The sequence below is a fragment of the Agelaius tricolor genome, unplaced genomic scaffold (genome assembly GCF_023055355.1).
Source record: "Agelaius tricolor isolate 1412-34295 unplaced genomic scaffold, bAgeTri1.0.p SCAF_6, whole genome shotgun sequence".
NCBI classification, from domain to species: Eukaryota; Metazoa; Chordata; class Aves; order Passeriformes; family Icteridae; genus Agelaius; species Agelaius tricolor.
The window spans coordinates 23,081,024-23,369,381 of NW_027269266.1; the positions used below are offsets into that span (position 1 = coordinate 23,081,024).

Sequence of the window (288,358 nt, forward strand, 5' to 3'; positions counted from 1 at the left end):
CACTGGAGGTGGGTGCTATTTGGCAGGAACATAGACTATCCCCCACAGCTCTGCTTGGCACCTCTCCCCCAGGAGATGGATATGTCAGTGTGTGGGGAGAAGCAGGGGCAATGCTGGAAGTCTGGCGCTCCTGTTTGCTACCTGTCCCCACGAATGGTATGAGGAAACAGGGGCAAAACAAAACCTCTGCCTTTGGGCAGTCTTGTCCTTATTTAACCATGAGAGCATCTGCTCTTGAGCTCTCCCTGTTCTTCGAGAAAGGGACAGGACTAAGCAGGAGCCTGGTGCTGTGACAGTTGACCAGGCTGCTACGGGGCTGATGGGCAGGCTGCCGTGGGGGTGGTGGTGAGGCTGGCCTGGGGGGATATCCTGGGCAGCTTAGAGGGTGATGGCTAAGCCTTTGTGGGGCTGCCAGCTGCTGCCGTGAGGATGGTGGTGGGGATGATACCTCGGCTGTGGTGGGGCTGACTGCTGCCATGCGATGGTGTCAGGATGCTGTGAGGTGGTGGAGGATGCCGCCGGGGCTGTCGCGGGGCTGGCGGTGAAGCCGGTGATGTGCTGACAGCCGGGCAGCCGCGCAGCTCCCGCCTCGGCTGCTCCCGGGGCGAGCCCTGCGCCACTGCAGGGGTGACAGCGAGGGGAACATCGCGGAGCCGAGCGAGCGCACTTCAGGCCGGAGTTGCTGGGGGGCCGGGCGGGGACCCTGAGCCGGCCCCGCCGCCGCCACCTGCCCCGCGCTCCCCGCGGCCCCGCCCCGGTCCCACGGGCGGCGGCGGGGGTGTCTCTACCGGGGGCGCGCGGGCGGAGGAGGAGGAGGAGGAGGCGGGAGGAGGAAAGCGGCAGCAGCAGCTCTCGGGAGGAGCCTGTCCACCGTGAGACAGCATATTCAGCCGGCGGCGGCGGTCCTGCCGCAGCGGCGGGCGGCACGGCTCGGCTCGGCTCGGCTCGGCTCGGAACGTCAGGGCAGGGCGCAGCTACTGGCAGCAGCCCTTCAGTCAGCGGGGCATCCCTCTGCTCCCCCGGCGGCGAGGGCTCGGTGAGGGCTGCAAGGCGCCGGAGCCGCTCCGCATCTCCCGGGCGCCGGCGGAGGTGAGGCACCCGCGGGGCGGCGGGGCCGGGACGCGGCGAGGCCGGACCGGAGGGGCGAGTGGGGGCTGCCCTTGGGCCCGGCGCTGGCGGCTGAGGAGCGGGGCGGGAGTCGCTCCGCGGGATGCGCAGCGGCCCGGAGCCTGGTGCGGCCGCCGGAGGCGCTCCCCGGGCAGGCGGCCCGGCCGGGCGAGCGGGCATCCCCGGTTGGGTGAGCGGGCATCCCCGGTTGGGCGAGCGGGCAAACCCGGTTGGGCGAGCGGGCATCCCCGGTTGGGCGAGCGGCATCTCCGGCTGGGCGAGAGGGCATGCCCGGCTGCGGGTGGGCTCTGGCGGCCTGGCGGCTCGTCGGCGGGAGGGCTGCAGTGAGCGAGCCTCGCCGGCCTCGGCACCTGCTCCGGTCCCTGGGGCGCCTCTCGGCCCCGGCTGTGAGTGGCGGCCGCAGGCTCCCAGCTGGTGCCTGAGCGCCGAACAGCTTAAAGCAAAAGGGGGTGGTAAAAGTTTTTCATCTATAATTCTTCACACAGCGTGAGCGGTAGTGGGTTTTCTCAAGTCCAGGTCGACAGCAGACAATAAATAGATCTTTCCCGCTTCTTAAGGTCATTCCCTAAAACGGTGAGAGAAGGAGGGAGTCAGCCAGAGGCCTTTTGCACTGGTAGTCCAGTGAAATGGATTTTCAAAAGGATGTTATTGCAGTTACATCATCCTGGGAATCCCCCATGGTCAGCAGAGAACATAAGGCCCCAGATTTCCTAGACAAAGCCCCTGTTTTATGGACTGGAACAAAGTTTGGTTTTCTGTCAATATTGCCATTGACAGACAGTACAGATTTGAGCCATAAATGCGTACAACATAAGGATTCCTGGCAGATCAAGCAATCTAGCCTGCTAATATAGAGGGTATGAGATGGAAGGACCTGACATGAAGTTGGCACATGACTTGGCACCTGAAAATTTATCTTGACATACAGGGTTTTGTCAGTGCTTCGTGTCTGCATGAGGACTTTAAATAACATTGGAAATTGCACTAAATATCATGAAGCACAGGACTGCAAAACGTGTTTCAGAATGGAAGTCCCAGGTCCCAGGACTGCTTGTCTCCTGATAGATGGTGTTATCAGAGCAATCGGGGAATTTAATTTCTGGTACTACCAATGGTCTTTGTTGAAGTGCCTCGTTTTTTCTTGCCAAGTTAATGTGAAAAGGTTACATGTTTGCTATTCTGACTCTTTTAAGGTCTTTTTGTTGTTGTTGTTTTTATTTTCATTTGAGATGGTATCTCTAGTAACATTCTCCATATTTAGTGAGGGCAGATAAAATTCCTTTTATAATTTCTCTGCAGCATTTTTCTGCAAGAATGGATTTCTTCAATACAAACCTTGGGGCTGCATCTGGGTCTTCTCCCCGTGGGAGTTCTCACTGTGACACAAGTGAATCCTCTGCTTTGTTTTCTTTTCTCAAAATCATCCATTTATAGTTTGTAAAAATACAAAATGTGTTGTCCCTTCTGTACCTTCTCTGTGAACAGACTGTTTTGAAGATTGGGTCTTACCATCATCCTCCTTGTTAAGCAGGACTTCTGAAGGCCAGGTATGTGAAGATCCAAAAGGTTTAGAGTTACATTGGCTAGATTTCTCTCAGCTCTAAGCACTTCTGCCTCTAATTAGTCTACCATAAAAATTCACTAACTGTAGTGCTGCCTTATCCACAGTTTAGGAGAGGAATCTTTAAAGGAGCAGCAAGAAGCCCCACCTTACATATGCAGTGATTACTGGAAGTTTGTACCCAGCAGATATTAAATTAAGAAGCTGACCTTCCAGCTCTTTCTATAGAAGGAAGGGCAGTGAGCTGCCCTCCTTTGTGATGCCTTTCAGTGGTTATTTTTTTCATTCTTGAAATGTGGGGTTTTTTCAGTGTATTTTTCCAACTTCAGGTTTCTGGTTCCTGTTATGCCTCCCATAGATAAAAGCCTTTCTTTAGCAGCTGTCTTCGGGGTAGGCACTCTAAACCATGCAACAAGAACTTACCTGCCTTATTTTCAAATAAATTAACAGATTCAGTCCCTTGGTCTTCTTTTCTTTTGTAAGACAGGTTTCAAAAAGCATTTCTTGCTTCCCTCTGATTTCCAGCATGCAAAAAGAGAGAGGGGGAATTCTAGATAGAGCTGGTTGCTCCATCTGATGGGCTGTGTTGGAGGGACCACCATCGCAGGATATTGGACAGTGATGTGAAATGGGCTGGAAGGGAAAAAGATAAGGGATTGAAATAGAAAAAAAACATAAGGATATAGAAAGGCAGTATTGTTTTTGAAAGCTTTATTTACTCCTGCTGGTGAATCTGTTAATCATGTGGTATCTTTCAGTTCCTCAAACTTAACTTCTTGCAGAGATTTTAAACATATTTGTGGTTACTCTCTAGGACTACTCAGGCTTGTTAACCTGGGCTATGCCTCAAGTGTCCTGTTGAGCTTCTTTGGCTTGGTTTGACCAGCAGCAAAAGTAGTAATTTGGAATCTTTCAGAGTTATCAACACCTAGTTCCAAAATGAGTTGCTGCTTGGAGTTGGTGGTGGGATGCTAACAGAATGATCTTCCTTGTTGTTTCCCTGGGCTTTAATTTTTAGAGAATTTGGAGGGAAGTAACACTGAAATCCTCACAGAGGTGCACAGGGTAATTCACATTTGCAGAGACAAAGTCTCAGGCAGCCATAGTCAGACATAATGACCTCTCAGTGCAATACTTATCTGATACCTACCAATTTTATTTTAAAAACCTTAAATGAAACAAACCATAATGACTCTAGATGTAATCTGTGTTTAAAAGGGACATTTTCCAGCCAAAATACTGATGGAATATGATGGCAAAATGCCCTTAGTACAGATGCAACTTGTGTTAGTAAAACTGTGCTTTTGCCAGTGCAGCTTTATTTCTGTTTGTCAGAGTAACACAAGTCCTGCAGGTGAGTTAACAATTACATGTCCATATACATGTCCACATTTGGACATGTCCATATGGGGGCTTGCATTTCAGGGGGGGGCTGGAATGGTCTTCCCCTCAGCTGTTTGCAAGCAGGCAGAAATGGTAATGCAGGAATGATACTGCTTTACAAAAAGACCCTGACTCAGTCTAAATCTCAGATTGATGCAATATGTCCCTTTGCTACTTGATAATAATCCATCTAAAAGTATGCTAGCTCTTTTTAGTTAGAGATGACACTGGGAGCTGTTGTTCACTTGGCCATCTGCAAGCCTCAAAATAAGACAGTATACATGAGCTTGCTCCCCCAGTACTGTTCATTTTATGTGGCATCATCTTGCCAACTTTTCTGGGAAAATGGCTACTTCCAGGCAGATGGCAGGACCTGCAGGAAGCTGTGAAGCAGACTAATGTGTGAGCCACTAGATCTTACAGATACAAGACACCTCTGATAATCTGTGACAGGTGATGTAACAACTCCTCCTGAGATTAAAACTATACCCCTTCTTTTTTTACTGTGTATTTTCAGCACTTTTTGTTGTACCTTTTGAGGCAAAAGCGTGCTGATGAGTATCTGGGAGTGCAGTGCAGCATGGAGAAGGCATGGGGCAGGAGTGATGGTTTCTTGAAGCCTTTTGTGGGCAGCACTCTGGAACTCCATGCTCAAGTTTAAGGACAGAGGTCTCAGCCCTATCACTGCTGACAGTAATGGGAGTTCCTCTCTGACTTCTCTGGTGGTGAACAGAGCCTATAGAGTGATGGCAGAAGTCAGCTGCCCTCATTGTTTGAAAGCCATGATACTTCTCCAAACACTTTTGAAGGAAATGAGAGCTTTGCATTGAGTTAACAAAATTTTTATGAGTCCCTGTCTAACTGCTGCATTGACCTGTGTGCAGATGTCTGTCTTACCTGATGAATAATAGCTGCTTAGATGTCTCTTGTGATTCTTGGCTCTTAATTGTACACTATAAGTACATGTTTTATGTTTAACACACCTCCCATGCATGTGAATCAGCTGATCTGGAGAGACAAGTTACATCAACCTGAGGAACAGACCTCCTGGGGGCCCTTCTGGAGCAGTGCAGTTCTGCCCAGTGTGTTCCCCAGATGCTGGCTGACTGTCCCTGCTTGGCCCTAGAATAATTAATCAATAATTTGGCTAAAGGAGAAGGCTCATTTATTGCCACTCAGCAGAAAGCCATTACAGAAGGAATCTTGTAAGGACCTAACTTTTTGTTTGTGAAGTGGTGTCTTTTCTTCACATTTCCTTTCCCTCTTGCTATCATTCTTTGAGGCTTACCCTTTTCTTTTTTACTCAATATTTGTCTTAACATCACATTCCCTTCTTGCTGGCCTTCCCTTCCCCTCCCCTTTGTTTTCTCTCCCAAGCATAGAAATTATATTAGTTCCTTGGTCTTTTCTCCCTCTAGCTGTGATATGGGGCAAATAATTCCAAATCCTACTCCTCAGTTATTAATTTTTCACTTCAGCCCAGCAGAAAGATGCAGTGTGTTTTGTGTTCAAACAATGGGAGTTATAGTAAGGCAGACACAAAACTGCCTAGTATGATTAAATATAAGTAAGTATAATAGAGGATCTATTTCTTATCTATTTATGTCACTTTATATCAAGCCTTCCTTGATTCTAAAATTTCAGGCTGAATTTGAGAGAAAAAGCTATGCTATGTTAGTACAGAAACTATGCCATGTTAGTATTGAAAGTTAACCATTGAGGTCTGAGACCACATGCTGGGAAAATATGGATTTCTCTTGCCTTAAACTATTCACCCCTTCCATTTTGTACCCATTAAAACAGATCTTAGCTTTTAAAGGGCAGAGAGAGTTGTATTAAATCCTTACTATTCAAGGCATGCCCTTGTTTCGTGTTTTGCACATTAGGCCAGCACTGTTAGGATCAGAGTGGTTACCAGGTCACTTGGTAATTGGGGCAAAGACATTTCAAATGATTGCTATTATATATTTCCAGAAATTAAAATATGTAATAAAGCTGGGTTACAGGGGAAAAAACCAACCAAACAAAAAACAACAAAACAACAGACCAACCCAGGCCGTCTCTAATGTTTTCTTATATTTGAACCTCTCTGTCCTGGTTTAAAGACTATTCCACTGACATTGAGCTTTTAAAAGAATTTCTTCTCAGATTCTTACAACACAAAGTTGGGAGACTATCTAAACTCATGTGACTTATTTCATAATACCTGTTTATCTTCTCTTTAAGTAATATAAAAGATTTGCCATTTTCATTAATCTCACTATTCAAAGTCATGTGACATTGTTGTTTCTTTAATCAGTTTGTTTCTAGTTACATTTTAAGCAATTGCTGAACCAGAAGGTGGTTTGTATCATAATTCTGATTTATTTCAGATCTTAGCTTGCCCCTAAATGAATTAATTCTTTGTCCTTTTTCACTCAAACTGCTCATAGAGCTTTGTCACACGCTTATAGCACTTTGTTACAGACTATCAAATTCCACCAATCTTCATTGCCTAGGAACACAAATTACTTCTGCAAAAACCAGAGAAAAGATAGTTCAGGTTATATGTGCTTATGACTGTAAACTGCGTTGTGCATTAAGCAATGAATGGCTTAAAAATCTATAACCTTTTGGAATGAAACAAGAAATGTGACCTAAATCGTAGCCCTGAGTGTGCAGTTAGCTATTCACGTACATAATCTGCTGCACTTGGCAAGCCTGTGAATGTTGTATTCTTGCCTTTCACTATCTCCACACTAGTAATAATAATACAAGAAAAATTGTGCTGATGGGATAGGAGGGTATTGTACTGGAGACAAAATAAAAAAAACAGTGATGCCATTCTCTCTTTGTACTGAAAGAGCCCATGGGAAAACTGTCCCTTTATTTCTCACAATATTTTCTTTTTCACAGAAAGCTGAATAGCAAGAAAATGCAGGAAAGCCTAGTTTCTCAGCCTTTAAGGGCCTCTGAAAATATTTTAAAAACACCTTGTGCAAATTCAGTACTTTGTCTGATAATTATAAATTAAAGAGCCTTAAGATTTTTCCCATATTCTTAAAGCATAGAATTCAAAAGATGACAGTAAATTATACTCTTTGTTAAGGGTTCAGAGGGAAAAAATTCTGTGTTTCAGCATTACTATTGGTGCTGTCCACATCTTTTACAGCAGCCTTTATATACATAACACTTATTGGGTTTTATTGTTTACTTATCAGTGACTGCAGGGACAGGGAAATAAAAAACTCTAGACTTCTACATTGACAAGCATATCAGTCTATTTGGACAAAATTATAATAAAATGTAGCAGTGATATTAGTTAATACTAGTGGGGATTTTGAAGTCCTTAAATGGAGATCATGCCTCCTTAGCATTCATTCAGTAAAGTTTAATTAAGGTTAATTTTTTCCCAAGAAAGTTTCTGATCTCACTAAATCAAGTGATGAATTAGGAGTAAGTATAATGAAAGTTGGTTGCCTCCCATTTTTTGTGTTATTTTTCTTGAGGTACTCTGTATGTGTGTACATGTCAATAAGACTGCTGTGCTTTCTCATGTCATGTAATGTTCACTTTTGCTAAAGGATTAACTTTAACTATTACCCAATTACTTCTTGGTTCTCTCTGGTTCTCTCTTCTGATACTGCAATGATCTGTAGTTTAACAGTTTAACAGTTTGATGTGGTTGATAGCCAGATATAGATAATTTCTAGTTGCCATGTGGACCTTCAATGGTCCAGTACTTTGACAGCCACTAGTAAATGTTGAATTAAGTTTCAAAACTGTCTATATCACCTTCCCCATTTGAAGAGAACTGGTGGTCTCTAACTGATGTCTTGGTCTCAAATTCTGGAGCCAAGGTCCTGGTGTAATGGCCATGCACTAAGGCTTGCTTCTGGACGTGTCCTGCAGTGTGCTCCAGGGATGTGGTTGCCCCACAGTTTAGGACAGGGCCTTGTTTGCTTTTACTCTCAGGAAGCCCATTTTGCAGAGCTTCAAGCTTCTCAGTGGAAGCCAGGGTATTTGAGAGATATGTGTGTGGGGGGGGAGAGAAGAGCTCATGTGCAGCCAGCATTGCCTTTGTAGGAGGCTGTGCCTGAAATGCAGAGCATGTCCACATCTTAATGTATCCAAATCTCAATGGGATGCATACTTGAATTCCCCAAACTGGAAGTTCTTATGTTGCCTGGGAAGCTCAGCTACATCTAAACTGACAAAATGGTATGGAAACAGAAACTAAAATTGCTGTCCTCAAAATCAGCTTGGCTCTCACCTGGCTCCTGAAGCACAGGAAATCTCTAAAAACTCACTTTTTTGCCTTTTTTGCCCTTTTCTGATGTGTTCTTACCCTTGAGCCCCCAGACTCAACAGCCAACATGTCCACTCTGTCTCTCTGAGGCTGCTCCATCTAGTTCATCTCTAGTTCCTCAAGCCCATCTGCCAGACTGTGTGCTCCATGCTGAGCTGCAGCTGACAGCATCTGCTCCTGGTTTTAATGGGCCTCACCTAACTAAAGGAGTCTCAGGTAATTTTGACTTTTGCTTAAAGAGATATTTGCCTTCCTCTGTGCTCTGACCAGCAACCTATATGTCTTCCGTAGTAAGTGCCTTTCCAGTCTTTCCTGCTGAAGCTGCTTCACAAAAGTCTAAAGTATTAAAGTTACTTTGAGTGCAACAGATCATGTGGGAGAAATAGAAAGGACTCTTCATCACCTTGCTTCAAATGCTCTGGAAGAAGCAGGAGTCTTTGGCTCCAGATACTAAATACAGCATTGTATTGTAAACTAAACAGTCACTGTGTATAATATAAACTAACCCTGAAACAAAGACTAGAACCCAGGGGCCTCTGTTAGGGATTAATGTTCGCTCTCTCGCATCTGCTTCTTCTGGTCCAATGAATCTTTGCAGAAAAGAAATTAATAGAAAATAGCTTCGATGATTAAGAATGCAATCTCCATTCCTCCAGTCCTTCTCACTCATTAGCCAACAGTCACCCTAGGAATGTGGGTTTCAGTCTTCTCAAGACAAAAAATGTCCAACCCCCCCCTCCCAAACAAACCACAAACAAACAAAGAAACAACCCCCAAAACATGTTTCTCCTATTCGGGTGGAACGCTTTAACCACAGAAAAGGTAAATGGAAGGCATAGATTTCTTGATTCTTAATCCTCTCTCATATTCACATTCTTTGCATTCGAAGAATGCAAATGTCCTTTACATCATGCTGTTAGGCATCTGCATTTATCACATTGCCTTGTTATCTGGACATACCTTTTTTCTCTTTTGTCAATCAACAGGGATATTTGGCTAAGGCGGGCTCTGAACATTCATCTTGCTTTGTTAGTACTGCCAGATAAGCCCTGGGAAGTACAAAGAGAATGATAGTGTTGCTTATTCTACTTTTTGAGAACTTTCTGTATATTTCTTACAGCCAGGGCTCTTCCCTGCTTTCTAAATCTTTAGCTGTCTTGATTTCAGAGCTGAAATCAATATGTGATATTTTTAACCTAGTTACAGACATCAGCAGCAAAGCAAATCATATTTTGTTAGAAGAAAGAAACGGTATCTGGGTAAGTCTGCCAGCAAAACCTGTGTGATGGCAGCATAGCTTGTTCTTTGATGTCTCTCTGGCAGTTGTCATAACTGGGTTAAGAAGCAGACACTAGAGCATGCATTTTTCATGTTTGGGTAAATGGCTTTAAGTATCACTTTGCCACTAGGGTTATCTCAGGAGGAGGGTGGAAAAGTCAGAGGGGTCAGTTTTACCCCCCAATGTGGAATGAAAGTACACGTTTTAATGGCTGAAATATTTTCAGGATGAAGAAAATGAGTCTTTGGTCCACTTCAGGAGAGACTAGCAGACAACCTGAAGCAAATTTCCATGTTAAGTTTCAGTAAATCATTAAATTTACCCCTGGGAGGCATTTTGGTACAGTTATGATGAACAAGATACTTTGTATTGGTTTTGAAGAAGTGGTCATATCAATGATAGAAGCAGATATCATTGACATCTGATCATTATATAAGAAATACATACAAAAGAAATTGAAATCAAAGACATGAAATACAAGGCTCTTATTTTTTGAGATAGGTGACCTGCAGCTTGTTACCTCTTTCACATTATCCATCTCTAAAATCTTACCAATTTACAGCTTGCATTTGGTTGTGTTTTAATGTCAGAAAACACCTTTAAATTATCCTGTTAGGTCACAGAATCATAGAATGGCTGAGGTTGAAAGGGACCTTTGAGATCTTCTAATTCAAAGGCCCCTTCAGTGGATAGAGGCACCTTTCACTCAGAGCTCCATCCAACCTGGCATTTAAACACTTCCAGGGATGGTGCATCCACAGCTTCTCTGGGCAACCTGTTCCAGTGCCTCACCACCCTCACAGTAAAAGCTTTTTTCCTAATAGCCAATCTAAACCTACTCTTTTTCAGTTTGAATCTCTTTCCCTTTGTCCTGTCACTTCCAGCTGCTATGAAAAGTCTCTCTTTCTTGTAGGCTTCTTTCAGGTACAGGAAAACTGCAATTAGGTCACCCCAAAGTCCACTCTTTTCCAGGCAGAACAAATCCAAATCTCTCAGCCTTTCCTCACAGGAGATGTACTCCATCTCTCTAGTCAACTTGGTGGCCTCATCTGGACTCCTTCAACAGGTCCATGTCCTTCCTGGTAACCAAACTACTGGGGCCCAGAGCTGGATGCAGCCCTGCAGGTGGGGTCTCACTGGAGCACAGCAAGGGGCAGAATCCCCTCCCTCACCCTGCTGGCCATGCTGCTTTTGGTGCAGCCCAGTTTGGTTTGGCTTTCTGTGCTGTGAGTGCTCACGGCTGGGTCATGTCCAGCCTCTCATCCACCAGCATCCCTAAGTCCTTCTCAGAAGGGCTGCTCTTGATCTGTTCATCCTGCAGTTCCTCTCCAGAGCAAGCTGGGAAATTCACAGAAAATAACACAGTGCAACGAGAGAGACCAGTTAATGTGAGGGGAATGTAGAGTCACAAAAATTGGAATTTTGTTATGTCCATTCCCAGCCATATACAGAACCACATATGGAATCCTGGGTATTATTGCAGCCAAACAGTAAAAGATACCAGAGACAGAAGCTGATAGAGAGGGCAGTGACCAAGAATGCTTAGGAATCTTCTGTTCTACAAGATCTAAATGTTGTCAAGCATGCATGTGGTTGCTTTGTTAAAAACATCTGCTCTTTGTAACTGGGGCACAATTCCTCAGTCAGATCCCTGGGAAGTACAAATCAGTATTGGCTGCTGCATCATTGAGGACCATCTCACAGAAGCACACCTGAGATCATTGTGCAGCTATAACTGTGCTCATTAATACTTACTGAGCAAAAGTCCAAGACATTTGGAAGACCTATTTTAAATTCAGTTTTCTTTGAGGTGATATATGCAGTTGGTTCTGTGGAATTCAATATAAAGGGAGCATATTTGGTGCAAGATGTGCAGCAGTTTTGCTAGAGTGACATGTTCATATGAGTCCTTGAGTTCATTCTGCTCCTTGCTGGAATGTGGTGTGTTCTTGCTCATACTCAGTGAGTTGTTGCCAGCAGCTTCTTCCCTTCAACCTTGATGGCTCTTCCATGGCTCTAGGTTTCTTTGATGCCTTGTGAAGACTGACCTACAACAGAGCCTAGGTGGAATTAAAGAATTAAGTAGGTATTTATTAGGAGACTGCAATAGATCCACCTTGGGCAGTACAAGAGCCCATCCAGGGCTACACCAAGATGAACCCAAAATGGTCACAAAATGGATGACGGGTCACGGGGTCTCACACTTCTATTAGTTCTGGTCCATTTGCATATTGGAGTTAATTGTCTAATTATAGCTTTAGGTTGTGAAGTCCCATCTTTCTTGTTTTTCTCTTCACTCTGTCATTGTTTATGCTTTTGGACCTCAGATTTGGATCATTTTTCCTTGGTCCCCAGCTAGAGAAGGAATTGTTTTCTCTACATAACCTGTGAAGAGAGCTTACCATCAAGCTTACCACCATATGAAGCTCAGAACTACGCACGAAAGCAGCACAGAATCAAAAAAAGTGAAAGCTAAAACCTGAGGCATCATGTTGGAATTGAAAAGATCATGGTAAATTTAAGAGACATGAGAGTCTCAAAAAGGGGCATGAGAGAAAGGGATGACAAGAAGGTGTTGCTTCATTGGCACTACTCCTGGTGTTGGAAGAATGGGCAGTAGTAGAGTTCTGCTCACATGCGGCTTTGTGGAGACCCTACAATTCTGCTGAAACTGAGTTTTTGTAGTAGGGCCATTATGGAAGAAAAGAGTGAAAAGATTAAATGGTAATAGATTGTAGGGGATGTGCAACTGAGCAGTTGTGGGTACATATCTTATACCCTGTCAGCATCCAAATAAATAGGCTAGAGATGTGCTGACCTGTTGCATAGCAACCAGGAGGAAGCACAGAACCAAATCTCTGGTTGCTTGTGATTTGTAAACCTTTACAGAACAAGGTACAAGACCTTTGCCCATCTGCTCGAAGTGTTCAGAAGCTGAAGGATAAAAATGGTACATTCCCTGAAATGTAACACTTGACAACCATTTTTATTTATAGATAAATACACAGATGCAGTGTAAAAAGCCTGACTATTTTGCCTCAAGGTTATGTAGAAAAAATACTTAGTCTCTCCAATTTTACTTAGCATTTTCCTGAATTCATCACACACAGGAGATTCCTTTAAATACTGCAAATGCTGAGTTTTTGCAGCTGCAAATATTTGCTCGTTGTTTTGATTTCATAAACATTGATATGCCCATTTAGCAAAATTATTTGTGTTATTCAACTGAAGTCAAGTACAAATTCTGATGCATGATGAAAAGAGGCACTCATGTTTATTTAAAAATTGCTGTTGAGATGCTTCTAGCCCCTCTTGCCCACTTGAAGTGTGTTTCAAACATTATTTTCAAATGAATGTGATGCATTAGAATACATTTATACTAGGGTAGCAACTCCCTCTGGTTTCTTGCAGACCAAAGCTGTTTATCTGCTTTGTACAGTTTCATACTCTGCATGCACACTTTACAGTTGTGGAAGTCATAGGTAAATCTCATTGGAAGTTTTTTCTATTGTAAAAATATATAATATTTCTAACTGTAGGAAAGATATTAATTTGTACCAAGTAGAGATAAATACAGTACGTTATAGAAATGAATCCTTTTTTCCCAGTGGAACACTTTGTGTGTCAGAGTTTCAATAGTAATAGTGCTCCCACTCTATAAACCCATTCTTTGAAACCAAAACCACTGAGTAATATATTTTATTGTGCAACTTCCTTTGCATTTCACACAAATATGTTTTGCAGTTTTGGACTCAAGTAACTGGCTATTTATGAAGGCATATGAATAATAAATGTACAGCATCTCTAAATGATAGATGCTGCCTATTTATTTCAGAGAAGTTCATTAATGAATCAATTATTTATAATTAGTTATATAGGATGACTGATGCCATATGTAACAGTATTTAATGAACCCCCTTGGTAATTGCAGCAGAGATAATAACAAAAAGGACAGCACAGGAAGTCACAAACCAGGGAAGACCTCCAGGCTCATGAAGGGTAAAATTTCTGCTCCTTTTGGAAAATTTTTACTCTAGTGAAGCTCACTGAATGAACAGCATGTGAAAATCCTGCAAACACCAGAAAGCAGTAAAATCTGTAGGCTTTTTTATGTGCTACCAGATTTGGAAACTTAGGTTCCTTTTTAGATGAGCTTGGCAAAAGCATACAGGCAAAAAGCTATCCTAGCAAATACAAAGAACAGGCTGGAAGAGGAGGGAGATCTTATATATTTACTTTTTCTACTTAAAAGTGCTCTATTGTAATTGTCTTTTTATTTTATTTGATATATATTGGGCATTTTGGGCTTATTTTTTCCTATATTTAGTCTATGTACACATCTTGCAACTCTTAGTACCTGTTCTTCGGGTTTTATTACTCTAACAAGTATCAACTTATTGGTACTAAAATTCAAGAAAAACTTATTGAATACCTGTGACTGTTTCTGCTGTTAAGTGAAGAAAATAAAATATATTAGAAAAATATTGCTCAAATATTGTGCTATTGATCATTGATAAAGACCTTGTAGCTTACAAAGCTGTAGTAAAACTGGCTTGCACCTCTAAAAGTACTTGCATGGCTCTTAGTCCAGTCGAGGATAAAATGCTGCTCTTTGCACATTTACATTCTTACTGCTACCACAAATGAGATGGTTGTGAGATGTTACTACATGTGGGATGAGCTTAGTGGAGGAGTTTGGTATATTTTGTGTGCAGCAGAGAAGTTTGTGCAAACACCATTATTATTTTAAGATTAATGTAAATTGTCTTTCAAATATCTTGTTTCATACAATGACAAGCTAAAACAACCCTCTGCTGGGAGGGTTGTAAGGACAGGATTCTTCTCACCCTGTCTGAGATATTTACAATGGAGATTTCAGAACTTAATGTAGATCTCCCGGGGCCCTTTATCATCATTAAAGAGGAATTGGTGACTTTGGGGCATGCTTGATCTTAGCTGCTTTTAAACATCTGCTTTAGAAAAAGTGGACTCACGTCCTAGGATACCCAGACTCTTTGGATGTACTGATGGTGGGGATAGCTCTGCATGTACACTGTGGGCATCCAGGATGCTGTGAGCTAAGCCAGAAGATGGTAAAGCCCCAGAAAGCCATCCCTGGAAGCCAGTGCTGCGTGTGCACAGGCCTGGGGAGCTGCCATCGTGCTGGGTCTGGTGTGTAAGTGGAATTAACTGTGTTTCCAAGCCTAGGAGGGGACTCTGAGGCATGTTTAATGCACATGAGGAAAACTGATATCTTGAAATGGAGCACTCCATTTCATTAAAAGGTATGCCATGAGGAGCCAACTATCTCAAAGGAAGGAGAATTTTCTCTAAGTATTCAGGCAGGTGCTCTCTGTGCAAGGTCCTGATAACAAGAACCTGTGCTAGCATGTGTGGTAAGCTCTTCTGCAGTGGAAGGACTCTCTCCCCTTTTAAAACCATGACAATAAAATCAGCCAGACAAGTAAAAATTTATCTAAGATCTGAGATTATGCATCTCCCTTGAACAGGGGAGCCCCAGGCTGTTGCCCTGCTATGATAATTATTTCTACACTTACTCAACATTCAGTGTGTTTATTCCTCTGTGTTCCTTCTTCCACACAGGGGATTTAATTGCTTCAGTACAAAATGTGCTCCTTAGTGATTCCTCTGACCAGTGCATTCTCCCAGGCTGGAGATTAGGCTGTGCATAAGCCTTGGGCTGTCATTCTGCACCACAGAGAATGTTAAAAGTAAATCTCTTTTACTGTTTGCCTTTATCTCTCTTGGTGTGGGCTGCCTTTTGGCACTCAGAATAGCACTTACTAGAAATTTGCTCCCAGGAATGAACAGTGTTAACTCCATGGTTAATGCCAAGCAGAGTGATAAGTACATTTGCCTCCTTGCTTTCTACCAGCTTGCTGGCATCTAAGAAAGGTGGTTACACACCCTTGGTGTTCAGTTTGTGCTAAAATTGTAAATAGCCAATCTGCAGGTTGGTAAGCTGTCTGGGGGGCTCAGGCATGACTGTAATATATTCAGGATGAAAGTCTATAACTGAGCTCTGGCAACATTCTTTGAAGGAAATTTAATACATCCTCTTTGTTGTATGTAAATCTATTTTGTTAAAAATAGAGCAAAGTTATAATAGGATTTGATCACCCTGACTGGAGCATTGTAAAAGAGGGGCCAGGCACTAAACCATTGCTGCTCGAATCAGGGGAAAAGCTAGTTAGCTTCCCTGACAGTAAGGGAATGAATTTTTAGAAAGCCATTCATTGATATCTGACAAACAGCTTGAAAGGGATGCCAAACCCTCAGGGTTTCTGTCAGGAGCCTTAAAATGCATTTACATATTTTTTGCACAGAAACAGGAGCTCTCTCTCTGTTGCCAAACTGCAGAACTAAAAGGATGCAAAAACTCTACCTAATCCAAAGGGCTCTGAGGTGTAACTTCATAATCAGAATTCAAATGTGTGCAACAGATTAGGAAAATGACTTCAAATGGGATTTCAGCCATATCTAAAAGAGACACAGAAATCCTGAACAGATTGGTAGGCAAAACATTACCTGCACTGCCATTAAAAGGCTTGGTTTTTTCTCTGGGCATTTCTCATGTAAAAAATAGCTCACTGATGTCAGCTGATCACACAGATTAATGTTGTTTAAGGTGCTACTGCTTGCTTTTCCTGATAGCAAATGTAATTTTTCTCCTGACAGTTTTGATTTTCTCCAGTTGATAGCCATACCGTTATGGATGAGAGTGATAGAGGAATAAAGAAATGGTGATCCTCCACATGCAGCCAGTGTATCCAATGGTCCCACTGGTTGGCAGCTGTCCTTCCATTAGCATTTGTCCTTCCTATACCATCTGCTGGCAGCTGTTGTGGATGGAACCAGAGTCCCCTGGCCTTGAAAGGGTGCCTTGCCAGCATGGGCAGCTCTGCTAAGTGCAGAATCTGTGACAGTGTGAGCTGGAGTATGAGCTGCTCTTATGCCTGTCCTTTTCATTAAATGGTTTCCTTATCTGATTCCAAATGTGATTCTATTCTTTCCTTTAAGAGAAATGCTTGCAAAGACAACAAAGCATTTGGGGCCAAGATTGTGCTTAATGTGCAGGTGGTGTTTTGCTGGCAATATCCTCCATGTCACAGGCTAACTATCAGGCTTTTATCATTTTGAGGAGGAAACCGATGTGTGCAGTGAAGTTCATGATGGGCGAAAATGCCATGTAATTTTTAGCAGATAATTTTACTCTCTGGTCATCCACCCATCCAGGCTGTAATATGAGTAGAGTTCTCATTATGCTGAGGAAGAGTTGACATTCAAATTTCCCATGCATCAAGTGAACAATAGGCTTCCATTGCGTGTACATGGCATTGCCACTGATCTGATGGATCTGGAGTTGCAGCAGAGGATATGATCGGTGATGTGTGAACAGGAAAAGCACAGTTCACTCTTTTCATGAATGTCTGTATTAGTCAGAACTGTCCTTGAAACAAAGTCCTAATAACAAAATCAGTATTGATACTGTTAGATTACAGTTCATAATGATTATGATGTTAGAAAATCAGTAAATAATTCGTGAATTAACTTATAGATTTGTGCAACACTGGTGAGGTTTTACAACTGTAGAAAAAGATTGGTATATTTTCTTTAAAGATCTGGCTCTATATCTGTATAGAATGATTTTTTATTTCCTTACCCTTCATTTTCAAGGCTCATGTACATCAGTATAGGCTGACAGAGATTTAAAAGACAAAGAGTATTTGTGGCTTCACATCACTATTCTAAAGAAAAGTGGTTTTAAATGGTGGAAGAGGTCTTTCAGTATTTCAGAAGAAATGTTTTTGCCAAGTTTGTGTGGCTGGCATCAAATCAGGAGTGTTAGGCATGTCTCCTGCCTCTTTCCATCATCGTAGAAAGATGACCTGAACACAAGACTGTTGGCAGAGCAATGTGCAGCTTCATTAAAGAGAAACGTTGATTTGCTGGCATTTTGAGCCTTGTCTGCAGCTTCCTGAGGGAATGGCCCAGCTTTCCCTGGAAAGGGTGGAGGACATTCCTGGGCAGGATAGCTCAGAGCTTGGTGAGAATGCTCGCTGGAAGGGAGAATGTGAGAAGGTCACTGAGACTGAACTGATGGTCTGTGTGGGACTGTGTTGGTGGGACAGGGGATCCTGCTTGGCAGCTGTACAGAGCACCTGCATAAGCAAAAGCTCTCCTGTTTCCATTTTTGCAAGTAAAATTATTACTTGTCTAAGAAGTTTGGGGCTGTTTGGGACAGCTCTGATTCTGGTATTTGGAATCTTTTTGTGGATCGGAGTTCTACACTCTGGCAGAGCTGCTGAAGACCATGGAAATCAAAAGATTTTAGCTTCACTTTGAAAGCATTATTTTGATCAGCAATAGGCTTGCTTCACAAAGATAATTTTGTAGTAGAGGCAGTGTGAAAATATATTCCACACTTGGTGATATTTTGGTCTAGTTCCTTGAAATGAAAGTTGCGAAAAAAATATTCCACTTCCTACAATGTCAGTATAGTCCAAGGACCAGCGTTTATATAGAAATATATTTGTTGCAATTTTAGAAGCCTTCATTTTGATATAATTAACTATCTTTTTTTTTCAGTAATAGGGTAATAATTCAATTTTCACCTTGATTTCCATATTTTTGTTTCCAGCAGAGTCAAAATGTCAGACAAAAGCGATTTAAAAGCAGAACTTGAGCGCAAAAAACAACGTTTGGCTCAGATAAGAGAAGAAAAGAAACGGAAGGAGGAAGAAAGGAAGAAAAAAGAGGTAAATTTGCAAAACCACCTTTTAGATAGCTTATGCTTGCACAAGGGCTTGCTGAGGTTTTGACATCTCAGTATTGTATGCCCCAAGATATCTGTCATGTGGAATGAGATACTCAAACCCACGTCAGACTAACCTGAAAATCAAAAAGGTTATTTTTAGTCAAGAATATTGGGGTGAGGGAATTGCTTTTAAAACCACTGTCAAATGACAACAGTTTAGACAACATGATGTGCATGTGTATGGAGAAAGAAAAATTGATTTGCCACAATGCTTTTTCCTGGGCTCTCCTTCAATGAAAAGGGAGTGGAGAGTGGGGAAAGACAGAAAGAGGACTCACATTTTTTCAAGCCATTACAATCTAAATATGTATTTTTTGTACTCTGAAGACTAGTTTGATTACTAGCTAAGGTAACAGGTTTACAATTATTATTCTCCAGTAAAGTAAAACATAATTGCAATTGCATTTTCATCTTCTGGCATGGGTGCATCTTTCAGTTCTGTTAAAGTTTGATTGACATATTAGTTTATTTGTCCTTGACAATATGCATTAGGTTTATCATTAAGGGATTTGTACTTCTTTTTATTCAGTCACTTAGTGGAATAGAGGTGAGAATTGACAGGGAGTGGATATTCATTTTCATGCAAAGTCAGAGAAGCATTAAGTGATTATGCTTCCTTTCCTTCAAATGTCAACACTTACTATAGTTTAAAGCACCTGTTATCCTTTACTAATAACTGGTTTCCTTTTAAACTGACACTTTAATATTGTACATGAATTTCATGGAATTACTGTGGAAATGTGATGTGATCCAAGAAATCAGCATTCCAGTTTTGGGTGTCTTTTTAATCTTTTTTCATTTGAGCCACATTTGTGCAGTTACAGCACATGCCCCAGCGAGGCTCCTGGATTCACTAGGGAAGTCCTCCGTAAGCAGATCTTTAAATGGTAATGCTTTCAGGGTTCATTACTAAAGAACTAGAGGGAGAGGGGCCAAGCTAATGGCTCAAGGGAGCTCTTAGGTCCTTTCTCTTTGTCTCCTGACTCTGACTTTATGCCTCATAGAGAACTTGTGGTGATTGAAACTTTCCATTGGCCCCGAGAGCCATGTCTGCAGGTAATGCTGCCATGCATAATTGTGTAAATGGGCTGTGCTCTGGTGCCACATGGGCCCAGGAGTGAAGGCTGACACTCACAAAGGTGCTTGGCCATTCACACTGGTGCAGGGGAGCTGTCTACAAATCTACATGCTGTGAGATAGTTCATGGGAGGAGCTGAGCACAGGAATATGCCTGGGCCTTGACTATAAAATCAATGTTTCCTGTCTCTGAACTGGAGAACATGAGCATTCTGAATTTCCAGGTTTTCTGTTGTGCCTGCACCAAGATCAACACCAGTCTGAGGAACTGTACAAGTCCTCTATTCCAACTCTCTGGTTTCAGCAGAAAGGGCAACCTCATTGTGGGATTCTGGCTAATGCAGGGGCTCCTATTGTTTCTGGATGCTCAAGGATCAGAGTGGAAGAAGGCTAATGTGTGGAAGCTCCAAGGAGGTAGAGATAGCTAGGCAGAGAGGGAAGGGTCTCGTGGACCTTTTGTGAGCCCAGGGCTGCCAAAGTCCTGGTTTAGAGATGTCAGTTCTTTCCTTTGCACCTCTTGGATATTGAAGTTGATGAGTAAGTATTTATTTTCCCAGCAAGTGCTTTGGACCACATGTAGAACCTTAAGCTACATCACTGAAATCCAATGAAATTTTTTTCTTGATCCTGAAGTCAATAGGAAAGGGCTAGTTTTATTCAGGGTAATGATACTTGTTGTTTTATGGTCAGCTTTTATGTTAGTTGAATAAGTTGCACCTTCTGAGTGAGAGGCAGAAAATTTCCATGATTGTCCTGTAAAAATTCTTGCAAAGAATTTTCAAATATCCTTGCAAAGACCAGTTTTACCATCCATTTAGGGGAAAAATGCTGTTACTGATATATACAGTATAAATTATCTAAGTTATAAATTACCTAAGTTATAAATTACCTAAAAGTATCAAAATGAATTTCAAATTGCACCTAAGCAGTAGTGCATACAAATATTTCCACACATATAATTACTAGAGCTGATTATATATGAAATAAACTTTTCTGTTTTCTTCTGGTTTAACTCAGGCTGATCTACAGCAGAAGAAGGAGCCAGCTCAGGAAGATTCTGACCTAGACCGTAAAAGAAGAGAGACAGAAGCTTTGTTACAGAGCATTGGCATATCCCCAGAACCACCTCTAGGTATTTAAGAGAAGCACACTGTAAAGCATTCAGCTCTGCCACAACTAATGCTTTCTTTCTACTAAAGCATGCTTGGCTTTTTTGATTTTTGGCTGTATTAGTGAAGTGAACTCTTCTGTTTGAATGCCTGCCATACCATTCACGTATACAAGCTCATGGCATTTTGAGTACTTGTCATTGCCAAAAACATCTGTTTCATTTCTTCAAGAATTTTTTTATGAACATAATGCAGGTTGGTTTTGCATACCAGCAGTGATTTCTTTTCTGATGGATTGTTTTTTCTTCTCACTCAAAAATATAAGTGCTAACTTCATTAGCCCCAAGTTTTGTTTCAAAAATTCAAATTAAGCATTTGTAAGGAAGGAGGAGCATAGTTATGTGGGAACTCCCACTGTGTTTCTTTTAAAATTAAGAGAAACTGGAGAAGCAAAATAAAATAAAACCCAAATCACAAATACAAAAACACTTACCAACAGACACTGTTGTAGATTTTTGCTCTGGTTTTGTCTGCTTGACATCTTTTTTGGATTTTATGTTTTAGTTCTAGAACCTGAAGACTTCAGTTTAAAAACACATACAGTATCTGAGTATGGACTACCTAGATTAATATCTGCCTCATTTATTGAATGGTCCTAAAGTGAGAAATTTCCTTCCATTTCCCCTCTTTCCTCCCCTTCCCCTTCCCCTTCCCCTTCCCCGTCCCCTTCCCCTTCCCCTCTCCCTCAAATTTGGAATCACTCTCACTGTTTTAGCTGAAACCTTGGCGTCCCTGGAGCTATCAAGCCTTTTCATTAAGTTCACTGTGACTGAATCTAGGATTTTACCCCTGGTTATTCTTGCCAGTAATATGTAGGATAAACTTCAAATTTAACAAAATGTTGGAGTTTTGGTTTAGGAAAGCACCTCATACAGGTGCCTGGATGCATATGCAAGTAGGCAGAGACATTCTGAATTAGAATTTGAATTAATAACTTGCATCAACCAACATTTATTGAGAGAAGTTACTATTTTTGTAAGTTATGGTAGAGTGACTAAAGCTTTTAGACACTACTTCTCAGAAGAATTGTCTGACAAGTAATGGTTAGGCTGTTTTTATGTATAATAAAATATATTTTTAAAATTATATCATGATACAAAAGTAAGGTCCAAGATAAAATCAGATATATTTTAATGCATAGCATTAAAAATAGTCATTTTTATGTAAGAATGAGTATATATGTCCTTATGATTTTATTAACCAAACACATATATTCATGTTACAAGTTATCAGTTTTTATCATAGGTATTTTTTTTATGTTTGATACTGTCAAAGGAACACATAAATTCATATGAAAGATTATTCTTTTTAGTTAAAAATAGTATTTTGTTCTCTTTTGTTCCCTTTACATACACTCACAATTAATATAAAAAGGAGGATTTAATTCCACCTTCCCATGATGCCAGGTCTCACTGTGAATATGGAATATGTAAACAACCAGACATACCTGTAACCTGCCAAAGGGCTGTCACAAAGATGAATTCACTTTTCATGCTGCAGTCATTTCTGTGACAGTCTCTAGGGAGAATCTGCATTAAATGCTTGACCATATGGAAAATCCAAATCTCTTGACAGGTCTGTCATTATACATTGTAAAGCATAACAAAGTATTTTAAAGTTTTACCCTGTTAAATCTATAAAAGGAAATGCACATGATTTGAACCAAATGGAAACATTGCTTTTGCATTAAACCCTCTTTTTGTGTTTTATTCAATGTGGCTGCTTTGAAGAACACTTGCTTTAAATCTTGACTGGAGCCATCTCTTAATTTTTAATATTTTTGAGAAACCATTTTAAAAGAAATCGGGATATTTTTACTCTTTTATTTATTATTTCTTTGCTGAAGAGCTTTAACTCGGGCTGACCTTGAGCTATGAACTTCCTTTCCTGTTTCAGGAAACAAAACTGCCTTTGCATGAAATATGCTTCAAAAGCCCTGGCAAGGCAAAGAGAAAATCATTTCAAGAGCTTGGGCAAATAGTGTCTAAACCAAGGGAAACTTTTCCTTGAGTGTTGAAATCATGTCCCACCCAAAATGGAAATTTTGTATAAGCTACATTACTTAAGAAAACAATCACCAAGTAAACTGTGTCTTCTTAGCATCTTTGGGAAATGATTTTAACTTAGCTGATTTCCTTATTTAGCTTTTATTTTTGATGTCATTTCCACACTGTAGCCTTAGAGCATATCTAATGGACACTGGCTTTTGATTTAAATTCCGAATTTGAAAAGTGTGCTTGTTCTGTTGCCTACGTGACTTTACCAGAAGAGTTCACTTAGATTTTGACAAGACAAGCCCCTGATACTTCTTCATATCTTTAAAATCTTTTGCAAGTCAACTTCAAACCAGACTCAAGCAAACAAGCGCTGTTTTATTTCCACAGGTATCTTCTCCATTGATTAGCTGTAGATTCCCATTGGGCTTTCAGTCCTGTCTAGATACATGTCAGTTTTAACACTTCCAGAAGACTTAAAATTCACTTGACTCTCTTCCTTTTCTTTTTCTTTCCTTCCTTATTTGCTTTCACCATTTCAAACTCTCCTACTCATCCATCCACTATCATTTTGGTCCATTGGTTTTGATTTGTCTGACACTGCTCTTCATCAGTGCAGTCGCTGCATGTGTTAACATGGGATACCTGTTATTTTCATTATTTAGTCCCAACCCCTATGTCTCCCTCTTCGAAATCAGTGAGCACACCCAGTGACGCAGGCAGCCAGGACTCAGGGGATCTGGGACCCATAGGAAGGTAAGACACAGAGTTAACAGACTTGAATAAATGTGAGGTTTTTTTCACTCTGCTCTTACTTCCCCATTTTTTCCTTTTCTGCTGTAAATAATAACATGCTGTATTGAATGTGTATGTTTGTTTCTGCATTGTCCACTGGGTGCTACTGGCCGGTAAGAGTGGTCTTAGATGTGAGGCAAATAAATGCATGCAGCAAATGGATCTTAAACTCTGAGCCCCAAACCTTATAGTGGAAGCAAGAGCTGAATTTACACTTCTGAAATGGCCTACAGGAAGCTCTTATGCTGTTTGGAAACACACTAGACAAAAGGGAGATGTGCCCAGGGGTAGAATGTGTTATTCATGCTGAGTTCTCTCTGTTCCCTTGTCCCCTTGGCATTCCTCCTCATGTAACACCAGGTTGCCTCAGGTTGCTGTGACTGCTCATTGCAGTGTGTGCCACTGACAGTGGCAGAGAAGAGATTGGACAGGAGCAGGCTGAAACATCCCAGGACCCACTGGCAATTCTGCCTTGGAATTTCTGGATATTGGAGAGTTTCATGTAGAATGCTCAGTTCTTGTTGGGGAGTGGAATGTGTGTGAGGGATGGAAACAAGAGTAATCTTATTTTTGTTTCCATGGGGGAAATAAGAAATGAAGTGGCAATCCCAAAATAATTCCTTCTCTGGAATAGAAAAGAAAGGAGAATGTGAGGATGTTGCTGGTAAAGAAGGGTATGTTCAAGTAAGAGGAGGTGCCAGCAGCTATACTGTATGTTTTGAGAAATGTAAAAGACAGATCCTAATAGCTCTTTTTGTATCACACTAATTCAACAAAGGGCTGAGCTGCCAGCTCATCCAGTCTGTGAGCCAAGACTCTGCTAATGGCTTGAAAGCACAGTGATTGCTCTCTGTAGTTAACAGTGCTCGGTAGACATCATAGAATGCCTCTCCAGACATAGACTCTAATGTGACAGAGCTTCAGGTCGCCAGATTTCATGCCACACCAGCCTGCTGCTTAGTAAAATCACACTTCCATAGCAGAGAGTATGTTGTGTCCCCTTCAGCCAGATGCAGATGCCCTCCCTTGTGATGTGAATGCTGCACAGCTGCTACTAAATCAGCTCAGCCCTGCTCCCAGGTCTACTCTCTAGAAGTGGAGGTTGCTAAGTGAAAAGCCCTAGACTGTAAGATGTAGCAGTTTAAAACACAGAAAATAGTGTAATTCTGCCTTCATAAGTAAATGCAGGAGATTTCAGCAAGTCAAAGTGCTTTGAGTAGAACAAAAATCCTTTTTAAGCAAAGTATAGCCTGCTGTTCAGTTTGAAGCTATTTACCACAGTCCTGTGTGAAGCTCTGACAAAGCTGGGTGGAGACTTCTGAATTCCTGCTTTTCCTCTGAACCTTAATGCTGTAACTTTTTTTTTTTTTTTTTTTTTTTTTTTTTTTTTTTTTTTTTGCCATTAAGGTAAAAAAAGGCTCTTGGAAAAATTTATTTGGCTGTTACCCATGCTAGAACTTTGGCTCTCTGTCAGCAACGAGCAATGAAAGCACATGGCCACGTGTCCTTTCAGAGGAGAATGGAGTTTGTCCCCTTCTTCTGAGCTCATGACATTCTGCATTCTGGGCTTTCACTTTGGATCCATTTTCCGTCTTCTTGTGGCTGTACTAGGAATTCAGTGGGAATCCTGAGACCTTGCTTGTAGTGTCCCAGTTTGCTTGGCATATTCTCAGGTATTGAAAGGGCTGTGCTGTGTGCCAGGAAGGCTGCTTGCAAATCTTTGCCTGGAGCGGTTGGTTTGTGGCAATGGAAATAATGTCTGGTCCAGGCCCTGGGGAATGTCTGTAACCAGTGGATAGTACTGAGTGGCAATTAGTGGAATTAGTGTCACTGGGTGCAGGTAGATGAGCTCAGTGTTTGTGTGAACAGGTGCACTCACGCCTGCATGTGTGATAGAGTGGTCAGACTTGGAGAGGAAGATGTTGTAGAACTGTCATCACAATGGGTAAATAGGATGAACACCTCAGCTGTTTTCTCTGATAGGTGCCCAGACCATGCATCTAGCTTACTTTGAATACTGCATATATTATTACCTGTTATCTGTATAAACAAGGTTATCCTGCTTCAATTTAATTTATTTTTCCATTTCACTTTCTGTGATGGGGGGGCACTTCTGCTGGATCCCCTGCCATGCCATCATGCTTGTTAGATCTTTCCCTTTTCTGCTCTAGGCTGAGCTCAGGCTTTAGAGGAGAGCAGATTAGTTTCAAAGCTGCTAATGCCCCAGTCTCAGCAATCACAGCTTGTCCATTGTTGCTGCTGCAGGAATGACAGGCTCACACAGCCTGGCAGAAATCCTGCTGGCAGTCTGGTTACTCATTGCTGAAGTGTTCCCTGGAGGAAGATGATGGATATTAAAAAAAGATAATAGAAACTGTGCAGTCACAGATTTCAGCTTGTTACAGGAGAAAGGCTCTGTTGAAAGCTTTGAGGAATGCAGGAGATCTTCATAAGTTCCCATGAGAGGGACCAGATTCTGTGGTTGTGTTCATACTTCTTTGAGTTGTTGGTACTTCTGGTAGTTTTCAGACTTAATCTGTTGGTCCCATTATCACCAAGTATATTTGAGATATGCTTTAATCAGCAAGCATATGTGATTTCTTATATAAAAATGAATGTAGTTCAGCCAGAAACACAGGTTTGTGACATCTGCTTTTCAGGAAAGAAAATTTATAAACTGGAGATTTTGAACACTGTTAAGTAGTTGTAGTCCTGAAACCACAGATCTCAGTCTTACATTGCAAGATGAAAACTGACTGGTCACTTGCTCACCAAGTGTAATAGCTACATAGGAGCAAACAGGTCCTCCAGCTGAAAAGGTGAAAGCAGCAAAGTGTTAGGTATTGAAGTTGGAGAAATATAAAACAGAAAATAATTCAATAGTGAGACAAATTCATTGCTAAAACAATTTACCTAAAGACACTGTGGGATCTTCTATCACTGGTTGTTGCTTGTCCAGGATAATGTGTGTGGCAAACAGGCAGATAATAGGTCAAACAATAACTCATTCATAAAGTTGTGCAGCCCTTTTATTGCACAGGAAGAAAAGCTGCATGGTCACAGTAGCCACTTCTGCCATGGGACCTACAGACTAGTAGTGCTGCTATCCTTCAGGACCATTGTCCATTGTCTCCAGCACAACAGCCAGAGCACTGTTGTCTTTTCTCTGATGCCATTCACTGTATTAGGAGAAGAGATGGGGTGGATTTTGTAATAGCACTGAGTTGTGAAACCATTTCTGTCTTCCTCATCCCAGGTTTCTATGGGGTATTTTTTGCTGCTTAATCTTTAGTATCATTTTGCTATCTGTCACTTGGGAAAACATTAGGTTTGAGCATCATTCCAGCTTTCCTCTGAGCCATGACAGCAACTGTAAGAATAAGCAGATGTTAGATGGATAATTGTTCTAGAAACTGCTGACTGAATGCTTTCAGTTGGACAGGAGAGCCACGTTTTATATCTGGTTTTGTGGTCTTGGAGATCATTTCTGGATAGGCAGAGGTGTGTTGCACTTTGATTCTGGTGCTGCTCTTAGTTACCAGGCTAAGTTACACTGAACAATTCATTGGAGCCCAGTTGTTGCTCAAGAGCAACTTATCTGTCTCCACATTGCTTTATACATCCCACTTTGCTTTTCTTGATGTCTGTGTTGCTTGTGCTATACAGATAGGATGGAAAAATTACATAGCCTGAGCAGATACCCATCTCTAAATAGATGGGTCATTGGTTCACAGAGCTTTCTTGTATGATGTATTTTCAGACATGACTCATTTTTCATAAGACAGTATTGCAGGATTGAATGGAGATTCTCCTTGGAATAGAATATGCTTGGCTCTTTCAGGATGTGTTTTTGTTTGTTTAGTATTTTGTAAGCATTTTGATAATTCTCTGTGTCCTCTTGGTGATGTTCATCTTATATATGCACAGACATGCACAACTTCAGTGGAGATTTGAATGCATGTGAAGAAAAGGGCTGAGGTAAAGGCATTTGCTGAGAGGTCCTATGCTGTAGCACAGTGTGAAACACAAATTTGCCTCTATTAATATAAAACTCCATTGTAATAACTATATGCATCTCCCTGGTGGATACTCTGAACTTTTGCTACCCTAGTATGCTAGAGAAGATGCTAACTAATATAATTGAGGCACTATGAAATGTGCCCATGGAGAGGTATGTTCTGCTACTCAGCATACCTTAGGCATTTGTAAATCTCATTTTTGCAGCACTGACAGCCATGAATTTTGGGTTTGTGTTGTCTGAGGAAGTGCAAGGACAATCCTTGTACAGTGCCTCAGGGGCAGGCAGTGCAGTGTAAGGTTTTGTGGGCTGAGCAGCTCCCTGGAGAGACCTCGTATCCTGGCTCAGGTAGGGTCCATCTGCACTTTGCATGCCAATCCAGCATAAGATAGCAGAAATAGCTCTGTGCTGGGAGGAGGTGCTGCTGTGGCTGGGTAGTTTTCAGGTCCCACACCAGCCTGCCTGGTGTGTATGTCTGTGTTACCTACAGGGGGTCCTGTGCTCACCTGGCATGTGGCATGCTGGCAGGAGCTCCATTTGGGGACCAAGGTGTGATTTATCTCTGTGGCCCATTTTGCCCTGTGTCCTTCACTGCTCCTATGTGTTCCTGGGAGCATGTAGGATCTTCCCAGCTAGTTTCACTATCCTACAGTAGTAGGTTTACAGAGTAGCATCTCATTTATTGTGAATCATGTGTGTGTGTGTGTGTCCAGTGGAGTCCCATGTGTGCAGCACTTCCTGCTGTGCATTGGGGAACATGAGAATCCCATTAGACTGGGTGTAAGGTTTCCTGCCTTCCATCTGCTCAGTGAACTGCACCAGGCTCAGCTGTCTTGGATGTGCAAAGGTTAATGGTTGCCCTTCTTTCTGCAAGAATTGTATCTGTGCTCTTTTGCTTTCTAACTTGTGTGTTTTGCTGTGCATAACTTTAGGTACCTGATTATTTTGTGGGCTCACATAAAGACTAAGGTATTAATCTTCTGATGACTTCTTTCAGAGGATGGTTATCTCAAAATGGTGCTTTCTCTGCTAAAATAATGTAAGCCAGATTATTTTGTGCTATTTCTCTCATAGCCCATTGGACTGTGCTGTGGATTTGTTTGGCTACAGCTACTCATTCTGTAATTATTGTTCTTATTTGGATTAGGGTACAATGTAATACTTGGTTTAAATGGCCCCTACCTGATTTGGGTTTTTGTTTCTTTGATATCACAGGTTTTGAGATAAGTTTTATGCACTGAAATCAATTAACTTCCTTCAGTGTATGAAGGATACTTGCAGTAAAGCAGGGTTAGCCCTTCTTTGGATGAAGCTCTAAATATTTAATGAAAGTTCCTGTGAGAATGAGCTTGAGCATTGCATTAGGTAGCAAAGAAAACAAAAAATAAAGGGAAACTGGATTACTCAAAGACATTTTTAGCAGTAAAATGCTGGAGAAGTTAGATCACTCTGGAATCCTGATTATCTCATCATCACTAGTTTTTCATTCTGTACAAAATACGTTAAATGAGAAATCCTAGAAATAGAACAGCTGTCTTCAATGCTGGAGCACTTTTCTCTAAAGGAGCAGTATGGCCTTTGGCTTTGGCTTGTGGCATGATTTTTTTGTCCACTACATCAGTTCATCTTGCAGTCCCTGTGACCTCTGAATGTTCCCAGTTGTATTCCAGAGAATATTGCAGCAGCTGTCACATTAGGTTGGGTGTCCTTACTGATAGAGAGTTGAGAGCATGTCTTCTCTCTCATTCTGTTTTGAAGTTTGCTGACAGTATTAGTCTGCATTTGTGTATGTTTTCATCAGATGTGATCCTGTGTTCCTTCCATCTACTGTGGCCACTTTGAGCTACTTTGCTATAAAAAGAAATACGCTAGGATATATTTTCTTTCTATGTATTGATGTTCACTCCCAGATTGTATTGGCCTGGTGCAGGAAGAAACAGATAGGATTCCAGTCCTTTTTCTCTGCAGCATATTGTTTACTCATTTTTGTATAAATAATAGTTATTCTGGTTTATTTTGCAGCATCTAAACACACACCAGTCTTGTGTTAATCTCACATTACTTCTTGTCTGACTGTCAAACACAAACATTTCATGCTTTTCAGATACACAATCAAAAGGAATGAGATAGCTCTAGAGCATCTGGGCACCATATAAGTCAAAGCATGTCATTATTTTACAGTTTTGTATTTAATCTTGCTCACTGAAAGTAAAAAAAAAAAAAAAAAAAAAGGTATCACTACTCCAGTGTGTTCTTACTACATAATATTTAAAATCAGAAAGATACTTTTTGTTCTGTGATCTCTCTTGAGTACATCTACATGTCATCAAAGTGTTTGAGCTCTGTCCTTTTTTCCTGAAAAATCATACTTTAATTTTCGAATAGCTTCTTACTTAGAACAGTAATATAACATATTAACAAGCTGAAGAAAGGGTATCAGAATGTCCTTCTCCCTTTTAAGTGTCTACTTTGCTGTTTAATTAGATAGATAAAGAAGGCAAAAGAAGGTAGATTCTGGTCTCTATTTCATTTGTGCAGGAATGTTGGATTATTGCAGTAGATGACCTTTAATAGTCCATACAGCATATTTCCTCTCTTCTCTTTAGCTGCAGAAAACATCTCTCACAGACATTAGCAAAACCATGTTTCTAAAAGAGCTGCTAAAACCACTGCCAGCAGAACCATATTGCCTCGGGCTTAGCTACTTTATCATTAAGTAAATGCATTTGACAGGTTCTGTGCAATGATGCTGTTTCATCACTGCCACTCCGCTTTGCATTACCAGCATTTCATTGTGTTCCCACATTCAGAAATGACAGGGATCCTTCTTCACTTGTTCCAGGACAAGTGGGCCTGTGATGTATTGCCTCAGGAGCAGCAGCTGTAACAGTTATTTGTAGTGGATTATTTCCTTTATGGTGCTTTTTTGTAAGATCAATTTATATGTACAAAATGCTTTCTAAATGGCTGCTTTAGTGGCATACTTATTTCATAAATGGGCTGAGCCAAAGGGAAGTACAGAACAATGTGAAGACTCTAAAGGAGCTACAGGAGAGACTGAGGGAAAATAACTGCTTCATGGCAAACTCTGCTTGCATGGTGTTTTATTCAGACAAAGAAGGATTGTAACCCTAGGGACTGTTGTGCAGTTTTTCACAGTGCAGAGTCAAGAGAAGTTTTCTGCTTGGTGGCTGGAGATAAATGGGATGCCCTCTGGGACACTGTGTTGCCACTCTGTTTTGGTGGCTTTGGGCTTGGTATGGGGTGTGCACCATTACATGGTAGGACAGAAATTAATAACACCCAGCTGTTACATTTTTTTCCATTTAATTTACCACAACTCCATTGTCAGGATTGCTTGGCACACATTTCATTTTACAGTTTCCAGCAGACTTAGAGGCCAAATCGTGCCTTAAGCCTTCCTGAACTGAATGGTGATGGCTTCTGTGAAGCAGTGACAGTGTCAGCCTCCTCCCCTTGCCTGGGGGAACCCTGGCTGCCTCTGCTGTCTTTGGCCTGGGAACTCTGCTGCAATCTCCACACTTCCCCACCTCAGGCTGTTTACAGGATAGCAGTGGGTGGCTGTTGGGTTGTTTGCACATCACAGCTTGCCCTGCAGAGGTTAGGATGCAAGGCTGAAGGATGGCAGAGTTCTTACATTGTTTTCCCTCCTTTTCTCCCTGCCGAAGAAGAACTACAATCTTTCTCCTTTACATTCAATGAATATTTAGCCCTAGATATCTAAAGCCTTGCCCTGCCAGTTTGGTTATTTTTTTGTTGTTTTTTTTTTAGCCCATAAACAGAAGCAGACACCTTAGGGACTGATATTTGGCAGCTGCTTTCAAGTGTCTGTATATCTGACCTAGAAAGCAGGGAGTGTTTTTCGGTGTGTGCCAGTTACAGAGTCTGAATGGTCCATATTAATTAGAATCATCTGCAATCCTTTTAGCGTTTGAGCCTCTGGCATCATTAGGATTTTCATGCTTTCCTTCCTAAAGGATTGATAGAGTTCAGTCCTCCAGATCTTTGATTATTTTTCTCATTAGCAAGCATCTCCATGCTATAAATCAAAGGAGAAGGAAAGATTGCCATTCCCAGGGTGCTTTGTAAAATGCCTTGGAAACCTGAGCCCCAGCTGCATCCAGAAGAAAATAATATTAATGTATAAAGCCCCACTTAACCATTTAGGTTATCAGCCCATATGTAGTTAGTTCTCTTTAGTTATTTACAGGCATATCATCATATATTTAGTCAGACAATCAGATGATTTTAGGGACTAAAATACTAATCCTCTTAAAACAAAACAACTTACTTGCTAAGACCAGCTCAGCTTAAACAGTTCCCTTGCACTGAATTTCATCTTAATTTAATTAAATAGTGTAAGATCACCTCTCATTTTAAACTATTTAACATAGTTAAACTGGTACAGTTTGTGCATATTAATGTTTTTTCCTTCTCTAGCCTATTAAAAAGACCTTAGGAAATTTCCATTCACAATTTCATGTTTTATCTGGTAAAATGAAAAGATCAAATGAGTAACTATTTCAGTAATTTTTAGGATTTCCTTCAAATGTGTAAAGTGGGAATTGCTGCCACTGGCGAGATATTGCTATTTTTTTTTATTTTATTTTTTTCCCCAAGGAGTTTTGAAACAGTCTAAGTATGCCATATAAAATTTTTCATAAGCAGAACCTATGAAAAAAAATGGTTTGCCATTTAAAATTGATTTTTATTCATTAATTTTTTATGTACTTATTTACTTTAATAGTTCAAACTCAGAAAACAATTTCTGAGCTGGTCTATTAAAAGTCAGATCATTGGGTCATGAGAACTTTTGACATTTTGACTGTTTATGTGAAAAAATTTTGATAACTCTCATACAGTGAGTTCTTGTTTCAACCCTAATTGTAGCAAAATCTCATCTTTTGTAACAATTTTGCTTTTCTTCTTCCACAAAATAAATTGTATAAAGGAAGGGAAACACTAGCTCTTCTTCCAGCTAGGAGTTACTGGATTTTAGTACCAAAACAAAATGGAAAATTTGCTGAAATCTTTCACCTTCTTCTTCAGCTGAATAATACCAGACTAAAAGCTGTAGGTTCCAACCTTCATGTTACCTCTTTGAATCCTCTGAAAAGTTATGGATTGCCTTTCCTAGATTTGACTATTAAATATGATTTTGTCTTTTGTGCAATTGTAATCAAAGTCCCTTGAAGTTTATTAGAAAGCTTTCCTTATATGCATATCCATGGAGTCTGGATCAAAGACTCCTAATGTGAGGAAACTGAAGTTCCTTTCAAGCATTTGCAAGAGCTGATAGCATATAAAACTTCTCCTGCCAAGTTATTTCTTTACGTTTGTGATCATTTGAGTTCTGTTTTGCTGCAAAGACTTACTCTTGGTATAAAAACCAAGACAAAAATAGTGTTTGAAAAAAGAATTTTCAAGGTTTGCTAAGGGAATAAAACAACTTGTGCCTTGTGCCTGAACCGGTTTTTTATTACTGCACTTTCAAAATGGCCATTTTAGTATCTGGCACTCAGAGTAAATCTGTGTCAGTTCTGTTTGACCTTCTGTCCTCACAGATCCAGCTGCCCACAGTGACCCTCCTGGTAAACCAGCATAAATTTGCAGACTAAGATTTCTTAAGCTATAGAATATAAAGTGTGAGTATGATATTGCCAGGAGATCTGTAATGCAGACCTGAACCAAAGGACAGACTTCAAATATAGAAGATAAATTCAGCAGATTGGAAGAATTAAATTTCTAATTTAATTAGTGGAATTCTGTGAAATGGGAATCAGTTGGTCTTGTGACACATCCTTATCATTGCAAGCTTGCCAGAATTGTTCATCCTGATTTGAAAATCAAATGGTTTTTGAAAACTATTAAATCCATTCTGCAGCATAGCCTTGATTCAAGAAGAATTTTGAAATACACGTGTTTTAAATATTGTTTGTCCGTGACTTTTTTCATAAATATATCTTTAAAAAAAAGGTGTTTTAAACTCATTCCATTCTGAAAAGGGCTCTTATGGTTGCCAGGCAGCTAAAAGATAGTGCTGTGCTCTCAGGGAGGTCAGAGTTGCTCTTTTTATTGGTGAAGACTGGAAGTCAGAGGTGTCAGCCTGCTTGGAAGTGTAAATGCAAACCCAAGCAAAACCTTCTGGCTGTGCTCCAGCAGTGGTGCCAAGCTCCTTGTTCTCTGAATGTATTAAGGCATTTTATTTTATGATTAGCAGCAGCAGCCCAGCTCTGAACACAGGAGTGCACAGAGAAGTCAGAGCAGACTTTGCTCTACGAGCACAAGTGAGAGGCACAAATCCTCCCCAACTGCTGATTGCCATCTTGCTTATAGTGTGCTTCAGAAAACAAGCAGCACAAGGAAGGTATTTTCTTTTTGCCAATCCTTTCAAAGTGGAACAGATCTGCAAAACAGAGCACAGATGGCAGCAGAATAGTGGCTTAGATGCAAACCATCCATTGAGGCAAGTGGTACTTTTCCATCTCTGACTAGTAGCTTTGAATCTCCTGGTTTTTTATATAGTTTGTTTTGGAGACACACTTCAATTGTACAAAAATATCGAGAAGTGAAAATCACAGTGGAGAGAATTAAAATTATTTAAATGTAGAGCGAAATGAATAAAAACAAATAGCTTATCTGTACACACATATATTTAAACATCTGCAATAATTTCTCATCAACAGTTTCTTAGTTCAGGTTTTCTATTTAACCTGCAGCAAGTCAGTAGCTTTGGAGAAAGTGGCACAAGAAACAAGATAGAACTCTTTAAAGTAGCTAAATAATTATGTAGCCTTAAATTCATTCTGGCAATATTCACACATTGAAAAAAAAAATGGTCTAGATACATGATAGATTACACATTGAAACTACAAATACTACTGGATTGCAATTTGCTGACAATATTTGGTATCATATTGAAAAAAATAATTCATACACATTTTAGCATTTTGTTCTGTTGGTGATTTTAAAAGAGGTCTCTCTCAGAGATGTTGTGACCAGTATTTTTTAAGGTTGTATGACTTGGGTGTAACACGTTGTCTGATGTGCCATCAGTATGAAGGTGCAGAGTTCCTAATGTAAGCAATTCTGAATCTTTTGAAAATTGTAATCCAGGGTTAAAATTGTAATTTTAAACATAAAGCTCCTCTTTACATCAAAGTCAGAAGCCAGAATTGTGTTGTCTGCAGTTTTTCAATTGTTGTTTAGCTCAGTTTTCCTAATTCATTTCTTTTGCTAGTTGCATTTGAAGTTAGAGGAAAGGAAAGCAAGAAGCAGACTGAAGCCTGCAGGCTGTCAAGTAGCAACTGATTGCTTCCTTATCCATTTCTCAGCAGATCAAAGTGAGAGTGAATAGTAAAGATACAAACCAGCTCTAATACCTATTCACAACTGGAGCCTAAGTTGGGTGTTTGGAACTGCTGCATGGAGCAATCTCCTGCCTTTGTGTTTGCATGGAAAGAGCCCATGGTAATGTTTCACTGGTGGAGCCCTTCATTTAGGTGCCTGAAGATTGTATAAACACATCCTGCAGTATCAAGACCCCTTCCTACCACAGACAGGGAGAATGAGGCTAGTCACATTCACATCCTTTTAAAAGTATTACTCTGGTAAGCAAAGGTGCCTTGAGATTTCCTACAGGATAGGTGAGTCCATGTGCTCTGGGGGAGTCCCACCTTCATTTCTGGTCTCTTTGCTTCAGTTTGGTAACAGTCTATGCTCTGCTTAGTGGATTGGCCTTTGATCCCTGAAAAACTGTGGCACAGCCTAATCTGTGGAGTCATGGCACAGTCTGCCACTGAATTGTAGGGTTAGGAGGGCATTGCTATTTCCCATACAAATGGTCATTTTAGGACACTGCTGTTGCTGCTGGGGGAGATGCTTGGTTTGGGCCCTGTCAGCTCTAATGGTGTTTCATTAGGGACACATATGGGTATCTCAGTTCAGGAGATACCTTGGGTCTTAGTACACTGTCAGTGCAGTTTTCTCCTGGTCTGGAGAGCACAACAGCTCTTGGTGACAGGAGATGCCAGAATATGGTCTTTGCTTTCCTCCAATTTTGCTTGAAGGTGTGATTTGCAATGTTGCAAAGAGGATTCTGCCTGCAAGAAGCCCCTGGGAAAGCAGACTTTGCTGCTTTTCCTGTGAAGAGCCTTTTTTTCAGAAACATGGATTTTCAGGCCTGGCTGCTCTTGACCTGGGAAAGGGGAGTTGGGGGAGAAAAGAAATCATGCAGAACACATGTTCTGCAGCATCAGCAACAGATGAGGGAGAATTTGATTTTGGCTGCAGGGAAGCAGAGTAACAACTAAGCTGTCAGTATGTTGCACATGAAAAGTGTTGGATTGGGGCACGCATCCAGAGCCAAGTTCTGTTGCGATATGATCGTGATTACAGATACTAAATATCATTTTTTGATGGCAGATTACTAAGGATATGTATTGGAACTGATGCTGTACGTGTTTCATACGCTACTGCTAAGGCCAGACCCAAAGCTGCTTAAATCAGCTGAAGAGTTTTCATGGATTCCAGACAGTTTTGGATGTCAGAATCTATGCTTCATTAATGCATTCTGAGGTTGGGAATTTTCCAAAAGGTTTCAAGTGTTTTATTTTATTTGTAGCTTATTTTAGTCTTTTCCACATTTTTAATCTACATAATTGACATTATGCAATCAGAATAAAATCTTCTGGAGGTAAGGTTACACAGAGCATTGTAACATATGGCAGTGCCTGTTTTTCCATGGTAATAATAATAATGCTACAGAAAAGGGAATGCTTCTGTTCAAATTCCTCCCACCTTAGATTTTGTAACAGTTCTCTGTCCTTTTAGAACTGTGCTCTGAATATCTTCCTAATGCTTTGGACTTGAATTCAGAAGAAATAACAACATTCAGTTGTTTTACCATCCGATCCTTTAGTAAATATATGACATCTGGGCCTCTTCCTCTTGTTGGTTTCTTTCTTCAGGTTATTAAAAGATGATGTGTCAAAATTATCTGGTACTTCTTCAGTAGTTAGAGCTGAAACAGCACCAGCATTAGTACTGTCCTAAATTTGAGAAAAAATAGGTTATTGAGATGCCTATCTAAAGGAAGAGAGTGAAAGCAGATCAGTTGAAAGAGAGGTAATAACACTTGCACCTTGTCTTCTTAGTGCAACATCTAAGAGCCCTCATTCCCTTTGTGCTGCTTTAGAACAATCTGTTATTTAGTGATACAGCTTTTTATCCTTCAGTGAGCCAGGGGCAGCTGCTGTGCACTGAACATGTCCAAGGGAAATGGACCATGACACTATTGGGCTATTGTTTGCCACTATGTGGGAGACTGATACAGCACCCAGCTCTGAAACAATGTTGGGTAGTTCTGATTAAAATAATGTCAGTCTGTCTGGGTGGGGGAAACAGACTGATCTGGCTTAGCCCTGACTGTGCTGGTCAGTGAGTTTCCAGGGATCCTTGCCATGTCTGTGTCACTCCACCCATGGGAGGAGTCTGCAGGACTGGAGACTGCTAGGGAGCACTGCTTTTACCTGCTCAGTCTAATGCTCCTCTCTTTTCCCCATAAAAATGTTCAATTAAAATGTTTTTCATCTCTTCTACACAGACCTGTGCCAAAATCCTTTGAATCCATTTAGGGGAACATTGAGCAATTTGTGTTCTCTGAAAGGTCCAGAATGGGAGCACCTCATCCTGACTGCTGACTCCTAGGCCATGCACTTGTCCTCAGGGTCTGTGACATTACCTTCTCTGCTTCTGTCTCTGGGTGAATTGAAGTTAAGACATTGCAGTTTTCTTTTATGAAGAAGTAAGAAAGAAAAAAGAAGAGCAAGAGCACCTAGTCCTTTTCCTCATGAAGAATGGTCTGGAGGAGGAACTCATGAACTAGTTGGAAAAAGCTGCTTTTCTGCTGAGGTCCAGTGGCATTTCAAAATCCCCACTGAGGAGTGTCCACAGGAGAACAAGCGTAACTGCGGTGCTCATCCATATGATCAGGAATGTCGTACGCAATGGCTGTTCATCACAAACAGATTAGCTCTAATTTTCTAGTCAGGATGACAGCACGGGCTATTCAACATCATTTTTGGGTTGCTAAACCTCAAAGAATCTGTTTCTTTCTTTTTTGATGTTATTTCCATGGAAACTGGCTAAATTGCAGGTCCAGATTACATCTTTACTGTTCACTCACTTTCATTTTGATCTGATGACATTCTTCAGGTGCCAGGAAGAGACAAAGAACAAATCAATAGTGTTCCTTGAAACAGAGTCACTCCCTGTGCTCTGCAGCCTTTACTACCTGAGTGTAGCCACTTGTGTTCTGTCTCCCAGGGCGAGAGACTTGAAACCCGAAGATTTGTTACCTGCAGGCCTCATTTTGTGTGATAGCATTGCTCAGCCAAGCTGGAGAGGACAACTCAGCAGATTGCTTCCTCATCTCTTCCTCACACGTGTGCAAGTAACACAGGCATGCACCAGGGAGCACAAATCTGGGAAATGTTTCGCAGATGCATTAAAACTGTTGAAAATATATGTAATTAGTAGTCAAGGAGAATTGCTATTAAAAGTAGGTATCAGTGTCCAGAGTGGTGAAGGCTGTGTTTGAGAATCCAGATAATAAATACTTAAGGGAGGAATGTCTATACGTGTCAGCCTGTGATGGCCTGAACCACAAGTGTTGCTCCCATAGTTTTGGGATTTGAGTGTTGTCTTGAGTGTGGGAGATCCCTAATATTTTATTTTTTGGGCATTTTTATCAATATACCTGGTAAAGATGCCCTCTCTTGTGACCTGACCTGGATTCTTGGAGGTGGAACATAGGGACTGTACTTCTAGAGACCTGGTGCAAGCTCTTGCTTTAATCAAATGATAATGGTGTTCTGATGAAATAGCCTTTATCCCCCTACAAACCCTGTAGGTTTGAAAGTGAATGCTGGGGGGAGGAAAATGAAATGAGTTATGTGTATTTTCTTTTCAGAGTTTGGAAAACCTGGACATGAATGTATGAGTAGCCCCTAGGCAGCAGTAAAATTAGAAACTGGCACTTATGTAGGAAGTCCTAATATATGCAACTGACCTTGGTGACATTACAAGAGCAATCTGCACACAGATAGAATTTTTAATGGAGTATCTATAATGCATTAGTCATTGATGCCTTTGCCTTGCATCAGGCATTCAGATCTTATGTCCATTTTCCACTGTACTTACACTGCAGTCAAGTTACAAGGGAAAAATCTGTTATTTCTTGCTGTATTATTTTATGTCTGACCTTTTGTAATACAATTTCGTTTTGGAGAAGCCTTTCTTTATCAGTATAAAATCTTTTATCCTGATAAATATTACTATGGATCATAAGTTGAGGGAAATGAGTGCATTACAGTTTTTGCATTACAGTTTTTCATTCTTTTTGTATGCACAGGGTGTTGAGATTTATTCTTTTTCATTCTGAAATGATGAGAGTGCAGCATATGCCCTTGTCTGTCTGTCCAGAGAGTGAGTTAACATTGGTAATAGAATGAGCGAGTTTACTAAGGACAGGAGGTAGAATAATTATGTAGCTTTAATAGATCTATTTCTGAACTAATTCAGTAACTTGTTAGTTTATATGAGTGATTCATTGGCAGAGGTTGCTATTGTTGCAGAAAGACTTGTGTATATTGACAAGAGCTATTATATAGCTAGCTTTGGCTGAACCTGGTAGTATTATCATCTCTATATTCTCAAAATTTATATTCAGAAGAAATCTGGGGGGATTTAATTTTGACAACTATCATTTTCCAGCATGTCTTTGTGAAGACTTGCTTGCTTAGGGAAGGAGCACTTATCTTTGCTCTAGCCTCTGCTAGTGAGAGCAGTGCATAATCTAGTATTCATACTACAGGAAAGGGTGCTGAGGAGCCACTTGTGTGTTCCTGATTCTGTCACGGATTCTGGCAGGTTTCTTGCATATAAGATGTGGCTTCCTGAGTGTGGAAAAAGAAAGTAAAAGTAAGAGACAGGGAAGGAGCAGGCATTTTTGAAAATATTGGGCCCAATATGTCAGTTTCTGCATTTCTAAACTGAAGGATTCTGAATATTTCACAAGACTCTTTAAAGGCTCTGTGAGTGTTTTAAAGGTGTTTTGGAGCTGGTTGCATGGGAAAGTGCACTGCAGTGCAAGGAGCAACATTTTCACTTCAGATCACACCTCTGGAACATTTGTACATTAGGTGATAGCCTCATCTGAGAGACTGACATAGATCTGATTTTCTCAGATGTATGGTTAGCCTCCTCCCCAGGAATTTTATTGGGAGGAAAAGAAAAAGGATTTGTTTGTTTGTCCCAGGTGCCCTCAGAGTGTGTCAGAGCTGGGTGTCAGTGTGCCATTTGCTGTCATATGCACTCTGTGATTCTCCTGCCCAGAGCATGTGTGCAGGATGGATTACTGTCTGTCTCAGGAGTGTGGGAAGGGATAAACTCTTCAGTAGAGTTCATGGCAGGTGCTCAGTTTACCTTATCATAAAAACATAAATAAATAGTGCCTGCAGATTTTACAAATTATTGTGAATCCATCAACCTAAGTTAAAGAGTTAGAATTTTTCAGGAAAAGCAAAAAAACCCCGACCTCATGTTTAGTTAATCAATATGTGACAGAGAATCCAGCTTCTTTCCTCTGTTTATCAATAATATGTGGTTTTAATAAATTGCCTGCCCTGTCTCAGTTTGACATACAAACCTTGTTTGACATATGGTGGCTGTTGCTTGCACCTGGAGGTTGAATGTACAATGTAGAGCATGTAACTAAGGAGATGGGGTTTTGTTCATCCTTTCAGTTAATTCTGTGTGTTCTTTTCTTCCCTCCCCTTCGTGCTGCACGGCTGATTACCACCCTAGGACCTTGCAATGGGACACAGACCCCTCAGTGCTGCAACTCCAGTCTGACTCTGAACTTGGGTATATGTCAGCTCTTTTTGTTATCCTTTCTTTGCAAGAATTATGTTGAAAATGCTTCCTAGTTGAGCTGGTTGGATGTGATTTTCATTTGCTTTTCTGACTCAAAAGGACCATAATTTAAGTTTCATTTTTTTAGTTTTATAAATAAGAAGCTTCAGCAAAGTCATATTTGTGGGAAAAAAACCCAGCTATTTAAATAAGCTTATGAAAAGATAAATTGCTATTTCTGTTGCCTGAAACACAATACAAATAACTATTTCATTTCAGATGAAATGTTATTATTGTGGCATATATGTGCATGTATAGTTACATTGATCTTGTTTGTACCTGTTGATTCAGACTGTTCTCTCTGAATCATTTGCAAGATACTTTCCCCCCTCCTTTCTGCTGGCTATAGTTATGTTGTTTCCACATGCAGTAACAATGTCCCCTTTTCCCTTAGGAGCTGTGTATGTGTTTAAAATTGTACACTTAAATATGATCATAGTCCAAGAGTAAGTGCCATCTTAGTTGAGTTCAGGCCTATGAAGCTTTTTAAAAATTTTAATAGGGCTAAAATTAATATTTTATAGTTTGGGATGGAACTTCTTTACCCCAACAAGTGAAAAAAACCAGTAAATTTAAATTATGTAGAAATGCTTGCCTGCAGAGGTATTTAGGATAACCTGTTTGTCTAAAAGGGTGGGTAGCAGTACCTCAAGCTCTTCAGAGCATGAATCATAGGTAAAACCAAATCACTGCTATGAAAAATTTGTTCTACCAGTGAACTTAATAGGGTTGTCTGTTTGAGTCTCCAGGCAACTCTCTCATGCTTTTGCTACTTCATTCACCATTCTGTCAGAAAAACAACAGCTTCCCTTTAGCTGACTGACAGTGCTCCCAGCTGCAGTTAGGTGTGTTAGGTCTGTTCACCCGGAAAGATCCAGAAGGAAAGTATCCAGAGAGTTTTCTAAACAGAAGTATTTCTCCATATCTAGAACTCCTAGGAATGTTTGTAGCTTACACATGAGTGTGATTTCAAATAGGTCACACATCTACAACTTTACCTGGGCTGTACCAAAAAGGTAGAGTTTTTTGAGCTATTTTAACCTACAAAAACTTTATAGAAATCCCAGCGCCTTTTTTTACAGAAATTTGAATTAAAAGATGAGGACTCCTAAGACCAAGGTTTCTCAAACAGCTGTGCAAAGCAAGTTCCTTTATCTGACTCATGAAAAGATAACTCTGTATGCAGAGACTTCAATCAATTACTAGCAGCCAGTGCAGAGACAGAAAAGAAGCATGCCAAAGAGCAAATCCACAGGCATACATTTTAATGGAAGTCCTGTCCCTTTTGAAAGAAAACTGTCCTCAAACCCAAGGCAGATTTAAACTTCCTCTAGTGTCCTGAGACTAGAGCAAAAAAAAACCCAACAAAACCAATGCAAAAGAAATCCTGCAGTCAGCAATTAAATGATGTGTGTCTCAAAACATTTCTAGCAGATGCATCTTTCTTATGATACCTTTGGACAGAAGAATCAGTTTTCATGCATGGGTTTTATTCACTACTGACATCCCATTAGCAGTTTGGAAAGGAATCATTCAAAGCTTATGTGCTCTCTAGGATGAATATTTATTGAATTTATGAGAATTATGAGCACCTCAGATGAAAAATGAGGATGGGAAAACAATAGATCTTTTAGTGTTGCCCTAAAAAGAAATAAAGACTTGAACATTACTGCACATATTTGGTAAAGTCCAGATATTGAAAGGAAACTCCAGTTGTCCCTGAGTGCTTGGGACCAAAGGCTAGGCCAACTTTTAGTAACATGAGAACAATTAGAGGTGGCTTGACACAGGCAATCAGCAATCAATAGATCAAGATCACATTCCTTCAGATGAGGAAGGACCTCTGAGTCTTCACCAGTAATCACAGAATAAGGGTGGCACTAGGCATTTGTGGAGGCACCAGCAGTTACTGAATTGGAAGTGTTTCAGATGAGGAACTCCATGCATTGTCTCAGCACAGTGCTGTGGGAAGGAGCTCTCTTCTGGGACACAGTGGGCACAGGTTCAATTCACCCAGCCAGCAGTTACATCCAGCTCTCCTTTAGGGTCATGTTCCCCCCATCCTCAGGCAGGCCAGGAGATACAGAGTGACCTCATGTGAAACTGTTTTAGAATTAGGTGAGGTTCTAATTAGGCCTAGATTGACACATAATTAATTAGGGATTATGCTTAACCAAGACCACTGTCAAGAGACTCTTTCAATGCAAAGAACCTCAGTAAATGGAAAGAGTAGCCTGGGACAGCAGGGGACTGGTTGCACAGGGAAATCAAACTGACCAAGAAGGCAACAGAGATTGCACACCTGGTGCTGAGGGAGGGAAAAGCACATGAGAGTTTGCTGGGGTGAGATATTTATTACAGATTGAATTCACACAGACTGTAAGTTAAAGCAGCTACAAAATGTAAAACTACTAAAGTTTTTGCCAGCTGAAGAAACTTTTCTGTGCCCAGTAATGAGGTAGAAGTTTTTCTGTAGAGTTTTTAGACAATTGTAGATTTTGTTCATATTGGCAAAGTCAGAGATGGTTGTAAGGAGGGAGACTTGTTAATTTTTCTTCTTTGAAAAGAGGAAAGACTCAGAGCTACAACAACTGTTTCTGCTCTAGTGGTTTGTTACACAACCCAGCTGATTTGTACCTATTACCTGCTGAATCTAATTGCAGTCAGCTTAATAACAACCCAGGCAGTAAAACAGATTAGAAAAAAAATATGACTGATGCAGCTGAAAAGTTCAGTAGGTGTTATCCAATGATGACAGTTTCTTTTTTAGACTCCCATTTCCTTTCAGACATGAATCTTAATTGAATACCTAAACCACTGTAAATTAATTAGGTCAAAACCCCTATGACTTCTGTTCTTCTGACAACCTGGAAAATGAAGAAGATATGGATAACGTATAAGAATTGTCTGTTTTTCTAAATTATTCTCTTCAATTATGTGGCAAGTTGAGAAACATTGTGTCCAGGAATTTATTTCCCCATAAATGCTCAAGCATGCTCACACTTGTTGATTCAGGTAACTGGCCTTATTTAGTTAATTTGTTTATTGTGTTTGCATTATTTCTCTGCTGAAAGTTGGCATTTTTTCTGGTAAAACATTTCCAAGTAACCATTTTATGTTCTTCACTCCCTGCAAACAGTCAGCTAATATGCAGGAAATAAACTGATTTTTTCCCCCACTGCTGAGTGAACTGTGCACAACTGAAAGTGTTCATGGCCATGCTCAAGTGCATCTCTTCTTTTTCTCTTACCCACTTACAGTTAGTTTGTTTCACTGATTTATTTTATATGGTTTATTTAAAGCAAGGGAAGTAGACAAAATAGAAGGCTATAGTTGCCCTGCTCCAGTTGTATTGTAGCTCTCCTGCAGCTCTTGCATTAGGACTCCACTAATCATAAACCTACTTCAAGGCCACTATTAATGGTACCTGTGAAAGGCAGAATCTCCTTCTTTATGGAAATGATGCACCTTGCCAGTTAAAGACTCTGTTACTGCTCCCAGCTGAACATTTGGCAGTCTAATTCATCCTTGTTTAAACCTTCTGTACCCTTTCCACAGCTGTGTGTCCCAGGCTGAGGATGAGCTCCTTTTAGCAGACAGAATATCACAGTAATGATGGTATGAAAGAAAATTTTGTTGCATGTTAAGAGGGACACAAGCAGGCCATTTCTCTCTCCCATTTGCAGTCCCTCTCAGCAGCATGATCTAGAGGTTCAACAATTGGACTTTACTATGGCAAATGGTTCCCAGGTTAACTTTCTTCACTGCAGTGAGGTACCTCTCATGCATACTGTGTTGTTTTTACAAACACTGAAGTATTTTTATCCTGTCCATAGCAGCAAGCATTTGTTCTTGGTGCTGATTTACATTTACCTTGACTGACCTTTTGATGTTGTGTATTTCACCTTAGACGCAGACTGCACAAACTAGGGGTGTCAAAGATTACCCAGGTCGATTTCTTACCTCGGGAGGTGGTATCGTACTCCAAGGAGACACAGACACCTCTGGCCACACATCAATCTGAAGGTAAGATTTATGTTTTTTTAAAACAGCCATTTTAATAGAAAATTTGCATCCAAGTTAAAGAATGTAATAAAAATAATAGTAAGTCATAACATAGCTACTTATCATGTGTTTTCTGCAAGGCAGCTATTGTTTATGTGATTAATGTCTGTTCTGATGTGAATAATTATAAAAATCACTTTAAATACAGGTGGAACCAAACTACTTCTGACTTACAATGGGTTGTGCTTAGATAGCAGTTTAATGGGAACATTTTAAAAAATAAATCATTATTAATATAATTAAAATTGTTCTTTATTCCTTTTTTTATGCTTTCTCAAGGAAGTTATAAATTCTGTGCTTTGTAAAGAGGCAGTGTTGGAATGTTGCCCTCAGTTGTTTGGTCAGGGTAATTGTGTCCTCCTGCTGTAGGTGAAGCTTAAGGAGAAGTTGCAGTTTAGCTCCATATACTGAAAAAGGAGGTTTGGATACTTTGATGTGGACAGTCTTTCTTTCTTTCTCTCTGCTGACATCATGTTGGCATCTGTACTCATGGAGCTGTTTGTTGGCTGTTTGGCTCTCTTGTTGATAAATAAATACACAGAGTGGCAGAGGTTTGCTGCTCTGCCATTGTTGTACTGCAGAATGCTGATGGCAGGTCAGTGGAACCATTTAAACCGATTGCAAAACAGTACATTAGCCTGATGTTGTCTGTGCACTAGAACAAAGCAGATAAAAGAGGAAAAACTCATAGCAGTCTTGACCATAATTTTTGCTGTTTGCAATGAAGGATCAAGAAAAGTTCAACAACTGAGTAATTTTCTGCAGAAGATAGTGTAGAACTTTACCAGGCCTCATTCAGAGAAGAAAGATACTCAAGTAGGTTCAGAAGGTGGTGGTGGTAAATCTGTCTAAATATAAGGTACTGTCAGGGAAAATAGAGTGATAAATGTAGCCAGTTGTTGTTGGTTTTTTTTATAACTTGGTAACCAGGTCTGCCTTAGAAAGCAGAAATAGAAACTGCTGAGCTGGATGCTCAGATTCTGCTTTTCTGGAGCACAAGTTGACCTTGGTTATCTGTCATCTGAAATAGTGCCTTCAAACACCGACAGCTCTTTTGCTGGGATGATACTCCTTGAGCGGTGTGTCCAGAGAGCTTTGCCTGCTCATAGGGAGAAGCTGTCTCAGAAGCCTCCCTGGGTCAGTCCAGCTCATCTCTGCTTGTTTCTCTGTGGGCTGCTGAAGCCTCAAGAAAATGGGTTTTGCCCCTGAGTCTTTGTCTTCTTTGCTTAGGACCAGTTGATGCTCAACTTTGGAGCATTATCATGAGTTCATTGTTAGATCAGATGGAGAGGGTGTCCTTCCTCTCTGACACATGGCCTTTATCCAATGCAAGAACCTATGGATATGGGGAATTTAAGACTTGGCTTTGTGTTTGCCTCCCTCAGACCTATGACTCTAGCACTCATGAGCTGACTTGCCTTTGACTATTACAGAAAAAAGAAAAATAAGCTCTCTACTCCATCTGGAAGTAGGCTGGAATGAAAAGGACAGGCTCATTTAAGGAAGCATCTTCTTTCAGTACAATCTTGCTTTTTTCCCAATGAGCTCTTCAACTATTAAAAAATCTTTTTCTTGCTAGACAAGAGTACTATCTCCAACCCTTCAAGGAAAAAAACCCAAACAACAGTGTGATGCCATGGAGCCTGGCAGTCAGGACAATGAGCAGAGAGGCAGTGTGGTTTGAATTGGTCCTCCCAGCACAGAGGAAAGTCACTTGTTCCTCATTTGTGTGGAAGAAGATAAGTGCAAACATAAAACATCATGCACTTTAAACTGCCTGAGCCAAAACTGTGATGGAAGGGGTCAAGTATGTGGGTTTGGTGAATATTTCCTATTCTCTGTCATCACAGCCAAGGAAAACATCAACAGTAGGGTGTTTTACATATTAAAACACAGAGGAAATATCACCCAATCTCTTCCTTCAGATGTGTGAGGGAGAGAAAGTGTAACTTACATTTCCTTTCCAATCTGCTGCTGGGGAATTCTCTGCATGTATCTTGGATATGATTGTGGCTGTGCATCAGTAAAGGAGATTCAGGAAAGTGTGTTTATTCTGTTGAGAGGCTATTTAACTGGTAATTCTCTAGGGGGTAAATAAACACTGTGATTTTGGTCTCCCAGGTCTGATGGAAATGCATTCTCAGGTTTCCAATCTCCCAAGCCTCTTTATGAATGCTGAGCCCTTCATGCTGTCAGTCTAAACATGAACAGAAGAGAGAGATTCCTCAGGAGAGCAGCTTAGAGAAGTCTTTACACTGTTTCTATGCATTCATGTGATAAAATATAGCCATTATCTTTTCAAGATAAATTGTTCAGCCATTACTATGGCTATGGGCTCAGTTATTTAGCATCTGAACCCTTAGAGTTTGAGAATAGAAAACAGGAAACTTGGATTAGTCTGACTTCAGTGTTTGGAATTCACTTTTCACTGACTGCCTTAAATACTGGAAATGTCAAAATGCAGAATTTTAGGATGAGATTGTCCCACGCTTCCTTCTTGTTTGGAAGGCAACTAATGAAGGGTACAGCTGATTGAAAAGATGGGTGAAAAGAGGACTTTGACTCCATTCAAAGTTCTTGAGTCTTTTCAAAATATCCTCATGAGATTTTCTGCATTTGCTTCTCTAGAGAGTAAGAAAGAAACTCTGAGGTACTTTAAACCTACTGCTGTTCTGGAGCTCAATGGATGTTCTTTGTGGTAATGGCTATTGCCCACCAAACCTAATAAAACTGGAAAAGGAGGAACCTAATAAAACTGGTTCACTCTGGTGAGTCCATGTGGTGCCAGAGAGCCAGATGCTATGTGCACTGAAGTCTCAGCTTGTCAGCTGCTAATTTTAGAAGAAATAGTGTGGCATTATTCTTCATTGTATAAAAAACAGATTAACTCCTCTTTTCAGAGCAGGTAATTTGCCTTATTTCAGAGGAATAATGACATGTCATTTCTCCTACCCTCTCTATTATTTAGGGAGATGTGTATATACATCATTCAATCCTTTGATCACAAGAACTTAATTCTTTTGCTTTATTTAGGTCACAGTCAGCTTCAGCCTTTTCTTTTCTTCCTTGCAGGATGACTTCAAAAACACACAGATCTTGGCTCTGGAGCCTGAGAAAAAAACATGCTCTTTATTTTCCCCTTCCTCCTGCTATAATTGAACTTGAATTCAGGTATTTGTAGGCATTGAGAGACATTTTACTAGTGCTGTTTTTTCCATTCTGGAGTTGATTAAGACCTAGGCTGTGCCAAATATTTTTTGAGAGTTCTCTGAGACACTTCCTTCATTGTGCAGAGGCTCTCACATCATCTCAGGAGTGGCAGCCCCACGTAGCCTTCAATGGTTGGACCCTCCAGTGCACTGCAGACGTGTTGTTTGTTAAAAGTGCACTTAGGAGGAAACAGAAAAGCCATGGCCTAGCCTCTGGTAAGCCCAGGATGGGTCCCTCAGTGCTGTGCAGCAGTGGACTGAGCTCTGTATGACTGCCTGCAATCCACCTTTTCCAACAGGAAATCAGTCTGCACATTCAGGCTCTGCTAGATGCCTGCCTCATCTCCAGCTTACTGTTCTGCTCTTTAATGGGCCAGGAGGTAAAATCTCAGAGAAGGGAGGTACTCTTCTGATCTGGGTCCCCTCAGAAACTGAGGGCTGCAAGAAGGAGAAATTCTGTAATATTTCTGGCTTTGCTGTCCAGTGTCAGGAGTGTTGTTATTCCTCTTTTGCAAAGTAGAAACTACTTCATCAATAAAATGAGATGTTCTCACTTTCTGCCTTGACACTGTCACTGCAAATATGTTAGTCAGAAATGCATTCCTGAAAGAGTAGGTCCTGTGTACAAGAGAAGATCTGGCTTTCTAAAACAATGGAAGTCGTGTTCACTTCATCAGTTCATCATCTTCAACAGATATTTTTTCATGGGAGAAAAACAAATGATCTGCCATACTCACCTCCTGAGCAGGGTAACCTCATCCTGCCTCACAAATGTAGCCCAGTTCAGGCAAAGACCACAATTGAGACCTGTGATCCATCTGTTTATCTAGCTTTTCAAACACTAAGTGTATTTTGACTATTAGAGAAAAAAAGAAACCTCTCTACTCCATCTAGAAGTAGGCTGGAATGAAGTGGCAAAATGGAGGTGGAGCTCCAGAGGCTGGGTTGGGTTCTCTGTGTGTCTGGCAGTGTAATTCTCTGAACTGAGGTTCCTGAAAGTTACCCTTTTTAAAGCAGTGAGGGAAGAGAGGGGAATTCTCTCACAGTCGGGCTCATGAGGCGCATGAGCCTGTCTGCGTGTGATACCAAATGTTGAGTGATTTCTGTCGGGTGAACCAAAACTCTCTGGGTGCCACTGGCTGCATTGACTAGTTCTTCACTGCCAAACTTGGTAAGAAGAGAGCATTTTATAGCCATATTGATTTAGGTTTGTCATTATGGAGTAAAATGGGTATGTCTTACAGAGTGATACATTGGCATCATGTGAGGCCTGTGGCCTACTTTGAGTTATCTGTGACTAGGACTGACAGCTCAATGCTGTGAAAGCAAGTCAGGCCTCTGGAATTTTATCTTTTCCATGATAAAATCTGCAGATATTATGGAATTTATTTATACTTTGATTGTCAAGGTCCAAGATTTCCAGGTTTAATCAGTGAGCAGATCTGTCTCTGTACATGCTTTAGGATGCTGTGCAGCAGCCCTCTAGCCCAGCAAACTCTGCCCCAGTGCTGCTGTGCCTGGCTGTGCCTGACTTAGCTCAGCTCTAGCTTTGTGGATGCATGCTGTACTTTGGAAAAGCCAGTCCCACAACTAAGTGAGATCATACTTGAGCTTTCCCATGGGCAATCTGGCTAGAGCTCGTGGATCAGAAGCTGGGGTTTAAGTTAAAGAGCTTACTTTGGCTTTTCCCTTCCAGAGAATTGTAAGCTCAGCTCCAGTCTCAAAAGAACAAGTCTGGACCCAAGAATAGCTTTGAATGCCTCATTTAATGGGAAATGCAGGTGCACATTTGTGCATGACCATGCATGCAACATAGGTGTCAGGATCCATGATAATGTGTGATGGAAATTGGACATAACTAGGGAGAAAGCAAAGGCCTTCTCATGTAACAAAAGGAGGTGCTGAAAAGAAAAACTAGGATAGAATTCATTATTAAAAAGAGTAGATAACCTAAGGATGAATCAGTGTTAAAGCAGAGAAACTTTTTTAAAGAAACAGAGCCTTGGGATTTGTACTAATAGGCACTAATTTTGTAATAATGTTTTGTAACTTTTAAAAATACTGTGCTCCATCCTAAGCAGTACCATGTATTGCTAGGTGTTCTTAGTTATAAAGGTAAATAAAACTCCAGTTTGCCTTTTCTTCTCAGACTGCAGTCCATCAGAGTTGTACTGTGGATCTCAATAGCTGGCATAAGAACTCTGATTCAAGATGGCTTTGTTTGATTAAATCAACCAAGCTTAATTTGTACTGTTGTACCAGACTGTACAAAATGGGATGAGACTAGAATGAAGGGGTGCAAAGATTTGAGGCATTGCATTGTATAGCAGTCTTTCAATAATTCCTCTTTCTTCCTGTCACAAGTGCATCACCTTTTCTAAATAAAAAGCTTTTCAAGGCGGATTTTATTTATTATTTTTTTAATTTAGTTTTGACGTAAAAATCTTTCAAAGGCATTCAGGCAGCGCTCTCTGGTGGTGCAGCGGCGAAGCGCCGCGCCTGAGGAACGCCGGCAGGGAGGGATGCGGGAATGCAGGAGGGACCTGCGGGAAAACACTCGCCTGATCTTTTGCCTGAGGCAAGAATTATATTTGACAGAAGGTGCTTGAATTGTATGACTGAGATGTGTGAATGCAAGTGCTGATGAAAGAAGTGCGAGAAGAGACCAAGGCATTATACAGAAATTGAGGGGAAAATTATATTATTTAGAAATGTTAAAAAGCCTTGAAAAATCAGCCATAGGTATTCAGAGCAATAATACACTGGTGAAATGAGGTGCAAACCTTTGTTATTGTCAGTCCCTTCCGAAGTACAATTAGTAAAGTACAATTTGTTAAGGTACATGTATTCCAGAACAGCCACAGCAGGCAGCTACCAGGTGTGGTGGGTCTGTATTCCACTCCTTGCAAGCTACAGACATTGGATGTATACCTCTGAAGGCTTTCTTCACCTCCTGGCTCATGGTAATTTTATGTGGTACAGAATTAGAATAAGGACTAGGCTTTAGAAATTAGTTTCTCTGGTTTCTGTTGTGCAGAAAAATATTTGACAATTGTAAGGATTTCTTCTAGGAGGAAGAATGAAGAGGCCACAGTCTGGTCATGGATACTTTGGTGTTTAAGTGCAGAAAGGGACATCAAACGTCTGTTTTCATAAAATATGTAGCAGACTTTGGCTCAAACAGGATTTCTGCAAGACAGTCCCAGTCCATTTGTAAAAGGTGGCCTATCAGTACATTAATCAGCAGTCACTGCTTCAGTATTTGCTCCCTTCCCTGTTTCTCCTTCCAGGTTTTCTCTAAAGACTTCTGGAAAAGGGCTTTTCTCAAGATGGTTCTCAGGTAGTCTTATGCAGAGAGCCCTTTTAATGCTAAACTGTTTTGAACAAGGAGATCTGACAATTTATTAAGCATCAGTAATTCTCAGGGAATTATCTACTAAGAACTGGTTTAACAGAGAAGATTGCCTCTAGTCACACACAGTTGGAGGTCTGAAGAAGGAAAACTCTTTAGAGATCTTGGACTTTTTCTTGATCATTTCATTACACAGGGATCAAGTTACTTGACTCTTTGCAGCTCCTACACAATCTTGACAAAATTTTGGGCGGGTCTCCTAAAACCAGGCACACACACATAGGAGTTTCCTGCTCCAAAGTGTCCCTGACCTTCTGCAGACTCTGGTTCCTTTTGTACAAGGTGCCTCTGCATTAAGTGCAAGCCAAGAAAGCATATCTGGGAATTCTTTATGAGGGTGAGGAGAGAACAACAGACGCTGTCACAGCTGAACCATGCCTTCTCTAAACAATTCAGGCAACAAAAGATGAGGAACAAACCAAAGCTTAACTGCCTTTTGATGAAACAAGGAACCAGTTTTTGGCCTGTGCTGCCTAGGAGGGGAGTGTTGTGCAATTTTGTTCTGTGCATGGAAACAATACTGCTTCAGAGCCTTTGCAGCCATCATGGAGAAGGACCATGCTGTACCACCCTTCCTTGCACCTTCCTGATCTCATGGGTCTTTGTGCTTTTAACCAGGTGGATCCCATCCTCCACCCAAGAGATGGGAAGCTGTTCTCTCCTAGAATAATCCCAAAAGCACTGTAGTCAGTCTCCTTGTGTGGAAACCAGTCTGCTCCTTTAGTTGCAGTGGGAAATAATGTGATTGAATGAGATCCTGGTACATCTGGTGTCGTTTGATGCAAAACAAGAGAGCTGATGTTAAGAGCCCTGACCTCAGACTCCTTTAACTAGCTGCAAGTCATCTCACAGTGCCTTTGACCCATCTCTGTGTCCTGACATCTGAAACCAGCAGTGATCCATGAATTCAGAGAGAAGCCCTGTAACACCTGTATGCAAATTGAATTCTTTGTTGGCTGGAAATGAAAACCTTCCTCTAAGTCTTTCTTCTCTGCAAAAGATCCCGGCCATGTTTTACACATGAACAACTGCTGTATTGAGCTGATTTGTTAAATGTTCCCCTCAAGCAACAAAATATTTCTAAACTTATTTGCAAATATATGACTATTAGTATGTTGCAACTTAGCTTTAACATGAGAACAAGGAAATTGTCCCAGTAATGAACAGCACCATGATTTCCCCAGTCAACAGTCAGTGGAATGACAGTGGCCAATTTTTCTCTTTTTGCTGTTTTCATATGTTCCTAGTTATCACTTTATGTATAATTTCAGCAGTGTTTGAATATTCTTTGAATTAGCAGTATGTATGCATATTACAATGCTCAAATGAGAAGGTTCAGACCTAAAAATGTAAAAAGGGTGAAATTTGGGTTAACAGTGCTTCCAACAGAACAATGAAGACATGCCTTTTTGTTTTCTTCAGAAACAAAGCACGCTTTTTCCTGCCATTCCTGTAATTCCTTCTTTAGACTAATGGGTGATGCCTATTCAGTATATACAAGAATAATACCCAGCACCTTCTATTATGTCTTTAGTAACCTTTGGCAAATTCTGGCTTTGTAACGTGGACCAATCTCCACTAGAATTTAAGACAAGATTAAGAAAAATGTGCATTGTAGAAGTAGCAGTTATTAATCCTCAGTGCTCTAATTAGCACTTAATCTTTCTAATCCTTAAGTAGATACAAAATCAGGGCTGAAATAGACACAGGCCATAATGTGGAAAGGCCTGCATTAGTGGTGTTAAAAAGATGTACAGAAAACTGCTTGGTTACTTCACACTTCTCAATTTGATCCTTGGCACTTGGACTCTAAGAGATGAAAAAGATTCACGTGCCAAAATCCCCTCCTCTGTTTTAACCCACAGTACTAATGTACTGGGTCAAAAATTACACAGCTGAAAGTTCTCCTGTTCAACACCTCTCTATCTTCAATTCTATAGCTGAGCCTGAGCCTAAGAAGCTGGCTAATTGTGCCCCTCTATAGTCTCCTTTAATTGGCTCATTTCCATAGGAGAGGCCACCTGCCTTGGATAGAGCAGTGTCAGCTGCTTGCCCTCAGACTAACTGGAGAGGGAGCCAAGTGCCTGGGCTGGCTAGAGTGAAGAATTTGGCACACCCCACATGACTGCCTGCCCTGAGGATGAATGGGGATGCACCCCAAGCTGGGTCTTTGTTCACCAGGTGTGTCCCCACACTCTGACCTGAGCACCTGGGCAGAGCCCTCCAGTGGCACCCCAGGGCCCCTTCTCCCTCCCAAGAGCTGCTCCAGGGTCCTGTAAAGCCATGCTATATTTAGTATAAAGGCAAACTGTAGATCTCATCTCTATGTAATACTTGAGAATCCCTGCTCAAAATCAGTAGCAGCTGGATCCTTTCCAGAGAATCCTTTTGCTCGCTCGCTCGCAAGAGTTACTCTGAAAACTGAAGAAAGGATCTGGGTGAAGAAACCTTTAATGAAATGGATATGTCAGTAAAGTAAAAGTCTCAGCATGAATTCCCACTGGCCACTATTAATAGAAGATGGAATTGTCTTTTGCTGCAATACAATTGACTGTCTCCACAAATAATGTCACTTTTCAACCAGACCCTGGCTGTCACTTGCCCATCTATCTTATTTAAAATAAACTTAGCATGTATTCACTCTGAGCCACAATTACTTCAGATGTATGTCCCAACCATAAACCTCCAAACCAGACCTCTCTCTTCCTGCAAGCTAATACCCTACTTAAAGCACACAGGAAGTGAAAACATAATCATTATTTTTCTGAAATGTGTTGAGCTTGAGCCACAAAGCTTCACACTTATTTTAATTGCATGTTGTTGCTGTGGATACTTCTTTTTTTTCCTCACCCCAATTGTGTTGTGAAGTTTGCTACATCCAAGCTCAGTGTGGGTTCAGCTCCTCTGTGATTGGCACAAGCAGATCCCTGCACTTATGAATAGACTTACTGATCTCAGTAGCAGCTGCTGGGTTTTGAGGACTCTCAGAATTCACTGCTTGGTTTGGAGCTGAACTTCTTTGAAGGTCTTGCCCCAGCTGCACAACAGGAGAATTTTTGAAATTTTAACCTTTAATCATGGTTATTTCATATTTTCTTTCTTGTCATCTTCACTCAGATGTTCACTCTTCCTCTCCTAAGCACCCATTACTCAGCAACAGCATGCTCAAAACAGCACTCATCTGCTGTGTAACACTGAAAGCACTAAAGGTCTCACTTGTGACTGCATGAAGAATTCTCTGTGTGCTGGTATTGCATCACAGATAATGTGCAGGTTGAGAAAACAGCATCTTACACAATGAGACAGCACAAACTCCTCCTGCATGTGTTTCACTGACTTCTTACCTGTGACATGAGACATGCTGGCATTCACATGGGGGGATAATTGAGGCCAAAACAGCTGAACCCAACACAGTCTTGTGAGGGGGATATGGACCTAGCCCAGACTGTTGTTCAGTCTGTGCCCAAGTTTCCAGAGCAGTGGAATAGTTAATTTGGTCCACATGTCAACTGGGCATGCTGTAACATGCTCCCAGTTCATACTGATCAGGAATAAGCATCTCTTATAATCTGCCTTTTCATCTTTGCTAGACTGGGTACTGGAGAAAGCTTGGGTTCAGGATTTCCAAGTAGGCAGGGTTCCTGAGAGTTAGACATGTTTACATATATTTTAGGGATGTAAGAGCTGCTGTTTAAGCAAAGATATAACAAATTTACTTCTGGTTCTCATTTGTGCAATCATGAAAAGGTGTCTAGTGAACAGTGAGCTTCCATTTTCAAGAATGCCTTGGACAGATTTAGGGTGGAGTGTGCAGGCACAAGTGCACCATGACACTGTGTGCTTGGGAAACATCTCTTCTGCCATTCCTAGGTTGTAGCAGGATGGAGACAGAGAGTGAACAGGAGATTAATCTGGTCTCTCTTTCCTCTTATTGTTTCTAGTCTATGTACAGAACTGTGTTTAAAAGTTGCTGATACATTTATATAATTATTTAAGTATTTACTATAGGTACAGCTGTAGAGACAATGTTTATATAATGTATTACCTATCTGTATTATATCTGTAGATTTACAGAGACTTGTAGATACACACAGAAAGGTGACCACTACAAATCTCACTGCCTGCCAAGTGCTACCCTTGAGCTCAGAGCAATGGTGTAAATCTCAGGAGTCTTATTTTTATTACAGTCTGTATGTGTAATTCAGAGCAAGTCACAAACTGAGTTACAATCAACGCAGAGACATAGACCCATCTCTTCATTTCCTCATAGCACAGACCACTAAAAGCTTAAACATGAGCTGAGTGAATTCACAGCAGCCTAATTTACTAGGATTTTTAGCTGTCACAGAGCTGTCTGATCTGGCAGCATGACTAGTGCTAGTACCCAAGCTAAGTAGATGTGTCCTTGTTGAGATACTTCAGGAATTCAGTGCAGTCACAGGCAATAGCTCTACCTTGAGGAGCCAGGCCTGTTTGTGTAAATTTCTGTACTCGAAAGAATGACACAGAACCTCCCAGAAGGCAATTTACCCTATCTACTGTATTTATCATAACACTGGAAAAAATTATCTTCTATTTGTGCCTTTCTTCATTGCTTACTGGACTTAACCAATACATTCAAATTACAACCTTAAGTTTTAGATGATTTAGGTAATTCCAACCACTTTGTGAAGGGAATATGGGCAAGTGCATTATGAAGTATTTTACTGTCATTCCCTGAAAGTTTTGGAACTGCTGTTATTGCTATTTCTTTTCTTGAACTCCTTCATCTCTTACCTATTTCCATTTGAAGCTGCTTCTTGGGCCTCTGTGAAAGAAAAGTGAAAAAGCAGGCACCTTATTTTCCCCTGTAACCTATGTAATTGAGGGCAGCACTTTCCCAGCTGATAAAGGGAATAGTATAGAGAAAAAAACTTTGCTCTTATATATCTTCAATTAAGTAGTGTTTTCATACTATTCAGAGGACTTTATTATGTAGACTCAATACTACACTTAATGTGCTAACATTTATTTTGATACATCAGTCTGATTTGTGTATTGTGTAGTTCCTCAAATGCATGTTTCTGTCCCATTTTGCTCAAGGGTTTTTCTGTACAGTAAAGCCCATCAAATTCCTTCCCCCAAAGAGTGTTGAGCATCAAGTGTACACATACCTAGGTCTGGAAATTATAGCACCATGACTGTGAAATGGACAAAACCACAGCTTTGTTTACTGAGATATAGGATGGGGAATATATCCTTTCATCTCTTCTTTCATCACTTTCAACTGCAGCACATAGGTTGTCAGACTCTTCACTTGACCTGTGATATTTCTTGCATTAGAGTGTCCTGATGAAGTATAAAAAATGAGTACCCAACCCTTAGGTATTAGCTATGCAGTGAGGATGTTTTCAGATCTAATTAGTGAATTAGTTAGTACTAGTTAGTGATTATCCTTAGTGAATCTGGATTAGAAAAGGTTAGTAAAAGTACCTTTTCTGTTTCACAGTTCATCAGCTTGAGATAATTTAGTAACAAAGGCTCATGTTGCAATCAGGGAAAAGACTCCCACTGACTAAAATGGGACCTGGACTGGGACCAAATGAAGTGCTTGCCATGAGCCTAAATAGCTGACATTGTCACTGACTCATCATGTGAAGCCCTTCAGTACATTGTAGAATCATTTTATTTGTATTTGATTAAATACAAAAGTATTTTGCTAGGCTTTCCAGCTTTGAAAAACAAAGTATTTACATAAGGACCAGGCAACCAAATAGCTATCCTCTTTTATCCTGGTTAGCAGGCTTAATCCTGCAAATATTTATGCATGTTCTGTGCTCATCATTATCCTCTGACATGTTTGATTGTCTGATATCAGGCATGTATGTCTTTGCAAGAGGGGATCTGGTGCTGTAACTTTCATTTGTTGCATCCCGTTTTGCTGATGGACTGCAAACTCTGAAGGGCAGGAAATGTATTTATTTTTCATACTTATCAGTACAGAATATAGAAAACATGCTGTAAAGAAATACTGATCATGTGTTGATCTATAATAGAATAGTTTGGGTTGGAAGGGACCTTTAAATGTCATTTAATCCAACCCCTCTACAACGGGATATTTTCAATTAGATCAGGGTGCTTAGAACCCTGTGCAACCTGACCTTGAATGGTTGGAGATGGGGCATCTGCCACCTCTCTGGGCAACCTGCACCAGTGTTTTACCACTCTCATGGAGAAAAAACTTTTCCTTATATTTTCTAGTTTAAAGCTATTGCCCTTTCTTTTGTTGCAACTGGCCCTACTTAATATATATATTACTTATATATATGTGTGTGTGTTTTAAGGGGAAAATATGCTTCTTCCCTGTATTCCAGGTTGATTCACTTTGGCAACTGCTAAAAATGTGCATTTTATTACCAACACCTTTTATCAATCCAATGAACAATAGAAACAGCAGCTCTGCTCCAATACTGGCCACATCTTGCAATAATTTATAAATGTCCCATATTAAAAATAATACAGTTACTCAAACTTTTTCAAAATGTCCCAGGGTAACCAAATGCTTTTGTATTATTATTAGTTTTGACAAACCTGATTGTATGCTGGCCATTGTTAAAGGGTTCTATCTGCCTCCAAACACAGTGAGAGACAAAGAATTTTTAATGAATTTAATTAAAACTTTATGTGTTTTATGGTGTTCACCTCCAGCTGGTGTGCCATTCTTCTCTGTTGAATGAAGTTTCCTCTAATGCATAATGATGTGTTTTATAAGAGGGATGTTTGAACCCCCTTCCTAGTAGCCCTGAGGTAGTTTCCATGGTATGACACAGTGGTGGAGTTTTTAAAAGCAAGTCTCTTACACTTAAGTGAATTCTTTATATGGTTAAATGCACAGGCATGAATGCATAGATATGAATCTTAAAATAAATTTAAGAATCTTTTTTTCCCCCTTGAAGCAGTCCTTGTGGGCTAGCTTTTATGACCCATGCTGCTGAGCATTTGTCTGTACAAATGGCACACTGACATGAAAGGGTCTTGTTATTTGACTGCTTCTTTTGGGGGTAGAAAGCTGAATGATGTGTTCTCCTTTGGTTAACACTCTGACATCTGTACCAGGCACAAGGTCCTGGTATTGATGGGCACTCCTAGTGCTGCTGTAATAAAAATGAACAATAACATGCAGATAGCCTCGTTAGCAAATGTTTCAGTGCATTTTATGAGACATGCTGAGACACTGTAACAAGCTGGGTCATTCCCATGGCTGGTTAGAGTTAGTGGAATTTTAGTCTTCTGAATCTCTTGTGTGTTAGGGCTTTCATTCAGGGTCTCTAAAAAGGGCAGTGACCTGTGTCCTTTTCCTGCAAGCTGTCAATCACTATTTCTTCTGTCCAGAAGTAAGTTCTTGCTAAAAGAGGTAGGCTCTTCATTTTGAAAAGCACTTTCTTTTCAAAATCTTCAGTCGGGGTGTGGCCAGCCTGGAAGACAGAGCTGTATTTTTGTGGTTCTTTGGATGGTGAGATCTCAGTTGTGCAAGAATCTTGAACAAGTTCCTCAGGGAAGGAACGAATGAAGCAAGATGTCTTGGACCAGAGGAATAGGACTTAGGAACACTTAGGAACAACTCACATCTCTACAGGGAGTAGCATGGTCCCTGGAGAAGTGTCTGCAATGGAGGCTACAGATTTCCAGTGGTTTTGCAGGGACTTGAAAACTGAGATGAATGTTGAAAGGCATCTTCATAAATAATGTGTCTTGTTCTAATAGTTGTGAGGAATTGGATAGGAAACTGGTTACAAAATCACCCTGTACCAGCATCACCCTTTTCCATCAACTCTCTGAGGCTGGGAGAGCCTTCTATACAATCTCATTGGAAAGTGACTAAGAAGAGGCTTTCCAGGAGTATCAGTGTATCAGCTGGAAAACAAAGAGTCAGTGGTTACCTGGAGATGAGACTGTTCTCTTGGGAGGGGGATCTCAGTGTTGAATCCACCTGTGATCTTTAACACAGTTTTCTAAGGTTTAGCCAATAGTAATAACAACAGTAAATCACCATATCTGTTTTTCCCACCTGATGAAAGAATAGCATGATACTGGAGAGAACCAGTCATAAACTAAATCAGAGAAAGTCTTTAGAGAAAATGCTGAAAAATGTGACATTTGGCATTTGGTGGAATGACAAAGAGCTGAAGAGATGAAGGAGCATCAAGAGCTGAAGAATACTTCCTGATGATAGGCATGGAAAAAAAAGCATGATGAACAGAAAAAGAAGGCAGATAAATATGAGATGGTAAAGAATGAAGAAATGAAAAGGAGTTAAATGAAGAAATAATTGGAAGAAAGTGGAGGAAGTCCTGAAAACCACAAAGACATATTGGATTTTCCTCAGAAATTAACAGGATGCTCCTGGAGGTAACAGAAGGAAAGGATATGAGGAGCTGACTGTCCTATATGGGAAAAAATCTGACCACAGACTAATGAGTCATCTTAGTGCATTGCTCCTGATTCCAGATGCTCTGGCTGCAGTCTCCAGTGAAGCTTTGTTCGTTAGAGCAAATTAAATAAACTTATTCTTATAAGCTGCAATGTACCCTTCAGGGAAGGTAGAGCTTGTGTTGGTTAGCACAGGGAGCTCTGGGACTAAATGTACCAGCAGCTGAGTGTCATGTCCTGTCCCTGGGGGTCTGTGGTCAGCTGGTGGACTAGATTCTGTGCAGTGTCAACCAGAACAACTTCTATTTAGTGTGAGTGTCAAGGTGGCAGTCTCAGAACTGCCACCCCGTGCATCATAGTGTGGAACTATCTCTGGACATAAGGCAGAGCCACACAAAGGGAACATCACACAGCTGTAAAAATGAGCAATTTTGTCATACATCATGGGGGTCTGCACTTCAGTATGCAGTATCAGTCAGGACATCAAAGGGTCTGTAACTCACCTCCTGGTAAATCAGTGCTGCTCTTTGCCTTTGGTTAATGTTGTCAAGTGGTCAAGCTGTTAGGCATCAGTTTATATTCCTGTGATCTCCAGCTCTAAAGAAACATTGTATTTGACTGAGTACCCTTTGTCCCTGCAGTTACTTTTGATAAGGACTTTTGGGGGCAAAGTAGAAGAAACCTGAGAAGGATTAGAGTTTGGGATTACAAGGGCTGAGTTGTGTACAGCTGTGACACCAGCCTGTGAACACTGACAGTCTGACAGTGAACCAGTGGGTCCTTTGAAGCAGAAAGGCAGGGCCTTAAGAAAGTGTAGAAGTCCAGGTGCTAGTTGTAGTCTTACTGTTAAAAAATAGAGAGGAAATCAAGCAGGAAAGAAGTCAAATGACTGAAACCTAAGATTTTTTTTCCCATGGTTTGTAGGTATGTTGCACAAAGTGGCAAATTAACAAAGGATGAAGATGCATGAAGATTTGATTTGTAGCAAGTTTTATTGGCATGTGAAACTGCCACAGAAACAGAGGCTTGAAGAATGATCTTAGGGTGGAAAAGGGGACCTTTCTCAGCTCAGCTGAAGTGAAACACTGCCTTCTCCAACCCTTATGCAGAACAAGAGCGTTGTGGAAAGTGGTACTGCTAAGAACATTTTGATAGGAAGTCAAGGTAGCCAAGCACACATCCAAGGGTGTGCCATAGGACACTTGTCTTTCAAGGTACACTTCTAGGTGACCTAAGGGGGAAAATTCTGGGTGACTAAGGCCATTGCTGGATTTTGGAAGCAGGTCTGTACACATGCATTCCTAACTGTTGGCAGGACAGTAGTGGAGAATAGAAACAGGAAATCTCTGCCTGTTTCGTCTCTCTTACTCTTTTGCCTATTTAAGGTAATTATTGAAGCACAAGGGGATTTTGAGCCAAAGTGGTCATTAGCAGGTATTGTACATACAAATCATAGAATACACAAATCTCTATATACAAATCATAGAATCATGGAATTGTTAAGGTTGGAAAAAATCTTTAGGATCATCAAGTCTCACCATCCACCATGTAGCACAACCATGTCCACCATTAAACTGTGTGTGCATAGACTGATGTCATTTTAGGGTGAAATAGGGTCATTTTGATGAAAAATATGGACTATTAGTAAGATACACTATGGATATCCTTAAGTGTTCTTTGGATTGGAAACACTGATTCTGCCAGAATATAAAGAGAATCTTACAAAGATAAAAACTAATAGAAACAGACATACAAAAATAATGGACATTTAATAAGTCTGCCTGTACTTTTCCTTGTCTCTGGCTTCAGGCCAGATTGTCCGTGCATGGAACACCCTTAAAATAATAAGAAAATTGTACCATATTTTCTTCAGAAGAAATACAAGATTTGGCTCCTCTATCTCCCTTAAATGCTTCAAAATCCCTGGATCAAAGCCCACAGAATCTCTCCTGAGGAGAAATCTGAATGTGGATAATTATGCAGGAAGCTATGAGCACTTTCATGTTTTAGCTTCTTTTACTATTTAAGTAGAAGTTAAAATGAAATAAAAAGATATATCATGTCTTATCTTGACAGGTTTTTTTCCTTTGTTTTGGAATCCAATATTCAGAGTTTCCAAAGGCATAATGAAAAATTTTATGTAGAGTTAGTTTAAGTCTTTCCTCCAGTAGTCTTTACACTGAAAAGTATTCTCTTTGAAAAGCAAAACTTTATACAAAGTTTGCCAGTATTGTTAAAATGACACACTTTTTGGTGACCTTTGCTAAATCTGCATAAATATTTCTGTCACTTTTGATTATTTCTTTCTGCGTTTTAGAAAGTGCTCTAGAAAGTACTGTGCTATCTGTGTCCATGTGAATAGCAAAACTCATGAACATTTCTTTTTTTGAGGGCCAACTTTTCTGTCCTATACTTGCCCACCCTGAAACAGTCTTCAGCTCTGAACCCTTTGACCCTCTTGGTGATTTCAGTGAAGGGACAGCAGGAGTTATTTGAGCCAGGAAGCTGTACAGCAGAGGATATAATTCACTTGTGAGGGATATAAATCAGTTATCCACGTGGGATATAGGTTAATCAATGTTTGTCTGCTTAACACACTTCTTTGGTCACTTTGCCTTGAATGGCACTTGCCACATCCTGCTAACATCCTGTAGATGAGTGTCATGAAGGCAGCAGTAAAGGTTCCCTTCTTGGACTCTAGCAGGGAAATGCTTGCTGAAGCCAATTACAAAATACCTGTTGATAAAACAGAGATCAAGATATTATTTCAGTGTTCTAAGCCCTCTGAGCAGCTGGGCTGCTTTACAGCACTGTGCTGGACTATAGATCACATTTACATTGGCTTTAATGCCCTTCTCCATCCCAGTGTTGTATAAGACAGCTTCAGTGTACATGAAAGTGAGGCCAGAACAATTTGCATCCATTTGAATGACTTTCCCTGAAGTGAGAGCCATTTGGAGCAAGCTCCCCTAGAGGCAAATTAGCAATGTAGCCTGAGAATCTTTGCCTGCAGTCCACCCAAGTCCCACCATCCCATTCCCAGCCCAGCTTCATTAGGTTCTGCCTGGATGCATTCCTGTGTAACCTGCTCTAGGTGTCCCTGCCTTGGCAGGAAAGTTGGACTGGATGATCTCCAGAGGTCCCTTCAAACCCTTGGTATCCTGTGACTGTGATTGTCTGATGAGAAATCTGGCCTAGAATTTGTTCATGTTACATGGTACTGCACAGGGAACATGGAAAAGCACTCATGTAACTGAAGGAATGTGTTTGGTACACTGGGCCTGCAACATACAGTAGGAACATCAACAAATGTCAGGCTTGGTAGCAAACTTCAGGCTTGCTCTCAGTTCACCGCTGATTCCTTGCAGTGGTCACTGTTTACAACATGGATTAATGATAAAAGGCAGTGCATGTAAAATGAATAAAGTGCTGATCGTTCTGCAGCCTGAGGCTGACTCAGGAAAGGATGGGCTCTGCCTTGCTGCTGGGATTGCCTGCTTTACTGAGGTAGATGTGCCTCTGGTCCATATCATTACTGGTGGTGTGTTCTGGAGTTGTTATAAATACGCTCAGTTTGGGTCAAGATTTAAAAAAAAAAAAAAAAGTGGTCTCTCTGATTTGTTGTAATGATGGTGTGCTGTCTGCACTGTGTCATTTTCCTTACCCTTGTAGTGGGATAACATGCAATTAGAGACTGATGTCAGCCTGTAAAATTTTGGTGTAAAATTTTGGTCGCACCAAAATACCATACTTCTTAACAAAGCTGGCAGACATGTCCTTTGGCAGCAGCTGCTTGCCATGTGATTTAAAACTTCCTGTCACTATAATTGATGTGTTTTTATTCTTTCCACTTCCTGAAGCCTGATCAGAATTAAAATTGCTGTTGGAATTTCCTGTCAAAGCAACTCATTTATTCGCTGAGCGCTGCACTGACAGTACTTTGATTGGACATTGCCTTCAGCTATTCTCGGGCAGAGAGATTGCTGTGAATTATGCTCCTTGCCCAGGTTTGACTTCCCTGCATGCCACATCTGCAAATATATACAGATTGTCCATCATGTGGTAACCTTGTCCTAATGAAAACTCCACATGTAAAATGTTAGATTTGAATATCAAACTTGGCCACCTGCTGGGGCCCTGGCTTTTGTGTTTATTTAGGAAACCCCTGAATTCTTCAACTGATTGTCTCACCGTAACTTTCATGTTACCTACCCAAAAGAGCTCTGCTATGTTTCTACACTGAGAATTTATGCTCCTTTTCATATTTCCTTTAGAAAAAGCTAATTTTTTAATGGGTTTTTTCTTTAATTTTCTGCTTCAGTATGCTGCTTGCATTCCTTCCCAGAGGTGGCTGTGTTGTGCTGCCATGTGGCAGTTCTCAGATGTTACTGCAGAATTTGTGCAGGGCTCTGCGAGCATCCAGGGTGAAAGATTCTGTGTCCATACAAGTTGTCATTATTTGCAGTGTGAGTGCCATGAGGTGGTAGCTCTGTCCATTAGGAGAATAAACTGTTAAGTTTACTGTTGGATGAATCATTGAGTTGCCCCATTTGTAACTTTGTTTTCCTGTTAGAGCTGCTTAGAGAATTGCAGGTTATTTTGGGAAGCTGAATAATGGGCAGGTATTGGATTGTTCTTCAGTTATAGCTGACACAAAGTCATTGTCACGTCAGAGTAGAATAGATATAATGATACTTACTTAACTGCCTTTGTAAAGTGTTTTGATAACCTAGGCTGAAAGGTACTTACAATCCTGTGAACTGTTACTATTATTATTAGAGGCAATATATTATTTTTAAAGTTCTAACCTGCATTATTTTGAGGATATAGAGTGGGCATCTATATATTCATGTGCAGGCTCTATCCCTTGACCAAACTGAGTGCCAAGTGCTCTTCCAATGTTTTAAGGAAATGCTCGTGGCTGCTTTGCCTGGTAGTTGTTGTATGAGGCCATAAGTGGCTGCCTTTGATTTGCTCTCTACCTGTGGCTGGTGGAAACAGCTCCCACCAGATCCTGGTTGTGGTGTAAGGTACTGTTGATAATTTATTAAATCTACTGTTTCTCGTACATAAAAACAAATAAACAACAACAACAAAACAACAACAAAAAAACTCAAACAATTTTTTTTTATACTTACCTTATATTCACCATGGGTTTTTTTGTGGTCAGGAACTTGGACTTTTTACTTGACATGCAGACAGGTAAACAGCATGCCCTCCTGCAGTGCCTGTAGGAATAGAACAGTGTCCCTGGCCTTTTTAGCTGAAGAAATGGGAATGCAGATGCAGGTGTTTTATGGGATGGAAGAGGACAGTTAAAAGGGAGGAGCTGTGAAAGAGAGGGGATACAGAGGTTCAAGGATGGATGGTGGGGGAGCAAAGGAAGGGCCTTGCTTTAAAGACTGGTGCCTAATTCCACCTCACAGGCAAAATGTCAGGTCTTCTTTGTATGCAGGGTCACTCTGCATTTAGATAAATATGCTGTGTTGGAGAAAATACTGAATACTGGTTTTGAAAGAAGATTAAAAAAAAAAAAAAGATAAAAAGTCTGTAAGGGAAATGTCCAGCTGTTGTAGGCAGGAGCATTGGCAGGACCATGAAGTTTCACTGACCAAGTGTTATAATCAGAGAACTGGAAGAAGAATGGTAATTTTGTGAAGGAAAGCAAAAGTGAAATCCTGCTTGGAAAATAAAATTGGCTTACTCTGAAGATCAGGGTAAGGGTATGACTACTAATGATTCATTTCAGTGCAGAATTCAAGGGAGACTCAAGCTATTCAAAGTTGGTCCTCTGGACAGGGCTGGCTGGATGAAACCTCTCAGTAAAGGGAAGATGACAGGGATCTAAATACATGGATCATGAGACATGGCAGCAGGACCTCCACTGGGCAGTCCTTAACAGCAGAGGTAAAGCCAGGACAGCTGGTCAAGGCAGATGTAAACATCACATTTAAAGGGTTTCCCCTGGTCACTTACCCTAAGTAGACACCAATTTCTCTTTGGGAAGTTACAGAGATGAGGCTGCACATTGCAACATGTCCAACAAAAGAAGCTCAAAGTGAGTCCCTCGCTCTGAGCTGGACTCCTGCCTGCAGTGCACAGCAAGGGGGGAGCACGGGCAGACATCTGAAAAGGAAAGGATAGTCAAAGTGAGTTCGGTTCTCCTGATGTGGGTTGTGTTTGGTTTTTTTTCAGGAGAGAGGCCAGGACAAAGAGAGAAGTATAATAAAAAAACACAAACAAATACACTCAGTGTGCTGCTTCTTCAGCTGCCACGTCAGCCCAGCTGTAAATGCCCAGTGTAGGAAAAAGCCAAACCAACAGTGCCGAGGGCTCCAGGAAAGACATAATGCTGACACAACAGTATCTGAGTTCCCAACTGATTTCAATCACTAGATAAATATCAGTTTCAACCCTAAATGATATTCTCAAGTAATTGTCCAATGCCCAGTTGGGCTGGATCGGTGTTCCTCTGGAACTAGTTCAGGCCAACTTTAACTGCTTGGGAGAGCGTGGCCAAGAGCAGACTTATGTGCTGGAGCCTGAGATGCCATTAAACAGGCTGTAGTCGAGAGGACAAAATGCCTGGTGTGTTTAGTCTAATACACCATGGGACTTGTTTGCTACAGTTACAGTATTAAAGCTGTAATTATAGCCAGTGAACCGCAGATGTACTGTAGCCACAGGGTTTAAATGGGGTGTTACTGCAGTAGAAACCACCCCCAGTAGGTTATAAGTTCAAAGGGTCATTTTTCCCTCTCTGTTTAATCAGATACTCAAGCTTACAGATTTCTTAGTGATCATCATCAGGTATTGAACATCTCAACCTGTTTTATGTAGGTCCCTTTGATTTTTTTTTAGTTTTTGTTTCAGAAGAAAGATGATAGCTTAATGCTTGCATATGACCACGCAGTCAGTATTTAGTGCATGGTGCAAACAGAATAGCATTTTTATGATGTGCTGGTTAGATAGAAGTATGCCACCCTGCAGCAATAGTGGGCTGCAGTTCTCAGTAAATGATGATGTTGATGCTTTGTACTTGAGTCGAGACTGCAAATCACAACAGAAAACATGGATTTTGGCCCAAGAAGGAACAGAAAATAACCTCTTTGAGACAATGCAAGTGCAATACATTTGAAGATGGTATTAAAACATGCTCTTTTATTAATTATTAAAACATAGGTTAAGGATTTCTGACCTTGTTAGCCACTGCATGCTGGCAGTCTTTATGGCACTGGTCTGAACATGAACACACACAGCTTTTACTGACACATATAGGTGTCAAGTCTCAATTTGAAGTGACTGAAGAAAAATGTCAAAATTCATATACTTTTTCCTCTCTGTGCTTGACAGACAAAATTTCATATTGAACGTAAAAGAGATGATAGCTGAATATTGACTTTCCATTTTAGCAGTGAGCATAACAATTTTTTTTTCTGATTAAGCAGGACTGTAATGGTTACCATGTAGGAAAATATAGGTAATATTAAACTGAAATATGCCTGTCTAGGGATCCATTCATTTCCCCAAAATAGCAAGTTTCTATTTATATATGAATGTCTGTATGTTTATATATATTTAAATGCCCCATTTGCTACACTGGTTTTAGCTTCTTGTTAGCATCACTTCTTGTTAGCATGATGTTCTACAGCACAAGGCAGCTGGAAAAGTGAAACATGTGTTCAAGAATTTATGCAGTGTCTTTCTTTCATTAAGAGAACTAACAATTATAGGTGCATATTATAAGTTAGCAGTGCTAAGCAGTATGTTATAGCCATGTCTGACAGACATGTTGTTTACATTCATATTTTATATTGGTGAAACTGTAGCTTTTTTATCAACATGACATTTTTCAAATGCAATATTTATATCTCTTCTTCCATACAGAGGAAACGTAGTCGTCTAAAAACATGATACGTTTTAAATCCACTTGTCTCCTTTTCAATTAGAAAATATTTCCAGTTCTTTCCCCAGCAAAATACATAATTCAGCATATTCTGTATTCCAGGCCTTCTATTAGTTGATGAGGGGAAAATTTCTCACCTTGTACTAACAGTAACCCATCTTATTTTAATATGGCTGAAACCTCTGCTCTGTGGGTATGTGCAACCCTCCCTTGTTGCCTTTAACATTTTCTTTGGGCTGCATGTACCAACATTTTGCATGTACTGTCTCTGACAGTGTCAGTGGGAATTGTTCACAGCCTACCATTTTTCCCAGAGGAATATCCTTGCCTAAACTGCTTGAACTGTGATCTCTGTGATCCTCAGAGACAGCTAAAAATACAAAATCTTTTCTTACATACATATACCCCAGGGAGATGGTGTGATTATGAGCTCAAAAGTCTAATTGCACTTCTTGTGAAATGAATATATATGTGACTTGAAAAGACATCTCTGACACTAAAGTAAACAAATAAACAAGTAGTTAGTTAATCCATCTGAATATTCTGTCCTTAAAGAAAGCTATCTTGCATACAGTACAATCTATTGTAGTATACAATCAACAGTGCAATATTCAGGAGATATTTGTTAACATAAATATCAGCCTGGATCAAATCTGAGATCCATCCAATATAGTACTTTTATTTTCAACAACATCCAGAATGAGGTATTTCAGAGAAATGTTTCAGCAGCTCAGAGCAGGCAGAGGTGGATAATTCCTCCCTCTTTTCATCACACTCAGAAAAGATCTCTCTTAGTAAATTGAGATTGCTTTAAATCCCAAAGCATAAGGTTTCATTTTTGTTCCCATACTCTTCCTTTAAGCATTAACTATTACAAGCCTGGATATTGCTACTGTTTCAGCACATGCCTGCGCTCTCATAAGACCATAACCCCAGTAACATCCTGTCATAATGAGCTCCAAGGTCCAATTACACCTTGTCTGAAAAAAGTATTTCCTCCTTTCAAGTCTGAATCTGCTGCTGTTCAGTTGTACAGACTATTCTCTTGTTCTTGTACAGTGCAACAGGAATTTCAAGCTACAGCTTAGCAGTTTTGTGTTGTAGATACACTAGTACCTGAAACATCCTGATCATAAGCTGGCTCTTCAAATATTACAAGGTTTTCTCTTATTCACCAGTGGATCAAATCCATGTAGATAAAAGTAGGAAGAGACAAAACCCACCACTTTTAAGGAGTAAGAGTGCTAATGCCCAGCAGCAACTGTTCTCCAGCCCAGTGGTTATTTAGGGAGACTCTCCTAAGGTCCAGAAGCACCTAGCAACGACGTCAGTGGATGCTGTGTTTATTGCTGTCTGAGTCAGACCCTTCTAAGACCCCAACTGCAACCTGATCCCTGAACACAGCATCTGTCTTACCCAGCTTGCCATGGAGTTCCTTGTTTCTGTCGCCTGCTGGAGTTGCCTGTGTAGTCAGGGACATCTCTAGAGAGCAGCAACATAAGAATCTAAGGCGGGTTGAGCTGCCTTTAGGAGATGCCTATTTCAGCCTGTTGACCACATGGATAGCCAAGATAGTTTAAACTGGGTTGAGTTCAGGTAGGAGCAAACCCACTGGTGTCAGCAGGCAGCAGCTGTGGAGAGCACTGTGGGTCATTGGCCCCTGAGCCCAGTCACGCCTGACACATTGTCTGGCAGGCTCTGCAGCAGGCACAGTGTTTGAAAGCTGCTTTGGGAAAGAGGAGAACATATCCATGCAGCTGGCTGTGTGCTTAGTAATCACTTCCCAGCAGTCAAAGTTGTCTTCCACATTTAGATAGTGCAGCTAAAACTAGGCAGACCCCTGATTACTTCCTATTTCATGCAATTGCAGGTTGTAGCAACATTTCTCTTTTGCTGTGCTTATGTTCCATCAAGCTTTCAAAAAATACTAGGTCACAAGATAGAAATAACTCCACACAGCTTACATGTTTATTAACGTGTAATTCAGAGTCTATTTTAGAAGGATGTGTTTGTGTCTGTTGATGATGAGCTGATGTGATCATTAGATTTCTTCTCTACATTGGCATGCTTTCTAAAATCCTGAAGAGGAATTTTTGGACTGCATGTATTCTGGAATTTCTGTCAGTGATTACACAAACATTTTTTTGAACAAATTTAGTTAAGAAATAGCAAAAAGTAGGAACAGTACAGAGTGAACATAGCTTGTAGTTTCTGCGGGGTTAAGGCAATTCATTAATTCAAATGGAGAAGGAGGTAACTAAATCTTAAAGGAGGTAACTAAATAAAATGGACCCATTTAATATCATTATTGCACTTAAAAGACAGGTTGAAAATTAGTGAGTAGGGACTAGCAAAAAAAAGCCATGGCTTTAGTGGTTGTATGGCTTTGTAGATTGATTTTCTGTAATACACTTCTGGTTCTGCTGTGGAGAGTGATATATTTGTATATTATATTCTCTGCAGTAAAATTTGCCTTTCTCTAGATGTAAAATCTGCATTTCAGCTGTTCTGCACTTCTTGTTTTACCAGAAAATTACAAACTTCTGGATTTGAAAATGGCATACTTTTATTAAAGATGTTAATTTTTACCTAGATTTACAAACTGAACACAATTGGTCCATATCCCATTATCCCAATTCTCAGTAAACTTTTTCCTCTGTTTTATCCTGGTTTTGCTGTTGTTAGACTCTCAATCATAATTGCACTGACTGCATTTTTATGGAGTTTAGCAGTCAGCTCCTTTGTGTTGCTCATTTAGACCTATGGAACGTACCCTAATTTCAGTAACAGTGAGATAAAATGGGATTTCAGGAAATGCTTGTGTGGTCAAATGGCTTTGACACATGTACGTGACAATGGGAGAGGTGTTTCTGGCAAGTGGCTCTGCCAAAAGTCCATACCACCTGGCCATTACACTGGGCCTGATAACAATGAAATATAATTCTCTCTGATGAGAATATGAAGGGAAAAAGGACCCACAAATGTCACTCACACTACTCAGTGCTCTGCTGAATAATGCATGGCTGCCCAGAATACCGTGGAGATGGAGATTATAGAGGAAAAACGAGAAAGGCAGCACCTCTCCAAGAGGAACCCAGGGTTCTGGATGGCATCCTGCTAGGACTCAGCCAGATTTAGAGACACTTAAAAAACATGTAATGGCCACTGTGAATGCTACCTTTATAAATTTAGACTGATTGTAATGGCCATAAAAAAGGAGAGTCCTTGTGCATCCGACCCTTACTATTATAAGTGTCTGTTCTGTTAATTGGTGCTATTGGCATGTGGAGGGCCTTATGCCATGCACTCCCCTGCAGTGAAGGGCTCCCAGAGCCCAGCTCTGAGTAGGTCCTCTTTGCTGGGAAGGAATGCAGGGCTGGGAGAAAGTATTTTTTCTGAGATGAATTGTAGTTGTTTCCAGCCAGAATCTGGCATTATTTTCTGCCATTAAAATAAAAACAGCTGAATTAGTTTCTGGATATGAATTCTTTTGGTGCACTAAAAATCTCAGCTGTCTCAAGCCAACCATTCTTCTAAGGTCATTATGGAGATGCAGCAGAGGAGAAGGTACAATAGATTCATGCTGTATCCCCCCCAGTTAGTTCTTTGGGAGATAATATTAGCTAAAGTAATTTAGAGCAGCCCTGAGGCTGCACACTGGTTCCAAGGCCTGGGAGGGTGTGAAGGCATAAGGGTGAGTGAAAGGTATAGAAGCATGGCTTAGGACCTGAGCCAAAGTTACTGCAGTCAGGGGAAATCTTTCTATTGACTTCAAAAGGTTTTGAATCAAGCCCTAAGGATGAAGGAATTGAAGTCTGACTGGTTGAATTATAATACCAGAAGGATTTAGCTTCTCTTACAGGGTTAAATTTCATCCCTCCTTAGCTGTGAGACAGAAAGAAGTGTGTGAAAAGTGCCAGTTGCTCCATTTCTCTGAAAGAAAATTTCTCTGAAAACCATCTTACCTATTTTCCTGGGATGCTGTTCATGATCATATATTCTTTTGTACACAGTGGAGTAGTTTCATGAAACAAGCTCTTGTCCAGTTTTTCAGATAAAAGGGCTGGATACTCTGTTCATAGGTGTGATTGGTTGAATGTAATCTCTTTTAAACCTAGAAAAATAAACTTGAAATTCTGCTGAGAATTTGATAAAGGGGAGTTCAGCTTGGTGCTATTAGAAAGAGTCAGAGTTTTGTGGACATGGTATTGATTTGTTTTCATATAAACTAAAAATTGCAGCTGCACATAAGAGCCAGTTTGACTTTCAGTGACCCCCAGGGAATTGTTTCTTTCTCTGTAGAATAAAAGGATGCAAGTCTCTGGCAATCATGTTGTCTTTTTTGTAGAATCTGGAAGCGTTTGGTTGTATTTCTTTATCTGCAATCAGAAAAAGGCAAAATCATTAAGTGAATTTATAGGAAAGAAATAGGCTATTAACAAAAGTTTGCTATGTAAACATGAACAAAATTGTTTGTAGGATCTGGAGTTTTGTTACTTTTTTTTCTTCTGTCTTAATTCTCTCTCTCCAGTTTGGAAGTTTCTTTAAATAGTGTTCTTAGTCTACATATGCAAAGGTGTAGTTGAGGAAAGAAACTATATTCTCTTGAATTACATAGAAGTTAATGTAATCTGTCATAAGGAAGAAAAGTCATCAGTAGCAGTGATATTCTACAAACAGTTGCAGAAATTTAAACTTAGATGTTTGTTTCAAACTTTTGCAGTACACTATGACTACTGAGAGTCGTTCATGAAATCAATGTTTTTGCTTTAGCAGCTGAGATTTTTTTTTTAATAGGTTTGTTTATTTCAATCTGAAAGCAGAGTTAGATCTCTGTATATGACATTGAGGGATGTTTAAGTATGCAATCTTTTTTTAACAGTAACATTTTGGGAACGTACTGAATTGGTGTATTTTGAAGGGAATAGCACGTTAAACCCATCAGATACATGAAACTGGATTCTGTGTACTGGGTGCTAACAGCAGAAACCTCACACAACACTGGAGCACCAGTTTAACTGTTTCTTGTGGTCTGACACACAACTTGGCATGTAGGGTACATGCCTTTGAGACGGACTTTTCCTGAGAGCGAATGACATCTCTTTGTAATGTACTCCATGCAAAATCAGCAAAATAGCAGTCTTCAGTTTCATCAGTTATAGACTTCCCAGGCAAAACGGTGTATTTGCACAGAGATGCCAAATGAAAGAACAGAGGAAGTTTAACCACAAACATCTTGATAAGTATACAGACATCATTCTCCTGAGACTGTGCTGTGCTACAGTGTTGAAGAATCTTGAGCTACTGAGCTGGTATGAAAGATGAAACATAAACTTCTGCCATTGTGTTTTCATTGTGAATACTCGAACAACAGCACTAATTCTCTCAGTCTGTGCTTTTAGACTGTGAAGGTCAGTGTGCATTGCAGTGGTTGGTTTCATTCTCCTTGCTCCATTAACATGGAAACTGCAGTGCTGCAAGTCGAGTCATTTGCCTCTAGCAATGTGAACCGGTGGCAGAAAGCAGGACTTGCTGTCTATACCCTTTGGTTTTCCTTTTTTTCCAGCTACACCATGTTTTCTCTGATAGTATCAATAGAACAGTAAAAGATCCTTATTTACAGTAATGTGTAGGGTTTTATCTAGAAAACTGCAAGGAAACAGCCAGTAGAGTGTGCTGCTCTCTCATGATGGAACAGAAGAAAATCTTTCGTTGGTTTGCTTAGAACTTCCAGAATATATTTTCTTTTTATTTATTATTCCTTAATGTAAAATTATTCTTACCAGGTTCGACTTTCAATCTCTTTACCGTTGCCTTTTCTGGAGTGGCACTCAAAAAATCAGCAGGTGAAACAAATTTGAGTTGTGTAGAAGACACTGACAACCCCAAACCAATACAGTATAGCAGAGCAGTGGAGTCAGATTATCTCATTTTTCTTCCAGCACGAAGTTCCTATTTTGAGAGTCCCATTCATGAAGGTCCAAAAGGAGTGTTTACATTCCCCCTTTTCTAGCTGACCTTACCAGTTATCCTCTGACCCTGTGTTATGATCTCAACACATCTGTGCAACCCTGGTAACTTCAGTGTTTGAGGGAGGGATGGGGGGGAATTGAAGTTGTACAGGATCTTTCATCACCTTTTGCTTTCGTTATATGGACTGCAGTATTTTTTGTGCCAGAGCGTGCATAAGAATATTTGAATATTTATATTTAAATAAGGATATTTAAATATGTATAAATTATAAATACTTATGTTCTAATGAATTGTTTCTGAAAGACTCTGTGTCACTGCTATATTATCTTTTACAATTTTGTCATATGGGATTGTTTTTTGTTTGCTTTTTTACAAATAACTTATTAGAAACAGCATTGCTCAATGTGTCCAAACTTTTTCCTACATGGCATTTTCTCACCAACTGGGAATGGAGGTGATGAGCATCCTTTGCAGCTGGTGGGTGCCACTCTTGGCTGGCAGATTAGCTGGCACAAGATGTGTTGTGACAGCATGAAAAATGTCATGCGTTGGCAAAGGAATCCATGCCTTCTACCACGCATGCTGCTTTTGGACTGGGAGTTCAAAAGAAGAAAACATGAGTCATGCCTCAGAGTGCATGGGTTTTGCTGCTCACTATAATTTGAATAAGCCTCTATCTTCAATGCAAAGATTAGGAGAAAACATTGTAATAGTTCTTAGTCTTTATTTCTAGTAAATATCAATAAACAGCAAAATTGCCCCTTTTCTGTGTAAGTTCCACAGTGTACACTTCAAAATCTGACTTGTTTTCAGGCTTAATGAGACAGAATTTCTCCAGATTATTATTTTGGCTTTGTATCAAAAAATATTATCTGTCATTATAATAAGCCTGTGCCATTAGTACAATCTTAATTATTTAATTAGAATCATGAAACTGGAAACATTATTTTTTTCTGTATTCATTGGCACCAAAAAATATCAGTCTATCAGAATAAATTTTATTTTAACATTGATGAATTGAGATTTCTGGAAATGATGGGAAAAGTGGCCACAGTTAAAAAAATGGACTCAATAGGTAAAACTGTAAGTGTGTGTGAGATCAAAAGAGAGGAGTACTCTGATGTAGACAGCTCTTCATGGCTTGTATAAACAAGTGCTCCTGTTGTTACTACCTCTGTTGGAGCTGCAGGCATCAAAATGATCACAGAAAACACCATGGAAAAAGGCAGATTTAGCAAATGCCTGAGATGACTGAGGGAAGATCACAGCTTTCCTAATGACATTTATTTAACTTCTGCAACCATATATTTAGCAGGATAGGAGTGGACTGACTTAAGTCATAATGAGCCTTTGAGGACCTAAATGCATCAATGCCAGAGGATGTAGCAAAATGAACATGAGGGATTTTACTACCTAATACAGGTGCCATTTCTATTAACATATAGGGGAAATTCTTCTGGTGTGGTTTCCTGAAAATACTCTGGCCATGGCTACACACTCAGAAAGTAGACAAGTCAGGCTTTTCCTATATGCTCTGTAGCTGGGAAAGCAATGCAAGGAAAGTGTGGGACTTCTCTGAAACCATGCTGGCTATGCCTAGAGCACAGCCCTCTTCCCTACCTGTGCTCCCACCATTCCTAATGTGCACTGTGAGACATATCTAGGGACACTCTGTTACAGGATTAAGGGAGTTCAGGCTTGACCTCTTCCACATTCTGGGTCATGCACAAGCACATGCTGCAGCAAGGATGATGCACGGGCATCAGGCTGCACGGGGAATTTGGTGTGTATGGGAACTCTTGTCCCACAGTGATCCCCTTCCTGCCCTTAGTGATATATCACAGAGGCACACTGTGATCAACACCTTGCCAGAGACAGAGTTTATACATCTGTGTTTTGATCCCAGTCTTGCACTGAATCTTTGCCACAGCACCTCCTTCAGATTTTGGGGCTGGGAAACTAGTCCAATTCTTTCTGCAGGTATTAATGCAAAATGAATTTTCTTTGTTGCCCATCCTAAACTCCCTGTCCCACCCCCACACCAAAAAAAACCCCAAAAAACACAAACTAAACATAAGCAAAAAATAACCCAATACCAAACCAAAAGACCCTGGATGTATATACCACATTTACAGTGATCCATGGGAGCTGCACAACTGACATACTTACATGAAGATAGGATTTCATGCATTTTTCATTCGGGTTACTGTAAGAAATGACTTTATAAAGCTTTTACAGATTGCTGTATCTAAGTATGGCTAGAGTTTATACACTAGACAATAGTGCTCAGGAGCCGTGCCTGACATAAAATATTTTGATTAAGTAAAATTCCATGGTGCAAAAATATACTAGATTCCTAAAAGAAGGTAGATTTTAGTACTGTAAGATTCAGTCAGAGATCATCTCAAATGCTGGCATTTTTGCAGTGAGAAAGAAAATGGAAGGAGAGTGTACTTTGTGTGCTTGTCCTTTCCCTATGTGCCTTTGTAATATAATTACTAGGTAAAAATGTAACAGCATAAAAAAATGGCGTGCCTGAATTAAGTACAGCCTTCTGCATGCATGCATAGGAGCAGAGGCTTCTGTTAGATTCCTTGTGTCCCTGTGCAGCTTGTGAAGTTGGTGTAGGGTTTTTGTTCAGCAGCAAAGTCCAGTACTTGGGGTGCATTTACATGGGGACTCAGATTCTGCAATAGATAGCAGCATGCTTTAGTCATTGCTGTATTTCTTACAGACTTTGTGACAGCCAATGCTCCTGTGGTACATGCTTCCAGTAACACCCACTGTATTTTTTCCTTGGCACTTCAGCTTCCCCTTTCATATGGCTTGCTCTTGTTTGAAAGAACAGTATATATTTGGTTTGTTGACAGAGCTATGCTTGAGTAACACTGTCTGGGGTGACAGACTCAAGTTCCCAGAATATAATCTGAACGCCAGCCTTACTATCCCAGATATTGACACAACAGTCACCTATGCCAGATAGAGGAAACATATCAGATGAAGTGCATGACTGTTACAGCATCATTACAGTAAGACTAAACAATCTAGAGCACTTCAAATTTTAGAGAGAGAAGGGCTGTGGTTTGCATCTTACACAAGGAAAAAGTAGTTGAACAGTGCTTGTAAAGTGAGAGCTCTGATGTCCTAAGGTGGAAACTCTGCTCTCCCCAGCAGGCTCTTGCCTTGAGGTGGTCAAGGCACCACACACAAAAGAACCTGTGGTTAAACGCGGGTGGCTTTCGGCACGGGTCCAGGAGAGCTCAAACCCTGTGTGTCTGCATGCATAGCCAAACACCTCAACCACGAAGCTCTGTGTGTTCTTGTAAACATCTCTCTTGTTTATACACATGATATTTGCACACTCCCAGTGTATAGGTTTTGTCCATGTGAATCCCAGTGTTTGCATGCCTGAGGGCCAGTGCATGAAAACTGCACCCACAAAATTACCTGTACCTAAACCAGGCTATCTTGGGTCTTTGAAAATGAGACATTTGCTGTTTCAGGGAGGCATTTTATCCTTAGTATATAAGTGCAAAATTATCCAACTGCTGTGTAATCTAGGTTTTCTAGTAAGAGATACATGATACATTTTTTGACCCTTAGAATACTGTAGAATGATCATTTTTTTGAGAAGTTTATCAAGCTAGGTATAACTAGAGCTCTGACAACTATCTGAATAGGTTTTTACCTAGGTTTCCCAGAACAGACAATTTACATTTTAACTAGCATGTGGTTACGTTTTCTTCCCCAGGTTTAATCACTAAACACTGGAAATCTTAATTTCATCAAATGCAATCAAAGAATTTTGTATAGTAGCAATTAAAAGTGTAAAACTAGCATTCGAGCTATAGCAAATTAAACAGCTGCATTGGAGTATTTTTAGCAGTCATTCCAATCAAAATGCACAAAAGCCTTTTCTTTTTTCGAGGAGTATCTGCCGGGTGTAGCTCTGGTTTCCATAATTCAACAAGCCTACTAAATATATACACATACTTTTAAAAATTCAGTTACAGAGCAGCAAGAAACTATATTTTTTCTACCAGGCAAGTCGGGTGAAAAAGTTCAGAAGGCTTGTGCTGACTGAGTTGCTTTTGCAGAAGGGGAGCTTCCAGCTGTAGTTGAAGTGTTTAAATAAGGAAACCAAGAACTACTTTGTTGTTTCTGTTACTTTTACTGTACTTCATGTGTGGCATTGAGTTTTCCATATTGTAAATGCCACACATGAAGCCAGAGGACCTTGTTTCTCATCATTCCTAGCTCCTGCCACGTTGTGGCAGTAGGTCTTTCTATTTATTTTACTTTTTTAACTTTTTTTTTAACTGGAATGCCCTAGCTTTCATGTATGTCAGCCAACAGAGTCCTACATAATCAACTATATAATTAACCAAGAGGTAGTTCTAAGCTTCAAGTACCTACATGTTCCACATCCCTACTCTGTTTCGAGACTGAATGAAGAAATTTGGTGGAATTTTAGAAGCCTGTGCAATTCTGAGTTGCTCCGCTGTGGGAATTTGCCTGCATTCCCCGGGTCTGGGAGACTTAAGAGACCTCAGTCTTGGTATGCAATGACACCTAGAAATATGGAGAGGGTCACAAGTTTTGTTTTGGTCCAGACCTCGTGGGAGTCTTTTAACCAAGCATTTGAGTGCAGGATGTAGATGATATAGAGTGGTATGTAGATGATAAAAAGGGACAAAGTGGCTCCAAGGCATGAGTAGAGAAAGCAGTTTTGGAGTAGGGATTGGGTGGGAAAGGCAAACTAACTCCATCAGTGTATGAGCTTATGGAAAAACAAATACAGTCATGGAGTTTGATGACTGTGTAACTGTGAGGTGGGGTCCCAGCTTCTCTTCAGGCTAAGCAGAAACTTGATCCCTCAAGTTGTCTTGAAACTGCTGGTGACCAAAAAGATCATAGGAGTCAGAGTATGTGAAATAAACTGACATGGTTTCATATCCAGGTCTCCCCTCAGCTTCTTCATATATTTTGTTCTGAAAAGGAATAAAATAAACGAACACCCTGGCAGCCATTGGGACAGACTTCCTACTTTATATAATATATGCTTAGGGAACCTAGCTCTTGGAGGTTCTGTGTTGCCAGCCCTGTGCTGAGAGACAATATTCTCTTCCATTCTTCTAGCTTCTCTATCTTCCTCTGTTTCACTCTTTGCTCCATCTGGCTTTTGGTCATTCCTGCTGTTTTACAGATCATCTCCTGTATTAATAGGACAAAAAAAGCTGTTCTCCCTCCCCCAGAGATTCAGTTGTTTGTTTATCATGAAATGCATTAGCCTAAACTTAATGAACTTCCACTAGAGCTCTTTCCTTTATTTTCTGCCATGAAGCATCAATCAGCATCACAACAGTAAGTGCTAGTTTAGTGTGGATGACATCTTTAGAAGTAGGGATGCAGCTGAGGAGGTGAAGGGAAGTGGCTATTTAGAGCTCAAGTCATCCATTAAATTACTCAGTGATAAAGTCACTGTCTTGTTCTTCAGTGATATTCATGTCATGTTGCTGTGTGGGGAGGTGGTGATGCATCATTACACTGGTGCTTGGTGATGTCTTATCAGCACTGGAGATATTTTGGGATAGTGCCAATATTCTGCAAGCTTTGCAGGCATGAGATGCTATAATGGGCAAGAGAAATAATTACTAAATCACCACTCCCCTTACACTGTGAGCCAGGACTGGATTCAGCTTTCTTTTAAACACGTTTCCCAGAGTGACAGATGTGGCTTCCACGCTGCTACCAAAACCTCATTCTCTAGCTGGCTGGAGAACATGTTTTTCATATGTCTTTCTTCCATTGTGCTTCAGGAAGTGACATGTTTTTCACAGCACTTTTGAAACCTTTCAGATAATCCTATAAATAAAGAAAACTAGTGTTGCTTCTTGTTGTGTGCTGCTGCTAGCACACTGCAAGTCCTCCAGACCTTGGCATTGCTGTCTTAGTCCATGGTCTCTGTCTAAAGATTTACTCCAGCTTGAAGGGATGTGATGTTGTTGACCATTCCCCTGAGAAGGCTCTGCAGAGGAAGTTGGAATTGGAAAAATATGGACATTCAAAGTGGGGAATAAGTATTTAAAGAAGGGAGGGACTCAAGAGCTTCCAAATTATTTCATTAACTGGCTTGCTCCCTATACTCCCTCTAGCATGGAAAGCCTAGAAATGCTCTTAGACACCTAGCTAGGACAAAATGCTGGTGCACTGTCAGCCAATCCTTGCTGTAGCAACGTACAGTGTGTGGTGTTCACCTAAATTCCCATGATTAAACATTTCTCTTGCCCAAGTTTTGTAGACTGCATCTGTGTTTTGTAGACTCATGCTTTTTGGAACTGTAGCATGCATTGAAAACCATTTTGCTGTTAATGACCTGCATGAAAATACTATCACGGGTATATGGAACATATGATTACCGTGGCATTAATTAAAAATACTGATCAGTCTACCATGTTGTCAGTGCCTGAAGAGCTTTCTGAGGGATTTTACCAGCAGTACTGGAAATTATTTGTCAATGAATGATGAAAATATTGGGTTGTTTATACTTTAAGGATATCCTCTTAATAAGCAACTGCCTCCCTGCTGCCCTCCTTAAATTTTTTCCCCATTCAGAAAGGTGTCGAAGGTGGGGTTCCACTGTGGGAGTTAAGATACCGTGTTTATATTTCAAAAAGCAAGCTCAAGCCCTCGGAGTTTGTCTCCAGCTGAGAGAAGCACACATTTAGAAATTACAACATTGGTATTGGCTATTTGGAGCTTTAGGAAGTGGCTGAGAGCTGGCAGTCAATTAAAACTGGGCTGGAGTTCAATATCAGAGTTATGCTGCCTGTTTTTGTAGGATATGTTTGAATCCCAGGCTGTGCTGCAATATGGTTTTGATGTAGAAGTATGTAAAAAGGAAATGTAACCCTTAAGAAGCTGTCTGCATTTTCTGGTACAGACAGGTTGTTCTGCATAACTCCAGGACCATATTTGGTCTGGAAAGTTGCACCCCATGTACTGTGGTGCCATTCCTGATCCCATTTTTTGTGGTGTAAACATGGGGTAAAGCTGATAACTTTGTTCCTTTGAGAGAAGAGCTGTGATACATAAATTTTGGAGTATGTCTTTCTGTCTGCAGCACAATGCTGGCTTTTAAATGTGTGCTGTGCAGTGGCGGAAGTAAGAAATAGTGCTTCTGCTTGACAAGGAGAGATATAATCCATTAATTCTGTACATTAATGTGCATGTCTAGTGGTTTGATCCCCAAACTTCCCAGCTGTGATATGGAAGATTTTCCTGACTGAAGCAAATCTCTCTGCCCAGCATTTTTAAGCAACTGGTTTCTGCAGCTGAATTCACAATTGCTTTCATATAAGGACCCTGAATTTTTTTCTTTTTACTTTTTTTGATTATATATCTGTGGCCCCTTTCAGTGATTAGTGTTAGTAATTTCCACATTGGCTCACAGTGAGTGTGGTGTCCAGTTCTGTTAGCACTATCTCATTCACTGTTCACTGGAATAATGTTGCTCTTATCAGACAAAGCAGATCAGACTTGTAATCCAGAGACCTCTGGGGTTTTTTTCCTTCTTTTCCCGGTATGGTTTGAGGTTTGTAATAAGAGCACTTTGGGAGCATTTGCCGCACTGTTGTGTATGCATGAAAAATACCACCTCCCAGCCCCACGAGTTGGAGAACAAGTTTCAAAAAAGAATATTTGCCCTAAGGGTTTTCCCCAAAGACACTGAAACTAATTAAAAGGCTCCCATTAACTTCAAGAAGTTTTGGATCCAATGGCTGGTGTTTTTTGTTTTCAGAGTGCTGCCTGTAACAGAGGTTTTTGAGCCGTGTTGCGAGGCAGCCTCACTGCAGTGGAGCTTCTGTTTCCAGCAGAACAGGCCACAAATGTGTAAAACAGATTCACCTCTTTGTAAAGCCATTCTCAGATGAAACCATTTAAACTTGCTTTAAAAAGAAAGGAAATAATTATTCCATTCGCTTTAAGGGTTAATTACACTGGCTAACTAGACTGTGCAATACAGAAAGGATCCAGGGATCTTCAGCCCTGGATGAAGGGTGAAGTCATGCCCCTTACCAGTAGAGAAAAGAATGGTAATTGCCTGCTGTGAGCATGAACGTATTTTGCTGGCTAGCAAAGAAATGGCATTGACAACTGGCAAACCCACTCTGCTGAGGAAAAAATGTATTTTTGAGGCAGGCACACAGCCAGCATTTTCATTTGGGAAGTCTCATAAGTGGAATCAAAACTCTTGCGGAGGTAACATGAAACTGTGCTTTAGAAGGTTGGTTTTTTTAATCCCACATTTAATTCTGTCAACATTTCATGCTGGAATAAGAAAAATATTCCTTAGGTTGGTTTTAGTCAATCCCCCTCATCTTGGTTTCTCCCCCCACCCCAGTTCCTTTCTCCACCCCTCTCCTCAAGACTTCTTTCAGCAACACATTTGTTTAGAAAGCAGTGGTCCTTAGAAATATGGTGCTATGGTCTCCTCTAAGAAAAGGCGTGTGAGCAGCACCCAGTATTTTGAACCTGGCCCTGATTTGGGGATGTGTTGAAGACTGTGGCTTCACATAAGAAGAGTGGTCTGGTGGACAACTGACAGGTCTGGGAAGGAGCAACACATCCAGGTGACCGCTGGCACACCCGTGTCTTCTGCAGCCCTTTCAGCTCTCACATAGCAATGGCAGTTTTGAGATTAAGAGTTGTAAAACCACCATGTGATAGGGAAATTCAGTTGAGATGAAAGGGCAGAGCTGAGACCTTAAAGATGGGGCAAGTCTTATACAGCCCATCTAAAAGTAGTAGGCACAGAAATTACCTGTTTTAGTGCATTTAGGGAGAGAGTCCTAGGCTCATGGCTGTAAATACATTTAGGTCTTATTTAGGTCTAAGATAAGTAGATATTGTAATTGATTCTCTACAAGCCCCAAGGTGGTCATACTGGGACTTGTTTGGTATGGCGGTCTTCTGAAAATCTTCTCTACAATGTAGATTTGCACCTAATCTTTTTTCCTGTAATTAAAACATGACAACTTGTGAAATATTAACCCTCTGCCATTGTGCTTAAGGATTTATAAAGAGCTGAAACTTTGACTCATAAATCTGTATACAGGCACTTAAACAAATAGCCTGGTTACCCAAAGTGCTGAGCACGCAGCCTTTCCGGTTGATTTTCTAGGGTTTGGCCTAAAAAAGGCTTATAGAGCTGAGCTCCCATTCTTTCCTTTCCTCCCACTCTTTTTAGTGGTTTAAAGTGTGTTCCTCTCTATAGGGCTTCACTTTGCAGTGATGTCTGCTGCATTTGCTCTATGTCACTTGCAGAGAGAATCACTAAAATATGTTGTATGGAGAGTTTAAAAATTGCAGGTATCCTGCAATTGCCTTAAGATGATGTCCTTTCTGTATCAGAAGCTGCATTTCATCAAAGTTCTTTGACAAACCAGTTTTTACCTAAATGTCTACTACTCTTTATGTCTATCCTGGCTCACCATGCTTCAATGTACAGAACGTTATTGAAGTATGTTGTTGGTCTTTGTCCAATTTGAAATTGGACTAAACTTACCTTTGTACTTTGTATACTCTGATGAACAGCTTTCAGGTAGCAAATGTTTCTTGCCATCAGACAGAATTTGATTCATAAAAGTGCTCAAGACCATTTCTTGGTATCATTCATTTCTCCAGTCATTACTCTTTCTAAAAACTTGAACACTGCAATAAACGTGCCATTGTTTATGATTTAGCTTGGAAAGACCATTATGTTCAGTCTTCTGATCTTTGTTGGTACATTTGGTGTGGTTCTTTATCACAAAGAACTATAACTTGGTGGAAATAAAATAACTGTGTGATGCTGTAAGTTTCTAATATGGCATCTTCCCCCCCTCCCCCCCAGCACCCCACTTTTTAAAGAATTTATAAATGAGCCAACTTGTTGCCAGAAAATCGGTTTATTGGGGCTTTTCTATTTGTTACAGAACAAGTAGCATAATAAAGTATGAATGTGCAATAAAAAGCTGTATAAGAATAGAAGAACCTTTGGAACAGGAGCTAGAGAAGGCATAAACATGAACTTTAAAAAACTGTTTGGAGGCAGGAAATAAATGTTGGGGATTTTTCTTTGCTGTTGTGCTGAATATTTCTGTTCTGGCAATTTTGTGATGACACAAAATTGTGGCAAAACAGAGAACAAAATAAAAAGTTTTCAAGTTCTTAAAAGAGTAAAAAATTTCAGAAGATTGTTCACACCAGGAAGAAAGAAAAAATAATAAAAAAGAAGATATTTTAATAGTCTGTTAGGATTTCCTCTAAACAAAGATGAAAGCAATTTTGCAGGGATTTCTACTTAGAATGGATTGAATTTTTTTTTGCCCTGCATTGTTTTATAATACTGCCAAAAATGTAATTGAGAGGTAAATACTAAAGATAAAATACATTTGTTGTTAACTCTGGGAAATATTTTTTGTTTTTTTACAAAAGCATGTATAATAACTTTAATGGGATTGAAAAGTGAGGGGCAGACAGAAGTTCTCTATGGATTCAGGGATACACTGCACCTGCCTACCATTTTGTTTGGCCTGGGTATAAATAGAGGTCTTTGGACCAGGTTGTCATTAGTCTCTCATCTTTCATTATTATTCAGTAATTTAATCCACAAAATACTTTAAGTGGTATATTATGACCCTTTGATTTCTAAATGATTTTCCTCGTAGATCTTTTTCTCCTTGTGTGTTTATTGCATTCCTGTGCACATGGAAGAGAGTCTGGGTCTACTAGTGAGGATAGAGCAGGTTTCCTAACACAAAACAGTTCACTCTGACTTTGGAATTGTAAAGTACTTCTGAAGGGAGGCATTTAAATATCAGAGCAGAAGTGAGCATGAGCAAACATTGCAGGACTGAGTCCTTCAGAAGCAGGCCTGCTTTGTGCCTGGACTTGCACTCACTGAAATGATGAGAGAGGTGTGAAATAGAGCTGTGCTTGGGGTGTGTAAAATAGGCCTCTGAATGAAAATGAAATGCAGAAGGAGGTTCTAGATGTCTTTCATTACTGTAGGCTCTGGAAGAAGTACAGAAGTAAAAGAACAGCCCTTTCCACTCCCCTGCTGGGTACAGGCTACTGCAACTGCAGGGAGAGCACACTGGTCCTAGGCTTTCAAAAAGAGCTGAACAGAGGCCTCAGCTGCAAACACTGTGACAGTGCTTGTTTGTTCAGAAATGCATTTACTAATAAAATGAATTTAATTAGTAAATGCTGAAAATAGGAATGTTCAAATAAAAAAATCTCATCTGTCCAAAATTTAAACAGCTCTTGTGTTTGAAGACCCAGTTAATGTGACTTGTAGTCAATTTTCACAGAATCAAGTAATGCTTGAGGCCAGAAGGCACCTCAGGAGATCATCTACTCATCGTTTTCCTCTATTACTTTTTGCACTTGAACAAAGTAATGAAAAAAAATTTTTGAGAGGAGCTTTGAGAGCAGAAGGATTTTCTTGTATTTCCAGTGTACTTTCAGAAAAAAATAGATATTGAAATTAAGTCCTCCAAACTTTGGAGAAGTATCTGAACGAAAACCATTTTAAAAGGGTATTAATATGCAATGAATGTTTATGAAAGAGGCAAAATTAATATCTGTGAAAATTAAATGTCTCTGGTTAAGAACAGAGCTGTTGGCAGCATGAGTTCAGTCCAAGCTGGGCTGTGGCAGTATTCTTCTTCACATGAACTGTGTGCCCTCTGTCCACAACCTTTTACATCTTCCATTCTGCTGAAGGATCACTCAAAAAGAAGTCTCACTGTTCCTTGTTTAGACTGTTAGAAATTTCTACCTGCTGAATTTTGGCATTTACGTAACTGGAAACTGTTTTGTTATCAATTTCCATTCCCCTTTGCTCATGTCATTCCCAAAAGAGGTGTTCAAGTATTACTTTGGTGTTACTCCTCCCAAAAGTCAACTAGTACAACACATGTGATGACTGAGTGCTCTCTTTTCTCAGCCTTTATCTCTTGTGATCCTACATGTCTGCTCCTTATGTATATGGATGGCTCTTGGAGCTGCCTATCCCCAAATCACAATTCCTACCACCCAAAGCACACCTTAATTTAGAGAAAGCACACCTTAATGTAGAGAAGGCTTGCTCCTAAAAATAAAAAGTTCACTCAAGATCTTGTTCTCTTTTTGAGACAGCCACCCAATGTGTTTGTACTAGAAACACCTGTCCCTTAGGCTTGGGGTGACTCAGCTCTTCACCCCCTGTCAATGAATCCTGTACTGGAAATAGACTACAGATCACTTTAATAATTGCTTTTTTTTGTTTGTTTCCTTTTAGTTAATAGGAAAAAACAGAAACATTTTAAACCAAGTTCAAAGGGAACTTGGTCATCTCTATTTCCCCATCCAGGAGAAAAGGGGTAAAATCTGTTTTGAGTTTAGCTATCAATCTAGTACTAAATTGAATTAAATAAGAAAATGTTTGAAAGCTGAGTTGTATTTCATCCCAACTACATTGTACTGATTTAAATAGGGTGGTGGGAGGGGAATAGGGCTTAAATATTCAGCATTTTATGATAAAGTATCCCTTGTGCTTCCACCACACCTCCTCTGGAGATAAAACACAAAGCATGTTTGGAGCAGCTTGTTGCTGCCACGCTGCAAGGCTCTGGTGCCTGCTGTATCAAAGCATAGCCCAAAGCAGGGTGAGGGCTGAGCTGCCCCGCTGCTTTGGCTCCGTGTTTGGGGCGTGCGTGTGGGAGCTTGCGTGTGCACGCCCCACCTTGTGCAAGCTTCACAAAGAGCCAGAGCTCCTGCTCTGGCTGTGCTACACTGGACTTCCACGGCAAGTGAAGGAAGGAAAAAGGCTTTCCCAAATTGAAAAGCGTGCCAGTGAAGGAAAATGCCATTTGAAGAATCAGGGGGCAGGAGGGGAATAATGCTAGTTAGAGTTTTACAAAGGCAGGGAAAGAAAGCAAGTCTGGCCTTTAATTCTGAATTCTATGTGCAGACAGGCAGGGGAAAGTGCACTCTGGTATTTATTTAATGTAAGGATTTTGTACAAGTGTCTGTGTCACTAATTGGTGTAGGATATTCTCTGGTTCTTACAGTTCTAGGCAGGCTCTGCAGAGTGACAGATACACCAGCTGAAATGAGAAAAATGACATGCACAGAAATGGAGGCAGCTATTCACCAACATGTAACAAAAGGAAATAGTGTGAGTAAGCATATTAATTTCCAGCACATCTGGGAAGTCAGGCATTAATGGCAAAGCCCATCATCCTGGTGTGGTCTTGAGGCAGTGGTCCTAGTTCAAAAGCCAGCAGATCTTACCCACATGCTGGGTGCTGAAGACTTTGATTTGGTCACTCAGACCAAATCAAAGCTCTTTTGTGTAGGGTATCAGACCCAAACACAGAGCCCTAATTTCATTTCTCATCTGACACTTGGACTATATCTTTCTGTTGTCATAAGGGTTCCCAGTTTGAGCCTCTGCTCAAGGCTGAATGCCTTGGTGCTCCATATTGCCCAGCTATTGGCTTGCAGTGTGGTACACCTGGAAGCCAGCTCTGATCCCCACATGGAGAAACTCATTTGGGTGGGAGCACATCAAGACACTGATCCGAGCTCCAATGTCACCACCACCAGCAGGTTGGGTGTAATTGGTTGAAACACATGGCACAGGAGATATGAGCAGACATCCAGACATGGCTAAATTGGAAAGGGTCAACACATCCCAAACTGGGAGTCTGTGAATTGAGAAACGATGAACAGGCAGTACAGACAAAACATTTGGCCAAATGCTGAAGCATGGACTGATTTATATCAAGATCCAGCCATGGACTGAGTTCTTGCTACAGAAAGAAGCTGGAGTGGTAGCAACACTAATGTGCTGTTGATGAAACTTAACTTCCTACTATTTGTAAGGAGCCCTGGAGTGCACTATCTGCTACATTAACCTGCACTGATTTCACATCCATTTATATGGGAAGACATGTATTTTTAACATTAGTTCTGCTGCATGCTTAAATGAGACATGCTTTACAATGTAATTAAGAAGCTCTTCGCACAGTTGTCAGCTCACACTTTTCCCACTTTGCTAATGCCTTCAATGCACAAATGCCATGAAGAAAATCTTTCCGTGACATGATGGCATTACCAGCTCTTTTCAAGTGGGAGGACTGTACTCCTACACAGCAGATTTTCCCTGTGTTGTGGTATTCATGCAGCAAAGAGCTGTACTTCTGAAGGGTTTCTTGTTTAAGCTCTTTCATGCTTCTTGCCTTGGAGACTTCTTTTAGATTTGTAGCCAAGAGGAGGTCAGGAAGTGCTCCGTGCTGCAGCTTCTTTTTCTGTATATGTTTCTATGTGGTTCTCCACAGATCCATGGAACACATTCCCTTCCATCTCTCTCCCTTTCAGAGTAGTTTATGTTTCATTATTTGCAGATGGAAAAATGACAACTTGACAAACAGAGGAGGATCTTTTTATTTAAATCATCAACTTCTTTCAAGCTCTCATGAAGTGTAATGGGGTAATACTGAGAATGCAAAAACCAATTGGATTTTATTTGCATGAAAAATGAACTTCCGTGCACATTTCCATGGAAGATTATTTTTAGCTGTCATTCTGCTGATGGAATTTGCCCATCTTTGTAACTTTCTGATTTGGCCAAACTACTGATGTATTTACTGATGCCATTGCTGCCTTTGGTTTTAAGGGTCTGAATATGGCTTTATAAAGTCTGTATTTTCAACTCTTCTGTACTTCTTTTTTCATTCCTAAGCACAAATAATAACAACCAGGGGTAGATTCAATCTTGAAAAAGCCACTAGGAATTTTTAGCAGCCTGAACCATCCCAACTAACCCAAGACTAACACAAGCTCTGTTCCCCAGTTTTGTTTATTCTTTTCCTACCGTGATTTACAGCCAAAACACACTAGCTGTGCTTGCCCCTCACATCCCAGTCACAAAACCAGAAAAGACTTTGTTGAACTGAGCAACACTGTTAAGCCCTTGTCTAACAGTTTCAGAATCATTTAACCATGAGCACAAAGTTAACCAAGTTTCACACAGGTCTGTGTGGGATCTCAGTCATGTTGGTGGGAGCTCTGAAAAGTGGTGGAGTTTGAGGGCAGCATCCTGCCTGCTGCTTGTGCCAAGCTGCTTCTCTTGCACTACTTTCCCTGCTATTACATTTCAGTTCTGTGGAGGAAAGCACTGAGAGAATGAGGCGAGAACTGACTCAAACTCTTTCAGCAGCAAATGGAGTGGTGGGGAAGAAGTGGAGCAGTCAGCTCATGGAAGACATGATGGGCACTAGCTGGCATTGCCTGGCCACCCATCTCCAGCTTCCACCTTTGCTGAGCTGCCCATGTAAGAGAGCAGTGCTTCCACTTTCCTCCCTGTGAGCGCAGGGTATGGACCAGAGTGCTTTCCCACCCAGAGCTGTCCTATCTCCTTGTGCCCAAAGCCAGCCAGTTCTGGAATGCTGTAACTGGAGCAGCAAGTGGGGCTGGCAGAGCTGGGCACAGCAGGTGTTCGTGGAAGAGGACCTTCTGCCTTTCTGCATCACAGCTCCTTGAGCATGATGACTGGTCTGACCACTGCCTTTGATATTTTGTTTCGCATTTGTGTCCACAGTAAGATTTTTAGTACATCCAGAAGTCTCTTCCAGCATCCCAGTTTTCTAGCACAGCAATAGAGCTTGTGTTCATAAAAGGAAGCAATTACTTTGTAGCAGCGTGTACTGTTCTAAGAGCTAGGAGCAAACCCCTAAACCTTCCTCTGTCCTTTGTAATTGGAATAGGTGATTTTACAGAAATTGACATCATGGAATCAAAACAAAATGCTTTTTTATCTCTGATTTGCTCTGAATCATGGTTGTTACTGCAGTGTAAGACAGTTCTGCTGTTATCTTCAACCTTCTCTCCCCAAAAATCAAGCTATAAAAAAACCTGTCTAGATTTTAGCCACCTGGTTATGGTTAGTTTCTTATTTTAAAATAGCTTTCAAAATAGATCAGACATTACACTGTTAAAAACAATTTTCCCTGTAGGTATTGAATATCAGACAGGGCTTGTAGTAATAACTGATAGGTATCTAGAATAATCTTCAGTATGAACTGAGACTACAAAGATCTGTCAATCACTGTATTTAACTTTAAACACAGATGATTTGAATTCATGTTAGCAGCATGAGGAAGTCAAAAAGATGGAATGGAGCTGTTGGAGAAAAGATGATAGGATTACCTCTGCTGTTAGCCTTTCCTGCTACTTGTTTGAAATACTAAATCAAGGTGAAGTTTATGAAAAAGGCTACAACGGGGGTTTGTAACTCTTCATTCCTGCTGGGATTTTCCTATTATAAATCTGCTGTCAGAAGTAAGTGCTTTACTTGTGGCTTAATTTTATGCAGGCACAAACACCTTGGTTCAACACATTTTGCCAGAGACAATCTTGACTATCTTAATGCAACAGAGTCCTCATTAACAGGGACCTGTGAAAAAGAAAAATGCACACATGCTCTTTTGTCATTGGTCATTCATAAGCAGCCTGATGAAAACTGAAATAAAACATAAATCCCAAGGTGGTGTGGAGCTTGTGTGGAGACATGAGTGTTTGAATCACACAGCTTATGTGAATTATCCATCTTGGAAGAACATTACACTCCACCTTTTGAATGAAGTTTCAATAATGTAGTGGAAAGCTCACAATTTCTATTTGTTCTGCTGTGGCTGCTGAATTTAGCACTACTCCCAGTACCTACCCCCAAAACAAACACCTCTGCTGAGGTGATTTTTCCTATTTTATCCAACCATGTAACTATAGAGGCAACTAGGACAATGGTTTCCAAGATGCTGGTCAGACGTGGCTTGTGCAATTTTTCTCCATGCAAGAGCCATCAAGAGGAATTGGTTGCACTTTTCTGACTTCATAATGCATTTGTCCAATTAATTTTGAGTTCTACATGCAAATGTAAAAAGTCAGGATCAGGCTTCAAAAGCAATAAATACCTGTTTACTAATTTCCTGTTCGATGTACTGGGCTGTGTTTTAGGTGTGCATCAAGTTTGTTACCACTATCTGTTATCTTGTTCTCATGACATGGATGTGAAATTTGCCTTCAGGCACTCAGAACTGAAAGCAGGACTTGAAGTTTGTCCCATCTAAAAGAAATCATTAACCTAAAGTCTTAAGAGAGGGAATCTCAGATCACAGGAATAGACATTTTGTCATTATGTTGATGAAAGACATCCTTATCCCCAATCGAGTGTGTGCTTCTATGTTGCTTTAATATCAGATTTTAAAATTGCCACTCAAGTATGACTGCATCCCTTAGGCAGTGGCTGCTTTAAAGTCAGGCCCAGAGAGAATCTCTCCTTCATGCAGTGCTGTGAAATTTCAAATTTCAAAATGTAATTTTGTACCAGCTTGAAGGAATGCTCCGATGTACTGACATTTCACCTTAAGTAAAATTTTGCCTTATTTTCCAGTCTGGTTACTGAAAACATCTATGTCTTAACAAAATTGAAAACTTTCAATTTTACTTTGCTTTACCTCATATTTTAAAGTAGTCTAAAGAAGTACTTTTTAATGGAAGGCTCCAAAAAATCCACTCAGAAAATGTGAGAACAGACCATTTTAATGTTTCCAGGACTGCCTCTTCATCTTGGTTTCTTTTTATAATTTCCCCACTTCCACACAGAAAGTGGCATTATTTTGCAAAAGAAAAAGATTTGATGGAGCTGCACCTTTTTGATGGAATATGACTCCAGCATTGCTGGCTTTTGTGATCTAGCCATCTTTTGTGATTTAGCCATCTATCCATGGCTATAGATGGAAGAGTCAACTGTTGAAACATAATGTGCTTTGAATTATCACAGCAAAACCCTTTGCTAGCAGTAAATTCACTGGCATGTATGCACGTTGTGTTTCCTCAGATCAGGATGACAACCTCAGTGCTGCCTGGTTTGTGGCATCCCAAGTTAACACATGTAAATTCACAGCTGTGAGCTGTGTTACAGTGAAAAGACACAGGGGCAGAAGCCAGCAACTTCTTTCTTTTATTTAAGAACAAAAAAAGCAAAAACCAACAAAAAAAAACCAAAAAAAAAAAAAAAACCAAAAAAAAACAAAAACAAAAACCAAAAAGAACCCCAAAAAAACCAAAAACCAAAAAAAAAAACAAAAACAAAAAACAAAACAAAAAAATTGATGCAGAGGTGCTTCTTCAAGTACAGAATCATGAGGCAGCATAACCCAGCATTTTTTATCTGCTTTCATATGGTTCTCCTGACTTAAATCTCTTGTCTGTAGCTGAGAGCTTCCAAGAGCTTGCAGGAGAGGGTCTTGGCAGTGTTTTGGGAAAAAAGGAAGGGTTTTAATTCACAGGCAGGCATTGTACGGCACTTCATAGCATCCATTTTCCAAAGAGGGACAGATATAAACTAGCCACAGAAATTATTTTCCTGATGAGTCTGAACTGTGAAAAGGGGGGAAAAGCAGCATATTCCAGTGGGTGGTTGTGGTGCAGTTGAATCTTCCCATGTACCCCAAATGCGGGTGCAGTCTGCCTGTTTAGACATCTGAACCTACTGAAGTGTGTTGAGCTTAAACACATAAAAACATACTTGATACTCCAAGTTGCAACAGATAAATGGGATTTTAACCATAGCAATTGTGAACTTGGGTAATGGGGGTTGGTTTTTTCTTCTTCTTTTTTTTTTTTTTTAATTAATGTCTTACAACCCAAGTTCTCAGAAAAACCTAGAAGTTCATCTGAGAATCCAAATCAGAGGCCATTTCTGTGTCAAACAGGTATCTGCAGGTGGGTAGGGCTCCTGGCATGCAGAAAGCCCCTGGTTGCAAGTAGGGGATTTTTGATACCTGCTTTGGGAAGACCAAATGCCAGGGAGGCTGGAGAGGGGCCAGGAGGAAGGAAGAGGCCTTCCCGGGGGCACGGGAGACTTTGAAGTGTGACCCTGAGCAGAAGAGGGGTTGGGCAGGGTGGGAGCGGAGGCGAGAGGCAGCGGGGTGGGCAGAGGGGTGTGGGGCTGCGGAGGCAGGAGGTGAAGGCAGGGGTCAGGGTGGAGGGCGTGGGCAGGGGGTTCCCAGCCCCAGGGACAGCAGTGCTGGGAGCTGGGTGCTCTCCCAACAGGCTGCAACAAGCAGCTGGGGGAAACCGGCTGTGTTTTTTAACAGCTGGTTTAACATAATGAGGGCTCAGCAGCCTCCAAAGCAGCCCTGATCACATGCCTCAGGAGAAGCAGCGGGTGAAATATCAGTTTAGGAATCAGGAGACCAGGATTTTATTCTGTCATCTACAGCTGTTTGAGGAGTGACTTTGGGCAAGAAGCTGATGTGCTTGTGCCCTGGCTTCTCTACCACCAAAAGGTGTTGCTCGCCTGGATACCCCCCTGCAACTGAGTGTCTAGAAGTGGAAGCTTCTCCTCTTCCAGTGTGGTAGAACAAAAAAATTAAATTGAAAATTCAATTAAAATATGGCAAGTTCAAAACTGTCAGAGGGAATTCCTTTTTCACATACGCTGATGCAAATCATGGCTAACACCAGTGACTAAGGTGAAGTGGCGTCAGTGGGAAACAGAATTAAGTGGGGTCCGTTTACTGCCCATAAAAGTAATGAGCACACACTCATCCAGCCCTGACCCAGCGTTTCTTTTGTAGTTTAAAAATTTTTAATAAAGTATTTTTTGCCTGCCTTTTTCTAAGAAAAATGTTGAAATTAATCTTTGCTCATGTAAAATGCAGTTGCCATATGACTAATGGTTATTTTTAAAGTGCTGAGAGAAATTTATGCCTGTGTGTGTCAAGGAGACAAAGAGAGGGAGTTTTTGTCTATTTGCTGTGGTAATTGTTTATGAATATAGTTGTTTTTTCCAATTATCCTTTCCAGTTTTAATATATTAGCAGCCTTGTCTCCATTTCTGTCGGTTGAGGTTTGTGTGTAAATGTAGAAATGCATGCTGTCAGATATTTCAGTGACAAAAACATATGCTACATCTTAAGCATTGGGTTTTTTTCATAAAATGCCATAAAACTGGGATGGGGAGATTTGTGGAAAAGATGGCACTAAAAGTTAAACAGTGGTCATACAAAAAACTGTGTGGCCATTCAGATGATTTCTGGGCCTTGAAGTGAATATTTATTTCATGTTCAAAAACAAAGGAAAAACTCAGAAAGGCCAGAACTCATGCTAATACCTGAAGGAGAAGTTAAATCCAGAGTCAGGGCTGGAGAATTTGTCCTAAGGCATATTAGTATGCCTTAGGATAGGATAGGATAGGCTGCATGAGCAGAGATACAATATGGAAGTGGAGAATTAATTTCTTCTACAACAGCTACATTTTGTAATCTTACTTGTGCAAAAACCCAGTGGAAAATAGACGAGGTGGCCAGTGAAGTCAAAAGTCATTTTCACTTGGAATGAATGAGTCTATGAGTGAAGTCCTAGTCCTCTATATGTCAGAAGTAATGATCCCACAGAATTCACTTGGACTACATTGTACTTAAAGTTTTAAGTACCTAGTGCCCAGCTGAGGCAACCACGATTGACCTCTGTATCAGGGGCAGTGTAAGTGCCAGATACTTCATCTGTGTGTGTGTGTTTAATGTGAAAGCAGCTTTTGTTTTACAATTGCTGCTCATGCCATAGCTTGTGGGGACTGGTTTTCATTAACATACTTAAGTTTTTGTGATTTAACACTATTGCATGATCTGAGTGTTTCAAAATGTCTTGAGCAGGCCCTATCCAGAAGTTTGCCACGTGTCTCAGTGCCCTTTCCCAGGGCAGGAGTCATTTCACACTGCTGGCATGACATGATTTCCTCCAGCAGCACAGCAGGAACAAATCCTCAATGGTTTCAGAGGCTGTGAAAATCTGCATGGTTTAGTAATCCCCTTCTTCATCCACAGAAATAAAGGGTCTCCATCTTTTTCTTCCTCAAGGGTAACTGCAGTTATGCTGGAGCAGGGTATTTTAAATTTATACTATTACTATTTGGTTTTGGAGCTGGAGGTCTGTAAATGCTACTGTAAGGCTTCTGATGTTCAAACATTATTTCATGTTGGCATTTTTATTTGAAGGCCCAACCATGGCCGAGGAAAGGAAACTTCTGTACTTTTATTTTTGTGTTACATCTTCCAGCTGGAATATTTTCAAGCACAATAGAATTGAACATGAGATTTGGAGAGGGAAAGAGAGGAGAAAAAGGAGTCAGCTAGAAGAGGTGATGACTCCAGTGGGGTACTTTGCAGTTTAGTTCTCTGGGGACTGAAAAACGCTTTCAACCAGTGTGATGTTGCAACAGCCTAAAAGAGGAGAGAAAAATCCATGTCTGATCTAGACCAACCAGAAACTAAAAACAAGGGACACTTTGAATTCTTAGACTCTCACCACAACTGAAAACTGTGTTCAGGCCAAGGAACTGGAAAATCAGTTTCTTGGGTTAGAGAAATGCTTCCCTGAAGAGTCAGAAGCAGCTTTCCATTTTAATTGGTACAGAAACGATTGTGTTCTGAAGCTGTGATCCTAACATTTGAACCACTGCAAAGGTTTGCAGTCAGGGCTACAAAGAGTTGAGCGAAATGCTACAGTAAAACAAATTTTTCTGTGACATTTTCTTGCCATTTGGCTCTGTTAGTCTATCATTTGTCACAAAATGGAAAAATAAGATCTGTCTTCATAATGTACCAAAAAGAAATCTGACTGCAAACACAAGTCAGGAAGAGGCATAGGGACAGGAGCTGAGTGGTGTAACCCTAGATCAAGAGATGGTTTTGAGAAATCATATACTGGGGACCTCAGAATCCCCTGACCAGGAGTAATTGAATGTGGTAATTGTTAAGGAGAGCTTTGAGAAGAAATCTTGAGTAAAAATTACTTACAGTGTGCTTGTTTTAAGAGGGAAGTGTAGTAAATTTCAGGACAAATTTTTAAGTGGCAATAGCACAGGCACGGCCTATGTTGTAGGCAAAATAAATTTTCTGAACTAAATGACTTCTCTCAGTCAGCCAGGCTAAGTGTTTGTTTTTGGGGTGAAATACGTATTTCCTTCATTGCGCTTGTACAAGGATAGCTGAAGCCTGAGAGGAGGACTCTGGGGATCTGGTTGTAATGGCTGGTAATAACACCTGCCCTTTATGGGATGAGGGGTGAATTTGTGCAAATTTGCATTGCAGAATAAGGGATGAGATCAGAAAGCCCTTCTTAGATGTGTCAGAGATATGGGAGATGTACTTAGTTTTACAAGAATCAAGAAAAATAGGATTTTTCTGTTAGTCTTGCACTTTTAAAGCTGATGTATCATTACTAGTCTATTTACTGTGGAAGACTTTAGGCTAAATAATCTCACAGAGAACTGCCCTGCAGCCTTCTGGATTAAAATGATAAATGTGTGAAGCATTATATTATTTTGTGCATAAATTTTATAACAATATTTTCTTTAAAGTTACTCAGTCAATAAGCTTTGACTCTGGTAAAAGTAGCATGACTCCTACAGCCTGTATTTTACCAATCTTCAATGCTTCTCTTTTGCATAAGAGCACCACTGCACTTTGATAACAACACATGACAAAAGATAACAAAATCAAGGGAGTTTGAAGATGCTAGGCAGTCTGTTCTTGTAGCACTGTGATTTTTTTCTTGCTCATGCAGAACTGCAGTCAAGTAACAGACAGATCATTTTTTTCAGGATTAAAATAATGTATGTGGAAAATGAAGGAAGAACATTATATACTTCTGTTTAAGTTTTATAGGTGCTATGGTCATAAGATAGTTCCAGAAATTAGTTCATCAGTTCTATCCTTTCTTTTTCTAATGTTCTTTTTTCATCTGATGGCCATTGGAAAGCAAAACTCTGTGCTAGTCCATAAGGACAAGGTGGTATGTTGGGAGTGTTGTGTTCCCCAGCAGGGATGGGGAACTTCACAGGGATGAGCCAGAGCTTTTTTTTGTTCCTCCAATGCACGTTTAAGTATTTTTCTGGATAATGAGCACTAGTACCTTGCATGCATATGATTCTTGTGTGCAAATATACTTGCAAGCTCCAGCTCACATGAAAATCTCATCTGAAATTTGTTGCCTGTTTCATGGAGCTTAGGGCAAATTCTGTTCACCTGTGGGGTTTTTTCTCAGTATTGAGGTCTGAGTAGTGTTCCTTGCTTTGGCTAAATGAAATACATTTTAGAAGGCAGCTACCTATTGCCAAGAAGAGCCCTAATGCAAGAATATTTCCATCTGGGATGACTAACATGTGCCCAATGTACGTCCAGTCTCACATCCCACTCTGCAAACAAGATCCACTGATGAATTAATTATCTTCTTGCTTCAAAGGGCAGTCAAAAGATGAAAGTAAAAAACTGGACAGATTTCAAAAAATGACATTATATGAAAAATAGGTCATTCAGCCAGATTGCAAATCATAGATTTTCAAAAATGTGGAATGTCAGGCAGTCCTATTTGAAAAAATATGGCTTCTCTTGCTTGTTGCATATTTTGCTAGTGATGGAACGAACATATTCATAAAGGAAAGACAGTGTTTTAACTCCTATTTAGGATAATGCCAACAGTATTCAACTTGTTTGGTCCAGGCTTATGCCAATATGAATACAATCCATTTGTCCTTGTTCAGTTTGTAGTTCTTTTGTAATAGTAGCAGCAAAGTTATTTTGAACAGTTGTAAATATAAAACTTATACAGTGGTTTCTGGTATTTCATAGTTGCAAATATGGAGTCTGCTTTTTGTGAAGACACTTGATTTTCTTGAAAGGGTCATATCCATGGCTGGTGATATAAAGCCCCATATAACAACCCACTGGCTTCTCATATATCACTGACTCAGTCCATAAAATATATAATTGTGATGCTAATTAAATTGTGATTTTAAAGCTGTGTCTTTAACAAAGGGATTGTTTGTACCTACCCAGAGAAAACCAGAGCTATCAGTCTAATTCAGTATAGCTGTCAATCCTAAAAACAATACACAGAAGCTGCAACTTCTTAGCTTCAGAGGCACAGGTCTGAGGAGGTGTAAATCCTCCACTGAAGAAGAATGCACAACATGCTACCTGCTGTTTAATGTATTAGCAGATCAGAGACCATGACTACATAAATCCCCCCAAAAATCAGCTATTTAGTAATCTATTGGAGCAGTACCAGTGCTGACTTCCTAAAACTGGCAATCCAAAAAAGGCAATACAGTATTCATCTCAAGAATTAAAACCCTAAGCCAATGTCACGTGTAGTCCTCTCAGATGCAATTATTTATTCTAGTATTCTAGTTTGTCTTGAATGTGCCTGGTATGTTTTCATATGCTGTAAAAATAAATACAGTGGTTTAAAGCCCTGGAAAGTCCAAGTAGGTATTAAATAGTCCAGCACTGCAGAAATGCAGGGTCTGATTTTTTGAGATCATCTGTGCTCTCTGTGAATATCTGATCCAGTTCAGCACTTCTGGGCATTTCTTCTTCAGCTGCCAGGGAGCTGGCCATGTATTCACAGAGCTTTCCTCTGTACCACCTATTGCAAGTGGTTGTGGTGTCCAAGGCAAAGACCAGGCATAGAGCAGGCTCATTGGAGCTAGTGGTTGGATAACATTTGAAAATTAGTATTTACACCCAGATGAAAAAAACCCCAGGTTTGTAGGGAGAGGTCATTCTCTTATTAGGGCAACTTCTATAGTTGGGAAAAACAGACAAGCTTTTAGACAGACAAGACCACTTCTGGTCTGGAACAGAAGCAGAAGTGTTCAAGCTAAGACCAAAATGAAAACAATTGCTCTACTTTTACTTTGTCAAGCACTGTTCAGACTGATTGGCCACCTCCTAGATCCTGGAGAGTCATCAAGCTCTGAGTTATGAAGAAAACATTTTTGATCCAGTTATCTCAGTCTATATTAATCCCACATATGGCTCCACCAGCTTCAGCAGACAAACATCATTATCCAAGCATTTAATGATCATTTCCATTGAGGATTTGTTTATTTATAGAAGGCAGGGTGGCCTTAGTGGGCAAGACTCTAGGCTGAAACTCTGAAGCCCACTCTGTGTTCCCTAAGCTGCGTGATCTGCAGTGAGTGGGTCTGTCTGTCAGCTTCTGTGTGGTAAATAGACATACCAAAACTGGCCTCCTTGCAAAGTCCTTTTATATCTACAAAGGAGAAGTGTTGCATGGCAGTTATACACTTCTTCATTACTAGCTCTTTTTCATGTGGTTCCTTTAATAGACATTTGAGTTCTGATAGTGTTACACCCTGTTCTCTTCTGAACAGGGTGTAACACTACTGCTGGTGCTGGTAGCATCTCTGTTTGCCAAATGTGACTAGAAGACTCCTACTACTGTGATGTGAGCAGCTAGAAAGCTGTTTCTCTAAGCTTCCTAATATTAGATATGCTCTGAAAAGGGAAAGACCATGTATGTTCAGCAAACACTTAAGTTTCTTCATCTGGAAAATTATTGCAATCTAAGCAGGCACATGTGGAAATGAATAACCATGTAGATGTTCACAGATTCTCCAGTAAATGTACAGTAAATGCTATCTTTGCCACCTTTAAATAAAACACAGGAAAATGAATGCTGAAGTATTTCCCATTATTCTTAATGTATGTATGTGCAGTCAAATGCACAAATGCATGACCATACTTAACAAAAGCAAATGTATGTACTGTGAACATGTGTGAGGATGCATACATTGGTATTAAATAGTGTGAGATACAAATATATATAGATATATAGAGTTATATATATATATATATATATATATATATATATATAGATATATATATATAAAATGTCAAATAAACATTTAGGTTGCAAAGCCAAGCAACATTGGGTAGTCCAGAATGCAGATTTCTTAGGCATTCTTGATTAGCCCTCTTCAATCTGTAGGATGATACAATTTTAATTGCATGATAACATTTGGAGGCTTTTTTCCTTAACAGATTCTTGCTTCAGCCAATCAGTAAGGGAACAGTTTTTTAACATTTCTGCTTTTTATCTTATTCCGTTGAGTGCTCTGGCCTCAGATCTCACATTAGTGCACATGATCAAAGTATTACACTGAACACAGAAAAAACATTAATCCACTTTCAAGGTTTAGTTTTGCTGTTGCTTCCTCAACAGCATCATAATATGCCACAAATCCTGATGAACATGTCTCTGCAAAACATCTACGCAGGGTGAGAATTCTATTTATTTTTTTTTACAATATTATTGCCATCTTGCATAAGCACTTAAGCACAGGGGAAGAAAGGACAAAAATGTCAGAATGACAACTTTCAGTGAAAGCTGGAAAAGGGAGCTGTGGCAGCCTTTGCATGTGTAGAATTTCCCTAAGACTTTCTCCACTCAAAGCACAGTGCCAGTTGACTTCAGCTTTCAGCACTTCTGCATTTCAGACCCCAGGTGTCTCTTGCTGAGCACCCAGAAAATGAAGCCAACCACTCAAGAGGGAGGAAATTCCAGAATTATGTCATCATGCCTACATGTGGGGAGGGGAAAGGAGCTAATCGTGCCCAGACAATCCAAATTCTGGCATTTGCTAAGATTTTAGCATTTGACTCACAACCCTATCATTCTTTTAGCTGAGTTTCTCTGTGTATGTGTATACATTTCTCTGTAAATAAATAAGGACATCTAAACTGTGTCTAATCTCTAAAAACTCTTGCACTGCTTTCTCAGTAAAACTATTTTGATATTTCTGCTCTTGGAAAAAGGCATGATGTGTTTTAATAACCTTTACTTGCTTCCATTTATCCCTACACTGCACTAGAAGCAGGAAAGGACTATAGACAAACAAATAATTCGATGCCCAAAATCAGAGGGATCAAGGACTTCTAGAAACAGGGATAACTTTGCTTCACTTTAACCTGAAAACCTGATACTAAATCTCAAGTTCTAAATTTGCTGTATGATCCCTATCCATTACCAAATTGCAAGCGAAGCATTAAAAAGCATTGCAAGAAGCCTTAAAAATCCCAACTATTTCAGTTGAATATTGGTGTAGTTTTTGTTTGCTGCCTGAAAATTTTCTCAAACCCTTCACCTTCTGAAACTTCCCTGCACAAGCTGGAAGGTTAGAAACAGGATAAAAATGGAAGCAAAAATCCATATTTAAACAGCCAGTTCCAAAAGTTGGTGCTTTAGGGAATGGAAACCATTAATGCAAGACTCACAAAACTTTTGTAGGAGCTGGTTTTATTAGTATCTACCATAATTCTGTCTGTGTGTATATATCTGTACAGCATTGTGATCCTATCTGTGTGTGCATGGCTCTTGAGGCTGGCAGAGTATTCACTCCCTGCTGCACCAGGCACTCACACTTCTCTCCTGTTCTTTGAAACTGGGAGTGCCTTTCTTCCATGCATCCCCATCTCCCCTAGCACCACAGACCAATGGCAGAAGGAACTTTTTTACCCCTCCTGTGTGTGTACAGCTGGAGAGCTCTTCTCACCAGCTCTCTGCTGACTGTGCTGGATGCTATCTGTCTTTCAGCCAGTGGACAGAGCAATGTATTTACCCTGCCAAACTGAACCGCCCTGGCTTGCTCTCTAAAAGCTCGTCCTTAGTCCTTCTGTATAGGATACCTAGGGAAAAGTAGGCACCAAAGGGAGGCATTGTGAGTACCCTACCTTTTTTTCCACCTCAGGTTCCATGGTCTGACAAATCCCTGACAAGGGAATGGCATTCATTAGTAGTGCTTTAAATTCTGGAAATGCCTCTTTATCCATGCTGGATTCCTCCTCCCTTTCCAGCCTGGGAAGCACATGGTTATCCCTCCTCCCTGGTGGCTGGGGAGATGAGCTTTCCCTTTCTCCCCACTGCAGTCACTAGCAGTAAGGGGAGTGATAGCAAATTTTATGCCAAGATTTCCTCATTTTACCAATAGGGAAAAGCACATCTGTCCATGCTGAGACACCTCCTTACAGTATGTGCCTGAGACATGATCTCCAGCCAAGAGACTGCAGAATCACAGAGTCACAGAATATTCTGAGTCTGGAAGGGACCCACAAAGATCATTGAGTCCAGCTCTTAAGTTAATGGCCCATATGGCAGCTAGCAACATGTCCCCTCTGGGCTTCTGGGAGAAGTCCTAGGGTAGGCAGTGTGGTGGGAACCGTACGGTGCCTATTACGTTATTGAAAACAAAATACAGCTGCATGTTCCTGTTGGTTGAATGCAACCTGTCAGCACCAGCATCTCACAAGAAGCCAGGACTCATTACAGCCAGCCTTCACAGCAGAAGGTGCCAGTAACCAACTAGCTGGAGAAGCATGATATGTTTTCCTCATTAACATGGCAGGTTAGAGCAGGAAGTCTGCCTAGAGAAACACCATGACATGAGGAACTGTATGGTGACAGCAGGATGCTCAGAAAGCCCCAGAGAAACTCCAGTGTTCTCCTGATGGCTGAATGCCCCAGGGCCAGGACAACATGTGGTCTCTTGTGCCCTGGACCAATACAGGGCACCAGTGATGCTGGCTATGCCTTGGTGGTATGTCAAGCTCCAAAATAACTGCAAAATAATTCCTCCATAGCCCGTGCATTTACTCATCCTAATTGTTAAATACTTTTAAGAATAGCTCTATTTTCATTCCTCATAGTTCGCAAAATCTAGAAAGCTGTGTGTCTTTATCCTCTCAAAAGTGTGAGTGGGTTGGGTGCCAGCCCTGAGCACAGGAAAAATGGATCACATTGCTGTAACAAGCTGGTAACAAGTAATGAGGGCTAGGTAGACTCTGAGCCATTTTGGTGCATCACTGTCTTTTCAGCTCTGCTTGTATTATGTTCTGGTCTGGACAATCAGAACCCTTGTAACTTCAGAGAAACATCAAGGAATGAATGGTTTACCCTCCTGAATAAAATGAGAACATGTGAGTGTGGGGAGAGAGGGGGAGGGAGTGATGCATTTGCATAGGTCAGGAAAGGTCATTAAAACATCTGGCAGTAGTAACTGACATGTGTCAAATTTTAGTGTTCATTAAATTTGTATTAATGCAAGAATGGTTCCTAAGCTCCAAATGCCACTTTTGGTTGCTATATTCCCCCAGCTGATGGCGATGACTTTTCAGAACTGTGCCATGCTTGTTTCCTTGCTAGTGGCATCTGACCTGAGGTCAGTTTTCTGTTTAACCTATTCCTGTAGGTCAAAAGACAAATTAATCTGGTGAGAATTGAATTGGAAATGAGGTATCTGGATAGCAGGTGTCCCAGCTGTGGAATAGCTGCCAGGCTGAAAGGTATTTGTATCTGTCCTCTTGCCATCCAAGAAGTCATATCCGAGGTCAGGGAGATATTCAGTTGACATCTGAGAGGGGAAGTTATGGGGAGCAGAAGTGGCAGGTGCCCTGTGTGAGCAGATTATCTTGCAGTCAGGGGGGAAATGTCTAAGAGTGTCACTCTGAGCATAAATGTACATGTTCCATGTATTGGGCACTTTGCCTTACCATTTTATAATTGTAAAGAAGTCAGACAATTTCCAGGTCCCTTAAGGAGGAGAATCTAACAAATCTTTTTCTTCCTTTTTTTTTCTTTTTTTTAGAGGATGAAGATGATGAAGAAATGGTGGAGCCAAAAACACAGGATGACTTAGAGACAGAAAATCAAGACCAGAAGCAGGAAGTGAAAGAAGGTACTTTAAAAAATGAAAAGGATGATGTTAGATGTTTAAAGGATAGGATTCTGCCAGTAACTACTCTCATAAGTAGTTTTCACTATTGAGAACACTGAAATTGAAACAGTCACCAGTTTTAATGATTCAAAACCATATGAATGGCATAAAAGCAGAAAATTGTATCCCAGAGACCCAGCTGGTAGGCCTGAGAAGATTGTGAAAGGCATGAGGCTTGAGCTGTTTAGCAGAATGTCCTGCATGTCCTTATAATTTGAAAATGAAGTAGGGATTCTTGGATCCCAGTACTGGTACTAATTTGTCCTCTGGCTCCAGTACCCTGCTTACGTGAAAGATTTGAAATGGGAATGCCAGGCATTCCAGCAGCTCTATAAAGTTTGTTGGTCTTCAGAGACACTTGGAGCCCATAACTGCCTGCCTGCTTCAGAGGAACAAAGTTAAACCTAGTGGTAGTCAGGAATCTTCCAGCAGAAAATGATTTCACTTGAAAAATGTCTTCTGTCAAAATCAAAACATTTTGTGGGAACTGCCTCAAGGAACTTAAAAAGCCCTTCTGAAGCCAGACTGGCCCAGCCCTTCTGTCCATTACTCTGTATTGAGGTGTTCTGCACCGTTACAAGAGACAAAAATTCAGATTACTACTTGCTTCTGGTGCAGACAAGGGACACTTGTTTAAGTCATGCATGTCAGCACTGACATGGAAGATGTGCTTGGTGCCTCTTTTCCTTTCCTTGGACCTGTCCTAGCTTTCAAATTAAAAGAAGGATGTGAAATTTGGTCTTCCTTGCCTAGAAATTTACTAGGGTATTGGCTATGCTAGTGTGTCAATGCCTTCCACAGTCAATGCTCGCTCCTGTGTTGAGTAGGGAAAAAGAACTGAAATAGCAGCAGCTGTAGGGTGGAAGAAAATGGGTTTCTTCTCCAGCATTTCTTACTTTTGTATTGACAGGACTGCTCAAAATTCTGTTTAGCCTCTTGAAAGGTAGTTTACTTCTTCGGGTAGGGCCCAAGTTGTTTCTTGCTATGGTGATCATTACCAGGATAATTCTGTGACGTTGGTTTTTCCCAAGATAATCTCACTAGGGGAAAAAATATGGAGCCATTTTACATGGAAGCCCATGAAATCTTCAACTGGGAATACAGCAGCCAATGCTTATTTCTCATCCAGGGAGACTGGTATCTTTTCATCAGTATCCAAAAAAGATTAATCTGGTACACTAGTGCCGACATTTACTATCCTCACCCACCGAAGTACCAGCCGTGCTATTTTGATTATAAATTGATTTTTCTTCCCTCTTTAGAGCATCACATAAATCACTGCTGCAATAAATCCTGTAGTGTTCATTGCTTGTTTAGGTCCTTGTGGAAATGTGGAGAGATAAAAGTCCTCCTGCTCCTCATCATTCTGCTTCTTCCACTGGCCCCAGCCACTGATGCCATGGGCAGAGGGGACCAGTGCAGATAGCAGGAACAGGAGTCAGGCAAGTCTGCAAAGGCAACACTGAGGACATGAGCAAGAAATGTGGCAACGTAGAAAAACATCATTCTTCATGGAAATTACTCTTCTTTTCAAAACTGTGAGGTCAACTTGCATATGGGCTTTTGCACTCACTGGACCTAACACAGTATCTCTTACTGATGGCAGCAGAAAGCCATAAAAACCTCTACTACTGCACATCATGCACAAGCACTGTCCTGGGTTGCTGAATGTCCCTGTAGTATTCAACTTAGAGCTTATCCCCCACCCATTTATTCCCACAGGAAATTGATGCTAATGCTTACACAGGGGAAGAAAGCACAAGCTCCTGCAAGAAGAGAAGAAGAAAAAAAATCAAAATAGAACCCTGGACTGATTTATTTTACTTTTTTAATGGGCTTTCAAGTTAGCCTTTTATGTACTTTGCTAGCCAGCCACCACTGCCAACAACTTTTATTTCTTTGCAGTGCTTTAGTCAGAGGGCAGTGATCCCCTTCCCTGCCCAGCAGACCCCCAGGAGCAGTAGATCATCTGGGCTGGTTTAGCACTGGTCTCAGGCACACCAACTGCAGGCTGTAAAAGCAAGGCACAGCTCGTTTCAGCAGAACTGACTTTGTGAGGTGCTAACATCTTACAGGGTTCAAGGAAGAAGAAAACATGCTCATTGCCTGATAGAAAGTGAACTTGACCTGTAGTATGTGTTGTGATAGATAAAATAGTGGTGAGCTGCTGACAGGCATTAAATGCTGTGAATCAGATGAAGCCATCGTCCCCAAACTGACAAGGAACGGAGGCCCATTTTTTAGTGTTTGGTGTCATTCTGTCCCTGCTGGCTTTAGCCCTTTTGCCTACAAAATCCCATTTTCCTCTCTGTTGTAATCACCCTTCTCATGTTCTGAGCAACATTCAGAGTTTGAAGCCATCGTTTGTGTTTCATGGAAGTGATTAAAACCATGTTACAAGTCAAACAGGAGTTTAGAAGAACATTTCCTGTCAGTGCTGCACTCTGTGTGCCTACTCAGAATTAATAGCTTTTCTGCAAATTAGCACATAATGGGTTAAAAGCATGTTTATGTTGGCATTAAGTACTCTGGCTTCTTTTTCTCTGCAAGGCAAGACAATATTTTGCAAACTTTTTAAAGAATCTCTAATAGACATTATAGTGGCGCCATTCACACTGCTATATAGTAGTTAAGGCTGTGTCAGCACTTCCATTATGAATCCTGTTTTTCAGGGATTTATAACCCAGCCGTAAAAATTTGCTCTGGGCTGAAATTTGGTTTCAGCTCAGGGAGCACATTTTTTAACAGATTAAAAAAAATCAGCATGGCCTTTTTTGAGTTATAGGAGTGTTAAGAAAAAATCCATGGGAGAGAGAAGTGCAAGGAGAGAAAGGCAGAGCATTTTTTCATGAATATAACTCAAAAATTGGTCAGGATAAAAAATAAAGTTTGGATGTAGTCTGTTCAGTCTCCCTTTCTCCAAGCCAACAGGACAAGAGTGCTCTATTTTTTTAATGGTATTTTAAGAGGAAACAGGATTTTTTTTCTATGTGGTTTATAGGTAGTTCAATTTAATTCTTCAGACATTTATTGCATACTTAATTTCCTCATCTTCCCCCTGCATACCCCAGAGCTGCTCTGTGGGGTTTGGTGGGATTATTCAGCAGCCATGGGTGTTTGTAGGGTCTGACCCTGGTTCTGGACATGTCCCAGCATCACTGTCTGGCATGGCACCTCTTGCAGAACTTCACTGCCATGGAGGCGTGAAGGGCAGAGGAACAGCTCGAGCTCCCCAAAGTGGAGTGGGAGATGAAGAACTGACTCGTTGACCACTTAGAGTGTATGAAGCCTTGGGACCACCTTGTGTTCCTTCTGTGGGGCTGCCTGTTGCCACCCATGTCTCTGGTTGCCACCCATGTCTCTGTTCTCCCCATGGTTTTTGGAAGAACCGAGTGTGGGATACCTGACGCTGAACTGGGCTGGGCTCTGCCTGTTCCCAGCCTCTCCTGAACACATAAACAAGAGACTGGTTCCAAACTGTGGCATCAAGTGGGATGGGGTTTTCCACCACCAGAGAGCTCTGGAGCTCCACCTAAGGCTCCTCTTTGTGTCAGCAGAAACCACAAGAACAATGGGACGGGCTTGGTCTTAAAAGTGGGCCTCAACCTGCATTTATCTGAAGCCATGGGCATATCCACAGAAACTTGCATGAAAGACTGTGATGGGAAAGGCTGGGATCTGCAGCTCCAAAGACCTGTTGTGCCCTGCTCTTGCCCTGGCTCTGTGCATGGGGCTCAGGTGTCTACAGAGCAGGCTGGGCTGGTGGGGATGGTTTCGCTCTCAACAGCTCAGGCATCAGTGTTGGAAAAGCAAGACAGGTTGTGGTGAGGTTTGTCATGGCCAGAAATGCCACGGTTTCACTGCCACCAGCACCACAGTGAGCTCAGGTGTGCCAACCCATCCTTACAGCCAGCTCAGGCATGCTCAGGGATGGTGTCCAGCATGGCCCCTGGAGAAGCACAGGCAGTGGGAACAGCCCTGCCTGGCACAGTATCAAATTTAAGGCTCTGCAACTTGCTACTCCAAAATCAAAAAATCCCTAAATAAAGCTTGAAATCTTCCTTTTTATGTTTAGTGGTTATGCCATGAAGGGGCTTGCCAGCACAACAAAGACATGACATATATGAAGCCATGGTATGGGGACACAGCAAAGCAGGATATGGCATTTGTCAAGCCTGACATGAAAGTGCTAAGCACAAGAAAAACAGGAGGATCACAGGATCACAGGCAGGCAAGGACTGAAAGCTGCTGAGAGCCACTTCACACCTTGCAGTTCTCACCCTGTGCCTTTCAGCCATCCTCCATTGTCAGCACATGTAAAGTTTACATGGATTTAAATAGATGCTGAAAGAAATAATACAGCTCTTAAAGGGGTTTTAATAATCTCCTTCTGTCTCTCATTATATCTCTGGGTTGATAACAAGGCTGCTTCCTGCTTCACTGTTTTTATTAGTTTGCCCTTTCTTTCATTCACTTACTCCTTTTGGTCTTTTTCTTTTCGTTTGTTTTTTTTTTTTTTTTTTTTTTTTTTCTTTTTCCTTTAATGGACTTAATTTTCATTTCTCTTGTCAGGTTTTTAGAATTGCTGAGATTCCAGGAGAATCTTTGTTATATTTATTTAAATGTGGGATGGGTTTTTTTGTTTTATTTTTTTAATGTTTTTTTAACTCCCTTGAGAGAAGACTCAAATTCTGATACTTGAATATTTCTAAATTTGTTCCTGAACTGTTATCCCAACTATTTATGTTGTATTTACTACAAACATGCTTCTGCTGAATAAGAACAAGTCTGCAGCAATTTTATCTTTGTTCCTAAAATTCAAGAAGATGTTTTAATATAATTTTTTTGGTTTTTTCTGTTTTGCCCAAAGAAATTTATGGACAAAGAACCTGATGTGAGATATGGTATTTCTGAGGATTACGTTAAGTCACATGAAATGATAAAATATTCCTATTTTTGTAAATAAGTCTTGAGTAAATTGGTTGTTTCCACATCATGTTCAACTATTGTTTCATATTCTAGACCTTTCTGTTCAAGCACAAGTATATAATATTTTTCATTACAGATACACCTCACAATTTCTTTCCCTGTGGTGCCCTCTGTGCATATATTACTCTGTACGGCAATTTAATTTTAAATGTAAATTCCATTTTGTTTTGTGCAGTATTATACATTAGCATGGACACAGGGCCTCTTTGGTAGCTGTTGGTGACATCCCAGCCCCAGCCCCTTGCAGAGCAGGCTGCTGCTGGCTGCGGGGTCCCATCCATGCCTCCGTGGGTTCAGGGACACACGGGACACCCGGGGCTCCTGGCAGGCAGGACTTGGTGGCTGCACCCCAGATCCTCCTGCATGAGCTGGGCAGGGCCACAGGTGGGTTCAGCTCCTTCAGGTGGGATCACAGCACAGGCACAGCAGTTCATTAGGAAGCTGTGGTGTCAAAGCAAAAGCAGACTGTGGAGCTTTCTTTGCAGGAGTTTTCATGGCACTACAGGCAATAAGCACGTAGCTTTTAGCAGTGGTAAGCTACACACTGCGCTGGGCTTTGTTCAGCACAGAAGGTTAGATGTGGTTGGTTTGGGTTTTATGCCAGGGAGAGCAGATACTTGAAGACAAATGCTGTATTCTTACAGGGAATTTCTGGAGATATTGTCACATCACATAGGTCTCTGTGACAAAACAAAACAAAACACACTTTGATCAACTACTTATGTTTCTCAGTTTTCCTTAAAGAGAGCCTGTGTTTCTTGAAAGCTGAGATCAAAGTCACTGTAAGCTCCCAGATAGGAAGAAAAATTGCAGAAAATTACATAGGTTCTTTTTATTTTATTTGAGGTAATGGACAGACAGGGAGAAGGAACAAGAAGAAAATGGGAATGTCTCTGAAAGATAAATGGTTAGAAAACCTCCATATTTGAAAGAACAAGCCTGTCTGTTTGGGTTTTTTGCTTATACTTCATGTATTTACAGTAGTTATAGCAATGTTTTACACTGGAAAAAGTAATGATAACATTCTTGTAAGAAGAGATTGCCTCAAATAAAACTTCAGAGGCAGCCGAATGAAAGAAGAAAATAAGGCTAAAATATGAAGCTTAATATTGCCAGGGGGCATCTGGTGTGTCAGTCAGATGAATGAGGTAAGCTGATTTATGCCCTAAAAACTTTAGCCAAGGTGTTCCTGATGGTTTAATAGACTGCTGGCCTCCCACAGATCATTGCTAACTGCAAGGGAGATTTTGCTGAGGTAGAACTACAATCATCTGTTTCTCCACTGCTTGTGAGCGCTCCACAGCTCCCAAGTTGTTTATTTTTTGCCTTTTCCCTTTCTATTAATTTTGGGTTGTATTTTCTTTGCAGTTATAGTCAGCAAATGGCCGAGTAATAAATTTATATTTCCAAGCTGTAGAGAGGATTTGATTTAGCAAATAATTTTTACCATTTGCAGCAGTTTAACACGAGTTTTCCAGTTGCCTTTGCAGTTGTTTTCCCCCTCTTCATGCCATTTTGCTGCATTGTCATGCTTGTTGTCTTTGATTCTGGGAAAGCAATGCTTTAGTGGTGACGATGGGATATTGCCTCATTACAGCCTTCCTTGCCAGATGAGTTCCCTCAGTGCCAATTACTGTTCAGCAGTGGATGCTGCAATAGGTCAGGCTGTACTTCTTGCTAGTCTTTTCTTTCACATGCATTGCTTCTGTGTAAAGCACTCAGGGGCAAATTGTGCTCCTGCCTTGGTAATTGTCACTCGGCTACACAGGGGGACCATGTGAAGGGATGCAAATATTCTCTGGATGTGTGGAGCTCCACAGGGACCACTAACCTGCTGGTAGGAGACATGGGGCCAAGGCCATAGGACACCATCAAAGGCTAAACTTTTTAGCTGCTCTGTCTCCTGAGGGCCAAATTGCTCCTCCACCTTTTGCATTTCTCCTGCCCTCTCTGTTTAGTTCAGGTGTTGTGCAGAGATTTTGTCTTTCAGAGCTAACACTTTGACCACTTGAGGCAAATTTTGAGGGAAAGCGGGATGAAAGCAGCCTCTCCCAACCACAGCACCTCTGAGAGCAGGTATGCTGAGAACAGGGGAAGCTGAGTACTGCAGGAGTGATGACCATGTCATTCCTCCTGCCTGCTGCTGTGCCCTTCCACCCGTTCCTGCCCCGAGGCCTGGTGGTGGCATCGTGCCCCATCCAGCTGGGCGCTGGAGTGCATGAATCCAGCGAAGCACAGGAAAATCAGATGGAGAGCAAGGGCCACATCTGCCTGATCACTGAAAGAAGCTGTGTGGCATGGCACAGAAACTAAAAAATCATTTTAAGCTGTAGCTTGAAAGTGTGTCACTCATTGTTTAATTAAACATTGAGATATGTATGACAGGGCTGGGAGTTAAACTTTGCTGTATGGTGGGTGTTCTCTCAATTCCCTTTTTTGGCTGCCAGTGTTTTAACCCAATATGGCCTACGGAGACTGCAAGGTCATTTTCACAGGTAAACACCTCAAATCTGTAGTTTAAAGCTAAATGCAGGAGACCTTTGATCTCCTGTTAAACTCTTACGTAGGAGTCTCTGTTAGATTTGCAGTAAATCTGTTTATGATATGTTGTTTGTGTTCCTAATTATAATTTTGAAACAAAATTCTCTGTCAACAGAGCTTTTTATGTTGGGAATTTAGGCTAGTTGCAAGGTTGGTTTGGAGTAACTGTAAAGATACTAATGTCATTTCTTGAAATACAAGCAGTTGTGAAATAGAACCATAATGATGATTCAAAAGCGCATGTGGGCAAATACATAATCAATATACAATACTGCCAGAATATCAACATGACCCTGATAGTGCAATTGAGAACAGATTTTTTTACTGTAGTAACAGCAGCATCCCAACTTTCATTCCCTCTGATGCTCACATTTGAGTTGTAATTTACCAACAAGTCATTAAACTGATGGAGACGTTGCACTGGTGCATCCTTTAAAGACAGTATTTTTCAAATGAAGAGCCAAACTGGAAATATTGGAAGTAAAGCTTTAGCAACTCTGTGCACATGTAAAGAAGCAGCTTCATCTTGGGGGAGACATTCTATTCTTACTGCTGCCCAAGGCAGCCCCTACCCCTCCCAGGGCAGCTTTGCCCATGGCTTGGTGACATTTGTTGCTCTGGGTCTCAGGATTCCTCTGCAGGGAATAACACTGCCTTAAATAAACTGCTGTTTGGCTGGTTGCTTTCAATTTTGCTGCCTCAGAGAATATCTTTGGTTATTCACTTCATTATTTTGCAGAAGCTCTGAAGCAAAGACAGAATTTATCAGTGACACCAAGTAGAAATTGGAAGAATTGAAGGGAGAGATTATGTGAGACCTTTTAATATAAAGAACTGTACTATAAGTTAAGAAGATTATTTTATCTTCAGCTCCTCTGACAGGTCCTCTGTTACATAAGTGTTCTGCTTTTTCCAGTTAGGTATTGCCTAAACGTCAGTCACGGCCATTTCCTGAAATAGGAACGCTGAGTTTATTTAATTTGGGGGGTTTAAGTATTTTCCATTTCAGAATAATAAATACATAAGATACAGGATCTCTTCTATGTAAAGGCTACATTCTGGTAATATACAGGAGTATGTTTAGACATATTAAAAACTTCTTAGTCATGATTTTAAGAGTAAAGCTTTGATTTTTCTCCTGACATGGCTACAGCAAGCTTTCATGTCAAAAGAAACCCACTGAAGATGTTGATTCATTGGGAAAGGGGTGAAATGTCATACTCCTAACTACATCTTTCCATTTTCCAAGCTCCTCCTAGAGAACTGACAGAAGAAGAAAAGCAACAAGTTCTCCATTCAGAAGAATTCCTGATATTTTTTGACCGCACAATACGTGTAATTGAGCGAGCTTTGGCTGAAGATTCTGACATCTTCTTTGACTATAGTGGCAGAGACGTAGAAGAGAAAGATGGGTCAGTTTGGGGTTTCTTTTGCTTCTGTAAAATAAGTTTTATAAAAATAATGCTAATAACAGGAAGCCTTAATTTAAAAAAAAAATATTTTTATTGTTAAGAAAAGCTTAAAATCTCTCAGTGAAGGCCTGGGTCACTCTGTCATCTGAAATGATATTTCAAAATAGCTTTGTGATTTACTGATCTGGGTTTTGGCAGGTTTTTTAATTTGATGTATTACTCAGCTGGTTTAATTTTTTGTTTCATTTTTGGGATGAAATTCAAAATCCTGGGAAAATAACTGAAAGAGGTAAATACACATGTACATGTAAATGTGTACATTCCAGCAGTGTACGTGTGTGTGCTTATGATATTTTCACAAATTCAAACTAGTGTTGTTTATATTCTACTAGTGCCTCAGGTCTGTAATGGATCCCACTTTACCATGCATTGTGGGGATGAAAATGATCTCCCAAAGCGTTTGCAATCTTAACAGCTAAGACGAGAAGTGACAAGTTTTGTTTTCAGCATTTGATATGGGAGCAAATCAGTAAAACTTGTTAGTTGGAGACAAAATGTTTAGGTTGCAGCAGCTGTGTATCTGCTGAAGCCTCATGGCAAATCAGTAGCTGTTATTGCATGGAAGTTACTGGAGGTTAACCCAGAACAGCATCCCTATGGACCAGCTGAGTGCATCAGTGTGGCAGTGTTAGACCAGCACTGAGCTTCAGCCTGTCCTTACAGTGTCACAGAGCATCTGCTGTCTCCACCTCTGGGAGAAGGTCCTGTACCTTTAACATTTTAGGAGTCAAAAGTAAGAGAGGTTTGGTTACAGCTTGGAGGTGAAGGCTCATAAAAGTGGGAGCTGAATGCCAGGGCCAGGTTCATCCTGGGAGAAAAAGAGGGCAGAGATGGCCCAGGGTGACCCAGAAGAGTCAGGCAGACAGTGAGAAATTTTAAAATGTGGTTTTGTGAAACAGGCCTAAAATTTGTTCCTTGTTGCATCATTTTCAGCCAGACAGTCAGTGAGAGCAATTAAATCAAGGTGGCAGACTTCCCCAGGCTGAGCAGAGATCTGAGAAGCAGTCAAAAACTTTTGCACTGCTTTTCACAGCATTTGAACCCTGGTACTTGAAAATCTGTCCCTTTGTTTGAATTCACACAGAGATGTTCAAGCAGGAGCCAACCTCTCCTTTAACCGGCAATTCTATGATGAGCACTGGTCAAAGCATCGTGTTGTCACCTGCATGGATTGGTCTCTTCAGGTAAGATGTGGAGCTGGGAGATATGTTTCCATATCACTTCCACTTCTCCATATAAAACTTATGGGCAGCCTTTGTTTGCTCTTCTTTATGCAGAGCAGGATGTTATTTTTGAGAGAACAGCAAGGCCCAGTATGAGTGAAAGCACTTTTCTCTGTGAAGAAGAGTGGTGGATGATAATGAAGCTGTCTTTTTTTGGGTTTTTTTTTGTATATGTTACTTGGTCTTCAAAATCAGGATGTTGTGTTAAAACCCTAGGTTAACAAACCTACCAAGATTAAGTCTTTACTTTTCCTCCCCCTTTCACTACTTCAGCCAAAAATGGAATCTTTTTTTTCGGACAAAAGGTTTAAAATTAAACTAACTAAAATTAATTTGCTAAATGTAATAAGCATACATAGTAGTACATAAAACTTTGAAAAATGGTGAGAAGTAAAATTAATTTTTCTAATATACTAAAACTTAAAATGTGAAAGTATCTGAACAATTTGAAAAGATTGAAAATAGGTCTTTCAAAAACTGTTGGATCCTCTCTTCAAGTGATAGAAGAGGAGGCTGCAGCTGCTCTGGGTCATGCTAAGGCAGCATGCCTGGAATGTACCCAGTTTCTCTGCATGCAAAGCATTCTCATTGGAAAATAAAACTGATGATAGACCTGCTTAAGCTCTTCAAAACCAATGCAATCACATCAACAAAGTGCAGAAACCAGTTTAATTAGTTACTCTGTTGGAGAGCTGGGATTATCAGACATCATCACAGGTCCCGTTAAATGAATTTGGTTCCAGTTTTACTCCAGCCCCCCTTGCCCTGTTTCATCATTGTTAGCCTGTTCCTAGGTTCTGGCTTGGAGCAAAGCATGTGGTTTCCTTGGGGAGAGAACCAAGGAGACTCTGCTCCTAAATCCACCATACACATATAACAAAACTGCTCCAAGAGGACATTGAGTTTAAATGCAAGCATGAGCCAGTCTGGCTACTTGGCCCCAAACCCAGCCTCAGGCATGCCACAGGATAAGAAGCATGGGGACTTTCAATCCATGCTTCTCTCTTTCCCCTTGAAATGGCCACAGAGCTGCTTCCATCCCTCTGGGTACTTCCCAGGCAAGGTGGCAGCTGCCTGCACAGAGGACCTGGAGGCTGCAGAGAGGAGAAGAATCAGGAGGTCCCAGTGAGCACAGCTGCTAGGCTGGGCACATCTGGGTGGTGCACAACAGCCAGTTGCAGAGAAGCTTCTTGTAATAGCCAGCTTGCACTCCATGTGTGAAATGAAGGATTTATACCTTTGCTTTCATACAAAATATCAGCCTAGCAACAGGTATGCACTATTGTGATGTGGGTGGCCTTTAAGCACATATGGATTTCCACAGAAATCAAATATAAGCCTGAGGAAACACTTATCTTAGGTTGTTCACTTGTTCAGGGGCTGGAAATTACATGGAATTCTTATCTGATATTTTCCTAACAGGCAGCTCTTACTGTATTCCCAGGGCAGCAAGAAAAAAAGCCGCCTCAGAAGAGCACTGCCAAATGTAATTGTTCAGCCCCTGGGGCTTGAAGGCATGTTCTGCTTCCCACCTCTTTGTTCCAGGGTGGCCCCTCCTGCCTTCCTCTTTGTTAACTCCTCATGCCCAGCTCCCTGGCACCCCAGCAGGGGCTTCTCTATGTGGGGGGCTTCTGCCTGCTGCCCTACAGTAGCTTGGGAGTACGGAGTTGCCTCTCCTTCCTGCTTTGAGTTGTATCCATGAGACAAGAGCTGGAGCCAGACAGAGGTATTTCATCTAACCACTAGCTCTGCTGCTCACACATGCTCCAGGACATGACAGTGTCCACTGTGCCAAAGAATAACTTGAATAATCATGGGAACTGCAGAACACATTGCTCAATTTTCTGCGATAAAACTGCTGCTGCAAAACAGCCTGGAGGCAAATAGAAGCTTAATCAAACAAAGGACATTGATGCATTGATTAAACAAGTTACTCTGTTCCCAGTCACATGTAGAATACAGTCTCAAACATGTGGGATCATTCATACCATTCAAGTTTAACCCTCAAGCCCCTTGATTCTTTCACAGAGCAACAGGAAAATGGCTTAGGTGCTTAAGGATCTTAGGGAAAGGCCCAATTGACGGAGAGTAAACATGAAGAATGATAGCACCTTACTCTGTCCATGGGAGCTAACTTAGATCATCTAAAGCCAAGAAAATCATCGTCTCAGGGATAGTGATATGTCTTTCTGGACCCTCAGGCAGCAGCCTTGAAGGAGGTTTTGCACAGCACCATTTCTATGTTGCTTTCATTTGCAGGACATCTGGGCACCCGGTGAGGACTGAACCTGTGTAAATGGAAGTAGCTTGAGTAGGGCATTGGAGTATGCAGTGCCAGAGGGGATTTAGGGTACTGCATTCAGCTCTGTTTTTTTAAGAGTCAAAAAGCCTCATAATGGTGTTACCCATCTAGGTATGACCCCAGCATCTGCTTAAACTTTAAATTGTGTTTCCAGTCAAATAAATAAACTGATTGCAAAACCTGACAATAGACCAGCAAGATTTGAATCAGTGTCTGTTTATGGCCAGACGTGCTGCCAACCATGCCCACTAAACTTCCCAGGAGCATGAACCAGTCCCAAAGTGCTTCAAAATTGGTGCTTTGGACCTGGTCACACACCCTAGCTGGTTGTAGTCATGCTGGCAGGAGGGCTTGTTGCTTCTGCCTGCCTGTGTCTCTGCTCCTTCATGGCTGCAGCCTCAGGCACTCACGTGAATGGTCCCCAACCTGCTCAGCCACAACGTGATGCCCTGTCAAGAGCCTGCTACACATTCTGTGTACTTGGTCATGGGCCAGCGTGGGATGAAAGGGTTCAAAGGAGAAGCTGAGCTTGCTGTTCAGAAGTGGTTTGTAAGCTCTGTTGCAGGAGTGAGAGAGGAGAGGGGTGAGATGAATGAGAGCAGTTGAGGGCAAGGCTGGCACAACTGTGTGCAGAGAGGTGGCATCTCAGGTGTGGGATTAATTCAACCTCAGGTGCCCCTCGGGTCTTGATGAGGGACTGATTGGTCTACTGCTTCCTTTAAATTCCATGCAAGTGAATTGGGTGTTAAATTGTCCTTACAAGCTGTGCCAGCAGCCATGTCTGGAGGGATGTACGTACGATCTAGTCAGAGTTTCCTTAAAATGGGAAAGGTGTAGGCTGTGGTGTCCATGTGTCATTGCTGATTCCTCCACAAATGGGTCCAGGCTCACTCAGAGCAATGAGCTTGAGTAGGAAAATCATCAGCTCTGTGATCCATTATCCATGGAAGTGTACAGAATGTGGGAAGCAACAGCTGCTGGTGGCAGAAGTTATAGCTGTGTGCATTATCTCTTCCAAATAGATTTTGAGAGCAGAGAGGTTCAGACCCCAATAATAATGATAGGAAGGGTGGTGGTTTAGGGTTTTATTAACTGTTAAAGTGCCTTTGGACCAAAATCACAACTCCCACATGAGAGTTTCTTTATCCTGCTTCCTACCAGCTGCACTGTTCTCCTGTAAAGTGGTGGTTTGGTAGGAATTTACCTAGGAAAGACAAAAAGTGACAATAATTTGCAGGTACTGAGAAATTTTGAGGGAAAGCATTTCTAATTTACAAGAGGAGAGTGTAGGTCTTGCACAACTTGAGTTGCTGACTCATTGGTCTGCAGAAGCCACATGCTTTTCTCTGGACATGCCGAAATCTCCACTGCCTTATCCCTCTAAATAGGCAAATACTTAGAGGGAAGGACAGAGGTTACCAGAGGTGCCTAGTGTCAAACATGAGAGTGAACAATTGGGAGTTGCTATGTAGACAGAAAGTGATTGATGTCTTGTTGGTAAATTATTACTTCTTACAATGTTTTAAAATGATGCAAGGTCATCGAGACAGTGTGAAATTCTGATTTTTCATTTATGATATTATGTATATATAGATAGGTATATATAAACAAAGCAAATGATTATGGGTGCTGCATATCTACTTCTATACAACAGGGGACAATGGGTACACAAAAAAGTGTGGCTCTGTTTTTAGAGTGCTTATTGCATCAATCCTACTGAGTCAGTGGAATTCAAGGTCACCCTGTGCTTTACAAGATGACCTCAGCATCTTGCAAAATTGAGCTTCTATGAAGAAAATGTTTTGTTTGCCATTTGAATCATCAAGAAGAGCTTTCAAGTTGATTCTGTGCATAAGTGAATAAGAGTGCATAATGAAATAAGAAAGAATAGTTTTCAGGGATGCTGAAAAAAAAGTAAATTTCAGAATAAAAGCAAGTCAACCCTATGGTCATAGTGTTTTATTATCAGTCAATTAAGACAGAAGTTTGTCCCTGAAGAGATGTTGAACAAATATATTAAAATTATTCAAGCTTTCAAATTTTTCTTCCTCCTTCCTTTTCATTCCCTTTATAAATATTTTGCTAGTTGTCTTTTCTTGAGAATTACCTGCAGAAAATAACATTGCCTTTGTGATATTTTAGAATAACTGATAGAGAGCAAGTATCAGGGGCTTTAAGGATGTTAGGGATGACTAAAATGTAAAACCAAAATGAAGCAGAATAATATGATTGAACTAGCATTTATTTTAATTAAAACCAGATATTGCACATTTACTGTAGATTATTTCTGTCTGATATGATTTTGTGTAGGCTTTTCATTATCCATGTTATTTTATTTGCATTTTCTTTTCCTTTCTAGTACCCTGAATTGATGGTTGCATCTTATAACAATAATGAAGATGCTCCACATGAGCCTGATGGGGTAGCCTTGGTGTGGAACATGAAGTTCAAGAAAACTACACCAGAATATGTGTTCCATTGTCAGGTAAGGCTGAGGAAGCAATTGATTTTATGCTTTAGACAAAACAATTTACTACATGGTGCATCTCCCCACTGATTATATGAAAACGTTAAGGTTTAAAATAAGCATATTTCGTAAAAGTACAAGTGACAGTCCAGTGTTTTTAGAAGGCAACCAGCCTTCTCAAACAAAAGCCTGTCAGAGCTGCATGTCATTCTTTGTCTATTTAAAACAGTCCCTAGGAGATTTAGTTCATAAATCCCTCGCACTTATGAAGTAACTGTGGTGTACCACTTCCTCATGCAGGCAGTAACACATGCTTTCCCACCCACATTAACTTCCTCGCATCCTCTGCACTCAAGCTGCCCACCCTTGCCTTGGTTCTGCTCAATATCATGTTTTGCCTTTAAAAATGGGAAGTAAACTTTGCGTTTTTGGACATGTGTCTGTCTTCCAGCTTAATCAAAATGGTGTCGATTTCAAGAACTACTCCACCAATTCCTTTAGGTCAGTCAGTTTGACTGTCCTTTAAGTCAGCAAAATAGTGTTTCACTACACTCAGTGCTACTTTAATATTATGCTGGCTTAGAAGTTTATGGACAATTCAAAAATAGTTAAGTGTTTTATTTCTGTATGTCTGCGTGTTCCTCTTTTGGCACTGCTTTTATGTGTGAAATGGCACAGCCTCGTATTGACAGAAGTGTTCAGCTCACTGCCTCTATCTCCATCAAACTGTCCAAACTGTGGAACAGGGCTTGGGCCAAAATTCAAACCTCTTCATTAATATCCCTCTGTGGTAATTAAATACAGGACAGTGGTATTCAAAAAGCCATATGGAAAAGTTTCAGCAAGTAAAACTTAACAATCAGAGATTAGTAAAATGCAGATAATTCTGTGGTAAAAATTGCTTCTCTTGGAAGTATATGTATTACCTGGCTAATTGTGTAAGCTAAGTGTCATTTTACATTTGAGGACCAAACATCTTTTTGAACTAAGTTTATGTTTGGACTTGGGTACATTATCAGATGTAACATAGTGGGAGGGAGTTGCTGGAATTTAAGTTGCTGCTTCAACCCGATTAAGTAACCTTTAATTCTGGGCATATTTTTCTAATTTGCTATACTGAAAAACAACTTCACAAGGAGCTGCAAATATGCTATACAGATTTATATACATAAATATGTGTGTGTGTGTGTGTGTGTGTGTGTGTGTGTGTGTTTGTGTATTACCTTTGAAAGAGGACTTATATTTTCCTGGATATCATATTTGGCAGCCAATGCCAAATTGGCATTGACTTTTCAGACTGCTTAAGGTCTCAGTTCAGATCCCATGTTCAGATTCTTCTATGATACACATGCAGCTTAATGTTTTGAACAAAACTTCCAAGAGAAGATATGACATTTCTAGGAAGGATAATCCTTAAACTAGATTTATTTTGTAAGACAATGACTAGATTCAGGGTATCCCAATCTTCAGAGGAAGATTGACTAAAGACATAACAATTTGTTCCATTAAAGTTCTATCTAGATACACTTAAACAAAAGAGGTATGACTTACTGCATTGAAAGCAATGAGAGGCCACACTCTTCACTACAAAAACACACACAGGACAAAGTAAGTGGTGGCCAGGGATTTGGCATGGCTGAGCTTCTGTCTAATCCTCACATTGTTGGATGTGCTCCCTTTTAGAACTGGAACCTTGAAACCTGTGAATTGAGAGACATATATGACACTGTGCTTGCACATGTATCCTGGATTCGCTCTCTTTCAGCTAAAGAATATCAGTTCTGCCCATGGGAAATATTTATTTTCCTTTCAAACTGACCATAGATAATTTGCATTATAAAACCATTATGAGTTGGATCTGTCTTTGAACCACCATTACAGGGCTTTTGATGTGGAGTATCTTCTGCTTATCTTCAGATCAGATGGGGAAACCCACATGGGATTAAATGGGGAAGCAAAAAGTATGCAACTTGGTCTCTTGAATACAGGTTTTATTGTAACTGACTCAGATGGAAAATAAGAAAAGAGTAATATCTTAGCACATGCTCTGGATTTCAGTTCTATAGATCATCATGTTATTCTGTTAGTGGAAACTAACTGTATAATTAGTCAACCCCATATAATTTATATTACCATTTTGCTAGAGAAACATTCCCTTATTCAGTCCTGATTCTGTTATTTCTCTAGGCCTTCTGAGAGAGAGGACCAATTTTGTTTCATCAAATAAATGACCTTACAACAGTCCAGCCCAACAGCTAGAGATGAACACACACCTTACTGTTATAGCTGGGTTGCCCAGAAAGGCCAAATCCAGTACTTTTTATAGTACTGTGGAAATTTGTTGGGGAAATACAGTGTATTTCCCCAATAGGCCTCTATTTTCCTTCCCAATGACTTTCTATAAAAAGTGGTCTCAATAAATCCTACAAGATGCTGACTAATATACCTTTTGCCTTTCCATTTTTGGGGCTCAGAGAGCAAAGACACAAGGAAGTAGAAACTCATTTCAGGTGAGACTGTCTATGAGATTTTGCGAGCCACTTCTGAGAAGCCAAATCAATAAATAGGTTTATGAAGGCATTTCTGAGAAACTTCTAAGAAATTTCACCTCAGGAGTTCTGCTAACATCAATAGAGATAGATCTGTGAAGCATCTCTGGACAGCTAAAGAGCTGGCTGGAGTTGCAGCAGGGAAAGCTTCAGATACCAATTGTGCACATTTGGTAAATTCTTAAAGTTAGAACCCTTAATCTTTTCCTGTCTTTCCTGATATATTATCTAGATGCGTACCGTGGAATTTCTTTATGTTCTTTACCTCTTTCCGAGACTGTTTTTAATCTTAGATAGGAGAATGTGAAATGCTGAAAGTTGCCGGAACCAAGGGGCTTCAACTAAAGTTCAGCCATGACAGATGATGCTGTAAAAATCTACTGGCAAGGATGTTTTTGCCTAACTCGAGTCAGCAAAACATTTGATTTCAGTCCTGAAATGTGAGGGGTGCTGTCTTCTGTAAATATGAAATTCTTACCCAATTAAAATCATTTTAAGTTGTTGTCTCATTAATACAATTTAAGTAGTAGTAAATTTTGTAGCTCTACAATGTGTTGTGCTACAAATACTGGGTTCAATTTTAGTTAATACTTATTAAAGGAAAAGTTACAATTAGCCAAGTGGACATACTTACTCATTAATTCATGTGTACTGAAGCCATGTGCTCTATCAGATGCTTTCTAAAATTGTCCTGGTAGCTTCTACTCTTACCTCCCATGGAACTGTTTTTTTTCTCTTATGTGTTTTATTTTTGCCCTTCTTTGGGTTTTTATATTTCTGCTTATGTGCTGACAGTATTTTAGCTGTGACTCCCAGATTTTTTCCTCTGTAGCTCATCATACATTTCTTTACCACAATGTTAGAAATAGGAAAACAGGGAAGAATGAGGGATTGGGCAATTTGTTCATTTGTTTTCCTATGCAAGCAAAATTTGCTGTCTCAGAAGCAAAACTGGGCTGGGAGGATGATATCATTTGCCAAAGGAATGAATGCTCAATGCTTTCCTTAGGTAGTGAGAAATAAATTCAGCATGCAGTTAATACTGCAGAGTGCAGACTGGGAATATCTTTGTAGGAAGAGTCAGGGATGTCCTCTTCCCCCATGCTGGAGCATCACATACTCTTGGTGTAATCCAGAGCATTCCAAAGGCAAGACACATGCCTCTCAGAAGTACTTTATGAAACCATGCAGATGAGTCAACCCTAGTTGGGTTGGTTTGGCAGTATCCAGAGATGGAATGAATTCCAGGAACAACATGGAAATCACATTGAGTCTCCCTTGGTTTAGTTGGGAGAATTTTAAGCAGTGGTTCACATTGCTTCTCTCAGCTACTGCTGGTTTGTGTTTAGGTGGGGGTCACAAAAACAAAAGTGGTATCTCATGTATTGATGATCTGACTCCACACGTGCTCAATCCTGTATTGATTTCTGCAATGCACAGGGCTGGCCTTGTATGTGAACATTCCCTCCTGTACCATTGATTGATAGAGTAGCACCAACCATGTTTGTCCATATTTGTGTCTTTTTCAGAAAGTGCTTTTATGTTCTTTATGTGCTTTTTCCTTGAACATAAAAATAAAAATCTGCATTACCCATTAATTATGAGGATTATTTGTACTACTCATCATCTCTGCCCCTGATGTTTCTGTTTCATGGTGGTCTGATCTAAGCTTTCTAAGTCAGAATGACCTGAAGAAGTATCTAAAACTTTGCAGCAACATATCTGGACAAGTGAGGCAAATGAGAACTCAGAGTTTGCAGTAGATGGGCTAGCAGATAATGGTCTGAGCTTTACACCCCTTCTTTCAGCAGGGCCTATTAGCATGTGTACAGCACTGCTCCTCTATCAGATCTCATAGCTTTTGGGCTACAGCTGATCTGCAGAGACAGAAGTCTCTAGGGAAAGAAATAATCTGTTACCTAAGGGACTTGAGAGTATTACAAACCATTTCCTTTCTTCTGGAACTGAAGAGGGGTTATTAAAGTTGGTTGAGGTATCTGGATCTCAGCCTCAAACATCCATCATTTCAGGAGAGGAGGGGTGGAGGAGGAAGACAGCTAAAGATATTAGTTTTGTGCAAATAAACCAAATTGAATGTTACTTTCTGATTCGGAGGACTCTGCATTGTTACTGGGAAGTAAAGAATTCTGTTTCACTACACACAATCTAATCATAACAGAAACAAAATATTACTGCATTGACGGTCCTTTTTGATTTATTGTGGATTATTTCCTGATCTTCTAATTTCCTCTTTGTCAGCTATGTCTTTTCTAAATGTCTGAAAAGGGCAGTGAAAAGTACAGATCTGACACTTAGAAGCAACTACAGTCAGTGTATTTTTAAAGCAGGAGAGCACATATGAAGTAGCTTTTATTTGAGGAAGCAGTAACCATTTAAGAGCTCTTTCAAGGAGTCAGATCAACTTTTAGTATAATCACAAAAATATTTCAGCAGTATATCACTTTCAATAGCTGCAGCTATTTCTGTCCTTTTCCTAAAATGCTATGCAGTCAGATTTACTTGGTTAGTTCCATCTTTTTACTAAACTGTCAGGTTTTTTGTGGGAAAGGGGATTTGTGTTTTCTATTTTAATTTCAAGAAAAGATGTCCATGCTTGGAAAATATTGGTGGATTGGGTACAGAAATCAGCTACTCAGCTGCACCACAAAATGTTTCATTCTCCCCTAGCTTTTTTGTAGTGGCTTCCACACACTGCCATTAAGTTATGTGTTTGACCACTCTTCATTGCTTATCCTGGTGTGGTCTTTCCCTTTTCAACTAAATGGATGGAGTCATAAATGCATATCTTAGAATTAGATGCATTGAGGTAAGTGAAAGGCTATATTTAGTGGCTGATATTGGCCAGAGTTGCCTTATTTTTTTCCTGATCTGGTTTCTTTGTTGTCTGCTCTTTCAAAATCAACATAAATTCCTTCAGATGTGCCTTTTGCTCCAGCAGCCTGCCTTCTAAAGGTGCTGGGCGCCCAAATCCACAAGACTTGTATGTGGAACAGGCTGAGGTAAAAGCCTGAATGACTAATATCCTCCTTTTTCTCTTGTCCTTGAGTTTCCTTCTCTGTGGCAGCCAGACTAGAGCTCAGTCCCTCCAGAGCTTCTAAAGAAAAGAAATACTACAAGAAGTTTAGGAAAGTCCAGAAACTATGCTTGGAATACTTTAAAAATTAAGAAAATTTTCTCTTGTAGTTATATTGGTGCTTTTCCACAATAACTTCCTCACCTTGTAAGCACTGAGTTTCAAGCAAGGATTCAGTTCTTCAGAGATGTACAAGAAATTAAAGACCCAGAACTCTCGCTAAGCTTCACAAATTTTCCCAAGTAAAATCAATCCAAAAATCCAGCATGTCCAATTCCAAAGCTGACTTATCTAATTCCTCAGTTTCTAGTGAGAGAGGGTACCTGTGATCAGTCTTTAAAGGGCTGTAAATGTCAAAGAAGACATGTGGTTCTGAGCTGACTGCAAATTTTCCCAAAAAAACCACAAATCCCTTCTCTGGAAGAGAAAGTTTTTTCCAGCCTGAGTTTCCCCATGACCCTATGATCCTAAACATGAATCAGATTCCTCCTTTTTTCATAGTAGTTCACTGGCAATTGGGCCTCTGACTGTCTGCCTGTGAAGATACTGAGACAGCTGTCACAGTGGGAGTACCTCAGCACCCAGGCTCCCAAATTCGTTGCTGACTTTTGTAACACAGACCCAAATGTTGTCAATCATACCAAGAGGGGGCTTCTTCAGAGAGAAAGGTGCTGTTTTCTTTAATTTCAGTTTTGTTTCCTGCTGTGCATCATTGGTAGGATGATCTTGGTGGAGCTGCGTACGCTCTGCTTTGCCTTTTCTTTGGGACACTCTGTTGCTCTTACATTTGTGCCTGCATGGTTGTCTGCATACTGTAATAATTAATGCAGATGTATAGTTGTGCCATTTTGAATTACATTTTGGGGGAAGTTCTAACTATATGACTGGGGGAGAAGAAGAGTTTCAGCTACAGCTTGTGATAGAAGGACATACTTACTCTGTTCCCGTTTCAAAACTTCTGTCCTCTGCCACGTTTCTGTTTGTAATGTGGAAATACAGAGCACAGCTTGTGCCATGAAGATGTCAGTAAGCAAGAGCCCACATCTTGTCTCTCAGGCTTTGGTTTTGGATTCTTCCCCTCTGTCCTCAGCTGATACCAGTTGTGGTTTTTTACTCCTCCCATTGGAGGCTACTCCACTTCTAGCCTTTGTTGATTAAAAATGTCTATCATTTGGCCTAAGATTAGTGCCCCAATACTTGTGGAGAGATTGTGTGTGAGTCAGTAGAAGTTAACTTACACATCTGAAGGCTAAGTGTAGTACTTGGAAAATGCTTTTTGGTGTCTTAGGTGAGAGGAGAGACCTGCATGCAGCAGATTTGTAGAGGGGGACAAAGAGGACCCTAGGTACAAAGAACAGGGTCTCCTGTCTCCTGGCAAAGACATTTAAATTGGAGGAGGACAAAAAAGGCACTGAAAATGTGAAAATGTATATTCTGGCTCGGGTGCCACAATGTCTTAGGCAGTCCCAAAATCACCAGTCCTGCTTTACTGCTGAAGTGCCACAGCTGTTAGCATGGAATCTACTAGCACCTGCACTTCAAAACCAAGTATGCCATGTTTTCTATGTAGCCCTTCACCTTTCAGTCCTAAAATCTCTTAAACCTGACTTATTTCCACAAAACTCAAATCATTATATTTTTCATAACAAGAGTGGGAGAAGGAAACCTTCTTCCAGGCAAGGTCAGAGAGCAAATAAACATCATTATTTAGACTAAAGGGATGTCACGAAGTTGCATAACTTCCCTTGGGTTTTAACTGTATCTTTACAAACCCTTTGTAAGTTGATTTTTCCAGGATGACTTGGATCTCTTGCTGCCTTGTACAGAACCCTGAAGAGTGACACACCCAACAAGCCAATTTGTATAACAAAATAATTGTAGCTATGTCAGTCTGTGAAATGACTGCTTTTACAAAAGGTGGGTGTAGTTCCCCTATTAGTAGTTAACATTCTGAATTATTTGAGAACTGTGTTTATACATACAAAATCTGCTAGCAACAGAATGCTCCTTTGCTTAGAGCAAGGCTTAACACAGATCATCTTCCTCATTTGAAACTGAGATTTCAATTATGAATCAAATAATTAGGAAGTGACAATTTTGCTTGTCTTGGATAGAAAATTTCAGGCAGTTCTCACATCTAAGCCTTTTTTGGAGGGGGTAGATGTCATACACTTAAATGATACACTGTCAGTACTAGCAATAGCATTGTGCTCTTTGCAAGTGTGAAAATAGAGATTTGTAATGAACCTGTACTTAAAGATGCTGTTTCTCTTCCTTAAGTTCCATCGTCTTCCTTTCAGACCAAATATAAAGAATATGTTGGCTACTTGATACAGTGAGCATTCAATTTTTTTTTAAGTTTCTTTATTTCACTGATAACTTGCATTATACCTTTCTGAATTACTGGCATCTAATATGCAATTCAGAGAAAGCCTAACTTTTGACTTTGCCGAGTTAGACATGCAATATTTTTAAACTTTAGCTAGCTAAGAAAAAAAAAAAAAAAACTCTGTAAAAAACTATATTTCATAGGAGAAAATTATAGTGATATTGATGGTTTGCCAAAACCTCAAGCAGTGACAAAATCCACAGTGTCCTGAAAGAGATGCCTTTGCAAAACCATTCCTTTGCAGATGGCTTAGATTATTGATACTTACAAACACATGACATTATTCGTTCAACTGAGAATTTTGAAAATCTCCGTTGATAAAAAAATGCAGATTTGTCACACTATCCCAAAATTGCAGAGAAAAAAAAAATCACCCAATGCTGCAATTGTTCCTGGGGTTGTTTTATAGTTTAGAAGTTGTTGATTTGGTTACATTTCGACATAACCTAGTGTAAAAAGGAAGGAAGGGAAAAAGAACCCAATTTTCCTTTGCTGATATGAACACTACATTTTAAATATTTTTTGTATATTTGAAACTCCCATTGCTAAAAGGGTTTTAAGTGAACAAGAAGTGCAGGATCAGATGTGAAATCAATAAGCCACTGAGATCCTTCCACCGAATTTTTTTCCATAAGGGATGTAAAATACCATGCAATTCCCTAGCTGCACTGCAAATGATGGATAAACAGCCATAGGCATGACTTTTCTGTTTTGGTTATGTAACTGTTCTCAGTGCAAACTACTTGCAATGAAGAGTACATTTGGTCCAAATTCAAGAAAATTATTTCACCTCATGATTTTTGTCTCTGTGGGAGCTCTATGTGAGGAGTGAAGACTCTTTTTGTGTTACCTGGCACAAAATATAAAACAGTTACTCTTCTAAATTGCTGTAAAAGGCCCCAGAAACTGAGGAATCCATCATTACAGCCCAGGATACAACTGTCCACTGCCTTAAGTCTAAAATCAACAGCTTCCCGCCCTCTGCCCCTATGGCTGAATGACTGACAAGTACTTCCTTAAAGAGAACTTTTGTATGTGGACAACATTGATTTAATGATGATTAACACTCCTGGCTTCCCACAAAGGGAAAGCAGAAGCACGTGCCACATGGCTGAGATACTGATATTATCCTTGGAAGATGTTTCCCATGGGGCAAAGAGAAAGAAAAGTTAAAGTACATTTATTTTAGCATAAAATGACAAGCAAATGTCCTAAATAGAAGAAGCAATGTGCTTTTAACAATTTGTCATATTTGAGAGATGAGAGTGTTTTCATTATCTCTATGACAAAATGTGCCAGAGTGCGTTAGGACCTGTGATTAATTCATTTGATTGCTCTTATAACACTGTTCGTTATTTTTGTAGTTAAGAAAAATATCAATCCCACTTCAGTTCCATATTGTCCATGAACATATACTAAATCACCAGTCATTTCATGGAGAGAAAAACATGCTTACCATTTGCTATCTCATGTTTACATCTATTGGTCTATTAAATACATTTACTAAGCCAAATTTGGACTGGAGTTGTGCAGAACTACTGACATGAGTTTTCTGGGATAAATCCATTCTCCCTGGCAGGATAAGGATGCATTGTGAAACGTCCCATCACTGGTGTGAGTGAATGACCCAGGGATGCTGGTTTTTGAGCAAGTGGGTCCAAATTCAAGATCCTGGTCCTCTGATACTCCAGAGTCAGCAATTGTAGATGGTGTAACTATGTTGATTTAGTGTTACTAAGGCTTTCACCCTGAGACACTTATCTCAATCTTTCCTCCTATATAAGACTACTTACGGAAAAAAATAGTCTTGCAGGTGACGAAAGCAGGATGTGAAATTTCAGAAAACTAAAGTTTGCTTGGAGAAAGGGGAATTAAAAATTATCTATAATGGGTTTTATTTATTCCTCTGTGATCTTAGCTGCTTCCAAATGCTCTATGGGTGCAGAATCAGGCTACTGATACTAGAATCTCTACAATAATTTACTGTAGGAGAAATGAACAGTGTGAAAATAATTAATGTTTCCACCCTCATTCTTAAATACAGACTTGCCTGTGGTATCTTCTGTGTTTCCACTAGATAGATAGCTGTTTATTTGTGCCTCTCAGTCTCTCAATCTCCACATCTATGTGCAATGTTAAATTAATTTTCAATTATTTCCAATTACATAGTGACGTTGCTTATAAAAGGTACATCAGTGGAAGTGATGGATTTGGGCAAATATAAAAGCCTATTAGTCTTCATATGACTGACATCATCTACCTGGACTTGTGCAGAGCATTTCACCTTGTCTTGCACAACATCCTTGTCTCAGAACTGGAGAGACATGGATTTGATGGATGGAACACTCAGTGAATAAGGAATTGGCTGGGTGGTTGCACTCAAAGAGTTGTGGTCAATGGCTCAGTGTCCAAGGGGTGACCAGTGACAAATGGTGTCCCAGGTGTCAGGGTTGGGACCAGCACTATTTGACATCTTTGTCAGACATGTGGACAGTGGGATTGAAGCACCCTCAGCATGTTCACTGGCCTCACCCAGCTGTGTGGTTCAGCTGGCACACTGGAGGGAAGGGAAGCCATCCTGAGGGACTTTCATGGGCTTGAGAGGTGGGTCATGTGAGTCTCATGAGGTTCAACAAGGCCAAGTGCAAGGTTCTGCACCTGGGGAGAGGCAATAAGCACAAATACAGGCTGGACTGAGAAGGGATTGAGAGCAGCCCTGAGGGAAAGGACTTGGGGGTGTTTGTTGATGAGAAACTCAACACGAGCTGGAGATGGGGTCTCCATCCATGGAGACAGTCAAACCCCAGCCTCACACAGCCAACAACAATCTGCTCCAGCTGACCCTGCTCTGACCAAGGGCTTGGACTAGACAATCTCTAGATGTGCCTCCCAACATTAGCAATTCAGTGAGTCTGTTTCTGACAGCTCATACTTGTTTTCCCTTCCCTGTTTGATATTGATGTGGAAGAGTGCTAGGTTGAGACTGTCTCTAAGTCTATGGAGTCTTCCCAGGACCATCTGAAAATCAGGGTGTTCCTTTCCTCACAGAATGAAGGTCATTTGCTTTCAGAAGGCCTAAATTTAAAAATTGCTTGTTTAGGAAAGCACTTACCAATTTGCTTGGCTGTAAGCAGGCTTTTGAGTCATTAAAATAATGGAGAACTTAGAAGAATTAATTACAATTAAGTTCATGGACTTCTGAGAAAAGATGGACTTACTAAGTTCTTTCCTCATCTGGAGCTTTAAAGTGCTCTTGGTTCAATATGTTTGATCTTCTGACTGTGCCTTGGTTCTCATGGCCCATGCATTTCTTGTGGGGGTTTGAACTCAGTGCAACACTTGAGAATTATCTGTGGCTCTCTTACAAGCAGCTGTGACTACTACACCTAACTTCACAGGCTGAGTTGTAGATAATTGTTCTTGCAGCATCTGTACTGGTTTCTAATTCATCTGTGGCTTCACTTAGTTTGGTTGATCAGATGCATTGGTTTGAGGAACTGCTGCCATAGAAACCACAAAACCATCCCCAGAGCATGAGAATAACTTGAGTTTCTATTCCTGTTCTCTAGATCTGGAATTTGCGACCTCTGTGGGCTCTCTAAAGTCTGACTCTGGTACTTCCAGGACTTGCCATCAAGTCCTGCCATGATTATCTGTTGTGCTTTCACTGCGAGGAGAAGACTCCAGGACACCAAAGTCCCAGCCTAAGCTCAGTCTCTGGGGGATCTCTTCTGCTTCTGCTTAGTGTTAGATGGGAGCACCTCTGGATAGGGACTCTTAAACCTCACTCCTGAGGCCTGGTCCTGGTTCCAGCAGGAAGGAGATTCTTCCTGGAGAAGTGTGAAGCATTAAGAAGCTTAAGTCTTGAGGCAAATGTCTGGGGCACTTAATGAGCATGGGGCTGACTGCCAAGATTGCACCTATGTTCTATATCAGATAATATCTCTATCAGATAATATCTCTATCAGATAATATCCAAGAGATAATATGCAGAAGTAATTCAGGAAGAGTGACCAAAATTCCTGGATTTGTCCCTCACAGCCAGGTTCCCCAGGTAATTGCTATAGAGAAGTGGCTTCACCTTCAGAGATGCTTTAGGACTTGGCTAATTGCAACACATACAGAAGGCTTTGGTTTGCATGATGTTTTGAGTATATGCCTTTCTAGATCTGATTTCATTTGCAGAGCTTAAAACAGTATGCTTATCTGCATTTCTAACCATTGCACTAAGTAAATTTTTCAGGTAATGCTATTATTTGCTTAATTCTAGAGGCCTTCATCAGACTGAGATGTTTTAGTAGGGATTTTGTTACAAACCCATCATAATAAAGAAGTCTCTGTGCCACAAAACTTGCAGCTATAGTTAGCAGTGGTGGCAGGCAGTGACACCATGACCCTACATGTATAGCAGCTCTGGTCCAGAAGCCTTTGGCTAATGCTGAGCTGAAACCAGCCAAAGCATGAGCCCTGCTGCCTGCAAGCTGCATGCCAGACTGCCAAGCTGACACTCACCATCTGCTCCAAATTGTGGCCAGCCTGTGGAATGAGCGGGGATGGCAGAAGCTCTCTGTGCTCCACCCAGAGACACATGCCCTCAGGCTCTAGGTCTGAAAGGGTGGTGAAGACCCATCACTTCAAACTTGTCAATAACTCAATCAAAACTATTAAGAGTGCTCGTGAATAACTGTAGAGTATCATGACCTAAATAAAATAGATAAACCAAGGAAGTGTTTGCTTCTCCAACATGCAAGCACACAGACATTAGTTGTTTGACCCAGAGATCTGATAAGCAGCCAGGTTGTAATCAGAGAAAACTAACGTATTTGGGTACTTAGCATCTAAGAAGCTGGGGGAAAAGAAAACTATTTTGATGTGCTGTTGTTATGAAGTTACTCCTTATTTCTCCAGGCTTTAATCATCCGTCTAACAAAGACAGTATGATGCTCAGCAAAGATTGTATTCTCAGGCTTGCATGTGTGTGCAGTAATTCAGGGTTACTGAATTGATTCCTTGCTGCAGTCATGGATGGAGGCACAGAGGATCTCCCTGTATTAAATTTGAGAAGTATCAGGATTATCTGCATTTGCAATACAGCAAACAGTTTTGCTGTTTTTCCGAGTCACCATGACCCTGCTGAATTAATTATAACAGCAAATGCCCTTTGCAGAAGGGCTGAAGTGTAGATTCCCATTTGCAAAGGCAGCTTGTGAACTTTTCTCCTGATTATTTTTCTCTTGTAGTTACATGGGCTGAACCTGCAGTTACAGAGATGAAAGCAGAAAGCTCCAGCTTTCTGCTCTATTTAAAATGAAGTCATAAGGCTGGATATTGCCTTTCTGCAGACTCGGGCAGAGTGTCTGATTCTACTGCAATACTCAGATGTCAGCACTGAGGTTAGATGCCAGAGTTACCTACCCTGTAAACTCGGCTAAGAAAGGCTGCATTTCCTGACATACTCTTTTCCTTATTTTTAAGGACTTAGTACTTTTTCAATAAAAATAAATTTAATTTGTGGCTACATTTCAGCTCCATTGGTTTGATGGTATAAGTGGAGCAATACCAGCTTTGGATTTAGAGCAGTCGTGTGGCTGAGTCTCTCTGTTCAGCTTTCATGTGGTCTGGTGAGACATTCTTAGAATCCCCAAACATTTTTGAAGATCCTAAACTGGAGACATTCACAATTCTTCCCTCCCTTTCTACCATTAATCCTTCATGTTTTAACAAGCACTGAAGTTAATACAGCCTACACTCTTTCCTGTCACACTGGGCCCCCTCCCTCCTTTCTTTCTCTTGAATAAAGCAATCTGTTCTTTCCCGTCCATGCTCTTGTAAATCAAAGGGGTAGATGTCGACACACACCATAACCAAGTATAAACTTCCTTTTTTTAATTAAACAGAGTTCTGACAGTTGGTTTGAAGAAGTGTTTGTTGGGTTTTATTTATTTATTTTTTAATATGTGAAGGATGTCAACTGCTTTTATTTTATTTTTAGTAGAGACGAATCTTGTATGGTACCGCAAATAATCTCCAGCAAAAAATCTTTCAGATGTTGTTTCATAGTTTAATAGGAAGACAGTTGGAGGGGAGTAGAAGTCTTGGAATTTGAAGCTTTTATAATTAAGAGGTTACCTCTTTGTTATAGGTTTTTGTACACATAAATCATGTTTTAACTTCCGTTTCAAATTTAATTTCAAAATCAGCTGTAATTCTGTTGCTATTATCTCTGCTGTTTTCTTATTACTACTAATTATACTTAGACAGTTATATGAAACACAGAAATATCCAAATTCACAATAGCAGGTACTAAAAATAAACAGGACTCTTTGAAGGAGCACAGACTCTATTTCAGTGTACAATACCAGGTATCTCAGTAGCCAGAGCAAAGTCAGCCTAAAGTTGCCTCTTTCAAGATATCTTGCACCTTTTGTGGTGCAAAACCAGAGAAATGTCCCTAAACCAGAGAAAGCGCTCAAATCTGATACTGCTACTTTCCATGATTATTCTCAGTCCATGACTGGTCACGAAAAAAGGGCTTTATTTAATAATACAGTTTCTGTTTTATTTCTAGATGATGGTTTTAATCCACATTTGCAGTTGAAGTATATCATCCCTATGATGTAGGGGACCAGATATATGTGTGTATAGCAATGGAGGAATGAAAAGGTCTCCTGATTTCCTGGTCAGAAGAAGGTTGGGCAGCTCTCAGAGGGATTGTGAGTGCTTAGACTGTGTAAATGCTGCTCTTGATGAGCAGGACTGAGAACAGAAGGTTATGAGTAAGTTGCATGTGTACTTCTGGCCTTCATCTTTATTTGTTCCTTGGGAGCACAGACATAAGTGATCAGTGATTCAATTCCTGTCCAGTCCCTGTTCTTCAGTTCCTATGGATGAAGGACTCTGAGTATGGCACCTTTTCATGGTTTTAGCTAAGGAGCACTACCACAGCTTTGTCCCTCCATTCTCAGTCCCTCAAGCACAGAAAAGGATCTGCCACTTCAGCTAGAAGCCCAGCTGTGTCCTGGGGTGCATCAGGCACAGCATCACCAGGCAGGCAAGGGAGGGGATTGTCCTGCTCTGCTCTGGGATGGCCTCACCTTGAATCATGTGTGAACACGTTGGGTGTCACAATATAAAAAGGACATTAAGCTATTAAGTGTCCAAAGGAAGACCATGAGGGTGCTGAAGGGTGTGGAGAGGAAGCCATATGAGGAGCAGCTGAGCTCATGTGGTCTGCTCAGCCTGGAGGAGACTGAGGGGAGACCTCATTGCAGTCACAACTTCCTAATGAGGGGTAAAGGAGGGACAGGTACTGATCTCTTCTCTGTGATAACCAGTGACAGAACTCAAGGAAAAGGCATGAAACTGCATCAGGGAGGGATTTATGTTGAATATCAGGAGAAGTTTTTTCTCTCAGAAAGTGGTTCAGCACTGGAACAAGTTTCCCCAGGAAAGTGTTACAGCACCAAGCCTGACAGAGTTCAAGAAGTGTTTGGACAAGGCTCTCAGCAGATGGGGAGTCTTAATGGGTCCTGTGCAGGAGTTGGACTCGATGATCCTGATGGGTTGCTTCCAGCTCAGCATATTCTATGATTCTATGAACTCAGTTGCAGTTGATTTCATTGCCCGCAGTTGTCTGTGTCACCGTGACCCACAGCAGCATGCCACTGATGGTAGTGCTTTTTCACATGCCTGTGCTCAGCTAGAAAATCCACCCAGGAGCTTCCTGAGAGCCTGCTGCAATATAACCTGGTCTTCTGGAGCCTAGAAATCCCTGTGAACTCCTTGGATTGCTTCTTCCCACTGACAAAGTATTGTTTTGAGATACATCTGGTGTCAGGCGTAGGCATATGGCACCAGTATGGCAATGCTGGCTCCGGGGGTGGTTTCCTGCAGAAGAGGTCTGGCTGAAGGCAGTAGTCACTGCCTATTGAGAGTTATTATTATTTAGCACCCAGGTCTTTGTGAACTTGTTTGACTGGTGGCTGGGCAGAGTGCCATCGGAGCGTATGGACATGAGCAGAGACAGCTGAGTCTCCAGGGCCTTGCACACATCACATGTGGGTACTGAGGTCAGGCTTCTCAGTAGGGAGAAGCTAAATGTCTGTCTGTCCCAAGCACGTGTACCTGTGGTTGACGGGATATGCCATAATTAATCCAAATCTGGGCTGTATTAAGCTTCTAAAATAAAAAACAGCTTTACCAGCCACTTGAAGAGGACTGGGGGCCTGTTTGGATCAATGCATTAGTGGGGAAGGAGGAGGGAAGAAGAAGGGAGGCAGAGCAGGACTGATGAACAAAAGGGTATGATGTGGAGCCGTGCTCCACAGTACTCCTCCCCATGGGCTGAGATGACCTGACCCCACACCAAGGCAGGGGGCAAAGGGTGCTGCCTTCCTCCCCCCAACTGCAGACCTCTCCAAGGCCTGGGCAGCACTTCTGCTTGTGAGGCCCAGCCCTCTCTTTGCTGTAACAAATGGACAGCTCACGTTTTGTTTCTTAATTATGTTTTCAGTGCGGTACTTGCAGCAGCTGGGAGCAGAGATTTAGCATTTGAGAAGCAGGATTGCCTGTTTGCCAGGCAAAATCCCCAGGTTTAGCAGCCTGAGCTCTCTCTTATGCTTGGGCAATGCTCCCACATGGAACTAACTCAGGTTTTCCCTTCTGGCCCTTGGAGGCAGAGCATGCACAGGGGATGAGGCAGCAGCACCAGTATTGTGGCCCCACTAAGAGTACAACATCTGGGTGGAAGATCACAAAGCCAGAAGCACCAGAAATACTTTAGTAAGGGCACTGAGAAAGCTAAGGAGAGACAGAAAAAGCAAAATCCAGTAGGCTGTATTTGCACAGAGGGAGAAAACACCTGAGCACTAGGCTGAAGTAAATACTGAAGGGATTCACTGCACAGTGCAATTCAGAGGAATGCAGATGACCAGACACTCTGATTTTGCCTGTCTCTTGTGGGTCCCGACAGTTGCTGAGACAGATGCTTTGTGGCACCCATAAAAAGATAATGCTGGGAATCTACTACCCTTAAATGCTGCTTCTCTGCTGTGAACACTAACTCCCTGTGGAATTCCTTCTGACATGATTCCTCCTACATTTATTTATGTGCTGTTGCCATATACTGTGAAACTAGCTGCTTCTGTCCTCTGCAGCAGGTACCTAAGCACCTACAGTATAAAATGTCCCTAACTGAAAAACTGGGAAGCTTTACCATTGCTATTGGAAAGTGCCATGAGATTTCCCTAGAAGGGTGTGGCAGGAGTGCAACCAAGGATATGCTGTTATTTTAAAAACCTGACCATGTGCTGGTTCCTCCCCCTTTGAAGTCAGTGGCAAAGCTGTTTCAGAGGAGCAAGACTACTTGAACAGGCAAACAAGAGACAGCCTGGGGGCAGAAGAGGCTTACAGGGAATGGTTTCTGCTGCTGTCCTTGAGCACAGAGCTGTTCAGACAGACTGGAGACCTGTCAGCCACTCTCTCCCATTAAGACTAAGAAATGAATGCTTTTCAAGTTGTTAAATGAATGGGCTTAATCTTACAGCCCTTACTCATCTCAGTACTGCCATTAATTTGAAGACAATAATCACTGTATTAAGTCTATGGAATGGAGTCCTTAAATTGTTAAATTCTAATATTTGACAGAATTTTTTATTGGATAGAAAAATAATACTGACATAATTAAAAAGATGTGAACATTTCACCTTTTGAAGACTCCAAGCTGCTTTGGAGCGAGATGTAAAACTAGAAGCAGTGCAGAGAGCTCAAGCCCATGTCATGTCTGTAGGTTATTTTTGAACTTTATGAAAAACACACTTTAGCAGTTTATATCCTGACCATTCAACTGGCATTCTGGCGTTCTAAATGCAAAAACATGCTAACCATGAAAGCAGAACTTATAAAAATACACTGTCCACTTGGCTTCTTTGCCCTGCTTCAGAGTCTCCCAAGTTTGTCTGGGACAAACTTGGGAACTTTGTTGTGGAATGACTGTTTGAATTGGGGTTTCTTAAAATACATGTGGAGCCTTGTAGCTGCTGTGGGGTGTACCCAGTGGTGGAGCTGTACTATTTTAAAATCATCTGGCTATTTCACTTCATGTAAGAATATCTGTCAGCTTAGTTATAAGGAATGAGAGGGGTTGATTGAAACAACTCACGAAGCCATTAAACAAAGAGATAAAATGTAGAACATGTGCTGTAGGGTCGTTTTAATTATAATGTGGGGGAAATCTGTGGAAACTGGATGGCAGCTGCAGTGTAGCTGAGTCTTAAACCCTCTCAACAGTACCAACATCCTGTTCCTTAGGAGTGAAGTTTCTTTTCTGTAAAGCCAGGTCCTTTGGAAATGGCGTTTGGAAGCTACCTCTCATGGTGATGACTGACCAAAATGGAATGGCTGTGCTCAAGCACTTAGATACAGACTAAAATAGGCACTTTTTACAGACTAAAATAGGCATTTATGTACACTAATCATCTAGTCCTTAGGTGCTAGACCATATAACAAAAGAGAAATGTATGCAGAAGCGTTAGTCAAGAGGGGAAAGTATACAGATGTCAAGTGAAAAGCCAGGAGTATCCAGAGAGAGTGGGGAAGAAAAAAGTTAATGGCAGCTTTTTTCATTGTCTTGATTATCTTATCAGGTCAAAAAAACCCCAGTAATAAATATACTACTGTATGCTGTAAGTATGTCTATTAAGTTCACTTAGCATATAATCTGGCTTTAAACAATTGATATCAGGCAGCCACATTAATTCAGTAAAAACTGTTTAAACTTCCCATTTTACTTTATTCTTAATAACCTAGTTATAGGCATCAAGAGTTAATATAATTAATTCTAGCCTTATCAGAAGGGGTTTCAAGTCTCTCATGAGTTCAAATCAGTCTCTAGCCACTAGAAATCCTCATGAGGAGCAGTAGGAAAAAGAGGCAACACATCTGCCCAAGTCAAAGGTTTTACAACCCCATGCACTTCTCCCAGAGGCAGGGCCATTACCTAGGTAGACACTAGGTCTAGTTCAGCTTGGCAGGTTCAGTGTTCCTAATTCAACAAAGTTTACTGAAATGTCTGCCATGCTTTTATGCAAATGAAATATGGTAATTTAGTTAACCCTTTGTCAGCGGGTAAAGTGTGTTCCCAGATAGGGATACCAACACTTTACAATATCCAGTCATTGAAATATAAAAAAAGATTTGCATAAAATAAAGACATAACATCCAGGACCAATTATATAAAAATGGGAAATAATTATTTAAGAAGAGCATGGAAGACTTGAAGGAGTTACTCCTTCTTGCTCTTGGCTGTAGCTTGTTGGCACATGAAGGTCTGGGGAACTGTTCCCTTGAGGACTTCAGCTGTTGTGTTATTTTAAAGACATTGAAAAGCGGTACTTGGGATAGATAACAGTCTCCATACTGGCTTGTGGGACACTCTACCAGGTAGCCAGGATACCCATCACACCAGCCTGGCTCCTAAGCATCCCCAGGTAAAGAAAATATACAAAGATAACTCAGCTGCCATTAGGATGAGGAAAAACTCAGTTCTGCTTAAACAGTGTAAAGTAAAGCATGGTTCCCTTTATTCTTAGAAGACCTTGGTAGCAGAGGAATCAGTGTCATTGATCCAACAATGAGATACAGCTTGTCAGCTGATGCTCTCAAAACAGCACACCTTGAGGTGAACTTTGGAGGTTTATTTCCACAGGCTTGCCTCAAGCTGCCTGAATTAAAATTTAGAGAAGAAAGAGTGGAAGAGCTCTCCCTGATGGGATGTCATGGGCCAGGATGCCATTCTCTGGCTGGCTGGAATCTGGTTAGTTGAAGTTCTCACTTCTAGAAAAGAAATTAAGCACTTTACCATCACTGTCATGGAGAGGTTATCTCAGGTTTTTAGCATCATGCTCAGACTCATCCTGTATTTTCCCTAAGAACAAGGGGACAATACATTTTAGGGTCCAAGTTAGTTCTTGGCATGTGTCCTGTTGCTTTAGTAGAATTACTAGTGTGCAAGGAACATGAATAAAGTTCATACAGTGATTCCTAAAATACAAAGTGCTAATTACAGTTTGCTTCCCTTGGGAGAGAACTGAAGATGGCTGACCATGTAACCCCTCTCTTCTCTACCTCTTTTCCTCCAGTCCTCCGTGATGTCAGTCTGCTTTGCCCGCTTTCACCCAAACCTGGTCGTTGGAGGAACATACTCCGGCCAGATTGTCCTGTGGGATAATCGCAGCCACAGGCGCACTCCAGTTCAGAGAACCCCCCTGTCTGCTGCTGCTCACACGGTAAGGATAAAAATCACCTCCCCTTTCCTTAGAGGAGATGGTCAGCAGGGAAAGGCAGCTGCCTTGTTGTGTCTGCAATGCTAGTTGCCACACAGATGAAAACAGAACTGTGGCCCTTGAAGGGAAAAAAGTAGATCTGAGACATGAACAACCACCTCTTGTAAGTGTTTGATCATCACACATTGTACAATCAAGTCAGGACATTATTCTCCTTTCCAAGGAAGAAGGCAGGATTGAGTACAGCACTTGAATGAGGCACCTATGTGCCAGCACAGTGGCACTGTAGTTCTTGTCCCCATTGTCTGTAAAGAGAGCCAGACCACTGTGGAGGCTGTATGTCTCTCAGCCTGATGTGGCAGGCAATTCAAGTCATTATTGTTGTCTTGGTGTACACAAATTTCTCCTTTGAACCAGATTAGGCACCTATGAGGGTCTCAAAATGGATTCCTATAAGTAGATACTGGTGCCCTTGGAAAAAGTGGGGCAATTTGCTTCTCTTTTGTAATAGAGCAATACATAAATCCCTGCCATGGTCTTCTGCTCCAGACAGGGCCACAGGGCAGAGTTTGCACAGCAAAGGAGAGTTTGTTTCAATGGAATGATGCAGGAGAGCATTTTGCTGACACACACAGGTACTTACAGATAATTATCAATGGTGGCAATGGGCTCTGGTGATGTCTGGGAGATGAGTGGGCAGAGTAGTAACACAAAATGCTTGAGAAAGAAGAGACTTTGTCTGTGATACAAGGATGATGTCTGTGATAGAAGAGTCTCTTACACTGCAAAGTACTCATATTGTGCTGGAGGAGGAGGCAAGCCTGGGTTGCCTGCTAAAGTGTCCTCACTCTGCTGTGGCACTGACATCCAGCCATCCTGCACAAACACCTTGTGCACTCTCCTCCTCCAGAGTCTGGGCATGGGCAGACTTTCAGGAGAGATGGAAGGTGGAGTTGCTCCTCCTGGGAGAGAGCATAGGGCAATTCCTGAGTGGAAAGTAGAAAGGAGGAGAAAAATGCAAAAGTATGATATAAGGGTGCAGAAAACCACACATTTTCTGTAACAGAAGGAACTGAACTCAAAAAGCACTCTGAGAGATAAGGTGATAATCTTGTTCTAGCAGATTGAAGGTTCAGACAAAGTGATAGTACTTCTTCAGCTCCAGCCTTTACAATTCTGTGATTCTAATGTTTGGAATTTGCAGATCAAGGTTCAGCTTTCAGTTGATTGTGACAACATAATCCCTGCAGTTAAAAGACAGCTCCAGAAGCCATGCCATGTGAATAACTGCTGAAGATTCAGTATGGGGCCAGTGTTATGATTGCAAGTCTCTTATATTAAAAATTACAGGTGTGCACAGACATGCTTAGTGGGCCAGGCAATACAAATGTTGTTCCCTAAATTTCCACTATCATGAATGTTGATGTAATTATCTAATGATCTGTGCCATGGGTTGCAACTTCAACATTGCTTTTCATTTCCCTAATGTTTTTGCTCATTGTGTTGCCAGTAATGTTGTTCAATCTGCATGAAAAGAAACAGTCTCTCCTGGAAGTGCAATTTAGAGATGTAGCAGACCAGAAAACTAGTGGCAAGAAGCTGACTGTCACTGAAAATTGAACAACTGGGACTCAAAATTAGACTCAAGATTAATGGGAAGTAATTTGTTTACACTCAAAAATCATTTAAGGCAAAATTGTACCTCCTGGAATTATATATTAAAACAGTTTTATTATTGCAGTAGAACAATATGTAATGTTTTCCTTTGGAATAATATAAATAAATTACTTTCAGTCGTGGATGGGCACTTTATATGCTGTCATGGATTGGTATAAATAAGTGTTTACACAGTCTAACATGAGGAAGTATGATGTTTTAAGGAGTGCTCAGATTTTACAATAAGAGCTGCTTACTTTATATTCGTACATAGGAATTACTTACATAAATTGTAAATGAGGTCCTGGTTGCAAAACGCTGGCTTGAATCCTTGCTGCCAAGAAAAAAAAAAATTAAATTAAGACAACACTACATTAGCAATGTTACTTTTTGTACTGCTAGATACGTGAGCTGAATAGTCTTTTTTTAATTTGAACTCATGCTGCATGTGAAAAAAGGATTTTTTTCTCTTTTCTTTCTCTTGCTTTGTTTATTTGAAACAGATAGATCGTGTTGTTTTCCCTGACTTAAACCTTCCTGAAATTTAGTATCACTGATTACTGCCTGGATTCACCAGGAAAGAGAATTCTACCCACAGCTTACTCACTAATTTCCTTTCACACCCACCACACATCTGCACTTGGGACAACAGGAAATTTTAATTAGGACAAAACCTTTTTGCATGATGATTTCATTTCCAAGATAAATAAAAGCAAGCTGGCAGCAACCCTTTGAAAGGAAGGAGCCTGTTTAGACTTTCTGTTACGTACAGTTGGTTGTCTTTTTCATCTGCTTTCCTTACATCTTTTCATTTCTGCCATGAGTTTTATTGTGCATGAAATTGATGGCTGGTAGCCCTGATTAAAGCCAGGCCTGACACACTGAGGTGCTGCTGGAAAGACATGGCTCACTCTTTCTCCCACACTAAATATTTTAGATATTCCACTGCTTGCTGTAGCTTCCTCCCACCCACTCTGTCTGTTTGGTCTACTGGAGGTCAAAAGCCCATGAAAAAAATTGGTCTGTATGTATTTCACACATCAGTATGCAGTAATCATGTTTAGCACTGGGGTCATTAGCTTACACTAAGCAGCAAGGTCCATGATATGAGGGTAATAGTGTGAGACACATATGAGGGACCAGTTGGGGTGCATTTGATGATCTGGGAGAAACCAGGTGCCTGGCAATCTTGAGAGAAAGAAAAAAATTGGCATCAAATGGACCTTGTGACTTACTGGTGTGTACAGGTTGCCTCCAAGCATAAGGTACTATTTCAGCAGCATCCATCTCAGTGTGGGCACAAACACTGTTTGTACAGGTGCTGCATCTTTTGCTCTTGGAGAGGGGACAGTTACTGGGCCCACTCAGGTATCAAACCTGAGAGTGAGCCAGAGCTCTTGAGGATTTCTGCCATTCCCCACTGACTGGGTAGGTGACCTGCAGCTGGATCTTGACCTAAGTGGCAGTTCTGCCATTCCTTTCAGCAGGACCAAATGCTACATTCCTAACACTACATGGAGTTGCTTAGAAGCTCCCTAGGGATCTCTTGCAAGTTGGTCCTAATTTTCTTTAATTAAGCAGAGTATTAGAAAAAAAAATGTTTTTTTCTTTCTGGGGATGCAGGTCTTCTATTTATTGGTAAACACTGCAGAAAAATTAAATTTTTATTTGCTTGACTTTTGTATATTTCTAACTCTTAATTTATCAGTACCACTTGTACTGGTCAAAGGAAATTAAATCTTATTGTTTAGTCTGACTGATTTTTCACTCTGGAGATTGCTGAACTTGACCCATCCCTCATATGTCACCATCAGATACCAGATGACATTTCAGGCTCGAAGTGTTACCAGGTTCCTTGGAAAAGGAATAGGCCACGTTTCATTATGCATACTAACTGGAATTCAGCCTCCATGGAATGACTGCAGCATGGTGAACCAGGTGTAACACCCTAAATCTAGTCACTCCCCACTTATAATGACAGATTTTAAAAGGTGTGTTGGCCACTGCTGAAGAACATTGATGGGCTTGCTCGTGTTCTTCAGCTGGAGCACATTTGCAAATATTTAGCATGCAAGCCAAATTCTGACAGAGTTCAAGCTTTATGCAGCTGTTTTCTTGAATAAAGTTTTCATTTTTATTCCATTTGGACAGTTTTCCTCTTTCTGCTGGTTATTTTCAGTGTCAAAAGCCATCAGAAGAATGATACATGTCCCTGTGGGTGAAATCTCATCCACATAATTCTGTATTTTCACAGCATTACTCAGCTGGGCTGTTTTATTATGAGGAAAATGAAACTTCGAAAACATTTCCACCTCCATAACGTACTTCTTAAAATTTAAATGAAAAAGAAACCCAACCAAAACAATTCCTATCTGGCAAAAGCTGAGTCTTATATTTTCCAGGCATTGTGCAACTACTTAATCATTCTTTAAAATAACATGAGACATTAGAAATTTGTTTGTGAAAGTGTAAGGATGGCTCTCTGACTTGCAGTGTTCTGTGTTTTCAGCATCCTGTGTATTGTGTGAATGTAGTTGGAACACAGAATGCACACAATCTTATTACTGTCTCTACGGATGGCAAAATGTGCTCCTGGAGCCTGGACATGCTCTCAACTCCACAGGTGGGTTTGTTTTCACCAGCATGGGGGGGAAAATTGTCTTTGGTAGAGCAGGATACCTGCGTAGTGGAACATAGCTCCTAAAAGCCAAAATCTCGCATCCTATACAAACTAAAACCAATGGATGCACTTGAAAGAGTACAGCTTGCTTCCAGCAGTCTCTGCTAAGAGCCAAACCCCATTTCCTTTACCACAAATCATGTAATTATTGTAATACGTTAATGCATAGGTCAGTTTCAAGTGAAAATGAAATAGTCCATTTTAAAGCATGGTAATTACGGAAGTCGCCTGTGGTATAAATTGCACTTATTCTACAGCATTGTTTAACAAATATGGACTAGATTGCACTGCTGCTGAACACACCCTAGGCACTGCAGGTTTCCAAGGCACAGTCAGAAACTCAGAAACTTATTTTGCTGGCAGCCTTCAGTAGCCAAAGGAACAAACAATGCAAATCAAAAGTTTTAGAACTAATTCTCCCCCACTGGAATGTTTGCTACTATTGTCTGTTCCCCTCCTCCTCTCCTTTGTATCAGAAATGAAAGGAAACACAGGAAAATTGCCCAAACCACTAGTGATTATAATAATGGAAACTAAACAAAGAATCCAATGCTGAAAAAGGTGTACAGAAAGCATCCTTTAAGTGTTATCTTCTGAAGAAGTACATTTTCTATTCCAACACATCACTCATTTTTATACACAATTTCTTAGAAAAAAAATTAATATAATTTTTACTAAGCATCATGGGATCTCATCTTGTTTCAAAATGCTGCATAGAAACTCCCTATAATGATTCCATTAATCATGCACTAATGTGCAATTACTATTGAATTATTTGCTTTTCAGTGTTGACACAAGAGGTGGGACTCCTCTATCCTAACCTCAGCCATCTAAAAGCTGATGTGTCAGGTCTAAGTTAGAAATTCAAGTTTTCTGTACCGCTGAGGTAGAGAGAGGCTGGTACTTCTGGAGGGTGACTCATCCCATCCAAGTCTGAAAAGCCATTTCAGATACCCACCCTGGGACATGGAACTGTCCTATCTTAGGGTGGAGGAGGAATCTGCAAGTCATCACATCTACTCCTCTACTCAAAGTGAGACCAACTTCAAATTTCGACCACATTGCTCATGTAAGGCAGCAGTGCAGGGCTGGTAGTTGTGCCCTGGGGCTGTAAGAAACCAGTACTCTTCTGCAGTAGAAATGGAGGCTTCTAAAATGGCCCAGGCATCTATGTTCAGGCACCCTCATGCCTTCCACAGTTTCTCACCTAAACATCAAGAAGATAAATCTCAGCCCTGCATATTCATTTACTGGAATACTGAAGTCCGAAGCACAGATCTGTGAACACCTGAGTTCCAGGATCTCATCACTCAAATGGAATTTCTCTGCTCCAAATCTGGCTCTCAGCAAGGATGGGAACACACCCCACATTACACTGAAGTCTGGCTCATGGTGATCTAGAAAAGAGAGGCACAGGACCTGATGTCAAGCTGCATGCCATAGCTTTAAACTGGGAGGAGTGAAGTGTTGCTGATGTGTGTCAGTCTGAAAGTTTCCAAAGACACAGCTCCAGAGCACTTGTGTACAGTCATGGTGTGGGCGCTGGGAGCAGAGTGTCCACCACAGCCTACGGCCACGTCTCTGCAGAGACACTAAATGATGACCTCACCCCAGAAGGTTTTAACAAAAATATATGGTCTCTCTCCCATATTAAGAGAATTTCTCTCTCTCACTCACATGTTTACAGAAATATGGGGTGGTCTCCCAATGCATTTTCCATGCCTTGTTTTGCCTTCATAATAGAACCAAATTTATTTCAAAGAAAAACATAAACCAAGCAGAAGTATTTGTCTGTGGGTTTGCATCACTCTCCTTTCTCAGGGATACCTATTTTCTTTGCAGCAAAAAAGCCCTTGTGATAAAAACCGTACAGGCTTTGGCCCTAGAAGAACAGCAGCATAGACCTTTTAAACATAGAGAACATAACCACTTAAATAGCTAAAAATGAAAATGGTGAAATCATTCAGGCCTTTTGTGGATTCTTGGGTTACACCATTTAGGCTGAAAAACTAAAAAGTTGTGCAAAATCTGCTCAAAGCGTACACATCTTGCAACAGCCACAAACTTGCATGGTTATTTTATTTGCAATTGCAAAAATGGGCATGCTGATTTACTTTAAAATATAGCTACCAAATGAAAACAGAAAACATTCCTGCTGGTCTGTAGCTTGATGGTGGAGTCTAGAGAGAGTGTTTATGGTTACCTCAGAAAATCCCTGAAAAGCAATGCTTAGAATGGTGATAGTGACAGGGCCCCAACTTTTTAATTTTGTTCTGCAAAGGGACAAATGACACAGTGAAATAAATGCCTCGCATGCATACAATATTGCAAGTGCTTCCTGACAACTGATTTCCAGAATGTAAATAGAAGGGTATTGCATGATTTATTAAAGCCTGAGGCTGGTAAATGTAACCATTAAGGTATTATCTTTAGTTTCTGCACCATTAGATTTTAAATTCTCACCTGTCATCTCTGGCTGATTTAAGATGATGCAAAAAAGACCAGTGCCTTCCTGCCAGTCTCATATGTGTGACAGACAGCGCCAGGGATGGCAGGAGCATCCTGGTTTGTGACACTGCATCTTCTTACAACATCTTATGTAGAAACCAAATGTGACTGGGTCAAATGATTTCATCTTCCTCTCTTGCTACTCCATGTATTATTTAGAAATCAGTTTTTCAAAAAACCCCAACCCAGACTAACAAAAGAAGGATCCCAGCCTAATAACAAAAACCTATTTTGGTAGGAGAGCATGGAGCTGGTATACAATAAGTCCAAACCAGTGGCGGTCACAGGAATGGCTTTCCCAACTGGAGATGTCAATAACTTTGTCGTGGGCAGTGAAGAGGGAACAGTCTACACAGCCTGTCGTCATGGAAGGTGAAGTTCAGCATTTTGTACTTCTAAAACATTGTGTACCTGTGTTGATGAGAGACAGCCAAGTGTGTGTGGAGAGTGTTCAATGTTTTCTTCTCTTGGATCAACAATGTCTGATCAACAATGTTCCTGGGACCAGCACAGGAGCTCCCCAACTTTGAGCATCTTTGCTACAGCCTGTTATACTGGGGCAGTTACCCCAGGCTCTCTGTAGCTGGTGGGGAGCAATGATTACCCTTAGGTTGACTTCCTTTACTTTTTTCAGTCATGTGCCTGAAGAGGAGATGGCTGGGCCCTCAGAAATATCTCTTTCTCACCGATGAGATGAGATGAGATGAGATGAGATGAGATGAGATGAGATGAGATGAGATGAGATGAGATGAGATGGAGGATTACACAGCTGTGTACAGGTTTATACACCTAGCTGAGATGCAGGTGTCTATGTCTGCTCAGGTCAAATGAGGCCTAGGAGACACTTCTGTTGCAGGGTAATCAGGCCTCAACCAATATCAGATGGTAATCTGTTTTATTTTTTACCATTCTCAGCTCCATCTTCGGTCTCCACAAGGATAAATCAGAGAAAAGCCACCATGGGCCTGGTTCCTTTAATAACATGGATGCAGCCACAGTGTGCTACATGGGTTCTAGAGAATCCTGTGCTCTCTCACACTGTGGTCACACATAATATAACCCAGGCTGTAGTTTGATACTGCAAGTTCCTTGTTTGGCACCCTGAAAACCTGCAGGATGCTGGTGTGCTCTGTTAGCTTCCAGTAGTAGTTTTATCTCTGGGAAACTTGAAAGGCTTTTGTAAAGAACAAAATCTTGGTTTTTCCACTGACAAACTTGGAGCTCATCCCCACCAGTAGTACACAATGTTCTCTGAATTCTTATTTTATCATATTCTGAGTTTATGTTGGCCAAAAAGACATTGATACAGTGGTTTAAGATTATAAGGCTTCTATTACACATCCCCAATGTTTTATAAATACTGTTTTACATATGTTTTGTTCAATGTTTTTTTTTTTATTTTAAAATATTTTTATTTTAGCCTGACCACTGACAGTGTTGCAAAATTGTGTCTATTTAGATATATACTGATAGGCTGTGTGGCAGCTCATGGTTTGAATGAGTCTTAGGCTGCTCGGATGAATGAAGCATGCCCAAGGGCATTTCTCACTTCTGAACTTTCAGACTTGCCTGGTTTGTTCCTCACAAGAGGAGGAAAGTGCCAGATCCTCTTTTTGGCACACCTTTTTATAAACCTTCTACTGACCATTAACAAAAGCTCTTCTGCTCCTGCCTGTCTTTCCTGGAGCTTTTTGCTATCATCCCTGGTTTACTTCCAGAGGCTCCTGAGTCCTTCAGCCCAGCACAGTGAAGAGCCATATGTCATTCTGGAAAAAGGTGTGTCAAAGCACAGCATACACCCAGGGTGGTCTCAGTGCTCCAGGACTCCCCTTACCCCACTGACTATGTGGCAGATAGCTGGGGTAAAATAAGAGGTGTCCTTTGTATCCAGCAGGATACTGCAGGACTGAGCCCCTGCCCCAGCACATGCTGCAAGGTCTGGCAGGGGATCATAAGTGAGGTCACCCTGTCCTCACAGGAGAGGTGAGGGGACACTCCACCCTGGAAGAGGGACCAGTTTCCTCTGGCACAGCTCCATATCTTCCTTCAGTACACTGTACTCACACTGGCACAGGGCAATTTTTCTATATTCTAGCTAAAAGGGTAATTTCATTATTCCCTTTTCTGTATACACTGTCAGACAGCACTGACAACTGATCTGGCATCATTTGCTTCCAGGAAGAAGAAAACTGTGCACATTGTCTCTTACACAGCATTGTACTTTTCCTTCCTAATAGCTATTCCAGCCTCTGGCTGATGAAATGCACATCTCCCCTTGTTCAAAGTAATGACTCTATGATACCTGATCACAGGATCAATTACCTCACTTTTTGTGAAAAAGCATTTGCTTCCTAGTGACTTGATTGATTGCTATGAAAAGTTATCTTAGATATTTAAGAGAAAAAGAATTGCCCATGATAAGTCATTAACATATCTGCATTTTTATTTTAATGGTTATTCCTTGTGATAATGGCTTACTCAGAGGCATAAGCTATAGTATAATTACAATTTCGAATTTTATAATTATACAGAAATGTTATTTCAATCTACAGGAGTAGACAATGTATGTAGAAGTGAGTAAGGTAAGTCTTCAGAAGTAAGAGAAATTCTCCCTGTGCTCAATTCTGAGCATTAATTTCCCCACTGGAGTAAACCTCTGCAGGCAAAGTCCTTAGCAGGAGAAAGATTTGCAGGTTAAATAGAACTTTAAAAGGAAACAGGACCCTAACAGTAAAGAAAAGTTATGCTAAAACACTAGGTGGTGAATAATTCTCTGCATGTAAATCCTTCTTCTCCCTGCAGTAAAGCTGGCATTGGTGAAATTTTTGAAGGCCACCAAGGACCTGTCACTGGAATCAATTGTCACATGGCAGTGGGTCCAATAGACTTTTCCCATCTCTTTGTCACATCATCATTTGACTGGACAGTGAAATTGTGGACCACAAAGGTAAGCAATCCAAGTTGGGCTGGGACAAATAATTCTACTTGTGAAAATGCTGTTGTCAGAAATATTTTAATACTAATCTATCAATTACTGAGAACCAATTAATTGAAAAGCTGTGGTTAGAATGAGCATAGTGATAGAATTGTAAGTGAAATATACAGCTAGTGTAATAATCCTCAATCACATTTGCCCTGGAGCATACCTTGCCCTTTAGCAGGCCTTCATTTCAGTATTAACCCTAGTGCTGAGCAGTTTCACAAGGCAAGGAGATGAGGATGTCTTGAACTCCAAGCCATCAAACAATCCATTCAGCACTCCCTGTGCAGGCTAAATTGCAAAGCTAATACTATGCACTGTGGTGATGCAGGAGCAGGAACACTTTCCTCTGATGAAGCAACAGGGGAAGTGCACATACAACTTATGCAATCAATATCACTTGTGAAATTCACTGCTGGAGGAGGCTGTGATAGGCAAAAGGTATAAAATGTCCCAATGACATTAGACACTGGAAGCAGGGAGGAAGTACATGCTGGAACTTGCATTCATGACCACCAGGGATCTGCTGCTGACTACTCTGTGGCCATCTGTCCGTGACCTCTTTCAGAGAGAGCAGCAGAACAGCAGAAATGGCACAGTCCTGTGAAACTTTGAAACCCCAACACTCCATGGGACAGACTAAACAGACCAACCTGATGGATCATACAGGCTGAGTAAAACAGGACAATGAGATGTAAAATCCTAATTATATAAGTCATCTAAATTTATTTTTTTTATACACCAGAGTAGAGAACTGCCTTCCAAATGTCAGGTTCTTGCCTTAACCAAGTTGGTTTTATGTCTGCATTTGGTTCACATATTGAGCTGCACCCGGCAGAGTTCCCGTACTGGAAGCTGACCACAGTCAGGAAGTATCTCAGCATGTGTTCCTCCAAGACATCAGGGCTTGGAGATGTTAGAACAGATGCACAGCAAATGTAAATATGAAAGTGATCAGAAGGGCTCCTGTGACGGCCTTGTGCTGGAAAAAGAAGCAGTTACCTAGATGGTAACTTGAATCAGCTTCCATAGCAGCTTCCCAATGCTTTTGTTAATGGCCTGATCCAATGTGTGTGCCAATTAACAGGTATTTTTCCTAATCAGCAATGACCACAGCTGTTGGTTTTGTCTTGAACATTATACTTCAGGAAACTCATAATGAGAAAGGTGCATGATTTACCCAATTCACATGTAACTGTACACATCACTAGACCCAGCCTGAACCAATGCAAAAGTCATCCAGAGGAGTGGACATGGGCAGGCTGGAATGGGTCTGGGATGGTTCCTAGGCAGTAAACGTCAGAAAAGGCTGCAGGATAGCCAAGGCATGGACAGCTTAAATGTTGGCTCACTGGGGCTAGATAGGCTGTTTGGTGTGTGACACAAGGGACGCCTGGGCAGTGGTGACTTCCCTTGGGAGCAAGGGATTACTGGAGTGTTGAAGCTGAAGCTGAGTTAAGGGAGAATTTGTGGGGAGTACAGGGAAGATGAAAGGCAAGTATTGAATTCCAATCACACATGTACAGAAAAGTCTTGGGTTGGTATTGAGCTGTCAGCTTGAGGCTGAATATGGCAATAAGGGTCTCATTCATCTGCAGCTTAAATGAAAGTGCATTAAGGGATAATAAAGCCTGATTTTTATTTTAAACTCTTGGTATTTTAGAAGTTAGTAGTAACACTAACGCAGCACATTTTGGGCACAAAGACACTGCAGATAGTAATACACAGTTATCCTTGTGGAATATTTCAGTGCCAGAACGGTTGGGTCTGATTTTGTTCAAGACAATCAGTTTTCAAAGAACCAAACCATTTAAATTTCTGATATCCATCAAGCTGTGGCTTGTCTGGCAAGAGGGGCTTCCTGAGAAAGCTGTTTGACTGAGCTGGGCGAGCTGTGATGTGCATGTGACACACCACGGCACCGCTCAGACCTGGAAGCTGCGCTGCTGTTTTGGATCACTCACTTTCTTCTGGAGCAGGTTTAAGCAGCAGCAGCAGCCCCAGGCTGCTGCCCTGCCAGCCACTGCCCTGTGAAAACATCCTCTGAGACACTAGACAAGTTCTTGAATTGTGATGAATGTTTTCTTTTTCTCCCCATTCAACTGCATCAGAAGTTTATTTCCATATTGTCTGAATAATTTTCTTGGCTGGAGCTACTACATATTTAAGGCTCTCTTTGTTCAGTTCTCAGAGTCAAGGCTCAGTCAATCAGTGGGCTCTGGAAAAAAAATAGTGGATTGATATAAAGTATTAAGTGCTTTTGCTAGCTAACAAGATTTTAGTCGGAATTGGTTTATTCCTTTAGTTTCTTATTTGTAAATTTAATCTCCCTATCAGCATCCAAAGCCATATTGCTTTCCTGCTTCTACCAGCGTTGTCTACTTAATCCTGTGCACATTATCCTCTTTGGTCATGAAATTCAATTCCTTTCTGTTTCACAGGTTCAGAGTCAATGTCCAATTGTAAAGTGAACCATAAAAGCTTTGTGTTTATATTGTCTATTGATGTTGTGTAGCATCCTGGGGTGCTTACAAGAAAGGCACTTTCATAGCAGGCATTTGACTGATGGATTGAAAGCACCATCTCCCTTAAAAACTCTCACTTTACATTTTATAATGTTTTTGTGGTTAACACATTTTCTAGCTAAAGGCAGTTCAACCAGGTGACTGAGAATAAGATTTTCACTAGCGGATGAATGAGCGTTTTGTAGACAGAACTAACACAAGGTTCATATAATCACCCATCACATCAGCCAAAAATTAGATCCCTGTGTGAATAGCAAACAACCAGAAGCAACAGGAAAAGAAACAGAATTTGCAATTTCAAGCAAAGATAGTTGCTTGATAACCACAGCATAACCTGGTTCCTGATGAAGTTAATAGGGCTTTACCTTGAATTTATGCTGCACCATGTGAGCAAGTCTGGGATGCAGAGCTGTCAAAGGGAAGTCCCGATGTGAAGTGTCTGTGGAGCTCTGCCCTTAATTAGGTAGTGTCGGTACGATGCTTTGAAGAGGTAAAGTGCTAAGTGGAAATGCTAAGTGTTGTTAATTAATTAAACGCTAATCCTCATGAATGAATAGCATGAGGTTAAATAATGAAATGTAAGTATTGTTATTATTACAGCAATTGCTGTTTGGAGAGCAAATTTTTTTGATATTGTGTCAAGAGATGGAAGCTGTCTTGGAATTACTAAAACATAGCAAAACATAAGCTGGTTTCAGCTAAAGCCTTGAGGACAGAGAGCTGGATTTTGTTAGCTTTTTCATCCTCCACATGCCTTCTTTAGCTTTTATCCTTCCAATGAGGGGAGGTGCTAATGACTCATTTTCTCCTCTTGCACCCATGCCTAAGTCGTGCTCAGATGGGCAGAGATTGGTGTAACTGTAACAACTTTGCTGCATCCCCATCCACGCTTGTCTCCCTCTGCCTAATGTTTAAGTAATAGTGGCAATGCCAATATCAGAAGGAGGCTCAGAGGTGAGCAGACTGGTAGTAGGGCCACCACATCGCCATTATCAGGGTCTAATGGAGCCAGAGGTCATGTGTGCCCTCAGTGACAGACTACCCATTGTGTGTCAATGCTCAGTTTTGCTTTACCAGTACGTGCATCAATGCTAGTGCCTTCCTTGTGCCTCTCCTTTGTCTTTTTTTTTTCTTATGCTCTTCACATGCTGCTTTTCTCTTCTGGTATGCTCTGCTGTTTCAGTCTGTTGAGCTTTTTTGAGAAACCACATTTTAAACAGCAAACATTCCCATTTCTATGCTATATGCCTTCACATGCATCTCTGTACCTTGAATATCTTATGCCCATGTGCTTGTTGACAACCTGGGTATGACCCAGTCCTTCTGTCTCTTGGAGCAAATTACCTGTCATACCTTCCTATCAGCATGTAACTTCAGACTCTGCTGGTTTTCATTTGGCCTAGAGGTGAACTCCATCTCCTCCAAGGTCCAGCTGAAGCCTACCTTTAGAAAAATGCAAAGAAGCATGTGGTGGTGGCGGTGTTGCTATAGACAGGTATCTTGGCCCTTCCCCAGAAGCCTTGCTCATAGGATCTGATCAGATCCACTTAATAGACTAAATTTACTGTGATGGAAAAGGTGCTGCAGAATGAACCAGAGCACTACTTGATGGTCACATTTGGCCCACATCTTCTCATATTATCATGCAAGGCATTTTAGATGACTCTTCATATGAAGTTGGATCCTCGTGGATCTTTTATTATGTAAAGCTTTCACACTTTGGTTTCTTATGCAGCCACTGGAAAGAAGTAACTGTACAGCATACATTATAGACACCTCTTGGAGAGACCACCATTCCTGCCCACCACTGTCTATGCAGGAGCCCAAGTCTGGCAGATGATCAGTTGCTGTAGCTTTTGGTGGCTTTCTTGCATCTGGGCAGCCTCAGGCCATATCTAAACTTGCAGACGTGTCAGCACTTCTGAGCTCCCAAGTCTGTCTTCTTATCCTGGTTTTTCCCAAACCACTACCAGGAAGGAATCAGCCTCTTTATCCCATACCACATGCACATATACATATGCACCTTGATTTGCAGCCAGAATCCTGTGGATTCCTTTACTACTCCTCCCTCTGACTGATTTTGGTGGGGCTCAAATGTCTATCTCAAGGGACAATTTCACTCCTCTTACTTTGGATACCTGACTAGAATGGTCTCCCTCACTGATGCATTACCACACAAAGCTCCTTCTTTTCTCTTTGATAAAAGCAATTAAAATTATGAATTTGATTAATCAGTGTCCAAATGTTAATTTAATCTGATTATAGGGAATGACAAAGGGTGATAAAATAGCATGCTAGGATTTCATGGAAATGGTCTCTCTGTGGTGTGAGTTCAGAATTTTGAGTTTGATCCAAAAACAAGGCAATGAATGAATTTGCTTCAGAGCACACTTTCTGTCAGAAGGCCAAGCTGACTCGGGGAAGAGGGTGGAGTTGCCTGTTCAGACAGGATTTTTTTAGGTTTTGCCCTTTACCTCTGGAGCCAGAGGTCTGGCTCACATCCAGCTATTAAAAAAAAAAAAAGGTTTTTTTCTAGGTAATTTTAAAGAGCAAAACCAAAGTGAAGTCAGGTGGCTTGAAATCAGTCTCAAGTTCTTCACTTGAAATACTTCTTCTTATTTCAGTTGTCCGTGTAGCCATATTTGATAAGTGTTAGGAAAATATTAATCAGCTGGCCAACATGCCTAATTTACTGACATGAAACATGGTGCTTCTTTTTGATACGTTTAGTGAACAATGGCACACCCACAAATAAAACAGTCATCTAAAATACTGAGTCCTAAAAACTCAGTGGGCTAAACTGTATTTCAGAAAACCCTAATATAAATCCAGCTGTAGCAGTGAAAGCTCTATTTGCACATGGAAAGCAGAATTGGATTTCAGGAGCTTATATAATCTGTGCAAAACAAAGTCATCATTCCTTTTTTTCCCTGAAATCAAAATGCAAACCTCCCACTGACAGCTCTGTTGCAGAATTACACTGGAGGATCAAGCTCGCATGGAATAGTGAAGCATTTCAGGACAATTATCAGTATATAAAGCCCAGGACTTCTTCCCTAATGGAAATTTTCTCCCACCTGCTTCAGGCAGCCATCCTTTCTCTGCCATGTGAGAGACTTTTGTTATCAGTAAAAAAAAAAAGGAACTGTGTTCAAAGACCTACAAGATGGAGTTGTCTTCAATAATAATTAGCCTCAAAATCATTGCTTGCTGACCCATGAAAGCTCTGTGGGCATCCTGGTGGCAGCAGCTACAAATACTAATCTTGACTGTTTAGCAGGCAGTGCTGTAACATCAGGCTGTGTCAGCCATCCTGCAATGCTCCTCATGCTCCTGTTTCCTGGCAGCTGAACTGCAGCAGCAGGGTCACTTGAAAGCCTGGCAATTCGCTGAGTACACGCGCAAGGCTGGGCCAGGTACCCTGCGACGAAGCAGCATTTTCCATTAAAAAGAAAAATTGAGTTTTCAGGGGCCTCATACTGAATGTTCCCATCAGAATCACAGGGGTGGGACCCAACCAAACCACAGCCACATTATCCCACTCCTCTCCTTGCCTTGCAATTTGAGCTAAACGGTCTCTCTTTAACAACTTGAGACCCAAAGCAGGGAGACCAGTGACATGACCCCAGAAGAGGTACGTGCAGGACCTCAGTGCGTGCCACTGCCTCTCCTGCATGGCAGGAAAGCACTAGTGCACCGATCCAGCTTCTCCCAAATCATCTCAGCCACTCTCCAGCTCTGCTTCCTTGTCCCCCCTGTGTGGGATATAAACAGGGAGTGACAGCTGAAGGTAGAAGACCAAATCTGCCCTCAGTGTTTCACTCTGGGTTTCCTCTGACCAGGACTTGGTGATTCTTCCATCAACATGCCTTGCTTATAATTTTCAGCAAGTCCCTCAGGACCTTCTCTGAAAAAGAATCCAGGAATACAGCAATATAAAGGCAGGAGTATGAACTACAGAAAATATGAATTAGTTTGCTAGGCAAGGACAGTAGAACTTTCTGTAGTGTTTTGAGCTTCTTAAAAGAAATTGAGCCATTTTTAGAAGTAGTTAGAAATTCCAAAAGAAAACAATAGTAATTCTAAAGAAGTCTTTTGACACAAATGCATAGTTAGTAGTTTAGGAAGAAGTACTGTCCTGCTTAGAGCATGTTTTAGATAAAAGGTGGAAAACTTGATTACCATTTAGCGATGAAGTCAGCAGTCTGAGGAAATACCGAACAAATGGCAGATACCTGTATAGGCTTTTCCAGTGTTGCTGTCTGCACTTGCCTCCAGTTTGATGTGGGTGAATGAAGCAGAGAATATTAAACCTCACAGAGTGGAAACCCATAGGCACAACTCTTGTAATTGTGGAGTAAAAGGGGCTCCAGATTAGGAATTAAACTGGATGATCTAAAATGCAGAAACAAGAATACACCAGCCTGGCCAGGAACTAGGGATAAAAGTGAGCTGGGGAACTGTAAGCCAGTCTGCCTTACATGCATTCGGATGTTTTTAAAGTTCATCCATTGCAAGCAAATCTTTTAAATCATTTAAATTTAAAGTAGGCATCAAGTAATGCACATTTATATCAAACTCACTGAAAATAGTTCCTCAGCTAATATGCAGTGGTAAAGAAGAATGCCATTCTTTCTGCTTTTTTTTTCTTTAGAAAATAAAAAGGTATTTTTCCATTGGGTAAGTGGAAAGGCATGGTAGAAGAGAACTTTGGAAGTACAGCCAGAATGCGTTGCACCTCTGCTGAGTACTTAAAGAGTTAAGAAGGATTAACCACATAAGGGTTTTACCTGTCAGTAAAACTAGCTTCTAGGCTATATCCACAGATTTCAAAAGCTCTGCTGTTTGAATTTCTGATGCTCTTATAAGACAAGTGCTGTCTGACTTTCCAAGTTTTTTTATTTTTTTCTTCATACCATAGTATTAGACATTAAGATCGGTTCTCATTAAAACCGCCTGTGCCAATCATCAAACCTTTTTTCCTTTGCTTCCTTCTTTTATACTCACTTGTGGCGCTTTGACTTTGAAGGAAACCACAAAAAATGTAATCACCAGGTTATCTCCAGACTTGGTCTGCTCTCATAGCCCCTTTCCTTTTGGTCTTACCCTTGTCCCCTCTTCTATCCATAATAATTCCCACATGTTTATGCAAAAATATGGGACTTTATTATTGACAATTAAGGAAGGCAACAGTTTCGGCATCTCTGCAAGAAGAATAAATTCTAAAAGTGAACAGTTTTCTGCTTTGTCTGTCTGCAAATTTTAGAATGCCAAAGCCCAATCAGTGTAACAATACTACAGCACTTAAACAAAAGGGTTGTGAAGAGTGTAGGGATCATTTCCACACTCATTTCTTTCCCTCTGTTCTAAAACTTCTGAGTCTAAAACTTGAGCCTGTTATCTTGCCAATCAAGTCAGTTTAGACTTGATTCAGTGACCTAGTATTATCTGACAGTGAGGTGACACAACATACAGAGAGGTCACAGCCCAGTGAAATGTTCTTTGAGTCCCAGAGGCTCATCTGCAATCCAGCACTGAAACTGACTGCCAGAAAGAATTTTAAGGCAGGCAAAGGAGTTTTTACTCATGTGACTCAGTTCAGGTGCCTCAGTTAGCCAGTGACATAGGGTGGCTAAAGGTGAACATCACCCTTTTGCTTTCCCACTGCCATCCTTTGAAGGTCTGGCTACTCCTGGAAAAGATGGAGCAGGCTACAAGTTGTGAGTTGTATAGTACTGGAGTCTGCAGGATAATGATACCCTTTGTGGAGAAAGCAGACAGGCTTTGCTGAGCCATCAGGGATGTACCTGTAACTACTGCCTCTGATTTATGACATCTAGTAACAGTTCCTGGGAATGCTGTAGCTTTTAAAAAAATGAGCATAAACTGAACTAAGCAAGAGCCCACAAGTATAGCATCCAAGCAGGAGCTATTGGATAATTCTAGATCACTGTAACTATTAGAAAACAGATTTGGGAGAAACATGATAGTCCAGAACCGGCAAAATTCCTGTGGATTCCTGGAGATTCCAGATTCCTGTCAGTCTGAATGAAAACCAGGGCCTCTTTGAATCCATATAAACAGAGAGAGAACATGAAGGCTTACAAGAGCAGTAGAGCCTTATACAGAGCAGAGGACTAAACCCCTCACCTCACCACAAGAGGTACAGACAAGTAACCCTAAACAGCTAATGGATGGTGTCCCAAGAAGGACACCATTGAAAGGGGAAAGGTCAAGGCCAGAGTAAAGCAAATTTGATGAGTATTTCACTCAATATTCCCGGCAGCTTTTTGTTTCTGCTATGCTGTCTGCATGTTTTGAGTTGGCCTGGTTAAGTGGCACCCTCAAAAGGGAAACAATGAGCCTGGTTTCAGCAAAATATTGATATTTCAAAATATTTCAAGATGGACAAGACTGGGCCTATAAAACACTGAACAAGCTCAGATCCTATCCTGAGCAGAAGTTCCAAAAGCTGTGCCCTGTCCGAGTCTCTTTCACATCATCTAGTCAGTGTGACACTGCAGCACTCACTTTAAAGAAAGACAGAATCTTGTACCTTCCCTATGTGTTATCTCTGCTGAAAGAAATGTCTTTCTTTGACACCATTTTGCATGTTGTGGTTTTGGTTTTGTTTTTTTAATCAATAAAAACAATTTATGGAATACTTGGTCTCACAGGGACCAAGTTCATAGAATCATAGAATGGTTTGGGTTGAAGGGTCTGTAAAGATCATCTCATTCCCAATCCTACTCCCTGGTTTGTTCAAGGGCCAGAGGAACAGACACTGCTCAGGACCACTCTGTGCTCTTTCCAAGTGCCTGAAAACCTGAGCTTGAGCCTAAATAAACAACATTAGCTTGTTCAGAAAATTTCTATGCCAAGGACTAATGAATCTATTTTCTATAGATAATAGAATGAATCTATTCTCTAGGTGGGCAGAAAATATATATTCTGCCCACCTAGAGAAACAAAATCACCTTGAATCAACTTGCAAGTACTGCACAATACGGATGGCTGTTGTTAATATGGTGAGAGCCAGAAGTATGGTATTTCGCTTATCATCTTTAGAATAGAAGACAATTGAGTAGAAAGAAAGAAGTGGAGACAGCAAGAGTGTGTGGTGTCACCACACATCTGTACTGATGAAGGTACAGCCTTGGAAAGTACCTTAAAGTGGAGCTGACACCCACAGAAAGTGTGGCAACGTGGAAAAAAGTGCTTATTTCATGAAATGGGCAAAGCCAATAGTTTTTTCCATGGCTTTTTAGAAGTCAGATGCTAGTTAAAACCTGTGTGTATGTATACATTCCTGTATATGGATAATTAGCTACTTCATGTGTGGCGCCTCATGGATTAAAGAAAATTCTTCTATGCAAATAAGTGGAATAGACTGGTCAAATTTATATGTGTAAAAACCCCCTCTTTTATATAAATGTGTAGAATTTATTTAGGTGAGCTTCTTATTTCACAGACAAGTCTTACTTCCTAGACAGCCAACGGGTACATAAAACGTTCACTCTTCATTTTCTTCTCAAACAATGCCTCTATACAAACATTGAGGATAAGTGATTGATAACATGTTTAAATTAATGAGAAAAAATCCCATGTCTTGGAATTGGCTTTTGCTTTTTCCACTAAAAATGCTCAAATCATGTCCTTTTGGAATCAATGGCAAAACTCCATTGATTCTTTAGGGCTGTATTTTCACCCTACATTCTTCTTTTTCAGTAATAAGTAGTTTGGCCCAAGTTTTTCTGAAGATACTGCTTTAAACTATTTCTTCTGCTCTATAGAATAACAGAGTGGGTTGATATTTAAGAATGAAAGCTCATCAAGTTTAAATTTCAGTTGTTTTATAATAATAGCCATATGTTAGTTATGGATTGTGTAGGTCTGAAGTTTTGGTAATTTAAAACTGCTTTAAAGTGACCTTTACATGGTTCCACATTTCAACATTTTCTAAGAGCAGTCACTAGAGTTTCTTACTCATAAATCCTTGCATTACAGGATCTGCAGGCTGGGCCCATAGTAAGGGAGCAGGCTCACAGTAAGGAAGTCCTGTGAACATTTATACACACACCTAAACTCAGAAACGGAGTCTTCACAATGTAACCAACATAACTGCTCTCAGACCAGGATAAAATGTCAACTTTTAAGAAAGGCCAGACGCTGTTAGTATCAGAGGCAGGACACAAAGCAAGATGGACCATATGCAGTTGTTGTTGTTGTGTTCTTCTCTGGTTAAACAGCACAAGAAGACAAGACAGTATGGGAAATACTTTCTCTTTTTCCACTGGCAGCTAGCCAAGCTGGGAGGACAGGGATATTGGGGGCAGTATGAACTTTATGTAGCTCAGCTTCACTACCTGGAGATTTCTGCCATAAGATTTCTCCCTGATTTCCCAACCACACTGCAGCTCAACTTGCCTTTTGGTTGGGCTGCTCACAATTCTGCAATTTCTTATTTCTTTGCAGTGCTCCACACCCTATTCTGCTTCATTAATTTGTGTGTCATTCCTTGCATGTCTGAGATCTTTCTCAAAAGCCATATTATTCCTGTTGTCCACACTTTCCCTCTGACTTTCTATCTGACTGAGTATTTCCACTGTTATGGTAAAGGCGTTCCATTTTTGGTATTTGAGGCTTTTCACCTCAAATTCCAGAACCTTGAAAGTGTTTTTATTTTTATAACAGGGAAACAGAGGCACATCAGCTAAAGCTATTTCCTAGAGACTACACAACGTGTGTACAGTAAGATACAGACTAGCACCAAACCTCCTGACCTTCCTTCTAATGCCTTAGTCTTTAAGCATGAAATGGAAAATAACATAGCAGTACTAAAAAAGCCATTTTAAAAGTGCCACACTTAAGATCATAACAAGTTTTGATATGCTGACAAAAAGGAAATGCTGATTGAAAGATGCCCTGGATTGATTGATATCTTAATAGGCCCTTAACTTCAGTGGAATTTTGTTACTTCTCCCATGACATTAAATGTTAAAGTGCTGTATGTACAGCACTTTTCCCATTAATAAGAAAAATAGCATCCATCTAGCAGTTGACCAGATTTCTTTTTCTTTTGGTGTACTACTATCTTCAATGCCCACCAGGATTTAGACACTTGATGTATTTGAACCTAAATTAGATGTTTTCAGTGAAAACCCACAGTGCAGCATTGGGAATCCATGTAGCTCTCTCTAAATACTATTTCCTAGCTCACAGTTGTGAAGATTCACTTTGAAATTTCCTATGAAATACCTCTGCCTGTTCAAAAGTTTGGTGTTCATTTGGTCCTAAACCCTGGAAAAGCTTTAGCACAGGCATGTAAGTAATTCCATTAACACATGTAAGTCCACTGATAATACAGTAGGCAGACACATACGTGTTTGGAGAAAAAGACCTTCAGGAACAAAAATATTTTTTTGTAATTTTTTCTTTTTTTTTTTGCAAAACTCCAGCCTGGGAAAAGAAATTTAAATGGTGTACAAATTTGAGGTAATGAGGTCAAGCTGTGATTTCATTTCATTGTTACACAAAACGTTTGATAGTCTTAAGAAATGGACAAAAACCATTACGCTAGTTACAAAAATTTGAGACCTAATCCTGTAATCAAAGCATCTTCCATTAATTCAGGCAGAGGAAAACCCAGCCTCTGGAATAAACCCCTGAGTATTTTTGGTATGTTTGCAAATGACAAAGTCATGTAATTAAACCTTTGAATACTTCCAGTATTCAGTAATTTTTTGTGATACCTTCGGTGGCCAGAAATGTTACAGAACTGCTTACAATACAGTGCTGCAACAGCAACACACCACACCAACACTCAGAGACATGGCAGCACAGAGATGGACACGCGCCTGTCCCACCTGCTGACCCTGCAGTGCTTCCAGCCCCAGCGTCCGTCCAAGCACCATGGGGTGCAAGAGGACCGAAACCAAAACTAGCAAAGACCTGCCTGTAAATAGATACCAACTGCATTATCGCTTTAAATTAATAATATACGAGAGAAAAGCTATATAACACTTGCAATTGGTCTCTCCACTTTTTGGAAAAATAACGTGTGGCTATGCATTGAGGCACTCCGGACAGTGTTTGCTTTGTTAAATGCACGAGGGTGCACTCCAGAAGGACCTGACCGAGATGTTGGAGGGGTGCGACCCGGACACTCACACGGCCCGCTCGGTGATGCTGCATTTCCCGGGGCCGGGGGACCGCGGGGGGACCGGGGGCGCCCGTCCCGCCGGGCCGCGCTCGCCAGGGAGGCGGCAGGGAACGGCAGGAGGAGGGAGGCACTCAGGGAGACCCTCGGAGAAGTCCCATTGTTTAGATTTCTGTCATAAGCCATGAGAATACTTAATTTCTTTCATCTCTGGAGTTTTCATTATCATTCAAATTTCATTTTCCATTAATTGATCGGGGATTAGCGAAGCCATTATGCAAAAATTAAAGACAAGCCAGATGCGATGAATAATTCATGAGGAACAATTACACTTTATTCCTGGTGTACTTCCTAACTTCCCTCCGACTCCCCGCCTGCCGCAGATGACAGCCTTCCCTCCCTCCGGAGCTGCCTCCCTCCTTCCCTCCTTCCCTCCCTCCGGAGCGCGCCGCGCGCGGGGAGCGCGGGGCCGGTGCGCTGCCGCCGCCCGCCGCTAGGTGTCAGGCGCGGCCCGCGGAGCGCGGGGGGCCGCGGGGGCGCCGCGCTGCTCCCGCCGCTCTCACGATCCTTATCGGAGCCTCCGCCGGCGCGCCCGGCTCGGGCGGGAGCGGGGGTCCGTGCCCGCTGCCTCCCGCGCCGCCCCCCCGCACCCCCTCCCGCCGCCGGGGTGCCGGCCAGGAGCGGGAGCGGGAGCGGGCGCTCTCCCCGCCCCGTCATCCGCGCGTCCCACACCCCTCACACCGGGCATCTCATTTATCCCACCGGACAGTTGTTGCCCCATTAAAGCGCAGTCCCGCCCTTCGCGGAGGACCTTTCATCTGGGGAAGTTTTATGACACTTTGTAAATGTGCAAAGTTTTTAATTAGACTCGCCAGACAGCCCCAGGCAGCACTAGCGCCACGAAGTCTTCATGCCGCTCTCTGCTTTACAGCACAACAAGCCGCTCTACTCCTTTGAAGACAATGCCGACTATGTCTACGATGTCATGTGGTCGCCAGTGCATCCCGCGCTCTTCGCCTGCGTGGACGGGATGGGGCGCCTGGATCTGTGGAACCTGAATAACGACACCGAGGTGAGGCGGCTCGGCGGCGCTGGGAGGGCGCGGGCGGGCGGGCAGCGGGGCGCCGGGCAAGCCCTTAACCCTGTGAGAGCCGGCACTGCCGGGCACCCCTCGCCATCCTCCCCGCCGGGGCTCCAAGGGGCGCCGCGCTCCCTCAGGGCGGGGACAACCCGGCGTCGGCCGCCGCCCGCGCCCCGGGGCGCGGCGGGGAGGGGAGGGAGAGGGAGGGCAGGTCCCGTTGCCGGGGGCGCCCGCCCGTCCCCTTCTCCCGTCCGTCCCTCCTTCCTTCCCTCCCTCCCGCCTCCCTCGCTGCCTCCCCTGCGGCGGGGCTGCTGCGCTCGGTACCTGTCAGGGGCGGGAGGGCCGACTCCGGCACCCCCGGCAGAATGCCAGCGCAATTAAATGCCGCGGTGCCGGCTCGGGGAGGAGGCTCCTTCCCCCTCTGTTATTTTAAGGTGCGCTTTTAAACCGCGCCCGTTCTGCAGGTTTTCTTTTTATTTTATTTTATCCCCTCACCCCGTTTCTGACGCTGGGAGAGCCAGGTTTGCGATTCCGGCCCAAACCCAGGGGGTCACACCTTGGCAGCCCGGCCACGCCGCCACCGACTGCCAGCGGGACGGGGCTGTGTTGGACGGCGAGAGTTGCTCTCCCTCTGAATGTATTTTCCTCTGCGCCACAGGCTCTGGGGACTGGAACTTGAAAGCCCCGTGCCAGCCCCTCCAGCGTGTCAGAAACCAAGCGTGTGCCCCTGCATCTCCCCTCACATCCTGCCTCTGAGTCGCTTGGTACCCTGCTTCAGTCTTTTAAAGCACAGGGCATCTCTCTCACACGTTATATGGGGCTTTACACCCTCACCCCTTTTTTTTATCTTTAAACTTTGCTGTGGAACTTAAAGGTACAAATGCAAATAACTACCTTTTCTTTTCACTGCTATTAGCTAAATAGTGGGGACCATTGGAAAGGAAAGGTCTCGCGTTTGAATTTCACTGGTGAGAAAGAATTAATCAGAGGAGTTTTAGCAAAGATTGAGACTGATAAACACTGTTTTTTAAAAAGTATCTTTCTAAATGTGCCAAACCTCGGGTTTTTCCTCTTATTTCAAATTTTTAAAAACAGCAGAGGCTTAAATTGATACTCTTTTTTTTTGGATTTTCAGAAAACCTGTTATCACCTGAGGTCAATCTTAGATGGCCAGCAATCAGTTTCCAGCACAAAAATTGAAGTATTTTTCCACGCACTAAGTCTTCCTTGTTTTTACTTAATTCAATGAAAAACTAAGAACAAACAGACTGTAAAAAAATAAAAGGCCACATATTAACTGGTGAGTTTCTTTTTATGTCCCAAAAAAAGAGACGATGGAAGAGCAAGCGGCAGTATTTTCCTCCTTACGCCCTATTTTTAATTATTTTTTTTTTAATATTAGTTGGATCATTAATATACCTTTCACCTAAACCTGCTGTGCGTTTCAGTCAGAGTAAAATACGGGTGCAGTTTATGGCTTCCAGTGAGTGGTGCTTGCCATAAATAAGCACGGACAGGTAAGAGGAACCAGCACCGGGCACTGCACTGTCAAGGGGAGCAGTGAGGCCTTTTGAAGTGCTCTGAGCAGGAAGCAGTGCAGCCTTTTTAATTAGAGCACATACAGCTGGAGGATATTCAGGAGGAGTCTCCTAAGAATTTATTTTGGGAAGGGAGGGACATATCCTTCAGGTCTTCTCATTAATGCAGGCTTAAACACACAGCATAAAACCCAGCATTTTGAGAAGAAAAAAAAAAATCCTTTCCCCCCAAGTACCAGGGCTGAAATTGAAATCAACTGATGTTTTGCCATTTTACTCAAGGAGACCATAATTTCTTTCCAAAAAGTTAGTCTGGACTGCTTGATCCCATTCCCATCAATAATAAGGCTGTACGTAGCAAACCGCTGCTGCTTTCAGTCTGTTTACATATAAATATATAGGAACATCAAAAAAAAAGAATTAATTTCAAGCTTCATCCTGCTTTTATTCTGCATGCAAGGCCACCCCCTGATTTCACAAATTATTTCCGTTCTCAGAGGTCAAAATCAGCTCTCATGTAGGATAAGACTGGAATTATTTCCATGGTATCCGAGCTTTGTGTTTTTGTGAGAATCAAATTTGGGTCTCTGGACACAGAAATATAATTTGCTTTCCTTACTGAGCAGTGATGAAACAAATAAAAAAAATCATTATAAATTATAAACTGATAGAGTCTGAATAGATGTGAAGTTTTTTTATGCAGAGAAGCAACAAAAGTATCTCTGAAAGAGAGAACTGCTAACAGTTCTTCTAAGCATTGTAACTGAAAGTGATTGTTGTTTGCTTTTACCCTCTATCTGGTAGGTCATAATTAGCTAATAATGTTCCAGATTTCTGTAATTGATTATGCCATTTAGGCCTGCACAGCTATTTGCTAAGAAAAACTCCTTGTCAGCACTTCTGCCTTTGTAATAAGAGATCTTGAAACACCTATTTTTTAGATCGTTATTACTTTTAGATGTCAGATATGTGATGTCAAAGTATTTGTGAAGACAGTAGAAAATGACAGGTCTATTACTGTGTTTAACTGCTAGCTATTGATAAAAATCTCTGTGTAAGAACTAGATGTGATTGTTATTAAGAAGTCCTGGCTTTGTTTAATTTGGGGAATAAGCTGCATTCATATTTAGGTTTCATATTGAAAATCAATTAAGAAAACACCTGGGTTTAGTTACAATATGCTACCTCTAAATTTTTGAATCTCAGCAGAGTTTCCACTGGTGTTGCTCTCGGTATTTATTGGAAACATTTTTCCTGAGAGCTGGATGCTTTCTGACCAAGTAACTTAGATCATTGGACTGTACCAAGGATTTAATCAGTGTAATAATTATTTTCAACATATCGTTGCAAAGTTGCAAGGCTATTGGTGTACTTCATGTTTATTTCTGCATATCAGAATTTATTTTCGTAATAGCAAGGAAAATCATCATGTTTTATTTTATATCTGATAAATGCATATTAAAAAAAGTCGAAAAGAAAAAAATCCTTACCCACTCGATCATTCTTTTGCAAACTGAATATTTTTTTTATGGATCAGTGTAGTGAGGTTTGCAAAAAGCTTCAGGATAGCAAATGCTGATTTCTTACCGATGTATCCATGACATTTATTTTTTGGAGATAGATTGGAGAGGATCTCTTGGTGCTTGATGAGTCTTATTTATGTATGAGCTGATACGAAACTGACTTACAAAGTCGCTTATTTCTTCTGTGTTACCCTGTCAGATGTTTCTCAGGATTTTTGTATGTTGTACCTTACCTTTTAAAGTGTGAGGATGGTGTCTGTATCTAGAAACAGGCAAGAGATGTATTTGCAAGCAGGTTTTGACACTACATAGGCAGTGAAAATAATAATAAAAAGCTGTATTCTTATAATGCAGGTTTTTCTGACTGCATCTTTCTTAATCTGTTATCTGTTAAAATTTCATTTCAAAATTGTTTAAAATCTGACAAGCACCAACTTCAGAGAATTTGTAAGGTATTTCAAATGTGATTTTAAAAACATAATGCTACCATTATAAATAAATTCTTACCTTGAAGTCTAAAATAGGCGTATGTAATTTAAACTATCACTACTGAGAACAGACAAATCTATTTTAAGATACTATGGTTTGACTATATTTCTCTCCATATCACTGGAGAAAAGGTTTTCTCTTTGGATTTTTAAAGACTGTTTCAGTATTGCTTTTTATTTTGTTAGATAGCTTTGTGGATTAGTAACAGGAATTTTCAAAACCATTAGGTTTTGAAAAAAGCATGGGTTGTGTCTTGTGTCTGCGGCATTCCTGCTTATTTTTATATGGAACACTGAAAGAATGCTGTATTAACAACAACAAAAAGTAAACCCCCAAAAACAAAAACCTAAACCAAACCCCAGCTCTAGAGTTATGTATTACAGCCTCCTGAAAGATGTTGTGAAAATTCAATGCCTTAAATATGCACTGTATATTTGCACATGAAACATATATCTGTGATCTGCAGTTTTCTGAGAAATGTAGCTGGTTAGTGGCTTAGTCCTCTAAAATCTGGCATTTAGCTGTTTGAAAAAACCCATTCCCAAATGTTATGAAATTAACTTTGTCTGGATTTTTTTCCTAAGAAATCCATGATCACAGCACTAAAACTTGCTTGTTTTCTACTGTGATTTTTATCATGGATTAATGACTCCATGTCAGCTTTTGGCCATTGACTCTTCTTGGGTAACAGACCTGGGACAAGGAGTTCATGCATGCCAGCTTTTTTGGGTAATACTGCCTTGGACAGGACCTAGGCCTTGCACAATGGGGAGATGAGTCCAGTAGTTATTTGCATTTGAATGGCTTCCTAAAGGGGGGAGGATGGTATCTGCTTTCGGATTGGTATCCAGCATTATTTCTACATCGTTCATAGTTCTGCAAACAAAATCCTCCTGCATTTCTCTTGTGGGGCTCAGGACACTGCTGTGAAGCCCTTTGCCAAGGTGATGCTTTAGCTGTGGCAGAATCCTTGCACTTGAGGTGCCAGTTGGTTTGGCAGCCTGGTGTCAAGGTTGGTGAGGGGGAGCAGGGAGCCTCCAGGGGGAGAGTCAAGGGAAGCAGCCCGGATTCCTGGTCCGTGTCCAGCTGCTGGCGTGGCAGTGCACATGCTGCGGCTGCAACAAGAGTGTCAGCAAGTCTGCAGAGGTTTGGCTTCCTGCTGTCACTCATCTGGTGTGACACAATGAAGGCATTAGGGCTGAGGAGGAGACTGGCATAGCAGCTGTACAATGCTCATTTTAAAATTATTTTTGTCCAGGATCTTTAGACCTGTCTCAGTTCTCACAGTCAGAGAACTGAGATGAAGTCAGCAAAGTACTGGTTTTGTTAATCATGCCAGTTTGTCAGTGTTCAAACCAGGGTTTAGAATGACCTTCAAACTGCTTTCTTCCTGCTCCTGCAGCTCACTGTGCTGCCAATGGGGACAGAAGCAGTACCTGTCACTCCTCCCAGTGTAGACGGGACTAGTTCTTGTCCAGCTACTTCTTTTTAACCTGGACTGCTCTCCGTTCCATGCCCATTTATAGATCCTGGGACACTCCTTGTCATCTCACATGTTACCAAAACCTTTTCCCACCAGATGGATGTGGTGGAGGAGTTGTTTTTGCAGCTATCCTATCCTATTTGCCTTGACCTAAAAGGCAGTGAAACTAAAGCCCTTGTTTGGAAGGCTGTTATGCCAAGCTCCACGCTCCTTGCTCAGGCAGGTTCTCTCCTATTAAAGGCAGCTGGGTGGAGCATTAGTAGGCTTGCAGGTTACTGTCATTTGTCATATGAGGTGACCTAAATCAACTGAGTGATCCACTATCTGGGACAAACACCCACACAGTTCCTTCCTCCTGCAGCATCTTTTGATGCCCTCATTCCAGCACAGATGACAAATACTTCTCTTGGGATCATGTTCATTGCTTTATTCATCCCACGCATTAACCAGAATCTTTATGTGTTCTTGTGGATCACCTGTTAAGTTGGTTGACTTGGGGCAGGGAGGGGGTTTAGGAATTAAGACAGCATCCAGGTGTATTTAAAGCAGAAGTAATTTCCTGGGGATGTAAAGGAGAATTGTGGGAATATATTGTAGGAGTTTCAAAATGTCAGCTCAGCTGTTCTCACTTCTGCCATGTCCTCACTCTAAAGTGATTAGCTCAGGACTTTTCTGATAGAATACCTAACTTTCAACCTCTGCATCTAGCCACAAAGGTGAGTATGGATTCAAAGGATGTGTCAGCATGAATACAGAGATGTGTCTGCTGACTGTCAGGTTATCTGGGCCTGAGTCAGAAACCACGCCACGACTGAAGCCAAATCCTGCTCTCAGTTGGTTCTTGGCCATGTTAGTGACTTTTGAGAAAAAAAAGTTGGTTTTGCATGTTTCCAGGACTAAGGGGGAAAACATGGTTTCACTTACTGCCCCGTACCCTTCATTCCAAGCAATCTCTTACTCTTCTCTCTTTTTAGCACATCATCAAAGAAACAATGAATCCTTTTGCTTTTTTTTCCTCACCCCAATGAGAATTATTTGCTTCTTCCAGCAATGCCAAGGGACTTTGACTCATCCAGGACATCCAAAACTGACCCCTGGGTTTGTAGGCAGTGTGATTTTATTGTCCTTCCTGTTCCTATTGTTTCAACAGGTTCCCACAGCCAGTGTCACCATAGAAGGAGCGTCTGCCCTCAACCGCGTGCGCTGGGCCCAGGCTGGGAAGGAGGTGGCAGTTGGTGACTCAGAAGGCCGCATATGGGTCTATGATGTTGGAGAGGTATCTTCTCTTGGGATTCTTTTGTGGTTTGTTTGTTTTGTTGGGGTTTTGTGTTTTGTTTCTAAGGTCAACTCCTGGAGACTGCCACATCCAAGTTGAAGAAAGAAATCTGTCTTACTCTTTCAGTGGAGTCCTCATTGAATTTCGGTTGCCAGCAGTGTGTTTATCATAAAGCTACCTTGCAAAAGAGTTAACTTGTTGAAGTCTCATGAGAGAAGTCTCTTTTAAAAGCTTCCAGTCTTTTTCAAGCTGTTTTTTTATAATGATCCTGTGGGTGCATTTGGAAAAAGTTAGAAGAAGATAAAGAAAAAATTGAGGTGCAAAAAGAGGCAGTGCTGTTCTAAAATTGGTCCTAAAGGGTTCACCTTTTATACTCCAGTATCTCTTATTTTATGATACTCCAGTATCTCTTATTTTATTTTATGGCTTATTGCTGTAATTTTTCTCAGCCTGACATGCATAGAATGCATCTGTTCTTTTGATACTACTTCATATGTCTGAATATGTGCAAAAGTACTAACAGGAGGAAATCAGAGGTGTCATGTTGAAGGATAGTAGGGGTATGCATGATAGACTATAGCAGGATGCATATTCTGTGTCTAAGGCTGCTCTCAATTCACCCTGCTACATCTTATAACAAGCATCTAAACTGCAGTGTGTTTGGCAGTGATGAATCTAACTCTTTGTTGATGAATGCAGTATAAAAGTGTTCCATCGGCATTACAATCCCTTGGAACAGGTTAGGGTGAATCTGAGCAATCAGCTTTTATGTAGAGAATTTGTTTTCCATCATTATCTGTGATAGGATACGGAGATACCCATCTCTACACAGTAGGGAAACATTATAGAATGCATACAGAATTATCTGTAACTCTCATAAAGTGATTTTATGGCCCATAGCAAAATTGCTTGTGCATGACTCATATTTTTGGATTTCATTCACTAGTGCAGGAGTTTCCCTTCCACACAAATGTTTGCTGAAACTTCTTGCCATGTTGTTAGCATAATCTCTAAATTGTCTAAGGTTACTGTGCTCAGATTTCCACTGTGACACTGGCAGGTCAGCTGTTTTTATTTATTTTCCATTTTGCATGATTGTTCTGTCTTTCAAGTGATATGACAGGCTGTGGAAATGTCTTTGATGACAGCACAGTCTGATCTTGTCTGAGAGTCTAGACAGGCTGTAGAAATGTCTCTTTTTGCATATCATACACCAAATCATTCATAGGACTATTTACTCCTCCAAGCTCACCCAAAAGAAAATAGTGTTCTATGCAGAAGTAGAAATATTGAAGTTTTTGACCTTTCCTGTGTATAATAAGACATCATCTTGCAAAATGAGTCATAGTGATACACTCAAATAAAAAAAAAACCATGCTTCTATTACTTGAAAAAGAAAACAGAGTCGTTCAACAGTATTGATTTGTGTGAGTCTAGTTCAGTGTAACATAAGGAGTTCTGCTTCAGGGATGTTGTGTGCCCTGCCCCTGCAGAGGTTCAGTGTCTCCAGCTCAGCTCCCTATGTGCTTAAGTAAAGCGATGGATGTCTCTCCACAAGGCTGCTGAGAGACCATTGCCAATCCTGCTCTGCTGTAATGAATGAAGGAGCTCATTAATTTGTCTCCTGGTTCAGTCAGGCAGTATCAGTCTCTGCAGTAATTCCTGCATGAAATTTAGGAGAGGTCATCTGGGCTGCAGCACTGCTGGGGCTGCTGTGTTTGTTAGTGTCTTTTTCTGGTTTAAAAGAGAAGGGTGCTCATATATTCTCTAGCCCAACTGTTCTCACTATAAAGCCTCAAGTGAGATACAGAAATACTTTGCAGATCAAGAGCCTGGAACCAAGGGCATGGACAGTGAGGAGCAGCCTCTTGGGTCATGAAGCCTGTGGGGCAGTCTGTGAAGAGCTCTTTGATGAGAGATTCCATCCTTACCTGTCCTCTGGCATGATGCATGGGGGATTCACAGTGCACGTACACTCTTGGGAGTGTCTGCTACAGAAATATGGCAGCCTTTAAGGATTTTGCTTTACTTCACTGTGCAGACACTGGCCAGTTTTTGGCTCAGCTGGGGTCCTCCTTTAACTGTCCTTTCTGTAGGGGTTTGATTCTGGGATCAGATTCTAGGATCTGATGGGGCTGCTCTAACAGTTTAAAACGTAAAGTTCTTCTCCTGCCAGCCATCCTTAGCCACATGCCTTGCTGCCCAGTTTTTGTGCAGGTAGAAGGGCTTGTCACCACTCATATTGTGCAGAGAAATACAGATCAGTAGAGAAGTATTTAGTTATTTATTTATTTATTTGTTTTGTTTTCTTTGGGCTGTTTTTCTCCATGAAGTTACTCAAGTGGGAGTAGACAAGTGAGCATGTAGCTGGGGTCAAGGGGCTGGGAGCTGGACTATATAGCACCCAGCAGCAGCTAACTCTCCTATTTGACCCAGCACTATTGCAAATCCTGGCACTAAGCTGTGAAAGTTGACCTTTCAGCAGCAGCACTCTCCTCGTCTCCTACAACATCATCTTCTGAAAAGACCTCATCACTGGAAGAACTCATCTCTGCCTGGCTGATAACTCAGTAGCATCCACTTGTTTGAAGGTGCATCTCCCTGATTTGGGAAGATGGGTATGATTACTTGCATTAGAAAGTCAGCAGGCCACTTTACAAAGACCCTAAATACACTCACTAAAATCATTAATGCTCCACTTATACTGCACCCTTTTAAAAACCTTTGTTTACTTGTAGCTGTTCCAAATGTCACATTAGATCAGCTGTAAACTCATAAAGCACTGGTTCCAGCAGAAGAAAAAAATACTATATTTGTATTTTAATACAGCATCGTATCTTTGAATTTCACCTTACTAGATAAACGTTTTTCTTACCTGTTTCTTAGACAGCATTGATTCTGTGAATTTTAATCAGAGCAGAAAACATCAGGCTATCGACCATTAAGGAAAAAATTAAGTGGTAGGAATTTTTACTTTGATAGATTCATCACAGTTTTAAGGAACTATCCTAGAGAGCAGTAAAGTTTACTGCTGCTATTAACCCATATGGTATAAAAAGAAAACATATGACCTAAGTGAAGAACATAAGACATAAGGCCTAACCTTGCATCCTTTGTGAAGGTAAGGAGTGTGGGATCGAGGCTGTTTTCACTTGTGTAAGAATTAGAATTTGACCCATGTTGATATATTATCCAGTCATAGTCCTTATGACAACAAGAAATGTCAGACACATGAAGAACATGGCAGGGTCCATGACCAGGGAGTTAAAAATAATGGTGACACTTTCAGTTAGGCTATATAGTGTTATCTCCTTTGACTATGTAGTTTTAGTTGTTTGATTTTGGCATCACATCTGAAAATAACTGAACACATTTATTTTCACAGTGAGGGGTCTATTTTCTCGTCTATGCTTGTGCTTTATGCCCATTAGCATTAATGGGAGTTACACACACACAATTCCAGCAGAGAGGAGACTTAAACAGTCCATATAGATGTGCTCTTGTGGATCAGTAAGCACTGTTTTAAGGAATGTGAATTATGAAATTAAATAAAAACCCAAACACTCAAAAATCCAATTGTTTCAGTGTGATGGGATCTTAAACTAGTACATATAACCAATCATTGTATATACACTTTAATCCCTGTAAGTCTAACATTTCAAACTTCTGCTGGCATAGTAGTTGTGATATTATTATTATGATAGCTTGTATAATATATTTTAGCTCCTTTGGCCTTATGGCTTCTTTACTGGGCAGCAAGTTTTCTGTATGGTAGAAGCTGATTTTAACAGAACATGGACCACTGCCTAGAGATTTATTCACATGTTCAGGTGATTGATAGTTAGACCTAACTGCATGTCTGTTTTGCAGATCTGTTTTCTAGAAAGCTTGCTCCCATTGTGCACGCTTCAGTGATGTTACACAGTGCCTGCTGTCATAAATATTCTCTAACAACCATGTTTGTTGCTTACCATGCTTATTGCAAGTGCTCTTTGCACCTTTCCTTGTAAAAGCAGCAGCTTCTCATCCACCTTCTATTATTTCTTTTTTCCCCCATTTATCTATTCCAGGTCATATTCTGCTTGCACTGTGAGAATGTAGATAGAAACTGTGAGTCAATGACTTATTATTTCATTCTAATAAAATATAAAACAAGTTTGCAGCATAGGATCACAGAATTTGAAACTGCAATCACAAGGAGCATAATGCAGTACATTATTTTGCTAAAGTGGTTACAGGACAAGCTATTGCATCTGTTTGGCAGTCTTTCAGACAGTTAGTTCTAGTCATGCTTTTAACAGGCAACTAGTGTGACAGGTGGACTGGAGAGAAGTAAGAAAATGTCTTTCTCAAAACCATCCAGGAAGACTGGCTCTGACAACAAAGCAGTTTCCTGGGATTCTTTGTACGGTTGTTACCTCTGTCTTTGTTTCCTTGAAGTGACATCAGAATCCTACGGATGTTTATGTGACTTTGTTAGGTTTCAGAGTTAATACTGCCTTAAGCCTTTTTAAGGCCACTCTGTTAGGTTGTTGGTGTACTTCCCCATTTGCTCCATCATAGGTGTTAATCCCATATCTCATTTTCAAGTACGTGACCAGTGAGGGAGGAGCTGGTAACTGCCCTGAAGTACGTGGATGAAGTAGTACAGTAAGGATATCCCACTGGTGCCCATAAAATAATTTCCTTTGATTCCAGCAGCCTTTAACAGCTGCTCTGAGATTTTTAGGGTTCTAGACAGAAACAAAAGTATATTTGTGACCAGCTCTCACATTTTGGTATGACTATTGAGTCACTTTTTTTTCTGGCTAGAGTGGGGAAGCATTTGTACTTTGTACTTCTGTCTTGTGTTTCACTGTAGATTTCATACAGAAAATACATATCCAGCATCTCTTTCATGCAGTTAAAAGCTGCTGTAGCCCAGAGAGAGAAATACGAAGCTAGATTTTGTGTCACGTAGTTATTAAGGTAGATTTTCCAGTAGGTTTGCTTTTGCCATCATAAAGCTTCTGTAGAGCATATATTGAGTTGGGAAATGTTTTTGCCACAAAAGCAGAGTTGAGACTCACCATAAAACATTTTATTTTAAAATCTGTGTTGAGTTACAAGTATTCTTGGAACACAGATAAATGGCTCACACACATATCATGAAGGCAAATTTGAGCAATAATAAGGGGTTGTGCTTACAACCAAGTTTTATTCAAAAACATACAAAGATTAAGTAAGACACAGGAGTTACAACAACATGCAGAATCCAGGCATAAAGGATAATTAAATTTCACCGTTGATATTTCTGCTAGGGAGGTTGGAACCCTGGCCTCAGAGAATTTTAAAAACATGCTTTAACAAAGCAGAATCTCTTAAGAATTGTTGGAAAATGTAAAGAACTATGGTTTTGATTTCCTTCCTCTTTCCCCCCAGTTTTGTAAGTTGAAAGATTTTAAAACTGGAAGCATTTAGAGATGGCAAAAAAAAATACCCGGAACTTCAGCTTTTTACTTGAATAATGTCTGAAATATTGAGCAGAACAAGCTCCTCGTCCCTCATCATTTCAATTTTGACTGATATAGTCTGTATTCACAAAGGGATTTTTGAAGTAGGTTAAATAAGAACTCCCTAATGAAAAAAACGCACTAGTTTGAAATCAGTCAATTTAATTACTGTGTTTTATGAAGGCCATTACCCATTGCTGATTACTAGGGTGATAAAATCTTTAAGCTTTGGTAGCCTCCATAGGGGGTGAGCTGATCTAAGTAGAGCAAAGTCCAGTCATTATCACCCTAAATACTTGTGTTTCTCATTACAATATTCATTACTTTAGGTTACTGTGAATGCTTTGAGGTCTTTATGTAAGCACTGGTTTATTCCTCTGTAGAGAAACAATGTTATGTTGATAAGTTAAAACCAAGTGTTTATATACTTCTACAGTTTAAAATGAGGCTTAGCTACATCCATACATAGAAATGCTTGAGTTTATACCTCTGAGTATAAATTTCCCTATACACACCTATTGATGGCTGTTTGCTTGTCAGTGAGGTTGTATTAGTCTGATAAGAAATGGAAAGGGATATGAGTTACCTTGTTATTTCAGTCTGTTTGGGTACTTAAAGGAGCTGGAATGGAGGCTTATGTTCCTAATAACAATCTTTATTAGGGAGGTACTTTTCAAGAGGGAAAACTGAGCCATGATCTAATTAATCTGAGTTACCTAAGGCTGGTTACTGAGGATTGGAGATCTTTATCTCCAGTGCCAGCCTGGGCCCTTGTGCTTCCCTTTCTCTGCCACCTCTTGGGTATCATGTGGCATCACTGGCTCTCTGCCCTTCTCAGTCTCCCTCATCGTGGGTTTCAGACTTACAAAGCAGCTTCATAAAACTGGTGTTGTTTAAAAGATCAAAACTGTGCAAATGCTCTTTGCACTTTTGGTTATAAAAGAAGCAGCCTCTCATCCACCGTCTATCATCTATTTTCCCCTTTTTTTTCCCATTTATCTCTTCCAGGTCATATTCTACTTTGCACTGGAGTGCAAAATCCCTTATTCTTATGTTTTAAAAAGTATTTTATTTTAAAAAAGAACTCTTGAAATGCATCAGAGAGGGATGTGGATGTGGGTTATGGGGAGAGGAGAGTAGCCTGTAGAAAGGGACAGAAGAACTTGGTGTGACTAAGCCAGGGAAGCATGAGCCTGGTGGCAATATAGATGTTCCATGTACTTGCAGAGTGCCTGGAGCCAGAGGAGGAGACCTATTGGAGCTGAGGACATTCTGCCGCCATGGCATGTGGCTGCAAGCTGGCCATGTACTCATTTGGGTCAAAAATTAGAAGAATATTTTCAACTATCAGAAGGTTGAAGTCACAGAGTGGGTGGAGACACTGGGACAAGCATCCTCTCACAGTGGAGCCTGTCCCCAGGATTTTGTGATGTGCTTGTGTGTGATGCAGACATGGGTCACACCTGCTGGACAGGGTCACTCTCCTGCCCAGGCCCAGATGTTTGGTTGTTCCTGGCAACAACAGTTTCTTCTGTTTCTCTCTCTAGATAAATGGACATGAAATTCTACTTCCATTTTACTGTCTGAATGTTACTTGTTAGAATTAAAGGAGGAAGTGTCAGATTTTTTATGAAAGTACCACTTTTTCTCATTTGTTGATTAGACAGTGAAATTAAATGGGTATTAGTGAAAACAGACAGAAAGGGTGGGAGTTTTAAATGGTCATCTTAAAAATTCACTTGATTCTTTATTCTTAGCTTCCACTTGCTTATGATGAAATATTTCAGCAGTTCTCCAGAGACAGCTTAGTAGCTCCCCATTGAATTTCATGGGGTAAAAAGACATGAGTTTCCAATGATACAAATATCTTTTAGAAGAATTATTCAACTTCTCATCATATGAAATAAAAACCGTAAGAAACCTAGTCAACCAACCAACCAAACTCTGGCCCTATTCCTTTTTATTCATTTGCACACTACTTTTAAAGCTGACTTATGTTTCCTTTTCCTTTGCAAAGGCCCAGATCCTCCCCCTGCAGAGAGGATCAGAGAGAAAAAGCCACATGTGACAGGAGTTAATCATGTAGCTTAATACACTATTGGAAGGCACTCAGATAACGAAGTGATGAGAGCAGCAGAAGAGAATCTGTAAGAGATCATTCCCTTTCTGCACAGTGCAGCCTGCAGGAGGGGGAGAAGGGAGAGCTCTGTGTGACAGTCTTCCTGCTGGTATTTTCCTGCTGAGCTGGGAAGTGCTGTAAAGGGCAAGAGAAAAAGAGCAAAGGGAAGCCCAGATGGGACATACTCGTCTGTGCACATGGACACTGCTCAGGCTTCACTTCTAGTTCCTCAGTTACTGTTTCTCCTGAAAACTTGTCAAGAGGCTTAGTTAGAAAGAGAATCTGGGTCCAGGCTTTCTGTGGTAGCTGTAGCTGAGACAGCTTTAGCTGGTCTGCCCCTATCCTAACGCTGTATTGTGGAGCACTGTGGGGGACCACAGCTGTAGTCAGTGCATGTTAGCTGTGTCACAGAGTATGTATTTTAAATATCTAGTTAGTCTATTGGGTGGCATTTTCTCTGAAATTTTTTACCCCCTTTCTGATGTAAAAAGAAATGGTACTGAAAAAGTCCATAGCTTTAAGTAACAGAGAGTATGGAAGAGGAGAATTGACAAGTATGAAATTTAGTTTAAGCTCAGCTTCTGTGCAGCAATTTGCAAATTTCATAGAAATCCATGACTTATCATTGTGGTGTTAGAACACTTCTGAGACAAGAGCTGTTTTGTATAATTAATTTTTTTTTCAGGGGGCTTCTGTGGTTTCAACCTGTCACATCCAGTAGCAGTTTTCATTTTGAGAATCCTTAACCATGTTTTCAATCTTTATGGGTTGCAGAATTGTCATATATAGGACACGAAAGAACACAAGCACACCACCGTTCTCAAGGTGAAGGAAAAAAGGGAAGTTTATTTTCTGACTCCAATATTTATAGTTTTACAAAAGTGGCAGTGGATTGGAGGGTGACAGTGACACCTCTCCAATGACACTGGTCAAACCAACAGTCTATCAACTCTCTCCTCCATAAAGGAATGCAAAACAATGAGTTATTTACAGAAAGTGTGTGAGAAAATTCACTACAAGAATGTCAACATCAGAAGGCTTAGAAAATCTTAACAAACCAGGGTGACACAGAATGGTCTGTATTTTGAACATATAAAAAATACTTAGTTCGTGACTTGGAAAGTAACAGTTAAAATATCAACTGAGGATAACTCTGGGCCTTAATACATCCCATTTTGCAGCTAAAATTCTATATTCTGTGTTTAATTTAAATGTGAAATCTATACTGCAGTGCCTAAAGTGATGGAAGATTCTGTGTCTGAAATGGAAAAAAAAAAGAAACAACAAATTAAAATGGACTGCTATTTCATGATGGATGAGCTCTTGCAGATAACAGGATGTGTACAAAATCTCAGAGAGGGCAGCAACTCTCCTGCTGGCTAAAATCTTTGAGCAGTTTATAAGCTGCTGTGGTGAGAGTCCATTTGCCTACTGAGTGCCAGAAAGCTGTGGCAGAAGTCCTTTACAGTTCCTGTTCTGACAGGTTTCCTGGTGTGAATCATGGACATGGCCAGCTTGGTCTGGAGAGGGAGCAAGCTGAGTATGATTTATTTCTTCCCTGAGGCAACAATCCTTCATGCAGCTGATTTTCCAGTGAGGCACCTTTGCCAGTGCAGCCCCACAAGCTGAAGCCCTGGTGTTTCAAGTAAAAATGATGAACCCATTCTTCCAATCAATGTAGTTGTCAGTAAAAAAAAACAAAACAGTAGGTATTGAAAAGAACAGGTTGAGGGCTCCTTACCTTCTAGTTCAGTTCATTTAGTATTTTTAGGCTTTCTTGTGCAATGATGACAACTGATAACGTAATTTGGTAGAGGAGAAATCCTGATGCCTTAGCTCCAAATGTTAAATGTCCTGAAACGCATGTAAAAAATTCCAGGACTTTTCATTGACTTTGAGAAATGACAATTGGAGCAGGACTGAGATCCCCATGGGAGGGGAGGTGAGGGCAGGCAGCATGCCTCACTGTTTTTGGCAATCCACCTGTAAATTGGTGGCATTACAGAAGAAATGGAATGGTGGCAACTGCAAGAACTTTGTTGCTTAGGGCACTACCTCTGTTGAAGCAAAATTGTGAGCTTTCCTCAAGCATGGCAGATGCTCTTTCTGCTGATTACCTCTTCTGTTTCTAAGGTCTTACAGGCCAATACTCTCTGCCACTGAAAGTATCCCTTGAGGGAGATGCGTAAGAGAGGCTCCTTCCAATGTGATTGGTGAAAGCAGTGGGCTCAAGAGCAAGCTATAAACTTGTAGTCAGCCACAATATTAAAAAAAAAAAGGTGATTTAAGTAAATAAAAGTTTTTGAAATTTCAGTTGGAAGTCAACTCTTTCAAGATGACTGATGATTGCTGAATGTTTTATCCTCTGTAGTCAATATCAAGTGCAGCATTTTGATATGTTAATTGAGGGAAGCAAAATCTGTTTGATAGCTTGGACATCATTTCTGGTTAATTCAGGAGACCCTAAGCCAACTCTGGTTTTGGAGGTGGAACTGTAACATTGTCTACAATTAAAAATACTTCCCACTTCCTTGTTTTCTTTTCTATATGCCCTATCAAGTTGTAATCCTTCAGGCTGAAGTTTTCCATAATTGGTGTTTGGTTCTAGCACAGGTTTTGTTGTTTCTTACTTCTTTTTTTTTCTTTTTTTTTTTTTTTTTAAGATTAAAGACAGTACCATAACACAAAATTAATAACATGCTCAAATTAAGGGAGTTAGTCCTAACTCTGACATTTCCTATCTTTGAAGTGTTACAGTCTGCAGTCTTAATGTTCTGTTAACATGCATTTATGTGTCATGTAAGTATAATTTACAGGCTATGTTTTATTTTGTTCTCCTGTTAGACTGGCATCAGGATGACTGATGCAGACAAAGAGTACTGAGTTTGGAAAAGAATTAATGAGCATTCAAATGTTCAGTTCCTATGTAGGCCCTTTGTACAGCGTATCTTTGCACATAACATATAAATTATTAAAATAACACTGTTGTTTAGCTTGGTATTCAAAACATAATTTAGCATTAACTGTGTAACAATTCAGAAGTTACTGTTCTTCTTAGAAGAAAAAATAGTTTGGTGAAAATTGATTGAGTTTTTGTTTAAGTTGGGGGGTTTTGATATAAGCTAATATTTTGTCTTTTTTTTTTACTAAGGCAGCACTAGTTAAATCAGATCCTGCTGGTGAATTGCAAAGAAATAAATCACAACAGACGCTAATCTAGATGAGGGCTAAGTAATTAACTTCATAGAAGGGTGGTGTATATATTGTGTCTGTGACACTAGACTGACTGCTGTGCATAGAATAAATGCAGTTATTTAGGTTGCCTATGGTATTCCACCCCTTCAATTAAGTAAACAAATATATATAGAGCTACTCTTGAGTGTATCCTTTGTGGTCTAAACACTGTATCTTATTAAAATCATCTGCACGCAGTATGTGGGGTTTGAGTTCCTGCCAGTGGTTTCATCCATTGTTAACAGTGATGCTCAGCTCTCCCAAGAGTTAAATACAGTGGTACTTTAGTTATGTGGAGAGGGTGCTCTTGGTTACTTTGGTGGCCATTTCACTGCGTATTACCTCCCACTTTGTTTCCATCCATGTGTGTGGCATAGGGTGTTGCCTGAAAAAATATAGGCTTTTTCAGGAAATAAAATATCCATATAGGTTGAGAAAAATATCAAAGGCAGCCTGTAATTGATTCTGGGGGGCAAGACCAGGGCCAGAATAGGTGTGTTCCTGCCTGCTCTATGTGTGTATTAAGATGTTTAATATTTACATTTTCATATCTCTTTTCACCTCAACAATAGTGACAAAACATCTGTTGAATTCCAAAAGATAGGATCAGTTCTGAAAGTGGAGCTATAATTGTTCATTACTGTTTGTATTGTGATCCTCATTCTGCAAGTGAATGTTCTACTTTTTAGAAATCATCAAGTTCAAGTAGTTATAGTTTATCATCATGAAACACATTTTTACCTACAATGTCACATTACATTCATTAATGTTAATGTTAATCCATTGCTTGAAGTATTTGCAGCAATTTCTTTTCAGCACTTAGAGATACGGACAGTATAGGTTGATGAAAATTTTGCTCAGAGAAAATGCAGCTAAAACTACATTTGCCTGAAGCTGTGTTTATTTGATGATGCTGTTAAATTGAATTGAAGGACTATTACAATGGTGATAAGCCACATACACAAATAACTTATTGTGAAGTCTGAGATTTTAGTTGCTAGTTCACCAGATTTGCCACAAACTCAGATTAATCTGAGTATTTTTTAAGTTTTAAATTAATTAGCTGTCTCTTCAAAGAGTGTTTAACTTGCTCTTCTAAAGAATTGTAATAGCAACAGGCTATTTTGGAACATCAATTTTTATATAGTTTTTATTTTCCCTGCTAGATGTGAGATTTCATGGCACATACAGCTCTGTGGAAGCAGAGACAAGTAAACAGAATTGTCTAAAATAAGATCACCCTTTGCCTCCAAACAGCAACAAACTCGAATGTAACTAACAAAAGATGCGCGTCAATCAGAACGTATCTGACCTTTTGGAGCACAGCGATTAGCTATAAGAAAGCCATCAATTTAGATCAGAACAAGCTTTTTCTTAACACAAAAATAAGAAAACATTGTGCATCCACGACTTGTTTGAATGGGTCACAGATTCTCGAACGGGGAACTGCTATCACCCTTGGAGTGTATCTTGGACCACCATGCCGGCTCGTCTGCACACGTGTAATTGAAAACAGCGCGTGGCACGGGGGCGGCGGGGCCGGTGCAACCACAGGCTCTGGCAGATCTTGTGAGCCCTGGTGTGGCTGCTCCTTGTCAGATTCTCCACTTACACCTGTGTCCATGGGATGTGTGTGTCAGAAGTGTTACAGGCTGTGCTGGTTGGAGAACTTTGCCCCTTCACAGCAACCTTGCAGTCACTGACAATGCTCAGGAGGTTCTCCGCAGTCTCGTCCCGCGGCCACAGGAGCTGACGGGTGCCGGCTAGCCGCTCCCGGAGTGACCGGCGGAGACCACGAATCCCGCCACTCCCAGGTCCTCTGCCAGAGCCCCGAGTAGTGGCTCCGTCTGCGGCGTGGTGACGCAGGCGAGAGCAGGACTGCGAAGCACTGAGGCGAAGGAAAGAAGGAGTGGACACACGTAAGGATACCCAGAGCCTTTATTAAGCCTTTATTAACCCAGGCGGGGCCAGTAACGGCGTCTGAGAAAAACCGTTAGGGAGGCACTGATAAAGAGGAAGGGCGTGACACGAGGAGCCACGAGGGACCAATGAACGAAGCCCAGGGGAGGAGCGAGGGACACAACTGAACCAATAGGAATGGCCCAGGGGAGGGAAAAGGCTCAGGGGACAAATCATATGTTAGGTAAGGGAAGATTGACATAGAAAGTTCTCGAAATGAAAGGGGATTGGTTACAATGAGGGACAGGTAACTGGTGGGAGGAACAAACCATTATGAGGGAGAACATGGGGAGAACCGAGGGTCAAACCAAATCTTAACTAATAAAAAATAACCAACTTTACAATAAAACCCGTATAAACGGCACAATGCTACAGTTCTCCCTATGGCTGTTTTTGCTTTGAGACTTCTGAGCTCTAGGTGAGGCCAAAAAAAGAGTGACTGCTAAAGTGGTGACTAGGATCACCCAATAATTTCACCAGTGATCAGTGGCACAGGTTATGAGCCAGTGTCTCAGTGACAGGGAAGTATGCCCGTGAGGTACAGTCATTAAAAGGAAATGGAACAGGTTCAACACAGACAGCTGTGCTCCCTTTGAGCTTAAAGGACACTGGTTCCTCTGAAGTGGAGGTGGCTGCTGCTGCTGAAATTGCATTTGATTCTTTCTCAGGAGTCCACTGCCCTCCAAGGAGAGCTGTGATGGACAAGAGCTTAGAGGGATGAACACAGGAAGAGTTTGTCCACTCCCATCCCAAAGATTTAGAGGCTTCAGGAGAGGCAAGGAGCCAGAAGTAAAGTGAAATATCCTCAATGAATAATTCATTGGCTGCAAAGTGGTTTTTTTAGAGAAACTGAAGCTATACAGGGATTTGGACAAATTCAGCTGAAACACTCTCAGCCATAAAAAAGATGGATAGGAGGGGAAATATACAAAAGTCTTGGAATACATTGTAATATCTTGTTTCAACCATCTGGATAGATTCCTTTAAAAGGCACGTTCAAAGATTTGGGAGTTTTGTCTGAAAATCTCTCCTTCTCTGCTTCTTTCCTTTTCTCCATTTCCTTTTCCTTTTCTTTCCTTTTCCCTAACTTTAAAGAGCAAATGTACTAGAAGGTGTTAATTTATCTGTAAATGAAATTTATGTTGATTTGTACCTTCAGACACTGGTTTTTTTTGATCCTTTCCTGCTTGCTGGGATTGTCTCAGAGCTCTGACAGCATCAAGAAATGTCTGGTCACAGGATCTCCTCTTCCTGAGTTCTGTCACAGTTTTCAGAGTAGTAGTGTTCAGTGAAGTTGCTAATTGCACAGTTTCTAGGAAAACAAAGAAATACAGCTTGTGTTTGTCAAATCTCTGGTGTATGGATGGGAAGATCTGCACCCAGAGGAAGCCTCTGGCTCCAGGAGGAGGTGGAGGAGGCTGGTTTTGGTGAAGTTCACATGCCTGGTGCTGCCTGTGCTCCTTGGTGAGCCTCAGGGATGGGGTACTCTGTTGCATGCCTACCAATGCACATAAAGCGTCTTCTTGGTCAGTCCTAGTGAGGAGCAGGGCACGTTTTTGGGCAGGAAAGCTGACAGGTTAGTGAAGTGCTTGGCTAGAGTGATCTCCCAAGAAACAGAAGCTTCAGAAGGTTCGAGAGCTCTGTGAGACACAGTTCAGTTGTGTACTGGATAAATCATGTGGAATGGTGATACATCAGTAAGGCAAGGACGGCTGCTTGCCAGGAAGATCCTGGCAGCCATTTTTCATAGATAATACGGGTTTTCCTCATTAGAATTACTCTCTGATGCAACCATGATGTTAAAGCTGAAGCAATGTGAGTAAAATTCAGTCAATTAATTAGGCGTGGGTAGCATTTGCCTTTCACTGTAAAGGGATCAGAGGAAAACACTTAATAGCTTTTATGTTCTTGTTCTCCTCCATACCTTAGCATTAGTTCATTCAATAACCTGACCCAAATAAGTTATTATATTATTATGCTTTCGTGAACATTTCCACCCTGCATCAACATCATGATATGAAAGTTAACACATGCTGCTTTGTAGTAACTGGAAGTGGACAGAAAAATTGTCACATGATTGAGGAACACCCAGATAGCTCCAAACCTCTGCCCTTCCTCCATGGAGTAACTCCCCATTTCTTCTTCCTCTGCCCTGGTATTTGCAGGAAAAACTTGTGCAGAAAAGCTGAGAGGGAGATCCCACAGATGGGTCTCCAGCACTTGTGGGTGACAATGCGCCCAGATGAAGGAGCTTGAATGGAAAATGACTGGAAGGGGAGCATTAGTCCAGAAAAGAATTTGAATAGGAGTTTGTGGATACTTTTGTTTTTATTTGTGGTCTATTCCTGTAAAACTGTTGTGGTTTAGTATTGGGGCCTTTTCAGAAAGAATGGGTTTGGAGGATAAAAGACAATTTTTCCTTTGACTTTATTATTGCCAAGGTTTCCCTCTGCATCCCTGAAGAATTTATATTAGAGAGGTTTATTTTACTGACAGTCTATTAGCAGGATTGGCCCCTTGTTGAAAGCATGATGCAGTGCATGAGATTAAATAAGGTAAAATAAGATGAAGTTGTAAGGAATTAGGTGGCATGTGGACATTGAATATTTTTTCCTCTGTACTAAAGGTATTGACTTTGGTCATTAATTGCTTTGTGAACTGAGTCACTAGAAATGGCCCAGACACTGCTAATACTGTCATCTAAAAATAGCACATGTAATGCACACATTCCTGGGGAGACTCTTCAAGTTTGAGATACCAAGTTGCTTTAATAGCCTGGACTTTGATTTTATTTGTCTGTGGCCATGCTGTGGAGTAAAGGCAATTAAATAATCTCAATGTTGTAAATATATTTAATTATTTTCTTTAGAATGATATATTTTCTTTTTCAGCCACTTAATACAATGTAATGCTGTTAAAGACTAGAAGACAAGGAGCAGTGATGCTTTATTAAATTCAGAAAGTCCTTTGCTTAGGATATTGCTCCACTTAAAAGATTTTTCTACTTGAAATCAGTGAGACTCATTTCATTCAAGAGTTCGACAAATGGTCGTGCTGTACACATCAGAAGAAATTAAATCTTTTAGGAGATGTAGTAATAACAGGGAGATGGTTGCACAGCTGGTTTTGGTTCCATCTCTGATAGCAGGATCTCTGCACTGCCCTTTCCTACCACACAGAAGCCAGTCTAGGTGTGTGCCTGTGGCCAAACATGTGCTACAGGTACTTGTGAGCTGGTGCACTCACCTCTCTTCTGGTACTACAGTTCCTTCTGCTGAAGGATTTTGAAAGAACAGAGTGGTCTTTCAAATATAGGTCACCCCTGATCCACATCTGTGTATGTGAGTGTGAGAGACAGCTGTCTAAAATGATTTACTCTTGTAACTCTGGTCTGCATTCCTAGGAGAAGTAAAGGAGAAAAATGCCAGAAGTGGAAGACAAAGAATGGAAAACCCAGAGACTGCAATGATGCCTATATTAACTGGGCTGACATGGCTTTTTCACAGGTTGCATTTCTCAGCCTCTAGCCTGAGCTAATGCTAACTGTACTATATTTGGTGTTTCAACAGGCAAAACCCCAAACTTGCACACCAGCCTTCATAATGTAACTCAGTCACTGATATACATGTATAATACATGTATAATACATGGGAAGCATTAAAAAACACACTGTGTTTTCCACAAAAGACTGGATGTAGAGGCAAAGTCAGAGAAAAAATAATTGAAAAAAAAAACCTGATAATCAACAGTGAGATATGGAGATGTTTAGATCTTGTATTGTAAATTCTTGTCCTTACAATTAACACTTGCAGCAGTATATATGGAGCTTCCACACACAGGTGGTCTTAGACATACACACAAGCTCTTTTGCCAACTGGGTCATGTCCTTTTCTTAGTCTCCAATTCTGTGTATCCAGTCAAGATGGAATGAGAAGAGAATAATTTGACTGTTTTCCAGTACAGTGTACCATATGACTCATGATATGCCTATGATATGCCTATGATCTACTAGTGCCACGTGGACACAGTTAGCTGACCATCTGCTTGGCACTTCTTGTGGTGTATTAAAATATTTAAATCAGTTCAGATTGAATACTGGGTAGTACAGACTGGATTAGCTATGGTTATACCCATTCTTCAGTCCAAAGGCATCCATTTTCTAAGGTGGACAGCAGTTTATTATAGTTTCCTGTAGTTTCCAAAACAGTTGCCTTCTTCAGTACCAAGCAGCGCATAATGCCTTGAAACAGTTATTCTTTTGTGTTACATGCAGGACGTGATCACAGCGCTTCAGGAGGGCAGTAAAAACTTGCATAGATCATGTGGATGCTTGTTGCTGTTTTCTGGAATTTGGCTTAATGAAAACAAAGTTGAGAAAAGTGCTTGTTTTGTTTTGGTGTTTCGTTTTGGTTTTTTTTTTTTTTCTTTTTAATTATCTCAATCCCAGCTTGCATTATCTTCCAGAAATTGCAGTATTGGATCCAGCTGGAAATGACTGCAGTATTATTTTGCCATAGCACTAAAGCATTTTGTCTGGAAGTTCAGCTCTTTAGATTACATGTCCCTCTTGAAGCCTAATGTTCAAGAGCTCTTCATTTGAAACATCAATGGTATTAAATGGAAATGGATCTTGCATGATGATATAAAAAAATCAGACTAGTAACACAGTATCCAGTTGGTATAACATTTCCATTGTAATGCATTTCCTGAAACTGTGAATTCCTTAACATAAAGGAGGGTAACTAAAATAACACAATATATTTATTTTACTACTTAGAGCTTTAATGAACTTCAGGAAAATAGTTTCAACAGAGTGTTTTAAAAGCTCTGTTACCTTGTGCACACTGACCTGGGTCCTGCAAACAATTACACTTGGGCACAGCCTTGCTGACTGCCAATGGCCAGCTTGTGTGTGTAAGGTGAAACATACGTGTGTGTACATGTAGAGACCAATGTCTTATTCTAGTTGGGAAAATCTGAAATATTTTAACCACGGGGTAGATTTTGCAGCAAGACTACAAAATCAAGCAGATAAAGTCTTTTGCTCTGCCACTGACTAATGGCTCATTGAATAGGAAACTGCCAAGTGTGCCATGTGAACTTGGCCACAGTTCCCAGATGCCAGCCCCCAGCGGGTCGGTGATGCTTCACTGTGCACCAGCCCTGTAGATTGCAGTAGGAGCTCTCCTCAAAGGAGGTGCCTCAGTTTTGGGCCAGGGTGAGAACCAGTTCTGCAGTGGCAGTGTCTGAATTCATTCTTGCTGGTTTGTCCTGCAGCTGGCTGTGCCACACAACGACGAGTGGACGCGCTTTGCCCGGACCTTGGTGGAGATCCGCGCCAACCGAGCCGACAGCGAGGAGGAGGGGGCGGTGGAGCTCTCGGCATAGAGGGAGAGGAGCAGCGCCCGCCAGAGCAGCAGCTGCCCCCGCCAAGTGCGCCAGTGTTCGGTGTCAGATCAGTCCTGCTGTGGCTTTTGATGCCAGTGTACATGCCAGTATTGCTCAAAGCATTCCATGTTAATCACACTGCTTTACACAAGGCTGAAAATATCCAGAGCATTTTCATACTTTATATTTCTGTCTGAAAAGTAAGAAAGAAAAGACAAATCAACCCTTTATGGGTTTAGTTGTTGCCTTTTAACTACTTAGTAGCTGTATTTAATAGCTAGGAACCCCTGGTTAAACTTGTGCTCACATTGCCCTTCTGGCATAGTCCTATTAAATCCATATGAAGCCAGATATGATTATGTGCAGATGTGGTGTGCTTCACTGTATGGGACTGGGCCAAAGACTTTAGATGTGGTGTATCACATGGTGACTTACATTATGAATGGATGTACTATACGAAAGTTGCTGCTCCTTATTTATTGCGGTGTGCTGCATGGAACATATTTATTTGAAAGCATTAAAATAAACGATCCTAAAGCATGTGCATAATGAGAGAACTGCATTGTCTGTGTGCTGCTGTAGAGGTTACATTAAAGTCCACGTAACAACTACAGTACATCAGTTGTGCTTAAGATGTAAGATCTATACAGGTTGGCTTGAGTGGATGGAATGAGTTCCCTTTCCTTTTTTTTTTTAAGATGCCTATTATTTCTAGGCACTTTAACTATATTTCAGATAGAGTTGGTCACTGATACTTGTCATGCAAGTTAACACTAATAGTCTGACAGAGGGTTGTGGTTCCCAAGTATGACACCAGTATTGCCAATAAAATATATCAGGCCTGTTCTGTTGCAGTGTGGTTGATCTTTCTTTGCCAGCAGTGCTCAGCATGTTCATTACCAGTCACTGGTGAGGCACTGGGTAAATGTGACTGCCCTGATGCACAGAAAACTCATGCAGCTGCTCTGTAAATAGATAGATAGTCCCTTCAGCATTGGGACTGCCCAGTAATGGACCTGCATGGATCAGACCCTAATACTAATTTTCCATGGGCAAGCACTAAGCTTTGCATGTCAGCTTCTGGGCTAATTTTTATTTTCCCTCCATGCTTACCTGCACACACATGCACACACAGAGCAGCAGCATGCTGCCATATGTGCTGAAAGAAAAGGAAAGGAGAGATAAGGCCTCCTGAGACTGTCTTGAGAGACAGGCTGGGACAGGGGACAGAGGAACAAGCTCCTTTATGACAATCTCTTGTGTCTTGAGCAAGGAAACAGAGTGCAGACTGGTCTCACTGAGTGCTGTGGCCCAGATGGATGTTGGCGGTGAGGCTGCTCGATACATCCATATCACAACACTCTGCTGAGCCAGAGGACAGCTCTGACATCTGGGTTTAGCAGTGGTTCACATTTAGGGGCATGGAGGTAAACCATTTTAGCAAGAAACCCTGCAAGTTTGATAAGAAAGATCTTGTACATTAAGTTTCTCATCTCATTGCCATATCTCATCTTTGGGAAGCCATGCTGAGGAATGAACACAACATCTGATCATGTTTGGGGCTATGGCCCAAGCACTGGGAAGTCTGCACTGCTAAAGCCAGAGTAGCCTGAGAAAATGAATCCTTTGGAAAAGCTGCATTTCCCTTATCTTCTTGGTGGTTAGAGGCACCTCCCTGTGAGAGTGCATGGGCTACTTTCATCTTCATGATGGAACCTGCAACTATTACCCAGTGCCCATGAAAATGTCCTGCCCCTGGGCTGTGGGGACCATCTTCTCCCAGAAGGCCTAGTACACAGCAAAGATATATCAGTCATTTTTGGGTGGCACTCTGAGATTGGAGCCATGTGTTAGAAAACTTTTTGTTCCTGCTGCTCCCCTGGGTGCTTTGGGAGTTGTCCTGAAGAACCAGTGTAGCACTTGCAGCACTTCTGTAGCTTAAAGGTGAATGCTAACAAACAGCCAGGTGAAATGACTGTAGAGGAGCAGTTTAGATATCATCTCTGGGGATTTTCCCCCAATTTTGCCCTGTTTTCTTTTCAGAAACTGTAAGTGTTGACTGTGTCATGGATGAGGCAAATGTGGTGCAGAGTGGAAGAGGGGGAGGCACTCTTGGTTCTCAGTGGGTCAAGACCAGGAACAGGTGGATACACAGCAAAGTACTGCCATCATGGGAGGCACACATGGGAACCCACCACCTTTCCACCCTGTGGAGTAGCTGCACATTGCAAAGTGTGAGGACACCACCTGAGAGTGCCTGTGGTGTAACGGGAAGGGCATGCAGCCGATGTTGTCTCCCACTCATCATAATCACTGCAGTGGGAACAGGTGGCAAATTTGCTTCTACTTTTTCCATATTACCATTCAGCTTTTGGAACCTAAGGGGGGGCTGCATGTTCATGTCCAAGTTCTCCCTACTTTATAGCATTAATAGCTCCTGAAATGGTTTTAAGAGCAGCCTCTCGGACCTTCAGCAGTTGCTGCTGTGTGCAAATCAGTATGACCAAGGTCTGTTTTTGAAATTTTTCTTTCCTTTTTTTCTTTTTTTGTGGTGTGTGGGGTTCAACAGTACACAGAGGGAACAAGGAAAACAACTGAATTTCCACAGAAATCACCAGGTTTGTATATACAGAGAAATAACGTGAAAGAACCTTTTCACACAGCTGAAGCAGATGGAAAAGCACCCAAGAATAAGAAGCATTTACTTCCTTTCTGCTGCTCATGATTATCCTGCAGTGGAGTTCCTGACCTGCCCTTGTTGCTGCCCTTCCAGGAATCTCCCACAGTTCTTGTTTGTTTGATTTTTCCTGCTGCTAAACAAATAGCTGCATTTCACTGGCTTTCTAAAACAGCCCATATGACAAAATGTTACTCAGAATCTGCCCTTAAATTATCCTTTAATTTCAGCAAAAATAAATCATCTTATCCTGTCTCTTTTGCCAACAAACATCCAGAGAATAGAAGGAAGAACATAAAGGGTTATGTTCTATGCTCTAGCACTGCCAGGATGCTGCCATGACTGCTCTGGGTGTGGGATGGGTCAGAAGACAGCCTGGCTCTTTTAGAGCCATTGCAACTGAGTTTTCTGTGAAGGACAAACTGTGTGCTCAGACTGAACTGGAGAGCACATCTGAACCACAGAGGTGAGAAAAAGCAAACCCAACTACAGCAGAAGTAGGCAAGTGGCAAGAAGAGGCTAAACTGAGGTTTAGCATGGAGGATGGGACTGTGAGGTACATGTGGAAGGGTCAACTCTGCTTTACTGGTTGAAGGAAAGCTCAGAATCCCCCTTGACTTGAGTGCCAAGGATCAGAGCTATGCCAGCACAGGCAAGAAGCAGAGGAATGATATGGCCAGGGATGTTTGATTTGTTCTGAAAAAAGCTGTGAAAGGACATGGGGAGATATTACAGGTGGCACTGGGGGTGGGAGCTGGAGGCATTAGCTGAAAGGTGAAGCAGGACTCTTCACCTTTATGACGTGTACTTTGGTCAAGACACCCTGTGTAACAGAAAAAGAAGGTGATAGCCAGGGTACACTGAAAGAACATGTGCACAGCACTGGCCAACCTGGAATTTGACCAGGACACACAAAACCCAGCATAGGCCTGGAATGCCAGGTCCATCGTGTAAATAACAGCACTTGGACCAAATGGATCTTTGAAAGGTGGAAGTGAAATAGGCTACCTCTGAAGTCTGGGAACACCACAAACATCTCCATGGAAAGGCTGTCAGAGCAAGTCTTTGCTGCTGAGAGTAGACTCCACAGCATTACCTGTAGCTTATTACTTCAAAGAGAAAAGGCAGGCAGGACAAATGGTGCTGGGTTACAACGATTCAAGAGCTGCAGCTTTTTCCACAGGGTACTCAGCAAATGCTCCATAAGAAATTTTTCAAGATGGAAGGTGTTTCCTCCTGAGTCTCAAAACCAATGCCCCAAACATTTGCTACTTCTGCAAACATCAGAGCCCCTACCAGGCCCTGGAATATCATCATCTCACACTACAAATGACAGCCTGCATCTCTAGGGCTACGGAAACAAGAAACAACTAGGAATAGGTTCTTTCACACAAGACAAGTGGAAAAAGCTCCAAAGAGTTTTAGCAACTGTAGATAAAAACCATGCACAGCAGAAGACTGGAAACCCCTCACAGAGCAAAACAGCATCCCACATGGAGTGGGATGGTCTCCATTGGCCAGTGACAAAGGACACTCTCCTAAGGAAGGACTCAGTGCCCAAGGATGCTATAGAGCAGCCACTTGTCCTTGGGAAGCTTACAGGACCAGTTCTCCTTCAAAGTCATAAGCAAAGATACTTCTGAAGTAACACCACCATGTCTGGTACACAGCGTCTGCACAGCCTGGGGTGTGAGGAAGGCCAAGCAATGTAACTACAGCGGCTGGAATGAATCTTGCAAGCAATAGTGCTGCTTCCTGGTGCAATGAGGAACAGTGCAAGGAGAAGTTAAAATTATTACTGCACTTGAAATGTCATCTCTCTGAAGGGCAACAGACACTTTGATGACATCCCCAGGTTCAGCACTAGTCGAGGCTGCCCAGTCTCACAGCCTGAGTTATCTGCTGCCCACCATGCAGAAAGCAGAATCACCACATGGCACGTGGCATTAAAGAAACCACTTCATCTCAGGCTGCTTCTGTGTTATTTGATGTATTTGAAGGTCTCTGGAGACACTTAAAATACAAACATCTTGAGATTTGTATATTCTCAACCATTAAATAATTCACAAATTATCACTATCTCTGGAAATCACCTTCTAGCTTATGCAAAAAACAGCAAAGATTTAAACAAAAACAGCCTGAGTTTCACAGCAGTGTTTAAACAGCAAAGCTGGAGGATTCCTGATTGTCCTTGTGCCACTGGAGAGGATCTCAGCAGCAGGCAGTGTGGCATGTACGTACACACAGAGGCTAAGCCAAGGTCATTCCAAGCAGGCTGTCCCCTCCTAAGATGATGCAGAGCCGCTTGTCAGGTTTTGTATTTTTAGCAGGTTTAGAAAAACCTGCCCAATTTATTTTTGAAGCCTGTGATATGTTTGCTTACAAAAGCATCCCTGCAAAGTGTCAATATTAAGTCAGCTTAAACCCAACCCATTCCCCAGGGACCAGGCAGAAAAGCATCTCCTGGCTTCTGCTGGACTGAGAAACACGAACATGGGGTACCTGCTTCAGGGACACTCCTTCCCCACTGTCAGTCTGACAGGTAACATCACAGTATTTCACCATTTCTTTTTTCTAGAAGCGCTGTCACAGGGAGTTAGCTGGAGTGCAGGAAGCAAGTGAGGTTACTTTTTATCCATTTGCATAACTCACCCAGAAACCAAGAAAGGACAAACATTGTCCTCAGGGCATTTTGTTTGTTTGCAAGGCAATCTGACAATTTCTTGGCTTGCAAGCTTTTCAGAGCAGGAATGCATCCTTTTGTGTCTGGAGGAAGCCGACTGTGGGCACAGATCTTCCCCAAGAGCTCTGGGCAGAGCTGCAGCACGATTTGGAATGTTTTGAACTCTGTTTCGTGTTAACAAAGCAGCCACTGGCTCTTCAACACTTCTGCCCCTACCTCGGCTGTCTACTGACCCTGAAGAGATGGGCAGAAGCAGAAAACAATCCTCCAGGAAAGTTAATGGTGAAGGGAAAGGCCACCATGGGTGGGGTGGGGAATCAGTCCAGCCCAGCTCAGAGAAGATAAAGGCTGTGGCCTTCTGAGATGGATCTGCCATATGAGAGCAGCGCCTGAGCTTCGTTCCTGGGATGGGAGCTTTGCCCTTCATCCCAGAATAAAGAACAAGTCATAAATATATTGCCAGGCCTGGCAATGAGAGGGCACCAGGAGGCAGAGAAATTGGCTTTGTGGAACCCAAGCAACTAATGGTCTTTATCACAGGAGCCAAGAAGTTGTGCAAGCCCTACAATAACCCAGCTCTAATTCCTCTTCGTGCCTGGCTGCAAAGCCCCGGCAGCGCTGGGGTTCAGTGTCAGGCAGCAGAGGAACGTGCTCTGGTGGGTGCAGCCTGGGTGACCCTCTCCAGAATGAGCCAGGAGGAAGCAGCTGCCAACCAAGCCCATCCAGTGGCCAGGCATTTCCTCTCCTGGATCAGGGAGAAGGTGCAGCTCTGCACTCAGACATCTTCCCAGAGCTGCTGACTTTCCACAGAAACCCCTGATACGGTATATCAGGCAAATATGAGGGATGAAGTATAAAAGCAGCTCTTAAACAGCCTAAAATCTCATGTGTGAAGCACAGGCAGTGCCCAGCGAGAATGTTTTACTTCTGTAACATGCTTTAACCAAAAATCCTGATGTTTAATTTTGAAGAGTTATTACAAGGGAGAGCTTTTTTCCCTCAATTTTTGAAATGGAGGAGCTGTTGTCTGGGGACACTCGGATACACAAGGCTGGGAGGAAGCAGCTGCTGTCTGTCAGAGCCCAGTGGTTTAGCCAGACTCCAAGATGAAGCTGCAGGCAAATGTCATCTGCTTCCCTCACCTTCACACACAAGTGCTGCTACTCATACCCCTGAGCTCCATTTCACCAGTAACTTCAAAATACAAATTAGTCCAAGAGAATAACTTTCATGATGACCCAAACACAAAATCAGAGTGATTTCCATTTCAGTATTTCCACAAGTTACAGCATAGTGTGATATTGCACAGCAAACTCATTCTTCTCTAGAGACAGCATCTGTGCATTCCCTCAGTTTACAGCCAAGGTTGAAGGCACCCACCCCTCACCCCCCCCACTCCAAGGAGACAAGCAAAGCCAAATTCCTCATCTTAGAGGTTATCATAGAAGACACCCAACAGGACCTTCAAGTGACTAAGTGATCAGGCTCTTCATAACCACTAACCTTCCCCCAACAGTAAAGATCAAAATATCAAAGCCTCAATCCTCGCTTCTGACTGGGGAAAAAGTTTCTCATTTCTCTTTTTTCTTGAGTGACATCTCCACCAACAGATGTCTTTTCTGGGCAGGGGAATTGTAGTAATTTGTTCTCAAGCTGCAGGTGTTTTGATAGCCTACAAGTGCAAACATTAACTTCATCTTAGCCTGACTTTGTCACTGAAGCTGAACAAGACATTTGATGTATTGCACTATTTCCATAACAGAATACCATGTGTGCATCTGTTTGAAAGGTTTATTTCTATCTTCATAAATACAGAATTTTCTAAACACTGTGCAAGGCACCAAAAATTAAGTAAAATCTTTTATTTTAGACTATTTTAATCTCTTTTGACTCAATGAAGTAAATAAGAATCTGAAACCACCTATTTGCCAATTACAAGCCAGCAGTTAAGGCAGGTACCATTGATACAGTGCATGAATTTTCTATTGCAGTTATTTAAACAAGCAGCGTTTTACTATAGAAGTGCATATACAAACTGAATTCCAAACACCAGCAACCCAAGATAGGCACCCAGTTATGAAATTTCCTTGTATGTGTAGTAGAATGCCAAAAGTTCTGCCATAAAGTGCAAAGACTATGGACAATAACACTTTCTTTTGAGCATTTTGATACCAGTAACATAATACAACGGCTAAACATTTATAAACATGGTTTCCATTACAAAAACATGTTCCACATAAAAGCTCCATAATACAATCCAGAAACAGAACTTGTGCGTGATTTCCAAAGCTGAAGCTGTACTGGCAGACTTAGGTACCGAGTATATCTTTGCTGACCTCTACAGACACGCAGCAAGTTTCAAACCAATTTACATGCACAGTTCCAAATCATTCTGCTTTGAGCACCGTGATATCCACTGAGTTTTCCATTTGAGTGACGATGTGTGACATCTGCCCTGGCAATCTGCAACTGAGCATTGCCTGTAAAATGATCTGGTTCACAGCTCTCACCCAGCCCTCCCCAATAAACAGAACCTAAAATTAGTGTCTTCCCAACACAAGCACATGTCAGATGTGGACAAATACATTCATGGTCCCAAACTTAAAACAACTGGTAAGAATTTCACAGTGATCTGGTTACGGAAGCACAAAGACAAATGATTCCATTTAAGATGAAAATTACCTTAAAACTCAAATGAAGCTAATCTTTTATATGATGAGAAGCTAAAGGAACAAAGTATTAACCAATTAGAAAAGTGGCTCTTTCCCAACTAATAACAAAAACCCTACAGCAATAAACTTAGGGTCCTACTGCTGCAGCGGCCTTTGAGGTAGGTGGCGATGGCTTAAACCGAGGTAGGTAAAGTCCAAACTTGTTTTCAATCCCTGCAAAAGTGGCAACTGCCAATTTATAACCACCAACATGATCAGGGTTAGGAGCAGGGAGCGTGATCCTAGATTTAGGAACTGTCTCTGATCCAGCTGGTTTTCTGCAAAATAATAAAAAGAATAAATTAACTTCCATAGAGTAAAATCAGTATTCACGAAAATCTCCCTAAATTTAATGAGACATCTGAGTGTATTTCCCTGTAAGTAACTAAAATGCTGCAATGTAAGGAGAAATGCCCTGTTTTAGAACCTTCCAGAACAGTTAGGCGCCTTCATGTTGATTGAGTACAGTCAAATCTAGGTAAAATTTGCAGTGCATTAATCAAAACTGGTGTGAGGTAGCAGGGGTTCATAAGTCTTTGCTGCAGCACACAACCAATCCAGCAACATAGCAGAGTTTAAGTAATTTTTGTGGTGGCTTTCAAACCACTGTCCCCAAACATCCATAGAATCTGCAGCTGCTCTGGGATCAGGTTAAACAGCTACATGTACATCCACCTGTATTGTCAACAAAGGCAGGAGGCACAGCTGAAATGCCAACAAATTTGTTTTGACCTTGGTGACAACTATATATTTTTTTGGATGTCAAATGCCTGTCTAATCAGGGACACAGCTCCTCCACCAAACAATGAGGACTAATGCAGAGTGTATCCTGACCTTGCAGGAATCACATTTTTCCTGCATTTACATCCCCAGCCCATTATTTAGCCTCCCACTGTCTCTGTTTACACTAACATAGGTCCCCTGCTTGAAACTGTGATATAAAATATGGTAATATCTTGCTATGAAACAGCTACTGGAATATCATCCCAACCTCCACCAGTAAAGTGTAGTTGAAATAATATTTACAAAGCCTTTACAACATGTCCTAGGAAGCTGTTGCCTCTGATGTTGTGAGGAGGACCAAGACCCAACAGAACCAAGGGTAACTTCAGGATCCCTGGTAGGTTCAGAGATCACATACTTACACTCCTCCAAAGTCCACATAAAACCATCTCTGCAGGAGCTCGTAAGTCACCAGAGTTACACCAAACTGAGGAGAAGATCGAAATACACGAGCTTGAAAGAAAAGAAGAGAGTTCCTCAGTGACAAATGCCTCAATCAGAAATCATTTGAAAATCAAAGCTCTTTTACACACCTCCTGCTCCTTTCCAGAGAGCCTTTGGGCCTTCTTCCCGCAGGATCTTGGCAAAACAGTCCACAACACCACTGTAGGTGGTCTGTCCTGCTCGGGCTGCCACCTGGAGCCTTGTTTTGATCACGTCTGCAGGGGTGACCAGAGAGGCTGCAGGCATACCTGAACAACACAAAAGTCATCAGGTGAGTACCACTGCCTTGGCACGTGTACTGCACACCTAGTTTATCCACAGTGAAGCAGGTCTTTCCTCCTTACATCAGGAGAATCCAGCCACATTTGATTTAAGCAGAACCTGGGAAGGAGAAGCAACAAGAGGTTGCTGTTGTGGACTTGGCTAAACCCAAGGAGAGCTTCTCCCAGAGGAACAACCATATCACATGCTTCCTGCCAAGATGGGAGGCACAGATTGGAGTTTCCAGTGCTAATCAGAAACTTGCATAGTTAATAAGCACAAAGCTTTTGGAGGGAAGGTTGATATTTCCCTTTCCTTTTCATTCCTCTCTGTGGTTCCTGGCATCCTGTTGTACACTGTGCTAGAATAGGCTGTACACAGGCACAAACACAGACACACAAACACCCCTCACACAGCAATGTCACCGAGAACCAGATAATGCCATGCATACTCAGCATCACTTGAGAGCTAAGGCTTACAAAAAGGGTCATTCTTCTCATTAGGAATGGCAGACTGCTCAGCTGCAAAGCCACAGCTGACATCCTCAGCAGAATATGTGGAGGAAGATTTAAATTGACCCTGGCAGATAATCAACTAAAAGTAAAAAATACCAAATTACCAATGGGTGGTATTTCTAAAATCATTCCTATCCAAACTTGGGGCATATTTAGAATTGGGAAAAAAAAAAAAAAAAAGATTAAAAAAAGGCAAAGAAAAGCACCAAGACTGTACCCAGAAGACACTGTCTCTTATGGTTTTATTACTTTTCCATTCTGCATCTCTTCCAAACCAACTTGGTTAGATGTAGATGCATAAATTTCCTTTCCTTTTTTTTTCCCCAGCTCAATAATTCTGTAACAAATTTTATCCAAACCAGCATGGTCTGGCCTCAAGCTCCAGCGCACCCTTCCTGCAGACTGCTCCAAGAGATCAAATCATGTGAATATCACCAAAAGAAGATTTCCTCCTCCTCTCCTTGTCCCCCCAAAATAACTCATACACTGAGCACGCATTCAGGGCAAGCATGGGCTGTCTGGCAGGTAAGCATTAAAACCTGGTCAACGTTTCTGAACTCCAAAAACACTGAAATTCCTCTTTGCTTAGCTTTACCCACACCAAGGTATTGCTTGAGTCTTCAATTTAAAGCTGGCCTTTTGTCCTTCAAAAGCCAACCAGTGTTTTTATGAAAACCAAAGAACTTAGAAACAATTCTGCTTACTACATGTTGACTTCCATCTCCTTATCACTCACTCCATATTATTGAGGATATTTTGCACTTGAGATACTTAAAATCCTTTCTTTAGGAGCTATGTGTACAGGACAAAAGCATTTACAGACAAATCGAAGTTACAGATTGCTGCCAAGAGAAGCTTACAATCAGAATGTGACAAATAGCCCAGCAGGAGCTGACAAGAATCAAAAGGAGCTAGGGCAGGAGAAGGAACTTCATAGAGGCAGTAAGCAAACAGAGCAAATTAAAGAGAGATCCTGCAGATGATATTAGAATCATCTCAGAATATGCTATGGCACAACAGGTTGAGACATCTGAAAACCAGAAGCAGATCAAGCTAGATGACACGTGTTGCCTGTGACCCCAACCACAATGGAAAGGAAGATGATGTAAGCAGTACAAGCAACACCCACTGGCAAAGGAGACAGATGCACATCTGACTGTGGCTAGCTTGAATATCCCAGCAGCATGGGCTGTGTGTGGGAAGGGGGAGTTTCCCACATGCAGCCAGAGCTCAGCACACATGTGAAGTCTGATGACCAGATGAGATCCCTGTCTGGAGAAGAAACATCACCCAGAGACTGAAGCCAGCTTTTCAGAACAGGTGGGTGTTTTGTTCTGTCTTTCTCTCGAGGTTCTTTTGGCAAAACAGTGGACACATGCACCCCCATCACACTTTACATGTACACACAATAAAACAAATTTCTTGGTTTTATAAACAGTAAGATGAGCGTTGTATCTCTAACACTGTAATTTACTCATGAGAGTTAACCTAGGATGGGATTCACAGGAAGCACTGGATAAAATTCACATTATAACTAGATTGGTGAGCCATATCAGCAACAATAAAGACTGCTTCTGTGCCTGAACTTCAAAGGGACGGTTATCTCAGTCTGCAATCACCTGACAATGGCTAGAAAGAGAAAAATAGGAAAACCTAAGAAATTACTTGGCTTAAAAATGCCATCTTATGTTTCAAGTCTGTAAATATGATCTAAAGTTCAAAAATTGTTTTGTTCCATTAAAATGGGTAAGAAATAAGCTGGCTGTAAAAGCTCCTTTTGGAGGGTTTGGAGCCTGGCTTTGGAATGGGGTGGGGGAGGGGAGAGGACAAGGAGGTTTTGAGCAGCAGTCACTGGAACACAGCTGGCTTTGCTAGTGCCAGCTCAATTCCTTTGGGCTCTGAGCTACTGAATAGAGATCAATATGCTTCAACACGACAAACCAACGGGTCTTAGCTGCTCCCCAAGACCAGATACTGGCCATAAAAAGGCCTTGCTCTCAAATAGACACAGCCCTGTGTACAGTTTTGACCAAGAAATTTTTCTCAGAGAGGAGAAAGCTTAAAATTAAATGAGAAAACATTGCTAAACCACCTGTCTGTACTGGATTCATGCCATTCCATCATTTTTCTCAGCTGGCAGGTCGCAGCAGTCTGCCAGGGGCCATGCTGGAGCAGGAAGCTGCTGGCCAGACCAAGCAGCCCCCAATAAGCCCCCAATAATCAGATACCAGCTGATCTGAGCCCCCCTGCTTGCTACACACTCCCCTAAAGGTCCTGCTGCACAAATCTACAAGCCTGTTTGTTTCCTAGGTGGGAAGCCATGGAACTCTCAAGCTGCCCCCTCCAGCAGACAGCTACCAAGTGGTGGTCCCCTGTGGGTGTAGCAGCTGTGGAGGGACCAGACATGCAGCAGACAAGGGCAAGCCCAGGCTTACAAGGCCTCTGTCTTCTCCCTTAGGCTCTGGCACACTCAACCTAAATTCATCTGTGAGAAGCTAAGCGTGTTTGGGCTCTTCTGTCTGCTGTGCAGCAGACTAAAACAACCAAGTGCTCAAGACCACACTCCAATCTCTGTCATATCTGGGTATATCACAGGAATAAGCAACCTGTGGCACTACAGCAATGTTCTCAAGATCTTCTGCTTTGTTTAATATTTAAAAAAATTATAAAGGTAAAATCCTCAAGAAGCCCAGTAACTTCAATGGGATACTGAGGGTAGCAAATACTGTCATCATTTTGTCACCTGTTATATCATTGTGTTTGGAGAGCTGTACTTCTTCCAGTGTGGCTTCTGGACTACATATACCAAAATTCAAGATTCACTCAATCATAAGGAATTTTATAATTGCCATGGTTTTGTTTATAAATAATTACAACAAAACATTACCTGGCAGTGAGACACAGCCAAAACCAGCACAGAAACTTCACAAGGAATGATGATAAATGATTAAAAAAAACCCCAAAAAACAAAACAGCAAAAAAATTTATTATCCCTTTCTTTTGCTTTCTGAATGTTATGATTATACCAGGAACTTAACAGTATCTTCAACTCACTCTACAGCACAGTAACTTTGTTGTTTTTGTAATAAGGCTGCAAAACATAGTATTGTTGCATACAGTCCTTTTGAACATTTTTTGTTATTGTTGTCACTGCCATAACTACTGTGCTGCCAGAGCAGTATAGAGCCATGAAAAAAGAAACCTGGGCACTTACCAGCTATTGATCCAGCCAAGAGCAGATTTCCAGGGCTAACCCTCCCATCTTCATTTGTAAATGAAGCTTTCAGATGAGCATAACAGGGGAAGTAAATGGCAGAGAAGGGGATGTCACGCAAAAAACATGCCTTAGCACCCTGTTTGGAAAAGAGAACAAGTTTTGAGAATGAGTAAATTTACCATGATGAACCATGAATATCAGAGAACAGATAGAGCAACATTGTATTTTTCAGTTTGCTGCAAAGGGCTTACAGAAAACGTAATTTCTCCCTCAAAACTTTGAGAGATTCATTATTTCACCCTGCTGAGGAGTATCTATGAGTTTTTTCTTAGTTCAGTAATTTCTGTCATTGTATGTATCTTGTCTACTTCTTCTCCCTCACTCTGAGATACTGTAAATGAAGATAATACAAAGTGTTTGAGTAAACTCTGAAAACACCTTTGGAGAGCTTTAAAGAGTTGACCTTGTAGCCATGTAGTGGGAGTTTAAAACTGTTTGAAACAGAGCCCCAGGAAAGGTCTGCCACGTCTCACTCCCAATTTAGATTAATACTCCAGGGAAAACAGTGCCCAGTCCATACCTCTATATAGGCACTATAATTGATAATGCAACATATATTGAGGGTATAGGGGAATTAACAGCAAGTCTTTTTGCAGAACAGTAACTGCATTATTTACTTGTGAATTTTTAAGTACAAGTTATCTGGGATATAGTTTGTTTCAATAACTTTCATCTCCTAAATTTGCCTTGCTATCAATTTGTGGAAGTAGCACAACCAGCCAATAAAGTTACCAGCAATACAGCTGGTTTAAAATCCAAGAGGGAAGCAAACAGGAAAGGAAATTTCTGGGGTAGAAGCAAGCAATCAAATGTTTTTCAAGCAGGGGGAAAAGCAAAAAGGCCACTAGGGAGGGTCAACCAAAATAAAATACCAAATAGTATCCATGATCCAACAGCAAAAGGGATTTGTAGTCTGCCTTTCCTCAGAATAGAGATCCAAAGGAGAGCAGAGCCTGCCAGGACTATGACCAGGAGGAAAGCACAAACAAGAGGTGGCTTGGGAAAACGGGTAAAATCTTTCAAGCTTGAGAAAGAAATGGTTCATGGATGAGCCTAAGCCTCTTCTCTTTGAAGCAAGGGTGGAGACCTGGTGAAACTGCTTGAGGTTCATCCACAAACCCTCGGGGGGTGCCCTTGTTACTGCACTGCTCTTGTTCACAGGTCTAGGAGCACATGGCTCAGTGCCAAGCATTTCACAGGGGACATGTTAATATCCACATAATTTAATTAAATCTAATGATATGCCTGGACACATCTGTAAGCTTAGCTTGTATTATAATACCAGTTAAAAAATAGCACTTATCCAAGTTAGATGCTGGTTATCAAAGACAAAAGAGCTGCAAGGTGTCAGAAAATCCGTGAAGTTGCCTTTCCAAGAGGCAAGGCAGGGGAAGGCTGCAGGATGTGTGACAAGATAACCAGGTCCTGCAAGATGCTTCTCAGGAGACTCTAATAAGTGCAGTTTGCAGTCAGAGACTGCCTCTGAAAAAATAAATATTTCTCTAAAAAAGCCATTAGATCTTGTAGTCAGACTTTCTGTGTGTCACAGACTCAGCTACTGAACACAGGGAGCACAACAGGTTCTGCTCCAGCCCCCAGTGCTTCCCACCACACTTTCTCAGCTTATTTCTTGATGTTTTCAGACTAAGTACTGAGCACTTCCCCTGACACTCCCTTTGGAGGTTAATGACTTCTGCAGTTCAGACCCTCTGGCTTCTCCCTCAGCTGGATGTCTGATTTACGCTGCCCATCGCTGGTTCTTGTTGTGCCTTTCTGCAGACACTACTAAAATGCCACAAAGGAACTCAAAAAGCACTGGTGTTGGTCCTGCTCTGCCCCTTACACCCTACCTTGAGGACAGAGAGAAGGGGATTTTTTTGTACTCAACAGAGACAAGGATTCTGGAGTCTCTTGCCCAACAGAAACCTGTTGAACAATTTACCTTTAATCTTCACATAGACAAGACTAGGGTTTTACCAACTTCTGCATGAAAAACCCCAACATTTTAAGGATCAAATGTCTGCACTGTATTTACTTCACAGAAAAATTATGAGACTCACTACTGAAACATTCACAGACTGACATGGTTTCTTCAAAGATTTCTTTTTAGAGCATGCATTTCCTCAGAGCAAATCTCCTCGCTGCCTTTGCCCTCAGGGCACGTTACTTTTATTTTCTTTGCAATGTCATTAAACACTGCACACATTTCTTTTCCTCTGCATTTTTTGCATACCCTGAAATATACTGATACAGAAAGTCCAAATGCAAGCAACTCTCAGTTCAACCTGAGCTGCTAATATTCCTCCCCCTTCATTAAAAGGCTCTTTTTCACGGGGCAGAAGTGGCATATTGGTAATATCACTAATAATCTACATTCAGGTATGCAGAGAGGGAAGGATGTCCCTTAGTTGGCTCAGTGTAAACAAAACCTGGATCAAAACTTGGATCCACTTTAATAATAACCAGGCTTGGCTCTGGTCCAGCATTGCAACAGTCTAAAGTTTCCCCCCATCGTTCCGTTTAAAGTCTGGGAAAGCATGTTTAAAAGCAGGCCCCATTTAACTTCAAGTTAATCATCCGCAACCAGCCCAGGCCAATTAGGAAGGCTTAGGGAGATTGGCCACAGTATCTTGAAAAGCAAAAGAAACATTTATTTTACTTCTCGCACCTTTTTGATGTGGACAACGTGCTGAAAGCCAAAGGGAGTTTTAATCAATCCCCAGAAAGCAGCAAGGAGCATCCACCCGAGTTTATTTTGGCGGCCAAGGTGCAGACCTGCCAGGCATGAAATTGTTGGGAGATCCTACACACCAGGACATGTGCCTTCCTCGCACAACAGCCAGTTGGCTCCCATCTTCAATCTCCTTAATAACCTTAAAGCTCTTAATCTCGGATAGTATCTCACTGAATAAACCAACGGAGGAAAAAAACTCCCGATTGTCAAAGATTTGGATAAATAAACCCAAGTCAGTGCTGGGGCAGGTTCTTTAGCATGCTAATTCCTGCTTATACCAGCTCTACCTGCAAATAAGGCTCTAAACAAACTATTTCTACTACAAGGGGAGGGTAATTATACTGACAAAGGCACCTCTGTGTCGGGTTGGGCAGAAGGAGCCGGCAGGTCTGGGAGACGCAGGCTTAGCCCAGTCTCCTGCAGTGAATGCACATTGTCTAGTGCAGGGGGAAAAATGCCAGACTGGGGGAACCCAGCAGCATTCAAGACAACAGTGGTGCACCTTGTCTGCCAGAGTTATTTAATGCTTCTGGCACCTGTACTTACAGCCACCCCCTCTTTTTCTCTTTTACAGGTTTAGAATTTATTTGGCATGTATAATTGTTATTTTGATCCTATAGCTACAAACAATAGGCAGCATGTCATTTCTTGATCATTTTGCATTCTTCTTGGGTTTTACTACAGATTTAACCCTTTGGAATCGGAGCCCTAACAGCACCTAACAGGTTTTGTAACAGTCAGTCAAATATTACTGGTATTTGCTTTCAGGGGCTGCATTTTTTTTCCCCACTGTAAAATGGCATTGCCTTAAAAGCTACTATAGGTTTTTATTCACATATATTTATACCAACCAAACTATGAATCTCATGTAGAACATCACATTAGAGGAATAAAATGCCGATTTCAAATGCTCTACCAGCCATTTGAATTCAGTTTGCAAGAAAAAAAAATATAGCAGTTTTAATTGGAAGGGCATTTTTTGGTTAATTTGAAAGGAAATTTCTGAAAAGCAGATTCTTACATATGAGAACAGTCACAAATAGGCATGGTGGATACAAAATGTAACTCAAAACTTTTACTACAGTCATTCATATGTTTTAACATCCTGCTGTAAACTCTCAGCTTCAGAACATGAAATAGCTCAGCTGTTATCAAAGGGACCAGGTGAGAGCTTGGTACACATCCTGTCACTTGAGATTACACTTTCCAGGTCAACACACGAGAAGCTTGTTTATGAAGCATTTGGGGGGAAGGGAGAGGAGGGGAAAAAAGAGACTTTTGGATGCTTTTCTGACTAGTTTTGGAAATGAAAACTGTGTTGGCAGTATCAGCCAAAGCACAAATTTGAGCTAAATACCTTGTAGCAATTATAAAAATAAACATTACCACAACCAATGTACCCTTTCCTTGAAGACTCATTTACCATTCTATTATTTACTGTCTTCCTGGGATACAGAATAACTTTGTTCTGCAAAACTATGAAGTGGCACTGTCTATTATGCTGTTAAGCACTATTCAGAATGATTATGTATAAGAGGAGTAATATTTTATTAAACATTTTGTGGCAGATATTATATGGATATGAGTTTTTGTGATGTACAAAATAAGTAGGTATACCTACAATGTTTATTTACATGGACACTTTAAAGATGTCTTTCAAACCCAATTGAATATAAATTCAACTGACTTTAACGGGACTTTATTCATAATAAGTTGTAAGACAGGCAGAAGACAGAAAATGTATTATCCAATCTTGGATGATTACTTCAATATTCAGTTGTGACTAGGAATTAAATAAAATCTATTAAAAATATTGAAAAACAGAAAAGTATCCTTTCCCATTTCTGCCAACACAAATGACAATTTAAGTGATGGCAGAAATGGGAAAGGATACTTTTTATTAAGTGATAATTAATTTAAGTGATATTTTCCCTGACTGCAATATGTTGTCTCTATATTTTCAAGAATAGTTGTCAGCTACAGAGTATCTTTAGCTAAAGAATTTACTAGTCACAAGCTTCAATGCCCTGGTGCTTTCACAGTAAAGATTACTGGGAGAAAGAAACACAAATAGAGGAAATAAATTCCCTCTGCAAAAGTGCTGTTATGTGCCTCCCCAAAGCAGCATCTGGATTTTGAGAAGTACAGTGTTTTAAAATACTTCTTTACACAAGTAGTTCAGAATTTTAGACAAAGACAGAAAAAAAAATATTTGCTTTCTAGCTTTAAGGAACTACAGGGGTTCAATCCAGCCATCAGCTTAACAAGCTGTATGTGTCAAATCTTTTTATTGCTGGAATTAACATATGTTTTATTTCTAAGCTGCATATCATTACAGAATGGCTAATATCTGACCACCCAGTGAAGGCACAGGGAGTCTGGGAGGAAGCACTGACGGTAAATTGTTGCACTTATTATGATCCCAGACCTACTGTTCTTTAGTTCTTTGGTGAGGAAGGAAGAGAAAGGGAAGCAGAGGTGGGTATGGGCTACCCAGGATATACAGAACCACTGCTTGGGTGTGCAGCAATTGAGACAGAAAAGCTAAGGATCAGCTGGAGATCGATCTAGTAAGGATGTGAAGGGGGAGTAAAAAAGGTTTCTGTAAGCACATCAGCAAAAAAAAGGCAACTAAATAAATTGTAAGGCTGTTGCACAATGGGGGCAGGAAACCTAGTGACAAAATACACGGAAAAAGCAGAGAAATTACCTTTGTCTTGCTTTTTACCAGTAAAATCTGTCCCCAGGCTCCTCAGCTCCACAAGTTTACTAGAAAAGTCTGCATTACATGCAGACAGGGCACTTGGAGCACATACACAATCCTGAGACCAGAACAGAAACCTCCAGTGGTACCAAGACAGCTGGCTGATGACCTTGTGAGGTTGTTACTACCTTCAAAAGGTCAAGTCAGACAAGGGGGTTCTGGCAACTAGAACAGACAAACATCACACCCATCTTAAAGAGTAAGAAGGAAGATCTGGGAAACTACAAGATGTCTGGGCACACCTCTGTTCCTGGGAGGTTTATGATGCAAATGTCCCTGGAAGCCATTTCCAAGCGTATGAAGAGCAAAGGAGATATTGGGAACAACTAATTTGGATTTACCAAATCACAGCTGACCAACCAGTTTGCCCAGACCTGTGGATAAGGGGACAGCAACGGATGTTGTACACCTTGACTAAAGCCTGGCTTTTGAAATGGTCTGTCATCATATCCCATAGCTAGAGCAGTGGAACATGAGCTGCACTCTCATCAGATGATGCTGAACTGGGGAAATAGTAAGTGTGCTGTGGTAAGAGGCTGCTGTTCAGACATAACTTCTTAGGATGGAGATACAGGCCAGAAGCATCTTTGGAGAAAACGACTGGAGGATCCTGTGCCCAAGCTGAGTGTGGGTCAGCAATGCCTCTTTGCAGTGAAGTCAGCCAGTCACACCCTGGGCTACAGTAGCAAGAGTGCAAGGGAAATGATTATTGCCCTCCATTCAGCACTGCTGAGACCACATCTGGAGCCCTGTGTCCAGTTCTGGTCTCTCCCATACAAGAAAGATGTTCTCTCACTGGAGTGAGTCCAGTGTGGGGCCATCAAGCCAGTTGTGTAGTCCGTGGCAGATAAAAGAGGAACTCAGTGTGCTCAACTCTGAGAAGAGCAGGCCAGGGAGAGCCCTTATTGCTCATTTAAAGGAGAGTGCAGGGAAAGAAAACTACTCTTGGAGGTGCACAGTGGAAGGATCAGAAGCCTGAACATGGCCAATTCAATTAGTCATAAGAAAATAGGTGTGGGATTTTTTCTTTTCTATGTTTGCTTTTAAACTGTAAAGGTGGTCAAATACCTGGTAAGGTTGCCCAGGTGACCTCCAGGACTGGCTCTCAAAAAATATCATTCTAACAACAAGTCTGCAAGTAGAGAAAGCACAGAGCAGGGATCTCAGCATAGTACTACTGTGAATCGTTTCTGTCGGTAGCACAGAAAAGTGGCACATTAACATGCCAATGAATGACCCAAAAGAATATCACTCTCACTTATACAGAGGGGCACCAAAACTATGCAATCCAGCTTCTTCCCAGTGATTGTCAAAGGATATGCATTTGGACTAGAATGCAGGGATAATTATGATCATAATCAATACAGGATTCACTCAGCTGGATGCAAAGAGGCTTTACATTTCCTTTGTTAATTTGTTGACATGAGACATAAGATTTATCTGTCTGTGCCTTGGTTTTCTCTGTTAATGCAAGACAGGAGCACTGAAATTAACTATATCAGGGGGGTGTGGGCATTTTATTTTAAAATCCACAGGAAGTGCTTCATAGGTAGAAAATAATACAAAATATAAGAATTCAAATAACAAGCAGTACATCTTGTTAAGACATGCAGGAATTTGCCTCATGAAGCTAAGACAAACTCTTCACATCTTCTGGCTGCACTTATAATTAATACATTCTTCCTTGCTGACTACTATATGGGACTCTTACAGATTTTCTCCTGAATTTCAGCATAAACGACTCATGGAAACTAAGGAGAACATGCCTGATGGATCTGTGGTGGTAAGAATAGCTTTCAGGGATGACTTTTCTCTGAACTAGGAAAGGAAAATTTTCACTGCAATCCTTGCCATGTGGTAAATAAAACTTAAAACCAAAAACGACATTCATTTATTTAAAATTAAAATTTTTGAAATTAAAAGTCTAAAGTTCTGCTTTCAACACTTGCAGAAGGAAGTCTATCAGTTAAAGTTTAAGTCATGGCTAAGACAAGTGTTTAAACAACTGGAATATTACATGAAGGCTCATTGAGCCTACAAAGGAACTTCAAGATTCCCAAATAAAATTATTTTCTAGAATAATTATCTATTCTTGTTCCTCCAAGGTAGTATCTATGGAGTCATAACTAGGTCCACTAAAGTAGGTACATTAAGGGCTTGAGATACAAGCCTTGTGTCTTGAGACAGGAAAGACAAAGCTAAAGCAAAGACTTCAGATGCAAATGAAAGAGTTGTTAAGAGTGAACAACATGAGAAGTACTGAGATAGTAATAAAATCCTCGTTCCTATTTCATAATTTAAAACTAATTTGACTTTTTAAGAGTATGAACATTCCAAACATACCAAGATATTTTGGTTCTCATTAACAGAAGATTCATTATTATTTGATGTCCACTTGGTCATTGTACTTACCAAATTAATTTAGAAGCACCACCAAAGAAGGCAGCACCTACCAAATCTAGTCTCACCTGAAATTCATCTAAAACCATTGATGTCTCTGGGTAACATTTACTGGGGTGATGACTGATGCAATGAGTTGTTAATACCTGCCTGCCCTCACAAACACTGCCAGCTCCAGCACAAGCATTCAGGAGAGGGCTGCTATTGCCTCCAACACTGCAGCTCCACAAGCACCTCAAGGCAGTTTAAAACTATTCTGAGACAGGCTGGGTCCCCAAGCCACAGCCATTCCTCCCTTGACTGGGTACAACATCCTGAGGAGCTACAGAGTGAGCTGCTCTGGGGTCAAAACAAACTAAGCCCTAAGGAGGGGGAGGCTTTAATGACTTTCTTGTTCCAGATCATTATGTGGGTGCACAAATGCTCTGACAGGAAAGGGGGCAGATAGGATTGCCATTTTCTTTTGGCTGCAGTCCCAAATGTTTGCAGAACAGCACAAAGCTGCCCAATTACAGACCTAGCTGTGACTAAGGGTGCCCTTGGACACAAGCCTTGTGACATGGTCTGTGCTCAGTGGGTGCCTGTCATTGCCAGGATAAATTCTCTAGTTTTGTCAAATCACTCAAGTTTTTGTAGGCAATGAATCCTAACAACATACAAAAGGACATGAACACCCCACAGGAAGTGGGGTGGAGGGATTGAGAGAGACAGAAACAGAGACAACAGCTGAATAAAAACAAATCCAAACTCTTCTGTGGCTTTTTTTTTTTTTTTTTGTGGAGGTCAATTGTGAGAAATTGCTACTCACTTTTCATAACATAAATGAACTCAATAAATGAAGCACTGAAACTGTGCCTTGTGATTAAACAGCTGTCTGTCTCAATGCAACATAGTGCTGTAACTAGCTCCTGTTCATGTGTAGTCCTGACTAATGTCTACCAGTATTTACTCTAGTGGATAGAAATAATTCATGATACAACCTAAGACATTAATGCCATTAAAAATGGAAAAATGTAGCAAATTCTGCTCAACCACCAGGAGCAGGTATTCCGGGAGAAAAAATTTCAGAAATTGCTACTTTAGTAAACTATTTCATCACTGGTTTCATCTTGTGTTTTCTTTTTGCTAGTCCAAGTAAAAGTCAGTAGCTGACCTCCATTCCTGCACAGCCTCAGGGAAACAGACTCTTTACAAAATCCCTGTTTTCAGTTGTAAATGTTAATCTGATCAACACAGTAATGCCATTTACTAGGAGTTTACACAATAGCCTCAGCTTCAGTAAAACACCTAAAAAATTAGCAAGTCAATTTAAAGGGAAAAACAACTCCCCATTAAATCCTATTCAGACCTGCAACTTCTCTCCAGGCCAAAACATACAGACACGTTCTCATGGGCAGGCTCCCTCTTTGTAATGTTAACAGAACAATTTTAAAAGACTGGATCCTTAAAAAAGCAGAAGGAATTTAAATACTGGGGAGGAGGGGGATGGGGCTCATTTGGTGTCTTTTGAAGCATCTTCAATTTATGGCTGGACTGCTGTCAATAAGAATCAGAGGAATACTGCCAGCTTCACTGGAAATCCTGGGACAAATTGGAAGTATGCAAGCTTTCTCCCGAGCTGTAGGCTGCAGAGTCGGAAGCAACACCACACGGTGCTCTGCAGTATATGGTATCCATTACAACTTCTGTTTCAATACTTGAGTATAGTGGCTATCTCAAAGTACTTCAAGACCTTTCATATTCTCCCATATCTAATCTCCTTCATCTAAAAGTAGAATACATCCTAAAAGTATGTTAATCCTTTAAATTATTTGTAGCATATATCCTATTAGATTCAATATTCAGAAGATGTTTTCATTCCTGCTGCCAACGTTAAACCGATCAACTACTAGATATTTATGTATCTATGTGAAAACAGTAATAGAGCAAGCAGAACTGTAGGGTCTGTAGCATATGCTCACAAAGGCAGCTTTTAGTGGTATTATTTGGGAAAATATTCTTCTAAAGAAGCAAGGGAAAGCTTGCTTAGGAGTTTATTTTTATGCTGGGCTCCCACTGTCTGTATTTCTTCACTATTATTATGTTGCAATTAATTCCCATCGCCAAATGAACGATGACATCTGGGAAAGTTGCTGAATCAACCACAGAAGAGCAAAAGTAAGTTCCAAAACTGTAAGCTCTATACCATGTAGCAGATGAAAATAAGCTTTTTTTTTTACAGTAGACAGAATATCAGGAATCACTAACTAATATTCAATGAACCTTAAACCTGCTGAAGTGAGAAAAGAAATCTCAGTAAGATTTACAAAAACCATATCCTCAGAAAGATGAGACAGTTTCTTCCCTTAATCAAAAATGAAAAATGAAGATATAAGATCACATAATAATTTTTCTTTTAGAAAGTAAAATTGTGTCCACCTATGAAAGTTTGTGAGAACAATGAAATTATATGTTGATTTGAAAATTTATAATAGGCTTATTTTTAACATTTTTAAAAAACATACCTTGTAGAGACCAAAGAAACCTAAGTCCCTTAATACACTGAGGGCACTAACTCGTGGACCAGTAGTAATTTCTCCAGCCACCTGCAATCGAATCTTGACAATTTCCAGTGGATTGGTAAAGATTACTTGAGAACCTCCAGCCTGAAATTAAAAGCAGAAATCAATATATTAACCTGCTACATTATTTGCAATGTGCATCCTTTTACATTCAAGATAAGACATTGTCAATCTCGCTGCACTCTGTTAAGCTATTAGCAGTCCAGAGTTTTAGTATTAGTGCACCTCACAAGGTAAGAAATCTACTCCCCCACGAGATGAGTCATCAGGAAAAACAGAGAGGAAGCAGGTCAGCCACTGCAGGACACTGCAGTACATCAGACAGACACTAGCTCAATTCTTTTTGCAAGAACACATTCGCCAACACCAAGTTATGCAATACTGACAAACCATGAGCACTATAACACAAGTAATGAAGTAAAAGGAAAAATTAGTAACTAGTAAAGTAGCTGTGATGTGCAGTATATAGAAAGTGAAAACATACCGTTGAAGAGTAGAAATCTGGCAGAAAGGTTTTCCAATTTTGACATGAATTCATATAACAAAGATGCATGGATTCCAATGAACAGAGTTGCAAGTATATTGTGCTCTTTTAAAAAATCCTCTGAACTACCAGTTTCAGTGTCATTAAATGCTGTTTGATTCAAGAATCTGAACTCTAAGTCATTATTTAGGTACCAGGCATTAAACAAAAGAGAGACTGATTCTATTAATCAAGAAGGATTCTATTAATCAAGAGCCACTAAATGTTTTCAATGTGTCAGTCTCCATTCGCTGGGAAGACACCACTCAATTGATTCTGAAAGTCTGCTTTAAAACACAATGGTGGCAAGCATTTTGGACTCCCTCTGGTTCTCATAAAGTTCATCTCATTCATCATATGTAACTTAGGGCATAACCTTTCAGCTACACTGACAGATCCTGATCTAAAAATATACAACCAGAAAAAAAGGTAATGTGAAGATTACCTAAGTGTATTAAAAAAATATTCATTCAAACTCCTTCTGGCTCAAATTCAACAAAATGTCATTCTAACTTCTGTTAAGTATGTAATTCTGTGGCATGACAGCTCTGCTCTTCTTTACGTTCTCAAATCACACAAATTATGCAAAGGGCAACCCTCGTCCTCCCTACAAGAAAACAACTATTTTGTTCTAGAAGGTAATGTCTAAAATAAAATAACCATTTAAAAGCATTTGCATGTAGTGATGTCTAGTATGCAAACACTATGCACATGTATTTTTAAAATTATCCTAATGTTAAAAGAATTAATTGTAGAGATTAACTATCATTCAAAATAAAAAATATGCACAGTAATATGGTTCAAATAATGTGCTGAAGAAATGGCAAATCACACGAACAACTATTCTTGCCTACCACTTGGAGTGAGCATATACAATGTGGTTACAAATTAAAGTCTTTACATAACCCCCAAAATATCCCAAGTGTTTCCTATTTTGACCAGGAAAAGCATACTCTTGTGTAACTCAACTGGTTTTGACTTTCAAATTGGCATAATTTAATTCAACTGCTTTTACCAAACCAGAATCCTGGTATATATAAAACTGCTATTCTTGTTGCCATCAAAAATTAGACTGATAAATTATTTAGCACATATGCTGCTTTAAGTTTCACACTTAAACTGGAACATGTTAAGCAAGTAAGCATTCAAAACAAACAAAAAAAATCTTTCTTTTACTTGTCTACTCATCTTGCTAAGTCTCAAAATAAATAAAAAAGAATCCTGGAAAGGTTCTTTGATAAATTGCATATTTCTATATAATAAAAATTTTGGTGTAGATATTACAATTATTAGGCATTCCCCCGTACCAACATATATATTTTCTTCTTTAAAATGATAAAATCTGAATTGCAGGTGATAATGTTCATTTGCAAGTTTCTTATACAAGAGCCATTCTCTAAAACACATTACTTAAAAACTCATATCAATTGATCTACTAGCAGAATTAAACTGCATTCCCTCAGTATGATATTCCTGCAGTTCATTGTGCCATGACTCCATGAGAAATGTTCCTTTAATTTTCACTACAGGAAAACCATATTAAATTTTAAAAGATTACAACAAAATTAAGTATAAGTACAAAATTAGTATTATTATTACTATTAGTGAACCAAAACATGGAACAATTTAAAAATCTATAAAAATGTTTATAAGTGAATGCCATTATAAAGAAAGGAAGTAGAATGATATCTCTGATTTTAAAGGAGAATAAAGGCAAATTATTTCAATACAATATAATTTCAACACAAACAGATGGGAAGTACTTCAGGTGCTAGGAAGTGCATATAAATGCCTATGTCTGCATGTCCAGCCTGGCTGTGTAGACACTTCCAGCATTAGACATTTGCTGCTCTGGCTAAATCACATAGGATTTCCTCTGCTTCAGCTTGCTATTAAAAAACACAGATACTATTATTTACCCACTTCATGCAACCAAGCTCGCTACATTCAAAGTTTTAAAACAGAGACCTGCCTGCACCACACAACACTAAAAGGACAATCAATTTTGCTGCCCACACAGCAGGTTTGAAGAGAGCCACTGGTCATTTCCAGTGAAGTGTTTCCAGACTGTCCAGATACTATCCCAGAACTCCCTGAACAGCCTGTGCCATGCTCTGAATTTGATCTAAGATATACTCCAAAAATCAAACGGTGAATAACTGAAAGCGACGAGGCAGACAATACCTGACAGAGGTCTCAGTAGGAGGGTTTCTACCACCTGCCTGCCTCGTGATGCAGAGGAAGGCTGGTTTATCAGCCTGAGCAGAGGCAGTTCCAGTGGTAACAAGTACAGTTGCTCGGTGGGGAGCTTTGATCATTTTGTTATTTGAGCATCTGTGCTGGTAACTGCAGCTCCTTGCCCTCAAAATGGGGGGGAAGCAAACCGGAGATGGCTACTGTACTCTCTAATGAAATGATTTCTTGCTTATCTAGTTCTGGTAACTCCTATTGTGTTATTCATCATCACAGTAATGCAAGCGTCTCATAAATATTAATTTATTTCCTCCCAGTGCTTCTGTGAGGAAAGTACAATGAATCTGGTTTTACAAGAAGGGGTTTTGAGGCAGACAGTTTAATTGTATGACCAGTGTGTGCATTTCCTCCCTGCTCAAACATTCACAACTTGTAAGAGTCTCCAGATATCCTCATCTCCAAATCAGTAGCTTGAATCACAATAGTACAGCTTCTGTCTCCCTTCTCAATTTTTGCATAGTGAATGCAATGAAAGAAATCTTATCAATCTGTTTTTTTTTTTTTTCCCCCAGTCTTTTCAAGGTTCTGGTATGAACTGGTATTGGAAAAAAAAACCAGACAAAACATCCTCAGCACATTGTATCACCCTGTTCATTCATTTTGTTTGGCCAAAAGTTGAAGAATAGTGCCTTCTGGTTTGATAGTTTTTGCAGTCAAAAATGTATTTAATTATAAGATTTTTAAATACACTCCCAAAGGGAAGAATTTGAAAAGTACTTTTTTTTTCTTTGTCCCGAATAAACACCATTTAAGTTTAGGTTGCTCAAGCTTAATGATTTCTCCACTAAGTGTCAGAAAAATCAAATACATCAAATGTTTAATACAGATGGTTCCCAGTAACACAAATTTTTCTGAACTGAAGTTACAAACCTGACTACCCCTACACTCTGAACTCCTTATCACATTTTCCAATCATTTTTTAAACAAATGATCTGACTGTATAAGTAAATATATTACTTTTCAGTTATTATCATGTGATTAAAGTAAAAACTAGAGTTTTGAGATATTTATAGGCATAGATAACCAGAGGTACTGCATAGATAATTATCTCAAAGGGCCCATATTATTCTGAAAGAATTTAACATTTGACCTAATCACAGGCACTTATGGTTGTTTGATTTACAGCAAGAAAATAAAAGGGAAATATCACTGTCATCCAAGAACAATTCATACATGCATAACTAGAAATGTGCATGCCTTTAAATGTGCTTTAACAAAGTCAGCTAGCTATGCACCCAAACACGTGTGCATTTTTAAAAAGAAGCTGGGTTTTTCCCCATTTTTGCGGTTCTTCAACTCTGCAATTGGTATGATATCACCCAACACCTCTCGATGGCAGTATAGTCTTGCACAGTAATACAGTACTGTCTATCATGTCTCCTGCTACTTTCCTACTTTACTGAACAGAAGGAAGAAGTAGAAATAGTTGAGGATTGGTTGGGTTTTTTTGTCCATGGAGAAATAAAGCCTACTCTGTAATTAAAAAAAAAATTGGTTTAGTAACAAGCATTTAACAGTATTTCAGTTTAAGAAGTCAAAACGTTTTCTATTTCTTTGTGTTCAAATCGCTCAGAAATAAATTTGCTGGAAAATAAACAGTTTTTCACCCCCTCATTACACTGAGAGAAGAAATTCCTGTTCTTTTTAATATAACTGCTTTTTGTGTCCTTATGAGATTAACTAAGAAATGAGCACACCAGACACAACTCTCCTCGGGCTTTCACATCTCCATTTGAAAGCTTTGTGTATGTTCTGAAGAGAATACAGCTTGCAATTAAAGAAGGAAATTCTGTGTTTTCCATTCCAGAAGAAAGTACTAGATTCTTTTCCTTTCAGTGCTACTGACCATCAAATGTTCTTGCTCCTCTAATTAACCTTATTATCTATTTCAAATTGTAGCTCCCCTTCCTGCTCTCAGTAACAGCTTTTAGGGTCAGCCTAGATCTTTCTTCTGCATCCCATCCAACTTATCATATATCCCCTTTTATGGTTTCATAGATGAAGAAAGGATTACTACTGCTATTAGAGTGTTAATGTTTTTCAACAATATCACCCAGGGATAGCAATTATGGCAATTAATGGCAATCATAAAAATACATAAGCAATATATTATACAATTACCAAAAATCAACCTCTACAAAAGAAATTGTCCACAATGTCTTGGTTACTTGTTTAATCTACAAAAGACAAGGACGTGTAAATTCCAAGATTTTTAGTCAACTGTTTATCATATTCAGTCCTACTGCATATCATACTCTGTCCCAAGCCCTTACTCCTTTTAAGTTTCCAGATGCAGCTTGTTTTCCTGTGCATTTCATAGCATCCATTAATCCTAATTAAAGTCAAGGTTCCTAAATTACAGACACTAAATAAAGATTGCTCATTGTCATAAAAAATTAAATTAAAAATGTACCAATGATTTCAAGAATGGAAGAATTACCATCCTCATTGTATAATAAAGGGCAACTAAGGCACAGAACTGTTCAATGATTTACCACAAAACCACATACCAACTCTACAACAGAACAAAGCTTAGAAGCCAGATTTACTCCAGTGCTTCAAACTACCTCTAGAAGTTTTTGTGTTTGTATGGCAGTAGGTCCCCAAGAGCATTAGATGAATTATGCCAAACTGCTGTAGAGGGGATTTCCCTAGGGACTCTCCTGTTACCAGAAAAGCTGCCAAGTAAAAGACAGCAGTCCAAAATGACTGTTTTTCTTACAGATCTCAAAGGTGACCACCATAATTTCTTACAGATCTCAAAGGTGACCACCATAATTTTGTGGTACTGTATGTCAGGAACCAAGCACACTGGGTTCTCAAAAGCTTGGTTCTGTGCTACCTTTTCATTCCATAAAGCCAGGCCTCAAAAATCTAGACAAGCCATCTCATGCTATTTTGTGTTCTCTCATCTGTGGTCCTATCTACACAGCAGTCTGATAATGCTCTTTAGCAATGGGAGTTCATATAGTAAATACCTTTTCTTCAGATCACAAGATTTCCTGAGCCCTCAATCATCTGCTTTTCACTACCCTGATCAGCCTATCACAGAAACAGCTTTCGTGCTGCTCAGGCAGAATTCTGTTTTTCTCTAGCTAATCTTTCTTGTCTTCTGAGGACAGCCTTCCCTTGGTCTGGCTAAGGTTTTACTTTGTGCAGCTCAAACAATGAACACTGCTAGAATCACAGTCTTGTTAATGTCCAAATGTACATAAAATGTAAAGCAAGCTCTGTCAAATCCTCACATAGAAGTGCTCATAAATAGAATTGCAATTGGTCTGAACAGAAGTACATTCCTGCTACTGCATTGGATTTCCAAGACTCAGATACAAGTTGTGAGGAGTGTCCTACAATAGAATATTAATGACCTGGCTAAACAGAAACAAACAGGAGTATGGTTTGTTTATAAGCACGGACCAAGTCTGCAATGGGAAAAAAAAATTAAAATTGTGGATATTTTCCACGTTATAGGTAATTCAATTCTCAGAAGCCTAGCCAAAAAATCAAAGTGGAGCCTACTTGATTGGCATTATAAAAGCAATTAACTTACAGACCTGTCAAATCTGTTAATGTTTGGCTCTGTCTGCTCTACTTGTCTATTTTGACTAGCTGTAGAATCATTTAATGATTTACAGACCTTTCAAGTCCTAAGGCATGGTAGCTGTATTAAAACTGTGACCCATTATTTCTTGGTCACATCATAAATTACTGTGACATCATAAATATCTTCCTTTTTCTCACAGAAAGCTAGATTTTAATTCCTGATTTGAGTTTGAGCCTTTCTTTTTGGATTTGGGGTTTTTTTGAACTTTCACTGGTAAACACTGTAATATTTTACTGCCAGTAAAAGAAGAAGTAAAAGGAGAAAGGGACATGTAATAAAATATAATTGTCAAAACAAATCCATGTGTTAAACCACAGTGTGCATTCATGTAAAACTTTGCAGTCATTATTTCTAATATAACAGGAGAAAAAAAATAATAAGATTCATGTTGAATTAATATTAAATAAGTTTGTTGGGAAAAAATGGACTTTTTAAGCATTCAAAATTGTTTGGTTCTGGAATCAGAAAACTATCAACCTACACCTAGGCATCCCTCCTTGTTTTACAGTTTGAAAAAAGTTTGAAAAATTTTCTGTCTCTCTCTTTTTCAGGCAGAAAGGAAATGAAAAGAAAGAAGCGAGGGAAAGCAAAATGGGAAAGTATCTCTTATTTGTTATGGAAAAATACTTTTTGTGAAAAAAAGTTTAAAGTAGATTAACTAATGCAAAAGGAAAATTCAAAACTAAATGAAATCAAGTTCTGCAAAATTCATTACTGATTTAGGGAAAGACCAGTTTAAGTAGGTACGATTGGATGAAAATTTCAGCAAACTGTTGTTTTAAAAACATCCAAACCTGCAAGGAAATATGGGGTGAGGCCAAAGAGAAGCAGGAACTTTACATCAGCAACTTTCCCAGCCTTTGGTACAACTTCTTGGAAAAGGCTATCATGTTACTATGTGTTGCCTTCCCAAACCTCATCATAAGGCTTAAGTCTAAAATTAGATGAAAATTTATCAATTTTTAAAGAGTAGAGTCAATTAAAGACTCTACTCTCAATTAAAACAGAGCAGTGCTGAAAAGAGTGAGTTTGCAAATGTGAAATAAAATTTAAGTCCAGATCTAGCTGGGTTTTTTTAACCAAAAATTTATGATTAGTTTAAATGATTTTCAGCATGCTGAAAATAACTACAATTACAGTGGTTCAGAGAACAGTACTACACTTTAAAAATACCTAATTAATTGTAGTATATTCCGTTACATTATATTAATTATGTTAAACAGAATTTAAATCTAAATAATTTATTGAACAACATCAATTTTATGCATGAAAAACAGCTTTAAATTTAATCAAGGGAAAAAAGCATGTATTAGGAGATTCTGAAGTTTTCCTTAAAGCAGATGTGAAAGTTGGATATACACAAGCAGGTAGAACTCTCCTTGAAAGTAACAGATGTCCAGCCACAGGGAGAACAGACCTCTGAGAACAAATCTGGTAAGCATTCAAGAGACATAAGCCTTTTGCTGTCAAAGGTCATAACAGCAGTCATCAAGATGACCATCTTCATTTATCTATCTCAATAAACTAGACCAAAACTTTTCTGTGCGACAGCAATTGTTTGCTTCTTTTTTTTTTCCCAGATATACATGCAGGTATTTTTTTCCCGGGCATATATACTGTACAGTTTAACTTTACCTATAGCTCAGTTTTCCTTGCCAAATATAGTTGAATGTAAACATATTTAGGTTTCATAATAATGAAACCAAGAATGGCACCTTCAGTCTCCTTTAGTCCACAACTTCCAAATGTCTGAATTTTTCAAAGTAAGAGATCTTAATGTGGGAATTGCAGTTTATACACCCTCTGTCTCCACTGCAATGCCACAAAGAAAATGTAGCTCAGACACGGACTTATCTTTATTACTCTCTGAAACATAAAATAAATGTTTTAAGTAGCTTAATAAAACTATTTGCACTGGATCTGCTATTTGGCACAATTCACATGGAATTTCACATCACATTCCTGTATAAAAATTAATTCTGGGCAGGATTTTGCACTCGTTGTTAACCATATCTAATTTTTATGTTCCATAGCAGAGCTGAGGCTGCCCAAGCAGGTCCGATGCATTTTAACTTTATTTTGATTCCTATAAAGTCTCTCGAAATATGCCCAAAATTGCCTTGACAATTTAAACAAAATCAGATCTGTATGGGATCTGTAGTTGTACTGTGCTACATGATTTAAGCTGGCTAATAGTGAGCACATACTGAGCAGCTGGGAAGGAAAAGACTGTGCTCAGAAGGAGAGGGGAGAGCAGAAGGAAAGGTTAATAAAGCAAAATGTAGTTTTCTTTTCTTGCTGAAAATTACGCCCCTATTTACCGACATCATTGTGTTAATATATGCAGACAAGGCAAGGTACATTATATAGTGATTCCTTTAGTCATGCTATAATCCTTCATCTGTTTTTCTTTGTATTCTTTTATGTTTTATATCCCTCTTTATTTTGCATATTTGCATCTCCTTCCCAGTTACACAAATGTAAATTTTTCATTAAATGTTGAACTGCTTTATTTAAGGTACTAAGCAAAACGACTGTCTCACCTAAAAAGTTACAATTAAAGGTAATGTTTCAAAAGCTCAAATATAGTATTTATGACACCTTTACAAAGAGAGTTTTCCATGTGTTAATATAACTCAAAAAAGTAAGAATATATACTGTTATATTAAAAAAATCAGGTTACTTTCAACAGATGCTTGTAAGCAAATTAAGATTAAAAAAAGCAAGCAGCTAAACTTGATATGACTTAAAATTATTTTTTATTTAAAAGATAAAATTATAAAATTATTTTTTATTTGAAATATAAAATCAAGTAAAAGGCCATGAAATAAAGCTTCCAGAAATTTCAATATTATTGCCACTATACAAAAAAAAATGTATAGTATAATACTTACAGCTTACACATCCTTTTATTAAGAAATTCCGAAGGTAAGTTATAGCATTAGCAGAAATCAAACCCAGCATATATATGTCCATTTTAATTCAATAAGGTTAAGTCAGCTTTGTGGTTTAGATGCTCAGCAGATCTTAGCTCTACAGCATCATTACACCATGCCTTGAAACCGAAGATTTTCACTAGACTCATAATGATAAGGGTTATGTAGGATTTGCATGAGTGATGAGAGTCCAAAATGCACAGCAGAGATCAGAGATCATGGTGGGTGTCAGGCATTGTGCAAATCTGAAAGCTACATGCATTTTTATGGGTAACAAATACTATAGTCATTAGGAAAATTTCTTACAAACTAAGGAGATGGAAATCTTGTGTTAGTAATTTACATAACAGCCTTCCTTAAGTATAAAGGTTGTACTTTTAATTGTATTCTTGGGGGTCTCAAAAAAAAAAATCTCAACCAACCTATCGCTTTCATCTTCACGTAATAAAAAGCTATGAAATAGGCTGTTAACTGAATTAAGTGTCACAAGGTCATGAAATAAAAGATCTATTTTCTTCTTTTCTTCTTTCTTTTTTTTTAGGAGAGAAAACAGTTTACAAAACAGAAAAAGACTTGTTCAATGAAACAATCAGCTTTAGTTACAAGTGCAAAAGTCAGCCATGTGTACTAATTCACAGTAATTATGATGCAAAGTGAACTCCTTGGAGACTTAAAAGTCAATGCCTGGCAATGGTTGGGCAAACAGCAGAGTGGAGCTACTCAGGTGATACTGACCCCTTCAAAGCCCTTTGTGTAACTGAACAACCCAACCTATCCAAATATCTGCTTGTCCTCCCTTTCCTAGGTATTATTACTATACCATATTCACAGGGCTGCTATTTAAAACATTACAAACTAGCATGCATCCCAGCACTCAGCTCTTGCATAAGCAATGAATACACTCCAAGAAAACAGAAGCACTGAAGAAGAAAAATTTAAATCTGTGTTTGTAACACAATCCCAGCTGAGAATTAGACGTAGAACGTGGAAAGGTGATAGGGCAGAAGTCTTAGAAAATTAATCTTAGTTGTCTTCCCCTTTTTAGACTTTAACACATCATGCCCTCCTGTCTTCTTGCCTCCCACATAAGCAATTACTACATTGTGAAATGAGGTAAAAATCCAAGAGTGACAATTTTCGAGCATTCAGCACTGTCCGTGCTGCTTCCACAATGAAATCACAGGTTTCATGATGGCTTAAACGGGGACTAAAAGTTGGACCAATACAATGTTGAAAACCAGAGGAAAAAGCATGTTTTTGGCATCTCATATTTAACACATATATTTACACCATGACAGAAAAATTCACCCCAAAAACCCTAGGAACCACTGATAATGAGAGGCTCTGTTACTAGTCTGAATTGGGTTTAAAATTACAAAAGAACCCAAAGACCACCTGCAGAAGAGACAAGTTGCAACCTATCTACCTGGCACCAAACTATGCCCTTAAGGAGCACTGCAGTTAAAAGAAAACTCAGGGCATTCTGCCACTGCACGTCTACTGCTACAGCTTCATGCAGCATCTCACTGTTAATAAAAATTTAGGACAAGCCAACATTTACAGTACATTTAAAATACATCTCAAACCACCTATCTCTTAAAGCAGATCCTTAGTTTACAATGAACTGCTGGCAAAAAGCTTGCTGCAGCATTCTCATGAATGACAGGTCTCTGTAAAGAGTGCTTTTTGTACTGCATTAAAAAATTCACAGTAGTCTGTAAAATAAAAACTCTAGATCAAATGACATTTTAAATGAAAATTTTGCAGAATTCTCTATGGCTGCTATGTTCATGAGACTTTTTATTAGTGTAAGGGGCAAATACTTTTTACTCTGCAAGTGCTTTATTGCATTTTCCCTTCATTTACAGCATGCTTTTTATTTAGGGCTTTAGAGACCCACATTCTTCTCTCCCTCCCCTTCTTTTTTTCTTCCCTGAATGCTCCTTAAGTTACAGAACAAGGGGATCCTACCTGGCAGTCTACAACAGGTCAGTGATCAAACAGAAGGAGCAGTGAGACAGCAGCCAAATCCTGCCCCATCTCCTGAGAATTACAGAAAGCCAGGGCTTCTCAGCCTGCAATGCAAGCGAGGCACTGCACCCTGAGGCTCAGATAATCGTAGTTCACTTTCTGCAAGCACACACAGCACAAATCTCTGCACCTACTGAGGTTAAGATGCAAGCATTTTTATTTAAGTTGCTGCTCACTGTAGTTTTTGACACAGGTAGAAGCTGCTTGAAAATGTGACCTCATCTGTCTTATGACAGCAGAAACAAAGATAGATTAAAAATACACCAACATTGCTCTGCCCCAGTGATCAAAGCTGTTTTAAATAAACAGCGCTCTTTATCTGCAAAATGCACTGGTCTTTGAACAACTATTCCTTTTACCTAAAGTATTTACATTTGCTTGAACAAATCAATACACCAGATACAGTAAGCTGTAATATGAACAGACAGAACTAGACCAAGTAGTGAAGTATTATCATTTACGCGGTAATGCGCCAGTTGTTCATTAAGATACTACTTTGTGCACGGAAAACACTCTTAAAATCTTAGTGGGTTTTAAATACAGCCTACATTCAGGAATGCATTATGCTCTGAGTTAACATTACACAGCCTACGTCTGCTACGAACTCAAAGAAGCATGAGCAGTCTTTGCCATTTCAAAAAGCCAGTACCACTGCAAAAAGTGAAAATTAGTGGGTGCAATAACACATCAGGAAAGAAGTGACGTGGTAGAGTGGGTGCCACAAAGTAGTAACTAATTATTAACTTCTGGAAAGGTTAGCATGAATCCTCTTTAGGCCATAAGCTACAGCCAACATGAATAAAGACACATTCTTGATTAAGGAAACAAACTCTAAGCTGTGAGAATTAGAGAGCGCAGTTAAAAGGCACGATGCACAGGAACATTTACCCTTTCATCAAGAACAGCTGGCCTATCTAGGAAAGAACTGAGATGCTCTAGCAGAGTCTGCTCTTGAACCGGATCTGTGGTTAAACAGAAGCCTTAGTCCACACAATTAATCTTATGAACTGCACTTTCATGAATGTCATATGAAGGAAATTAAAGATACTTACACAGCCACCAGCAAGAATTTCTGCAGCCAGTGGGACAGATCCATCTTTAGCCCTGAACTTATCTCTCACAAAATCATTAACCTTAAAAGACAAACATTTATGAAAGCTGATAAATTAAAAGGTCAGAGAAAACACTCATCAGCTGCAAATTCTGTGCAAATGAAAATGTAAATATATCTACTAAGCTACCAAACTACAAGATACCAAAGAAATCAAAGTCTTAGATTTTATATTAAATATTCTAAAGCTATGTTCTTCCTTCTAACAAGAATTTACAGTATAATTCAAATACTTATTATTCAAAAGATAAAGATAATTGCTAATAATGTAATTTTTAATATCAGAAAATGATAAAATACATTAATATTTTAGAGGTGTCAAATTAATAAAAAATTAAAATTAACAAGTTAAAATGTCAAATTAATATCAGAATGTTCAATACTAAGCTACTAAGCTTTAACACAATGGCAAAAAGCATTACATGCCTTTTTTTTAAAATGCATACTATTCGCTTTGATGAATACTGTCTTATCAGTGAATAAACAATATATTATGATTGGATTATAATAAGAAATCCTTAAGTGCCTTACAAACACTTAAGAAATAACAAAATTACAGAAGTAAAACATTTAGAAAAAACCATCACACAAACAAGTTCCTGTCTTACCAACATGCTCATATTATCTATCTCCTATTGCACTGGAATCATATATACAGGAACCACGTGGAGACACAAAAACAAAAGCCCTCCAAAAGGTAACTACTCTGATATGCTAAGAAGTGAAACCAAAGGCCTATGCTACTTGCAAACAAGCAGGTGAGCTGAACAAGTTGAATGAGCTTGTTCTATTTTGGAGTCCAAAAGTAAGTTTTCAGTAAGATTCTTAAAATTTACATGTACACCTCTGGATGAGACTTGTATATCACCTGTACTGTTCACAAGTCAGATATTAACAGTTGTTAATTTTAATTTGCTGCATTTTACAATGTGGAAAAATGTGAAAAAAATCCATTTACAAACTTACAGTAAGTTTTATGGCCTTCTCTGGTGCTACTCCTAATAGCTGTGGTAACAGACCTGTAACATAGAAACAGAGAATTCAAGGTATTGAGTAACTTGGTATTAAATAAACAAATCAACAAATGTATGTAGAGACCAGCACCTAGAAACAGGAGATTTTTACAGCAATTTTGTGTTATTATATATAATGAGAGTACTTAAAACATTCAATTTTGAGAACAAACTTTGTGCTACCACTTCAAGTGCTACCACTGTCTATATGTATTTGTTTCTTTTTCTTTTTAATTCATGCTAGCTCATTTTATGTTTAAACACTACTATAGATTTGCCAAATATGTTTCAGTAATGTCCTAAGCTGACTTTTATTTTCTGCATCTTCACACAAAAATCAAGACCTTCTAATTAATTTTGTGAGATACACAATGAATCCACTTCAAACGTCAAAACCTCAGTACCTTTTCCTAGCAAAAACAATGGCATTAGATGGCAGGACTGAAGGGGATAGGAATCAAAATAATGCAAAACATTCAAACATGTATGACTGCATTCTTGAGCTCTTTGCCCAGCTAAATCATCATCTCTTAAAACAAGGGAAGTTATGTTGCTTTCTACCCAGGTATAGAATTTTCTATTTTATTTTGTTAGAAATGATGTGCTACAGAACTGGAAGTGTGAATTTCTGACTGTCAGCTTCACTTGTTTGAAGTGAATGGTCGATATTTTGTAAACATTTGAATGACACAGCCTAAAAATAGGCAAAGCTTACCAACAAAGCCTGAAGCTAGAATGGTGTTGCAAGCATTCATCAGCAAAATGAAATTAGGACACCATTCAAAAATGTGAGAAAATCACCCCAGCTAGAGCTCCTGGTGCAGAACTCTGTTTTAGCAGCTCAGGCAGCATATTTGGGTGCTTTCTACAAAGCCTGACATTTTCACCTCTCCATGGTTTTATTTTGTTGAAAAGAAACCCCAAAAACAATTAAGTTTCCACCTCTAAAAGTTAACCTGCTAAAAAGCATTTTCTTAAAGAACTAAAAGTCAGAATAACACAGAGAAAAATGCACATGGTCTGATTCAGTATATTCTTCAATCCTGCTACCATCCATCAGCTTTACTCGTTCCTACTGATTCTCTTAATAACAAATTGGCATTGAAGAAAAGCATAATTTGGTTTGTGGTAGCAGGAGACCCAACCATATTCATACACTGATGTCTTTATACTGATGTACATATACATGTAACATTTACCCAAGATAACTATGCTGCATTATGATCATGACTGAATATTCAAATTTAAAAATACAGTAGCACTAAGTTCATATACAGTTGCTCAAAATCAAAAGAGATTCTACAGAGTAAGTCAAATTTTGGAATCTGAGTTTCTTAAAAAGTGTTACTTGTATAGCTGATGTGAAACCAGACCTCAATGAAAAACCATTAAGCCATTCTGAATTATGTAATTAAATATTGCATTATCTGCAGCACTATGAGGAAACACAATAATATAAAATGAACAGGATTTTTTCATTACAAAATTATCTTTGTAATTGCTATAATATTTACAACTTGCTACAGGACATGTATGGCTTTATATAAATATTATGGCTTTTATATAAACATTGTAGCTTCAGAGATTAAAAAAATGTTCCATATACTTAAAATGCACATTTTAAGCCTAATCCAGAAAAATTAAGCAGGTCTGATATAGCAGATACAATTCCAAATACAAAGGTCATTAATTTTAAAATCACATATACATTATTACACCCAAGCTATATATACCATGACTTTCAAGTCATATTTTATGAAATAAATCACAGAAAAAGACATTCTAAAATATCAAGATAGGAATAGTATAAAAGTAGTCCAGTTGATGATCTGCATAAACCTCCAATCTTAGAACCAATATTAGCAGGACAGATCAAATCCATTTTCCCTGAACTGATCTGAAGATGGCCTTTTAACCATTTTTCAGCTCCCAAAATTTTGCATTTGAAAGTCATAAGAAAAAGATGTTTATCTTGGCACCAGTTATTTTTTTTCCATCTGGTTTATTCCTTTTGTACTCAAATTTGAATGGGACTGTTACAACTCAAAGCTTTCCATAAAACTTAGAGGTAGATAAGAGGAAGATTAAACAGAATAGGCAGCAGCTTAAAAAAAACCCAACACCAGAAAAACCCAGCTGAACAACCAAAACCTAGAACATTTTTCTCTTTTCCTGCCTCTACTTCACACATGATTTTATAGTATAAAAGTGCTTTGTAAGTTTAATTACAGATAATGCTGTATATATCTACTGCACTATAGCAGACAGTGTTCTATGAAAGGTAGCATGAATTTTAAGACCAGGTTTTATAGCCATACCAGGTACAGCTAGGCCTACTGTCTCCAGCATCTTAGGAAGGCAGAGGGACCCTTCATTTGATCTCATACATATCTCAAAGTAGTACCTGTGCATTCTATATGCCATGACCATCAAAATTAAATTTTCTTTTCTTTATTGTTTTGATGAGAGCCCTGAAACACTGTTGAAAAATTTCCAAACATGATAAACATGCTAAGTTTTGAAAGAAAGAAAGCACATCAAAGGCCCCATATGAAAATGTCATATTTCTGTTTGGGTTATCTTGACATGGTGGGAATTTCTTAGTGTTACTATGCATTAGCAGATCAGCAATATGACATATACACAGATGGGGAACAGGCTTAGAAATGTCTGACAGTGCCTTAAAAATGCATGCCTTTTATAACATCAGAGCAGAATATCTTGCACATAGGCAGCTTGCTAGTACAGTACATAGTAAACACATTACTCAGGGCCTTTTTACATCCAAGGCTTTTTAGCAGCAATTACAATGTACCACTTTGTATCTGACACACTGTCTAGTGGGACTCTCAGGGAAAAGGAAGGTGTGTGCAAGACAGAGCACCAAAAGTTGCATTCATTTTGTGACACCCTACAAGTTATTTTCTGAAAGCAGTCTAAATACATTGTGAATACACACCCAACAGCTCGTCCAGCCCAGCTGTACTGACAGCACTGAGAAACAAAAAATCTTACTGGGCCAAAGTATTTTTCTAGATGTCTAACAGGGAAGTTTCAGTTTCCCACCATGTAACAGATGTGATTTTCCTTTCATATTAAGAAAAAACAATGACTGAAGGTTTTATTGCTCAGTCTAGATAAAATATTTGAAACCATTAGGGCATCTCATAGGAAGGCAGTAATGGAATACTGCCACATTTTTCCCTTACAGGATTCACACAATAAACTAGACAATTAATCACCAGTTGCCATTCAAATATAGTTCCCTCAAACTGGAAATGGGGTATTTCCTGAAAATTTTGTACTTTGACAGAAACTGGGGTACAAGTAGGCTTGTAGTTCCCATCTATATGTATGGTATTCCATTGTATAATTTGGAAGGAAAGCTTCTGCCACAGTCTTTTTGCATCGTTAGCATGGGAGTCCATCATTAATGATGAAGCTGGATGATGAACAAATCATTAAAATCTAAATTAGATGGCATTTGGAGTCACTGCAGGGCTAGAAGCACCATCAATAGAAATAAAACTAACAAACAAGCTCCTGAACAGCTAATGACCACTGATGACAGTGTCTTCAATAGCATTCCCTCTCTTTTCCATCCTCCAGGCAAAGTGGAATTAACAGCATGGCTACCAAACATTTACCTAAACTACATTTATCTCTGGTACTTAAATTTCCCATGAAACTATGATCAAGTATGTGTGAAATAATCTCTATAGGATGCTCTGCTTAAGTCTGTGAAGCATTCTGTGACTCATCAGGTGGACTTCTGATTAAAATTCTATTATGACATGTAGGTGATCTCATCAGTTGGAAGAGACCTTGACAAATCACAGCTTTCAAAATTTTCTTAAATTTGCATGTATGAAAATAGCTGTGAGTTCCTAAATATGCATTTCAGGTATAAACGTAGACACAACAGTAAATTACAGGTATATGAGATGAGCATTCTTTTCAGCCATGCTGAGAGACAGATGAAAAATTTATCTCAGATATAAAGTCTTTAAAAAATGCTAACTACACAGCATTCATATAGTGCATATTATAAAGACTCTACAGAGGTTTATATCATGCTTGTTTTTGTTGGTTAGTTGATGTTTTTTTTTTTAACCCAAGTGTCTTCTCAGTGGAAACATTGATTACACTTAGAACCAAACAGACATCAAACCAAATTTAGAGCTCTCTATATATCCACAAGATGGTGTAATTTATCCTTATCTGAGATGGTGGTTTAAAACCAAGTTTGGAAAAAAACAGTGGTACAAAAAAGAAAAATCAGTTCACTTTGTTGGATGGAAATATGAGCCTTTTATTAAGAAAATATGAAAATCTAAACTCTAAATGAGTTTACAGTGGGGCTTATAATTTCTGCTTGCCTTCTTGAAGTGCATCATGACAAAGAAACCACTGCTCTAAATGTTTCTAGTACAATTTTTAAAAAGCTTTTGCATCTATTCAGCCAAGGAGAAGTCCCCCAGTGATTACTCCCTTCTTCAGTGGCGATAAAACCACCCACATTGACTTAACCCTGAAGAAATCAGGTGAAAAAAGAATTGCAGTGATGGATGAGTAGCAAAAAGTAATGTACTCTGTAGTGTGTCCTACCTAGGGTAAAATTCAAGACTAGAATAAGATGACTCTTGCTAAATGTTTATTGTATTACATTGGGTAATTACACTAATCTATAAAATGCTCCTTTCAAATCTTCCTTCCTCTCAAGCTTAACTGGAAACTTACTTCTGCACTCAGCTCCTTAACTTTCTTCAACATCTCCTGAGAGAGTGAGCAACAGTCTGAATTTACAGAGCTGCACAGAAGGAGATCCAGATTTTTAAGCAGTTTTCTCTATTTGCCTCTTTAAAAAGAGCTAAGTCAGGGTGCTCTTTAAGGAGAGAATTTGTAGAACAGCAGGTCTCAATTTGCCTCTAAAATGATGGTATTTGACTATATAAGGCAGAAATTAGATTATTGGCCTGGACTTAGAAGTTCAGCTCCACCAAACTGATATTTCACTATTCAGTACTCTTGGAAAACTGGAAAGTAGTAAAGATGATGGAGAATGGATGAACAACCAATACTGATGAAGTTTCCTAAGGTTCCCTAAACCTGGCAATGAAAAAAATCATTTCAAACTCAGGACAAGCAAATGGAGTTAAGTTAAGAACATGCATTTATGACATTTCTGAGTTTTTATCTATTTTTTTTTCCCCTGGTGAAAAATATCACTGTCCTTAGAATTTCAATAAGACAGAAGAAAGCAATAGTAGAATTCTGCATATTTATTCTTTCAGGATGCTGGAAGAAGCAGACAAAAATTTGCAAAGAATACATGTGGTTCTTTAGGTATTAACTGTGACTTTTGAAGGATTCTGATTACTATAAATCCTTACAAAATAGAGACCATGTCAGTACTCTTTATTAAATTATTATGTCTACTCCAAAAATGGCCTCAAACTCAGTCAGTAATAAGAGAGCCTTCCCATCTCCAATTGTGCTGAAATAATTATAGAGTCTGTATTTTGCAGAGGAGCTACTTAGCCACTCAGGTCATATGTTATAGTGTGCACATCTATCACACCACCTAGTTTTAATGTTGTTTCCCACATTGTTTTATGAATTGTTACTTTTTTTTAAGGTGCACACAGCTTTGCCAGTTCATAACAATATGTTACTAAAATCCTCTGTTCTTCATTCCTTACTCAGCTGTCTTTAACAAATAATTTCTTTCATTACAATATTCTTATTTCACAAGTGAAAAGAAGTTTCTAAGCAAGCTAGCTAAAAATGAAGTCAGTAATGCAAGTTTCAAATTCTCCCCTATGAATATGGCAGAGGGGCATAAAAGATTTCAATAATTGTGACATCAGAAATATAATTTACTTTAACTCTGTGACAGAGAAGAACTGGAATCTCATGCTGAGGTTCCTGATTCTTTATGACTCCTCCTGAATTACTTGAACTGATACCACTGATGCCACAAGTGGGACAAGGACAGAACAAAACAAAAAAAAAAAACCACCATTTAATGTCAGGCACTTATCTAAGATATCCAAAGTGAGTATGATTTACATCCTGAACAGGGTCAATGGATTTTGGAGCTTTCTCCACTGGCTATAAAGGCATGTTGGAATGGATAACTTTGTAACTTAAGTGTATTGGTTATTATATAAAGATTGGTGGGCTGAAACCCAATGAATCACTCTGGCTGACTCCACAGTGACAACCCAAGAAAAGGTATACATAAAACTTGATAAAGATTACTATTTCCAAACATTACTGAGGCAAATGAAACTGGTTCGCAGAGACCTTTTTGTCTCAAAAGAAACACAACAAAAAGTACTGCAAAGAACAAAAACCCACAGATGATCTAATTTCTTACCAAACAGGACAAAACACTTTAGGCACTAAGCACTGCTAAGGAAATTAGAACTTTACTAACAATATATTTTTGCTGTAGGAAATTGCTAATGTTCCCCTATGGCAGATGAGGAGAGAAAGGAGAGATAGGTCCTACAGCAATGTTCTCATTACAGTGAAGTTTTAATTACCGAGAAGTTTGCAAATCCTTCCCCTGTAACAAAGAAGCAAAACTGAAGTCTTAAAAAGACTTAAAAATCCAGTCACACAAAACTCTTAAAACTATCTTATCATTAGTATATAACACCTTTTAAACTTACCTCGATAAAGCCCAAAGAAGCCTTCATAACGCAGCACTTTCTTGAAGCAATCAAAGCTGTTTTTATACATGAGTTCTCCCACAAAAGAGCCTGTAGAACGCTGGTTTTGCATGCGAGTTTTCACTAAATCAATTGGGTAGACTGCAGTGGCTCCAACAGCTGCAAATAAAATTCAAGATATAAGAAAACATGACTTTGCATTTGCACTGTTTGACTGCAACTGTCATCTTTCACATTTACATCTAACATATCAGGTTGGTTTTTTTTTTCATGATATATTCTAGATACATTAAACTACCTCACACAGTTTTAACCAAATACACTTTCCAGTCCTACCTCATTATTAATTTCATTTTCCTGAAATTTGTCTGGAGACAAATCAGATAGCAACACCACCTGGAAACTCCAACAGCTCATAAATTCCAAAATTCTTGTAGACATGATCCTTTCCCCTTCAATCTTAGAGTCATCCCACCCCTTAGACACAGCTGCAAGGGAAAGTCTGAGAAGCCTTTAACACTTAAATGAGAGGCAGAAGGAGAAGAAGGGCAAAAGAAAAGAAGAAAAAACCCAAACAGTGAAGATGAATATTCTTTTGCTCAGCCATGACTAACCTCCAGCAACTGAACCAAGGGCAAACCTGTACGCTGATTCTGCAATCTGGATGAGAACAGGTCGAGACACATCGCCTGAAGCTTTCTGTCAAGGCAGGATTTAAAACACAAAGAAAGACAAGAAAAATAATCAAAACATCTCATTTCCCAAGAGAACATTTCATGATCAGACAGATATAAGTATATGGATACCTGGAAAAAATTCCACAATACACTAGAGATTTTGTTCTCAATTATTATTTCTTTTCCACTGTTTTCTAAGTGTCATATAAGGCAGCCTCTTCAGACTGGAATAGGAAAGAAAATAGATACTACAACAAAATTATACAACTCTAAAATAAATGGTCTAAATGTGGTCTAAATGAGGGCTTACATATTGCCTCTTCAGTCATTAATCTTCTACAGCTAAAAGCAACTCCAGCTTGGAATTTCTTTCTACTGTCGCCAAAACCAGGTACATCTATTACTTCCCAGCTACCAAAACAAGTATGCAGGCATTCACACAGATTAGCTGAAGGAAAATAAGGTGCCATAAAGCATCCCCACAATTTCATTTTGCTCACAGTCTGAGTGCTAGATTCAACTCAATGAAAAATAAATTTCAGAAGTGTTCCAGGTTTAAAATCGCTATCTAATGAAAGACAATAATAAAGAAAACAAAAGTTCTGCAGGGGCATTAAATCTTTCATACTTACTAGCACTTTTTGCAATATGTTCTTTTTAGGATACTATAAGTAAAGCAACAAAATAAAAATATGGACACATTTTCCTGTGTTTACATTTTAGTTAATTCCAATATAGGTGGAGATGAACAGAAATAAATTAAAGATATCAGTGTAGCTGAAAATCTTTTCCGTCTCAGCATCAGGCAGCTGACATTAAAAAGGAATTGGGTGGAAAAAAATGAAAAGGTGGGATGCATACACAGAAGACATGGAAAGATTTAAGGATCATTGTTCATTGTCCTCGCCTCTTAGAATAACATAAATCATGGTACCAGAGACAGTGGCCCCAAAGGAAAAGTGAAGAAGCTGCTACTTTCATCACACATTTTTCTCTACCTTTTACTGCCACCTATTGTAACTTATGTTACTTGATATTCAGTCCAATGCAAATGCTTTTAACTCCTTTAGGAGTCTTCTAGGAATAGATGGTGAGCTTTTGGGAGCCAACTCGCTTGAATTCAGCCCAGCATCATCACCATTTAGTCAGTGCTTGAACAAACAGAAAACCACCACCCCAGATACTGTCTTGGAGAGGTGGTGGGGGTGTTCACACGTAGGGGAGGCAGGAGAAGAAAAACGAGAAGAAAAAGAGACTCATGTGTACACACACACACACAGAGGCCTGGCTTATGGCCTGGTAGTCCTAAAAATGTAGCCTGGATCAACTCATTGTGGTCAAACTGGCGTCTCCGCACAGACTCAGAGCAGGAAAAAAGAAAACCAACAAAAAACCCTTAGTCTCACAAGACACAAAGTTAAGACTGCCTTAAAATAGAGACAAACAGGAGGGTTAGTTTAAAATCTATCTGTATAGAAACTTGTATCAATGAAAATACAAAATATGATAATACGAAAACTAAAACATAAGTGGTTTGACATTTAAAAAAACTCCTATTTCCTTTTGCCTCAAAATCAAAAAAAAAGTCCATTTGTGGTTATACCACTGAAAGTAAATATCCTTTAGGTTTTGGACATACTTTTACTGAAACTGTGATATTAGTCTATAAGCTCTCCTATTTTGATATTCAGCAGAGCATAAAGCAAAGCAGAGAACACTGTGAAGCCAGGAACATGCATATATGTTCAGAATAAGGGCTGCCATTTCATAGGCTAGATGCTGAATTTTAATTTTTTTCTCTTTTCCTCATTAAAAAGAACACAGAGTAACAGAATCACAAAACATAAACACCTTAATGAAGCATGCATCTAATATTTACTGACTGGCTAGATGACACTGCTATACATATTATCTTTCCAAAGTAAATTACATTTGACCTGTTAAAATGGAGCCCAAGAGGAAGGGGCACAAAGAAGAGATGGAGAGAACACAACACCAGTTAAAAAATAAATTCTAACAAGATGTTAGAACCTCACAGTCATTACAGAACACAAGAGAAAAGCAACTTAGGTGACAACAACAGGAAGAGGTTGGCTGTCTATTTACCTAGCACTGGAAACAAATGACAGCATCCTGCTGGCTTCTGTTCTTACCTGCCTCTGAGCCTCAGCCAGGTTGTAGGGCAACGTCCCTTCCTCCAGAGGAGCAATTCTCTCAATGTCAGCTAACGTCATGCGCCTGCGGAAATTAATTCACATTAGTGTTTACTTAGAGGTTGCTTTTCAGATCACTAAAAGTTACCGGCATGTGGGCCACTACACTACACTCTCCTGTTCCCCAACATCACCTCCCACTCCTTCCAAGAAGAAGAGAAGAGGAAAGAGAGGAGGATAGATAATTCTCCACTTACCCCCGCGGCTCATAAAGATCTGCTAACTGAAACAAGATGTCAACTTCCATGGGTGTAACCTGACCAAATTTCTGGGCTGCCAGAACAAACTCCTCTGCAACAGAATAAAAATACAGAAAATTAAATGAAATCAAACCAGAAGAAATAGTCCAGAGCACCCCAAAGTTGCACTATATTTTAGTATAAAGTAGAAGACGCTGGTTGGGGAGGGTGAAAGGGGAGTAAGTTACCCAATATAGAAGTGCTCCTGTCACTGCATAAATGTGTGCTTCAAATGGTCTGTCCTTCATGCAAGTAAGTACAACTCTCTGGTCTTAAAGCTTAGTACTACCAGCAGGATTTAGGATATTTGACATACGGTATCAATCAGCTTCAGGTCAGAGGGAAAAATATAAAATAAAAAGCAAACAAAGAAAAACCCCCAAAACAGGAGTCAAGAGATGTGGAACTTTTCATGCATAGTCCCAGGAGGCCACATTAATGAAACTCTGGTGTTGCACAGGGAATTCTCTATAAAAGTGGTTAGATATAGCAGATAACATCTTGTTCCAAGCTTGTAGATCAGCTTACTGTGCCGCCAATACAAGTTTATGGAATTCTTCAACTACCCTTGAAGGTCACTTTAATAGGCTGCCAATTTGGCAGGAGTCCTAGGAAGTTTTTTAAACTTTTAAATATCTTTACATACTTTCCTCACCCTGCCCCCACCACCAGTTTACTAGGACCTTTTTCTGATTGAAACAAAATGAAAAAGCTGGAGGGTGCACTCTGACAGGAGTGTACAAAACTGAGTGGCAAACCAAGGAATGGTAACGAGGCAGGCTTCCCCCCCCTGCCCCCACTGATTTAAAAGCATACAGATGAGGTCTTTCCCTCCATTCAAATACCCAAGGAAACTTCCAGACTGCAAATATTTCTACCAACCTTTAGTGACTTCCACATCTTTTCTATTTCCAGCCAGAGTACTGTAGATCTTTCTAATGAGCTCCATGTTGTTAAGGAGAGAATTAAATCCATTAAAATAGGAAAAGCTGACCTGATGGGAAGTGGTACCTCCAGCAGCCTAGAGACAGTAAAAGAGGAAAAGAGAACAGAGAATGTTACAAGACTAAAAAAACCTTGAAATAAAAGTTTTCAAACAATGTTCTTTTACAAGAGTGACAGCAGCACAGGCTAGCTTTTTCAAAAAATCTTCAAAATAAAGAACTTTAAACTATGAAAGATTCTTATGTTACTGAAACTAATCATGACCAGAATATAAAACTCTCCCCACCCTACAAACCTAAACAAATACATATGCAGGATTATAACAACATAACCAGTAGTAATTTACAAAGTTCAAGTTTCAGTCCTGCTTCAGTTGGAAATGTTTCATAAGTTGGCTTATTTCTAGTAATGAGGAAATCTACTTCTACATGTAAAGCATATTACTATATAGAAAATTTCAACAAAACCAAAACATATTCTGAAAAAGGTCAATTGAAACCTTTAAATTCACAGGCATTTCAAGTCATGGAAAACCAGCAGTAAGCTCTCAGGCTTATATCAGGCAGTCAAACATAATGGGAACAATAAGGTTCGAACAGTTACTCATTTTCAAATGAGAACTGAGACTAAACCTTTGTCTTTAAGTGGTGATGGGTCTGCACACAGAAAAAAAAATTGGATCAATTCACTATTTAAATTATAAGATCAATGATCAAGCAAATTCCTGAAAAAAATATGTATAAGCTTACCAAATTTTAACTGACCTTGAGGAATAATCAAAAATCATACCTGATGTTTTATGACAGAGCATATGACACAGGAAAGCTGGTAACAAGATTGTGAGGGAGCCATGGAAGAAAGTACCAAGTCTCACTGTCAGTTTCTAAGTTTTCTGGCTATGCTTTTTGCTGCATGAATCTTCTAATATTCTGGTCAGAGTTTGCACTACTCATCACAATTGCAAGTGAAGTGATGAAACCTCTTCCTTGCAAGTCAAAGCAGAACAGACCTTTAAGCAGATCTTCAAACCTGAATATGGCCAAGCTTTGGATTACTTGGAATGTGCTGCTACAAACTCCCAAAATTATAAACTGTGGTCAAAGCCAAAAGTACCCCTTTTCTTTATGCACTCCAAACTGAGACAAAATATACAGTCAAGTGTAACAGCTATGGGTCAAGATACAGTGAATGTCCTTGGCTGATGTTCCAATTCATACATTGTCTCAGGTACTTGGAAATTACACTCAGGAGCTTAGAATTTACATTACAAAGCAAGTTCTTTGAGGATGATATCCTAAGTGGGATGCAATGGCATTCAAAAATATTTGACGCAGTGTCCTATGATGGAATGGCTGGAAAAAGGCAAACTCAACATTTGTAGGCCATTACTAAGGTCCATCAACATACTTTGTCTTTTGCCTCTGGAAACCAAGACCATTGAGGATATACATTCAACAATCAGGGTTAATTTTCATATGTGTAGATAATAACTGCTAGACTTCAAAACATGCATCCTCAGGCTGGATTTCGTGTTGTGTAGTAGTCAAGGTACATAAGAAAAGGAATTCTACATCTGTATCCCAGGTTTGCCAGCTGGGATACCAGAACTACTCACAGCCACTAGACATTCTTCTACAAATGGTGTCAGCATGTGTGGCCGGATGGTGACCATAATGTCCCTGAAGTCCATGGCTGTGACTCTTCCAGACTGAGCATTGTCTCTCTGTACAAAGGCTTGTTTTGCATGTTCTAATTGTATCTCCTGAAAATATATGGGGGAAAAAAAAAGCAGTTAGGCTCAAAATAATCACCTTAATAGTTACATTTAATATAAGTAATGCAAGACTCTCATACCTAACAAAACACAACTACATGTAACCGAATTCTAATTGGCTTTTATATGTATGTTTTATGTAAATTTCAGCCTTTTCTATTCAGCCTTTCCTATGGTCTCTATCACTGACCTCAGCACCTAGGACAACATCATGATTTCTTTGCTGTCTGGACATTATGTCATGCAATTCATTTAACTGAGAAATGGAGAACATATACCAGCACACCAGTGCAAGTAATCTCCCACTATGAACATTAAAGTTTTCCATGATGTGCATTACCCAGTTTATTGCATGTGTCACAGCAGATCAAAATACTTTCTGTAAAAGCACCCATTACTCCCTGAACAAGGACAATGAAATCATCAGAGATTTCCATGCAGACACCTACTAATCTGGAAAGGATTCCCTCAAAGAGCATCCTCACTTAAAGTTGTCTGCAAAAGACAACAGCAGTTTAATTTAGAACTCCTTGTCTCATGACTGATTAAAGATCAGTTCTCAGTATTTCATTAGTAGTAACAGGCATAAATATTATCTGATACAACCACCTGATAATCTCATTTTGTGATTCAAATGTCCTTCTGAAAGAAAAGAAAAAAAACTGTATATTATCTCTCAAAGTTGTATCTTCTCCTACTGTGACCTTCACCCTTTCCTCTTAAATTACTGTTAGACTACTTTATTTTTTTTGTCACTTAGAAGGAACAATCCTGCACAGATAGTAACTGGATATTACATATGAATTTTTGTTCAGTTCTACAGGTTTGTAAAACAAACCCCAAAAATTCTGGTGATGTAATCAGACTTCCCAACCTGTAATTTTTAGCTGAATGGAGGAATACAAATCATTGCCATGTATTCCCTTTAAGTTTCAAGGATTATAAAAACTTCTTCACTGGAAAAACTGATTAGTCAACAATATGGAGCAAGTCTTGCAGTGGACCATGGCACTATCCAACTATTTCCATTATATTTGCAAATATGTGCCTTAAGATACATATTAATACAAGACTCAAGCTAGTCAAGAATCACCATCATGAAGTATCCACAGTAAATATGATCTCCTATAAGTTGATATTTCTCTCACAGCAGCATTCAAGAAAATAAAGAGTGAAAGGTGAAAGACAAATTCAGATGGAGCAGGATCAGACCTGTCAGAGGCCTGCAGATGCCATCTCTCCCTCCTTCTATTCACTCAGTTCACACCGCCACTCAAACCATGCTTATATTTTTATTTCAGCCTTCTGACTTTGCCAGTTTTGGTCTTAGTTACTAATTACAGCACTGTACCCTGTGTGATGAAAACCTCCTAATATATTAGGCAGAGGAAGGAAAGGGGTGGGGGGAAAAGACTGATCAATGTTTCACTTCAGAATTAATCTGCAATTTCTTATTTTGATAGGAAACGCTTGTGGGGGTTATAATTTGAAGTGGTACAATTTCAGTTCAGCCACATTTTCTTTACATTACAGACCCCTATGCTGAAGTGCAACAATTCAGCAATAATACTCACTCTGGCTAGATGCAGCCACGCAAGTTCTTACTGCACTCCAATTGAGACTACAATTTCAACAGAAATTTGGAAGGAAGCAATTTTGGAAGGTTTATGGTGAGATGAGCACAAAAACACAAAAAGACTTCATCAGTTTGAGGCAGACAACTACTTGGAGGCAGAGAGTTCTGTAGAGGAGTTAAGTATAATAAAGCCTGTATCCTAAACACTCATCACCTAGCAGGTAGAAACGTATGAACAAATGAACAAAAATGTTTGTCATTAAATGGAGGCATCACCATAGAAAAAAATCAATTGATTTTAGCAGAAGGATTACATGGGAAACAGGGCATGTTGCTTTTGTCTCCTTCCCTCATTCAATTTGTTTTAGCCAGTGAAACTGCTGGCAGAGTTTTGTTGGCAGAATCCAGCACTGGAACGCAGTAAAAAAACCTGGACACCACTTGCAGAAGTCCCATCTGTTCCCGTCCCTGCACACCCATCAGTGAGTCTGGAGGTATTGTACATTGGGGTGACCTTAGCTGACAGTGATGTCTTAGTCACAGAACAGAGCAGGGCCCATGCTCCAGAGAGGTGCATCAAGTGCATGTTTCTTGTCACCATCCAGCTGACTGCAAAAAGCCTGCTGGTGCTACAGCTGAGAACAGGCCAAAACACCCCATCCTCTCCTTGCTAATGTGAGTCTCTCCAATTTTCTTGGTAAACTGGAACCCACTGGAGAAAATTATCCCACTTGTTTAAACACATTGTCAAGGTCTTGGTGCTGCCATTTACCCATCTTCTTGTCAGCCAGAAAAGAGCCATTCAGCTGTAGACAGACAGCAAGACAAAACTGTGAACAGGATGATGCCAGTCCTCTGAAACTCCTTATTCACACCTCCTCCCTAGTTCAGAAACTAAGTTCCAGTTCAATATGGTTTATGCATACTGCACATGAAGAAGACTGACCTCGGGAAGGTAGAGACTTTTTAGGCTATGGTTATTTTGAGCAGTGCTACACATTCTCCAGTTACACCAAGAAGAAAGAAGCACAGGGATCTTCAGCCACATGACATTTCCAAACCATGACCATGGATGGCAGCAGTATGGCACACAAGAACATGCAGACAATCACATGGTAACAAAAAATCCCTGCTGTCACAAATAAACCAGACACTTCTAATCACTGCACAGTGCATATCAATGCAATAAACTCCTTGAAGTGTTTGCCTCAAAAGGATATCCATTCCCTCAGCCTCCATGCCTGAAAGCTGAGATAACTCACAGCATAACTATGTTTCAAAATGAGCTCACTAGCTACTGGCAATTTATCAGGAAATTCTTGATCAGATGTTTGTAACATATGTTGTGTATATGCAGCTAATATAAAAAAATATCACCTTAAAAATAAATTGAAAAACAATAAAGCAAAGCTGTAGTCTTCAGAGATGCTATCTGACTTGCAATAATTTTATTATTTAATTTATACTTATAAATTTTATTTCTGTCCCATATTATTTTACCTAGACAGACCCAGGTTTAAAGAATTACAATCCTCATTACTTTGAAATACAAATTACACATCCTAAAGAACCTTTTCCAACTAGACTTTCTGTAAACTTAGATATACATTGAAAACAAGCATCTTCCTTGATGCTGGAAGTCCAGAATTCCCCCAGGTAGCATAAGACTTTGTGAAAAATTAATTCATACATCATGGCAGGCATGCTGGCACCAGAATTCTAATGAAATTATTTCCTACCTAGAGATTTTACCTCAGCTTTCACTTACAGCTCATTAAAAGCTTCTTTACCCTCCACTTAGATAAAATTTTATGTTTGCATTCCATCCCAATGGATCTACAAGTCATCAGATACAACACAATCTTTGCCACTGGAGTAGATCCCAAGGTTCAATTATAGAGAATACTAATTTAACTAATATTCTGGGCATAAATAAATTCCCAGACAATGCAGAAATGGTTTTACCAGGCCCACATATCAGCATATGTTAAAATTCATTGTGTGGAATAGATTTTACATGCTGAGAAAGGGGCTGATGTTGCTCTTCATAAGGCAGACTTGCCACTTAAGTGATGATGGAACATGACCATATCCAAACAGATACATATGAATGATATATCATATAGATAGATGAGCTCATTTTAAGCTAGCAAATGAGCAGGGTAAAATAACACACCTTGAGCTCTAGGTTGATGCAAATAGATTGTTAACTGCATTAAAGCCAAGGAGTTTGGAGGCTATATTTTCAGGCACCTCTCTTATTGCAGACAGAAGAAGTGCTGGAAGAATATAAATATTCAGAATCCCATATAAACACTTCATATTTAAAGCCACAAGAGATCCATCTTGTGCATGGATAAAACATACTAATGTTATTTTCCAACTACCTTGAGCTTTGCCAGAAGTGATGATTAGTCCAAATGCTTCAACAGATAATGATCATGGAACAAGTTTATGTGACATAATAGGACCCAATGTAAAGGAATGAATCTAGCTAGATTATTCCATTAAAAGTTGCAAATTGCATTGTACTTACAAAGCAGTACCTGAAGGGCCTTACAGAACCATCTGGTCCATGTTAAGTGCAATGTAAAGTGCATTCACACATCAGGAATGCAGAAAGGTAATTTGGTATCCACTGTGGTCTCCTGCTGTCTAAGGTCCAAGGTCTAGACATCAGACTAAAAAAGACTGACTCATGCACAGGCAGAATGTCAGAAGGAAAAGCTGAGTACCAAAGGTTACAAAGCTTAAAGGAAGATCTCCACGCCTGTGAACAGTGACTCTCCACTTTGTGCCGAGAGCTATTTCTGTGCCCAAACTTCAGCGTCTGTAATCCAACGCTGCAAGGCAAGAATCAGCAGGGAAACTTATGTGATTCAAGGATTTACAGTTCTAGAAAGTGGGTAAACAGATGTGCCCAATTACTGTGACTGACTGAGCATCCTAATAGATCGTACTGGTAATAGGCAGCTTCAGCAATTAATTTATTTGAAAATCCTTGCTGCCTGCACCAATGCTGAGAGCATCTTTATTAGCAGCATTAGAACTTTTCCTGACTGCATCTCACCTCTCTGGAGACACCCAGAATTGTATCCTTATTCTCCTGGTTTATGCTCTGACCTACATGGATCATCACCAAAAGGGCTGGCGGATTCATTAGGACCACTGATACCTTCCATCACAACCAATTATCCTCACAGTATCATCCCATCTAAGTAAAGTCCTTTCAAGTAAGAGAACCATCCCTCCACAAGATGAGAAGAAAGCCTAATAGTTGGGACTAATCTCCAAAGTTAGAAAACTCCTCCCTCAGTGCTTGCTTTTCCTAATTAAAGTTAAAAACATAAAAGAACCCAAAGAAAGAACCTAAATATTGCAAATGCCTAGCCTTATCATTACAAGCTTTTTTAGATCTGTGACTCTAAACTCTCTTAACCTCTCTCAACAACCCTTGCACACACATCTTTTTGGGGTTTTTTTTTAATAGTTAGAAAGTTTTGCATTTTTATTCTGAGTTTTTCTACAGGTTTTCCTCATATCTCTAAGCAAACAGATGAAGCAAACAGGACTGGTACTTTTTTAAAACTGTGACTTTAAATCACCAAAATCAAGATACATTTTTGAGGCTTAATCTGTAGTTGGAAGGAGATACCAGAACACATTGCCGGAGGCATTTTTTCCTAATCAAGTAGCACATTTGCTTTCTCATTCCAAAGAGGTTCTGATTCCTATTTCTGTCACAAAACTGGTTTATGTCTTAGCTACTTAGGAGTTACAATAGTCAATACAAAGCCTAAGGGAATATGATTTAATCATGTGATACCTGACGTCCTCTTCATACAAAGTTAATTAGGCTCTGTTCTACAAAGTCAATTTGAAACATTTGTCTCAATAGCATTATCTTAATTATTCCTCATCAAAATGATACCACCTCCTACTGTGAACTAACATACTTGTGTAAACAAGAAAAAAAGAAACCTGGCAGTCTTGAAGCAGGTTCCCATTTTAAAATTCTCTAGTGTAAATACTAATACAGGCATTAAGTATTCAGGAGGAATACAAATAAGAAACTCACGTGTTTCACCTCTTTTCCTACTGAAGACTATTTTTAACAGTACTACTGAAATACAGATAATCGGGGGTTTTTATATTAGCATATTTTACTTCCTGTGACAAAGTATCCGAAAGTACAAATAGCCAAGAATTCCTTGCAAAAAGTAGTATTTTATTCTTTATATGCTACAAGCAAATTTTCCCTCTCTAAGATAAGCTTAATTCAAAAAAGATCAAAAGTAAAGTGTATGGAAATGGCTTTTAACAGATATTACTGGATATCAGCTCTGAACTAAATATACTCTTGGCAAACATGCTGTTCACAGACAGAAGTACTTCTTAATACAAGTCTGAGTCCAAAATGTTCAATACTGTTATTTAACATTCTTTGACTTGTAGATTTAAAAATACAGGAGATTTTCAGACATCGAAGTCTATGTTTTTAATTTCATGTCTGTGTCTATACAACAGTGTAGAAAAAAATCACCTTCTGCATACAGGTGCAAAAACAAAGAAAAAGGAAAAGAAAAACCAGTTAGCCTGAATCAGAAGTTTTACTGATAGTATATCCTATTTATCAACATACTATACAAGTCCAGCACTCTGATTGTAAGAGCCTGCACTTGGTATGTAGTTCAACTTTGCTACCAGCATGGTATTTGGCAAGTTTGCAAATACTTTGATTCTTGCTTCCTTCTCATTACCCTTGACAAACCATACTGTATTAGACCCACCAGTAAAAACTGAGTGAACTCAGCGTAGGTTAGGTGTCTTTTTCTATCCTTTCCAAAATGCAGCTGTACGAACTCTGAATTCCAGTTAAAAGGAATGTGCTGATGAATCGTGGTCTGGCCAAAAACTTGTTTAGCATCCTCTGGGAAGAAAAGAAAAGTCCTCATTTAGTAATAAAATAAAATAACAAGAGACAAACATATAAACAAATACGATGTTTTATAACAGGAAAGCAATACTGTTCATATAAATTAGTAACACATTGTAAAGCAAACCTAATGTTTTTTGTTTACCCAAATCATCACCCTCACAAATAGTTCCTGAATAATACTTTTATTTGTGAAGTTTTATATGCACAGCATTTAATTAAAAGGAACTCAGATATTTCAAGTTTCAAATTCAAGCAAGGGAAGATTAAAATTAAAAGACAATTTATAAAAAGATTATTAAAGCTAACTGATTTTCAGCAAAACGTTTTCAAATTGCTAACAATAAAAGTTTTCTATCACTATAATTCATGCTTTTGAATTTTTCCCAGAGCTCTCCACATTCAAACAAATCAACTACAAAAATACCATTATTCCAAGATCCACTTTTCTGGAGTTACTTATGGAGCACTGACAAGCAGGACAGGGGATGGGGGGGAGACATGGCAAGCAGGAATAAAAACTTATCACCAGCACTATCCAGATTTTAAACCTAAATCTCTTCTACAAGGAGGGGGGCATCGTGTCAAGTATGATCACACCTAAATACAAGCTTCATATTTAGTAGTCACAACTGGGCAACAGTTTACTACACCCTTGGCAGACTGGTAACACACAGCAGTTTCTGTGAAAAAGCAACTATTTGATACACAATCAATAGTAAGGACCGTATGTTTCTGCAACTAGCCAGCCTATACTGTAAGTAATGAAAACAGCAGTGAGATCTGAGCAAGTATTTGTCTCAAAGGACAGAGCCCACTTCAATGTGATAGCTTTGTCTCAGCCAAAAAAATAGGGCGAAGAAATCCTCTGAAGACAAGCTCAAGGCCAGAGGTTCCCAGCTGCTCTGTGCTCTCCTAATTGCTGTATGACTCTTCCAGCAATGCAAGCCAAGAGCCAGTTCTTGTCTCCTGTGAGTTCCTTTGAGCTGGAGAGATGGTTCCCAGGAGTCACTCCCTACCCACAGGCTGGGCCAGGAGCTGGTCTGCTCCCTTCACGCTTTGTGGAAGAAAGACCAGGAGTCCAAACCACGAGCTCCTGTCTGTCTCTGCAAGCAGCAGAGCTGTAAGCCAGTTCCCAAGCACGGCTGGTGCCTGGGGTTGAGGAAATCAGCACAGCTTAGTGCTTGCCTGTGTTCAGAACAAGCTGGGAATCACCCCACTGGAGCCAGCCTCTGCCTGCCAGGCAGGACTGGGAGCCACCTTCCACTTCATTCCAGTGCCACAAGCAAAGGTGGGAGCTGACTCCTTGGGGCAATGAGGTTGTGTCTCCTGTGCATGCTGAGTTCTGGCTTCTGGTTCAGTCCATGCCAGGCAGGCACAGCAGCTCTGTTGACTTGGGAAAATACAGCCAGGGTGGAATCCCCTCTTTTAGGCAAGGAAGCAGGAAAAAGTGAGAGTGAAGTGGCACAGCTGAGAGCCAGGAAGATGTCACGAAGAGCCCAAGTAAAAGAAGAATAAAGATACAGAAAAAAAACAGTCACAAAGAGATGAAAGAGGCATGTGTCCTGCTGCACTGACCCAAAAGCCCTGCACATGGTATTACCCACAAGAACAGCTTGTTCTAAAGCAAGAAGGCTTCACAGAGAGAGCAGAATTGAAACTGCAGACCTCTTCCCATCTCACAGACTAGTCTGTAGTTTCAGCTTTAAAAACACAACACTCACTGATCCCAGGAAATCAGTGATGAAAGAGCAAGTTGGATTTAACCTACAAATAGAAAGACTAACCCCAGTTAACCTCAAATTCATGAAATTCATAACTCCAAGTCCTAATGTCCTATGAGAATTTTCTCCAAGCAAAGTCAATGCCCCTAGGACAGCCCCATTGTTCATTCATGTCTTAAGCTCCATCACAGCCAGCTTGGATCTTGTCTGCCAGCATTGTCCCAGAGCAAAATTCTGCTCACAAGGCAGTGGGATAGAAAGTCTATTGGTTCAGGGTGATGTTCTATCCCTCTATTTGAAGTCTTTCATTTAGGGTGCTTCCTACCAACACAGCTCAAGGCACCTTGCCACATGTCACTGGAGATCACATTTATAAAGTTCCTGCTTTCTGCCAGACTTTCTTCAAAGAAGGCAACTGGCATGAAAAAGACAGCTTGTCTTGCCTGCATACAAGAGGAAATAAAGGTTGTCTCTTTCTGGCAGTGACCACTGCTTTTCCAGAGAAATAAAGACATTCACAGAGAAATCAGATGTTCATCTGCTTCCTCTTTCCCTCTCATCCCATCTCCAGAATTTCCCCAGAGCAAGCCACTGATACTGTGTGGATGAGATTAGGAACAAATCATCATTTACCAAAAGCTGTGGCAGGACTCCAGACTTGCCTTTGTCAGAGAAAAAAGGCGCATTCTTACCTGATGCAAGGTAAGAGATAGCAGAAACTTAGCTAGTATAAAATGAGTCTCAAATTTGTTTTGATGGGGCAAGGCTCCATGCAATTCTTATTTCTAATTTTTAACATAAGAAAGTTGCACAGTCTCCTTTGAATATGCCCCTGTACTTTTATTTTAATTTATTATCATGCATAAGCCACCTTGAAGGAACAATTTGTCCTGCTCCCCCAGCTCTGTGTCCTGTAAACCCTCCTTGGCTGGAGCCCAAAATTAAAATTCCATCTCAAGAAAATTAAACATAGAATCATAGAATGGTTTGGGGTGAAAGAGACCTTAAAGATTATCTAGCTTCAATTGCCCTGCCATGGGCAGGGACATCCTTCACTAGACCATGTTTCTCAAAGCCTCATTCAATCTGGCCTTGAACAATTCCAGGGATGGGGCATCCACAGCTTCTCTGGGCAACCTGTTACAGTGTCTCACCACCCCCACAGTAAAGAATTTCTTCCATATAACTAGCCTAAACCTACTCTCTTTCAGTTTAAAACCATTCTCCCTTTTCCTATCTCATAGGCTCCCTTTGGGTACTGGAAGGCTGACAATAGGTCACCCCAAAGCCTTCTCTTCTTCAGGCTGAACAACCCCAATTCTCTCCACTTTCCATCAGAGGAGATGTGCTCCATCCCTTTAATCATACATTTCCTCCTCTGGACTTGCTCCAACAGGTCCATGTCCTTCCTGTGCTGGGAACCCCCGAGCTGGATGCAGAGTTCCAGGTGGGGTCTCACCAGAGCACAGTAGAGGGGCAGAACCTCCTCCTTCACCCAGTGGACATGCTGCCTTTGATGCAGCCCAGGACACCTTTGTGTCTGGGCTGCAGGGGCATATGACCAAGACATGCCCAAATGTCAGGAAGTGAAAAGAATGGTAACTTCAGACCAAATACAATGTTTAATTATTGGCATTACAAAAGGTAAAGGAATGCACAGCAATGAAAGTGAAAACCTCATCAAGCCAATTTGGAATATAATAAGGTCTTTATCCAAACCATTTGCATTCCCTTGGCTGTTTTAGAGATTAAAGGCCACAAGGATGTCTCAGAAGTTCATGTAAGTACAAGTATCACTCTAAACATTCCAAGTTAAAGATGTGCACTTAATTTTCCCTATGACCTGGAAAATACAGAGTACCACATCAGTGAAGATACAGTAAGAGAATCCACACAACTTGATCTTTTCACAATCATACTGTATATTGATCTCAATATGACTTGGCAACTGCTACCAGATGCTTTTCTGACAGAATGCATGTTGGATTATACAGTGCAGGCAGCTGACTGGAAAATTGCCTACTGTGCTTCTACTGATTCTTTGATGGCATGAGACATGGTATTCTCTTTGCCACTGCTTTTTTACTCATACCCCATACTTCCTTTTTGCAACCATTTGTGGCGCACAAACTCCTATGCCCAGTGAACAGTCTTCTTCCTCTTCCCTCGTTAGGTCTCATTACCCACTCATCTACCACATCACTGACTCAAGTCTCATCTGTAGGCAGATTGCCCAATTCAGACATTAAAAACTATTCATACTACACAAAAAAATTGAAGTGTTTTAGCTTCTGATTTAACCATCAAAAGGTATCTAATTATGTACCAGAGCTCACTCCAAGTTACTGTTCAGTTCTAACAGTGTCATTTCCGAATCATCCAAGTCCAGTATTAAAATAAAAAATGGAGAATGAAAAAAATGTAGTTTTGCATTAAATCTGCAATTGGAAGTTCCACAGCTATCCACAAGTCACTTAACTAAACACAGGGAAACACAAGGAAGCTGAGGTGTGCTTCAGTAGCCAGGAGTTATGATGTCTCTTTAGATTTTTTTTTTTTAAGGAACCTGTTTCAGAGCTAGACAATAATTTGTAATGGAAAGGACATCTGGATTTCATGGAGTCCAGTCAAAGAAAGTCCAACCAGAAGAGGTTGCTCAGGGCCATGGCCAGATGAGGTTTGAACAGCCCCTCATGAATTTCTGACTCAGGATGAGGGAACATTGAAATCCCAGAGGGTCATATTCAGTGGCACAGGGTCTAGTTGGAGGCCTGTCACCAGCAGTGTTCCCCAAGGTACAACACCGGCCCCAGTACTGCTTAATCAGCAAGTTCCACATGAACACAAGGAAGAACTTCTTTACTGTGTGGGTGTCTGAGCACTGAAGCAGATTGCCCAGAGAGGCTGTGGAGTCTCCCTCATAGGAATTACTCAAAAACCATCTGGACACAGTCCTGTGCCATGTGCTCTGGGATGACCCTGCTTGAGCAGGAAGGTTGGATGACCCACTGTGGTGCCTTCCAACCTGACCCACTCTGTCATTCTGTGAATAATTCCAACAACAGAAATTCCACAACTTCTCTGGGCAACTGTGCTTTGATCCTTAACAAGTATTTAACCAAAATATCTGATAAATGGAAGCTTTAAAATCCAGTTCAGAACACTGTTTAATTGCTTTAGTTCTAAAAAAAGCGAAATGTTAATGCTTCAATGTCAAGAGCCATAACAGCACAAAATCAATCTAGAGCTAGCAAAAGATATAACCATTTGTGTGTTTGCATTGTTTTTTGTAAGAAAGCAAAACAAGCAACAGGTTGAAGATTTTAAACACTCATTTTCAGAAATCCATGCTGTCACTTCTATCAATCTTTTAAAAAATTCAACTTTGACACTCAATTTTAAAATAAATTGCAAGTTTCTAAAACAAATAATTGTTTGTCCCTCCACAGTCTCTAAGTAAAAAATAGCAGCCTTGCCATTTATTTCTGATCACTGCAGAGTTGGTTTATTTCCCCTCCAGGTGATCTGCCTGCTGATTTACAGTGGGGGTTTTTGGTCCCTTAAGTCCTGGGGACCTTCTTCTCTGCAGTGTACTGATGTGTATGTTTAAAAATTTATTGCACAAACAAGCATGCCGCATTCACATTTCCATTCCTGTGATTCTGTTCCATTTTCATTCCTATGACATTCCATTTCCTGTGATTAAGAAGTAAAATAGAAATAAAGCATGCTTTGGAATAACTACAGATGCACTTGACACAGCAAGGACCACCAATATTCTCCAAATGAAATTTGGACTTACAAATTTTAGGTTTTAAAAGGAAAACTCTGAAAGTCATTATTCTGCTGTATTTTGTGTCTAAGGAAAGTCATTTAACAGAACAAGCTACTAAAATCTTTACTGGGTATAGTCCATAAGTATCTGAATATCTGACATATTAAATCTGAAATTCTTTCAAACTATTTATTTTGCAAGTATATTTTTCATATGTAGACAGAATCAACACCTCTTTATTTTTACACCAGCAGGGACCAATTTCACTGTAGCTGTCCAGCAATAAAAAATTTATTTCAGAATTCACATCTTTGTTTCCTACAGCAATTTAATATATGAACCAAAGTGATAAAAGCAAACTCCTGGCTCAAGAAATAACCATGAACTTTACACTTTACTTTCCAGCATAGACCTGAAAGCTTTATATCTTTAACAGCTATTTTACTTAGATAGATGATATAAAAAAAATCACTTTCTTGCAAAGCATTAACACACATTTTCCCTCACTTAAATACTTCAATTTCAAACACACCGCAAAATGTACTCCCACAACAGTACCGTATTAGTATAAAACTATTTTAGTTCGATTAAAATGTCTAACTATCTACCCTCAAACCTATTTAAACTGTAATTTTCACTTTGAGCACTTCCAGCATATTCTCAGTTTTGTTTTCTTTTATCAGCTTCTTAAATCAGGTCCTGAATTCCAAATGTTAGGAAAAAATAGTCATTAACTGCTAGGTAACAGCAGATTTTCCAATTTAGAAAACTAAATTACACACACCACAAAAATATGTGTATTTTGCTATCTGAAATTTCGTATTAAAATCTGTAATAACAAAACACTTTTCTGGCTCCTAGAACTTGCTGAAGTTTCGACTTTCTAATCTGCAATTCCAGGCCAGTTTGAAAATGGGATGTGAAAAAAATCTTAATAAAAAACAAGCTTGAAGTGATATACAGCTCCTGACATGGTTTAAAATATGTTCTGGTGTAAAAGGTTCTGGTGCCTCCCCAAGTGCTACCTAGTAATCATGTTGGGCTTTTTTTTCCAACAGTATATAGAGATGGCTGACCCTCAGCTTACCAAAGAGTTACTCTGTTAACTAAAGAGTGACCTCATACAGTTGAAACTGACTCTCAAATTGGCATGTTCCCACCTTTCCCACACCAATTTTTTTTTCTTTTTAAGTAGCATGAAGTAGCAGCAGAAAGCACAATATTTTAGCCATCTGAGCATGTAGTATTCTTGAACTATCCCACCAATTGGAAGTGCTCTCTGTTACCTCTATCTTTTAAAATTGGAGCCATTATAGTCAATTGTGCAAATCTACGGTTGGTCTTCCGTAAAAAGAAGATTTTTAACCCACTGAACTGGAACATCTTCCAAGCAGTTCTTCAGATCTCTGACAAGACACCATACAACACACACATGCCAATCTGATATTCCCATACATCTACATTCAGTTGTTCACAAAACACTCATATATCACTTGAAAAGTTTCAAAAATCAGGGTAGTTCTTTTTGTAATAAAATGTAATCATTAAAGAGGTGCAATAAAGGTCCACTTATATGGAAAAAAATGGATGTTTTTTCACCTCCAGATGACATACCAGCATCTGGAGCCCATCAATGAGAAGCAAAAAGCTTATGAAACTTGTTGAGCTGCTCTTAGAAAATGCATTGGTTAATTTGGCACACCCTCAGGCATTAAAAAAGACTGTACTGTGACAGCCCCACTGGAGTGCCAGCATCCTCAGAGGCAGCCACAGCAGGGTGGAGAAGCAGGAGCCTGGAGTCTCCCACTAAAACTGGTAACTTCTGTTCCGAGGGGAACCACAACCATTTTGCGGCTGGAAGAAGCAACACAGGCTGTACAGCACCTGTTGTACACAGGGGTGAGATGAAGACCAGTATTGGTAAATAAATGTCTATCAAATGTTGCAAATAGAGTTTAAAGAATATAACTACCAAACAGATCCCTCAAAATGCCTGCAGCAAACCATGAAATCCAATACCAATTCTAAAAAATGTTCAGCATGCATTCTTTCAGGACAGAGACACTAGCTACTGAACATAATTCATTGCCCTAGACAAACTTTTCAACAAGGACAGAGCAGTCTTGCAGATTAATTTCACATTAATGAAAACACTATCACACAGAACATGCTTGTGCTATCATGATTTTTCCCAATCAAAAAAATCCATTATAAGCTTCAAGTTCACAAATCTGCTGAAATTGTTGTCTTTTTTATCCTCTTATCTTCCCCGTCCTTTGGTTGCTTGTGCCCTTGTCACTTCTGAAAACTACCAATTCACTTTCTCATGGCATATTCATACAGCATCCTGTTCAATTTGGCCCTAATTTTTGACTGAGATACTTGTGCACTTCTGTTACCTGTGTTAAATATTGAAAATACTACCAAAAAAAAAAAAAAAAGGAAGCAAAGAGCAAAAAAGCAGGCCCTTTCCAAAAGTACCATCACCCTTAGCAAGTAAAAATCTGGATTCAAGCTTGTCTGCTTCTTCTATCTCCACTGTATGTAAGGGGGAATAATATGAATTTACACATGAAATATTACATAATTTGCTTACTTAAAATGTCTTCAGAAATTTTCCAGAATTCCTTAAAATATTTCTACTTGAACTGTGGCTACCCATAATTTCAGTTCACTAGCAACAGCCTTACATTTTTTTATCACCTTTCCTAGCCTCATTAAAAGTTAGCAACAAACTGCCAGCACCCTAAGACCTCAAGTTTGAAAAGCACTAGGCCCCCTGTGGGCATAAAAAATAAATATAGTCCTCTTGTCCTGAGTAATAATAACAATAAAAAACAAACAAACAAACAAACAAAAAACCCAAAAAACCCCCAAAAACAAACAAACAAACAAACAAAAAAAAAAACCAAAAAAAACCCAAAAACCAAAAAACCCAACAGACCACTTTCACCAAGGTAAACAGCACAACCTGCTAAAAAACAGAACATCACTACATCACTTCTATTTTCTCCATACAAGGCAGCTGGGAGATGATGCATGTGACATACATAGAGAGGCTGATGGAATGGGGTTTGCTTAGCCTGGAGATGGGAGCTGCAAAGGAGGAGCTCATTGCTGTCTATAGATACCCAGCTGATGAAGGCAAGACAAAGACGCACAGTGAAAGGACAAGAGGCAATGGATGCAAGCTGGAACACTGGCAATCCCAAGCAGGCATCAGGAATTCAGTTTTCCACTACAATAGTGATCAGACTCTGGGAAATGCTTGCTCATAGAGGCTGCAGAGTCTCTAGCCTCAGAGATTATTTAAAACATTGATTAGGTATTTCCCCTTGAGCAGCTGGTCTTGATGGTGGTGCTGCAAGGGTTTGAACCATATGGCTGCCACAGTCACTTCCAATCTGAATTATTTTATGGTTCTCTTACCATCCCCAACAAAACAACAGAACAAAACCAGCAACAAAGAACAAACTGAAACACTGAATTTCAGTTCTGGATGATGTAGAAAACTCAATTGCATTTTCTAGACCTAATGAAACCCAGCAGTGTAATAGGACAAAGCTTTTCCTAATATTTAGAACGACAGATTCACTTTGTATCCAAACAGGCTCTCTTTTACTTAAGATGCTTGCATCCAAGTCTGTCTAGTTATATAACATTTTAGTTAAAAGAGAAAAACAAAACAAAAACTTGCCAAATTGACATATGTCTAGAAATTAAAGTCTCAAAGAATAGTCTGAGAAGATTTTAAAAATTGTTCTGAAGAAAATAAATATACTAACAAGTCTAATTCATATCCTTTTGTAATTAAAACTGGCAATTATTTGTGCAAAATCCAACACTGTACAAACAACAAAAAACATCAGAGACTGAACAGATTTCACATCTGCAATGTTGCCACTGGATCCATCGTATCTGGCAGCTGTCATTTAAACATCAGCAAATGTTCACTGCATAGGTGAAGCTGTGATGTGTAAGCTAACAAATCACAAGCTACAACTGGTTTCAAGGCAATTTGAACCAGCAATGGAAGTATCACTGATAAATACTAAATACTGCAGTTTGCCAAGAGATCAAAGCTTACAGCTACAGCAATTTATTTTGTTGGTTCAGATTTAGCTTTTCATTGCTTTACATGGTGTTCAGTGTACCAGGCTGGGCATCACTACGCTAGGTGTTGTGCAAGAGATAAAAAGAATTCATAAAAAGATTCCATAAAAACAACGAAGTCATACCAGCAATTGCAGTGCAAAGCATAAAACAAGTAATCCTCTGTAATGAAAGCAAGACCTATGTCCCACAATCAGAAGTTAAATCTTTGGTCCTGAAAGCAATTATGAAACTCTGGTAATAATTTTTTTTATATTAAAAAAATAACAGAACATTATCATAGATGAAAAAACTCTGAAGCTCATCACAATAGCTGTGGAACTATTTAAACTTCTCTTAAGAGCTATGTCCTTTTAGAAAGTTTACAAACAAGTATTCAGGTAATTCAAGTATCAGGTATCAGCTAACAGGAGCACTTAGTAAGATGTATCCTTAATTAATGTGTTCATCTAACAAATGTACTGATATAATTAATAACAGAAGCAGAGACCCACAACAGCTGCCAATAAAATTTTGTTTAAAGAAAAAAGCAAAGTCCAATGCTCGAATCTGCAGCTCCAGCACTTAACCAACAAAAATTTGGGGATTGGGTTCCAAATTTCCTTAATGTTTTTGCTGGCTTTGGGGGAGGTTGTTGTTTTGTTGTTTCGTTGTTTTTTTGTTTTTAATAAAGGACTGACATTTTACAGCATACTCATAATTCTCAAAGCAGCACAACACAGCATCCATTTTGAAACAGCTTCAGATTGAACTAGAGGACATCTAGAAAAGGAAACCAAAACCATAAAACCACACACTATACCACAGCTCTATTTCTTTAAGTACAAGAGCAAGATTTCTGTCTGGTGAGTAATTCTACTTTAATACAAATCAGAATTAAAATCTTTAAAGCAGGTTCAATAACGGTTGGCAGCACAGACTCAGGCAACCACAGCTCTTATTGTGCCTTTCCTTACTCTCTTAGCAAAATCAACACGGACAACACTTATTTTACCCTACACTAGGGCTTGTGAGAACTGGTATCAGAAAATGTAAGTTCCAGTTCCTGGGTATCACTGCTGTGTTATTCACAGCTCAGAACTGTTAGGTACCATCATTTATTTTACCCATCCAAAATTAAAGTTACAATGACTTCGTTTTTAAACACTTTTTTATGCAACCATCTCACCTTTTTTTAAATGCCATCTAGTAAAGAATTTCAAAGGGCTCTGCTTCTTTAATGAGGCATTAAAATACAGTCACACGACAAAAAAGCAACTCTACTAAGTCTCTTAAACCCCTGGACTTACATTATCAGCTTTTATGTGCCTGTCAACACTCAACAGTAAGAAGCAATGGTTTGCTCTTTGCCTCGAATTTAAACTTTCCTGCTGAGAGCTTTAACTCCTTACAAACTGTCAAAGCTTTGACACTTCAGCAGAAAGTAAATCTACAACACGATGCAATGGCCAGGTGTAGTCTCAACCAGCCACTAGCCACTAATTTACTAGTGGCCATTTAATTCACCTCAAAAAGCAATAAACTAGAAATACTTCCCACCCCGCCATGTACTCACACTGCTTGCACATCAGCTCTTTTAAATAGGTAAGAGTTCTGTCAAAGAACCAGGTACAGTTAACTTGCCACTTTAAAGAAATGAAACATTTAAAATTGTAGAGATGTCAACATACGGCTAAAATGCAAATCCATTTCCAACCCAGAAGCTAAAGTAAGAGTGCAGCATTTTTCAAGAAACTAAGTGCCAAGTGATAAATTGGAACTTCTTTACCAAGAACATTTCTCTGAGTATCTACAGCCTGGATCTCACATTCAGTGTAGATGTTCATTGGCATAAAGCTCATTATTAATTCCTTTAACTAAGATGCCAAGCCAAGTGCACCTGTGAAAGAGTAAGAGTTGGACGGATTTGCATAGTAGAAAATGTGAAATTCACTGCTGGGAACTATTCTGCTTGGTATAAGCTAAAATATTTATATCACTATTTTAGTGTACAGAAAAAAAAATGACTGCAAAGATAAGCCATACTGTTTCTTTATAACAATAAAATGAGACAGAGACTTAAAATGAGAGCCTTGAGATACTACACCTAACAGCAGTATACTGAAAAATTATCCTTTCCCTATTCTTCTGTTCCTTTCACACTGTAATTCCACAGTATACAAAACCCCTATTTAAGTCTCCTAACCTTGATAAGGACTTGATACTACTCTCATTCAGGTGAATGGAAAAAGATCTCATAATTGGCCTCAAAGACGCATGACTGAGGAACTGAGTGGCAAAGTTACAGGACAGTATTTTAATAATGTATTTACCAAAATATTGGGTTTTTTTTTCATAATAGCAGGAAAATGGCTTCCTTTTCTCTCCTCGTGATATAAAATAAGGAACTAGCCTTGCATAAAGGTCAACCATTTCTGCTGAGAATGCACAACACTGAGACAGCTCTTCCATCCTCCCCAGTCCAGGCATTTACTGGGGTGGTAGCCACAAGGTACTACACAGAAGTTACATCTACAGTTTCAAAAGGGGAGATGAAGGAACTAAACAAAAGCTATCTGAGGTTCTGCCAATGTTGGCATGTCTCCTCTTTCAAATACCTTAAATACAGTCTGGCATGGGATTTTCTTTCATCACTAGAAGGACTTCAATGGACTTCAAATGCCAAACAAATCCTTTGACTCACTGTGTCAAACCCCAAGGGAAACATCTGACAGCAGGAAAAGTAGGAACAAGAATGCCAAGAGTTAAAAAGTCGGACTGATTCAGCATTCAGATCAAACAAATACAGTTCTTCCTAGATTATTAATGAGTGCTCCAAGCAACCAGGGGCTCTGATGCAGACAAGAAACTGCACATCACAGGCATTCCAGAGCTCTGGTCTGCCTTCACTGGAACAAAATCCTAGTAAAATATGCATTCCCTCCTGTTTTAAAAGCATGGCACCTCTCACTGCTTCTCTGTCCATATACATACACAAAAATGTTAGGCACAAAATACTTCCTTCATCAAGGTTATGATCTGCAGATTTTTTTTTCTGAAAATCCTTTAGCATTTGTAGTAACTTCTGAAACAGTGCAAACAAAAAGCACATCTTTCACACCCTCAACACACTACCAAAATAATAAAAAACAAAAGGGACACAAGAAGAGACAGCAAGTTTTCTCACCAGCCACAACTTCAAATACAGATTTTTTTGAGATGGTAGAAAGAATACAATGATGTTTCAAGCAATGGTTACAGAATCTTGTTAGTTCAAATGGAAAGAGAAAGGCTTTTTTAACTGAGCATAAAACATGTGTGAAAAGTACTAGTAAAACGCAATGGATGTGTGAACCATATATTTCGGAAAGACAAGAGAGTCAATAGCATCAAAATTTCCCATTTACTTAGAACTGTTTAACAACCAAACAATAAAACTTGATATATAGGAATGACCATGTCCAAATGTAGCAGATTAGAAACAGCAATTTTAGACAGTGTAGGTACTCAGAAAAAAATTCCCCATACTTTTTCAAGTACAAGCTCAATATCAGAAATTAGTCCAAACTGCTAAATTCCGAATCCTTCTTTCAGACTGAATGTCCCTTATCATTAGGCAGGTGGGAGATAGTCCTGCAGATATCAAAAGCTATCTCTGGGATATCTACAAAGAAGCAGTCCTCTTAATCAAGTTTTAAACTGGCCTGAGTGTATCTCATTATCAGTGCAAACATCACACTTCCAATGCACAGCTGAATTTTACAGGGGGAGGGAATGGCAGAGGGCATATAATAATGAATTAATTACAATAAAATCTCACAGAAAACAGTTTTAATCCTTAGAAGTCAGCTAGCTTGAAACATAGCCAATTTAAACAAAAAATATTTCAGGGTAATGATTTCAAACCCAATATTCATTCAGGTCTTCCGGCAACTTCCTTGCAGTTTTACAATCATTTCCTATGGTTACCTATCACTGCTGGTCTGGACCTGTACAAGTATATTGGGGAAGAGAAAAAGAGAAGTGACTGGTCCTCCAGAGAAAACACTGATGATGACCTTGGCTTCATACTGTGCACACATAAATTATTTAAAAAGTGCAGGCATGAAGTTGCTTGGCATTAGTGTAGTTCCACTACCAATCACTGTCTTCTACAGTAACAGGAGGTGAAACACTTTGGCATAGGTACAGATTTTTACATCAAGAATGCACATTTAAGAATGTCTTACCAAAAGTAACTTCTCCTTTGCCAGTCTTGTCAAACAGCTGAAAGGCTACTATGAACAATGCATCTGGAGCACACAGGACTGATTCAAATGCCACAAACTCTTGAAAGGATATCAACCTAAGGGATGAAGGAAAAAACAATAGCTATGAAACCGACTTGCTCGCAAAAAACTGAAATACAATATAATATTGATTATACAAAAGAAATGACTGTAACCAAAATATGTTCAAAATGTATTCAATAGGGATTAAAATTTATCCTAAAATGCCCTCTCCCCAATGCTGTCAGGAAGCCTTTATATCACTAAACGGAAATGTCTGTTGAACAAGGCATTATTCCTCTCAGCAAGTCACAACAGAACATAAAATAAGCAAAACACTCAGCATGGCTACTCACGTCAGCTTTAATGTCTAACTGAACTGCCCTCTGGGGGAGCCTACCTCCCTCCACTGGCAAGACAGAGCCAATAAAGACATGAGTAACCTCCCTCAAGACTCAGTACTTAGCACTTTTGGAAAGCAAATCCATTCAAGACCTACATGCTGCCACTCACTTCAGAAGGAACCGATCAGAATGTGCTATCTGTTTGCTAGCAACTTATTAGTCATCCATCACAGCCCTCCAGTCCTGCATGTTGAGTCACAAATTTCAATCGGTAGTCTGCATGTTCTTCCTCAGCCCAAGAGCAGTTTATTCAAATTCATCATTACAGCCTGGTTCCTAATGTGCTAGCACAGTAGTGGGGCATAGATAAAAGCAGGGTTGTCCTTCCAGAAGTTAGTTCATAAGCAGAAGTACATAATTAGACAACATGGCATTGTTTCCAGCAGTAGGTCTGATAACAGCAAAGACCTTGAACATTCTAATTTCTCTGCATCACACCCAAGAGTTCAAATGGATATCAAACTGCTGTTCTTAAAGAGGCAAAGGCCAACTATTCTTCTTTTTCCTGAGTCTTTAATGTCTAGGCTGTAGAGTTTAAAATCATCTTCAAATATTTGGTGGCAGGGCCTGCTAGCAGTCTGGGATAGTTAAGATTGCTGTCTCTAAGGCTGCTTTATGTCAGTGTAGCAGGCACATAGCTTTAATGGGTTCATGTGGCAGCAGCTGGGGAACAAGGATTATTTCTGAAAAGCACAAAATTCAGTGTATCCAATGTCAAGAAACATACACAAACCCAGGGGATTTTTAATGGAAACTAACTATATTCTTAGGACTTTGGTCCAAAGTGACACTGCAGTCAGTTCAATGAAAACTTCTACTCAGTATGCAATAATAGTGAAGAATTAACAGTTTGAATAAGTTGGAAAAGATGTTTTTTCCATCAAGTTACGATGACCCATGACTATACAGCAATTTCCAGTCACCTGTTTTATGGGAATTCAGAGAATATGCTGAGTTGGAAGGGGCCCATCAGGATCATGGAGTCCAACTCCTGGCCCTGCACAGGACCATCTCCAAAAGTCACATCATGTACCTGAGAGGATTGTCCTTCCTGAACTCTGACAGGCTTGGTGTTGTGACCACTTCTCTGGGAAGCCTGTTCCAGTACCCAACTACACTCTGAGTGAAAAACCTTTTCTTAATATCTAACCTAAACCTCCCTGAACTCAGCCTCATCCTGTTTGCTTGAATTCTGACACTGGTCACGAGAGTGAAGGGTTTAGTACTTGCCCCTCCTCTTCCCTTGTGAGGAAGTTGAAACCACAATGAGGTCTCCTTTCAGTCTCCTCCAGACTGAACAGACCAAGTGACCTCAGCCACTGCTCTTATGGCTTCCTCACAAGGCCCTTCACCATCTTTGCTGCCCTCCTTTGGGCACTGTGTAACAGCTTAATGTCTTTTTTATATTATGGCACCCAAAGCTGCACACATGATTCAAGGTGAGGCAGCCCCAGCTCAGAGCAGAGCAGGACAATCCCCTCCCTTGCCTGGCTGGTGATGCTGTGCCTGATGTCCCCAGGACAAGGTGGCCCTCCTGGCTGCCAGGGCACTGCTGACTCATATTTAACCTCCTGTCAACCAGGACTCCCAGGTCCCTTTCTGTGGTACTGCTCTCCAGGCTCTCATTCCCCAGTCTGTCTGTATATCCAGGGTTGCCCCATCCCAGGTGCAAAATCTGGCACTTCCCCTTGTTACACTTCATTCAGTTGGTGATTGCCCATCTCCCTAGTTTGTTGAGGTGTCTGCAGGGCCTCTCTGCCCTTGAGGATGTCAGCAGTTGGCAAACTTACTTAGTATCCTTATGAGTCCTGCACCAAGGTGACTCATGAAGATGTTGAAGAGCACAGGGCCAAGGATGAGCCTGCAGAACCCCCTTAGTGACAGGCTGCCAGCCTGATGTCACCCCATTCACTGTAACCCTTTGTGCCTGACCTGCAAGCCAGTCACTCACCCATCAGGGAACTGAGCAATTCAGCTGTGTGCTGGACATTTTGTCCAGAAGGACACTATGAGAGACAGTATCATAAGCTTTGCTGAAGTCTTAAAAGATTACATCCACTGGCTTTCCTAGATCAACACTTGAAGTGTGCTTGCTGCACATCAGCAGCCAAACATTCACAGGGTAACAAGCCAAGTTCCATGAGGAACATAAAAACATGAGAAGATTAATAAAAGAGGACAATTTTTTTTTTAAAAAGCACAGCACAGAGAAGGCCTAAAAGCTGTTCTACACTACCTCCCTCAATATACCTGCAATAAATAAAAGTAAAAGAAATGCAGAGTATGAAATGGTCTAACAAATAATTAACTCTGGGAGCTTGCCACCATAAATTATAACATAGTGCAAGAAGTAAATAAAAAGAAAACTCCTCAGGTATTTTTAAGATTAAACTCAAAATTAATGATGTCAGCAAACATATAGGAATGCCTTAAGCTCTACTGGCAAAGAAGTCTGTGCCTTGTTACATATGCACACGTTAGCACACGAGCAATCCATCAGGCCTTTAAATGCCTTGGAGCTCTCAGTACTCCCCATCATTAGACACAGACTACAAAGATACTCAGTCTTTCAAAGGCAGAAAACTTCCATCCCTTCTGAGCCAAAAGAAATTTTTTCAGAAGTAATATTACCTTCAACTTTGAATCAATCTACCGCAACCTACTCAGTTTTGTATTTATGCATATTTACTGTTACAATGTGACTTACTGGCTATAAAAAGCTATTATTATTTATTATTATTGGCTACATACCTGACAGAACAGTAAACAGATCCAAAGCACTGAGTTCTGTTCCAAAGATTATAATACATGCACACAGGAAAAACAAAAAGGACAGCAGGTGACAAGACTCTAGAATAGGATCGTTTGGAATTATAAATGTAAAATCTCTGCCAACATCATCTTGGTAAAGCTGTTTTTTGTGTGGAACAACCTGCACGTGTCCTTACCAACAGTTCACAATACAGTGATTACAGCCCAGAAAAGAAATACAGCACCTATCCCAGCAGAATTCCAGCACCATGTTAAGAACATATGCTATGTGACTAGGCCTGGGTTTGATTAAAACTCCATGTATTAACACTATTACAAGTTTTTTTACTAGTAGAAGCATTTTTTTTCAGCACTTGGAAGCAATAACCCCCCTAATAAATCACAGATAAATGCTTAAAATAACCTTATATCCATTTTTAAAACAATTACTCATAGAACTAGGAAGATTAAAAAATGTACGAATTGTGTTGTTCTAGCCAGACTGTTAAAGAAGAGACATTAATATCTGCTGTGCCAGCTGAATTCAAATTAACCCAATTTTTACATGTTAATTAAACCAGCTATTTTCTTCTTATTGTATTTTTGCTCCCTAAGTAGACTAGCCTGCTAGTGATTCCCAACAGATCTATTCTAAGGACGACGTATTCATTTACTTCTATTATGACCATACAATACAGTAACTGAGCAGTAATTTTTCAGTCAATTACACGTGTGATTCTTAATGCTTAAAGAAGCTGAAAAAATGTGTACTACATAGCCATATGCTCACTTCTCTATACTGCACAAGGGTAGTTGCCTGGGTAACATGTTTTCTCTCTGGTTTAGCATCACCTTTTTGGGTTTAGCACAACCCTTAAGTGAATATCATTAGGTGTCATTAAACAGCACATGTTAATGTGGACTTCAATATACTACTTAGGAGTTATTTCATATACCTAAACAAGTAGTCATTGATGTTACAAAAGCAGAGAAAAACCTAGTGATTTTTACAGCACAACGAGAGGAGGCTGAAATGTTTACGAAATTTTATTTCAGTTTTGAAGATATTCCACACAAGTAAGTCAAAGTCTTCCTTCACCTTCACATCCTCATTACCAGTGCCAATACTGCAGTTTATTCAGGAAGGTTCAAACCTTGATATTTTAAAAGCACCCACATACAAGAACACCAGTCTAAACATAACAGAGTATGGTGCAGCAAAACCACTATTTTCTACCCTCTCCTGTCTTCCATGTTCACACCCATGGCATCTGGATACCCCATAGGCACAATACATTCCCACCAGAGAAAGTCTGCAAGTAGCCAAAGAAAAAACCCACCTGCTTTTTTATTACCGGCTGTAACAATACATACAAATGCAATGATGAAGAGGTTTTCTTCAGAAATCAATGCAGATGTTTTTACTGTATCAGCAATTTAAACATGGTAACATAATGGGACACAAATTGAAGCTACATCTATTATTTTACACTGCAAGCTAGGTAAACGAAGTATAGTGTAAATTGGTGCATTAGAGGATAAATTTATAACCAATAATAATGGAAAATGCTGGTATTTCCAAGTGTTATTTTGGAATACTTTGTCGTTTCTAAAAATAAAGCATATGGTATTTCAAGTGTTAGTTACTACTACAGTCCAAACAGAGATGTGCAGTAAATACTTATTTTGTTAGGCAAATGTTTAAAAGTACCAACAAAAATCTGAAAAATTATATTACAGTAGGCAGGATGGAAAATGCCTGGCCTATTGCAGATAGGCCTTTAGAAAGCTACTGTATTTTGGGGAAATTTCTGATCCAACTGAGGCCAAATTTTTTTTTTTCTTTTTAAACTAGGGTTAGGAGTGAGAGGCTTAAGGCCAGGAACAGAGCTCCTCAATCTGTTTCATACAAACAACAACCACGCAATACAACACTTATTAAAATCTATTTTACTACCAGTCAACTACTTTGAAAGGTTTGTCTGGCAAGGAAAGTATTTCCTTTTCTTAGAGGAAGCCTTAAAAACATGCCTCCATAAGAGAGCAGCAGAAAAGCCCAGCATCAAATAAACCTCTGCCCTAGCTTAAGATGGAGGCAAAACTTGCTCCCATGGCAACGGATATTCACTGAACAACAGAGTATGCCTTAAGAGGTCTCGTACCTTTGTCACAACAACAGCAGCTCCTGCAGACCCTCAAAGCCTCAATCTCTGGCCATGCAGGAACTGGGCTAGACTTACATGAGATTTTGTCTACAGTAACCACTGTGAGATTGTATGCAAGAGCTACGGTTCATTTCATTTCACACTCAGAACTTCTTCAGCTCTTGGGTAAGAAACTCTTTGCCCATCTATACGCCCTGCTCATGAGTCTGAAGTCCTTGTGCTGTCTGCCTTTCACCTGTGTACTTACCCAGTTAAGTATTTCACACTGATTACACTTGGTATGTATACCTTACTTGTCACCAAAATCAGAAGGAATTAAAAAGCATTCTAAAGAGTGCTAGGAACAGCCCTGGTGGAGGCTCAGACCCTTTTAGTGACAAGTGGTCATGCTCAACAGTCATGAACAACAGCTGCTTCTTCAGAGCAAAAGAGGGATCCAAGACAGTGGATAAATGCTTCTGGAAATAGCCTAGCAGTATTTTCAGAACTGCACTACTTTAAGTCACTAACACTGTAACAATATTAACTTGTCATTGCTCTTGCAAGATACCTTCTATTTCATAATAGAAATAATGCTAAATTACTGAACAGACTCTCATGACCTTAACCACGTGTAAGTCCCTAAACACTGACAAGCCTATTAAAAATGAACACCAACAAAAGCTGGTTTGTGCTTCACTGTAAAACTGGGAGCTCTGGACTGCCAAGTTGGCAACGTTCAATAGGAGAAGACCAATAGTCCTGTTGGTGTCTTGAGGAGATTTCGTGATAGGAACCAAAAAGCAGCTGACCCCTGCCTCAGATGATTACTCTGCGAATTACTTTAAACACCAGGAGAACCAGGTACAAAAACTGAGCAACATGGCAAAAAATGCTGCAATGCCACGTTAGGGAGATGGATGCTAATCACTTCCCAAACTTTCTCCATTCTTTCACATATTAACTAAACAGGAAGACACCCTGAATACCAGAAGAGACTCTCCAAAGACACGTTAGGAACTGTCGCTGCACAGTGTGGATTACAGAAACAATCCTTACCCACAGCAGAAAGCAGCAATTAGAAGCCTCAATACTACACCACAAAACTCTTACAAGACCATGCCAAGTTTCGAAATCCCAACTTGTCAACAAGTTCACATAGGCTACAGTTTTACATTTTGTTCTTCCTGACACCAGCTTCTGTGAGGGAGATCCAAATCACAAGGTATGGATTATGTTCTCAATCTTCTTATTACAAAACGGATTTGAAGCCATGTAATTTGGAAAATGCTGTTTTTGCAGGCATCAAACCAAGGGAAGAAATCTGAGAAATGTTTAATGTTTTCAGTCAAACACTGTCTGAAGACATGGCTTTCTTGATGCCATCAATGTTACCAACACAACCTTTTACAGAATTCTTTTCCTGGGGCAGCAATCATCACATTAACTCATCTGCAAGGCTTAAGGTGCTCAGCTGCCAAATACATGAGAGTGGCTAAGCCAAAAAGAAAGCACAGAAAGGACTGCAAAATTTCTCAGTTATGCCTGCATCTTTTCCTAGGAAGACTGCATTCTCTAGTCATGCTTTGTTTATCTCACATTTTACTCTCGGCAACCAGTGATATGAGTCACGCCTGAAGTTTTCTGGTCTCTAAAAATGCCACAACTGCACACTTCAAATCCACAGCTAATTATTCTCAAGTTTCTCTAAAGATACTTTAAAAGGGAGAGTTCAACAACTCATATGGGTGAAGAGACAGCTTGCCTGGGCATGTACCAAAAGCAAATGCTAGGATTTCATTAAAGTAGGGGGAAGGAAGATGGAAGAGTAGCTAATCTTGCCTATTGGCAAAGTCAGCCTTTCAAATGCAAACCATGTGCAACCAACTTCACTGCTGTCTTCCCAAGATTGCAGAGTAGCTCCCTAAATACCTTAGGTGCTCCTCCTCCCTCTTGAAGCAAAAACATAGCGGCAAAAACCTTTAACAGTGCCAGGGCAAAACAAAGCAGGGGCACTTTTTTCTAGGATCTCTTCCTACACCATCTAAACTTACTTTGGATTTCTATTTGAATGTGTTTGTGACAGATACATAAAGTAAACAGAGACAGAAAGACTCAGGGAAGGAAAGAAAAGCAGGAGCTAGGGGAGCCAGCCAACAAACATGAAAGGTTCCATGAATTAAAAATACATAGTAGACAGAAAATTGTTTGCACCACTAAATGGTAAGTGCAGTTGAAAACAATGTTTCTACTCTCTTCACTTAAAATATTCTGTATTTCTTTATGGATCTGCAGGGGAAAACAAAACAACCTCCCCTTCAAGGATCACACTGTTTGAAAAAATGATTTGTATTTTTTAAATGAACAACAGAAAAAGAAAAAAATAAACCAATCAACTACAAATTCCCACCACCCCCAAACCAAAACCAAAACCACAAAAAAACACTTACCCATCTTTTGTCTGATCCACCACACCTGCAAGGAGTTGTACAGTGCTTGCATTAGGCAAACCATCTCCAATTATCTTCAAGTACCGTGTGACAAAGTCATTAGGAGACATGAAGAATTCTCCATTCTTCTCCACACTTGCATACTGTTAAGTGAATACAATATTTAGTGCCCCACGTCCTTCTCCAGGCATTTATCACCACCACACATAGTCCCCAATCCCAAGGAGGCCTCTGTTACAGCAGATGACAGTTCTGCTCCAGTGAACCTACAGCCTAGACCCAAACAGGAAAGAGTAAGAGCAGAGTACTGAAGCAGCTGAAGGCTCAGCTTCCCAGACAATGAATGGCAGACATAGGATTTTTGGATTATCATGTCAACAATTTGTTCATGGTAATCTAGAAATGTTCCCTAGCACCGAATATGTTTCTGAAGTAGAAGCACAAGTACATTTGCAACCAGGTATGTGGCATCTCAGGCCCACTGAAACTCTGACAGCATATCTTATCTATGTGAAATGACTCCTTCTTTAGCCATTCTACTTCAGGATGAGAAGGCAGGGCTGGTGACACCCGGAAATGCCAGGGCAGCAAATGATCCCCCAGGAATGTCCACCTGGGGGTGCTGTATTGGAGAACTCTACTGCATCACCTCCAGCCATGGAGCTTTCTCCTTTAGGAAAGGAGAGCCTACAGATACTTCTCCTTGGCTGAAGTGCTGAAAGGAGGCCAAAGAATAGCATTTGCAGAAAAATATAACAGCAAAACACGAACTTTGACAGTTTAGCACACTGCAGAAATAAGAAAAGAATTCTGACACCTGCCATACAGTATCCCTGCTTTACACACAGACTAGCATACTACTCCAGAAAACAGCTATTGACAGACCCAAGCAGATTTGCTTCCAGGGGAAGCCTCCAGTAATATGTTACAAATAAAAGTAATATTAACATTTTTGAAGATAATATCTAAATAAATAAATAAATAAATAAATAAAATTCCCTTTGTTACCACCTCTACCCTCAATTTTTTAACTCCTCATTTTCTGAAGAAGGTCAAATTTGAAATCATCCCTAAAGAATGTATTTTAAGAAAAGAAAAAGGATAATGACAATCATTAAGAGGAACAGAAATCCCAGGCAAGATTTGTAGAACCATGTGCTAGCTTTAAGGGAAACAGATCTATTTTGGGATAACAAATACACACTGAGAACAGGAAAGAAACTGCTAATTTCTGTTTTTAAATTTTTTTAGGCAGTGTAGGATGATAAACTATCATAGCATCTCCCCACAGAGTATTATCCACACTAAAGTAATAAATAAATTAGATGTCTATTGCTGTTTAGTAGTGTACTTCAAGCACATGTTTTATTTCACATTACTGTGGCTTTGCTAAGGGACAAAAACTGCCAGTTTTCATTTCATACTGGAGCCTGCAGCATACTGTTATACCTGCTGTAGGCATATAACTCTCAGAGGGATGCCAAGGTGTTACAGTAAGTAGATTATTTTCTTCTAGTGCTATAGAAATACCATTTTCAGGTACAGCAATATCTTCAAGAAACAAGGCTTCAGAGGAGCAAGCCTAACAAAACATAACTCGCTTTGGCATCTATATATTGGATAGTGCTAAAGGATTCCTGTTTCAATAACACATGCTTGCTAGCTGCTACACTGCAAGGAATTTTGAATTGTATACTTTTATAAGAACTAACAGATCAATTGATTTCAATGTAATCATTTGCAGAAAGACAGAATCCTTCAAAATCCCAGCCTCAGAAACTTTTAACACAGCTGCTATTGAGAAACAAATCAAATAAGTAAGACAGCCTATGCTTCTACATTTCTTTTTTCATCCAGTCTAACCCCCTGCTAGGGCACTCAATAACAGAAAACAGCACAAGGTTTCAGTGTCCCCCTGTTTCTTGTCATTGTGATTTACTCAAGTGTATTTGAAATCCAATCACGTACTCTATACTACATATAGAAAATGACCTTGAAAAATGTCAGCTTGATCACTTTGACTAAAATCTAATCTCTTAGAGATTATGTTAGAAGACTTAGAAGAAGTACTCTTGGAAATTATCATAACAAAAATAAAAAAAACATCAATTCTATTTGTTTTGGAGGAGCAGCATTTAAAAATTCGTTCTTTACAATTTTATTTTCCCCCACTTTGACAATTATACCCACAGAGAATTTGATATTATACATAGTACTTAATGGCTTTTTGGCAACTTATTTACACACTTTCTATATAGTCAAGTAATAACAAGTTTAACCACATTTAAAGTAAGATTTGCAAACATATTGGGGATTTGACATACTAAATATGCTAAAAGTTGACTGCAATGCACTGCATTTAAACTGATAATTTCACATTTATTTCTACACTGTGGGTACCATCCCTAAACAGCAATCACATTTTTAAATTCTTAATTGAAGTAGGAAAGAATAGTTGTCAAATTATTTTGTAAGTGAACATTCCACAATCTGCACAAGCAACTGTATTGGCTTCACCACTTAAAATAGCCTGGAGAAGCTTAATTAACACTCTGGGCATCACTCATCTGTAGACCATGAACAACATAACACATTTACTCATCATTTTTTCTTTCTTGGGAGTAAGCAGCATGACAATGCTGCATTACACTGAACAAAACATTTAGCTCCTATTTCATTACTTCTTTACTGGGATCTCTTCTTTTTAGTGGAAGGGAAAGCAAAAGGAAGAAAAAGAAGTCAGAGGTGGCATTTCGTGTGCTAAACTCCAACACATTCAATCCACCAAATCAGGTGATTGAGGGAACTACAATCTTCAGAAATTTAAGAGATTAATATCCACTATTCTCAGCAAACCAACCAACCAACTTCCTCACTCTCCAACTGAGGATCACCTCATAGCTCAGAAGGGACTGGGTTTCTCTCTAGTGTGTTTATTTCCTTCCTCAATGCTACTGTCTTCTCAGGTCAGTGGTCTACTCCCTGTCTGCTTTTTCTGCTGCTATGCTCCTTCCTGCTCTTCAAGTATTCCTCTGTAAACCACATAACCCCTTCTTTTGCAAGGGTCTGTTTGCTCTCCTGACAGATACAAGTTCCAGGACTTAAGAAGTTAAATCCTGACTTTCTCAACTGAAAATCTCATTTTAGAGCTATAAATACTGACAGTATATAATAAAACTATAAATACAGGCAATATACATTGTGACACCTACACATATGGTTAATAATAGCTCACAAGGGACAATGGAAAAAATACCAAGAACTATACTGAGAGTGGGGCATGGTGCTGGAGAGCAAAGATGGAGGGAAGAAACTGGAAAGGTATGAGCTGTCTCAAGCCCTCAACACCTCCACAGAAATAATTTAGATACAACAGCTCCCTAATAGCACTGTGCCATCTACCTCATACTTATTCTTCAGAACCACAAATTTTTCTACTCTTTTTTTTTTATACCAGAATACAAAACTTACCCAGATAGTGGACTAATGAATCTTAGGAAGGCTACACATAGTTATTTAAATTTAGGAAATGGGTCAAAGAAAGCCAGTTTCACAAAATCATTGAATAGTTTGGGTTGGAAAAGACTTTAAAGATCACCTAGTTCCAACCTCCCTGCCATAGGCACATACATGTCCCATTAGACCAGGTTACTCAAAGCCCCATCCAATCTGGCCTTGAACACTTCCAGGGATGGGGCATTCACAACTCCTCTGGATAAGCTATTCTGGGGACTTACCAACCTCACAGTAAGAGTTTCTTCCTTACTTCCTTAACCTAAACCTACTCTTTTTCAGTTTAAAGTCATTCCCCCTTGTCCTACCACTACATGTTCTTGTAAAATGTCCCTATACTTGTGAAATGTCCCTCTCCAGATTATTTGTAGGCTCCCTTGAGGTACTGAAAGGCTGCAGTAAAATCTCCCTGGAGCCATCTCTTCTCCAGGCTGAACAATCTCAATTCTCAGTCTGTCTTCATAGCAAAGGTGCTCCAGCACTCTGATCATCTTTTTTTGTGACCCTCCTCTGGACTAGCTCCAACAGGTTCACATCCTTCTTATCTTGAGAGTCCCAGAGCTGGATGCAGCAATGCAGGTGGGGTCTCACAAGAATAGAGCAGCATTGGAGAATCAGCTCCCACTCTTGAGCAAAACACTAAAGCACATTTCTCTCAAGTATATAAGCAAGTACGTGAGTCTTTCCACAGCAGGCCAACAAAGAAAGAATTTCAGCTAAATAATAAATATGGCCAGCACTTCACATGGTGATCTTCCCAACAGTTCTACAAATAACAGAAGCAGAGATAATCCTAAGGAAGAAAGGATGGCAAGGATGGAAGAAGAAAGTTTACCAAATCATTTAACAGTAAGGTATCTACATGAACATTTTACCACATGTAAGAACAATAATGAAACTCCTACCACATTCTCTGAACAATATGGGTTTTTTCTAAGATAGCAATACTTCTTCTGAGTCAATACAATAATCACTCAGGAATATATCTGACTTCTTGGTGAGCATTGTTCAATTCTGATAATGGTATTTAAGTCTAACATGGTAATAATACAGTGAATGATTAATGGTTGGAAAAAAAACTATCAAGAGTTGTATGCTGCAATAAAGGAGCAAAAGATATGAAAAATTTAAGCAGAGAGAGTAAAATATTTACTTTACACATACCTTCAAAAATATTGCTTTCAACTCAGCTGGATCAGCTCTTTTGGTTAGAGCCACCTACAAGTAAATACAATTACATTAATATGCATAGCTTACACAAAAGGTGTCAAAGTGTCATTTAAAAACAAGAACACAAACAACAGAACAAGTGATGAAAATAAATGTTCACCTTAGATAAATCAGGCACAGCTTTAGTTGGCCACGCTCATTTTATCCATTTCACACTTACATAAGGTTATTCAATATTTTTGTTCTGCTTTCGTTATGCAACCCTGCAACTCTTAAACAAGCACACATTAACAAGTCATAAAGACATTCAAGAATCACATCTCTATAGCATACCTCTCTGCTGGGATTCAGCATTATACTATCTTTACCACAGATTTTTTACACTTCTAGCACCTTTCACCCAAAGATTTCAGAGTGCCATACACAGTCCGTAAGTGATAAAAGGCAAGAATGAAATACTCAGACTCACAAACTTGTTCAAGAAAGCAGCTCCATAAAAAACTGAATTTCAATGTAACTATTTGGCTTATTACACCATTATAAACTTAAAGTGTAGATCTTTTTAATGAGATTAATTCAGAAAGCAGTATCTAGAGTATCTAAATTTTTCTGCAGATCAAATTAGTAAAGTCCAAACTAAAATGTAAGTTGTATTTATCACCACAAGCCCAAATTAATTTTTTTTCAGAACACTGAATCAAAAAATATTAACCCACTATGGAGTAAGTTCATCAGTATTATCCTGGTTGATATACCATACAATCCTTTTGCTGCTTTTGGCAGCAAGTGGATGTGTCCCCTCTGCCTGTGCCTACTAGAGTTTCCCTTTCCTTCTTCAAGCTACCTTGATAAAATCTTGCTTGCTAACATAATAACCCTCATCTGACAAGTCAATTCAGAACATCCATCTATTCCAAATAATAAAAAAAAAAATCTTTGCAAGCAAACACAGATTTTCAAAAAAATTGTGTGGGATTTTCAAAAAAATTCCAAAGGGAATAAACAGCCAAAGGACAAGACACACAATCTTACCCTCATTTAATTAAACATCAGAAATGTTATCAATAAAATACTACTTTACTTTCCTAACTCTTTTTAGCAATGGTAGAGTGTAAAGGCAAATGTGACCCCAAGTGCATTTCTGGAACCATACTGGCCTACTGCAGAAAATAGAAGGAGTCTGTGTAAGTCTGTACAACAGAATTATATCCTCACACATACACTTAATGACAAATCTTCAGTAAGTTTGTCCTCACCCTAGATGGTGTAAAAACACAACAAAAAACCCCACAAAAACATGCAAAAAACCCCCCAAAAACCAAACCAAAACCCAGAATATTTTAAGAAAAGTGTATGATTACAGTTTCTTACAAAATTCTATAAGTTTTCTAAAAGGGAAAAACGACATCTATGCTCAACTGACAAAGTCCACAGCTGGAGTCCCAATCCTGTGTCTACATAGAAATCTGTGTGAAAGCATTGCAAAAAAATCAAAGCGTAGTTGTGAAGCTAAGAATATAGAAACGTGTGTTTTCTAAAATGCAAACTGTCCTAAATATAATCACTGTGAGCACAGATTTAATTTAACCTGTTTGTAAAAATCTGATAGTCTAGAGCAAATGGGAACTCTGTGGAATGAAAAAAAAAGCAGCATTTCTATGCTGCTTCAGTCCAGAATCCTGCCACTATACAAGCAAAGGAAAGACACTTCAAACACCTTTAGCTAGTAAATATAAATCAGTATCATATTTTATCTGTCTTAAAGTTCAAATTTTATACTGTCAGAGAAAGCTAAGCCTAAAGAAACTAAGGGAGGAAAAAAAGGAAAAGATACATGAACTTACACTATTTTCCTTTAATTTCACTGACATTAACAATTCTGAGAAACTTGGGAGATGTGCTCACAGTCCAGCTACCATTTTTCAGCCCCCTTCTGATTACGGGGGAATTTGAGTGGTGTTTTTTACCGTCAATACTGAAAGATAGGTTGAAGCTGGTTAGGTCAATGAATGGCACAGAAGAACTGCAGACTGGGAGCCCCAGCAGTGGCTGCATACCACAGCTTTTCTCCATTTCCCACAGTCTACTTCCTCATTTTTCCATTCCGCAGCAAACAGAAGAGGAAAGGCACGGTTAACACCATGTCACATCTACCAATGTGCTTTCTGAAAGGTGTATCTGATCCCAATTGAAGAAAAGAGCCTCTATTACATTACATGAGAACTTCAGGAAGACTGATGTTAATGCAGCCATACCAGTGACTAAGAGAAGCATTTTATTCAGCTTTTCATCCATACCCAGCTATAGGCAAGGCTGAAGCTGCACACACAGCCATAAAAACTGATCCTGATGACAGGTGTTACTAGAAGATTCCCACTCTAGAAAAGGTCAAAATATTACTTTCCATACCATTCTGTAAATAGTTATGTCATCAGTTGAAAGGCAAAGTAACCTGATGCCAACAAGACTGCAAGCTGACAGGTAGCATGCTTAATGAAAAGTGACCCACAGACGAAAGCTGCTTCTCCATCAGTCAGCTCAGGTGATATGTACTGACTCTCACATAACTGGGTTCGGGTGATGCGTTTTGATACTGGAAAGACTTCTCAATTTTACTTCCATCTTTTCTCCATAAAGATAAAATCAGCTACGAGCTGGAAGGCCCTAACACCTCTCTAGCAGCATGAGAAGGCGTTTGATAAAGGAGATCTGAGTGAAATAATGTTGCTATTGCTCTTTAAAAAAAAAAATATGTAACAGATACACCTAAAACAGCAACTTCTATTAAGTAAAGTTCAGTGAAGAACGCCCTCCAACAAACAACATTTGTTATTAAAAAGCCCAGGAGACAACTGAGTACATCAACTGAAGTGCAGGACTATAATCAAGTTAGAACACTCTACAGGGAAGACTGGGATCATGTATAGGAAATATCAGCAGGGATTTTCATTCCTAAGGAAGACACCTGAAAGTCTTTAGCAACATACTGCGTGTACATGGGAGTTATAATATATATGAAGAATGAAACAGAACAGGCAGTATAAGAACTGCACTTAAAATGCTGAGTCCCTCCCATTAGCAACAACACTCAACAAAGGGTGCACAGAGAAAAGGAAAGCTCTGTGAGAGACAGTAACAGAGATTGATTTGCATGCTGGAGCTCATCATATCTTCAGACTCCCTTGCACCTTGACCATAATTTCAGCCCATTTTCTCCAGCAGCCCTCTTTTCTCCTTATTGACTTATCCTCAATTTACAGAGACATGCATTTTCAGTCTCACTTCCATACTCAAAATTAAATGCAGAGTCTTTCCATAAAAATATAACTGCAAGACACAAGAAAACAGAATCCACTGGGAGTCAAAGAAGATTGTATTACATTTCCAACCAATTCTATTAATATATTTGTCATACACAAGATAGAAGAAACCGGTTGTGAAAGATTACATGGTATCAAAAGACACAAAAAGATTAATAACATGGTGTGCTCCATCCAGTAAAGAACAACAACATGGGTGGGCAAGAAAGAAAAAGGGCAGTAGGAAAATCATAATTAATGTCAATATAACATCAATCTAATGGCAAAAATATATCTGATCTTCTCACCTTTACAGCAAAGATCATTTTGGTAGCCACAGTCTGAACAGAGTAGAAAGGTGATTATGATCCAGGAATACTTGGGAATCGCTACAATATTCTAGAAAGTTTATTGCAACAACAGCAAGGCCTAACCCAAGACAAAGAGATAATACTCTTTCTTTCTTTTGGTTTAGTCTGAATACAATTCAGACGTGAAGGAAAAACAGAGGTAAGGTTGCCCCCCCAGACCTCAGTATCTTTAAAACCTCCTGACACCGAGCAGGTAAGATGCTGGAGAGCTGTCCTTCTCCAAGCAGAGAGCCAGAGCTGTGGCAGAGCTGACAGTGGTGAGCTCGGTCTGCTCAGTTCTAGAGAACACCATCTACAGACACATACAGAGAAAAGACGTTTGATGAAAGGCTCAACAAGTGATCACATGCTCCTGTAACTTGTGTTGAAATTAAGATTATTTTTCAGAAATTCATCCATTCTTAAACACAACTGAAGAATGCAATGTATTTCATACCACTAAAAGACCCCAAATTAAAATTGAAACCTTATGTCTTGTAGGGGTATTCTTTTATTTCATCACAAGTTATTGAGTCCACCTGTAAGACTCAAACACATGTGGCCCAGTTTATGTAAGAGGTCAGATTAGATCATTGTAATATTTCCTTCTGGCTAAAAGTATACATATACACTTCAAATGTGCAACTCCAAAGGAGATCAAACTGGAGTCTGACCTTACATTCTTGTTTAAATGAGTGACTGGAATATCGGAAACGAGTCAAAGCACAGTTACTGGCCAAGTCTGAATTCAGACCAGAAACCCATTAATTATTATGCTAAGACAATATTCCAGTTTTTATTTTAATACAACTAACCTGTTCATGTAGATGAGAATCATCTTTCTTCTCTATTTAGACATATATAATCATTCTCCTAACCTAGCACTTTCCTTGGTCACTTTCCATCATCACACCCATATCCTAAGTTACAAGTGTTCTGCATCAGCCTCTGTGCAGGGCATTGCCTCTTGTTTCAGCTGCCTCAATAAGCATTTTCTGTCAGTCCAATATACATATTGTCACCTCAGCAAAAGAACTGCCATTCCTTCTACAGTAAAAGAACTTGACTGTGATCTACAGTGGAAAGTGAACTATGCAGAACATTACAAGGGAGATTTCAAGCAAGATGTGTGGACCAGCTCACCAAGCAGAGAATCAGACAACTGCAAGGAGAGCTGGCATTGAACGCAGATCAAAAACCTTCTCAACAAACCTCCTTAACAATAAACCGAGTATTTCTCCTAGGAAAATACAGTTCAGATAGCATTTGGCATATCTGCCCAAAGGCTTAGGCTAAGAAGAACTGCAAGAGACATTGGTAACTACCAAGCAGGTAGGTACATCCAGCCTGATCAGTCTGAGCACAGTCTTTCTTTTCTAAAAACAGTTCTGATCCTCTCAGTCAAACATTTCAACTACACTTCACAAAAGTCTAACCCTACACTAAGCATTCCTTTGTCTAATAACACCTAGCAAAGCTAAGATAAATGAATGCTATTAACAATAAAGAATCTTCTGTACGATCTTTTCATACCATATAGACTGGTCGAGAATGAAGAGATGCAGAACAAGCACTATTGAAACTAGACAGTTGTGCTGAGTCTACCCCACACACTGGTGAAGCAAAATGAATTTGTTAGCTAACAAAGACAGCGTATCTCAAGCAAAGCTATTCACATCCATCTTCACTTCATCATAATTATAATCTCTGGGCAATTCCCAGTCTTCTGCACCATGGGAGGTGGAAGCCTCACTTCCCCCCGGTGAATCAAAGCTAGCAAACCTACTTTATTGTGCAATTACCTTCTAGCTTTGATCCTGCTTTCAAAGTCCCAGAGCAAATGCAGGTGGCTTGTTCATAAGATGGTTCTCATACAAGAAGACTCCCAATGAACCATAGTATTTTTGCACACAAACTCATCAGGGACCAACACCAATTATATACACACAGGAATATCCTTGTCCAGTTTGTCCAATACTTCCAAGTAGGTACAGAAACCAAGGTGGGAGTAGTACATATCTTAAGAAAAACTGCTACAAGAATTTCCAAGATTAGCTAATCAATGCTATGTAAAAATGCTTTTAGAGTGTGTACTTCTACAATTTTTGTACCTAAAGACCTGGAAAACAGAAAGAAAGTAAAACTATCTCAATACAAAGGTAAAAATAGCTAGGCATTGCCATTGGTTAGTGAAAGCATTTAAATAAAGGAAAAAGCACCATACTGTAGCCAACACAAACCACACCAAACTTTAAGCACTTATCAGAAAATGGAGTTAGGAACAAACTGGACTATTTGTAGTCAGCCTCCAGACTAGGACAAGGATACAACAGCTATCATTCCTGCAACAAAAATTGATGCAGTACACCACAGTAAGAAACTAAACCTGAAAACCTAAACTTTGTTAAAAACAGAAACTTTTTTCACTTTTCATGTTACTATCACAAAAATCCCAGTTCTCCAATCACTCTATCTATCCATCTGTTACCATACTGTGACTGTAACTTCTCTCTCAAAGTAATATTCCCTATTGTCTCATAGCTTTTCTGCAACACATTTTTACTCAGGACAGAGATCCAGAGATACATAAGTGAGACACATTGTGGTGGCCATTATGCAACATTAATATGTTCCTGTGTATCTCAGCAAACCAGAGCTCACCACTCACTTGAAGAATTTAATAATTCTACATAAGATATATTAGAGGTCCTTCAATTAAAAAGTTTATTTTCAAAGGAGCTCCTGAGAATGGTCAAGTGACATTTTTTATCCAGTCATGGGTATGTTTCAAAAATACCCACTCCCCCTCATCATAGATGGATGAGGTTATAGACCTCATGAGGTTAATGCTGCTATTTACTTCCTTACACCTTTCAGAAACGGAGTCATATCTAAGAATTATGAACCTGATAAAACATATTTGGTGGCTCAGTCCAGATTAGACTTTCCTTTTTGATTCTCCCAGGGCATGTTTTGTTACAACAATAATGCACGGTACAACGAGTGTGCTGACCATAAGCTCTTGACATCAACATGAGGCATCAACTGCCTCATGTCCATCTTTCAAAACAGTCATCCCAGTTCCAGCAATTTGTCTTCTAGAGGCTTACATCTAGCAGAAAAACATTCATCTCACCCAAAGAAGCAAAGGATAGAAAAATTCTCCAGTGTAACAACTGCAAGATTGAAAGCAGTTTCTGCAGAAAGCAGACAGTGAAGATACTGAATGACACTGTTATCATTCAAAAATTATAAGAGAGAACTGGCAGACTATCAGGGCAGCATGAATCTTGCCTGGCATTCAATGTTATTAACATAAAATATGTATTTTAACCAGGATGAAGCAATGGGTAGGTGACAAGACAAAAGGCCATTTAACACCATGGTTCTCAGAAAGTGGCACCTTCAGGAAGCATCATCTCACAGCTGTGCAGGGCAACAGTGAGCTTTGAGAGATCCATCTCTGAATGCAACATACAAGTTAGTAACAAGCCCCTCCAAGGTACCCATGCTCATGGTACTCAAGGTTCCCAACAGCTCACAGCTTAATGGAGACAATCACTCCTGGTTTCACCTGGCTTCAAGCTTCAGACCCCAACCACCACCCCAACACTCACTTTCCCCTGCCATAGCACAAAGCAGCTATACAACCTAAAGAGGTTCTTCCACCAAGAAAAGTCACAATCCAAAGATTCAAAACAATGGTATGATGCTGCACTCCCAGGGAACTTCTTCAGAGTCCTCAATTGCACCTGATATCATACAGTACACAAAGAGACCTAAAAAGAGGCATTCCATGTTTTATCTGACACCTCCATGAATTACAGAACCAACAATGGCAAGGACACCCTGAACAATGTTAAAAAAGGTTTCTGCATAATTTTCTCTCCCAGATGTCAACATGAGATCCCAGTGAGTGAGCAAGACTGTTTGCAGAAATAAACAAAAATCTGCTGCCTTTTGAAGAAAGCAGACCTGGAGCACTGCCATATAGGGCTATGATAACCAGAATTACCTGCTCTTAAATAACTACTAATTGAAAAAAAAAAAAAAAAAACAAAATAATAATAATAATAATAATAATAATAATAATAATAATAATAATAATAATAGTAACAAAAATTGTATCATTTAGTTATGTGCAACCAGTCTGCATAAACTTGTGGAACATTTATAGGCAGCATCTTAAGTTGTTGCTAGAGTAATCTGTAATCTGTAACTCCATGCTTGTGAATGAGCAGATAAAGAAATGTGCTGGAGAAAAGTTCCAATATATTAAATGTCTTGGCCAATAATTGCACAACAGGAATTATGTAGGAATAACCAACAGGTAAATGTGTTTTGTTTCAGTGTTATGTTTCCTTCTTTGAAGACAAAAGTTCACTTTTCAAGATCCAGTTTATAATCAATTCCATCTATTCAGCTCTATTCAAAATGCTACACCTCAGCAGCTCAGAGAACTGGGAAGGTGTGGGAGTGGGCACAAATCCTTAGCATGTATGGATCCAATCTACAACCTTAGAAAGAACAAATGACACCTGCAATAAGGGAAACAACATCACACACATCAAGTAAAGTTATTAAAAGGCTATAAATGGTGAGACTCAAAGGAAAGCTAAAGTCCTGTGGTCAGGAACCCTTCCCCATAGCTAACAAAAATAACAGGAGCATTCCAGAACATATTTGGGCAAAAGGTAACATTTTCCTACTTGAAACACAAAAAGTATGTTATTTTTTTTTTCTATCCTTACAGCACTCAATACAGTGGCATACTGGGTCATGGGAAGCATGGCCATGGTCTGTGAAAGTTGAGTCACAGTAACTATCCATGTTTCCCACATAAACATGTTAATAAGCCTCTGACTATGGAAAACCTGGAGATTCACATTTACAAAGTATCTCTCTCCCTTAAAGATTTTTACCTGTCATATCAAAATAATACATATGTCAAAGTATGTGTTTGCAAACATACTCTCTTTTGCCTGTAAACAAGGGTATCATTGTTTGTCCAACTAGCACCATATGGGTTTTCGTTTAAACTTATTACATAATCTCCCTGAAGAAGGGAGTACAAAGTAAAGGCAGTTTAACATTTTATTTCACAATTCTTACCTTCAATATTAACAACAAACAACTGCTTGATGTTTAAATATTAGCAGATTACACAGCTGCCACAGGACACTCTGATTGTGTGACCTTCATTCTTGCTTAAGATCTGAGCTGAAAAGTGAAGCTATCAAAGAGGGTACTTGGAAATAATTTACAGTTTCATGCAGGAATACAAAATAAACTAGTGAAGACCTATTTTTTTTATGCAATGCTGTCACTGTAATCGTACGGGTTTATCTGCCACTGACTTGCCACACCTCAGTCAAAATTGTTAAAGAGTTCACAATAACTCTCCATAATTCACCTAAGTTGTAAGATACCTGACAACAATAATTAAAATCTTCTCATCTCCTTTAGAAACTGTGGAAACATTTTCAGCATTTTAATTACAAACTATTCTGATTTTAGCTTGAATGATTTTGGCTTCTGATCTGTGAGTCTATTTTATCATAGATATTTGCATAAAGCAATAACTATTTCATTAAAACATTAAATTTACTTCTGCTGCATTGCCCTCTGAATGTTTTTGTGAGATCACTTGGTTGCAGTGGAAATAATGATGATGTCAAACTGAACATTTTAATTTAAAGATGGGAATTTAAAGATAAAATCCTTAAAATTACCTCCAGGAAAGCATTTTTAGCAGAGGGGTAAACAATATTGAACCTTTTTTTTCCCCAAGAAATGGACTTCCATTTACTTTGAGGGCATTGCAGTCAAACTAAACTCTAAAAATACCAGATTAACAAACACAGAGCAGCGTTTAAGACACTAGAGAAGACCTGGCACTTTTCTTTTAATGACTCAGTAACCAAGAGCTTTTCCATTTCATTCCTTGGACACTTGGGTTGATGTCAGCACCCTGACATCACCAAATGAATTCAGAACAGCATGTCTGCCATCCCATAGTATCCTACTTTTTAGCCCAAACTGTCAAAACTGTAGCAGAATTCCAAAAAAACTCTTTCTGACCAGTTGATCCAGCACTTTGAAACACAAAAAGTTAATGCTTAACCTCAAAAAAAAAAAAGGCTGGGTGATCAATCAGTGATTATACCTCACAGCTTTCACAACCTGCACTACCCCAGAAAATCTGCAGTGAACAGAAAATCCAGAAGATCTCACACTAGTTGTCATTATATACACCTTTGTTTGATCAAATTGTGGGTCATACACAAAGCCCCAGGTTTTCAAAACTACAAAAAAATTGTAGGCACACATTCTGTATAAAACTTCCTAAAAACACTGGAGGAAAACAAGTGTATTTGGCAGACTTTCTGTGCATATTTTGCTAAGATACTTCCATAATTTTCAAGAGTTCAGTGCTCTCTTTACTTCCTTCACTCGCCACACATCCAGAGAAAAAGGGGAAAAAGCTGATTTATTATCAACTTGTCAAAGGCACACAGAATAAGGAACTATTAAGTCCTATTTCAACTATACAGGATTTGAATGCTTGCACACTTGAGAATTAAGTATTCTGGTCTGGGCTATTGTCATACCTGAGATACTGAATCTATAGGTTACATGTAATGGAAAACCAAAAGCAAATTGCAAGAGTTTTGCAGTCATTAAGGGTTTTACACCAATATCTTCTTTAGGTAGACAAAAGAGGCTCAAAACTCCTGTAGTATAATCTTCACAATGCAGAAAAGACTGAACCTGCTGCTTCACACCAGTTAGTCTTGACAGAAAAGATTCAGACCAAGTTACTGATCTAGGCCTGCGAACAGAGTAAAAGCAGTTGTATAAAGTTTGTTGTTGCCATGTTTTTCTTCCTTTTGAACAGCATCAACATGGGACTAATTCATGATCTTTAGAAAGTAGTTTCCAGTTAGACTGACACACAATGGCAAGCAGTCTTAGACAGGTGAAGTGACAGGAAGGAGGAAGGCTGACTTGATGTCAGTGACAAAAACTATTTTAATGGAAATGTGAAATTATTCAAAAATTTCTTCTCCCAAACACGTGAAGATTTCTCTAGTCAGATTCAGACTGCACAATGGGCTGAGAGAAGGAATCAGGCAGACGCAGTATTTTTACATACCTTGTTTTTCTAATGGCTTTTCATACCCAGTGCCTCACTTAAAGGTTTCTTCTGTCAAAGATCTGTTAAATCAGCGGTGTTTCATCAAATAGTAGTTGTCAAACATGATAAAGAACTACAATAATAAAATACGTGACCAAGAGGTTTTAGCAGCCAAGGATTCAGGGAAGACTGGAAATAGGTTTTATTCCAAGGCAGAGAAAAATGACAACAGTAATGAAGTCTGCTGTTTGTATTCAGTAGTACTAATTTTTAGACCTCTTCTATCCTAAAATAAGACCTACACATCAGGTCGTGCAATGGACAGATGTGACAGGGAAGTCACATAACAAAGGACAGATGACAACGCATGACTGCTATTGCAGGACTTATCTTTCAATTAAGTCTTTTAAGAAATGAGACTCCTGCCCTGCTACTGATACAAGGCAACATCCCAGTCTCTCTCCCACACTAAGAGCCCACACCAGACCCCAGACTTGCCTAAGCAGATGTAGAGGGCACCTGATGTAAAATAAGTGCAAAAATAAAAAAGCAAAGCCACACCATAAACACACACTACCAAGAGGCGTTAAGACAGGAGATTTTATTTCTCAATGTAGGAAACCACATGTCTACACATTTGAACACAGACCTTCAAACCAGAGTTGCATGTACAGGCATAGAATCTTTGTGTCATGATCCTGCTGATGGCCTTTCATGTTTTGGAGATGCTACCTGCATTTTGATTAACACCCATCAACCTTTGACGAAAGATGTAGTCAGATGCTGCTCAAGCTACTCCAACACTGAATAATTTGCTCTAATTTATTTCTTTAAAACTACTCTAATTTACTGCTTTACTTTGATGAAGTGGGCACTTTTGATAACTTCCCAGAATTACATATCCATTGGCTGAAGCAAAAACCCAAACCCCCCCAAAATGGTGATTCTACTAGCTGAGAGAGTTCAGGGAAGTTGGGATAAGAAATAGCAACTCAAATATAAAGACAATTAGAATTTCTTCCTCCTACTAGCTGGATGATTGGCATTTGGTTTAGGATCATCCTGGTGAAAGCCTCCTCCCCTGTTGACTGAGTGTGTTTTTAAGTAGTGGGCAAACATCATCAGGAAAGAAAAATGTGTGCCCTTCCATATTCTGAAATCTACAGGCACTTTCCCCAGTACACAATGTCAGAATGAAAAACAAAGCACAGTGAGTGCTAGTTAATTTTTTCTCTTCATCTCCTTTCAAAGCCACCTCTAAGAAAAGACTCCAACCTGCCACAGAACCTTCTTTGAACCTTCCATTTCTTACTAAGTTTAAAACTTATATTCTCAGATAGAAATGAAGCTTGGCTCCAGGAAAAAACATTTTTAAATCCTTGGTGAATAAAGATCAGGCAGTATTCACCTACAGAAATTGAAAAATGTGAAAAGATAAATGCGAAACAGTGTGTGAAGCTTGAAAAATCTGTGGTCAATGGCATTTTACATAACAATCTGAATTCCAGTAAGTCAAATTTCAATTACAAAGGAATTACCAACAAGATCACTGTCACAAACAGAGAAATAATAAACTCTACTGGGGAAACAAGAAGCGAAATTCAACTATATCAGATGTCTATTCTCATCCTTTTCTTAAAGTTTTCAGTTGAAGAAATTTGTTCAGCTATACAGGAAATACTCAGATTTTGATTCCCCACACTTCCCTCCCTGTGCAGTTCCACAACTGCTCAGGAATGATATAGACTTGCTCAACAGCTGTTTAGCTCAAAAGCCATGTTTTGATACTTCAGAATACTAATTACACAAAAACATCTGAATCACAGAATATGCTGAGTTGGAAGGGACCCACAAGGACCATCAAGTCCAATACCTGTCCCTGCACAGGACCATCCCCAAGATGATTGGACAATCCCCTCCCCACCACGAGCCTGAGGGCATTGTCCAAACACTTCTTGAACTCCATCAGGCCTGGTGCTGTGACACTTCCCTCAGGAGCTGTTCCAGTGCCCAACCACCCTCTGGGTGAAAGAACCTTTCCTAATATCCAACTTAAACCCCCCATGACACAACTGCAGGTTCTCCCCTTGGGTTCTGTCACTGGTCACCAGAGTAAGGAGATCCATGTCTGACCCTCCTCTTCCCCTCATAAGGAAGTTCTAGACTGGGATGAGGTCTCCCCTCAGTCTCCTCTTCTGTAGGAGGAGGGAAAACAAACTCTGCTTTCACGTATTTGTAAGGCTGGCTAATAACTGTGGTCATCAAGGTACACAACATCTTCTGTATTCTAGCTTTGAAATTTAGTTTACTCTTTCAATCCTTCAATTATCCTAATCATCAAGGCATAACAATCATAGTTGTAAAAAGCACATGTATTACTCTTCTGATAGGTTCCAATAATTGCAAAAATAACCTTTAAAAGCCCTGAAATTTCTAAACTGATGGAATTTTTTTAAAAAACTAGACATTAAGGTTACAGTGTACATTATCTTCACATGGGATTGATTCACAGTGGGACCTGAAGACTGGAAAATAATTTAAAGAATGCACCCTTTAAGTGTAATGCTAATACCCTTCAAGTAAAATTATTCTTTGATATTTCTGTTTTGAAAAGAAGACACAATCAAGTTTCAGCTATATTACTTGTGGCTAATCTCAATATAATCTAACAATAGTTCTACAGATAACTACAGCTCTAGGACTATTATTGCCATCTCACCAAAACTTGGACCTCAGCAATTCTGTATTCTGGCAGCTTCTATCAGCTAATATATGTTAGTCAAAAAGCATTTAAAGAGCTTTAAAATGCTCAGTTTCTAAAGGATTGTTCTTCAAATTACAACATAACATTAACTATTTGCCTCCCTGATCAGTTTGCTTTGCTGCCAGACAATCCTGCCCTAGATACCCAGAAGAGGGGCTGGAGTACATTCATTATTAGCATTCTGCAAAGCCAAAAAGATAATCTTACCAGTCTGAATAAATATTCAACTGTGTTTCTCCCACATTAGATCAAATTTAATTAACCAGTGGTATGAGATAAGATGCGGTGTTAAAATCCTTTTCTATCACTGGCACCTGGTTTTCATTAAAGAGAACTACTAATAATGCAAACAGCACTAATAGGGCTGGGAAGGGCTCACCTGTCATAAGGACAGTTTGTGGAGCAAGAATTAACAGCTTCAAGAGAGGTTACCTGTTCTATTCATTGCAATCACAGTCACCTAAAATATTAACAGCATGAATGCCAAAAATGTGAAAAGACTACAGAGGTGTGCAGAGTAAAGTAAATTTGTCACTTAAGAATGGAAACACTAAAACAATCACCAGTTGTGGTAGTACTATTTATTACAATAAACTTAGAGTGCCTAAGTTTTCCAAATATGATATCTGGGTTAAAAAAAAAAAAAAAAGCAAATCAAATGAAAACAAACAAAAAAACATAACAGCAAAAAAACTGCAAAAATCCCAGAAAAGGTCTCAGGTGTCTGTTCTCAGAGTACCCTGCCTCCAGCTCTGGTCAGAGCCTTTGAGATCAGGTCTTCTACCAAAAGGATAAACTAATATTATTGATGCTAACGTGGACTTGCTGGTAGGGAGCAAGACCAAGGGCATGTGGAGATCATAAGTCATAAAGGCAACAGTAACGTAAACCACAAATGCATGAAACCTCTCTGTAGCTTTGTTTTTCATTTTGACCTTTATACATTTTAATATGGAAAATTCATAAAATGACATAGTGCTTAACAATTCACATCTGTATCAATCATTCAAAAACTACCAATCAAAGGAAAATAAAACACAGATTATCACACGGCTCTCCAAGTTCCTTCATCTTCAGCATCCATCATCAAAGCCATCCTCCTTTAATTTCCCAAATATCTGGAGAGTTAGGATTTCATTTCTCAGAGTTAGGATTTCACCAGCTGCCTGACTCCTACAGACTAAGGCTGCAGTCAGGCTTCTGTGTGTTGTGTCGAGCTAAGGCTGATCAGCACTGTTAGAAAAACATGTAGGGACCAGCTAGGCTAATCAAGGCAAAACCAACCACAAACTTGCCTAAAGCAAGTGGCAGTTACTCCTTCTACAGCAAAGTCAGGTCACTTTTGAATACATAAATAAGCCAATCAGACACATCTTTAAAAAAAGAAAAAAAGCAATAGAATAGTAGAAACCATTTGCAAGGGAAGTCTTATTCTTAACTTCTGCTTACTCAGAAAACTCCTTTTAAAAACATTCCTATCAGTCCAGGTATTAGGCTATACAGAGAAAATGGGACAAAATACTTTAAAAGAGAATAAATATTTAAAAGAAAAATTACAACAAAGCTTTCTTGGTGTTTCAGTTCCACTTTTTAGTTTCCTTCTTTCAATTTAAATTTTTGCCCACTAGCAAAAACTTGTGGGGAATTAGTTGACTAATTAGTTCTATGACAATCTCACAATTTTGCCTATGCAATATTACAGTTACATCCACATGGCTACATTCTTGCACCACACTTCCCACCTTCAGGGAAAAATCCCCACAACCTCTATGGCTATCCCAGCATGAACCATGGCTGACAACAGACAAATAAACCACTTACCAAAAGTAAAAAACCCTGCCTTCTTATTTCTCTGACGAGCAGTGGAAAATATAAAAGTATCTATAAATGCACAGCAGTAAATATTCCTATAGCAGTCACACTAAACAACCCTTCACAGGTTTCCAGCTTAAGGTATTTCTGAGCTCAGTGCCATCCACATAACTCTTTAAACTGCTTTGCTCTGAATTGTTCTAGGGAACTGATCTGATCTGATGCAAACAAAACCAATCTATATACACTAAAAAAAAAAAAAAAATTGTGTCACTTTTTTCCCAGTCAGTTATCCACTCCAATTCACCCCTGCACCATTACACTACTCTAGGATTGCCACTGAATTGTCATATAGTGAAATCACAACTTCATGGCTACTGCCAGCTTTTAAACTGCAGTGACCTGGCAGTTCAGAAAACAAACAGGTACCTCTCCACACCAACCCAACCAACAGAAGCAAGTTCAGCCCTGGCATCAGAGCAGAGAACAATCAGCCTGACACCAAGGCAAAGAACCAGTCCTAGAGACCTGGTCTAGCCTAGTCTTGGCTTTCAAAGAAAAACCGGTAAGATCCTAAAGATGTGGAGTAGTGATGATACTAAGATTTTAGAAGTTTTTTTAAAAGGTCTGGCTGTGTGGGCACAAGTCTGCCCATCTCAGTGCATTCTCTACAAATAAAACTGTGTTTGTGTATTTGCAAACTCCACTTTGCTCAGCCTCTGAGTGTCTGATCCATTAGCACGCCCCACTACCTCTAGTCAGAGCATGATGCAAAAACCATTCCATTTGTACAAGCAGAAAGTCACATGCAATTTAAGGTTTTAGGATTCCAGAAGTTTCCCCAAGGTGCACATCCAGAACTGCTGCAGCCCTGATTTGAGCATGTACAGACATTTCAGACACGCTGACCAGGCACCCAGCAACCACACATGCAACACGTCTAATGCACATCGGCAGTGAGCACCCACCAGGCAGCAACCCTCCGATGCTGCGGCAGCTGGAGGCATCCTTCATGCAAAAATGCATCAACACTGCTGGCAACAAAGAATCCAAACCTTCCCCCCTCTCAGGTGGGTACCATAATGGCTAGAAACTGAATCAGGTTCTGGCAACAAGGAATCCAAATCTTCCCCCCTCTGGGCCAGGTACCATAATGGCTGGAAACTGAATGAGGCTCTGGCCAACACCTCTTGCCCCCAGTCCTTGTGTTGCATTATAACAACCCAGGGCAATGGCCCTGCCTGAAACAGAGGTGCAAACCTTGCTCTTTAGAGATCCTCCAGGGGCTTTCCTTTTCTTCATCCCTATTCTTTCATATCCCACTGGCTGCCTTAGATGCTCCCTAATGAGCACACTGGCTGTTTTGATACCGATGCATCACAGCTCTGGTAGGTTTCTTAATTCCAAAGTCAAGTGGGTAAAACAGTTAGGCATGGAGATGTTAGTCTAAAGAACAGCAAAAAAATCATTTTTTTCTATATTGGTTTTCACATGGCCAGAGTGTAAGGCAGATCTCCAAGGAGATTCGAAGAGTGACCATATTGGTCAGCACAAAAACACTTCTGGCAGGCTGCCTATGCATGCAAGATATCATAAATATATAAATCCAGCAGCTGATGTTTAGGGATCTCACATGTGTCCAACAAGAGGAATGTGATTAGTCCTGCAACAAGCTGTATTTCTTCTGTTTCTTCTCTAAATGTAGTTTGGTGTACATGCAGTCACTTTGCCACTTTCTCTCTCTCCAATGTTTATTTTTTCCCTCTTCAGAGGAAAAGAAAAATGCCAACAACCTATTCCTTGTGAGCAATTTCATCCTTTAACACACTGGATTTTGTTCAGGTCAAGTAACGATTTTGGTAAAGAATATAATTGCAATTGCCTGTTTCTAAGATCTTGTAAATAGCATGACATTATTTTAAAAACTGCATTTACAGTGTTCCTTTAAGTGTTTTAACACAGCTTCAGCTGAAATTGCTTTATTCCAAAGCAATTGAATATAGAGTATTTTTATAAGGACCTCTTTGTCTCTCTGTAAATGACAGAGATACAGATCCTTTCCAGAAAGAGAATGCATCAGAAAACATGCAACCTTACATTTCACTAGCCACAGTTATCTAGCACCATAAAACATCAGTTCCTGAAGATTATGTTGTAGCTAAAGCAAAACAGCATGATTAGCAGAGTAAAGTAGTGCCTAGAGGTTTATGCAAGTTTAGGTTTGGCACCATACAAACACACAGGCTCTATTCAGTACGGTAAAGCCATTCTACAGCCAAAGCAGAGGCAATTCCATAGATCAAAAGCAAAAATTAAGCTAAAATTCAGCAGCACATTCATTCCATCTTCCAGGAAATACAGTATCACATACCTCCTTGTCATACTCCTTGGACAACATAGACAAATAAAATAGATATTGGCCTAAACAAGCTGGTCAGAAGACACATTGTTATCATTCAGGGCTGTAAGCTTGTCTACATTACAGCTCCAGGAGTGCCTTTAACACGTGGTTTGAGGCACACTTCGAAGAGCTCCTTTAACCTCCTGCGACACAAAGCTGCATAGAAAGAGCAGATTATTTCCCAGTGTGATAAAATCCAGACAGCTTTAAATACTTTTCAGCAGGCATCACAAAAGACAAAGTATACACATAACTGCTGGATCCAGTAGCCCTCTCCTAGGCTATACATGAAGAAAAGTCATCCTGCAATTCCTCTTACAGGGGTACCATAATGGAAAGGAGCAAGCTCCAAAAACTAGCCAAAACCACTGGCAGCTGCAACATGTGATGCCATCAGTACTTAACATACTGAAGACATAAAGCAACCTCTTCCACCACCTCCTCTTGCCCCCACCTTGCTCTGATAAGGAAAGGTGGCATCAGAGAGGAAATAGTAGCACAAAGCCACAGGTAAAATCAATTGAGACAAAACCCCCACTGTAATAAAGCTTCTTTTCAGGGTAACAGTGTCCACTGTGGCAGAGAGCTCTGTGGAAGTTTTCCACAGCAGAATTGCTCCATGAGTGTCTTTCCTCGGATTATTCTTGCCAGTGGGCCCTGTTGCATGCTGTGAGTCTTGTGAGACTGGGACTCAACCAGTTCTCCTGAAGGTACACATCATAAGCAAAGATCTAGGCAGTAAAAGAAACCAAATGAAACCAGACACATAAACTGTGACAGGCAGGACAGTGGAGTACATGACTTGGTTTCTCCTCTCTTTCAGCTGCAGTCATCAGTCATGCTACTTTGTACTTAGAAAAGGTCTGAAATTATCAGCACTCATACAAATTCAATGTCCCTCTATCAAGCAAATTTTGGTCTCTTAAGAAATCAAGATGCAGTAATAAGTCATAAGCAGCATAAATACATGGGTTTTTTCTGAGGGGAAAGTGGAAAGAAGAGTCTTATGATACATATAAGAATTTACATATTTCTGCACAGATCCAAAATATAACTATGCATGAGCAAGAACTGCTGGACCTGTACAGACTAGCAACAGGACTTTTCATGTGGATATTACACAGTGCTATCACATCCAAAAAACTACCATGGTACCATTAAGTGCCGTAACACTATTAAATCTATAGTACATAAACTCAGTGCTTCAGGGAAACAGATTGCTCCCTCCTTACTCACCAACCACCTTTCTCTCCACAACTGATCTCACTGAGTGGCTGGAGCCTGTCCACAATGGACTCCTCTCCTTTCAAGGACACAGGAGCCCATCATGATGCCAGAATCCCTCACCTCTTCTTTTCTGAGGGCCCAACAAATCCATGTCCAATGCAATGCAATTCTTCTCTTCCA

At 40.1% G+C, this 288,358-nt stretch overlaps 2 protein-coding genes across 9 annotated transcripts in view; one reads left to right on the forward strand and one right to left on the reverse strand.

Annotated features, from left to right (window-relative positions):
• The first annotated feature begins 701 nt into the window (after window positions 1-701).
• On the forward strand, window positions 702-187,422 carry DYNC1I1 (dynein cytoplasmic 1 intermediate chain 1). 4 transcript variants are annotated; one of them, XM_071429032.1, is made up of 17 exons: window positions 702-1,089; window positions 18,305-18,419; window positions 20,573-20,687; window positions 23,333-23,474; window positions 40,420-40,479; window positions 44,438-44,553; window positions 103,050-103,139; window positions 111,958-112,120; window positions 113,265-113,364; window positions 118,065-118,190; window positions 138,342-138,488; window positions 142,651-142,764; window positions 145,568-145,701; window positions 148,132-148,276; window positions 161,925-162,065; window positions 168,258-168,383; window positions 186,465-187,422. In XM_071429032.1, the coding sequence occupies exons 2-17, from the start codon at window positions 18,312-18,314 to the stop codon at window positions 186,573-186,575; spliced, it is 1,938 nt and encodes a 645-aa protein (XP_071285133.1). In that variant the 5' UTR covers window positions 702-1,089; window positions 18,305-18,311; the 3' UTR covers window positions 186,576-187,422. The 4 variants fall into 4 exon arrangements, with proteins under 4 accessions (XP_071285133.1, XP_071285137.1, XP_071285135.1 ...); XM_071429036.1 differs by having other exon boundaries at window positions 746-1,089; window positions 18,302-18,419; XM_071429034.1 differs by having other exon boundaries at window positions 798-1,089; window positions 18,302-18,419; window positions 23,417-23,474.
• A 6,290-nt stretch (window positions 187,423-193,712) lies between these two features.
• Window positions 193,713-288,358, reverse strand: part of SLC25A13 (solute carrier family 25 member 13) — a 99,281-nt gene continuing 4,635 nt past the window's right edge. For 2 of the 5 annotated variants that reach the window (XM_071429038.1, XM_071429039.1), the window contains 17 exons: window positions 269,182-269,235; window positions 264,505-264,647; window positions 256,717-256,832; window positions 242,751-242,890; window positions 236,226-236,372; window positions 234,548-234,686; window positions 233,624-233,717; window positions 233,367-233,451; window positions 231,151-231,235; window positions 230,537-230,695; window positions 223,810-223,862; window positions 222,785-222,865; window positions 210,329-210,469; window positions 199,864-200,002; window positions 195,963-196,121; window positions 195,792-195,882; window positions 193,713-194,924 (listed from right to left, as the gene is read on the reverse strand). In XM_071429038.1, the coding sequence (XP_071285139.1) occupies window positions 194,735-194,924; window positions 195,792-195,882; window positions 195,963-196,121; window positions 199,864-200,002; window positions 210,329-210,469; window positions 222,785-222,865; window positions 223,810-223,862; window positions 230,537-230,695; window positions 231,151-231,235; window positions 233,367-233,451; window positions 233,624-233,717; window positions 234,548-234,686; window positions 236,226-236,372; window positions 242,751-242,890; window positions 256,717-256,832; window positions 264,505-264,647; window positions 269,182-269,235 (2,016 nt within the window). In that variant the 3' untranslated portion in view covers window positions 193,713-194,734. Of the gene's footprint in view, window positions 194,925-195,791; window positions 195,883-195,962; window positions 196,122-199,863; window positions 200,003-210,328; window positions 210,470-222,784; window positions 222,866-223,809; window positions 223,863-230,536; window positions 230,696-231,150; window positions 231,236-233,366; window positions 233,452-233,623; window positions 233,718-234,547; window positions 234,687-236,225; window positions 236,373-242,750; window positions 242,891-256,716; window positions 256,833-264,504; window positions 264,648-269,181; window positions 269,236-269,347; window positions 269,459-286,921; window positions 287,105-288,298 lie in introns of those variants that run through there. The other 3 variants (XM_071429040.1, XM_071429037.1, XM_071429041.1) reach the window with 3 other exon arrangements.

Bases quoted from the DNA above. Each gene is read 5' to 3' on its own strand.
- DYNC1I1 (XM_071429032.1), top strand. From the start codon at position 18,312: ATGTCAGACAAAAGCGATTTAAAAGCAGAACTTGAGCGCAAAAAACAA. The intron at 20,688-23,332 runs GTATTTAAGAGA...GCTCTTCATCAG, and splicing joins ATCCCCAGAACCACCTCTAG to TGCAGTCGCTGCATGTGTTA. The intron at 148,277-161,924 runs GTAAGCAATCCA...TCTGCTTTACAG, and splicing joins TGAAATTGTGGACCACAAAG to CACAACAAGCCGCTCTACTC.